Below are 264,967 nucleotides of genomic sequence, written 5' to 3'. Positions count from 1 at the left end.
TGTGAAAATACGCAACGAACGGAGCCGCAGAGAGATCGAGACCGGCGGTCAGGACAGCTGCAGCAGACGACGTTTTGCACTCATACTCATGCACTGATTAAGCTTAAAACGTTCCATCAGTCGGAGTTGATATTTATCCATTCTAGGCATCCATTATATAAAACCCAGAGACCAAGGCACTCATATGATTCTGAAGTAAGATCAACTTTCAGTGAATTGCATTGCATTGCCATTGCTGTACACGGCACACACAGCATGCACAGCATCGTGATGGGCCATGTGCCCATGGCATGCCATTGATTGCAATGCCCCTGCTTACTGCTTTAGTGCTAGCCTTTATATGTCATGGATTTGAATCTTCTAACGTCCAGCTTTCAAGAAAAGACCTAAATACTGCACTGACTGTGGTAAGTTTATTTAGGGTCATATGCTTATTTTTTTAAATAGTAATTACTATATAATCAAATTAAGTATTCTTGGCCAAACTGGAACACTCAGTCTGATGAACGCTAGTGCATACGGTAGTGCAAGTGGCTCCGCGATAAAACACACACGAATATTGCACGGTACGGTACAGAAGAAAGTATCACACCGCATTTGCGATGCGCGCTGTTTGCTGCGATGTCGATATATTGATTACTTGTTGCCGCAACTCAACGCAACTCGTCGCATTTCCAAGTTAAAATGTATTTAACTTTAACTTTATTGCGATATCGCAATGCAGTACCGTACTAGTCATGCTAGTACTATAGTGGGAATTCCAATTGAATGAACGCAGCTTTCACTAGCGTGGCGAATTTTTGCGTACACTGCGCGATGTACGCCAGCGTGTGCGACTGCGTGAGTAACGCGGAAGTGAATTCAACCATGCCAACGCGACTCGTGATTGGATAGCTTTGTATCCAAGGTCGTGCGTTCGCGTGCTAGTTTGAAATACGCAATATACGATCGCGGTTGGATCAAGTGCAGCTGTTAAAAGCTGCGTTCATTCAATTGGAATTCTTACTATAGTTAGTAGTTTGCAGTACCATGGCATGGCAGCAGTGCGACAGCGCACCGCATCGCAAAAACGCGCGCAAATGCAGTGGTAGTATGAACGGACCTTTACACTGCTTGCTGCGTACACGCTTCACTACATGGACGCAACGCGCATGTTCCAGTTTGGCCAAGAAATACTTAATTTTATTATTTTTTATAATTGAATTGATACTACTACCAGCTGACTACAAGTATTTTGAAGACCGAATTAAAACGACTAGTTTGCGTCTGACGTCAGGGCAGCGGCGCGGTGTGATTGGTTGATGATCTGCGCAGTACGGCATTTTTGGTCTGGTTAACAGGACGTCCGAGACGCAAACTAGACTTTTTAATTCGGTCTTCAATAATACAGCCAGGTAAGTAAAATTCCAATTAAATGAACGCAGCGGTCGCATACGCGCAGCCTGACAGTGACATAGCGTGGCGTTTTTTGCGTTCACTGCGAGATGTACGTCAGCATGAGCTGTCATGTCATGATGTTAGTAACGAGGAAGTGAATCAAACCATGGCAACACACTTGGTGTGATTGGTTTGTACCAAAGGTTGTTTTTTTGCGCTGTAGTTTGAAATACGCGATATACGATCATGCGTGGTGGCGTCCATTAAATGTATGATGTAGCATGTAATGACTATGTAAGGCAGGCGCGTGTGTATGCCCGGGCATGCTTTCTTCTGGCCATGCATGCTATCTGCGCATGCGTTCATAATGTTCAAGTTTATTTATTTATTTATTATTTAACCTGGGGTGACCAATCAATGCACTGGCACCAAGGGCTAGACAGCCAGCCGTGTAGGGAGTGTTTTACACACCCAAATTTGTAATGGCACACCCAGTTTTTGCCCGCATGGCCTGATACTTTGTTACACAAATCTTGAATTTACACATCCAGTTTTTTGAATTTACATACCCAAACCTTCAATCCTGCCTAAGACCCTGACTGGCACTGTTCTCCCTTGGTTCCCTTAGCCAAGAATTAGCTAATTTACCTGATGTATACACTAATTATTCAATCAGGGTTCCTTTTAGTTTTATCATGTTTATGTGTTAACCATCGCGTACTATGCACGCATAACGTCTAGATTGCAAAGGACCTTGTGGAAGTTGTGGAAAATAATATGCACTGGACGGCTGGCAGTGCGATTAATTTGTTGAAGAAAATCTGGAAAAAATAATACCAGCAGTGATGTACGAACTCAGTCCTTTAGAAAACGTGCCCCGGACCAAATTGACCAATTCAGCATCGATTCTGTGCCCCTCCAAGCGATGAAAGCAGGGGTAGCGTTTTAAGGGGTCTTGGGGTCCAGGACTCCTTGATTTGGCAGATCCCTGTGATTTGGACCCCTTAATTTTGTACATCTGTGTAGAATTAGATGCCTGGACCCCTTTATTTGCCAATTTGGACCCCTGGACTCAGCAGGTCACCGCTAACCCTGGATGAAAGTCAAAATTTTTGTTTGCTTCACACACATTACAGCACAAAGTCAGTTAAAAAGAACATTTTAAGACCGATATTCAACTTCTAGTGACCAAAATTAATAAGTGGTAGGCCTTATTTGTCCAACATTTTGTGCGCTCCACGCGCAATTGTTTCAAGATATTCTCGGGGGCAATTTCGTTTCTTGTCCAAGGCGCTACCAACCCTAGTTACGCCACCTATTGGGGTAACCCGAAAGACCCTAACTTTGGCCTGGCCCAGACTTTTTTTTCAACAACAAACAAACAATACAAAACAACAACAAAAATACATAAAAAAAGGAAATGATTGAAGGAATCCAATTAGCATTTAATCACATTCCTATATATTGAGTTTTTGAGAAAATCTCAAAATTTACTTTACTGACTCGAGGTCCATGAGATCGTGCATTTTACATTTATACCCCAGTTAGTCCGGTTACGGTATGTCAACAATGCAAAGTGTACTTCCATCATGTAATTATTCAATCTACTGTTAATTTCATGAATACAGGTAATAGTATCATCAACACCTGGTGAAGAATCCACAATGTAGTCAAGATAGTGGCACAATCTTGGTCACCGCCATGACGACAGTAAAGCTGCAAGGACAGCTCAGAAATTCTGGCTATACTTGAAAACCATACATGGATGATGACTTCTGTTCGAGACATGAGCTTAGCACAGAAGCGGAGGAAGACATGCAATAGGTAATTTATTTATGATTTTTATGAAAGGGGAAGTAGGCATGACAGTGGCAGATCCAGAACCCTCCCAAATCCGCACCGTCTCCCTGTATCATCGATAAAACACAAACAATATTTCTAATATAGGGCCAACCCCTTTTTGCCGGAAACGTGTAGGACACATAATGCACGACACCGGACTGCGGTTGTATGCGACTTATAATAAATTGATGTGATGTAATGTGCACCGCACAGAATAATGAAACAGAGGTGATTGTGCATAGGATTGTGATTCGTTATTAAATGAAGAGGGTCTTTTTTTAATTTTGCAAATAAGTGGTATGAAAATGACCCCTATTTGTTGTGTTTCACAAATCTCTTTTCTTTATCTGAAAATACCCCCAAATTTCGTGAAATTTAAAACGAGCATTAGTACCCATGGATACACTGAGTGCCAGAACCGGGAGCCCTATTCCCAGGAAGATTGGTTTTAATTAAAGCTTTAATGTAGTGTTGTATGACCCATTCTGGGGTGCCTAAGGTTCTCCCCTTGGAATTAAGAAGATTTAACCGATAACATGTCCAAATCGCCCATAAGACGATAAAAAAAAAACCTGTCCTATGATCGGACGGGCCTCAGGTTCAAGTATGGTCGGTCGGTCAGTCTGGCTTTTTTTAATTTTGGAAATGACCCAAAAAATCACCAAAATCTGTAAATATTTTTCCATTGGGGAAAATACAAAAAAAAATTTGTTCTTGAAATGTTCGAAATTTGGGTTGGCATTCAGTTGTACAGGAATATTTTTTTCCCAATTTGTTCAAAATCTAGGTCGGTCAGGCCTGTAGAACAGGGTTTTCTTTATTCATTGTCTAATATAACAGTATCTGGACTGCTCCGGTTTGTTGTAGCACTGCAATGACTGCATGACCCATCATGGAAGCTCATGGAGGTGCCTAATTGAGGTTCCCTATAAATCGTCCATTTGTGCATGGGGAGCTAGTTGTGATTCAGAAAATGCACTACTTGGCCAACTTGTTTGTGCATGGTGTGTGCCAATGTTATACTGAAATTTTGAATACAGTTCAATACATTCTGTACATAAAAATAATTCTCTCTCTCTCTCTCACTGATTTTCAGAGCTCAGATCCACCAGGATATAAGTTCTGATTGAACACCTGAATGGTCACCTCAAGAAGAAGTTCCCCTGCTTTGATGCCCGCTTTGATGGTGCTGGATAGTGTGCCTGTGATACGGGTTTGCAGCATTCTGGTCAACATCAGCCAGGATTGATCATTCATGTAGGCCACCAATCATGTGGAAGCTGCTGTTGCTCATGAAGTAGACCTGGGACCTGGCCCAGTGTTGATGTGATGGACCCTCGATCCCTAAAAATAACCAATTGCACTAACCCGCCCCCAGAAACTGATGAGTCATTGTTATACCAAGAACAGTGGAAACTCATTACAATAAAATCTGCCAACATAAAAATTCCTGATAACACAAAACTTTTCCAGAGTATATACATTATATATCAATTTTCCTGATAGGTGATAACACAAATTCCTGAAATGTGAACTAAAATTCTAGGCCCTGGCACTTTTGGGTTTTAAGATTCCACTGTTCTTGGAATTGCTATGAATGCTGTTGCTGTCAGGGGTGGTGCAATAATTATGTGTACCCCGGGTGGTGAATTCTCAAAATGGTCTGCCAAAATTGCTTGCCCCCCCCCTCTGGCTGTGCCAAAAATCTTTGCTCCCCCCCCTTTGACGTGTAAAAACCTTTGCCCCCCCCTTTTCATGTGCCAAAAAATCTTTGCCCACCCCTCCTTACACAGCAAAATCTTTGGGACCTTTAATTTAAATCCTTAAATTGTCTTATCATATAATGCGAGCAGGAAATTTTGCATATTTTAATGTGTTCCTAACGTTTTCCTACACCTTTTTAGGTCGTAATATAGAAACGGTGCACAAAATATCTGTGCCAAAAACTGCTTGCCCCCCCCCCTTTTGACCTACCAAAAATTGCTTGACCCCCTAAGTTCGACCTGCCAAAAAATCTTTGCCTCCCCCCTTTGGGCCTGCCAAAAATCTCCCCCCCTATAATTCACCACCCGGGGTACACATAATTATTGCACCACCCCTCACAGTCAGGAATAAACTACAATTGTTTTATTTAACTTTTAGATATGTTTACCTTTTATTATACCCGCATGCGAAGCATGGACGGGTATATTTATCTATGCCTGTGGAACAGGGCATAGATATTCTGCTTATGCTCTTTAGTCTTCTCCTTTCCTTCTTCTCCTTCTCCTTTTCCTTCTCCTCCTTCTCACCCGTCATATTAGCAGGGCTATCTCCAAAAGTACAAGGGCCCCAGGGCTCATATTTGGCACACTTAATGGCCCTACCCCATAGATGTGCCTTTTGCCCATTTTGGCCCCATAGGTCAAAGGTCACGGGCCCCAGGGGCCCAAATGTAAAAATACAAAGCATGCCGCTTCTCATCAAATAAAGCAGCCCCAGGGCCCTGAGTTGGTGCACTGATAGCCCCAGGAGTACTCTATATTTACATGTATACATGAGCCCCATATGTCATATATTATGGGCCCCAGGGCCCCAAATGTTAAAAAAAAGGGGCAACAGTTTGACAAGGTTAGCTGTGAAACTACAAGGGCACAAGGGCTCATATGTGGCACACGTATGGGCCCGAACTTGTAGATATGCATTTTCCAATTATGGCCCCAGATTTTTAAGGCTAGGGGCCCAGAGGCCCAAATGTTAAAACAAAGGGCCGGCCGTTTCTCAGCAAATAAAGTAGCTACAGGGCTCAGATTTGGTACACAGATAGGTTTTCAGTATAGGGTGATGGAACAGCCATTAAAGGGACACTCCGTTTTGGGATTAAAGGGGTATTCAGATTTTTTGATTTTTTTTTTTTTTTTTTTTTTGATTTTTTTTTTGTATGGAACATGTTTGTTGCATTATTTAAGGAGGAGCGCCCTCAAGCGTTTACACAGCAAATGCAATTAAAGGGCTATTATTTGATTTTTAATTAATTAATTAATTTTAATTTTTTTTGTTGGTATACTGATAGCCCTTTTAGAATATGGGGTGTCAGTGGGTGTTAGGGTGATGGAACAGCCATTAAAGGGACACTCCGTTTTGGGATTAAAGGGGTATTCGGATTTTTGATTTTTTTTTGATTTTTTTTTCTATGGAACGTGTTTGTTGCATTATTTAAGGAGGAGCGGACCTCAAGCGTTTACACAGCAAATGCAATTAAAGGGATATTATTTGATTTTTAATTAATTAATTAATTTTAATTTTTTTTTGGTATACTGATAGCCCTTTTAGAATATGGGGTGTCAGTGGGTGTTAGGGTGATGGAACAGCCATTAAAGGACACTCCGTTTTGGGATTAAAGGGTATTCAGATTTTTGATATTTTTTTGATTTTTTTTGTATGGAACATGTTTGTTGCATTATTTAAGGAGGCGCCCTCAAGCGTTTACACAGCAAATGCAATTAAAGGGGTATTATTTGATTTTTAATTTATTAATTTATTTCAATTTTTTTCGTTGGTATACTGATAGCCCTTTTAGAATATGGGGTGTCATGATGGATTAAGAGTGTCATGGTGGGTTAAGGGGGTTAGGGTGGGAAACACAGGCATAGATATTCATGTTTGGTCAAACATAACTGTGCCATCTAGTGCCATCCTGTGGTTTCATCTCCTTCTCCTCCTTCATCAAACACATCATTCTGTCAAGGCTAGCGCTAAGACTACAAAGGCCCTGGGGCCCATATGTGGTACACTTATGGGCCCTACCCAGAGAAGTGCCTTTTGCCCATCTTGGCCCCAGAGGTCAAAGGTCACGGGCCCCAGGGGCCCAAATGTGAAAATACAAAGCACGCCATTTCTCATCAAATGAAGCAGCCTCAGGGCCCTGAGTTGGTACACTGATAGCCCTAGGGGTACTCTATATTTACAAATATACAAGAGCCCCATATGTTATATATTATGGGCCCCAGGGGCCCACATGTTAAAATATGGTGCAACAGATTGGCAAGCCTAGCTCTAAAAGTATGAGATCACTAGGGCTCATATGTAGCATATGTATGGACCCTAAGTTGTGGATGTGCCTTTTGCCCATTTTGGCCCCAGATGTACAAGGCTGGGGGCCCCAGGGGCCCTAATGTTAAAACAAAGGGCCGGCCGTTTCTCAGCAAATAAAGTAGCTACAGGGTTCAGATTTGGTACACAGATAGGTCTTTAGTATTATATCGTCTTATGTATATATAACCCACACATGTCACATAATATGGGCCCCAGGGCCCCAAAAGCTAAAACATAGGGCCGGCCGTTACTCAGTAAATAAAGCAGCTACAATGCCCAGCTTGAGTTTTCTGATAGTACTGATAACATCCACACACCCATCCACCCCACACACGTAGGACTAAACAGACAGATCGTATTATGGAAATACCAGTGTGAAGCGTTAAGGCTGTTCCAGTTAAATTACATACCCATTGGCTGTTCCATTTAATTTACATACTCCCTCTGAAATGGCCCAAAAAAAGGCTGTTCCGTTTAATTTACATACTTTCTCTGAAATGGCTGTTCCATTTAATTTACATACTCCCTCTGGAATACTTTCCCCCTAATCATCTTGCATATCCTCACTGTGAGTAAGAGATACTGACAACAGCAACCTATGGAGAGTAAGAGAGACGACTCCCCTGGGAGGGGACTTATTACAATTTCTTTATTTTCAGTGCTACGACAGTGCAACCTACATTCAATTAAAGCTTGTGACTTGGACTTTCACTTTTTACACATTTTCTGCCCAATTGGGCGACTTTTTACAATTTCTTTATTTTAGGTCCTCAGCAAATAAGGACTGTAAGTTTGGGTAGACCGATAACATGCGGGTATAGCCGTATTTGTGTACAAATATATAGCCTTCTAGTAACTTTATTTCCCATGCTGTATGCATGCATGTTACAAAAGCTCACACAAAAGCTTTTTCAAGTCTTGTGTAGTAGTGGAATAGCCAGTGCCTAATTTGCATAATTCTAAAATGACAAATTAGCAGGGTGAAATTTCAATGTTGGTCAAACTTAGATTAAAAAAATACCAATGTATTCCTCTCATCATGACGAAGTATTTCCTATTCAGTTACAGTAGAAAAGGGGCAAATTTTCCCAATGACCTATAGTTAGTATAGGGCGCTATGGGGTGATATTTGAGTTAGCATTTCGTCTTGCTACATTAGTGGAACCAATAATTTTTGACATCCTTACACCTCAAATTATAAAACTTGACTTTGTTCCATTTTTTGCTATGCCCCCTATGCTGCCCAATAGGGGTCAAAGGTCATAATGTAAAGCCAAGAATTTTCCGCTTTACAAATGCTATATTCCGCTTTTCTCCGCTTTGTAATTTTAGCACATTTCGGACATAATAAAATTTCACAAGAATCTTGTGACGATCATTGCGATTTGCAAAGTTGGGATGGGTGATTGGGTATCATGGCTGCAATGGGAGGTAGGACAGGCGTTGTAACGGTAAATCTATATGACGGATTTTACTTATTTTGATGAATTTTGAAGACCCATTTCATTCAGTATTTTATTCATTTCTTTTCAATTGTATTTTTTTCCTTTTTCTAGGTCATTATTGCTTATTTAAAAAAAAAAATTCTCAGAGATGCGTTTTCCGCTTTACCTCCGAATTCCGCAATTTTCGCGGAATTTCCGCAACGCGGAAAATTCTTGGCTTTATCATAATGGGGCCAAACTGTAAAATTTGTTCTATCATATTGTAATATATCTCATATTGCTAGGAATATAAAAGTCAATTACCATATTACACTAGGGTGCTTAGTTCAGGAGTTTGACCTTAGTTAAGGTCAATGTCAAATATCTCATGCATAGAGGCCAAACTTCAATGCACCGATTCAATCACGCTTTATCTCATATTACTCCTCTTGACAAACTTTAATAAGAAAATAATTTGTTTGAGAAATGTTTAACCTCAAAATCGGATGTACATATTTCTATTGGACTTTGGCTGCATTAAATCTGATGGGGGGGCAGGACAATACAAATTGCACCAAAATTATGAATTAAGTATATGTTTGAGATTTCTTATGTTAAGGGGAGTAATTTGACGCCAGTTTCGAATAAATCGGACCATATTTAAATTTTGATCTCTGTGAATGAAAATTTTGACATTTGACCTATTCGGCCTTATAACTCCTGAACTAAGCACTGTAGAAAAATATGACAATTGACTTTTTTATTTCCTGTAATGAGAAGAACAATAATATTTGAGATACATAACAACAACATGATGGGACTGTTTTTTAAAACTTAAAACTTAAAAGTTATGGCCCCACTGTGACCTTAGGCCCCAAGGGGGAACGACAGAGTGTATAGGAAAAAATGGAACCAATCAAATTTTCATCCTTTCAGGTTAAGGATGTCAAAAAACATTGGTTCCACTAATGTAGCAAAAGAAAATCCCAAACCCATAGTGCCTTATACAAAGTGTGGCATTATCTTAAATATATCCATGCAGTATCTATGAGCAAACTATTTTTACTTCAATTGATATATTTAAAAAATAAAATTTACCAGAGGAACAATTTCAGACATATTTTCTGTATGTATGTAAGTAGGGGTGTCTATGTTGGTGTATGTGATAAAATAGATACTATTCCAAAAATATCCCTACTACTGGTATTGAACTCAAACTTATAAACAGCAATGCCAATGATCATTGGTTAGGAATATGGACCTTATGGAGACCAAAAGGGTCATATTGGGTTCAAATGAGGTCTCCAGGAAGTAATAAATAATTAGGCCATAAAAAATTGCTTGATTAGCATAACATAAAAAAAAATTAGGGTAGGTCGGTCGGCAATTCTTTAAAAAAATTTTACACACATTTTAAGCGGTAAATTGCGTATGATAAAGGCCTTGGAACTTTTATGTTTTAAAAATTTTGTTGCAAAACATAAGAAAAAAGTCTAGGGTTGGGCCTATTTTAGGGTCGGTCGGGTTACGCCAATCAAATGATTTTTTTAGGCCTTAGGGGCTATCATTTTCTTCGGAAGGGGGGTCCAAATATATGGGGGATCATAATTTTTGGAAAGAAAAAAATTGGGGGGTCATCAAAATTGGTGACCAAAATGTAGGGAGTCACTAGATGACCGCAGATAGTGTGTTTATTTTATTCAAAAAGACGGATTTCACTACAATTTTGGCCAGTGTTAGGGGATAAGGTGTATTGGTGGTTGGGGGGGGGGGGCATAAATGCAAATGTAAATTTGGGACCCCCTTTCTGAAGAAAAGGATAGCCTCCTTACCCAAGGTTGATTAAAATTCTTCTTGTATCATGTTTATGGGAAGGGTGAAGAAGGACAATGGAATAAAAAGTCATCTAGGTGCCGTATACATTTTGTTTTATTTCAGGAAATGGTTTTTATTGGGCAAAAACCAGGCATGAGAATTTTCAGTTTTTAAACTGAATTCAGTTTTTTTCTTAGCCAAAATTTCCACAACTTTATTTAACTTCAGCCTCTTTTGGTACTTTTGCCCAACTTCACACACATTTTTGGTTTTTAAGGAAAGTGTACATGTAGTCGCATGCCTGAAATATTTGCTGGAATATATTTCTGCTATGAAATGCTTCAGTTCGTGGAAAATCAGTGGCATCCATATGTGACATGGGGTTTGCAATTGCTTGCTCAGAGCAAATAGCTTAATGCATTTCTGGTAATGCTCAAATCAGTCACAAATTTCAAAGACTTGGCACATTCTTAGTATTCAAAATCTTGAATACAGGCTAGTTAGCTCAATATTTAAATATTTTATGTTAATTTTGATTATCGCCGGTTATGATAAAGATTAGAAAATGTGAAAAATAGAATGCAATTAGTCTTTGTACAAGTATTTGGGCTTGATGTCACAGCCCGGGGGCACTTCAATATGAAATGGATATAGGTGTAGGGCTGGCACTTTCGCATTACGGGCATTCGGTGAGATCAAAATGTAAAAAATATGGGGTCATTGGGTGAGAGCATGATTTTGGCATTCGGTGAGAGCAAAATGTAAAAAATATGGGGTCATTGGGTGAGAACATGACCTTTTTTTAAATGGCTTCAAATTTCATTGTTTTTTCAAAATAAGTAACAAAATCAGTGATAAATGAAAGTTGGTGTTCAAATTGAACTTGTAAGGGTCTTTGGGTGACAGATCAAATGGAAAAATGGGGGTCTTCGGGTGACAGACCATGTGTTCGTAAAAAAATATGGGGTCTTGGGTGACAGCGATGCTGAAAAAGGGGGTCTTAACAGCCCTAATACATACGCTTCACCTCCAAAGTTGGAGTGCCCCCGGTCACAGCCTACAAAAAATGCCCTAAATATGCAAGTATTTTGCCCTTATTTTAAAAAAAAAAAAAATTGACTAAATATTAAAATATGATGACTTTCATTACCATTAGGGACTGTTCACAAACACTTGTTGGGGGGCTGATGCAAAAAAAAATTCATAGCAAAATTTTTTCGGGGCCCCCCTTGTCAGATCTCAAAAATTTCAGGGCCCCCCTTTTTGACATGAAAATTATGGGTTAACCCCATAGAAAAGCATATAAACTCAATTTTCCCAGGAAAATTTGTGGTCAATTTTTTTTTTTTTTTTTTTATGTGTTTCAAAACATTTAAGGCACCCTTCATTTTGCATCAGGCCCCCCTAACAAGTGTTTGTGAATGGTCCCTTAGAACTAAATGATTATAGGATTTAACTGTTTCATTTGGCAAAACAGGATATTTTTTTAGTTAAAAAAATGGTACAAGGGTGCAACTTGCTAGGCTTGAGTCCGGTCCTCATTTACGGAGGTTAGGGTTGGGGTAGGGCAGAGCTGCCAACTCTCCCTCTTTTCGCAGGAGACTCCCTACTTTTAACCCTTCAGAACCCTTAATTTTGGTCATCTCCCTGAAAAGGAAATGGTTTCGCCCATTAAGATGTACACATTTTGACAAATCTCCCTGATTGCAACAGGAAATCTCCCTTTTTCAAGATTCAAATATTGGCAGCTCTGGTAGGGCAGTCTTGTAATAAGACTAGTAGAGTTGCACCCTATGCGGAAATCGCAAAAAAAAAATAGTGCTGTATATAGGGAGTAGGATTCAGTGGCCTAACTAGGGGGGGCAATGTGCCCCGGCACTACCACTAGGGGGGCAACAAATCGGCCTCATTTGAAAAAATATTGAACCTACCATTTGGCATGCATGAGCATGATTGCAATTTCATGTCTTTTTATCACCCCAGCGCCCAAGATATTCTCGGTGGGGATAGGGCGCCAATTTTGTTTCTTGTCATGGGCGCTACCAACCCTAGTTACGCCACTGATAGGATTTTGATCAGATTGAATGATTTACAGGAAAGGTGTATCTTGTTCAATTCTCGCTATTCACAATAAGGGCGCCGCCAGCGGTTTGCGATGTAATCGTGATGTATCATGGGAAAAGGTCGACATCCAAGTCCGCTGCAATACTGAATATTACCATGCTATTACATAGGAACACGTGACAATATTTTTTAGTTTGTCAAAATAAAAGTGTTACACGCGAATAGAACTTCCATGAAAAGATACTGATAAATCTAAATTTTTATTGGTCAAACGTACCTTTTGGAAATAGTACTGCTGATTATTTAAAATTTATTGGGTAAGTGTATCCTGATCAATTATTTTTTCTACAACAAACTTTATGAAATAAATATAAGAATTTGCTGAACAATATTACCTGTTTTTTGGTGTGAATTTATTTTGTCTCATATGTAGATAAGGTTATCAATTAACTTTAGGGGTATTTACACCCCTGGCAAATTTTTTTGCCTATTTTGCATTTTCTCAAAATTATAGCGCGTTGGTGACAAGTAAGATATGTATATTATAGGGGCAAGGACTACAACTACTGCACTGTAAATTTAGCAACTCAAGGCAAGTAGTTATTGATTTATTGATCAAATATTGGTTTTCCCTCATTTTTGACTGTAACTCCACAACCGTTGTCTGTGCTGAAATAAAATTTACAGTGCAGTAGTTGTAGTCCTTGCCCCTATAATATACATATCTTACTTGTCACCAATACGCTATCATTTTTGAAAAATGCAAAAATAGGCACAAATATGCCAAGGGTGTAGTACCCCTTAAAGCACCATTTTCCACTTTCCTTTTGCCAGCCATCACTACCCATGGCCAGAGAATTACTTATCTAAGTTTGTTTCACAGCAGATATTTATTATTTACCAATTTTCACAAGTCCCTGGTCTGTGACATAAAGTTTGACATAAAATGTGGGAATTTTCACACATGTTATTTTGTGTGCTTTGCCAATTTACAGGATACCAGTTTTTTTGCAGTCCTATACATGAATGAACACAATTATTATTTGAGTAGTTATTATTTTGTGGTATCTGCATTAAGCGTGAAAAGCACAAACGTTCTGTGAAAATGTCCACGTTTACATTATTCATGTGCCGGGGGGGGGGGGGAGAATTAATTTTTGGCAGGAAAAAACTATATGGGATAATGGGAGGCCATATTACATGCTGTATCAAAATGATTGACATATTGAATAAAGTTGTGATATTTGCAACATAGCATCCTCTTGAAATGACAAATTTATATATTGATTAGGTGATTTTGTGTCTTTTTGTACTTGTACTGGAAACTGTTGGGTAACAATCATTTTGATACAGCCTTATAAGGTATACAGGGATGTGCCACTCCAGAGGGTTGATTTCTTGTAAGAAACACCTAAACTCAAATCAAAAAGTCCCTAAATATGCGTCCCAGTTGAAAAAATTGTCCAAAACTGTCAAATCAGCAGACTTGTAGTTGTAGTACTTGTACTCGAGTGCCAATTTCCGTGCCCATATGGCTCTGTTCCCGCACCGGTACTCATGCCCTATTTTGGTTTGACTTTCAGACCGGTACACGTACCATACCCATACTCATGGACTGGGAGTAGCTTTTGTACCCATATGTTATTAAAAAAAACCACTAAATACAAACAAAATAATCAAAGTTTCAAAGCATAAGCAAATTTTGGGAGTCATTTTATTTATTGCATACACAACATTTTGACTTTTTGATACACAATTGACATCTTCAAAATACATTTAATATCCCAGGCATGGACCTAGACTACTTTCTATTGGTGATTTGGTTCTGTGGAAGGTAGATGCCCAATTTTCCGAATTTCAGTGGTCTTGGTGTTCGGAAAATTAATATAAGGTGTGCGAAAACCTGTTCTATGGACGGACTTGCAAAAAAAGTTTCTGCAATAGACTAAATGACCCTAAAATATCACGGAAAGCATAATTGAAAAATAATACCCAGCTGTATTCCATCATAACGTATTGAGGCAAAATTTTGGTTAAAACATGCTTTTTTCATGATTTTTAATTTTTTACCTAAAATGCTTTACACTATTTTGGGGAGTGAAAATTTATTTATTTGACAAGAAATGTATATCAATGTATTGAGCTGGATCTTTGAATTAAAAAAGTTCACACCGACTTATTTCTGTGACCCATAGTTTTTGACGCACAGTAAAACCCCGTCACAAGCATATATAGTGTTTTTAGGAAAGCTAAATTAATTCAAGCAAGCGTAAATATACCAATACAATAGATTGGTCTTAAGATAATACTTGTTTGTATATGCTTGGATCCGTAATTTATTTGCTCAAACTCCATAATGGCGCCTGGATTAATGTAGCTTTCCATCAGAAGCACTCTATATGCTTGTAGACGGGGACGTTACGATATGCCTTCCAGAATACCATAGGCTATTTCAGCATGAAATACATATTATTTGGATTTTTCCACTTTTATACATGTAAATACATAGACCTATAATAGCAGGAAGCCCACAATAACAAGTCCTATGATTAATAAGATTTAGAGAGGTTACAAAGTGATTTTGAAGTTTTCGCCGAACATTCATATCAATGCATTAACACTTTTTATTTCAAATATTTTTTATCATGTAAAATTAACTTTTTTGGTCAAAATTAAACAAAATCATCAAAATAATACATTTTACCCAAAATATTGCATCAAGATATAAAGACAAATATTGAATACACATGTGACATGTATTCTCCACACCAAATATGAAGTTCATACTATATGTGACCATCCAGCACAACTGAGCCCTGAAGTCGCCAATCATCATTTTTGAGATATTCAACCAAAATATTCTGCTTGAAATTAGCTTTAAAATGATGTATATCATGTCTACTATAGTACTTGACATTTAAGTAGTGAAAAATCAATAAAACAGTCAATAAATCCTTTGTTTCCTATTGTTAATTTGTTTATTGTTAAGTTCAATGGAGCATATCTCAATAGTGGCACTGGCGACATCCGGGCTCAGTTGTGGTGGATGGTCACATATTTACTTTCAAAGTTATGTCTGTTTTAATAATTGGCATTTTGGTTTTAAAAAAGGAAAAAATCACAAAAACTGCATTTTTCAAACCAAATATCTCAGCTCATGTCGCTTTTCAGAAATGCCTGCCAGATTAATCAGAAAGATGGGACTCTTATTTTTTGGATAATTTCAACCTGGCTGACACTTTTGCCTAAAAATGATGCACAAAAAACTAGAGCAGATAGACCGCTGTGATCTTTCTACTATGATCATGCAGTGTAAATGTAGTCAACTGAATATAACAGATATACCACTGATTACACAGTGTATAGTGCTATCTAGTACTGAAGATAGCAGACACACTGCTGATCATGCAGTGTAAAGTGCTATCAACTGAAGATAGCAGACATACCACTGATTACAGTGTATAGGCCTACACACTGATTACACAAAGTACCAGTCCTCTTTCCCCTTCTCTCTATCTCCCTTTCTCTTTCTTTTCTCTCTTTTACCTTTTTTAGGGATCTACTTTTTTAGTACATACACCGTAGAAGTGACGTAGTTAATCGGATTAACTACCATAGCAATAGATGAATACAATTTTGGCTATATCGCCTCAAGCACTACAGCGCCTCATGCGGTACCGATGCATTGAACCATAAATGTCAAAGAAATCCTGATAACTTGCACCTGTAAGATTAGTCTCTTTGAAAAGAGTGGTATTCTATTATATGATTGAAGACAGGTGATGAGTGAAAAGTGCTGCAGTGCAGCGCGGTATATTCAAAACTTGTATTCATCTATTGCTATGGTAGTTAATCCGATTATGACGTCACTGCCACGACATATAGTGTTACATACCGCATATATAGATTCCTGTCATCTGATTGGTTAAAAGTGCAGTCATTGAATTAGCTATGCCCTCCTTTTTAAGAATTACGTAAAAACTGAACTATTCCCCGGCATAGTCATTTTCACATCATCGGTGTGCATCCCGATCAAACTCTACGCGCGATGACGTGTTCGCATTACACACGCTGGCGCCAACCCGCTGCCTGCCAGTTGCGGTGACGCGATCAGTTCATAACGAAAAACTTTCTTTGTAAATTTTACCATGACCTATGAACAATAAAATAGGCCTTTTAACCAATCAGATGACAAAAAGTATATAAAACAAATATTGACTGCTTTATTTGGGTCATAGTTAACATTATAGGCCCACGGTGATCTCAAAACCATGCTATGACCCTCGGCTGTGCCTTGGGTCATAGCATGGTTTTGAGATCACCGTGGGCCTATAATCAAAACCATGCCGCTCATAGCAGTCAATATTTGTATACTATCTACTGAAGATAGCAGACACATTGCTGATTATGCAGTGTAATCAACTGAAGATATCAGATATACCACTGATTACACCCCGGGATTAATAGTGCTATCTACTAAAGATAGCAGACACACTGCAAATCATGCAGTGTAAAGTGCTATCAACTGAAGGGTTTAGTTTGAAGGTGATTATGTTCTTATTATGCTTTTTTGAAATTAATGGGTGATAAATAGAACTAGCCCAATTTGCAATTAGCGAGCAAGTTCCATTCCCAAACCAGCGAGCATCTTAGATCATCATACAGGTATAAGAGTCCAGCACAGAGCCTGCACAATTCTGTTGCAATTAGTGGTGGGTTAAGCCCATTATTTATCTTAATTCTGCTACTTCTTCCACAGCAGTTTTTAACATGACACATATAGTGTCATTCACGTGAGGCCACAAATTAGTCCCCCAGATCATTAAAGATAGTCTGATAAAATGTCACTTAATATTGCCAAAGATAATTCAATTCATCTCTTGACTTTTGCTGAAGGCTGGTACTTTACATAAATACTAATTTATAGCATTGTTTGACAAATTGTGTAGGTTGAATAAACGGTACCAACAAGAAAATGTACGCTCCATTCAAAAAGCATGCTTTTTTTTTCTGTAACCATGGCAGCTCTATAAGAGGTAGATTGATGTCCTGAGGTCCCCTTTTCAAATCATCATGCCCCTGTGAAAGAAGACAATAATAACAAGAACATAATTATTTAAAAAGCTTTAATTATAAAACCATTTGATGTATAATCAATGTTATTGCATGCAATGCATGGACTAAATCTACCAACATGAATTTCAACCAATGAATTTTTTGGATCTTGGATTCTATACCTCCCTGTAAACTTAAAGTGGAGGTGTGATTGAAAGGTCTATTTTTGTTCACGGAGTGAACATTTCCACTTGGACCCATATCTCATATGCACAGCTCATCCCTTACATACACTGTCTCTTGAATAGCTATTGTAGCCCATCAACCCTGTGGTTAAGAGGCTAGGAAATAATTTCTAATGTCTCATACCCGGGTTTATATCCCTTTATCTAATCCTGCCCCACATGACAAAGTTCAGTGCAGAGTCCTAGTTAGATATGAAAATGGAAAGTTAGAACAAATTACTATACCGTACACCTGATCCATGAACTGTGTCTTGTTTGTTTGAATCAGGGTCCTGCGTCACAACATTTAGCTAGAACAGATAATTTTGAAAGCTGAAGTTGTCTGATGAGTAACAGGGGCAATGTGGCGCAGTGGTACAGGCTCTACCTCACAGTTGGAGGGTTGCAAGTTCAAGCCTGGCGGTGCCATCGTGTTGTGCACTTGGGCAAGGCGCTTTACTTCACTTTTTTTTCTCTACCCATGGGTGAAATGGGGAGCTGTTAGGAATTTTGTCCATTTAGCACCATCTAAAGGTATGAGCATGCCTTGAGCATTGTATAGCAGAGCCATATTCTAACAACAGCAGAATACATGTGAAAGGTGCTGTATAAATGGCAACATTTATTAATAGTGGATGTAGGCAAGTTGTTCTACTCTTTTACCGGGCTTTGAGTTTTAAAAATATTGAGGAGTGCGATAAATAGCACTCCTCAAAATTGTGAGGAGCGCTATTTTGTGAATGAGGAGTGTGATTACACTTAAATGTTATGTAAGCTTAACCCTAACCCTACCCGTGGTTTTTGTGCTATCGGAAGGGAAAGAAGGAACGAAAAAGGAGAGAAGATGAAGAAGAAAGTCACTTGGCACCCCGGATTCGAACCTGGGACCCCTCGCATGCCACGCAGAAGATCCCCAGCATGTAGCTACACAGGTGACGTTGGCCCGCCAACGATTCCCTGGGTATATATGACTTGGTCTGATTGCGCCATCAAGTCCTGTGGAATGCATGCACGCAGAGCGTTTTTAATAGTGAGCTTTAGTGAGTCCTAGTTCTGTTAGGGTTAAGAAGGCATAGGGAAAACATGCATGTAGCTTAACCCTAACCCTACCCGTGGTTTTTTTTCTATCGTAAGGGAAAGAAGGAACGAAAAAAGAGAGAAGATGAAGAAGAAAGTCACTTGGCACCCCGGGGCTTCGAACCTGGGACCCCTCGCATGCCACGCAGAAGATCCCCAGCATGTAGCTACACAGGTGACGTTGGCCCGGCCAACGATTCCCTGGGTATATATGACTTGGTCTGATTGCGTCATCAAGTCCCGTGGAATGCATGCACGCAGAGCGTTTTTAATAGTGAGCTTTAGTGAGTCCTAGTTCTGTTAGGGTTAAGAGGTACTACCCCCTTTGGTAATTTGAGATTTTTTGCATTTTTCTCAAAAATAATAACACACTGGTAACAAAGGTTATGTATATTATTAGCAAGGAATCAAATTACTTCACTGAAATTTCAGTGATTCAAGACAAGCGGTTCAGTATAATATGATAGGATATGAGGTACATCCTAGCTGTACCTCTTTTCTTATCATAAATAACGAACTGCTTGTCTTGGGTCACTGAAATTCCATTTTAGTATTTTGATTCCTTGCCCCTATAATACGGATACATTTTGTTACCATTGTGTTATTAGTTTTTGAGAAAAATGCAAAATATACACTAAATTTATTGAGGGGTGTAGTACCCCTTAAAGATTTAAGGAGTGCTTTAAATCACACTCATTATGATCATTTAAGGAGTGCAGAAGAGTGTGATAGCACTCACAGAACTCTCGCACTCCTCAAAACTCTAAGCCTGTTTTACTGTATGAAAGAACTGAATATTGCATAATGCTTGCCATTATGAATATTTCCTCCAAAAAATAATACTTGACTTGGTACTTGACTTGGCTATGACAGTGCTTAAAATTTCTTTATAACCGCCATATTTTAAGAGTCATGACATAATAATTTCTGATCCATTATTACATTTCCATGTACCTTTTTAACATATTATTGCACCAAACTTACGAAAATTTCCACTTTTTGAGCCAATTTTGCATAAAATTTGTTGATTTTGCCCCCTGAAATTCACTTCCCCCGCCAAAAAAAAATCCTGGCGCCACCACTGGCTGTGGCTCAAATAATCATGGCTCAAAATGAACATCATAGTCGACAAACAATAATTTCATCCCGGTACACCGCTGTTCGACAGTGTCTCACTTCAAGCAATTCCAAAATGTTGACAGCCCTGCCACCTACCTTTGATCTGAATTTGTTTACTGTATAGGCCTAATAGTTTTACTGTTGTCATGACTCTACTTACCAAGTTATAGTTAAGTATGTCAATTGTGTCCTTACACACCCTTCATAGAAATTAATCAATCCATTTACAGATTTTACACATCTCCACACATTGATAAGCTGGGCCAACTGCAAACCAAACACAAAGACATAATAGCATAATCACTAATCAGTAATATCAACTTGACTAATATTGAATGTTACTGCAAAAATACCCACACATGTTATATACAGGGTGTCCCAGAATGATCTGTACCGGGAAAGATGGAATTTTTTAGGTATGAAGGGCATGTTGAATGGTCATATTGTTTTGCATTTTAAGTTCTACATATAGTTAGCTTTCTCAGATTTTTTAGTTTTTAAAATTGGACGTTTCTATTAGAAGTTATAGAAGATTGCGTAAAAATGGTGAATTCTAAGTTTTGACAACGCAACCTATTTTGAAAATCCGTAACATTACTAACCGTTCAGCACAAAGTTATTTGGAAAAAGTTATGCAGGTATTTTAGTTCTGCCCTGTTCATATTTCCACTAAATAGCCGATATCTATCTATTATTTATGACGTTACGAAGCAATCATTATATGGAATTAAGGATTTGTGGCCTAATCCCATTCTCTCTTTGGCGGTAGTTTTAAATATAGTTATTGTGGTGTGAGGTCCATGTCATTTGAAATGCTTGCAGAGATCGAACTGGTTGTGGTACAGAAAAGTCGGCTCCTCAATTTACTGTACAGCAGCGTGGATTTCTTTCAAAAACTTACTGGCAAACCGGCAGCTATGTTGAGACGCAAAGAAGATTCATTAGACGATAGTGTATAACAAAGAAGTTTGACGAGCACGGAACTGTCAGGAATCGGCAGAGTGAAGCTTCAGGTGCTCGTAAGACTGCAAGAACTAGAGCTTAACATTGCAGCTGTCCGGCAAGCTTTAAGGCGGGCTTTAAGGCGCAACCCCAACAGTAGGTGTCGTCGAAATGCTGTGCCAAACATCCCACGCTCTTCATTTAATCGTGATCGTGCCATTTTTCAAAGGTATCCGAGTCGTTTTTCATCGATTTTACATTATTGCATGCCACGCCAAAACAAATAAAGGTAGCGTGCTGAAATTAACAGAATAAGTAGGAGACATATCCAACATTATAATGCTGGTATCAAAAATAGATACACTGCCCGTCTTCTATTTTTAGTTATTTTTGCAAACACGGTACAAATCATTCTGGGACACCCTGTAGTTTGGCAGTGATGTATGTGTGTATTTTGTCGGTCACATTTTCGAATTACACACATAAAGTTAATCGCACATATATACGCACGCAAATTAGAAATTCAAACTTTAATTTAGAGAATCATTGTTTTTAGATTCAGGATGTATACCAAAATTGCTTTTAAAAAAAAGATTATTTTTGGAATCTAATTAGGAGTTTTGCACACTAGTAAACCCTAATTTAATGATTTTGGTATGTAAATTTTGACCCAAAAATCAAAAAATGCAACGGCCACTGTCTAGTGCAGGGCAATGCATTCCGAAAATAGTGTATCCATTGCTACATAATTAATCCTGTTACATTGCTACTTCTACAGCAAATACCCTTTATACTTTGTTTTTTGCATGTGTTTACCATTGGGACACTTTCAGGGGGGTTGGCAGTTTTGCAGCATACATGTTTCTACTACGGCTATATGGGCCACTCTCTGTGACAAAAAGTTGAAAATAGCCCTGTACCACTTTAATTTATTGGAATGATACATGTACATATGTCAGCATAATTATTTATGAACATAATTATTTATGATTAGTGTCTAACAATCACGCCAGGGTTGCGTGCCTTCGCATATCGCAGTAGAGCTTTGCGTGCCTTCGCGATTACGGGATAGACCTTAAAAATAGATGGTAAGTGCATAGCAGTTTTGCCCATCTCATTTCATAGAACAATTGGCCCTCATTATCGGGTGAAGCTTTTGACTGCTCAAGACTCGCACACAATGGCGGCGGGTCCAGAGCCAAAATTCTCGTTTGTGGTGGGACGAAATTTTGATAGACCTTTTACATTGTAGCTCTGTGCCTGTTATTTTATGAATTCTTCATGTTCTAAATTTAAAAAAACAAGTAAGTTACAGACTATATTCAAACACAAGAAAAATAGTCCAAAGAATCAACATGTTGCCATGGTAACACAAATTTATTGATGTGGCGGGACGGAATGATAAACTTCATGTATTTGTGAACACAGTATGTTTGTTGAATTTGTATCAAAAGTACTACTGGGATAAAACATTTGTTTCTAACATGGGTATTAACTTCATCTACCCTTTTGTTATGGAAGGAATTATAAAATTCACCCCCCTCTTTATAGTACGCTCATTAATTTGTAAAAATCAGGATGGAATGTGGCTGGACCGAATTTTGTCCACCATGTCAAAATCAACAAAAAAACAAACAATTGATTCACTTTAAAACTTTCACTTGGAATGAAAAATTATTGCAAAATATTGACTGAGAAAGAAATTTTTTATGCCTTCCTGAACTTAAAAAAAAAATCATCTCAAAATGTAGCGGACTGGCGGGCCATGTTTTACACCATAGACCCTGAAAATAGAATTATTGCTGACATCCTACTACAAAAGGCCTGAAAAAAAAAGAAGTTAAAATGACTCTGAGTCTAGCAATGTTGATGAATTCAAATTTTGTGTACTCGGGAATATTTAGTTGATATTTTGAAAGTAGGCCCCTATTGACTGAATTTTTTTTTGTCCCTTCTGGAACTTAAAAAAATCACCTCAAAATATGGCGGGACGGAATTTTACACCTATTTTAATTTAGTTCTTTATTTTTGCAAAGTCCACTGACACTGAGATTTTTTTAGTGCTAAAATTGTCTATAAACAGAAGACCTTTATAATACCATAAACAAAAAAAACCCTATCTTTTTTAAATAATGTAGTAACATCAAATTTAACAATTCCGTCCCGTCACACTGAGAGGGCGCTACGTGTGTATTTTATTGCTTGCATTCCGAAATTGACGGGCAAATTACTTTTTTTTTTGCTGATTCATAATCTTTGGTTAGTAGTCTAACCAGCTCTCGAAGAAATTCACTCCTGTGACAATTTCTAAATTTTAGGTTGAGTGATGACCATTTTTGGCTCTGGCCCGGCGGACTTACTGCATACATGCTTGGCACGCTGGCGGGCAGTGGCGGCTACATGATGGACGTAACGCGTACATTGTTGTATGTTCCAGCTTGGCCAAGAATTATCTAATTGATGTATGCATTTATTATAAACCTATATAAAGACCAATGGGGCATTATGATTGTTGAAGAAAATATATGCTTGGTGTTCACGACATTTATTTAAAAGTGGCCAAAACAATGTTGACAATATCCGTTCAATGAATGATTCATGCATTCAATTTCAAACTTGACATTGAATGCCGGGCAGGTCCCCCACTGTCAAAATCGGACCAGCCAAATTTACACTATTAGTACAGAGCCTGAAAAATAAGATCCCGCAAATCACAAATTGACACACGTATGGGAGCTGCCATGGGGTGGTCGGGGTCGCTGGGTGTAAACGAACGCGTCACCAGCAAGCGCCCCACGCGATCAATAACGTGTATAGAGCGCATAATCGCGCTGTACGCGACGGGTAGTTCCTGATATGCGATGACAGGGTCAATGGCCGCTTCTGCCCCCGTCAGACTTTCCTGCCGCTGTGGCAAGTGGCAGGGCGTTTCAACCAATGACAAGCCTTGATTGTGTCCTTTTGTCTGCAATGCGTAAGTGTGCCACACCGCTCAGCGGCAAGCAGTAGACTGCTGCCCTCAGTTGTCAACCGTCTGGATTGACGACTGAGAAAACTATGTGGAAAAAAAGTGACGGATTTTGCAACAGGATTCCTGTGCCGTGGTATAGAGCATGCGCAGTTATGTCCAAATTGACCTTTTGACCGAGTTTGTTGTTTTTATAACTTCAGAGCGCAATCTTGTCACAGCGGCGCGGTACAGCGACGCGGTACACAGGCGCCGCTAGCATGCTAGTCAGTCGCGCTACAGCGCACAACCAAGTCGCATTGAATAGTTTTCAATAGTACAGGGATTGTCAGGGAACCCATACCATAGTGGCTCTGCACAAAAAAAATGATAGGGCAGCGCCAATACCGATCATACCGTAGGTATGCCAGGTGAATTCAAATTTGCCATCAAACGGCATCATTTTATATATCAAATTAAAGCCCTTGAGTGAAGAAAGCCAACACTGAAAACCTTTTTGTCATAGCACTTTCCGTAGCAAAGTTACATCTTGTCAAAGATTGACTTTCATCAAAAAGATTCAGCTGGCAAAATTCCCCAAAAAAGCATTTCGGGGGTGTTTCTAGATCTTAGTCTCATGACGATAGCAGCTTTTTTAATGGAACTGCTATCAAATTCCCTCTGAAATTCCATGTATGAGTCTCTCATCACCAAAAAAATCATATATTTGGGTCAAGTGAAGTAGACAACATATTTATGTAGGTTTCCTTGAGCAAGCGGTTCTTTTAAATTTCAATGTAAATTTGCATTGCCGGTTTATTTGGCTGGGATGTGTTAAAACTGATGTTTCCCTCTCATACCTATAGTAGGAATTCCAATTGAATGAATGCAGCTTTCAATAGCTGTAGGCCCTACTCGATCCAACCGCGACCGTATATCGCGTATTTCAAACTACAACGCGAACGCACGACCTTGGTCACAATGCTAATCAATCAAGAGTGCATTGCCTTGGCATGGTTAGATTCACTTCTGCGTTAATCACGCACAGTCGCACACGCTGGCGTACATCGCACAGTGTACGCAAAAAAAAAACCTCACGCTATTGTAAACTGCGCTCATTCAATTGGAATTCCTACTATACATACCGATCAAATGATGTGTCTGTTTTGCCCAGTTTTTTTAAGTTTGCGTTGCGAACTAGATTGGAATTATGCTGGTTTCATACTACCCTGTCCCTGACGCTTGCCGCTTAGCGGCGTGGCGCACACGCATTGCAGACAAACGGACACAATAAAGGCTTGTCATTGGTTGACACGCCCTGCCGCTTGCCGCAGCGGCAGGAAAGTATGCTGGAGGCTTTAGTCTATAAGCAAGCGGCAGGGTAGTATGAAACCAGCAATCAGGGTCCTGGCCCGGGTTGAAGGGTGACACTGTTGACATTGGTCATTGCCGATTGCATGCAGCACATGAGCAGCTGCATGCCATAGCCATACATGCATAGTGCATGCAGCGTCCTAACCTTGTCGTAGTCGTATGTCTATTTTATTTACTTTAAAATGTATAAAAATTATCTGTATCCACACAAGTGACACAATACTTACAAATCTTCACACAATCACGCAACCACACACGTAGCCATCGTTGAAATAAAAGCAGAATACATTGCCGTGCTGGTACAACGCACTACCGCCGACATGGCTGGATCAGCAACACAGCGAGATGAGCGAGTCAGCGAAATACCGATACATCGATTAGGCCGTCTGGCCATGCAAGGTTGCCAGTCATCAAGAAATCCTCCGTCCCCCCCTGAAGGAGGCTATACCCGGCTACCTGTAAATGTAGACCCGTGACGTCACGCAGACGTCACGGGTCTATTAGATCTGTCGATTAAATGCACTTTTTTGGCCCAGATCTACGCTGTTTCGTATATTTATCAGCGTTTCCAACCCTTTTGAAATCATTCTAAGGCACTGATTCCATGCGCTACAATGTCAAAATTGTGGCTGCATCATAGATATCTCGGGCATCTCAGAGCATTACCTGGTTTTTCCATATGAAAGTAATTAAGGTGTTCCATCAAAGCGTTCGTCGTGTGCTGCCACCTAGCGGTGGTTCCGGGAACGTTGCGTCTAGTCCTATGAAGCTTCGGCCTTTCAACTCTTTGAATATTCATTGATTATGTTGATAAAATATGAATAGGGGTAAGGGACCATTTACAAACACTTGTAACAGGGGGCCTGATGCAAAAAAAAAATCACATATTTTTCAGGGCCCCCTTTCGGACCTAAAATTATTTTCAGGGCCCCCCCATTTTGGCCATGAAAAATGAACGTCAATCACATAGAAAATAGCGTAAACTCATGTTCTACGAGAAAAAATTTAGGTGATATCTTTAAAGCCCCCTTCAGGGCCCCCCTTTTTGCATCAGGTAGCCTGTTACAAGTGTTTGTGAATTTAATAATATAAATAAGTCATCCAGCCTTGGAATTTTACGACGCATATAGGCCTATTACTTCGGATTATTTATCCAAAACAACCAGCAAAGTAGGACTTCATCCTTGCTGTTGGTAATAGTTACATTACCCTTCGTGTGGTCCTACATGGGAGAGAATGAGAGAGGATTAATGTGAATATCGTATAAACGAAAAAGATACAGAAATGTCAGCGTTTTGAATCTTTTTGATGAAGAATTTATAGTGTTCGAATGATCTTAGTTTCAACGGCTTTTAAAAGTAGTGAATATTCTCAATCGAGGCCTTCTTCTCATACCAATGAAAATTCTACAAACAACAGATGGAGTTACGATGGTATCACCTGCAGTGGCGTACCGTGGCCGCCCCAACCCCGGGGGGCTGAAGAAGAAACAATTTTGCCGCCCCTTCCTTAACATCCCGAAAAGGTTGACCCCCTTCTTTAAAAGTAAAAAAAAAAAAAAAAAAAGGATTTTAGGCGCTAGCGCCCTAAAAGCAACATTTTTTCAAAATTTTATATGCTTTTTCAATTTTTTGCGCCCTTTTTTATTTGCTAATTCGTTTTGCCGCCGCCTTCATTTTTGCCGCCCCTGTTTTTGCCGCCCCTTCTTCTTCCTCCGCCCTTCGTTTTTGCCGCCCCTACTTTGACCCCGGGGCTGGCGCCCCAAAGCCCCCCAAAATACGCGCATGATATAGTCGTTAACCTTTGTATGGAATTTTTCCGAGCAGAAAGCCTTGGAATCATACCCTGGCGTTAAGCCTAAACTCTGGCTGCGTTTTGTCGATGACACCTTCGTGATTATTGAGCGCACCGAATAAGGCTTCTTTCAGCACATCAACAAGTTTGACGATAACATAACATTTACCCACGAACGGTGTAAAGACGTCACGCTAGCTTTCTTAGATTGTCTGGTTAGTGTGCATGGTGTGAAGAACAATGGTTTGCTATTAACATCTTAAGTATACAGAAACCTCCACGCACATTGATCATTATTTACAATATTTGGATTACATCACCCATTGATAGACAAGTTAGGAGTAATAAGAGCTGGCTCTCTACAGTATACTACCACCATATCAAAGCGAGAACGAACTAACCACAGAGGGGAAAGGCCACGTCAAAGAATCGCTGAAAAACTGCGGTTACTCGAATTGGGCGTTTCTGAAAGCCAACATGAACAGGAAAAAATGCCAAAAGCTCGCGTCACAATCCCATGCGCTCTGTGTCATACAGAGAGCAGCGCCTGTGTCAGGTCGCTCTCACTTTGCTCTCTCAAGTTTTTTCATATTGAGTGTGTTTTAAGATCTTTTGCATGCTCAAATTCAACATGTTGGATATATAAGACATAGAGATGTTCATGATGTCACTCATTTCTAGAATAAGTGTGCCATTTCGATGCATTTTCCTACTACTTTTGGTAACATTTCTGCACCAGAATGAAGCTATATACAGGGTTGAGACCAGAGGAAATTCAACTCATCCTATTGATCATATTGATCCTATTGATTTAGGATTGATCAGCCCATCAAGGTTTTCATCAAGTGGCTATGTTATTCAACCATCTCGAGTTGATTGCCTCTCATCAGGTATGAAGTGTGAAAACTCATCTTCTCTATCATCTCTGACTTTGGTTATACAATCTTGCTTACAGTATTCTCCTATTGCCTTGCATGGGCTAAATACTACAGACTATACTGAATGTCCACTATCTTTTGAAACATGCAGTACCTTAGACTCTCATAACCTCCTTCGCAACCCATGCTTAACTCATCATTATCAAGAGAAACTACTTAGCTCTACGCCCAAAAAGACTAAGAAACGTTGGCGCAAGCGTGGTAATCGCCGAGGGAAAAGAATCAACCAAAATAAGCAAAATCCTGTTGCTGACCCTTTTCGCCCAGTTCACCCTCATCAACATCCCTTAAACACAAATTCGAACAGTTCAGCATTTCCAATCAAATTATACAAATGCTGGACTATGGAATGCACGGTCGATACGTGAAAAAACTACTACTGCATCTGACTATCTAATTAGTGAAAACGTGGACATATTGTTTCTGACAGAAACTTGGTTAAACATCAATGATCAAGTTGTTATTGGTGAGTGCACCCCACCTGGATACGTTTTCAATAAATTCCCCCGTGGAACTAGTAATCATGGCGGTATTGCTACCATCTACAGACAATCCATGAATCTCCAAATCGTTAACCTTGGCAATAATATTATAACCTTTGAACATGCTGGTGTTCTTGATAGAACAAATGATATCCTTTATGTCATTGTATATAGACCCCCACCATCAAGGGAAAATGGCTTTCAGCTCTCAACCTTTCAGACCGAGTTTGAAGATTTCATGAGTGAAATTGCCCTCATGCCCAGAAAAGTGATTGTTGTTGGAGACTTTAACATGCACGTGGACATTCCATCAAAGTCTGAAGTCAGACGGTTCTTAACTGGCATCGAGACTTCTGGTTTTCTGCAACATGTCACCGAGCCAACACATATATCCGGACATATCTTGGACCTTGTAATATCAAGACCCGACGACAATTTAATTCACTCCTGCCGTGTTCAAAACAACATTCGCTCGGACCAGTTTATGGTAAACTTCCTCATAAACCAAAAGAAACCATCTCTTATAAAAAAGACTGTAACGTACCGTAATTTTAAGAGCATCGATCATGAGAAATACATAAAAGATGTAAAGAGTGAACTTGGTAATCTCTCTATAGTGAGCTTTCACCTGATTTGCTGATTGCAAATTTTAACTCTAAAATGCAAGCTGTATTAGATCACCATACATCACCATTTCGGGAAATGTAACAAACAAATTCTTGAGTAAAAGAAATATTAAAAAAAACTAGATATAAATATCTAGGACGCGTTCTTTATATCTTTTTGAATTTTGATCAACTTCACCAAAAATATTTGAAATTTGGGCGAAAATCATGCTTTTTTTACACAACTTTTTTAAAAAAGTGAAAATTTCTCAAAGTTGGTCAAGTTGATTTACTATACTATTGCTACATTACGTACCAGGGGCATACCCAGCCTTCTTTGGCAAAATAAACATTTCAGGGGTCAAGAAGAAAAAAAACTAAATTTCATTATTTTGCATAATTTTGATGCATATATCGTTTTTTTCTCTTCGAACTTAAAATAGGGCTATATGCGCGCGTAATCGGGCTCCTTGCCCGTTTTCTTTTCCTTTGACTTCCGATTTCTCTTTCAGTTTTTTCAGGAGGGCATTTTTGTCTTTTATTTCTGTTCGGGGGTCTGCCCGCCCATGCCCGCCCCATGCTCCCTCTCCACCCCACCCGCTGGCTACCGTACGCTACTGTTACGTACATGATCACCGTTGGGTGGCCCAGTTGAAATCCTACGGAAGGGGGGTGGGTGTATGGATTTCAACTAGAATAACCCAATTTAATATCTTACCAAATACATGTCTGAGACGTTAATAATGTCGGTATCAAAACCAAAGATTGTTTCTGAAAAAAAAATAAAGAAAAACAAACTCAAAATAAATTAAAACACAATACACTGTTAAAAAGACTTTAAAAAACGCTTTACAATTTCCACCTAAAGTGTGTTCAACCATTAACAACTCAACTGAGTGTTATGATATTGGTTCACGCAATCGTGGTTCATTATTCAGATTCAGATTGTTTTATATTAGCTTATATTTGAACTTTCAGATTGTTTTATATTTGAACTTTTGAACAAACGCCGGCTCCCAATTACCCAGCGTTTCAACAGCAACTGAGAAATCTCTTTTTGGGGCAATTCTTAACTAAGTGAGTGCCCCTATTTGTCTAGGGACAACTACATTATAGCTTTTATGCATTATGCATGGGGGGCGAGGTTACTTTTAATAATAGTCTGCAAATCCATTACTTAACTAGATGCATTATCTTCCAAACTCGTTTTAATGAGGACGAAACAAATACATGCGCAGCAGTACCCTACTTCGGTTCAAAGGTAGAAAATACTTCCAAGGCTGGAATCCGATGTAATTATGGCTTTGGTGTACTTTAGCGAAAAACTGGACTTCAACGAAAATTGAGGGCGCAATGTTTGTGAAATCTCATAATGCCCCAGTAAAGTCAACTACCCACATACATGTCCGTACTCTTAAGGGGGTATAATACCCTGATTTTCATCAGTACCCCTCTTCTTTTTTTTCTTGCAAATTTATGAAGTACATAAATATGTTCATCATCTCATGTCCTGAACTTATAAAATATCTCTACCTACAAAGTGTTTTTAAACCATGTTAGTATATCATTTTTACCCTATATACTTTTTTTGTTTACCTGTTACTATGGGATTATAGTAACTCAGTATGTGTGCATCACTCATATCAAAACATAATTTATTCTATTCAAGTAGTACAAGAATAGAATCAATTATATCCTTTGTTATACCATCTTCAGACTGTGATCAACTAGGCATCTCTTCCTCAATGAATGGTATAGCAAATTTAATACTATATAGCCTCTATCATGTGTTGTTTGGAAAAGAGATTTCTATAAGGTTATAGGTCATCATAGGTCAGGTTATAATCACCTGGTTGGGGTCAAATTTAGGCATCCATTTTGAAATACATGTGATATATCAACATAGCTGTAATGAGGCATCAATTTTGATATTTGGTCTAGTTTGTCTTTTTACTGGATATATAATGCTATGATGGACAGAATAACATTTCTTGGGAATGGATGTAAATGGTGAGTACAATTTAGATTGTCTAGTTGAAATGGATTGGACAAACCAATCCATTTTTGCTACCAAAATCACAAAAATGAAGCTTACGAAAAACTACCTAATCTGATGGTATAGGTGAAGAGAAATGCAATTTTTTTTCAACATAACTGTAGTTTGGTTGTGGAAACTTTTTACCTGTGGCTTAATTAGGTTTCAGTGAAATAATGTCGCTAGTTAAAAATACAAAATATAGCTTAAGGGCTGGGGTATGAACGTTTGGACAGTATTTATTGTGGGACATTAGAGCACATCAGACATATCGAATTGCATTCTGAATACGAAGAATGTCCTTCTGATATCAAATAATTTTCATTTTTGAAATTCGCAATGTAATACACATTTTATGGCAAATCATTAAAAATTGATATTTTTGATATTTAACAGTACTCGAAGTAAACTTTATAAATCTGATGATTTATATTTGAAGTGTATGTAGGTGGGATGAAAAGCCGACGATCAATTGAAAATTTTGACCTTTCGTATTGAAGATATGGATTTTTTTCCCAAAACACCAAAAAAAATTAGGTCTTTGGGGAAAAAATCCATATCTTCAATATGAAAGGTCAACATTTTCAATTGACCGTCGGCTTTTCCTCGCTGCTACATACGCTTTAAGAATATATCATTAGATTTATATAATTTACTTCGAGGACTGTTATATATCAAAAATTTGAAAAATATCAATTTTTATAATTTGTCATAAAATTTGTATTATATTGTGATTTTCAAAAATGAAAATTATTTGATATCAGAAAGACATGCTTCGTATTCAGAATGCAATTCGATAGGTCAGAGGTGCTCTCATGTCCCACAAAAAATACTGTCGAAACGCAATAAACGCTCATTTTAGATCCCTTAACAGAAAATAGAAGCATTTTAACCAGTTCGTTTGTTGAGCACTAAAAATCACCAAGTTCATGAAGTCATCAAGAACCACTTATTCCCATTTTAGATATCAACATTATTTCTCTAATGCGTTAGCAACGCCAACATGTATCCAAAATTTTAACAAAATCCGTTTATAGTAAGCTTTCCAAAATGAAGTGAATTTAAAACATCGGTGATGTACCTCCTTTTGACTTCTACCTGTAAAAGCATGTAAGCTACATTGATACCGATGCCACCAATAGAACGAGAAGATTTGCCCCTTCATTTTGCATACTACTTTGTCCAATTTTATTTTCTCATTTCTTCACAAAATGCAAAAAAAATGCAATGGGTGTAGTACCCCCTTAAACTTACCTCCTTTCTTTATTGGACACAATGGTGCGTCAAGTTGCATCGCATATTCACATAAATTGAATTCAATATGAAATGGCCATATATTCATATCCAAGCTAAATGTCCCATCAAGTAGAGAATGTGCTATTTGGAAAATAATGAAACATACAGATACATTTCTACAACTTTGTATAGTTGAAAAAAATATTTAAAATAACATATTTTGACTTATTCCAAAAACGGTAATTTCAAGCCAATGTTGCGTTTGGACGAAGTAAGCATATGTTAATATTTTAAAACACCAATACTAATGGGTTCCAATCTATTTGATATCCCTGTATTTTGTTTACCGATCAGAGTGCAGCAGATAGATGATGTATAGCGTTGTTTTCAGTGAGAAATGTCATTCGATATTAACTACCAGCAAAATGAAACCAGTTAGCAAAAACAGCAAACTGAGTATGTCAGTCAGCAAGAAGGGAAGACTCTCTTCGCTCACCATCTCCAAGCAAATCGGATCCTAGTCAGGACATGGTATCGCCAGCATCGCCAGTGTCTAAACCTAGCCAGGTCTTTTAAGAAACTTACACCAGGGTAGAAAGCCCCGGAAGCTTCTCCAATAAAAAAGACAGTAATAACTGATAATCTTCAGGATCTTTAAAAGCAAGTTGTGCAACTGCTGCAACAAGACCTAACTGGGACAGTCATCCCAGAGGCCCATAAGGATATGGAAGATGTAAAGTAGAAAAAGCACTAAGCGACAGATGCTGTGATGAAGAAGCGGTCTTGTGGTCTTGCTCTTTTATCTGATCGACTTATACGGGTAAACAGAATTTTTAGTTTGGACCTAGACCTGGCCACCCTACTGCGCTGTTGTCTGCCATACCTTGAAGTTTTTTAAAACTTCTGTTCTTCTAGGATAACCCATGCAACAACTTGCTTTTCAATAACCATAAGCTCGTCAGTTTATCACTGTCTGCGCTCTCTTTGACAAATTCTCTTTTGATACAATTAATATTGGAGAAGCCTCCGGGGCTCTGCCCTGGTGTGGGTTGTGAATTCAAACTAGGAAACGTTAGACCTGTCATTGAAGATTGGCTAACCTGGCTAGGTTTAGACCCTGAAGCTGGCGATGCTGGCGATACCAAGTCCCGACTAAGACCCGATTTGCTTGGAGATGGTGAGTGACATGAAGAGAGTCTTCTTTTCTTGCTGGCTGACATACTCAGTTTGCTGTTCTTGCTAACTGGTTTCATGGTTTCATGTTGCTAGTAGTTAATAATGATGTGGCTCTGAAAAGAGCCGTTTGTTTTGGGGTTTACTGCTTCTTGTTTGCTCCATGCCCCTAATATTAATAAACACAATATGTATAAAAATGTCAACGAGCATGAGGAGTGTTACTGATACCTGCAGTAAGGTTGCATTCCACTGTTAGTTTCTTTTTTATGACCACAGGCCACGGGTGAACAGAACAGCTCGAAGGAGGCCCTGAAAACAAGAGAAAAGTAAAGTGACTCAACGCGACATTACCCCACGGGAAGAGTATGATCCTTAGTTTAGATTTGGTCGATCTGCTATCACACATCTGCTATCAACATATCATAAAAAAAATTACCCCTCCCCCCTTATTACGAGAGAATAACTCAAAATCTATGTATGTTAAAACTCGAAAATAGCAAAAAGAAACGCATTTTAATTCTGCAAATGTTGATGATACCTTATTTGTCTGGATAGCGATGTAGAAATTTTGAGAAAAAATCAAATGAAAATGAGGCTCCGAAATCTAAGTCAAATTATTTCCGTGGGGTTTTCTACGCGTATGTACTAATTGTGATTTGGGGTTTATTTCAGAAGATTTATAATCTCATTACACTGTTAAAGGTGGTGCAACATAAGATCATGCAACACTGTATAACTGAATCAAAATGATTGGAACCGGGATTTCAAAAAATGTCGCTAATAATTGTAATTATGTGAGCAAATGTGAATTCAGTGATCTGATAATCTGACGCCAATAGCATGACTTTGTAGTCACTTTGTAGCGGGACAAATTACACTATTGCCATGATATTTTATGTTTCTCAATAACTTACCACAGTTCTTGACAGTCATTACATCCGTAGGTGGTGGCCAATCATGGAATGGAGATACTTCTTTAGCAGAAAGCTTCCGAATCTTATATTTGTAATCAACTAATGGATTGCACAGACAAAGAGTAATAAGAAACAAGACCGGTAAATAGGGTGCAAATGCCTTGGCAGCAAACGCCATTTTGTTCCGCCGAACTCTGGATGGAAAGCACTCTGGCTGAAGCGAATTACGCAGTCCGCAAAGAAGTAAACTTCGTATCAACGAAGTGCAACCAAAAACGTTATATAATTGGCGATTGCGCTAGTATAAGGCTAAAAAAGTTTCGTATAAACTCTTTAATTTGTTAGTGAAACTTGGACTGACAATTGATTTTTATTCACATTCTATTCAAACAGTTGCATGTGACAATGCTAATAATTATTTTAATTGAACATTCCGGACTGCGTATCGGGAAGTCCATGAACGCTATAATTTCAATAACTGTGACTGCCCAGTTCTCGCCTGAGACGAATATACTCGAAACTCGACAAAAAATAACACTCGTTCTCGCAGTTATGCATTTGTATTTTTATTTCCTCGTTCAATTTTTCAAGGTAAATTAGACAGGTATAATAGTTCACCTATAGTTGAACTTGCTACTTGTGGACAATGTAGATTTTGTATTCAGGATATAACTCTGCTTTCGAAACGATCTTACAACACTTTTATTGTTTTTATACCTTGTTTTGGAATAATTCTCTATTAATTTCCCCCTGGTAAGACACCGGCGCACATTGAAGTTAATAGTAATACGTCTATATAATATGGGGTGGCCATAACGGTTTCAATATGTCAATATTCGCTAATAGCGGCGTTTTACTACCATTGGTTTTCATTGGAATCGTAGTGACACGGGAATCACCCATAGAGACCTATGGCGATTATGATCAAGTGTGTAACATCTGCAATTGCAGCTCTTTTGACGACTATGAATTCGTCAATTGCTCTTATCGTCAACTACAAGAACTGCCACCAGACATTCCTGCGAATACTGCAGAGCTGTAAGTACATAACGACTGCTCAGTGCCAGAAGTGGGTAAATGCAATAGCTGCCATGTGTAACTGCCATGTGTAAATGAGTACAATGTGTGTAAATTATCAAATGTTCACAGGCAGCTATTGCACTTACCCACTTCTGGCACTGAGCAGTAAGCAGTCGATAAGCATAATTCTGTATGCAGCATACAAATTCTCACATCGCACATTTCATTCAATCATTTTTCCCCTGTCATTTCGATTTCGAAATGTACATAAATATATGCAACACAAACTCCTCAACAAAAGTTTGGAAAGTTTTTTTGAAGCATTTATATCTCAGGATTATTTGTGACAGGTTCATATCGTGATGTTGCATATCATTGGGTAGCTACTTTATTCCGCTTTACAATGACACCACATTTGAAAACAATCACTTTTTCATGGCTGAGTACACGTCTTGTGAATGTAACGCAGATGATTTCACACTAATTGCCAAAAGCCCAGAAGATTGCCAGAAATTGATCAACTCAATGACGTTCTCAGGTGGACACTAACCATGAAAGCCAAACCAGTCGAATGCCGTTCGCATGCAATGAAGAAGTTCATCCCAAACACTATACAACGACGAGAAGGACAGAACACGCAATAAGCAGCATACGACCATAAGTTAACACTTGATGGAGGTGAGATTGCTAGCATCCACAGTCAGCCGATGAGATTTCTTGGCAAGTTAATCTTTTAAAGACTTGACAGACCATGCCATCAGACAATCTGTGAAAGACAAACTGGTATGCTGAAAACAACGGACAAGAGCCAACTCAACGGTATCATGAAGATGTGGATTTACAACAACACAATCATACCCAAACTGACATGGGAGTTCACCATCTACAACTTCCCAATTGGTTTCTCGAGAACCTGGAGGCTACTTGCACCAAACACTTGAAGAGATGGGCTGGAGTAAGCCGATGCACCACCAACACTACCGCCCTGTACCGAAGTAGGAATAGACACGGCATACAGCTAAAGAGGCTCACCACTTCTGTAAAGTGCATGCAAGTCACCAAGTACCATCTCAACAAACACTCTATAGATGGAATCATTCAAGCCCTGTACAAAGACTGGCTTCGAAAGAAGGCAAAGCAAGTCAGATGGAATGCAGAGAGAACACCACCTGATACTGAATGAGATGTGCAGAGGACAAACAGATAGAGCAGGCCTTGGCTTTAGAAAGAACCAGAAGCTGATCAAAGACATGAAGCCGCAGGAACACAGAAAGTGCTTGGCCGGTCTTGTTCAAGATGTGGATGAAAATGATATGTTTGTCTACCTATGCTAAGCAAGGACAGTGGCTCAAGTGGGACTCCGCCATGCAAGTTGGCATATGCAAGAAGCTGCTGTATGTGTGGATATCCGAGCTGTTGGCGTTCCATATGCCATACATGACCAACTGCCAACCATTACGAACCTAAGACGGGGCAAGACCAATCTAGAATTCTGTCAGCTACGACATCACAGCAACTACACACTGTGCCATATCCTAAATGGCTAAACTTCTTCTCACTACATATTAATCTATCTCGCGCAGGAGACAAAAATGACAACATACATTTTATTTGTGCCATCTTCAGTAGATAGAAAAACCGCATGAATTTGAAATTGAATCAAAAGAAAATATCGCAAAATGTCAAATTGTAATTTCGTCTTCAGAAGAACAAGTAACATGGTCCTATAAAATATCGATTTATCTCGTTCGTGTTTTTGTTTTTTAATTGGTGCAATTTTGGTTTCCAATACTGCTATCTACTGAAGATCAAGTTAAAATACTTTCCACAGTATTAACATTTTTTTTGTAATTTATTACATAGTAACTTCGAACACAACAACATTGGAGCTAAGATTGGCCTACCATCTTCGGTAATTCATTTGTAAGTATTATGTTAAAAATCACGTCTTGACTAACACAAGCACGCTTATAAAAATTGTTTTTCTAATTAATTGTCTAAACTTTGTATAATCGTTGCAAAAACCTAAAATTGAAAAACATCATCTAAATGAGTAGCTGCATGAGTCTTGCATGATTGTTTCACAGATACGGGAAAGACAACCAGTTGACGGATATATTTGGAATGTTCAATGAAACTACCGGGATTACTGTCGTGTAAGTGAAGATTATCGGCATGGCAGTGATATTATATTCAAGAAAGATTAAATTTTAGATTAAAATGTTGAAGGCCTTTAAGCAGTATGCAGACTCCGACGTACAATATTGTATGTAACATATCTACGTTATTTAATCTATTGCCATTCTATTTCCAATAATGTTTAAGTTCTAACGAATGTTTGATGACTTAAAATCAATAATATGTTACGTATAATATCTGGTAGAAATATATTATCGATTTTACGTCATCAAACATTCGTTAGAACTTAAACATTACTGGAAATAGATTGGCAATAGATTAAATAACGTAGATATGTTACATACAATATTGTACGTCTAATAAAAAGTCTGCATACTGCTTTAGTGGAAATGGTGCCAAACGTCGATATTCAAATCTTTAATTCAATAGCTTTATGACCATGTTAATGCGAACATGTTACTCACTTTGGGGGAAAATAATGTAACCACCGCATAGCATTTTATTAACTAAAACCAATAGGATATAATTAGCTGCAAAATCCGTTTTGAAAAATATCCCCATACCTCTGTTCTTGCTAATATACTTTTCCATTTGTCCTATAGGGATCTTGAGAATAACCGTATCACTTCCATTCCGAAGGGAACGTTTGCATCTTGCCACAAGCTGACAGAGTTGTATGTATCTAAAGCTAAGATTAATATAATTATGCTATTCCTAGATAATTGCTTTGTTACTTTATTGAAGATAACAATTCTATTTTTTGACTGTAACTCCACAACTGTTGTCTGTGCTGAAATAAAATTTCCAGTGCAGTAATTGTAGTCCTTGCCCCTATAATATACATATCTTACTTTGAGAAAAATGCAAAAATAGGCACAAAATTGGCCAGGGGTGTAGTATCACCTTAAATTGCCTAAAGGGATTAAGAAAAATAATAGTTTGAACTATCTCCAATATTTGGTTCATGTTTTATGTGACAAAGTTCGCACAAATTGCACAAGTCAACAGGATTACATGGCGACTTATGGTGTCTGATTTGATTTTTATTATCTTCTAATTCTGGAAACTTTATATTATAGAAAGTGCAAACTATTCTTTATCTGGGATATCATTGGGTTGCTGCAACTTTAACGAAAATCGGAGCAACATAAATTTGTGACCCCTGAACAACTTTGGAATTAACTCTTGACCGGTTTTTTGCTTCGGAAGCAGATTTAATTTTTAAGTCTACACTTAGACACAGTGTAAAAAAATTTACAGTAATGTTGCATGTTTTGTGTTCCTTTGATACATTAGAGAATGAATTTGGAGAAAACCTTCTGATAATTACAAACACTCGCTGAGCAGCAAGACCTTCCCTCTAAGCTTTTAATCCGATAAGCTATTTGTTTTCATGAATTGGAAAACATTCTTTGATGTATTACTGAGCTCAATCTTCTGAAATTACTGGAGCGTGAGCCACCCAGGCTGGTGGCTCAGCATAGTATTTTATTAACAGAAGGTTTTCTCCAAATTCGTTTCCTAATGATAACATTCCATGTTGATTACACTCACCAGGTACTTATCTGCGAATCCTATTCATGACTTCAATGCTGATTCTTTTATCGGCTTAAGAAGCTTAAAGACGCTGTAAGTTAATTGTACATAATTGTCATTATAATGCTATTACTAATAAACATGATCAAAATAAGTCTTAATTCGAGTGGAATGTCAGGAGCCCCTTTTTTTAAATACTTTTACCCATTTAACTAAAAAACAACAACGTACTTACATATACTTAAATAAATAAATAAATAAATGAAAAAAGTTCACATCATTCAAGAATGAATAACTGTAAACAATAAAAACTTCATTTTTAAAAAGTGTATACTTAAATCGTAATTAAATAATAGAAATACCAAAGTATTCCATCTTTTTTTATATTGATAGATATATAATGATAATATTATTGGCCTTAACTCAAATCTTGTATTCCTTAACTCATTTCCTATAAGATCTATGTATCTATACTATTAAAGAGGAACTTGCCGATAATCGATACTGATCGATACTTTGAAGAGGAACTTGCCGATAATCGATACTTCTTAGGATCGATTCATCGGTATCATCTCAGAGATATTTATGAGATATTTATAGATGAAAAATAAATTAATAGATAGATAAATAAATAAGTTTTGAAGACCATAAAAAATAGGCAAGCAGTTACTACCGGTAGGCCTATATTAGATACCTAAGGCCCTGAATAATGTTTCAAAGTGTTATTAAAACACGGATTTAAGATTTGTTTTCAAACGTTCTCTAAGATTGACCGTTAAGGGCGTACTACACCCATATATTGGTTTGATTGGTCTAAAAAAATATTTTTTCATTTATAGCGAGGCGATATATGCACGGATCATGTGAAATAAAATTTTTTTTTTAAAAATAAATAAAAAAGGTGCTTTTAAACCATTGTATAGTAAGTCATTTTAGCCCTATATATTTTTTGTTTACCGTATCCTGGTAACTCAGATGCGTGTTTCATAACAAACCATAATTTATTCTTTTCAACATGTTCAAGTAGGGTACATGAATAGAATACATTAAATCCTTTGTTATACTCTCTATAGAAAATCTAGTGGTGCTTGCAAAATATATAACACTGAATAAATTAAATAAACACTTACACAATAGATGCATAGTCATTAGTCAATTTGATATTGATGTTGTTATTGATGTGTTGTTAGGAGAAGAAAAGGCTATTAGGTCACCGTATGTCAGGTTATAGGTCAATTGGTTCAGGTCAAATTTAAGCATCAATTTTGAATACACATGTGAGAGTCTGTGATACAAAATGTATCATAATGAGGAATAATTTTGATATTCTGTCTTTAACTGGATATATATCGAGAAGTGCAAGGTGGATATACTAATATACCTTGGGATGTAAATGGTGAGTAGAATTTAGAATGCCTAGTTGAGATGGATTTCACAAATAAATACAAAATAGTTACCAAAATCACAAAAGTTACATGTTTGTAAGCTTACGGAAAACTACCCAATATGGTGGTATAGGTGACAAGAAATACATTTTTTTCAACATTGCTGTAGTATGGTTGTGGTAACCTGTTACCTATGGCTTAATTAAGTTTCAGTGAAATAATGTCGCAAGTTAAAAATACAAAATATAGCTCAACATTGAAAATAGAAGCATTTTAACCAGTTCCTTTTTTGATAGTTGTGGAGCACCAAGTTCATGAAGTCATAAAAGAAATCAGGAACCACTTATTCCCATTTTACATATCAACTTTATTTCCCTAACGTGTTAGCAACACATATCTAAAATTTTAACGAAATCCGTTGATATTAAGCTTTCCAAAATGAAGTGAATTTATATCATCAGTGATGTACCACCTTTTGGCTTCTACTTTTAAAAGCATGTAAGCTACGTTGATACCGATGCCACCAATAAAACGAGAAGATTTGCTCCTTCATTTTGCATACCACTTTGTCCAATTTGTTTTTTGTAATTTCTTCACAAAATGCAAAAAAATGCAAAAAAAAATCAATGGGTGTAGTACCCCCTTAACGCAATGTCAAAAACGTTGACATTATATTTCAATACATCATATCGACCATCTAGGCATAGGCCTACAACTCTAAGTCAAAAATGTCGATATTTGAAATCGGCATAGCGAGCAAGCGTTTATGAAAGCATTTTCATGAATGCTTTAATGCTAAATAATAATTTCAAACGAGAAATATAATCGAAAACGCAAATTCGTGCTTTTTTCATAACCCGTTTTAACTACATTTCCATTAGTAGGCCTATTAGGTCTACCATATACCATGATTGCGATAAAAGCTTTTTGTTTTACAACACTTTTTGCGAATGTTTTGGCCGAATGCCTTTTTATTTGCAATGTTTGTCTGGCTTTCAACTTTCACGTTTATAATGTTTTCTGCATACTTTAAAAGGTAAACTGCTTTAAAGCATTTTTCGTGAATGTTTTCATGCAGTGTTTTAAAACGCTCTTTATAGCATGATGCATATATACTAGTATACGGTAGGCCTACTGCATAAACCACAATCTAATTTAAAGCCATAAGTGTTCCATTTTCTATTTTTGAAATTCGGTTTTGTTAGGCTATGTAAATTTCCGTGTTTTTCAGTTTTCTTGTGACCTCTCCATGTTTTGCCCGTTTAACATATATATAGGCCTACTTTTTGTCCGTTTTACAAGAAGTTTATTAAAGACATAGGCCCTATTACAACTTTTATCCCACTTTTTACACGTTTATTTGATTGAAAACAACAACAGACACACTTTTTTAAATTTTTGTTGTTGTAGTTTTATTCACTTTTTATGCGGTACAAAATATTTTACAACTTTATAGTGGCTTTAGGCCTATAATAGGCCTAAAGCCACATAAAGTTGTACGTGTTTGATATTCCGTAAAAAGTTAAAAATAAAATATTATAACAACAAACAATTACAATAACAAAAACGGAATATTGAGTAATGCGACACATCAGAATCTTTTAAAAATTTAACTTGGGATTCCTGTGGTGTAGGTCTAGCTATAACGGGCGCTAAAATGCCTATCTTTGGCGCGGACGGGCCGCTGTGGTGCCTCTCAAGCACCAAACTAAAAAGAAAAAGCAACGAGTAGTAACAACATCATGTTTGCAGTTCAGAAAAGGACAATCTTACTATAAATAGGGGAATGTTGTATGTATCTATGTATCTATGTATCTATCTATGTATGCTATAAAGGCTCCGTCAGTTTCGATATAAATGTCGCCAAATTCATACGGGAGATCGATGAATATACGGGAACGTGTTTAAACTTTATTTGGTTGAAAACGGTCAAGAATTGGCCTCAAAATCAGTGAAAATGTGGTACGTTGCTATGCTGGGTAAACAAAAAAGGGAGTCAGTTGTCAAGCTAGCCCGTGCGAGTCGTACGGGCGTATCTAATGCCAAGCCGCTCGCGTAGCGCAGCGATAGCGCGCGGGTAACACAGCACTACGCCATGTCGCGCGTAAACGACGCAGAGTCTCGCAATGAATGATAAACGGGTGAACGACCGACCGTAGGCGTAATAAATACGGGGAAAAGATGTGTGTTAAAAAGTACAAACAACATGAAGAGGTAGGCCTACTGTAATAGAAAACAAAATGAGGACAAACAGGTAGGCCTACGAGTATGTGGGTTAGCCTATAGTTAGTCACAGTAAGAAAATGAAAACGGGAATAAAATAGGCTAAAGAAGGAAAGAATAATAAAATCTAATAAAATTAGATGATTTAAATAAAAAAGGCTATTAAACTGAGTACAGAAGTAAATAAATAACATGAAAACGGGAAATCACAAGCTAAGCAGCAAATAAATGAAATTTACCTTTTCAATGATTCTACCTGTTCAGTAATTTCTCCCGTTTTAGTGAACGCTCCCATTTACTCACCTAGCGGGGACCCGCGCGTAGCGCGGGTGTCCCGCTAGTCTTACTATAAATAGGGAAATGTTGTATGTATCTATGTATCTATGTATCTATCTATGTATGCTATAAAGGCTCCGTCAGTTTCGATCCAAATGTCGCCAAATTCATACGGGAGATCGATGAATATACGGGAACGTGTTTAAACTTTATTTGGTTGAAAACGGTCAAGAATTGGCCTCAAAATCAGTGAAAATGTGGTACGTTGCTATGCTGGGTAAACAAAAAAGGGAGTCAGTTGTCAAGCTAGCCCGTGCGCGTCGTACGGGCGTATCTAATGCCAAGTCGCTCGCGTAGCGCAGCGATAGCGCGCGGGTAACGCAGCACTACGCCATGTCGCGCGTAAACGACGCAGAGTCGCGCAATGAATGATAATACGGGTGAACGACCGACCGTAGGCGTAATAAATACGGGGAAAAGATGTGTGTTAAAAAGTACAAACAACATGAAGAGGTAGGCCTACTGTAATTAAAAAAGAAAACAAAATGAGGACAAACAGGTAGGCCTACGAGTATGTGGGTTAGCCTATAGTTAGTCACAGTAAGAAAATGAAAACGGGAATAAAATAGGCTAAAGAAGGAAAGAATAATAAAATCTAATAAAATTAGATGATTTAAATAAAAAAGCTATTAAACTGAGGACAGAACTAAATAAATAACATGAAAACGGGAAATCACAAGCTAAGCAGCAAATAAAAATGAAGTCAACAGGAAATGTAAGAAAGGACAGATTTAGAAAATAATGGGAACGGGATTGAGTAAATAAAAAACATGGTAACGGAAATTTGCAAGCTTAGCAGCAAAATGTTTTTAAAAAATGGAACAAAATTGGCCCATGTAGAAGAAACTAAAAAGAAAGAAAGAAGCTAAAATGGCAACTTAGGCTTAACGAGGGTCAGACTCAGATAAATGAAATTTACCTTTTCAATGATTCTACCTGTTCAGTAATTCCTCCCGTTTTAGTGAACGCTCCCATTTACTCACCTAGCGGGGACCCGCGCGTAGCGCGGGTGTCCCGCTAGTAAACATAAAAATGCAATATTTGTCAACACCAAAAAAAAAAAAAAAAAAAAAAGAAAAAATATCACCAAAAACGATAAATTAAAAACATTGCATTTTTAAAGGAAAATTATAAAAAATTAGTACAAAATTTTAATGTTCTGATGTCCGCAAATTTTAATACAGAGCATGATCATTTTTTTTTTATACGGAACAGGACAAAATTGTGCTTAAATAATCATGGTTTCGTTCGCGGCAACACGACCATGCACTGTGCAACTTATTCGCGTAACCTTGCCTGTCTGTCTGTCCGCGAGCCCTGTCGCTCCTCAAACGCCGACGCGACGCCGCGACCTTGCCGGAAGCTCTGCTGCGCCATGGAAACAAGACTGCAGTAAATAAAATGGCTACACATGTGGATATTATCTGCCGAATGTGCACGGATAATTTTGTCATATTGTATATTTTACCTTCTAAAATCACCAAAAAAATACCAATCTGCTGCAGTTGGACGCCCCTTCTCATTTTCTAACTTGACCAAACGTCACAAGTCACCGGATTATATATTTATGGAATAATCTTCAAAAATGGACCTAAAATCCGCTGTATTTTTCTAAATCGCGATTTTCGGCAAGTCCACTTTTGACCACTTTTAACCATTTTTGGTCCGCCATAGCGTCTAAATGAAGCATCACTGAGGTAAGTTTTTAAGTCAAACGTTTAGATATGGCCAAAATCTAGATAGTGTTTTTTCATTTTTTTAAATTAGGGCCTAGAACTTTTATCACCCATGATTCAAAAATTTGAACACGGGTCACACGTTTTTACTGATTTTTTGCCTATATTTTAAAAACTAAGCAAAATTTCGAAAAATTAAAAAAACACTTTCTAGATTTATTTGTCTTAATTAATAATATTCATTTTTTACTGTTTTTGTTTTTCAAATAATTTTTTTATGGCGGACCAAATATTTTTGGTCAAAAAAGCCGTTTTTTGGTATTTTCTCAAAATTGTACTTTTTGACCCAAAACTGACATTTTAAATGGATTTATGAGCTCATTTCCGTTCAAAAAATGTATACTTTTATATACTTTACATAAATAGTTTTCGAGTTATGAGGTGAATAATAATGGATAATTAGTGATCCTGTGTGCCTGTTTTATATAGTTAAAACAAAAAACAGAAAACACCAAATTATGAAGTATCTCCTCCCTCCGAACTGATACTTCCTCTACCATGTCTACGAAGATAATAGAAATACTTTTAAAAGACTCAATGCAATCTTTTGTATTCTATGCAGTGAGATGAAATACATCGACGCAACAATAATAGAGACTGATTTGTTTCGAGAAATACGTCATTCCATTCAAGATCTGTAAGTTTATTAGTTTTGGGGGTCGCCTTCTACGGAGGGTTCCCCTTATTGTCTTGTAGTTACAACGCCTTGAACACGAATGATAGCATCCTTCTTTTGGATATATTATATTCTTGACTTTCTTGTGCCACTCCCATCCCCTGGAAGTCGCCTGACTTTGTTTGTTTTAACCTTGGAATTATTACAGTGTTGGTCTAAAGTTTATACAAATATTTAGAATTTGCATATTTAGAATCATAAATATTTGACAAATCCATTTGTCCATCCGTGACGTCAAATTTTGATAAAAACGATGAGTTTTGGAGAAAATACCCCCAAATATTTTTTGACCCAAATATGTTTTGAACAATATAACAAAAAATTCTTCAGTAATCTTTTATTATTTTTAATTTCCAAACATTAGACATAAATGCCGAAGAACAGTTAACAGAACCGACCTCAGTTACGACCGACGGAGTGACACGCATTGACGGCATCAGTTTTTCGGCTCAAAATTATTAAATGGGACATATCTAACAGTTAATGGGAAAGAAATATAAATCTATTAATATGGACATGTTACAATATGGCAAAGTACCTTACTATACGCAGAGAAGACGTGATTCCCGAGTAGTGCGAACAACGACCAAGACAAAAAGTTTGTTTCTTGAACTGTTAAAAACGCGGTAAAGTTGCCCTCTGCATTATGAATAATACTAAAACGAATACAGTATGTATACTATTCGACAGTATGTGATATAACTGTAAAAGCATTCATGAAATATTCTTATTTGCAATAATAATTGTGTCTCCTTTCAGTGACATAAATCCTTGGCCAAAATTAACGCTTATTGAGCCAGGTGCGTTCAACTTTTCAGTCCGGATTCTGTAAGTATTTCAAATTAACAAATGAAAATGACTCTTCTCTTTTCTTCTTTCTTCTCCGGCTTTCTTCCTTTTCCTCCTTCTCTTCATCCTTCGTCTTCTCCTGCTTCTGTTTTTCCTTAAAATGGACAATGTTGCTTGTTTACGTATGTGCGAAAGTAAGGTGAGTGAAAATATTTTTTCTGCTCATAATTTTCAGCAAATTTTCAACCGGGATTATGGATTATTTTCCTGGGAGCATCTTTAAACAATTACAAGGAAAAGTTCAAATTGACAAATGGTAAGTACCGAATATTCCTGGGCGATATAGGAACCGTTGGCAATGTATATTTAAACAGTACTCACAGACTGTGAGTTAGTGAGTCATTCCTAGTCAGTGGGAGTGGTCTATTACGTAGACACATAATCTGATTGGACAATCGCATGATTTTGGGTGTCGTCTATCAGGCCGTAGATGACCCCACGTCATCAAGAGTGTTGATAACTCGTAACACGCTCATAGAGGTGCGGGTATGTTTCGCGTTGTATGCGTAGACGCAGTGCGGAATACTCGCACGCGCTAGCAGTATATGCGCAACAAAAGATGTGAAGTTGTAAACAAGTTTCGTTCATTTTAGAAAAGGGGAGTTTTTATGACGGTAACTTAAATTTTGCTTTATAAATAGTTTACAGTTATTAAAATGATATTTATTTAACTGACTAAGAATGAGAATAAACGATAGGAATTTTTATTTTGACTATCCTCTACCTATGATCATACCGCCGGCATCCACTACTCAAAATATTGGACTTGCCTGTCGTCTATCATACGGTAGAGGATAGTCAAAATAAAAATTCCTATCGTTTATTCTCTAATTGACAGACCGAAGACCGGGACCGGGACCGAAGACCTAAACGGGACCGAAGAGTCCATCTCTTTTTACTTGACGTTTGCGCCAGACTATAAAACACCCGGGACTAAATAACGGTATATTCGGGTGGGAAGGGGTCGCCACTCCATTTATTATGCATTTAATTTTACACTTTTAAAATGTACTACACATTATTTCCTTCACACACCACCGAGTAATACTAATAAAGCTGAAACCACTGTAAAGCTGCAACCACTGTAAAGGTGTTGATTTGCAATTAGGCTTAATACATAGAACAAAAAAAGTAAAGTGATTTACCAAGTTTCAAAACTATTGAACAACACTGAGACCTGCTACCAATGGTATGAATGGGTAATAATAAATAATGCCTCTCTTCATTTATATAATTTTAGCTACATATATATGAGTGAAACACTAAATGGTATATCGGGGAAGGCTTTCGATGGAGTTAGTTACATGGGCGATTTGTAAGTATAGTTTATTAGAACGTTGATGATAATAAAGAAATAAGTTAAAATCCGGAAATAATAATTATTATCGTCTATTTAATAAAATCATCATTACGAAACTATTGATAGTTTTAATATGTTCTATTGGACATGAAAATTAATTTTCCCCCAAATACTTGAATTTCAAAACAAACAGATCCGAAACACAAACAATAACAACAACAAAATATTTGAAAATAATGAATATCGTTTCAATTTTAATCTAATTGACCTAACAAAATATATGAGAAAACACCGTACGACATTCTTTCACAGATGACAATCTCAAAACGGTGTTACTTTCACCAATCCTCCTTTCTTAAGGAAGTTTCCACTTTGTTCTATTTCTATTAACAGAGATATGCCATCTCATATAAGACAGGCTTCAGCATACGAAAGAAGGTCAATATAAATCCCTTTTTGTGAAAGATGCGCACTTTTGGCTTAATGTAGCTTTTATATTAAACCCTAAATTGGGGTTTGTTCACTTCCTATTAGTTCCTTCCTTCTGTCACACCAGGGGATTTCCGTTATGTCACGCATTGATTGGTTTGGGAATTCCCAGCATGTTGTAATCTTGTGTAGCACAGGCTCTGTGCTGTACTCTGATATCTAGCCTATCCAAGATATTATATTCGAGAGGCGTCGCGGTTTGTGAACGGGGCTAGTTCTAATCTTGGGTACCAAGAAACTATACTATAACACACATTAGTATGATTGTTTGGGACTTTCCCTTATTACATATACTTGATAAGATATTATAAAGGGTATGTTACAATTATTATTGCGATGTATAGCGACCCGGGATAACGACGCCCCGAAAATTTGGTCATAATTTTCATAAAACATAATGCCTATTTATTGTTGTTGCTTTATGTATCGTACGTAGGAAAATGATCGACAGCAGCATGAACTATTTGCCAGAAGGATTGCTTACAAACACCAGCTTTGTTTTGGCAGTGTAAGTTTTATCTGATTTTTTAGAATCATATATCAAATATTCCTGCATGGTCGGAAAGATAGAGCAAATTTAGCGCGCGTATTGTAAGTCATATGTTTTGAAATTCCAGATGAACCATAAGAACCAATGTTTTCGGTTTTGAAAAAATGTTTTTAAAACGCAGATAAATATAAGTGACCGGTTATGTGGTAATATTGCCAAGGCTATATGCAACTTCTTAAAGTTCTGATCAGTAACATTACACGAGGTGACTTTCACTTTTAATAATTTTTCTTGGTAACTTAAATTCCCAACAAATATACACAGAGGGATAACTCCAAAAAACATCCGAATTTCGGAGTTTTGGCAAATTGTTATGTTACCTGTTAAAGGCTTTTTATCTCAGCTGGTAGTTATCATTTATTTAATTTGCAGGTTTTTGCAGAATAATCGACTTGAAGATTTACCAGTTGGATTCCTTCGATTATCCCCACAATTGGAAATTCTTAGCTTGTACAACAACCATCTGAAATACATCACGCCAGAGATATTGATGGGCTTAACTAGATTAAAGTACTTGTAAGTTGTTTTCGTACAGAAAATTGCATTAGGAAAAAGAGATAAAAGTTAGAATGGTAAAATAAATGGTACAAAATGAACATTGTATGAAGTATCGCAGAGTATCAGAGACACCTCACTCCAAACATGCCAAAAGGATCACCACCGATTTGAGCACTCGCAAAATAGTCAAAATCATCGAAACGCACCTTTCTGCATCTTTGCTAGTGTTCGAAACTAAGACATTTTACATGAAGCGGTGTAATATATCTACTTCATGGCCCATTCAGTGATCCCAGCGTAAGTGTAAAAAACTGACTTGCTTACATTAAACTGAACTTACATTCGAGTGTAAAAATTTGTTTATAAATTACCTAAAAGTATAAAGCCTAAGTCATTCAAAGTGTTATTAGATATTTTTGAAATGAAAAAGTTGGCAACAAACAAAGAAAACAGCTGTATTGACAAAGTTGAAGTCTCATTCAAATAAATGCAGCTAATTTCTTTACTTAAGTAGATAAATTACAGATTAGTGTAAAATGTCTCCTTTTGTCTTTAATACACGGCTTTCTGCTCAATTACTAGCAGGCTATGTTAGCACATCTATGACACTAAGAAGGTGCCAAAACCTGAATTTGAATGACTTTTACAATCCTCCCGATTAGCAAATCACTGAATAGCTCTGAATGGATCTTTAATTAAGAAATAAAGGGTAATGCATTATCCTTTACACCCAAATAATGTGTCCGAGGCAGTAAAAACGTAAATAATGGGTTCGGCGCAGCCTCACCCATTATTTAAACGTTTTTACTGCCGAGGACACATTATTTGCGTGCAAAGGATAATGCTGCACCCTTTATTTCTATTCTATTACCAGAACATAGTGAGATTTAAAGAGAAAATGTCATTTTTTGGCACAAATATTTTAAGTTGTTTACTTCAAGGTGGAGCGCGTACGCGTAAGTGACAGCGCGTATCGCAGAAATATTGCACGCGTAACCAAGCGTAATGCTGTGCGTAGAATGTGTTACGGCGCTCGACCCATTATTGCAGAATAATGGGCTCTCACGTGACGCGTTTTAACAAATCACAGTGAGTAATAGAATTGTAGATATTACGACTCGAGGGGTTTCAATATAGTTTGACTCTCGAAAATTGGGTGAAAATTGAGATTTGTTTACAGCGCGCCACCTATCGACAAAACAAACTTTTTATCGGTAGCTATAACCCTGGTATGGACAAAAGGGTTGGAATGAAATTAGTACGGTATTGCAAATGAGCCCTCGTTCCCCCGATCAATGTTGAATCCTGACATTTTGTTCATGTGCGCTCAGTAGTACCCAACATTGATTGGTGGGGCAGGGGGAGGTATTGGGGGCGAGGGTAATGTTTAGACTTGACACTAAAGAAAGCGCCATTTCATCACTCTCGAAATAACGAAAATATGGCCATTACAAGGTACACATTCTAATTTTCATTCCAACCTATTTTGTCTAGCATTGTAGGTGTCAGTGTTTCGGGTAAAAATATACGGGTTATGACGCAGGACGGTGCGCTTCGATTATTTAAAATGATGTGAAAGCTTCTTTAGATCTTCTAATACTTCATATTTTAACAAGGTAATTCTATAATGTATTCTATTCTTCTATTTATAAGCTACTCTAATTTCCAAATTTTTTCACGTTCTCGCGGAATCACTTTAACATGTTAAAGAACGCATAAACTCGCAAAATATAAATTGGAGAAGCAATACTGTCTTAAAAGGTCAATAAGCAAAGATTAATTTAGCTTCCTCTAACTAACATAACAATCTTGCTTGTTTTTTAAACAGGTACTTGTTTCAGAACCTAATAACAGAAATTCCTCCATTGACATTCTACAATACAAATTTGAAAACACTGTAAGTTAACAAGCTATTACCAATGCTTACGTCAATTATAATCAGTCGACTACTGGTCAGCAGCGTAGACAAGTTAAAGGCTCGAGAAGATTTTATTAGGCAAACGAACCTCGTCAGGGCTTATGCATGTTGCAACCCAGTCTCTCTATCTCTCTACTAAAGGTGCTAAATATTAAGCACCGTATAACGGTCTTAAAGTGCTAAAATTGAACATCTTAGTGCAGTAAAAGCGCAATCTGTTGTTATTCAGTTTATTTCGTATAGGAAACATTTAGCAGCTATATTTGACACCATGAAATATATAAATGAGTAAATTGGTTTTAATAACCATTCAAACACAATAACTGCATGTGACCGTCAAATTCTTGCCACAACAAATGTGTGCTTACTGATTTTTCATGGGGTAATACCGATGTTCACGCCAACAATGGCAGAAACGTGTCAATTATAGGAATGGTATAAGAGGTTTGTCTAAACATTGATGCATGATCATGATCATATACTTTGCAATCATTACAAAATTTTAAAAAATGGTATTTTTTGTGTATTTCAGAGCTATTTTCAACAATAAGATTTCTACCATACCAAAGACTGCGCTAAGAACGTCACGTAGGACTTTGGAAACGATGTGAGTTCAGAATATACATACACTACACAAAAGTATTGCAACATATCTGAAAAGAATAATTCGACAACTGAAAGTTGAACATTCACCAAATATCGCGGATTTCAGATTATGTACTAGATGGCAATGTTCCTCGCATGATATGCTTACTTGCTTACTTGCTTAATTCGAGTGGTGTCCTCGAACTGTGATGGCTTTCCACAACTTCCTGTCCTCCATTGCTGTCTTGAAGTCTCCTGCCTCCAGTCCAGTGCCACCTTCCAGAATGTCAATGTAGATCAGAGCAGGTCTTCCAGGTTTCCGCCTCCCATGCTTGGGTATCCAATGAACCATTTTAGATACGGGCTCCTCAGTTTTGGAACATTGGCCAGCAAATCAGGTTCTTCTTTCCCTGATCTTGTGGCTTATTTTGGGAAGATCTCCATATAGGTCTGCATTTGACATATGTTCCTTCCAATGCACATTCAGAACAGTTCTTAGCATGATATAATTCTGACCAAGCTAATCGATCATGATGCAGTCATGTCTACAGTAGAATTCATCTCGACCTTTGCAGGACTTAACCCCATTAAAAGCTATTAAACCAAGATAACACTCATTGAAACAGCTCAACTGATTAAATCGGATCTTCTCTGGTTGTGCACAAGTGACTGTTTTCATGTGCGATATCGCAATAAAGCTGGTATTCATAGCTTCAGTTGGGTAACCGATTATAAAGGAAACGAAAGGAAACAATGTTATGTGTGGCTTTGTTCACGAAATCAGACAATGTCGTGCTTTTTGTAAACCAGCATTCTTGAAAATGAGCAACATAATGATTTTTGACTTAACACGGTTTAGAAATAATTTCTTCATATTTTTGGTGTTATCTGTCGTTTACATGTCCTTCCTAAAACACAAAAGTACGACCCTCTCCAAACACCTAAATTAGCTAAAAATTTAGGACATGTTACAAAACTTTATTTTCTAGAACCTATTTAGAATAATTTAAATGTAGCTTTTACCGGTTTTTTTGTGGCATCCTTCAGAAGTGAGCGGTCCGATACCAATATTTTCGGTCAAATCTCCATTCAAATAACACGGGGAGTTGGCTAGCTATGCCTTGCCCTCACTCATATTTTACAAAAGTGCGACCATTTCTGAACATCTAACCTAGCTGTAATTTTAGGTCATGTTAGAGAAATATATTTGCTAGAAGTTTTGGAGAATAAATAAAATATTGGCTGGTTATTTTCACACAGTGATGTTAACTAGGCAAGTGTCCATTCTCCCAACATACATCATTTGTAGGGGTCACGCGTCAATGGTGAGAGCACTGTGTATTGTGTATAGGAAAACGGACAGTAACTGCAGTATGTAAATCCGTCTGCCAGTGCTCACAATGGTGGAAGGACGAAAACGCAGAGAAGAAGAATCCACAAAATGTGCAGATGCCTTTAAAATGGTCGCCAAAATTGTTTAATTTGTTTCTGCAACGTATCAGAAAAACAAGGTTGCAAGGTTGTGGAGATAGGTAAAAATAACAGTAAAGATGGCCCCGAGGTCTTAAACGGTTTGGGAGACTCGGTAATTTCAATTGCCAAAAAGGTTCACGTGGTTACTCCATAACATTGCTAGGAATATTGATATCTAGTATAATAATTCGACAGGATATTGGATCAATGTTCAACTCCAGTGGTTCAACTTACAGTATGTCGAATTCTTTTTAGCGACGTTGAAATGTCAATAACAAAAGATTGGGCATATTTGCATTTATCTTTTTTTTTTGTTAATCTAGCCAATTATTTACATCTCTTCATATTGTTTCAATTTTATAAATTACAAATTTTTCTTCTTCGGTTCCTACAGTTATATGTACTACAATGACCTGACCGTTATTGAAGACAATGCCTTCGACTGGCTGGCAAATAACAGTCAAGTGTAAGTGAATTAGAACAAGAGGTAAAACGTACCGCGAAAGATCATCCGATCGGAGCTTTAAGGGATCTGGAATGAGCGTTTCGACAGTATTTTTTAGTATGTCTTTCTGATATCAAATAATTTTCATTTTTTGAAATTCACGATATAATACAAATTTTATGACAAATTATTAAAATTTGCGTTGGTAGTAAATTCCAATTTTCTTTGCTTTACCTCAGTTGTTCAGCTCAAAATTAAAAGGAGACATCTGACAGTATAAAGCTAACATTTTATGGAAAGAAATACTAATCTATTTTAATTGAAATGTTACAACATAGCTTTAAGTGTATTTTCAAAACGTTGATTGCTTATTTCGTTTCAGATATCTTTCATCTGATCACTTATCTAAATGGTCTCACTATCCTGAACATGTCACTGTGTAAGTTATTGAGAAAAAAGAATTGACTAAAAACACATTGCACGAGTAGACCACACATCATCATCATCATCATCATCATCATCATCATCATCATCATCATCATCATCATCATCATCATCATCATCATCATCATCATCATCACATTGAATGATCATATTGCATAATGTTCCAAAGACATTCGTTTTGCTTTCAATATCGTTGGAGATCACTCCTGAAACATAGCCATATAATAGCACTGTGACACAAGTTGTCTCAAACAGCTTCACTTTGGTGGTGATTGGTATAGATGTACTTCTCTAGAGACATTGTAGCTTCCAAAATGCAAACACCAAGCCAGAAATTTGCGTCGTTTCAGATCCCTAGCACTGCTTGGATCCTATCATAGATATCCCGGTCTCAGGTATTTGAAATCCGAAACATGGTTGAACAGGTTGATGGTTCTGTTCTAAACTTCAAGTGAGGATTAAACTTATCAGCTATACTCTGTCTTGGCAGTAATGGTGACCAGACCTATATCTACTACTGCTACAGTTCTGGACTGAACCTGCAGTTTTGAAGACTCGTGTCATAAGCAAAGATCAGGTCATACAACATCCGCAAAGACCAGGTCATACAACAGTCTAGCGGGATATCTCCTACATTTGCGTGGCTGGGTCATGACTCCTGATTCGACTCCGACTCCTGTGGCAATGACGTCCCAGTAACCATGAACGAAAAAGATAACAGACCGCGTATAAGCAGTCAAAGTCTCAGCATCAACCGCTATAATGAGGGCCGATTGTTCCATGAAATGCGACAGGCAAAACTACTACGCACTTACCTCGTATTTTTACGGTCTATCGCGTAATAAGGTACGTATCGCTCTATCGCGTATACGCGAGGCACGCAACGCTGGCGTGATTGTTAGACACGGCACGATCGAACAATCGGCCCTCATGAATATGCGAGAATTCACAGCATACAATGTACGGGAACTTTGACTGTTGATACATAGTCTGTAGTAGTCTGTGCAAATAACACACTGAAAGCTGACGACAATTGAGCACAAATAACCATTAGACCTATGTCATTGCCACAGGCAATTTCGACGCGGGAATTTTGAATATCGCGTGTTGAGAGCCGGTTATTTTTATTCGTTTTTATTGGCAATATGAGTATATTTTCAATAAACAGATGCCTTTAAATTGGGCGCCAAATTGTTATTGGTTTCTGCAACGTATATCAGAAAAAACGAGATTCGTGTCTGATAATTGTTTTTCTAACATATTATCAGGCATAATGTTGTGATTGCTGGAATATTCCTTTAAAAAAAGCGCAGTATTACTTTTCATCATTAAAGTATATTTTTTTCCAAATCATTATTTTATTTCTTTCCTTGACAGGTGGAGTGTAGGTGATAGTGCAAATATATCACTCCCTGCATTTAGCGATTTGGATACAGGAATGAACAGATTTGGTTTCCACTGCAAAAATCACGAATGCTATCCTTGCAAGCCGGGCACCTATGGTGACCGTGTGAATGATGGCTGCATTGAGTGTCCTGCTGGTAATTTTCATTAATATTTAACATCTTAATATATTACCTGGTGGAGAAAATTTTCAACAAAAGTGATTGTGCTGAATACTGATGAAAAGTTAAACCAATAACCCTCGGGTGTTACTGACGATATTATGAGTTAATCCCTCATCCCCAGTTCGCGCGCCTCTTTACGTGCTGACAGTCGACTCACCCTGTCACCATAAACCGTGAGGATATGGACGGTCATCTGCACCCGGGGGGGGGGCACTCAACACATATGACCATACGGGTATGCTCCCCCGGAAAGACCCCCCTTTTTGGGTTTCGCAGCTCCGAAAGATCCCCTATATTTGACCAAAATAAAGCTCCGAAAGACCCTTGATTTTGATAATTTCAGCTCTAAAAGACCCAAAAATTGCTTATTCCTCATATTTCTTGTTTTTTCAAGCGATTTTCAACCAAAAAGCCAAGAAAAATACCCTTGATTTTGACTTTTCGCAGCTCCAAAAGACCCCATTTTACTTGTTCACAGCCCGGTTCGCAGCTAGCTCCGAAAGACCCCCTTTTACCGGTACGCCGTCAGCTCCCAAAGACCCACCACATCAAAATTCCGGGGAAGCATACCCACCAACATTTTTTGATGTGCCCCCCCCCGGCATCTGCAGCATATCCTTTGAAGCTAGTCTCGCCTGAACAGATAGTCTTCAAGAGCAAAATTCAACTCTCGGCCAGTCAACTGCATTATTAGTCGCAAACCAATGACCAAAGGTTGTGCTCTGAGCCTCCGTGCAAGCATGACGTTGAAAACAAGGCTTAAATAACGCAGTTAAACTCATTCAATATCAGGATTATATATAGAACTAGAATTACGATCCAGATGACATCTTTTGTCTTCACGGTTAATTCTGGAACCGACCAACTGCATTATTTATTTTTGTCTCCATCACAGGTGGATATTTTCAGACCAGAAGTGGTCAGGTCTCAGACGAGAGAGAAGGTATTGGATGTGAGTTATGTATCAATGGCAGTTTTATTTCTCCCGATGAAGCCCCTGGAATCAGCACATCAAATTGTCAAGTATGTCCTGCTGGTACCGACAAGAATAAGTTCGCTGGTTTCCGTGCCTGCCCGTGCCTGGACGGATACTACAGGAAAGATAGATTTGGTCCTTGTGCGCGCTGTCCAGAACAAGGTATTGATTGCACAGATGAGTATCAAACAATTAAACCAGGTTTCTGGTGGACTTGGAACTTCTTGGAGCCTACATTTGGAACTCATAATTCAAGCATCAGATATAAAGCATTTGTCACAAATTTACTGACACATAACAGGTCCTACGAATCAACTAGCATGCAGTTTGATGGTTCGCTTCCAAAGCCATTCTCGTGCCTGCGGGGCAACGACTCTTGCCCTGCATTAAATGGAATTGATGGATCTTGTGGAGAAGGCTATGAAGGTTGGCTTTGTTCTAGATGTAACATTGGGTTCTACTCATGGTTTGATTATTGTATTAAATGTCCACCAATGTGGCATCTGATTTTAGAGGGAATAGCTACCTTTATTTTTGTAAGTATGGTTGTGGCAATCACAGTATGTGATATCAAAAGGCGAAACAAAACCACTCGTTCTCTGATGGACATTGTTGTCGCTCGTTTCAAAATTCTCCTGGGTTATTATCAGATAGCTGGCGCTATATTTACTTCTCTTCATAATATCCATTGGCCGCAGGAAATCTCAAATCTTGCTTCGCTGTTCCAAGTACTGGAACTGAACATATTCCAACTCATAGCAAAACCTCGATGCCTTGCTAATAAACTCGAGTTGAACATCTACAGTCAATTCGTTATTGGCTTGATCTTCGGTTGTCTTGTCCTTACTGTGCCATGTTTGGTCTACTCGTGCATATACCTATATCTTCGAGTAAAACTTTCCAAATATGGTAGATTTATAAATCGCAATAAAGTGAGGAACTATTTGACACACTTGCGATCAAAGTGCTACCTGTTCATAGTGATGATGTTGTTCATTACTTACTTGAGTTTCTGTGATGTGATCTTGTCTCTATTGCCGGTGTCTTGTCGAGAATTCTGCGTTGACGAGAACAGCGTTTACTGTACTGAACGACTACGATCAGATTACTCAATCGACTGTGCTACGCCAAAACACATGGACTACATCAAGGCAGCTTATTTTGCTTTACTTTATGTTGTTGGATTTCCTGTGGTACTGTTCATTGTTATTTTAAAGAACTCCCCTCGTAAGTTGCGAGAGTTGCAGGAAAATCAAGAAGATGAAGACGATAATGAATCTCTGAAAACAGAAGAATCGATTGTTGAGGCAGATAGCGAAAATTCTGAAAATAATGACAGGAGAGAAAATCCTAATGAACGTACCGCTGGGAATGATGACACAGAGAGTATGAGATCGATGCAACTAGAATCGTCTGACATTACCAATGATGTCAACGCGCAAACAAACAGTCACAGTGTGACATTTCCTTTGTATATTCGATTTCTCTGCGAGAACTACACAGCAAAGTATTGGTATTGGGAGATAGTAGAACTATCCCGGAAAGTGCTGCAGATATCACTCATAGTTTCCTTTGGGGCTGAAGACCCAGTCACTTTAGGTGCAACTATAGCTCTATCAGTGATATTTCTCACCAGTCATGCGTATTTCAAACCGATGAAAGATTCCTTTGAACATTGGCTGCAGATGACTTCTCTCTTGGCCATCTTTCTCAACCTGCTTTGCGCTGAAGTTCTTATGGTTCCAATTACCGATCCATCTGGATACCGGCAAACAGCAATGGCTGTGTTGATTATTACACTCAACGTGTCCGTTGTGCTCCTCGTTGTAGGTAAGCTAAAGACAAGTCCTGGCAGCACATTATAATGAAAGACAGAGATAAAAAGACTAGTTTGCGTCTGACGTCATCTGTCGATCAAACTCGAGCACGGTTTGTTTACAAGTGTCGTGATGATATGAGTTGCTGAACACGGCGGTAAAACCGGGCGCCTTATTGTTAATTTTGCACCTTCAAACATACAAACCATCTCAAAAGGCACCATGTCAACAATACCTAGAAAAGTTGCTTTTTGCCTTGTAAAAGTACGTAATTTTTCGCCATTTTACTGCTATTCATTTTCTCCGATCGGCATCAGATAAATCGACCTTCCTTGTACGCGTTATTAACCAATCAGGGATCGTAGAGAATTTGATTGACAGTGACGTCAGGCGCAAACTAGTCTTTTCATCTTTGTATTCAATTATAATTAGGTAGAACCAAAGAACACTGATTCTGCCATGTTTACGTGTCGCTCATAGGGCAAATAGTGTTTACAACGCGTTTTGCTAAAACATGCGAGCGATTAGAGCTGAGTGTAACACTCAAGCTTACCACAAGTTTTTGTTCGATTTCGAGCTTTTGCCGAAAAAGTGCCGAAAAAAGATACTTACGTTATAAACCTTTTCAGGAAGACTTTTACGAAAGTGTACACCGCGCCCCAATGCGATGCGTCAAGTTAGAGCGATGTATGATTGGTGTGAATACTCATACCACGTCACGTACTGTCGCCAGTAGGCCCCTATGTGATTGATTTATGTGGTTTTGTTTACTAATTTCAAAAGATTTTCGAACAGCTGATGAAAATTATTTGCCCTCCATGAGAGACAAACCAATATGAAGGATTTACCATAGCGTTACACACGGGGCAATTTTGATTCGGTACTCTTTGGGTATAATCTCTATGGCGGATTTACCATAGCGTTACGGGCGCACACCACCAATAGCGCGTCCCATTGAAATACACGTGAAAACACGTCTCTTCTTTGCCCGATTTTAAACCTTTTCGGCAACAAATTGAACATAAATATACCACCAATCGATTGCAAATCGATGCAAATTTAATATATGTTTCAATGTACGGGTAGTCTTCCGATTAGATTTCAAGATATAGGCGTTTAAACAGCACCATGACCTTTTTCGACCTGTTTTTACACTGAAAACCCGTTTCTGGTCATTTTCTCAATCCGAGGGCCTACTTTTTTCAAAAATTGGATTATGCAATTTTTTTTGGATCCAAGTTCGTGTATAGGTCTCAAACTTTTATTTAAGCTATAACATGCTTCTCTTTTTCCTTACAAGTCCACAGAAAGGCCCAAAATACCTCAAAAAAGTTTTCGTTTTTACCGGAACTCATCCACATTACATCGTACGCGGAGTGATTTAGAGGTGTGCGCCCTTACACACGGGGCAATTTTGAGTCGGTACTCTTTGGGTATAATCTCTATGGCGGATTTACCATAGCGTTACACACGGGGCAATTTTGAGTCGGTACTCTTTGGGTATAATCTCTATGGCGGATTTACCATAGCGTTACACACGGGGCAATTTTGAGTCGGTATTCTTTGGGTATAATCTCTATGGTGGATTTACCACAGCGTTACACACGGGGCAATTTTGATTCGGTACTCTTTGGGTATAATCTCTATGGCGGATTTACCATAGCGTTACACACGGGGCAATTTTGAGTCGGTACTCTTTGGGTATAATCTCTATGGCGGATTTACCATAGCGTTACACACGGGGCAATTTTGAGTCGGTACTCTTTGGGTATAATCTTTGTGTGGCATACTCAATTGTTTACGGTTACATAATGCGTGGCGACATTAATTAACAACATCCCCTAAACAAACGTCACCATCTAGAACTAGCCCCTAAATTTTTCACAAAATATTTCAAATTTTGCATACATTGTGGACCCATTTTACAAACTTAGAAGGCGATTTATACAACAATATGCATAATAATAAACAATTTGTTTTTGTTAAAAGTAAGTGGTACAAACAGATCAGCAGCTAAAGGCGTGGGAATCAAGATAGCGAAACATTGCACCCAGTGAAGTAGTCAGGGGACAGGGGCAGCTACCCTCTCTGACAGAAGTCTTGTCCACCCCCCCCCCCTCCGTGGGATGCTGGCTACCCTACCCTTTTCTGTACTTTTTAGCCCAATGTTGACAATTTTGACCAACGTTAACCCCCTTGAAAGTTGCCTTACCACCCCCCCACCCCCTCACGCCCTTTGAAAAAGGCAGTAGAATAATCTACAAATAAACATCTTAAAATATATCATATTTTTCAGGAAACTCTGTTCTGATATTGTGGCGTTCAGTGAAGCAACATGGACGAAATGGCATGTGTTCCTGTCACAATTGTTTGACCATTGTAACAGATATAGTGTCCGGCGTTTCCGATGTCAGTCGCAACAGGCGCGCAAACAATCGCAATTCTGCTGTAATTTAAAGGGACTCTGAGAGATTTAAAAGAAAATGAAATGAGGCAAATGAAAAAATTATAAATATGGCAACCTTTATTTTTTTGGTAATTCTAGTGGTATCAAGGTTAGGTACTTCACAAGTTTGAAGGCACATTATATTTGTGACACTTCTCTGTAACATTAAGGTGGTACTACACCCCTTGATAAATTTGTGACTATTTTTGCACTTTTCTCAAAAAATGATAACACACTGGTAACAAAAGTTATGTATATTATAGGGGCAAGGAATCCAGTTACTACACTGAAATTTCAGTGACTCAAGACAAGCGGTACGTTATTTATGATAAGAAAAGAGGTACCGCTAGAATGTACCTCATTTCTTAACATATATAAATGAACCACTTGTCTTGAATCATTGAAATTTCAGTGAAGTAATTGGATTCCTTGCCCCTAAAATGTACATAACTTTTTGTTACCAGTGTGTAGTTATTTTTGAGAAAAATTCATATTAGTCACAAAATTTATCAGGGGGTGTAGTACCACCTTAAGCACTAACGCACTACTTGTTCAAAATATCCATGATCTAAAATTAAGATATTGCTGTACAAACGCTTAAAAATGGTAGATGGTTGTAGATTAATCGTGTTAATTAACTACACTACTTTTAACATGTATAAATTACAGGGAGTGCTACTGGAAAGGTGTGTCCGACCAGTGGCGTAGCCAGGGGGCGGTGCCCCCCCCCCCCCCTTCATCAGTGCCGTCGGTTCATCTTAGGCCGTCGGTAGACGACGGGCCTTGGCTATAAAAAAAAAATTGGGGTCAATAGACAATTTTGTGTGTACATGTTGAAGAAATAACATGCATAGGCCTATTGGCCCAACGTTGGTTTTTGAACGCCAATCTTGGCATAGGCATTATTTTGCTGCCCATATTGGGCCAATCTTGGCTTACCATCGGTAATCTTCATATTGGCATCACAGTGGCAGCCTAAATTGGTCCAATATAGGCCCAATATTTGGCCCAAGCCCAATCTTGTACCAATCTTGGGCCCATGATATTGGGCCATTATTGAATATATATCGGGCCACCATCGGACCAATAGAGGTTATCCGTGTTCTGCTACTATGCGACTGCTATACCTTGTTTAGGACTTTCAAAAGAAGTATCTGCATGTGCAACCATGACTGTTTTAAAATAGCCCGCCAAAGTCATGCAGGTAACTCCGAGGTCGTGCATTCAATTGGTTTGAATGAGGAATACTACGGGAACTAGCGCCTTTTGTTAGAAGTCACACATGAGTAAAGTGGATAACCTCTATATCGCCATGTTATCTGATGTCGCTCAAATACTTCAAATCTTGGATATGACTCTTCCTTTTTGGCTGTTTACGTTAGCACATTGAAGGATATTGATATATAAACGTAAAAACGCTGTGAAAATGTTTTGGAAAATTTTACCTGAACCCCCCCCCCCTACTTTTTAGATTTTCGAGGACCGCACTGGCCAAACAAATCAGGGTCAACAATTCACAACTTCCGTCGGCAAACAATTTTTTTATGTTGTGTTGTGTTATGTATTGTTATGTTATGTTATGTTATGTTATGTTATGTTATGTTTTGTTTACGTTACGTTACGTTACGTTATGTTATGTTACGTTACGTTACGTCACGTCACGTCACGTTACGTTACGTTACGTTATGTTATGTTATCATGGTTAAGTTACATTATGGTATAAAATTATATAAAAACGACAAGATCCAAACAAATGATAAATTTGACAGCAACGCAAAATATTTATTAAATAATTAGAACATTATGTGACATGTAGAAAAATGGAAAGCAATTATAACAATTTCATCCGTCGACTATTTATTGGCGGGGTGGGGTGGGTCCTTTTCTTTTGACAAATGAACTCCTCAAGAATCGATAGCTCTAATGAATTACTCTAATGTGTAATAGACTAGTGTATAACATTTACTCCATCCAAAATATTTTTTTGTTCAGGCACGGGGTCAAGTATGAACCGACTAAAAATAAATTGACCCCGTTTCATTGCAAACAACCACTTTTGTAGTCAAATTTGACCCCGTACGGAGCCAAAAAGAACCCCAAAAGTGGTTGTTTGCAATGAACACTATTTGAACAGGGTCATTTATTTTTAGTCGGTGCATATTTGACCCCATATTTTTAAGTGTGTAGTGAAAGTTAATTCATTCTCTTTTCATACATTTGGATTTAGGGAACCGGTGACTACTTCATTATTCATTATTGAACCCTCGTAATTACAGAGGTTATTGGTATACCGTATAGGTAACAATTTCACCAAAACGGTTTTTGTGCACTGTGCATATAGAATTGTTAATAATCGGTATATTCGTTTGAGAATTTGAGTTTTTGAAAACTTGAGTTGTCATTCAAATAATACTTTTGGCAATAACAGACAAGTTGTGTAAGCAAACGGGAACCAAGGAAGGAAGCGACTTTCATTTGCCTTACAGTGTCAATTGTAGTTTAATGCAACTATAGTTAAAACTAAAAAGGCAACGTTAAAAGAGGTAACCATAATGTACATAATTATACAATTGAACAAGACAATAGAAACTTTACATGAACATTGAACAAGGCGATGAAAAATTTACCATTTACATTACTTTTTCTACCAAAAATATATAATATAAAAGTCTAAAATTAAGGCTTTTGTTCGAGCTTGAATAATTACACATTTGTAAAATATCACTTATGTAAAATCGAACATAAGAGGCCACTAAATACTAGATCACCAAAATCACCACAATTTTCCTGAAAAGCGATGGCGCCACAAATCTGTATTATTATAAAAATAGTAACCGTGGTAACTGCAAAGTTAAATAATCGTCACATGCGTTTATAAATTCATGTTATTATTTTATTTTGTGACGATTAAAGCAACTTCTAAAGCGTCCAACAGAACTTGTTCACCTTTGACCTTCGAACATTCTTCACTCCTCATGTACTCTAACAAATCATGTTGAATCTGATTGGACACGGTCTGTTTGAAATTTGCTGCATGAGATATAAAGTCCAATAGCAAACCCCCTTCTTCCGTGTCTTGGTAACAAGGTGTGACGTCATATGAAGCAGGTAGCATGTGTTTTTCGTAATCGATGTGGAGTTGTTTTAGTTGATTTCGGACGGCTGCGAAAGCGTCTACCTGGTTAGTCGCGTCATCAAAAAGATCAAATTTTCGAACGATTCGTTCTATCCCGCTGTCCTCTGCAAATAAAACAATGATATCGGAATTTATAAGCAAATAATGTAGGTTCTTCATGGCCACGAACAGAAACCAATTCGTAATTACAATAACGAGCGTTTCACTTTATCATTGCCCTTCCATTCAGCTGATTACACTGAACTTGTCACTTAAAGAGGAAGGCCCGTCATAGCAGTTCGTCTGGGGTGAACCAAACCTGCGTGGTTATCAAATTAATCAGTGACAAGTGACATCTCTGAATTTTCAGGTGCTTATTGATGCAATACCATCAAAACATCAATTAGCACCTCTCAAATTCAGAGATAACATTGTCACATACTGCAGTTACTGTCCGTTTTCCTATACACAATACACAGTGCTCTCACCATTGACGCGCGACCTTTACAAATAGTGTATGTTAGAAGTATATTGCATTTGCCTAGTTAACATCACTGTGTGAAAAATAACCGGCCAATATTTAAACTATTCTCCAAACTTCTAGCAAATATGTTTCTCTAACATGACCTAAAATTACAGCTAGGTTAGATGTTCAGAAATAGTCGCACTTTCGTAGAATATGAGTGAGGGCAAAGCATAGCTAGCTCATAGCTAGCCAACTCCCCGTGTTAATTGAATGGAGATTTGACCGAAAATATTGAGCTATATTGGTAACGGACCGCTCCGTTCTGAAGGATGCCACAAAAAAACCGGTACAAGCTACATTTAAACTATTCTATGAAATTCTAGAAAATATAGTTTTGTAACATCATTTTGTGTCCTAAATTTTTAGCTAATTTAGGTGTTTGGAAATAGTCGCACTTTTGTGTTTTAGGAACGACAGATAACACCAAAAATATGAAGAAATTATTTCCAAACCGTGTTAAGTCAACAATCATTATGTTGCTCATTTTCAAGAATGCTGGTTAACAAAAAGCAGGCCATTGTCTCATTTCGTGAACAAAGGTCCACATACCATTGTTTCCTTTATAATCAGTTACCCAACTGAAGCTGTATTATAGCACCTCAAAGCGATATCGCACATATAAAACAGACACATGTGCACAACCAGAGAAGATCCGATTTAATTAGTTGAGCTGTTTCAATGAGTGTTATCTTGGTTTAATAGCATTTAATGGGGTTTAAGTCCTGCAAAGGTCGAGATGAATTCTATTGTAGACATGACTGCATCATGACTGATTAATTTGCTAACCAGGCAGGCATATAGTAGCTTATAATTCTTACCATCCTGCATAACTATCAACAACTTGCCGCCATCCTCTAACAGATCGTACAAATAACTCACAGCCATCTGAGGGTCATCCGGATAATACAATGAGTGAACAGCGCTGATAAAATGAAACTTGCGTGCCGGGTTCGATTCCTGGTTAGCTTTAAACTCATCTAGTGTCATAGTATTCCAATCGTAAGTAATTCCTGATAACTGGTTGTTCGAATCGGCTACCATTGTTTGATACGTGGATATGGCTTCCTTGCTGGGGTCTATCACGGTGTTGGTGATTTTAGAAAAATGAGGTAGAAATTGACGGACAATCTTGCTGTCTAGTCTCCCTGGAAAGTATAAGAAAGAGGAACAGACTCTTCTTAAAGGAGATACACTCATAGAAATTATTGGCTGGGTTTACTATAAGGGTCACTCCATATCAAATCAAGGAGGCGCCCCACCTGACCCCCTCAGATTTGCTTTATATTTTAGTCATATGTTGTACCTGTACAAATATTAAAAACCTGCAAATTTGAGGTCTGTAGCTCTTACGGATTTTCTTTGGCAGGCATTTAAAGTTGGAGTAGGGAGGTCTAAATTTGGACCCAAAAGTTACCCTTAAATAAATTTCATCTTTGGGAGTCTGTGCCTTCTTTATAAAAAAAGAAAGAGAGGTCTGAAACTTTGCATACACACTAACTGCATGCAAAAAAAAAAAAAAAATAAAAAATATAACAAATCTGTAATTGCGCGTTGTGTCACGGGGTCATTAAATATGCAAGAAAAATGTAATGTTTTGTAAACTGGCAAGTTTAGCCCCTAAATTCACATTTTTTGTCAGATTAATTATTTTTGTTGTCACCGATGCTATATATAGGATAAATACAATGCATACCCAAAAATTGGGGTCACAACTCATTTATATTTCGAACAGCGCCCTCACGAAGATGAAATTTATTGCAAATTCAACATTTTCAGGGGCCCAAAGTCGATGTGGTCCACCTTCAAAATTTATAAAACATCACTTTTATATAACTACTAGTCTTAAATTACAACTTTGCTAAGTCCCAGTAATTGTATAGGTTGACTTCATATAAAATGACAAGCCCAAAGTTGACCATTTTCTTATGATTGCATGTAGTGCAAATGTGCCGAATTCGGAAGGCTTGAAAGTCAAATTGGCCACAATATTAAAAATAAATGATTAGATGAGTAGTTATTGGCCCTATTTACTTGTATTTCCATTTCGTTTTCAATATATACAGATTTTCTATGGTAGCCATTTAAAGTTGGAGTGCAGCGCCCTCACGAAGATGTTTTGTAAACTGGCAAGTTTAGCCCCTTAAATTCACATTTTTTGTCAGATTAATTTTTTTTGTCACCGATGCTATATATAGGATAAATACAATGCATACCCAAAAAATTGGGGTCACAACTCATTTACATTTCGAACAGCGCCCTCACGAAGATGAAATTTATTGCAAATTCAACATTTTCATGGGGCCCAAAGTCGATGTGGTCAACCTTCAAAATTTATAAAACATCACTTTTATATGACTACTAGTCTTAAATTGCAACTTTGCTCAATCCCATTAATTTTATAGATTGACTTCATATAAAACGACAAGCCTAAAGTTGACCGTTTTCTTATGATTGCATGTACTGCAAATGTGCCGAATTCGGAAGGTTTAAAAGTCAAAATGGCCACAATATTGAAAATAAATGACTAGATGCATAGTTATTGGCCCTATTTACTTTTATTTCCATTTTATTTTCAATATTGGGGTCAATTTGACTTTCAACCTTCCGAATTCGGCACATTTGCACCCTTTTTGCACTACATGCAATCATAAGAAAATGGTTAACTTTGGGCTTGTCATTTTATATGAAGTCAACCTATACAATTACTGGGACTTAGCAAAGTTGTAATTTAAGACTTGTAGTTATATAAAAGTGATGTTTTATAAACTTTGAAGGTGGACCACATCGACTTTGGGCCCCCTGAAAATGTTGAATGTGCAATAAATTCCATCTTCGTGAGGGCGCTGTTCGAAATGTAAATGAGTTGTGACCCCAATTTTTGGGTATGCATTGTATTTATCCTATATATAGCATCGGTGACAACAAAAATAATTAATCTGACAAAAATGTGAATTTAGGGGGCTAAACTTGCCAGTTTACAAAACATTACATTTTTTTCTTGCATATTTAATGAGCCCGTGACACAACGCGCAATTACAGAATTTTTTATTTTTTATTTTTGACAAAATGGGCATGCAGTTAGTGTGTATGCAAAGTTTCAGACCTCTCTTTCTTTTTATAAAGAAGGCACAAACGCCCAAAGATGAAATTTATTTAAAGGGCAACTTTTGGGTCCAAATTTAGACCCCCTACTCCAACTTTAAATGGCTGCCACAGAAAATCCGTAAGAGCTACAGACCTCAAATTTGCAGGTTTTTAATATTTTTACAGGTACAACATATGACTAAAATATAAAGCAAATCTGAGGGGGTCAGGTGGGGCGCCTCCTTGATTTGATATGGAGTGACCCATAAGTGCTTAGATAGCGACGTTTTCACGTATTTTTTGTGTGACCTGAGAGCCCCTCAGATATCGAATTGCATTTTTAAAACGAGGAATGCCCTTCTGATATCAAATAATTTAGCTTTTTTTCAAATTCGCGATATAATACATATTTTATGGCAAATGATTAAAAATTGATATTTTTGAAATTTTAAAACAGCCCTTGAAGTAAATTGTGTAAATCTAATAATATGAACCTTAAGTGTATATGTAGCTGGAATGAAAAGCCGACGATCAATTGAAAATGTTGACCTTTCATAATGAAGATATAGATTCCCCAAAAAAAAAAAAAAAAAAGATCTTAATTTTTCAGGTTTGGGGGGGGGGAATGTATTTTAATACGCTTCTAAAATCAGAGACTATATAAAGACACTATGATATCAAAGTCATAGTTATATTGCTCCCGGTTATTACTTAAAAACCCACGTACCTGTGCCGCCACCAACACTTAACATCCTGACCTCGTCAGAAGGGAATGTTTTCTTCAACTCTGCTGCAACATCTGGAAGACATTGATTTATCCATGCTTTGAACCCGTGACTTACTGCTTGTCTTTCATACGTCTCAAAGGCAGTGTTATACCGGTCTAAGTCGTCAGTCAGACACGCGAATTTGGGCTGGGAATCCATGCTCCTGTTCCCGCTCCTGACGGAGAGAAAAGTATGTGTGATATAACGATTAGAAAACGAGTATCTACGTTTTCGTAGATTATAGTGTGCATTATTGCTCCTTGGATTTGTGATACTTCTTTTCATCACACGTGCAGATTTCTTTCTTTCCATTGTCGACTTGAGTCTGTTCTTAAAATGGCAAAGCTAAGTCACTTTGTACTTCAATATCCACGTTTTCTGGTATAACGTATTTAGTAAATGCAGTTCATGCTAGTTCAGACGTAGTAAACTTTAGAGATGCTACCGGTAATGCAGGTGTCACTCTGCAGCCTGGACCCACCCTCCTCAGGTCATCACCTTTCTTCACCTGAGCCAATTATTTGTAACGTCAGGATTTCACCATCACTTCACATACTTTACAAAAAGCAAAGGCAGAGCATCACTCTTATCAGCAAATGTGTTAGTCCAGGCTTCACCCTTTGAAATATTTCCATAGGTGAGGCTTCACTTTTGTGAACCAACTATCATTGGGGATTTATAGGAAGCATGGCGACAGGTAGTGGATACGATGTCACATCACCAGAAAACACAAATTACTAGTCAAAGCTTCACACCTTTCATGATTTGTAATAGGTAAAGCTTCACCCAATGAAGAACAAAGAACGTCAGGACTTCACTACAACAACAAATAGGTCAGGGTCAGGCTTAGGCGTCTAATAGACGTCTATATTTGGTGACCTCTGAGGAGGGTGGGTCCAGGATGCAGAGTGATGCTTGCATAAAAGGACATAAATTTAGTAATAATTTGTAACATAACTGTTTTATACAAGAGGGACGACTCAAACCCTCTGATAATTCATGGTGCGTCATTCGACAGAAGACGTTTTCAGTATAATGGATGTACACTTCTCTGCCGGGATAAGATGTCACTCTCTAAATTAAAAACATGTTTAATTAATGCTGAAAGCTTAATCACGTCACGTGATATCTGAAAGCATTAACCATTTAAGATTCTTAATTGCATAGTCATTACCCACAATGCAATGTACACCGAAGCAGCAACTCGCTTAACCCATTTTAAAGCTGTTGTATGTTTGGCGTATATCACTTGCAGGCTACACATAATGCAAAAAAATAATAATAATACGATTTTCTGAATGAGCAAATCTCTGAATAGGGCTTTAAAGAACAACACGTGTATTGCATTATGTACAATTCAAACAAACAACAATAAAACAAATCAAAACAAAACAAGAGTATCTTACCAATTTCGTGCAGTTTTCCCAGTCTGTTTATTATCAACAAATAGAAACAATTACACTCAGTTCCAATTCCAAATAACATTTCTGTAAATGACAGTTTTACCAGGGAAGTACAAAGAGTCTCCTTGCACTTCCCTGGTAACAAATATAATTTCTGAAGTAGTTTAATGGTTTCAAATAACAGTACTAAATTAGTCATTGAAAATTAGAAAATAAAAAGATTAAGCTAAGCAATTGTATGTTGTGTTTAAAATATGCTGAGCATCAGTCTTGTTTCTTAAGCAATAAAATATTTAAAAGAATATCTTTTCTGAAGCAATTTTTAAATGCTTTAAAATGCTTTAGAAATTAACATTTCAAAAGTAGTTGATTGTTTAAATAATAACATTTCAATGATTGAACAATTCTGAAGCAATTTAATGGTTTAAAATACCATGAAGTAATTGAATGATTAAGATTATATTACAGCAAATTAACCATTCTCAAGTAGATGAATGACTTGAGGATAGCAACTATTTTAAACTGTTGCGATTTGGTAGTTAACAGCAGATAGCACTTTTGTAGACTAAATCCTCCAGTCCTTTCAACATCTACGCACGGTCATCGGGTTGCGCTGCCTGAATAAGGCAACGTAAAGGATTGTGGGTAATAAAAGGCGCCGCAATTCTGGGCCTGGAAGGATTCAGGCTAGTACTTTTGTAGGTCCGGTGGTTCTTGACTTATGTTAAGAGGGCAACACTTTCGTAAAACGTTTAACTCATTAACAACAATAAATCAAGCAAGTTTTCAAAGTACAATTAATGATATGATTTGTAGAATTAAATTTCGCAAAACATCAAAGTGTTATTGTTATTAAATTCATAGCTATTCATACAACTAGTCCAATAAAATTCCACTTACATGCAGACGTTACGTAAACTACCAGTTTACTTTTTCGATGCTATTGTTGCAATGACGATCAGTGTAAAGCTGATGTTTTTAGACAGAAATAACAAACTTATCACCGAAGATCAAGACAAAGCAGAAGAGGAGAAACACCTCAAAGACGCCCTCCAAAAATGTGGCTATCCAGCATGGAGTGTTGAGAAAGTTAAAAATCAGATGGCTAAGCGTAAGCCTATGAAAGAAAGGACCAAAAAAAAAAGAGAGGCTACAAAGTCAAAAGGGTTGGTTGTCATCCCTTACGTGGAGGGCGTGTCGGAACTTATCTCCAGGGTGTGTAAATCGTATAATATCGAATGAAACCACATTGTACTTTGCGTAACTCCTTGGTCCATCCCAAGGACAAACGGAAGCCGCATAACTCAACAGACGTCATCTATTCAATTCCATGCAGAAATTGTGATTTGTCATATATCGGGGAGACGGGTAGGAAGTTCGGAAAGCGATTGGATGAACACAAAACGGAGGCAGAGAAAATTGGTGATAACATAAAAAGCAGAGCCACCAGAAAGGCTTCCCTATCAGTCGTCCATAAATCTGCCATTACAGATCATGTGGTAGAAAATAATCATGTCATCGACTGGGAGGAGGCTAGGATCGTAGGCAAAGAGAGTAATAGGTACAAGAGGTGGATCAAGGCGGCAATCACCATTAGGAAGCAGGGCAACACCATGAACAGAGACGAGGGGCAATACAACTTAAGTCACGTATTTGACGATCTGATTTCTGAAGGAAAATCAACTGGCAACTCCGTTGCTAAGCAGCAGAAAACATCAGCTGTACACAGATCGTCATTGCAACAATAGCATCGAAAAAGTAAACTGGTAGTTTACGAAACGTCTGCATGTAAGTGGAATTTTATTGGACTAGTTGTATGAATTTGCAAATAACAATCTACTATGAACAGTCCTGATGAATATCTTCAAGAATCAAAGTGTTAATTTTCAATAATATTATATTGATTTATATGAAAATCGAGTTTTTGGCTGCTTCGACCAATAGGCTAATACCTCGTGTACCCGTAAAGGCCTATTCAGTGATTTGCATATGCATCTGGAGGATGGAGGATTTTGGAGTGTATTAAAATGATTAAATCTGGAGGATCGTAAAATTATCAAAATTCAGGCTTCAACTTTTACAATACTACCGTTTTCCACATTTTTTGCCAAATTTTTCATTTCAAAAATACCATTTTAATGCCATATCCTTCACTTTTAGCAGTATATGCACTTTATAAACAATTAAATTTTTTAAACACTTTCGCCAGGATCACTGAATGGATCTTTAATTCAATATAATAATGAAGCAATGGCAATACTGTTTTAAGCAGCTGAAGACTACAAGCAGCACTGTCTCAATAACGGGCCCAATAACAGCTCTGCAATTGAATTTTTTAGTGTCTTAGCAATTCTGGCGCAATTAGTCCCATCTTCTCAACATCGCTGAAGCACATAAAACAAGCAATTCAATATGCTAAAGTATTACAATGTTATTTCTTTATAATGTTTTAAGTGAATACAAAAGCTTTTATACATAAAATAAAAACATGTTATTTCTCTATACAAAACAATGTTTTTGTCTGTTTGGTTTTGTTTGTCTGCGCCAGTGTACTTTTGTACTGTTTTGCTGACACTTCTGTTGGCTCTGAAATTAGCCATTTTTGGCCATCGAACTTTGCCCGTTTTTGTACCTACATTGGTTGTTTGGTTTACCGAGTCTGTTTATGTGCACAATGATTTTCATCACTTGATCTGGTGTCCTTTTAATTTTGTATTCCCATTGATCCTTCTTGTTTTTGTAGGTTTAGCACTTTTGTGAGCCTTGGAACTGGTACTTTTTGAATATCGAACTTAATACTTCTATGCCTACATTTGTTGGTTTTGTGTTGGTTGGTGTACCTTGCTCTTTTTCTTTCTAATACAATACGTTATGCCAACGAATAATAGTTTTAACTAATGCTAAGGTTATATTTTTTGGGTTTTGGTTCTGGTAAAAACGTTTAATAACAATAAATGTCGGGTTATATAAAGGTTATAAAAAAGCAAACATTTTTTGCCCAATATTTTGCCAACACTTAAATAATATTTTGTAAGAATATTTGTAGTTAGTTATCAAAAAATGTTTTTGAATATTATAAAAATGTTTTATACCTTTATATACCCTTTATATAACCCGACATTTAAAACGTTTTCTGGCAACCTTTTCTAACCATTTACGAATGCTGTCGAAAACATTTTGTGTTTGCTGGGTAGCTATTTTTAACATGAATACAAAAACAGTGTGTGCAAAAGTATTGTCGCCTATTTGGATACATAGACTTTCACTAATCATTCTTAAGCATTTCATGTGAATATCAAGAGCTGCATTCGGTATAAAATGTAAAATATATATACTTTTCTTGCAAAAGCTAATAACTATTAACAACATACTTCATTTAATAGTCTACGCTAGTTTTTGTTCTTCAAAAAATTTTACTTCTGCTAAAACAAAACAATGTTCAAGTTCAAATTTTGCGTTCAATGGTCAATGCAGTCTCATCCGAATTCAGAAGCACTTTCTCCCCATCAACTCTGGCGCAATCGGCACTCCGTACATATTCCAAAAATTCCTTTTGCAAGTCACTAGGTGCAACTTTTTCAAAATTCATTATATGAGACAGAAAGTCAACAATATAACTTCCTTCTTCAGTGGCTTGGTAACAGGAAGTGACGTCACACGATGCTGTTAGAAGTTCTTGGTCATAATGGATTTTCTGATCTTTAAGGTGAGTTAAGATGTTAGGTAACGCAGCAAGAAGAGCATTGGCTCCGTTGTAAAGAGGATAGCGGCGAAGGATTTTCAGGTAGCCACAGTTTTCTGTATGGATGAGAGAAGTTATAATTGAAACTGTTACAGGAACAAAACGTATAACAATGGCTTCTTTCCAGAATCTGCAATACCATAAATTGAAAATATTTTAATATTTAACAAAATGTGTAACTTCCTGTATTTCGTGTACAAAAACGACTCGACTAGAAGATTAGGTTTTCCATGTCCAGTGGAAGTAGATGCGGTCCACAAATGCCAATAAATGAAAACTGCTCTAATATTTAACAAAACTGCATGGTCTCAAGACCAGTTATTTACCACCACTGTAAAATCGGTACTAACATGGACAATAACAACCAAAATGAGAAAAGCTTTGGATGGCTGCTATACCCGTCTCTTGCTGAAGGCACTAGATATCTCATGGCAAACTCACACCACCAACAAAGAACTATATGGGAATCTGTTACCAATCTCTGACAGGCTCAGGATTAGAAGGTTAAAGTTTGCAGGGCACTGTGCAAGAAGCGAAGAGGAAGCAGCTTCAATCGTTCTTATATGTGGCAGCCCAAACATGGAAAGAGAACAAGAGGTCCACCCAAGAAGGATTATATCAAGATGTTGGCAGATGATACGGGATTAACAGGCCCAGACATCAAAAATTGTATGCTAGCCAGAGCAGTTTGGAGAGCCATTATGGGAGTCCGACTACAAGAGTCGACATAAGCAAGTAAGCAAGGTCTCAAGACTCACATTGTTCATCATGTAAAATATGGAGTGGTTTGCACTCTCTAGAATAGCCTACCTCCGAGTCGTTAGAATAGACACCACACAATACGTAAGCCTATAGAGTTCAATGGAGTTTTACTTGACTTGCTTTATTCAGCAACGAAGCATTCTAGACAATGCAAACCATTCATAATTTGATTTATTTTTACATGATAAACAATTTGAGACCAGATTTGTTATGATCGGGCGTTTTCAGGGTTTGTCCTGGATTGGGGTGGGGTGTACTTAGATTCTGGTCTGGTACCCATCATGCTCAATCCGAAGAAGGCGAGACTATCGGCCCTTATAGTCTCGAGACTCCCACTAGGGGTATCAAATCTAAAATCTAAAAATTGACTCTCTAAGGGATAGCATATTCCTAAAGTCTCTAGTACTCACCATCTTGCATCATGATAATAAGTAAGCCACCTTCTGCTAGCTTGTCGTGCAGATAATCTATGGAAGCTCCTTGGTTCTTTACATAATACAGGGAATGCATGGCGCTTATCAGATGAAACTTCCCGCTTTCTGACCCAGCAGGCGACGTCATATATTCATCCAAACCTTGGTGATTCCATGTACACGACACGTCTGCTAGTTGGTTGCATGTGGTAAAATTATTCACCCGAGATTTGTATTCTGAGAGCATATCACCACTTGGCTCCACCACGTGATTATCGATAGATTCGAATTTGGCGCGTATGTGTTTCAGCATGGTACAGTCGATTTCACCTGTTTAGAATGAAATTAGATACGTCACAAGCGTTGACGATAAAGTAAAATTGAATTGAACTGAATTGAGAACTATGAGACTGCCTGTAACGACATTCAAAAACAATTACGAAAATGCAAATGAAAGGTAAGAGATGAAAAAAGAATAAAAGAACGAACGAACAACAGCAACAACCAAACAACAAACAAAATGTAAATAAATAAAAATAAGCAAGGAAACATGCGAACAAAACAATCTACTCACCATTTCCGCTGCCGACATTCAACATACGAAGTTGTTTCACATCTGGAAAATTCTCACGAAGCTTGGCAACTATTGTCTCTGGAAATGTCTTTTGAAGCCACACTTTGCTGAATGTATACTCGACAACTTTGTTGTCGTATGTAGTGACGCTTCGAAAATAGTGGTTGTTGTCATCTGTGATACATCGAGCACCAGGGATCGTCGTTGACGTTGTCATGGTTTCACGCGACGCTTCTTCTGATTGGACGCTATCACTGAAAATATTAATTAGTTATGAAAAGTGTCTAATTTGACTCATTAAAATATAATCAGTCATTATGGAAGTTTTATCATTCAACAAAATAAGTCTGAAATATGATTTATAATGCTGAAAACACATTTGCCATGTTAATGAAACTATAAACATTGTACATAAAGTTGGCTTGGCGGAGAATTTAAAACATCAATTTTCACTATCATGACGAATTTGTGTCAATTTAGGTTAGTCGTGTACAAAGTATTTTTTTACGCGGAAACAATACATTTTTCCTGAGATTAATGTAAAAGTTAAGTCTCTATATAGCAAAGTAGATCATTTTGAATTTGCAGTATCCATTGTTCATGTTGTTCATTACCATCGGTGACACAATAGATATGATTATAATTATGAAATTAATATTGTGACCATTTTTCAGCAATTCTAACGTTCAAAAATCTTCCATTTGCAATGATTAATTATTAGTCAAAAAAGAAACTTTGTTTCAGAACTAATTAATATTATCAGAAGTAATCCTCGATATGAGGGGTGCTTGAAATTCAATCCGAGGTCATTCGAGGTCAGATGTAATACCGTAAAAACCCGATAGTTAACATATGTGCTTACTATCGAGCGCTTTTAAAACATGCAAACATGAAATGCCCCATCCACAAAAGTGTAAAAGGTTTTGAGCAAATCATCGATACACAGAGCTATATATGAACAAGTAAATCTGCAAATTTGTGTCTCAACCCCATTAGCTCAGTTGGTAGAGCGCCGGAATTCGGTACAATTTCATGTTTTCAAAAGCGCTCGATAGTAAAGCATATGCTAACTATCGAATTGTTACGGTAGGCCTATAGGGGTAAAATGTTCCAATTACGCTCAAACTTGGTGACGAGAATTCTCGATAGGAGAGGGAACATGACAAAAATCAATCCGAGGTCAAATGTAATATAGTGGTCAAATGTTCCAATTGGGGTCAAACTTAGTGACAAGAATCCTCGATAGGAGGGGGAACATGACAAAAATCAATCCGAGGTCATCCGAGGTCAAATGTAATACGTATGTATACGTCAAATGTTCCAATTGCCGGGCTCAAACTAGTGAAGAGAATCCTCGATAGGAGGGGGAATATAACAACATATTATAAGAGCTCTTTTTATTTGCCCAACTCATACAAAAGATAGCAGAATAATCATTATTCTACACTAGCTTTGATCCCATCTCATTTTCGTGTTCCACAGCCTAGCCTCATCCCCCACCCTTTTTCTAAAAAAAGATTGAGAATTTTATACCATCGAAAACCTATAATGTGTTTACAAAATAAATTTAGTTCGTGTAGACTTATTCACTTGGCAAAAATATCTTCATTTTCGTATTTATGAACGAATACAACACAGTGCCATATGGAACATAGGCCTCTCATCATGATCATGCATAATCGGAAAATCGGAATCAACCGACGGATGTTTTGGGCATAAGGGACCGTTCACAAACATTTGTAAGGGGGGGGGGGCTGATGCAAAAAAAATTTATCGCGAATATTTTTCGGGTCCCCCTTTACAGACCTCGAAAATTTCAGGGCCCCCTTTTTGACATGAAAATTATGGGTCAACCCCATAGAAAAGCATATAAACTCAATTTTTCCAGGAAAATTTGTGGTCATTTTTCAGGGCCCCCCTTTTTGCATCAGCCCCCTTACAAGTGTTTGCGTGGATATCTATACTGAAACACACCATAAAATTATAAAAAGAAGATGTGATCTATGATCAAAAGATGTGATTATTTACACTACTCCCCATTCCAGAAAAAAACACTAATTTTTTTGGATTAAAAAATATTATCATGTTTTGCCAAATGAAACATATCTAAATCCTAATCCTTTTCGCCAGCCCATTCGGGGCTGGTACCTGTTTCAGGTTTGGGGTCAGTTTACTCAAGAGATTATATTTTAGTGGTATTGGAAAGATTTTTTTTTTTTACTTTTTGTGGTTAAATTTTTTAAAAATATTTTAATTCGATTTGTTAGGAAAAGTAAGTATGTTTTGCCGTTTCAACGAACGAAAACGAGTGAGTATTACCAAAGTTATGTTTGAACTAATTAATTATGACTTTAAAAGTTTAAAGGCCTAAATGTAACAATAATAGTTAATATATATAGCATCATATGGTCAGCAGAAGAAAATCTGACATCACCTATGATGTCATATCAGTGTCCTTGACCGGGGTCCTTACTCCTTGACCACTGAACAGCGTGATATCATGTTGATAACAGATCTATAGAATCAAAATCTTCATCATATCCCGGATCATATCACAGATTCTCAACAATCTGTGATCATATGGACCATATTGATGTGAAAGTAGTTATCTATCATATCCTGTGTCGTTTTATGGATAAAAATGACTCAAAATGTTATTGATGAAATGGTTGCTATCATAAACATCAGTTTTGTCTTTTCAACAGGAAAAATCCGATGCAAAATAAAGTTTTTAGGGCCTAGCTATAATATGGGCATAATTTATGCATATAGTATTGAACAATGTACCCCATTTGACATGCACTTATAGAAAAATAAATTGTCTTACTTTATTAATTTAATAACTTCTTTATTATAAATAAAATGACACATAACTATTTGATTCATAAAATTACATTCAACAAAATGATTGAAGAGAAAACACACAAGGCACTAGGCAGAGTGTTATAGAATGGAGTATGTAAGATGCCATGTCCATAGCTTCGCAGGAGTTTCCGACTAGCAATCAACATGATCAGCACATTCAGAAAAACACAGTTTAAGAGTGAAGATTGTAGTGAGTAACCAGTCCTTTATAAATGTGCTGGCCACTATCTATTATAATATAGTAGGCTTAAACTATACATTGCGAATTAATTAAGTTATTTTAAAATAAAATGTACATGTAAGTTAACTCAAACCGGCAGTGTATATATCGAAAGCAGTGAAATCGGACATTCCTAAGCGAAGATATTGAGTTCGTAAGTTCTGGTATTACAAAATTGGAAATTGAGATATCGTGGGTAAAAAGCTGAAAAGACAAAAAAAAAAAACCAACGACAACAACAACAACAACAACAACAAAACAAACAGACCAGAACAATTTGGAGTACATGTAATGAATTAAAAGAGTTGACATGAGATTAGGAATTAATGTTTTCTGCTGTTTCAGTGTGCATGTTCTCATCGTTGATGGTTTGGTGGACTGTCATGTAGATGTAAGCGTGATCCTAAAAATGCCTTTCACATTGACCAAAACTAATTACAAGACCTCTTCTACATTGAGGCTGGCTTTCCCTTTTAAAGGGAATTTTTATTAGTCCTAAAGGCAATGAAACCGGGGGGGGGTCACTCCCATTGTGGCCTGTACACCATCCGCGATAATGAAAACGCGCAAAAAGGGTCGTTTTTTCGCGGGTAGGCACGATACTCGCGTATCGCGTTTAGGGTGTCAAAAACATGAAAAACTGGAAAAAAGGGTAGCAAAATTCCAATTTCTAAATACGCGGAAATGAAATTTAGGGTATGAAATTTGATGTTAGGAATGAAATCCCTGTTTAGGGTGTCGTTTTAGCCAAGGGTTAAATCCTTGTTTAGGGTGCTTTTCAAAAGTTGATTATCGCGGATGGTGTACAGGCCACAATGGGAGTGACCCCCCCGGGCAATGAAAGTAAAATTTTGATATTTGGTCAATTTTTTGGAAATAGGGCCAAAAACATTAGGGCGTTTTTCGACCTTTTTTCGCATTCTGTGACAAAAAAGCCCAAAGACTTGAACAAAGACTAATTTCAAGTTATGCATTCAAACACATTTTCCAATCTTTTTAATTATTTTATAGCCAAAATAACATTATATAATATTAAAATTATGTGCTAACTCTTACCCTATACTCAAGATTTTGAATGCTTAGACTTGTGGCAAGTCCTACAATTTTGTGACTATAATTGTAAGACTATAATTGCATGTTTGGACCCATTGGTGACATCCCGCTATCTCTATAGGACCGCTATCTCTAAGGTTCGCTATCTCTAAGGTTCGCTATCACTAACGTGTTAAGTCTATGGAGATCAGAATCCCGCTATCTCTAATAGAAGCCGTGTTCAGACGGGCTTAGGGGTAAGTTCGTGTTAAGCTAACACGAAGCTATCTCTAAGGTAGCTTCGTGTTAGCGCCCGTCTGAACAAGTATCGTGTTAACTACCTCGAAGCTTAACACGGAAGATTTACCACAGAGAAATCTCTGTGGTAGCGCGCTAACACGAAGCGATCGTTCCGTGTTAGCGCCCGGCGTATGAACAAGATTCCGGGGTAAGCTTGACCTTATGGATACAACACTTACAATTTCGCAGTATTTTAAATATCTGTAGCAATAAATTCACAATAATTTATCTCTGATTCTCACCGAGAATGAACATGATGAAAAAAGCACCACAGAAACGAAAACAAAACAAAAAAACAACAACATTAAACTGGTCAAAAGAAGAAACGGAAGAGCTGATAAGTGTCTTGAAAGACAAAGAAACTGAGTGGAGAAGAAAATAACAGCGAAAAAACACGTGTAGGACATAATTGCCCTGAAACTAAGAGATAACTTCCAGTAAATTCCTATATTTACCACGAAGCAAAGACCGAGCCGTGCAGCTAACACGGAGTGCTTAGAGTTAAAGACCACGAGGAAGGACCGTGTGGACAAGTATCTGTGTTAAGTCATGACCTTGCACTACCTCCGTGTTACGGTAACACGGAGGTAAGCTCCCGTGTGATCATGCCTAGAGAAAAGGATTCGCTATACCTAAAAAAGGGTCCGCTACTTCTAAGGTTCGATATCACTAATTTAGAATAAGGTTCGCTAGTTCTAAGGTTCGATATCACTAATTTTAAATAAGGTTCGCTATCACTAATTTAAAATAAGGTTCGCTATCACTAATTTTGAATAAGGTCCGCTATCACTAATTTATTGAAGGTTCGCTATCTCTAAGGTTCGTTATCACTAATTGCAATAAAGGTCCGCTATACCTAAGGTTCGCTATCACTAATTTTGTTTAGGGTTCGCTATCCCTAATTAATTAAGGTTCGCTATCTCTAAGGTTCGCACTAATTTTGATTAGGGTGCGCTATACCTAAGGTTCGTTATCACTAATCTTAAATAAGGTCCACTATCTCTAATTTTAAATAAGGTCCGCTATCTCTAATTTTAAAAAAGGTCCGCTATCTCTAATTTTAAAAAAGGTCCGCTATCTCTAATTTTAAATAAGGTCCGATATCTCTAATTTCAAATAAGGTCCGCTATCTATAGCCTACCTTATTTAAAATTAGAGATAGCGAACCTTATTATAAATTAGAGATAGCGAACCTTGTTTGAAATTAGAGATAGCGAACCTTAGAGATAGCGAACCTTAGAGATAGCGAACCTTAGAGATAGCGAACCTTATTTGAAATTAGAGATAGCGAACCTTAGGGATACCGGGATTGTTAAAATTAGAGATAGCGGACCTTATTTTAAATTAGTGATAGCGAACCTTAGAGATAGCGAACCTTCACCAAATTAGTGATAGCGGACCTTATTTAAAATTAGAGATAGCGAACCTTATTTAAAATTAGTGATATCGAACCTTAGGAATACCGAACCTTTTTCAAAATTAGAGATATCGAACCTTAGGTATAGTGGACCTTTTTCGTAATTAGTGATAACGAACCTTAGGGATAGCGAACCTTAGAGATAGCGGTCCTTAGAGATAGCGGTCCTTAGAGATAGCGAACCGTAACCTGGACCATTTTCCCTCAAATTGCAAAAATATTAAAATCTTTTATTGCCAGTTAGAACTATAACTGAAGGATTAGGATTTAGCAATGTTTGGCAAAACAGGATGATATTTTTCTTAATCCAAAAAAAATAGTGCTGTATTTTTCTAGAATGGGGAGTAAAGCATGATGTGATCTATTATTAAAATCTCAGGAATGTATAAAAAATGGACCATGTGAATTTTTGGTATCCGGCAGACTGTTTCTTTAAGGGATCTAAAATGAGCGTTTATTGCGTTTCGACAGTATTTTTGTGGAACATGAGAGCACCTCAGACCTATCAATTGCATTCTGAATACGAAGCATGTCTTTCTGATATCAAATAATTTTCATTTTTGAAAATCACAATATAATACAAATTTTATGACAAATTATAAAAATTTGATATTTTTCAAAATTTTGATATATAACAGTCCTCGAAGTAAATTATATAAATCTAATGACATATTCTTAAAGTGTATGTAGCAAGGAGGAAAAGCCGACGGTCAATTGAAAATTTTGACCTTTCATATTGAAGATATGGATTTTTCCCCAAAAGACCTAATTTTTTTGGTGTTTTGGGAAAAAATCCATATCTTCAATACGAAAGGTCAAAATTTTCAATTGATCGTCGGCTTTTCATCACCTACATACACTTTAAATATAAATCATCAGATTTATAAAGTTTACTTCAAGTACTGTTAAATATTAAAAATATCAATTTTTAATGATTTGCCATAAAATGTGTATTAAATTGCGAATTTCAAAAAATCAAAATTATTTGATATTAGAATGACATTCTTCGTATTCAGAATGCAATTCGATATGTCTGCTGTGCTCTAATGTCCCACAATAAATACTGTCCAAACGTTCATACCCCAGCCCTTAATTAAACAAAAGATTTGAATCAGACATAAAAAACATCATGACATAGGCCTATATATAGCCGACCAACATCATGCTACATACCGCCATTAAATACACATTTTCGATCAGTTCTAGCTGTTATTTTAATTTTAATGTAACATTTTTTTTTTGTGATAAAGCAAGCACTGCACACCTTACAAGCACAACCAGTGTATATTAATATAAGCACCGTTACTGCATGTACACCCCTGCACACGGTACATTTGTGTTACTTTTTGTACTGTTCGGGATTTACAGCATCCATTTTTTTTGTCAGTATCAGGATTAGATTTTATACCTTACCTTTACAGAGTATTCCTATCCGACATAACCTGTAAACCAACAGTAAAATATCACTGATCTGCCTTTGGTTAATGTCGACAATCTGTTGATGTCAGGGACTGCTTTACACAAATAGCATTAACAGCAGTAGCAGTAGCACTGCGCTTTCAAGACAGTCGACCCCTGGCAAGTCTTTGAAAAACACAATTGACGGTGAAAATAACTGCTGTGAAAACAGTATAATGGTTAAGTTACAAAGGTCAGTTTTCCTAGATAAAGAACAGGTCGAAATTATCCGGTCACGCACAGGTCACGCAGTACCTGGGAGTTTGAACGATCTGAAGCTGGTAACTATGGTTACGAAATTATGCAGGAATTAAAATAGTGAAAATATGCTATAAATGTAGTTATTTTCAGTTAATTGCATGTTGCACTTTTACTTAGTTGAACTGAGTGAGTGAGATAGTTTATTTGGTAGGTTTTTTATCATTCAGTTTAATTTAGTATTTTTAGGCATCATCATCATCATCATCATCATCATCATCATCATCATCATCATCATCATCATCATCATCATCATCATCATCATCATCATCATCATCATCATCATCATCACCATCATCATCATCAGCAGCAGCAGCAGCAGCAGCAGCAGCAGCATCAACAACAACATCATCATCAAGTAGAAGTATTATTATTAACCAATTATATTATTATAATTGATCGGGAGTTGGAGGTTCCATATGTTTCTTGATTTAGGGTATTATCTTATATGAACAGATGTTTTGGTAATCATATCATAACATTAATTATTTGCAGAGGGTTACAGCACAGACACTAGAAAAAGGTAAATAGCTATCTGACATGCATGATGATGATGGACAAAATGAAACGTCTGACATTGTCACATTGTCCAAAATATATTGCTTGTTTTTAATAAAATCATCTGCTTTTCAGTGCTTTATACTAAAATCTACGAAATCTACAGCCTATGAGTGAAATTGGTTTGGTCGTTGAACCTCGTTATATAGCCTACCTAAAAAACATTGAAATATAAATGTAGACCAACATGATGTACAATGCAAAATTACGAGAGTCCGGTCACGCCCCTTTGTTTGTTTGTTTATTTTGGTGTAATTGGGGATTCCCTAGCCTCGTTTCCAGAATTAAGGGAATCCCTCGAATCCAATACGCATGCGCGATTGGCATATTTTTCAAAATGGCTGGCAAGAAGGAGAAGAAGAAGAAGAAGAGCAAGCAATCGATGGTACGTAAATAAAGCAAATTCGCTGTAGTATTGTGTGATTTATCATTATACAGTGTCTCTGTACAAGGTCTGGAGTATTTTAAATGATATAGGAATTTTATCCCGTTTGTAGAATTGATATAGTGTGACTTACTTGCTGATGTTTATGATGAAGCTAAATGGTACGAAGCACTGTGTGTGGACGTACGTGTGTAAACGTTGCCATGCCAATTTAAGTTGAACGTGTGAATTCGAAGGGGTCAAATTCCACATCATAATGACATACACTACACAGTACATGAGTATAAAGCACTCACTATTAATTGATAATGTAGGTTAATAGCATGTACCAAAGCTTAAACTTCACAAACATGGTCAAAGTTAGACTCGCTGAGTCTCATGGACGCCGTTCCTATGTCCATCAGACTCGTATTTCCCATTTTGGATGTCAATGGGAAATACACACTTAACGATTCTTGCGGTTAGAAACTTGAAAAAAATCTTTAAAATTTGATCAATGTATATAAAAGTGGTACCAACCTTAATGTGCTTGCTAATTTAAGACTCGGTTGAAACAAAATTAAGGATCGAATGCATTTTAGTGTCCAAAAGGCAAAATTATCGTCAAAGTTCTGCGAAATCGGCACCCTTGCGAAGGGTTCAGAATTGAATCGGAGCGAAAATATCCGATCTTTGCGATCAAAAACACAAAATTACAACTTTAAACATACTATTGGCAAAAAGACATTATTACCAAACAATATAGAATAGAAAATTTGACATCATTTTCTCAAAATATTGAAGAAATTTGCTCACTAGACATCGAAAAAGTACGCAATCCAATTCCCGTTCAAACGCGTGGGAAACTGAAAGTGCGATAATCGTGACTAGTCAAAGTCATCAGGTTGTAATGTACTCACAAATATAACAATCATGCAATTATGAACATGAATGAAAATTGATTTAAACCAGTTCATGAGTTCAATAACATTTAGTAGGTATCCCAGGCAAACCTTAGTTAACACATTTGCTAGTCAGCGAAATTCGCTGAAACCGGGGCTCAAACACAATGCATATTTCGGGGCATATTTACATAGAAATTAGATTTTTTTTCGAGAATAGGTCGGTGAAGGAAACCTACATAAATATGTTTTCTATACTTCACTTGACCCAAATATATGATTTTTTAAGGTGATAATCAAGTCGCACATGGAATTTTAGAGGGATTTTGATAGCAGTTCCATTAAAAAAAGCTGCTATCGCCATACTAAGATAGGCTAGCTCACATCACACACTATAGGTGGCGCTATTCGTCCATAGGGAAGTGGAATGTGCATGTACGGTCCAAAAATGGCTTTACTGTGGGGCTCAATGGAGAAAATCACTAAAAATTAATTTTGACAACCAAAACCTAAGTGATGTTGACTTAGGCTAATGAAAGTCAATTCCCAGTTTCCCGTTACATAATTTTTCATGACTGTGTAGGTGACCATTTCATTATTCATTATTCATTATTTCATACCATTTCATTACTGCATCTGTTACAGGTGTAAACCAATAACTACCCATGTATACATGTGATAAATCACAGTTTGTAGTTTACAGATGTAGTTTACAACCACATAAAGGTGATTGTACAACTATTATCAAAAGTTTCACAATATTTTTTACGGGATGAGATCAGAGCAGATCAAAAAGTGCGGGACAGAGAATTGAGTAGGTATTCATTATTAATTCATTATTAACCATACCATGCTCCTACTGCAAAGAAAATCCCTGAAAATCAACAGAAAGAGATTTATGATATATTTAAAACCACAATTATTTATTTGTGTGTTTAAGTTTGTTAGAAATCAACATTTTATTCAAAATAATGAAATATTTGGCCAGCAAATTGTTTTGAGCGGAGTAGGGTAACGGGAAACTGGGAATCGACTTTCATTAGCCTTATGTTGGTACTGGCATGATACTGGATTCATAAACTATCACATAGTGCAATCCATGTTCCACCAAGTCGACGCTCGATTTAGCTCAAAAGCAATTTGTGTGTAAATCGAGACCATCCAAAACAGCTTTCTTACAGTAAAGAATAGGAGGTCATCTGGGGTCACATACAGTAGTGTGCATTGTACATGTATGTGCCTGCTGTCACAATTTCACACACAAAATTTTGGGCAATTTGGTGACACTATTTTTGTCTGTAACTTCAAAAGTATATGCACTAGAAACATGATTGACCCCTTATTGTTTAGGTAATTTAATTCTCTTTCAAATGAAAGAACTTTCAGCTAAAAATATTGAACTTCAAAATTTTATGAACATCCCTATCCCTAACTAAGATCTAGAAACACCCCTAAATGCCGTTTTGGGGAATTTGGCTAGAGGAATCTTTTTGATGATAGTCAATCTTTGACAAGATGTAACTTTGTTACGGAAAATGCTACATGACAAAAATGTTAATTCAGTTTTGGCTTTCTTTTTGGTTGGTGATCCTCCAAAATACTCAGAAGAGAGTTTTAACTGGAGGGCTTTAATTTGATATGTAAAATGATGCAGTTTGATGGCAAATTTGAATTCACCTAGCATACCTACATTTAGGTATGCCAGGTGAATTCAAATTTGCCATCAAACTGCATCATTTTATGTATCAAATTAAAGCCCTTGAGTAAAAAAGCCAAAACTGAAAACCTTTTGTCATAGCACTTTCCGTAGCAAAGTTACATCTTGTCAAAGATTGACTATCATCAAAAAAGATTCAGCTATTATTATTTTAAAAACAAAACAGCATTTCTGTTTGACTACACTACGTCTACTATGAATTATAATCTGAACTACTGGACTGACTTATCTCAAATTTATAGACCTGGATGAATGATAATCTTCACAGCATCTCTTTCTATTATTTTCATTAATTAAACAGTCTCGCATCGGTTCAGCATTGTTCCCACGGGCAATATTTACTGCTGTTCCTCGCTCACCAGAACCACCAAAAGAAGCTCCCGAAGAGAAAAACCCATCAGCGCTTGCCTCCGCCTTGCTCAACTCAACCCTAGTGGGACGCGTCATCGCTACACCATCTCCCGAGAGTACGCTGAGATCGACGCGGCATGATGAGGATGAAGATGGCTCATCACCTGTTCAAGTAGCAGGGAATGCTAGTGTGGCTAATAGTATGGCAAGGAGTAGTATGTATGATTATGATGATAGTGAGGAGGAGGAGGAGGAAGAGGAGGAGGAAGAAGACCACCTGGATGATCCGTAAGTTGTGAATACTATGTCTACATGTATTTGGTTCCATTTACTTTGAAAAATTTGCGTAACAATTTTTAGCGAAAACCTTATTTAGGCGATGTTCTTGTAATATTAGCATACGTTTACATTGTAAAAAATTGCTACACAAGCTGAAATTTGTGTAGCAGGTTGTCCAAAATGGGGAGCATTTTGCTCCACGACACCAGTTAAATCGAACCCTGTAATGGCAATGGATGTAACTTATTTCTATTCAAAGCATGGGCGTCAATCTCGGGGGGGGGGGGGGAACAGGGAGGACATGTCCCCCTACCTTTTGGCAAAATGACCCATTGAACTTTTCAGCCACTTTTGGACAATTCAGGCCTATAGCCCCCCACACATTTCAAGCCGGATTGGCGCTAATGATTCAAAGCCAAAAACTTTTATAAACTCAGTTATGCTCTCGTTTTATATCTGAATCCATGTCCTTCATCAGCTTCATGGAAACATGTTTGGTAAGGCTTAACATGTGTTTTGCATTGTGTGATAAAATTCTATCCAATTTGTAGTCATTTTTAAATGAGAGCAATTCTATCTTTTATAAATATAATGCAGAATTTAATCTAACTCTAAATGTACCGGTATGTATCATGCTGAATTCACTTTACCTTTATTCATACTAGTGATGTGGTCGACATGCCTTATGTCGACATAATGTCGACGTCGGCACGTATGCCGACATATCGACATCAAAAAATCATGTCGACAAAAAAAAATTATTTTTTTTTTTTTTTTTTTTTTTTTTTTTAGTTTTCAAAAAATATTTTTGGCCAGAAAAGCAAGTTATAGGCCCAAACTGACTTGTTATTCAAGGTTGGAAACCAGAGAAATACTGCTACTAAAAAAAAAAAAAAATGCCAATTTTTTTTTACAAAGTTGGATGAACTTGAACATTTTGATTACCTTTGCTTCTATTGAACAGTCAGGGACACATTGAATTAGTATGCATTGCTAGCTGTTCAATAGAAACAAAAGTAATTAAAATGTACAACTTTTTCCAAATTTGTAAAAAAAATTGGCTTTTTTTTTTTTTCTTTCTGAGTAGCAGTATTTCTCTGGTTTCCAACCTTGAATAACAAGTCAGTTTGGGCCTATAACTTGATTTTCTGGCCAAAAATATTTTTTGAAAATTTAAAAAATTTTTTTTATTTTTAGAATTGCTTTTATGTCGACACACTGTCGACGTCGGTATACGAATTATATCGACATGTCGACAATAAAAAGCGGTGCCGACCACATCACTAATTCATACAGATGTTTTTGTTATAGAGCTCCCTTTTCAAGATTGTCACAATTTTGGGACAGGTTGGTGTCATTTTCAAGGAATGAGTAGAAACTTGGGAGAAATAGGTGCAGAAGATTTAGTTTGATACTTTACAAAGACTGAAATGATAGAACTTGCTTTCTTCTATGTAGTGACGTGTGATCATACCAGATCCTTATTTAGAAAATGTGCCCAAATTGGTATCAATTTGAATTTAACTGGTGGACAGTACTATTACGAGGGGGTATCAAAAAGTTTTAGAAATCGTCCAGAAGTGAAAGAGCTATATCAATGAAATTTTGTCAGTGCAATCACTGGTCCTTATGTACACTATGGTGCAAAAATGGTCTCATAAGTATGTTCACTTTTTTTACAGGCGACGCTAGATGCTAATAACCTGCTGCCCCAGTTACTGCGCATAAACTGCAAGATTGAGAAAATTCAGACAAGCAGCGTTATTAAGATCCTGCATTTGAAGGGTTGCAGTGCCTAGAAAATCGATGATGAAATGAAAGTTATCTTCGGTGGTGATTGTGATATTGTCACTGTTGCTTTTTGGGAAATGAATTTTATTTCATCACAGATTTTTTGGGCACTGTAACCCTTAAAATGGAACTTAATCATGATACATGCCTCAATTTTATCCATTTTGCTGGTTATGCGGTTACATAGGCAGGTACTGACATCTAGCGCCTGTAAAAAAAGTAAACATTCTAATGAGACCATTTTTGCATCATAGTGTACATAAGGACCAGTGATTGCACTGACAAACTTTCAGTGATATAGGGCTTTCACTTCTGGGCGATTTCTAAAACTTTTTGATACCCCCTCGTATACTATATAATCTGTATGCATGAGTATCATCTCGGGTATATCTCAGAATACTCTTTGCACAGCATATATAGCATCACAGCATTTGCTAAATACATGGCTGTCCCTAAATGGTTATTTGGCTTATAATTAATTTAGTATGTACAGCCCTTAAATCTTAGTTTACCAATTGATACAAGTGCATGCCACACATAATGTACTTGTAGGATTAAGTTTTGTACAATTTGGTTGTGGTAATTATGAGGGAAATGTGAAAACATAAAATAATAAGGGTTTCACCTTCATGTAGACTGATTAGTTAGAGGTATAGTATGGGTTGTTGTCAGGGTCGCTTTTATTTTAACAGCATGTTTCCAACATAGAGATAATCTTGTACTGACTACATGTACATGTGCATATACCATGTATTTTTAAATTGTACTTAAAAGTGGCTGCTCCAGAGACAGGGAAAGACCCCGAGCTACATGTAGACTATGTAGTGTCAGGAGAGCCAATAAAAACTTGAGCAAATCAGCTAACTATAATCTGATTATTCCTGAATACACTCTTAATTATATAATTCATACTTGCAGGTATAGCACAGTTCCCTTACGTAGACAGAATGACCGTAACACCATCTCTAACAGAGCCCGTTTGGACACACCACCTCCGGATGCAAGAGTTAGTGATTCTGATTCCATGACCGGTAGTGAGCATGAGGATGATCATGTACCCCACCTTGTAAGTACATTTGTTTGTTTGTTTATTTGTTTGTTTACCGAGCTAAAGGCGAGTTCGGTATTTTTATGACAAATTTTTGTATCACATGAAAATAAGCCATCTAATTTTATAATATGAAGCTTTTTCGATGCTTTTTTAATGCCAAAGTATTAAAAAAGTGCCAATTGGAAACCAGTCGTTTAGTGCAGGGTTGTGATCAGCCCAAATTTAGTGCCTGGTAACAAGGGCTTTGGTGAGGTATCAAAATGTACACAACAAATTTTCTCATGCATTGAATAGCTCCTGGTTCATTGTAAATAGCCCCTGGTTCCCTGTAAAACACCGTGAACCGGGGGCTTTTTGAGATCATTAGAGGGGCCTACCCCTCAGAACAACAAATAAAAAGAGGCCTCCTCCTTTTTGCAGGCATTATTGTGCACGCTAAAATAGCTCTAAATATGGGTATTTACATCGATTCTGCGATACAAAATAAAAAGGCCCCTCCTCCTTTTTTTTTTTCCCAAAAATCTGGACGTGAAACATGTTTTTTATTTTACTTTGACTTATCAATATGGAACTACACCTTTATCTTGACAATTAATTTGCTCGCCCTATTCCTTTTAAAGGAATTTTTATTACAAAGTAGCCCCTGGTCTGGCGCTTCTTATTTCCCAGCCCGAGTGTAAGTTAGCACATCAATCGGATTTTTGTATTTACATTTTGCCATTGGCAGTAGGGTTAGGTTAATCAGCCTTTCAAAAATGGTGATGTTTCATTTTCTTCCTATTTGGATGTAAAACAGCCATTTTAAGAAAATGACAACTCCAATTTTTTATGCAACTTTCATAAATGGAATTCTAGACATCAATTACATACAAAACAGCACCAACTGTAACAGAATTAGGCATATAATAATGATTTTTGTCAAAAATATTGATTTTCAGACCCCCACAGACCCCCCTGTCCAAATACTTGTTTTGGTTGGCACCAACTCATTTTTTGGTCGATTTGGATGAAAATAGTGTCAAAATGCTCAGGAGATCATACTGCATCAAATAAGCCTGTTTCCTAAGAAATTTGAAACATCAGGATTCCTTAAGGGGGTACTACACCCCTGTGGTAAATTTGTGACTATTTTTGCATTTTTCCCAAAAATAATAACACACTGGTAATCAAAAGTTATGTATATTATAGGGGCAAGGAATCCAATTACTACACTGAAATTTCAGTGACCCAAGACAAGTGGTTTAGTATATATGATAGGAAATAAGGTACATGCTAGCTGTACCTTATTTCTTATCATAAATAACAAACCACTTGTCTTGGGTCACTGGAATTTCAGTGTAGTAATTGGATTCCTTGCCCCTATAATATACGTAATTTTTGTTACCACTGTGTTATTAGTTTTGAGAAAAACGCAAAATAGGCAATAAATTTATCGAGGGGTGTAGTACCCCATAACCCACCACTATTGGCAGCTCCAAACTAGTTCTAAACTATATCTCCATCATTCAATTAAACAATAATTGAGGGAATTAAAGTTTTAACTTTAACTACCACTACGTATGAATATCCACTCTAATAATTGAGGGCTTAGTGCAGCAAAGGGCTGTCTACAAATTTGGCGTTTCGAGATATGAGCAAAAACATCTGCAGATACCCCAGATGCAGATAGCAATTTGTTCATCTAAACACCAGAGACCCCTGTGTTGCATACATATAAAAACTTGGAAGCTTTGCAGATAGCCCTTTGTTGCACTAAACAAAATGCCACTTTTGCTCAGGAAGTCTGATTTTGAAATCCATGTCATTTAAATACAAATGCAGATAGCCCTCTGTGTCCAGAATATTCCCAGTGTTCTCCAGAATATTTTGTTACCAAAAACCTCAATTGGCAAAAATGCAGATAGCCCTTTATTGCACTAAGCTCTTGTAAAATGTTTGTTAGTATTTCATATGTTTTCTTTTATTGTTTCATTTTATTTTACAAATGTTAAACCTTTAAAGATTTACCTTGTGCTTTGACAAACCCACAAGGTCTCAGCACACTTTACATTACCCATTCTTATTTGTCATTTTGCATCCCAGGATACATCAGGATCCAGAGAGACATCTCCAACCTCACCTAAAATGCGTAAAACTTCAGACCACATATACCTAGCACCAAGAACCGACATGAAGATTCTGACGAATGGTCGGCAGACACCAGAACCAAAGAAAACTGATGTGTATGCACAGCCCAGGAAAGCTGACAAAGAGGTATGACATTGATATACAAATTTTAGTAAAGAAGTTTGCTATAGTGAAACATTTGACAAGAATTGTCAAAAGTTATGAAAATTTGACACTCTGTAAATTGTCAGCTTTTTTTTTGGCAGATTTTGTCATCATGTTTCAACATGAAAATTTAAAAATTTAAATTGACAATTTAAAAATTGTCAAAATTGTAAAATAGTGGACATTGCAAACTGTCAAAATATTGACAATTCAAATCCTGTCAAAAAAGAGGAATTCGCAATTTTGACAGACCACTTGTGACATTTCGTGATTCTACTATTCTCTTTTGAGTGTATGGTTCGATGATCCACGAAAAAAGCTTCCACAATTTTAGTTGCTTCAAACATTGCATTTATGAGTTACTGCAGTTCCCCATACACCACTGTGTTGTATTTTCTGTCTGTCAACAAACAGAAAATGCAAATTGAACAATGTCTTTGTCAAACATCTGAATCTGCAAGAAAGGTTATGGCCGTGTGTCCTGACCTCGCCACCCTTAGCGTTACATGACAAATATTATGAATTTTTACACCAACCGGGTTTCTAATTAGATTATCTCGACAATCATCAACCCTAAACTAGCAAAAGTATACATTTTTGGAAAGCTGAAGGCATAAGCAATTCAAATATATACATTTCAACTCATTATACAGGGTGACCTGCAAGTTATACAGGGTGGAATAAAAAGATTTTGATAAAAATGGGTCACTCAATGCATTGCTTATTACCAACTTACAGTAATAAACTGGAAGTAAACAACATTCATTTGGTTAGAGGATATGTAGAGCCAACTGACTTTGGAAGAAACCAAAATCACAGCTGTTTGATAATCTAGGAATATAGGGTGTCCCAAAGTATGTTAGATTTTTTTACAATTCAACATATTTTGAACCTAAACATTTTCCCCCTAACCCATACAGAAAAAATATGTCCATATTTAGATTCCTCGTCAAATTTCCTTCAGAAAATCTATACTTTGACTATGATAGGATAAGTAATTAAAATTTTACAGTAACTTTTAGATTTTGAAGACATCTGCATTACTTACTACAGTGTTTAATATGACAACGGGTAGTTTTGTATGGAAAAGTTTGTATTTTCTGGGTATTTTCTAGACTAAACCAATCATAAATTATTAAAAACAATTAGTAGAATTGTTTAGCTGTAAGGCCATGAGTGTTTTAGATGCTAAATAGAGTCCAAATCCAATTTACAGCCTTTACAGAAGCAGATTACGCACTAAAAATACCAATCCCATAGAGTTTGTGTGTACCACATCCCCCACCACCGCCACCCTGCCCATTCTGAATTCTATGAAGCACAGTGTCAGTATTAAAAAAGCTAAAGTATTTCTTTTTACAGGACTGAAAGTGCATTTTATTTAGCAATAAAATGAGACCACAAGCATGACAATACCTTCTTGCTTGACAGAGATATCATCATTTGTTTTGAGTCGACTTTGGCAAAATGTAACGTCGCCACCTTTTTTTTGATGGCGAGCTCAAGACACACGACCAAATGCGCTCAAATATCATGTAGTCCTAGAATCTTGGAATGCTTGCATGTAAAAAACAGAAAACTGTCACCCCTCTCCCCCGTGCAATGTTGAGAAATGTTAATGTCTTCAGCCTTTTCATGATGTGTTCCAACATCATGAAAGTGCAGTCAAGTTAGCTCAATCGTTAAGGCGTTCGACTATGGTGCGAGAGGTTGCAGGTTCGAACCCTGGCGGTGCCTAAGTACGCTCTTGTGGAAAAAATTGAGTTAGTTTGACAAGGAACTTACTGCTAATTTGTCTCGTTGTAACCCGTACGAAACTCGGGGAGCTGATCCTGGTTGCGAATGTTATTTGTGGAATGTCTAGGGTGTGCGCTCTTGAAGCAGCAAAGTCCCTGATTTGTTGTTTAATGGTTTTTGGAATGATGTGGGGCCGTAGTGGTCAGCGACAACCTGTAAAGTGTGCTGCTGGCTTGTGGATCAATGTCTAGGCGTTGTGCCTGTGCATAGCGCACTATAAATCACTGCACTTTTTTTTAAACATTGATTGATGGGGAGAGGGAAAGAGTAAATCATTGTTGTAGATGTCATGTTTGGTATACGTGTGCCAAGTGTTCCAACTACTTTATTCCAAGATTCTAGGTTTCTGATGGTATAAAACATTTTTTTTGAGTAAGTGGTTTTCATATCATGTGACTTATTGACTAATTATTTCAAATGAATTACAATTTATAGCCTACTCGTCCAGGGTCCAGCCAGTCACCCAGCAGCAGCCTTACTGGTGTATCAAGTCAAATAGATGATTTCTCTGATCTTATAACACCACCTCCACCATGGAAAAGAAAGAAGGATAAGAAGAAAGGAAATAAATCAGGTAATGGTTAACCTGTGTCTTTATTCATAATGGCTTACACACAAGTGCAAACCTCCATAAGGTGACCAAAAAAACCACCCAAACCACCTTGCTCTACTGGCACATTACTGACACAGATTTTGGGGACTTTAATTTTTTTCAGCAATATACATGTACAAAGTAAAACAGCAGATTTTTAGCTGAATTGTGAATTGATTCTGACTAAATTGTTTTGAAAAAAATTCAGAAAAATTTTCAAAATGTGTTCGCATTGTTTAGATTTTTCAAGCTTTTTGTGATTTTTTGGGGTCATTTAGCTTCTTCCAAGGGAAAAAAATATCCACCAACTGACTTTTCGAAAGATTTCCCTCCCCTCACCCGTAGAACATTATGTTCTTTTAGCGTAAGTAAAGAATTTTCTTTACAGAAAGCGAAAAGTGAAATCCTTAATTGTTGGTCTATTTTGGGGCTGACAAAGTACAAAAGTGTAACCTATTTTAACTGGTTATAAACTTATATTACTATGTTCAATATACAGAACATTTAGTTTTGTCCAAAACCAATTCCAGACATAATTTATGATTTTAAACTTTTGATCTCAACACAAGATTAGACGTACCTCAAATTTCGGTTGTAACTTCGACCTTGGAAACTGGCAACCCAAGTTTGGGATCAATGACCTTTTGGACACTTGACCCCAACACTTGGTCGTAGACTCTTGGTAGCTGGTATTGGCCCCTGTCACGGTTAAGTGAAGGTTGGTTGACTCTAATGTAGATGGTCTCCTTGACGCCCCTTTCGAAATACTTAGGTTCCCGGTCGAGGATCTTAACTTGCTCCAAGTCAACTTGGTGCCCCGGGGATTCGATGTGGATGTGTTTGGAGACTTCTGACGAGCTGGAACTTGGACGACGGTGCTCAAGGAATCTGGCTTTCAAGGATCGTTCTGTTTCACCAATATATGATTCCGAGCACTGGCCTTTAAGTGTTTTTCCCTGACAAGGGATAAAATACACTGGTCCCACTATGTCCTCTTTTTCAGTCTTGTCTTTTGGTGACACAAGTAACTGTTTAAGGGTTTGAGTTGGTTTGAAACAAACCCTGACACCGTAGTTACTGAAAGTTCTTCTGAGGGCCTCAGACGTTCCCTTAATATAAGGTAGCACTATTTGCCCTTTAGTCTCTACATTTGCAATATATATTGTGCAGACAATATTTATTGTGTAGACAACATTTATTGTGTAGATAACATTTATTGTGCAGACAACATTTATTGTCTAGATTTAAATTTTTCCCAGGGTGAGAAGACATTGTTTAGACAGGAAAATACCACTAGAATGTTGATACAGTTAAGGATATAAAGTTCCGTAAACTTCAGGGATAAAGTCAGATTTTTTTAGTATTGTGTTTTGTACCTCAAATTAAGGCCTGTATAAAACAATGCGATTCCCAAGTACTTGTAAATTGTTCTAACCGTTTTGATATTAGAAGTAAAACATGTTTCAGAACGGCCCAATGGTATGTGTAGTATACCACCATTGTGGATAAGGCTATCACTTTATCATTCATAACATCTAAATGGAATATATTATAGGCCTAAAAATTCACTGGGATCATGAGAAAAATATGAGCTTTCTTCTGATGCCAAAATCTCCATTTGATAGGAAAAAGTGGGGGGATGAGGCTGTCGATCAGGTCACCATCTTAAAGGGATCGGGTTGAAACTAGGTTGAAGGGAATCACGAAGATATACCAAATTTGACCACAAAATAGACCCAATAATGTACTAATGATCTAGTCTTTGAAATGACAATCAAAATCAATTTGCAAAAACATCATTTTCTGTTATAAAGTAGTGCAGTCGAAAGGTTGAGGTGTAGTCAATTAGTTTGTCCTACCAGTCAGTGTTTTGATTTGTATTCCATTAAAAAAGGTCACCTTGTAATGAGTTATTTTATCAGATCAAGTGAAATAATGTTCAACTTTGATCTTGCACAAAACCATTGCGATATTGAGGTTAATCAATTATGCCATATGTCATATGTGACATGATCGAGAGGAATGAGTCACATGTCGACCCTGGTCGAAAATGAGTTTTACATATGATTCTAAAGAGGACATTTAACTGAAAAACTCCATGTTGATACGACTTTTCTTTGCAAAGTTACACCAGTTTATCAATCGCTGAAAACAATATAAAACAAAAGAATTTTAACACTTTCTTTGCCAATATCTCAAAATCAATATTAGCGACATCCGACTCATTTCCTTGATCGTGTCACATGTGTGTAGGCTTTTACATTTTATGATTATCGACAAAACTAAAAATGTCAGTTTTAGACACTACAACCTTTAAAAGAGAAAAATCATGCTTGTTTAAAAAAAATCTTTACAAAACTTAATATTTAAAAAAAATTAAAATTGAAAGAAAATAATTTTCTAATCTATTCATATATTAATTTTCTAGATCGTAGGACACCTGTGACAGAAGATCGTATCTCCCCTGTGAGTCGAATGGAAGAGTCCAGTTCTTACAGGTCTCCTGTAGTTGAGCCGGTAAGTAAAATTTTTTTGTACGTTTGTTATACTGTAGAAGTTGAAAATTTCAAGTGACCCTATATTTCCTATATTTTTAAAAATGTTCCTATTTTTCCCTATAATATTTTATATAGTTGGGGATTGATGAAATTCTCGAGTATGCCGATCCTCAAGAATTCTTTGACTGTCTATGATCATCCTCCTTCAAAGTACTCTAGTGTTTTTGGGAGAGTCACATATTTATTTATTAGGCCTACATTGTATTCTACCAATCGCATTGAGACCAGACAGTTGTTGGCAAAAATAAAATTTTAAATTTCTGAAGCAAGTGCAAGATTTACTTTTGTGCTTAAAAATGACACCTAACCCATTGATGTCAGATGTAGAAGTTTGATTTTACAAGTCAAATATATTCCAAATTCCTTAATTATTTTCTATTATTGTATCATACCCATTTCATTATATGTGACTGTACAGCACAAATGAGCCGTAAATTCCCTAAATTGTATTCTGAGTTACAGTGTAAAATGTGCATGATGGTCGTATTCATTGGTACCTCTAGCTGGCGTGACATCATACCTGCCAACTACTCCGATTTTCGCGGAGTTACTCCGATTTCGAGTTTTAAACCCCGAAAATCGGAGTACTCCGATTTTCTGAAAAAAAATTTAAAAAAAAAAATTTTTTTTTTTTTTTTTAAATAATTTTTTTAAATTTCTTTTCCAAAGTTTTCGGCGACTATGGAGAACCACTGGACCTATTCTGAAGTGCTAGGATCATTCACAGTTAATTTGAAAACAATTAGAAAAAATTACAAAAAAATTACAGTTTGTTATCCTTAATATGCAAACCACTAAGGTAAGCTGACAATATTATTTATAAGGTTTCCTGCAGTAGAACGGACGCGCCGCATCCATTGTTTTTTATACCGCAGGCCGCCGACACAATTAGTTGTTATCAGCTAATCTGTTTTATCACTGAAAAGTGTGAGACTGATCAATAAACACCATCGCATCAACTCAATACGAAGCCTACCGCGGTAAGCTTCCAGCACCGATCTATTTACATAGGCCTACCTAAAGTCACTGATTTGAAACTCTTATCTTAAATCATGTTTATATTGTTAATTAACATATAACTGGTAGGGGTAATGGCCTGGCGGGGTTGAAGCTTTTGGGTAATAGCTTTTTGAAAGCCGATTGGGAGCCATTCTGGACTACTGATTTCTTTATTAAAAAATGACCCTGAAAATAGGACTCATTTTAAAATCGCTGGTAAATTGGTAAAAATGGTTTAACCATAGACCCTGGGTATAACCTAGAAAGGTTTTCGATTTCAACACACCAATAAATGAACCTAATAGTAACATAATTATAACATTCCTCATGGTAATGTTACATGGGTTATATATAGAACTGCTTTTAAAAAGCGAAAACTTCAGATAACTGTCCTGAAAACATTAGTCGCTCGTCGCATGCAATACACGGCAATCCCCTTTTCCGCATTAAAAAATCTGCACAATCGCCTCATGTTCTCATACACCCCACTACACGTGCGAAAGGACAATCTTTCCCAATTTCGCGGTATTTCTAGACAGGAGGGTGCAAGCATGCCCTGCATATTTTTTTTCTACGATATCAGAATCAGAAGTTATGCTGAAAAGTATAGTCCATATTTATAATAAATCTTTCCAAGAGAGAACAAATCTGATTTTTATATAATTTTATATGCGCTTAAACTCCTTAAAATGTACTTATTAAAAATGTGTAATTAGTATATTTGAAAAACGGTTCGCACAGAGTCGGGGTTTCCCCCTTTACATGATAAATGAGGACATTGGGCGATCTAAAACATGCTTCAAAGTCTTACTTTTTTAATCGAGTCGTATCAATTTCATGTATATGATCAACCAAGCTTCATTAATAAAAATAATTATAGTCCTTGTTTCCAGTATTTTTCAAATTATCCATTTCGTAGGTTATCATGATCTGATCGCCGATACACCTCCTGATTGAATCGCCGCCCCAATTAACATTGTTTGAGCATTCAATGGTATAATGAGCTAATCTGTTAATTCTGTTTACTACTGAAGTGTGTGAATTGTTCTCGATTGACCGGGAACGGGACCGTGTTTACAACTCTATCCTAATTGCGAGATTAAATCAATTACATGGGATTTGGCAGTTCACACATTGGATTTGGCAGCCGCGTTTACAACTCTATCCTAATTGCCAGATTAAATCAATTACATGGGATTTGGCAGTTCACACATTGGATTTGGCAGCCACAAGTCAATAATATTACATAATATAATCAACTGTTGGCATGGTGGGCTACTAAATTATTGGCCTAGATGGCAAGGAAGTAAATAGCCCGCTACATATTCTCGCGTTCTCGGAGACATGTTTTCAAAATTTCAACATGTTTTTTCCGATGATCATGTAGAGTTGTTTTATGAAGCACCTGGTAGTGAAACTCCAAGATATTAATCGGACCAAGGGCCAGGTCTGGGCTGGCAGATATCTCTGCTAGTGCAGAAATCCGTCGTACTGCGGTGTACCGCGACTGGTGCCACTACCAGTAGTGACCATTGATTTTATCGGAAAACTCAAGAGGTGCTAATTGCTTCTTGTGGTTGAAGATCGCCTACCCCCCCCTCCCAACCCCGGTATGAGAGGAATGACGGTGATCCGTTCAACAAAATAGGCCTATGAGGAAATGACATCCTGTGTGTTTCTTTTTTTTTGTGAAACGTTGACATGAAGAATTGTAGATTGTATCTGTATAAGCCTTACCCGTAAAAAAGATCGACGTGCAGCGGTATTAGTAGTATTAATACAATCGGTAAATCAAAGTATCAAACCCAACTTTCGGACATATCTTATAAACCCCCAAACATGCCAAAACAGAGATCAAACACGAATTTAATACATCGCACACAGCACCATGCTAACACAATACTAGTGCCGCCCGTAAAGCAAAAATCACTAGCTACCGATACCATCAACAATAACTGGTTAATACTGTAACAGTAAACAGTTATATTCATCCATTATCACACATTCACAAACACTCCCTAGAATCTGTTTATAGTTATATTGACCCATGATTTAAACCAGAGTAAACAATGAACATTGTTTATTCAATGTGTACTAGTGCAGAAGTCCGTCGTACTGCGGTGTACCGCGACTGGTGCCACTACTATCAGTGACCATTGATTTTATCGGAAAACTCAAGAGGTGCTAATTGCTACTTACAGAAGTGTGAAAAAATTGGACGAGGTACGCCCCATTTGCGGGATCCCGCTAAAAACTGCAGTGCGACTGGGTATGCTTTATAAATAATATTGTCAGCTTACCTAACTAATGTTTACCTCTTCATCTAGCACATATTATAAAATGCATGGAAAACCAATGCATGTATAATATTGTGATAGATGAAGAGATAAACATTAGTTAGTGGTTTGCATAATAAAGATAACAAACTGTAATTTTTTTGTAATGTTTTCCAATTTTTTTTTCAAATCATCTGTGAATGATCCTAGCACTTCAGAATACGTCTAGTGTTTCTCCAAAGACAACAAAAACTTTGACATGTTTTTTGTTAAATTTTTTTTTTTTTTTTTTTTAACTTTGTATTGTGCATCATATCAGTGTCCTATCAGTCACGTAGGCCCTGTTATAAAGCCAAAAAATCGCTTCAACAAATGATCGTTATGTACAAAAGTATAGGAAACTGCATTTTTAAAAGCACATTTTCTATGTGAAGGAAGCATATTTTTCAAACTTGTAAAAACAAGTCCAAGAATGTTTTTTCACATTTTTTCAAAGGTTGCAGTCATCAAATATGTGTTGAAATTGTTGCCAGATATGGAGTATAAATACCTCCTCAAATGCACCCTTCAGAATAGGTCTACAGGTTCTCAAGTTGCCAAAAACTTTGAAAAAATTAAGAAAAAATGGATTAAAAAAAAAAAATTTCTCCTTTGTATTGTGCATCATATCAATGTCCTATCAGTCACGTAGGCCTTGTTATAAAGCCAAAAAATCGCTTCAACGAATGATCGTTATGTACAAAAGTATAGGAAACTGCATTTTTAAAAGCACATTTTCTGTGTGAAGGAAGCATATTTTCAAACTTTTAAAAACAGGTCCCAGAATGTTTTTTCACATTTTATTCAATGCTTGTAGTCATCAAATATGTGTTGAAATTGTTGCTAGATATGGAGTATAAATCCCTCCTCAAAGTGTATAAAAGCCTAGGGCTTCATTTTCACCTTGTTGTTTTTCTATAAAATGTGTCTAATGTGAAGGGGCTTATAAGGGTTTTTACAGTGTAGAAACCCTCTAGCTTTGGGGGGCTTCGCCCCCTCAACCCCCACCGGGGCTTTGCCCCTGGACCCCACCAAGGGCCCTTCAGCGGGCCCCTGGACCCCCCGCCGTCAGAGGCGATACTACGGGCGCTTCGCGCCCTACGTTCGCCATGTACTCTGTTTTCTAGGTTTTCAATGTTGGCAGGTATGCGACATCTATTTCATTTTGATAGTCAAACACCAATCAATAATCTTATTTTTGAAGAGGATAATAAGCTTCTACCTTAGATGGCTATAGAATGTTTTAGGTCTGGTCTTTGTTTGCTTGCAGTGTGATATTAATTATTATAACTTTAATAAATTTTTATTGTTTCACAATGTGCACTATTGTATACAAGGATATTGTGTTCCTATAGTATTATTTTCACAGTTAATTAGGTTGTTATAAAATGATGGTGATTAATTTATGTGTTATCAGGTAAATCATGTGAAAACTGTATAACAATGCATTTTGGAAAATGTACCAGCCCTCGAATTAAGGATCTGATGGGGCACAGCAACTTTTTTAGGGCAATTTGAAAATTTCCTTGGTTTTTCACTGAAAAGGCAAGGCAGCACGACAGTTTGTAATATTTCAAGAGGGCATCATGGCAACTGTTGAAAATTTGAGAAGGGCACCGAGGCATTTTCTCAAAAGTGAAGAAAACACAAACAAACATAGATAAATGATTTTATAATGAAGGGCCAGGGCTGGGGCACCGACGGCAACTTCATTAGAGGGCACGGCAAGTGACTGCCTTGGGTAAAGGACATATTTTGAGGGCATTACGGCAGTGGGGATGGGCACCCACAGCAAAATGCCATGGGTGCCTTGGGTTAATTCGAGGGCTGAAATGTACATAGAAGACTACAATTGAAACAGTAGACAGGGGAGTTTTGTCAGATCTGGGTATTTTTTCTCAACAAGGGGTGGGAAGTAAAGTTTGGTGACCTGATTGACAACCTTGTCTCCTCCTATACCTATCATTTGAGAGATTTTGGTATCAGAAGAGAGTTCATATTTTTCTTATTTTAAGCCTGAGATATGTTAATGTTTCTTTTTTCCTTGGCGTATAACATGGTCTCTGAACTTAATATTTGGCTTTATTGATGTATCGATTTGTCGACAACTTGCCGACGTCGGATCTTGATACTTGACGATTGTCGACAATGAAAGTTCTACTTGACAACAGCCAATTATAAAGGGTATTCATGTGTCTGTGGCATTCTCTCTCTCTCTCGAGGTGCCATATCCTAAGACGTTGGCGATCATGTCATGCCACAATTCTCTGTTATAAGCCATCTCCAGAAGCTCTGTCGCTTTATGTTCAGCTCCTCTTTCTTTTAGCCAGTCTTTCAGATTTGATAACCACATCACTCTCTTCCTGCCTCTGCTCCTTGTTCCTTCTATTCTTCCTGTCAATACTAGGTTATGACCAAGGAATTTGAGCTGCTTAACTCTGATTTCACGTAACAGCTTCCTGTTCACATTTGCTCTACTTAGGACATTGTCATTAGACACTTTATCAGTCCACGGATCTTCATCATTCTTCTAAAGAACCACATCTCGCAGCTCTCCAATCTTCTTTTAATGTCTGTTGTTATTGACCATGCTTCACTTCCATCCATTAATACAGGGATGACATAGCAGTTGAGTACCAATTCTGGTCTCTATACTGAGGGCACTGTTTTTAGGATCTTGTCTAATTTTGAGAACGCAGACTTAGCCAGTGCAATCCTTCTCTTAACCTCCTTAATACATCTGGCATCTTCTGTGATTAGACTGCCAAGGTAGTTGAAGGAGGAAACTTGCTTAATTCTTTGATCTTTCACCTTCAATATGCATGTTGGGCTTTCAGTCTTTGATACCACCATACATTCTGCCTTCTTGCAATTTAACGATAAACCTTTCCTCTCACTTTCCTGAACCACCACATCAAGAAGCCTTTGCAGATCCTCCTCAGACTCAGCTAATAGGACAGTGTCATCTGCATATCTTATGTTCGTGATGTTATGTCCATTTATACCGAGACCATTTTCCTTTTCTAGCTCCCTTAGGATCAGCTCACTGTAATAATTAAAGAGATCTGGTGACATCACACATCCCTGTCTGACTCCTCTCTTAATGCTTGTATATTCACTACAATCTCCATCCACCCTTATGCACGCTGTTTGGCTCCAATAAAGGTTCTGCAACAGTCGTAGATCCTTTCCATGCAGGTCTAGCTTACCAAGATCTTCAAAAAGCTGATCATGTCTCACCTTGTCAAAGGCTTTTGAGTAGTCAATGAAACACATGAAAACATCCTTCTGCATCTCTACCGCTCTCTCTGTTATCATTCTCAAGACATAAATCGCATTCCTGGTACCAGCATCTTCTACAAAGCCGAACTGCTCTTTACCAATCTCAGGTTTTATTCTACTTCTTGCACGGAGTAACAGGATTCTTAGAATTATCTTTGTAACATGGCTCATAAGGCTAATTATGCGGTGTTGTTCACAATCCACAGCGCCAGGTTTCTTGGGAAGAGCAATAAAGATTGATTTGCTCAGGTCTTCCGGAAATATCCCATCATCATACATTCTGTTGATGTCTGTGGCATTACACATTTTTAAATAATCTAGTCGGCTACATTTCACCCATTGTTTATGTTTTTTTGCCTCAGACACTATATTATGGATGTAAAGTATTCTGCAATACCTTAATTTCTTTGTTCTTCATGTTTTATGATATTATAATATTCTATTTTGTTGCAGGTTATAGAATCTATGCATGTGCAATCCATGGAGCATGCCCCACCTGATGTAACTGATGGCATTCCACCTCATCCACTACAAGGTAAGAAATCACTGTCTGTACTTTGTTTCATCTCGAGTTTGGTAGTGACTTGTCGCAGTATCAAATCGCACATGGGAACCTATCTGGCAGAGAATGTATGCACACATACGAGGGCGGCTTTGGCTTGTCAGCATGCTTGCGGCTCAACCTAGTATATAGTGGAGGTGGGGGGGGGGGCAAGGGGAAATGCTTATTAAAAATATTTTTCTTGTCCCCCAGTTTGCCCCCTCCCCACAAAAAAAAAAAAAAACCTGACAAATTTCTACATTTTGCGGCAATTTTGCACAAAATTTGTCGATTTTGCCCCCCTGAAATTCACTTTTCCCCCTAGTAATGTCCCCCGAAAAAAATTCCTGACTACTACAGTCAATGTCTCGAGGTGGAACAAAGTAAGGAAAGAGGAGGATTTAAACCATTCCCATCATGCAATTGGATTTCCCCCCTATAATTCTGCTCTATGTAACCACATGTTAAAGATAGCCTCAGGCTACAGCTCCCATGGATCCATTTGTGATGATAAAATTTGACTTCAGTACTTGAGATAAAATGGAAAGGGATAGTATTGGTGTTTTTCTCATACTATATACTAGAAACCCCACCCCAGATTAGGGGTGTAAGGAAATGGTAATTATTTGTTTTTTCTGTTTTAAATGGTCCACAATCTATTCGGTTAACCATGAAAACGTATGTAAATATTTTTTTGAACATTTTTTTTTTGCTTACTTATTGAAGAGGCATTTTGTTGATGCAGATTGTATCTTCCGCTTGCTCTTATTATTTGTTTGTTTGTTCATTTATTGAAATAAAAATACATTAATAAATTCTTTTATAGTACTGTGAATCAGATAATTCTGTAATCACAAATAAATTAAAATATTTAACTCTGGACACTTTTTTCTTGCTTTGTTTTAAAAACTGTTTGAATTGCACTAAACTTGCAGCCCAGGTTCGTTGGTACTTTGTGATGTAATTAGAGGGGTTGATTCATTTAGTTCATCTATGGTATCATCTGTAGCATATACTGTCATCAGATTCTGTGAAGGAAAGAAATGGCAAAAAATCAATGAGCTACTTCTATTTTATCTTGTAAGAAGCTTATGAAGAAGCTTATTATTCAAATAGCTACAATAATATTCAAACATTTGTGTCTGCAATTGGATAGTAAAAATGCAATAGGGTGGGTCATTCAACTTCCTCTAGCTCTTTCTCTGCTTACATGTTACACATATTATGTGTGGGTTATGTATGTGGTGGTTTGAAGCACTTAATAAGGGAAGATCTTAGAAACTGAAAGAGAGATGTAAGGCCAAGTAAAATTAATTATTAGTTGCCCATTCTAACTTTTTTCAAAAAGGAGGATGAGGGCCCCGTTTTTTGGCCGTTCCCAATACAACAGCTTTTTCCCCAAAGACGATAGATATTAGTGTCTTTTCGGCATGATTTCCATGGATACGACTCGCGCAAATATGTAGGTAGGAAACAAACTAGCTACAAACGAGCTATACTGATAGCAAAAATCATCGACATTTTGTCTTTTTGACAAAAAAAAACAACCAAACAAACTTTTTTTTGATGCGGCAGCAAAAACAATGTGGGCATGGATGAGAAACTAAAAATTAATTTTACTAGGCCTTAAAGATGAAGTTATTCATTTCAGCTTACCGAAACAGTTGGAAAGATGTTTTTTAACCAGCAGGTCACTTCCATTTAAACAGTTGTCATCAACTTTAGTAAATCCTGATAAACCATTGCAGAAAATGTTAAGTGCAAACATGATTGAAACAATGCAGATATGAGCTATCAGTGGGACCAGATAGTAGTATGGCATCGGAAGATGCTCCACTCCAGCATAAATAACAATTAAGTTCCAAATTCCTCTCCAAATGCACACCATCATGATAAAAGTAAGGATCCAGTAGCCTGATTTATATAGCAACCGTTGCCATGGCGATGCAAGTTTCTTGGATATGTTTAGTGCAGGGAATTGGAGGAAGAGAACACAAATGAACATTGCATATCCTACGATTACTGTAATCCAAGCTGATAGCGTTGGATCATTTGGTAGAATATACAAGTCTAAGATATTGAAACCGGCTCGCCAGTAAAACACTAGTAAAATATCGATTACAGTTACGGTAATGAAACAATCGAAGAAATAATACACGTATTGGGAAATTGTACTGTTATCGTTGCTTGGATCAACTTTAAAACGCATTGGATAATCAAAAGGCTTTTGATTACTGTCCAAATCTAGATTCATTGGTGCAGAAACACCGTTTCTTAAACTTCGCAGAATAAACAGTCCAGGAAGACTGATCGCTAAACATACCATTGTGCTTGGTGTATTTATACCGGTGATTTCATCCATTAGTGTCCAAACACCAACCCAAACAGCCATACCAAAACAGAACGTAATATACAAGTCGATGCGTGTGACTATCACTACGAACAGCTTACTTCTTTGTGCGAGATTCACATAATGCCGGAAAGAATACTGTAGGAGATACAATGATAGCTTCCCGATACTACCACATGTCAAAAGTACCCATAAACCAATATGAGGATACGTCTTGGCACTAATCACAGTAGAGAGTGCATAAAATAAGTCCCAAACACTCCACCAAAGTGAGATCGAAATAGGAGTGACAACCGCTGCATTGTAAGTAGCATCAAGGATGAAGAGAAGGTAGTGTTTGAAAGACCACTGTGTGGACTTGCAGATGACCATTGTTGGGGCTTATTTTTGCAGAATATGTTGTTAAAAATGAATACAGAATTTGCATATAAAAGTATCTGTTACGTAGCATTTGTCACAGATTTTAGTCCAACTCATTTAGCCGGTGCTAGGATGGTAGAGCATCTACTGGTTGAAGGATCCAATTGCTCCTTGGCCATGTATGTTGCAGCATGGTGGATTCTGGAACCATTGTCTTTGTCATAAAAAATATCAGAATTTGCATGCAAATTATGACTTGTTCAGTGTGTGCAGTGCTGTTTTTTAGCTTGCAGTCTCTAACTTCAGAATCTGTAGCAATTCAAAAGAAAAAGATGAGAAATTGGGTTGCAGATTATTTGTTCACTTTAAAAGCTAATTTTGAATAAATAATCAAATCAAGAGAGAACATTAAATTAAAAACAGGGAAAATATGACACAACATCCAATGGGGGAGTAACACAAAACATATAAATAAAGTTAAAAACCAGACGTTTCGAAAAGACAAGACTTTTCTTTCTCAAGGGATAAAATAAGAGACCTGCTCTCAGTATAGTGGAGACCAGCTCTGATCAAAAAAAAAAAAAAAAAGATAAAAAGCTGCATTGACTGCAGCATTGATTATAACAGCAGAAAATAAAAGAAATCTGAATAACAGTGGAGGCTTGAGTGGGTTGGGACAGGTGTGAAAAACCATAACAGCAGGCAAAGTATGGAGAGCCAAATAGGAAAAAAGACTAGAGAAGGGCATAAAAAATATGGTTGGCCAAGCAGGTCACAATGAGGGGAAATCGACAAGGCAAGAGAGAACAACAAACATTTTCCTTTTCAAAAAAGGATTACTGAATATGAATAGCTTTTAATTAAAGGAGTATTTTGTGATTCTAGCATCCTCTTTTTTAGTGACTGCCTTTTGAGGTGAGTGAGAGCAATCACTCTCTACTGCTTTCCTTAACTGTAATATAGGAGAGAGATTTTTAGCTCTAATGCTCCTCTGCAAATTCCAATGATATGTTTCTAATCTAAGTGGGAGGGGTTTCCTCTTTATGCTATAAGAGAAACTATCATTTGGAAACTAAACTAAACAAGGGGCATAGATATTCTAACTTAATACATGATTGGATAAAAAAGTGTTTTCCTTTTTTAGTGTGTCTCTGTAAGTTAGTCCAACAATGTAAGATACATGTTTCACAAATTTAAGCTCCTCATGAGTTTGTTATGCCCCGGTTATGATTGTTGCAATATCCGTGTTCTCCTCAATAAGTTGAATTTGCTGTTTGTGACTACATAATTATGTAAAGCCACGATTTCTCTGCGATACGGAATTCACAGAATTCAGGGTTTGGTCACAGAAATTTGAAAATGCTATAAAATAGTAAAATATACTGTGAAAATTTCTAACTTTTGTGTTGATTTGCAAAATAAAACAAAGAAAAGTAATTATTTAGCAGTAATCAACCATTAAACAATCCATTCTAGTATTAATTCTGGGCCTACAATGCAAGATTCTGGCCATACTACAGTAAAAGGTAAGGGTCAAATCAAAACTCGACCGCCGGTTGCCCGCCGGTTCCGGGCGGTTCCGTCCGGTTCTAAATTATACACAGTAATGAGGTCAGTCGTCACACCCGGTTCATATGGCGGCTGGAATCATCGAGTGAATGAGTGGAGTGATTTCAAGTGGTTTCTTTTCAAATTTAGTACAATAGGAATAATCGATGTTTCTTCTCGGAGTTCTTATCAATCAATGTAGCTACTTTTAGTATTTTATTTTGATAAAATATAAGCAGAGACAGAGAAAGTTTCATAATCGCGATCATGGAATTCTGCATGTTTTAAAACGCAAGGGTAATACATGTTTCATTAACTGTGTTTATAATCGAAAGAGAGAAAGCAAAAAAGAATCAAAGAAAGAAAGAATCAAAGAAAGAAAGAAAGAAAGAAAGAAAGAAAGAAGGAAGGAAGGAAGGAAGGAAGAAAGAAAGAAAGAAAGAAAGAAAGAAAGAAAGAAAGAAAGAAAAAGAAAGAAAGAAAGAAAGAAAGAAAGAAAGAAAGAAAGAAAGAAAGAAAGAAAGAAAGAAAGAAAGAAAGAAAGAAAGAAAGAAAGAAAGAAAGAAAGAAAGAAAGAAAGAAAGAAAGAAAGAAAGAAAGAAAGGAAGAGAAAGCAGGGCCCTCGCCATGGGTGTGTGGGGTACGACACCCCCTAGCGATCCCTAAAAAAGGTAAAAGGGAGAAAAATGAAGAGAGAAAGGGAGAAAGAAGGGGAAGAGTGAGAGGGAGAGGAAGAGGAAGAGGGAGGATGGGTAAGTTCGTAATATATAGGCCATATTAGGCCGGTATATTGGGCCTACAATGATGTTGACCAGGCTCGTTGGGGTGATGTACAAGAAGAACTAATGATTTTGCAAGATCGACAAAATATATGCGAATCCCATCACCCCTCGGCACCGCGCCCTTCATCAGTACCAATGGAGATTAGCCATGGGGGCAGGGTGGCAAGTCATTCCCCTCCTCTGCTCAGTCGTCAGAAATGTTTTGACAAAATCTTCCTTTTGGTCTATTTGGTCAGATTTGAACTAATGACCTTTCGTATAATAATAATTGTCCATCACCAATAGAGGCCTATGTGATTCACAAAATAATAAATTCACAACTTCTAAATTACTTAACCTATAGAAATCATTGAAACACTGTTCTGAACTGAAATTAACTGATCTAAACAATGGTGATATATTCAAGCAATTTTAACCATAAACAAGAAATCATTTCCAAAAATAATTTGCTTTGGTGACAAGTCAATAGACACACGACTAAGAAACATCGATCATCATGTAGCACTTTCAAATATGGGCTATTGTGACCGTGAAATTTCAAGTATGCGCTATTGTGATGGCGAAATAAACATATCGACATTTTGTTAATCTCTCCGGTTATGTGCTTAAAACCAACCGGCGGTTGTTACTCATGCATTCTTGAATATTCATATACAAATGACCTCTGCCAACCGGACGGAACCGCCCGGAACCGGCGGGCAACCGGCGGTCGAGTTTTGATTTGATCCCTAACACAAAATACACTTTTAAAACATGTTTGTTTTAACTTTTCAGTGCTTTATAATTATATTGGAAAACAGAAAATCACGGAAATCGTCCAATTTGTAACACAGATTTTAAATTTTGTAACACGGAGAGGAGAAATCATGGCTTTACATGTACTAGTACTTAGTTTAAACTTATATCCATTGTGATTGTTCAGAGCAGGGTTTCCATTTAGTTTTGGTTGATAAATAGCCCAATTATATACTAAGTCCCAATCCCAGTGAGAGTGTAAAAAAATAAAAAAATATTTATAAATTTGCCTTTTAAAGTGAAAGATTAATCATTAAAAAGGTATTTTTGAAATGAAAAATTTGGCAAAATAATGAAGAAAACAGCAGTATTAACAAAGTTGAAGCCTATGCATATATAGCTAATTTCTCTACCTTTAGAGAAATTACATTTTCATGTAAAATGTCTTATTTTGTCTTTATAAATACTCGTACATGGCTTTCGACTGAACCACTAGCAGACTGTTAGCACATCTATGACATTAACAAAGGTGCAACAAACTGAATTTGATGATTTGTATGATTTTCAAAATGAGGAAATCACTGAATAGGCCTTTAAGGGGTGGTGCAATAATTATGTGTACCCGGGGTGAATTATAGGGGGGCAAAGATTTCTTGGCAGGCCAAAAGGGGGGCAAGCATTTTTTGGCAGGTCGAAAGGTGGGGTCAAGCGATTTTTGGCAGGTCGAAAGGGGGGGCAAGCAATTTTTGGCACAGATATTTTGGGCACCGTTTCTATATTACGTCCTAAAAGGCGTAGGAAAACGTTACGAACACGTTCAAATATGCAAAATTTCCTGCTCGCTGCGCTCACATTATATAGACAATTTAAGGTTTTAAATTTGGGTGCATGTGTAAAGGGGGAGGGGCAAAGATTTTTTGGCATGTCAAAAGGGGGCAAAGGTTTTTGGCACGTCGAAGGGGGGGCAAAGGTTTTTGGCACGGCCAAAGGGGGAACAAGCGATTTTTGGCAGACCATTTTGAGAATTCACCCCGGGTACACATAATTATTGCACCACCCCTAATTATTGGATCATGTGGATTAGATTGAATGGGGCACCAAATGCATCACTTGTGAAGTCAATACAGACACAGAACCAAAAGGAAGAGCAAAGGACAATTTGTTTTAGTTTAGGTTGGTTATTTATTTGTTTATTTTGTTTACTTTTACAAAAATACGGTAATGCATTCCATAGTTTGTTTGATTTTGATTGATTTTATAAGTTCTCGTACTTTGACAATTAGCCCAATTGTGCAGTAAAATGATGGTCGTATGGCAATATTATATTTCAAAAGGTCAATAAGTAAGAAAGTCACATGCAGCAAATCAGATAGTGGATGTACTTTGTCAAACTATTTCCACAATCATTCTATTTCCAGCTTGATGTATTTGCTTTGATAATCTGTGTGATATTTATGTACACATCAAATGTTCAAGTTGAAGCTTTTGTTATATAATACTGTCGGTAGCTAATAAGGTCAGTGGTGTAGCTAGAGATTGTGGCGCCCGGGGCTCCCCATTTTAGAAACAATTACATGCGGAGGCAGCGGAGCGCCCGGTGGGGGGGGGGGGCACTCAACTTTGGAAGTGACAGTATGTGCCTGTCAATAGGCCCCCTCTTTTGAAGTTGACTATACCCAATGACCCCCTTTTTTTAAAAGTCATACCCGATAACCCCCCCTTTTTTAGTTGCGGCTACCCAATAGACCTGTTATCGATTGTCGTATTATCGTTGATTTGGCCCTACATCCGACACTTCAAAAGAAATTGTCCTTTTTCGACACTTTACGACACTCATCAAAAAAGAAAAAAAAATTAAATTTCCATGCTATTTTGTCCAAATAAGCTTACCGTACGATCATGTTTTCATCGGAAAGTCGAAAATTACCCCCGAAGTTGACCGGAACCCGAAGTAGAACGAACCAGGAAGTGTGTTTACACCGGAAGTCGGTGATCGCAATTCAAATCGGTGTGATTTTAAGCTTATCTATCGACTTTTTCATCATTTTTCTATCTCATTAAAAGTTTCGACATGTTTGTTTCCCCAACACAGTGTTGAATTAGAAATCACATGTCGATAACAGGTCTACTACCCAATGACCCCCTTTTTTTCTAGAATAGTATCATCAAAACGACACAAAATAATGTCGAAACTTTCAAAATCTCTTATTTCAACAAATTTGTATTGGAATTTTGGAAAATTTGAAACAAGAAAATAGAATTTTGCTCCATTTTTTCAAAATTTTCTACCCGATGACCCATTTTTTGAAATCTTATACCCAATGACCTCCTTTTTTCCCAAGTATTATACCCAATGACCCCCTTTTTTATTTTGTTTGTACCCAATGACCCCCTTTTTTAAATAAGGTTTTGTACCCGATAGGCCCCTATTTCATGACTCCGGTAGGCACATACCCGTCACTTCTAAAGTTGTGTGCCCCCCCCGGAGCGTGGGTAAATTTGCACAAATACCACTAATAGTAATGTTGGTTATAATGAAGTTCAGTGAATTTCCTTCTGAATTTGATCTTTCAAATGAGTATTTGTGCTAAAATGCGCAAAAATTTTGACCTTCATCGCTTGGAGGGGGCGCCAAATTGATGCTGAATTGAATTCGGTACCCCCCTAAAGTTGCGTCCAGGGTATGTGCCCCCTCTGCCCCCACCCCTGTCGCTATGCCACTGAATATTCAATATTATATAAGGTCCTGGATACTTAACTTCTGTTAGTAGTTAAAGGGTGGAGGGGTACGTGCCATGAGATCTTAACCTAGTTAATCAGTAGCCTACAATTTACATTGCATGAAATATGGGGGGGGGTACAGGGAAAATGCACTAGAGTAAAATTGTATAATTGTGTTTGGGAGTGGCCTTCTCTACTTTCTCCTTTTCCTTGCTATATTTTTCCATTTCTTGCTTTGTTTATCAAGCTATCTAGGTCAGCATGCATTTTATTAGCCTACACTGGCTTGTGCTTTATTTAGTACTAGCGGGAGACCCGCGCTTCGCGCGGGTCCCCGCTAGTTGAGTAAACGGAGCGGTTAGTAAACGGGAGTGGTTAGTAAACATGGTAAACGGTGATGATAACCCGGGGATGATAATCACAGTGTCTTGGTGTAAATTATTAATCCAATATAGTAATGATCATGTTAGCTTGATAAACATAATTATCCAGACCTGTGATAATGTTGGTAGGCCTACTCACTCAATCCCTCAGATTACTTTTGAAACAGCTCGTGACAGAATGATTGATTTCAACTTTATCCCAACAAACATAAAACATTAAGGGGTGGGGTATGAACGTTTGGACAGTATTTATTTTGGGACATTAGAGAACATCAGACATATCGAATTGCATTCTGAATACGAAGAATGTCCTTCTGATATCAAATAATTTTGATTTTTTGAAATTTGCATTGTAATACACATTTTATGGCAAATCATTAAAATTTTATATTTTTGATATTTAACAGTACTTGAAGTAAACTTTGTAAATCTGATGATTTATACTTAAAGTGTATGTAGGTGGGATGAAAAGCCGACGATCAATTGAAAATTTTGACCTTTCGTATTGAAGATATGGATTTTTTTCCCAAAACACCAAAAATAATTACGTCTTTTTGGGAAAAAAAATCCATATCTTTAATACGAAAAATCAAAATTTTCAATTGACCGTCGGCTTTTCCTCCTGCTACATACACTTTAAGAATATATCATTAGATTTATATAATTTACTTGAGGACTGTTATATATCAAAATTTGAAAAATATCAAATTTTTATAATTTGTCATAAAATTTGTATTATATTGTGATTTTCAAAAATGAAAATTATTTGATATCAGAAAGACATGCTTCGTATTCAGAATGCAATTCGATAGGTCTGAGGTGCTCTCATGTCCCACAAAATATACTGTCGAAACGCAATAAACGCTCATTTTAGATCCCTTAAGGTTAGTAGAGGTTGCTAGAAAACGTTTCAATTCCGGGTTATAATAGTATAAAACATGTAAGAAACATGTTTAAAAGTTGCTGCAAAACATTTTAAGCGATTCCGTATTGTTAATAGCTAAACCTATATCTTGCCAGGAGTTGGGGCCGCAGAATTCCTTAAAGGCGGACTTTCACCCTCCTCCTTCCTTTGCACAGTTAACGACTAATTCGGTCCCTGTTGGCTACATGTTAACATTCCCTCTGAAAAGTGGACTTTTTTTGCAAATCTGTCACCCAATGACCCCCTTTTGCATCAGCTTACACCCAATGATCCCCCGAAATGGCTTCAAGGTGTTTACTTTGACCAAGTTTTCAATTCTGAGGGGACATAACCCCCTGCTGTTGTAGCGACACAATGGTGCCGTGGCCATTCAAGAAGGTGGCGGCAAAAACTTGAGTGTGCCCACCTTTCCCAAATTCCTGGATCCGCCACTGTGTTACAGAAGAAGTCAGTCACGTACACAGGCCTCGCAGCGGTATAAGCCAACATTAAGTGCGCCCATACCATTTGTCTGGGATGCCGTGTACTCGCAGAGTGCGTGACTCGCCACTTGACGCGTTTGCTGTCATGATCTGACCCATAAGGTTATTGACCTCAACGGCCTAGCAACTGACCATTTTTTTGTTATTTCCATAGTGATTAAATAGTTTTGCAAAAATGAACGTCAGATGGTTTAATGGCAATATGTACCCGATCAATGTACTGAATAAATCAGAGCTGAAAAGTCAAATCGCCTCGGAGCCTGCTTCTGGACAAGATTTAGCGACTTCCTTTTATTTATATAGATGAGCAGGGATATCCCTGGTATGAGCAGACCCGTACGCAGGGGGGGTGCGACCGCACCTCCCCACATTTGCAAAAGTATACAAAAAGTCACAAAATAACAGAATTTGCGGCGTAGCGATCAAAAAAATCAGGTTTTTACGCTTTTTTGGTCAAAAAAGGTCCAAATTTGGTGAAGAAAGTCCACTTTTCACAAAATTGCCCCCCTGGAAAAAAAAGTCCACTTTTTCAAAATCAGCACCCCCAAAAAAAATCCTGCGTCATGACGGGCCTGAGTATGAGCTTTGAACGGTCCATAAATTTCCCATGGATCAGCATGTGTCCCTCACGGACCAACCTGCAATCTCCGAAAATCGTTGGGACAGATGATGTTTTATAGATCAAATTCCTGTGAATTGAACATAAGGCTGAAAATACATGATACGTTTCATAGCTCACGTTATGTACTACTCTCCCTCCCCTCTCCCCTGGAAACAATGTTGGAGCAGACATTGAGCGTAACCACTTTTACTATTTTTCAGCATTCAACATTGAATAAGGGGAGCGGGGATGCGTAAAATAAACAAACTGTCCAAAGCATTTCGCACGGGATTGTGGGTAAACAAACAAACTAATGATTCTACTTACTTGCACAAAGGTATAAATATCCGTAATTGACCACAACCAAGATGATAACAGTGCTATTTTAATCAAGTCCAGCAAATGAAAAGCAACTTAGTAGCTTTTGTTGCGATCACGTGCAGATCTAGACCCAGATAGACCAAGGTACCAAAGCCTCCTATTGTAGTAAGGAAATCTGTGTTTTGACAGATCAACATGTGCCTTGTCCTGCTGATAGAAGATAGCTACAAGCCAGGGAAAGGTTGTAACCTCAATTTGGTTAAAGAACTTTAAAAGCAAGCAAGATCATAGTCTTCAACTAAAATAACAGTGCTATATCTTGCTATGTGGAAGTCACTTTGTTGTTGTGTTGTTGATCCCTGCTCATGCGATTTATTTTTATATGCAACTATACATGTAGTATAGAAATATTATGCATGCATGGTTGACCTTATACTTTTGAAGGACATAAACTTTAGTTTTGTACCAGAGAAGATATGAAAAGTTTCCCATAATGCATTTCTCCCATTCCAATTTTCTGTACTGATTTGCTAGTTTAAGTTTAGTGCAACATGGGTTGATAGTGACAAAATGTACATCGATGAACAGAGCACTACAAATACTTGGAAAATATTTGTTCAACAAGTATTTGTTATTCAATCGATTCTTTACCCCATCAAAATGCAAATTGAATTGGTATCAGGTAGGGTAAAAATTCATATTTTTTTTATGACCACATTGAAATTTTAGGCTGGAATATGTTTTGTGATGAACTATAGTTTGACAGATGGGTATTATTGCTGAACAAAAAGTGTGCAGGTGTCGATATACAGGGGTGGCCTGGGGTGCCCCCTCTCAGAATATGACAACTTTTGAAAATGAAGGCACTTGGTGCACCCTTTTGCACCATTATTGCTTTACAAACAAAACAGTTTACTGTCGCATGTCCAAAACAGAAGCCAAATGGGCCACTTAATATGCAAGGGGTTGGTTGAGGGGCTTGGGTTATATGTTGAAAAATGAAGATTCAATTGAAGCCATTTAGAGCTTACAGGTGTCCAAAACAGAAACCAAAACAGCCACTTTTGTAAAATTCATACGCAGGGGGTCTGAGGGGGAGATGTACCCCTATGAGAATGTGATGGCATTTAAAAGGTCATTTTAATGCTCGAGTTGTGATGCATACTTTTTATTGATCCCCTACTTTTTATTGATCCCCGATAAACATGATAAACACATTCAATAAATGTCCCAGTCCCCTGGGTCAGTCAAGTTGATAGGCAGCTGTGCACTCCCAGACATGCATGTATTCAAAAGTGCCATAACTTCATTCACAGAAGACATATTAAAGTACCATATACACTTTTAAAGGCAAGACACATGATCATCTAAATGATCTGTAAAAATACAGATTTGGTGTAAAAAAAAAAACAATGGAGAAAATCACAAAAAAGTAAAATTTTGGCAACAATTTTTGAGTGCATCATAACAAAAAAAAATTACTTGTTTCCAAAAAAAACATTTGTTTTGTTTTTTGTTTCATCTTGAGACTTCATTTCAAGAACAGTATTTTATTTGTTTGTTAAATATAAAAGGGGTATGACGTAAATGTTTTGCATCAACAGTTCTTTCCAAAACTTAAAACACTTTACACTTTTTTCATTGATGTATTTATAAGTTTTTTGAGGGTGTAAAATGAAATGAAACTTACAACTACAGTATGATTATTTCCAAACAGATAATACCGTATTTCGTCAAATAAACGCCCCCGGGGGCGTTACATTTTCCCAAGGGGGGGGGCGTTTATTCAAGGTCAATTTTAGAACGATAATTCCCGTTAAAATCATTAGGTAAACTTAAAACTCACGCTAAAATGACAAACTATGAACTAGAAACACTGACTTCTGGTTCACTTCCGGGTTTCCAATCCAGATTTACGAAAAAAAGTGACACTATTATCGACCATGTGGGCAATTTGGTAAGCTTACTACACAAGATAGCATGGAAATATCGACATTTTTGAAACATCTTGGTTGAAAAAAGTGGTAGGGGTGTTTATTTGAGGGGGGGGGCAAAATACGGTATTCAGGGATTGATTTTGCTCCAGCATATTCCATGTACATTTAGCGATTTGTCAACTAATGCTAGTCTGTTATCTTCAGTAGATAGCAATATTTGATATTGACATAACCAGTTCACTGATACTGATTACAATTTATGATGTGCTCAAAATTATAATGTAACTAGTGTAGAACATACAACATAATTGACACTTCTTTTTGATTGTAAACTGAGCTCAAAAAGAAACTTTTGGACAACATGATTTGATCATATCAAAGGTACCTTAAGTTGGAACAACCTGGCAACACTGCCAGGAAGAAGAAAAAACCTCCGTAGTTTGTAGTCATTAGCCTGATGATCGTTTAGCAACGTGAAACACAGTGAAGCGAGTCCAATACATACTGTATTGATATACGTGTAATACTACTGCTCTTTTTCGAAATCGAGCACTCTTTTACAGCAGTTTGTGATAACTTTTTTCGTGTATATAAAATATAAATCAAATAATCATATTTTCGACAGTATCACCTCAATTTTAAAAGCCAAGATATCATTTTAAAGCTTGGTCTTTATTCTTTCAAGTAAAGTTATACAGTCAAAGTGACCCATATTGATCTGACATGTCACATGTACAAATGTATGTAGTAATTCTCAAAATAGCTTGATCTTTAACTCTCTTCACAAGGGTGTCGACTGCAGACGACATGTTTCAAATTTTTTTTTAACAATTCAAAAATTTCAGAAATGTAAATTTTCATGACCATATTTGGAAACAGCATGAAAAATGCATTAAAATGAGTACAAACAAGCCTAGTATTGGTTCAGTAGTTCTTAAGATAGCTCTTGATATTTTGAGAAACTACTTCAAAACTTCAACTTTTTCCGTTGAAGTGCATGGATAGCACACAGAGCATTAATATGTTGCACTGATCCCAGCATTGATCATTAGATGGGGCAGTCTAGTTGTGTGTCTTTTATAGTACTCTAGATACAAATTAGCTTGATCTCATGTTGCACTGATTCAAGTGCATGGCAGTCTTGTCCACAGTGTGTAGTATATATTTCCCCGTATCAATATCATTGGAAATTGATGCACCAATTAAAGCCATATTATAACATTTTCATACAAAATAGATTAGTATTTCTTTGCCATAAAATGTTAGCTTTTACTGTCAGATATATTCCCTTTTAATTTTGAGCTGAAAAACTAAGGCAAAGCAAAAAAAATTGGATTTACAACCAGCGCCGATGTCGATGATACATATAACTCCTTCGGACGTGTTACGGCACAATCCTTGTTGGTGTGTAGATCACCGTCCCGCACGCCATGTACATTTTCATCGTAATAATAAAATGATGGGTCCTGCGTTTTATTCAAAATCTCGGATTTTGACAAAACTACAGCACCTAGGGTATTGATATTTGCAGGGTATGTTGGTTTAATAGTACAATATAATATTGTGTAAAAACAGAATTTTGAACAATATTGAGGGCATCCTCCTCAGCAAATGTTATAATATGGCTTTAACATATTCTGAAATGAGTGTAATAGAGTTGTGAAACTACATGATATGTTCTATATAGGCTAATGGAGAGAAAAAGAGATTGCCACAGATTGTGATGATGATACCAGCTGGTGTGCAGAAAATTACTCATATTAATGCCGAGTATTAAATACTTCAACATCACACCACCAGTTTGGATTGGAAATGTCTGCAGTCTGAAACGTTTCTAGATGTTTTTATCTACAAGTCATGCATACTATCGGACACATTGAAGCTCGGGTGCTCTGTGGTTTGCTACATAGAAATTGTGATTTTTTTGGAGGGGGGAGGGACTGAAACTAGCGGTGTGGTTTAACATGGTTAAAACAGTTATGTTATTTTTTAATACATCCCATCTGTCAAATCAGACATGAATTAATATATATAGGCCAATCTTATATTCATATACAAATATTCTGTTTAATATCTATATACAACTTTAAAGGGCATTTCGTGATCCACAGCCTCATCCCCCCACTTTTCTCAAAAAAAGATTTTTATACCACTGGATACGTCTGGCTACATAATGTTTATGTACTAAAAATTTCTTGCAGATTAATTCGTTTAGCAAAAAAATCGCCAAAATTGAATTTCATTCTGGTATACAACAGTGGCCTATGGAGCAGTGCAATACACATAATCATGCGTAACTCGCAAACCCAAAATCGGAATCAACTGAAATTTTGGGAATAAGCTATTTTCGTGGATATCTACTGAAAAATGTCATAAAAAGAGGACGCTAGGATCACGAAATCCTCCTTTAAGCGGTCGCTCATCTTTGCACAGTATTTTTTGTGGTCCTGAGAGTACATCGGACACACCAATTTACGTATTCATCTGTTTACCTTCATTTTTTGATCAGCTGAAGCTACATTGTACCCTTCAAGTAGAAAAAAGTGGTGATTTTTTTTTGCAGGCCTGTGTTGTGGTAAAAAACAACCCTTTTTTGTAGGATTTTGAATACTACCAAACTGAAAATTTTGTTCAAATTCAATAAGCCTATACACATAGTAAATTACTGCATTCAGATATTTATTAATATCCATTATTTTGTGACAAATTAGTTTTAATCATAACAATGCCTAATAAATAATTAATAATTTATTTGCTACAAAATTACCCTACTATATTTTAACTTAACTTAAGTTCTTCTTACATATCTGATACTGTATAAGTGGTAATTTTCGCGTACAGTTATTTTCGCGATTTGGAGTGAGAGACACATTTTCGCGAATGTTATTTTCGCGATTGCCCAGTCCTCCTCTATACTTGTAATACATTATTGCATACATTCGCGAGGTGTTATTTTCGCGGTTGGAGCTCTAATCGCGAAATTCGCGAAAATAAAACCCTCACGGAAATTTCCACTTATACAGTACATAGTACCATTACCCTACTATATTTTAACTTAACTTAAGTTCTTCTTACATATCTGATAATGTATAATGTGCTATGATTGAGACAAAAGTAAAATTAAAAGCACTTACAAATATATCACATTCATATATTTATATTTATACATCATTTTATAATATCATTTTTCAGCTTTCATAACAAGACCTTTCAAATAAATTTTTCAACAAAATGTTGCAGTTTTTACTACAGAATTATAGGCGCCGGTTCGCTATCTCTAAGGACTGCTATCTCTAAGGTTCGCTATCCCTAAGGTTCGTTATCACTAATTACAAAAAAGGTCCACTATACCTAAGGTTCGATATCACTAATTTTGAATAAAGTTTGGTATTTCTAAGGTTCGATATCACCAATTTTAAATACGGTTCGCTATCTCTAATTTTAAATAAGGTCCGCTATCACTAATTTATTGAAGGTTCGCTATCTCTAAGGTTCGCTATCACTAATTTCAAATAAGGTTCGCTATCTCTAATTTTAAATAAGGCCCGCTATCTCTCTTAATTAAAAATAAGGCCCGCTATCTCTAATTTAACATAAGGCCCGCTATAAGACTTATTTTAAATTAGAGATAGCGGTCCTTATTTAAAATTAGAGATAGTGGACCTTATTTAAAATTACAGCTAGTGGACCTTATTTAAGATAAGTGATAACGAACCTTAGGTATAGCGAACCCTAATCGAAATTAGTGATAGCAAACCTTAGAGATAGCGAACCTTCAATAAATTAGTGATAGCGGACCTTATTCAAAATTAGTGATAGCGGACCTTATTTTAAATTAGTGACAGCGAACCTTATTTTAAATTAGTGATATCGAACCTTAGAGCTAGCGAACCTTATTCTAAATTAGCGATATCGAACCTTAGAAGTAGAGGACTTTTTTTTAGGTATAGCGAACCCTTTTCTCTATTAGTAGGTATATCACCTCAAAAATAAGCGCAACAGAAAAACGTTATTTAATGTTTCTACATGAATGAGCTTTATTAAAGCATCAAAAATCAAAAAACGGAATTGAAATCGGTCAATGCATTGTGATGTAGTGTCAATTTTAAGATGCTCGTAAATGGAATTAAAACCTGTCACAAATGGCTATAATGACAAAATTGGCACATTTCGAGATTTTGAAGGTTTATTTGGATGCTTGCTTGAAAAAGCAGCGTTAATTTAAGTACCACAGGTTAAATGCCTATCTTTCCTAACTTCGTTAAAGAAAACAAAATTTAAAAATCTATCATTGAATAATTATAATAAATTAACCAAATATACTATTTTAGCAAATTCAGCCAATCTGCAGACAAATTAAAGGTGAAATAAAATTCCTTTAAAAAGGAATGGGGCGCCCAATGTGAGCTTGGTCGTGATGTGGTGAATTTCATGGTGTTTAGATTTGGTATTATTATCTCTTGCAAACCCGGTGACACCTCATTATAGAAATCAGACCTGTTGATAGGTTGTAAGAGGGGATAGCCTTTTCCAGGCACAAATTGCACCATATATGTGACCGTACAGCACGAATGAGCCGTAAATGTCCTCAATTGTATTCTGAGTTACAGTGTAAAATGGGCATGAAGGTCATATTCATGGGTATTTCAATTAGGTGCTACGTGTATCTCATTAAATGAGGTACACGTAGCACCCAATTGAGGTACCTATGAATACGACCTTCATGCCCATTTTACACTGTAACTCAGAATACAATTGAGGACATTTATGCTCATTCGTGCTGTACGGTCACATATAAAGAAAGTTTTGCTACTTTGCAACACAATAAAAACTTAAATGCAAAATGAGATCCTGTAGGTGGCTCCCGATGGGGCTTAAAAAACTAAATGCAAAATGAGGTTTTTAAAAAACATTGTTTTGCAGAGTCAAGACGCAGGTATCATTATTAAGCCTCATATCACTTATTTATTGTCGAATAAGTGCAGAGTAGGTTAGATATGAATATTAAATGTTAGACCAAAGTAGCTCAAAGCACATGTACTATACACCTGATCCGTGAACTTGTCTTTTCGCCAGCTAACAGCTGGCTATCTAATTCGGAGATCGTCTCTGTTTGCTAAAGAGATTACAGGGTAGGGGGCCTACTAGCATTGGTTCGAATTACTTTGCGGACCTTTTTATGGTGAAAATATAATGTAATGCCTACTATTTGATTTGTAAGAAAAAGAAAGTATGTTTTGCCGTTTCAACGAATGAAAGCAGTGAGAATTTCAAGAGTTATGGTTTGAAGGAAATATGACATTAAATGTTATATGCCAGGCCTAAATAGTTACCACAGCATATCAACGAAAGAAAATTATAGTATCCTTGTTATCAGGCGTTTTTAGATTTACATTTGCAGACCTCCTGGAGACCAACACAGCATGAGATGTGAGTGTATTGATAACAGAATGAAAATCATTTTTATGGATGTTAAAGTCATAGTAAAATAAAAATTCCCTTTAAAAGGAAAGCCAGCTTCAATGCAGAAGAAGTCTTGGTGGAAGGCATTTTTAGGATCACTCTTTTTATAATCCATCATGTTTCATGACAGTCCACCAAACCATCAATGATGAGAACATGCACACAGAAACAGCAAACCTGTCAACTCTTAAAAATATCCTATATCCTGTATCGTTTTATGGATAAAAATGATTCAAAATGTCATTATGAAATAATTGATCTTAAACATCAGTTTTGTCTTTTCAACGGGAAAAATTTGATTCAATTTCAGGGCCTATTTTTGATATGGGTATAATTTATATAGGCCTACGTGTAGGCCTATTGAACAATATCAGTCTTTATACATTTTATAATGTGCTATATTTAAGTATAAATTGCGAATTAATATAAAAATTAATATAAAATTAATGTGTGCATGTATAAGGCAAGTATAGGATGGCAGTTTTAGCCAATTAACTAAAAACTGCAGTGTATTTCTTTATATTAATAATGAGCTTAGGGTAGCCTAAAAGGCAGAAAAGACAAAAAGACAGAACAATTTGGAGTAATTAATTAAAGAGTTGACAGGAAGTTATAGGGAGTTAATGTTTGGTTTGCTGTTTCTGTGTGCATGTTCTCATCATTGATGGTTTGGTGGACTGTCATGAAACATGATGGATCATAAAAAAGAGTGATCCTAAAAATGCCTTCCACCCAAACTAATTACAAGACCTCTTCTGCATTGAAGCTGGCTTTCCCTTTTAAAGGGAATTTTTATTTAAAGACAAATTCTTGTTTAAAGGTAGTTCTTGTTTCTGTTGAAAAGACAATATTGATGTCTAAGATCTTAATTATATCATTCATAGCATTTAAATTCAGGATATAATATTATCTATAAGACTTCCCCTATGGACAATGGATCTATTCCCTGATCCAGCATGTCTGCAAAATGTATATCATTAGAATTAACACCTGATAACGACTGTTGACTAGTATTATACAACTCCGAACATATTTCATATCTGCCTAAATTCTTCTGGTAGAATAAACAACCTTATCTCTGTTTCTGATAGCCAATTTATCTTGAAGGACATCACAAAAATAATGCATACGTAGTGGTGGTGATCATTTCTTGTTGGTAAGAAGAAAAGCCCAGCATTATTTCAAAAGAAAATATCACATTTTCATCAAAATGTACCAACTTTTAATGTGTTTGGTATCAATCTGGACTGAAATTGAATCATTCGCCAGATTCCGTTGATTACAGCAAAATTCATCCACAAATAAAAATCATATTATTGGGTCACCATATTGTAAGTTTGGCAACTGTAGTTTGACAATAACCACTATATGGATTTTATGGTAATTAACAAACAAAGGCCATCGGTTTAACCCCAATACATTTGTACATTCATTGAATGACTTTGAAACTTTGGGTACAAAAACTCATACTCTGCAACTTAGGTCAAATTTTGCACTATGATTGTTTAATTGAGGTTATTGGACTATGCCATTGAGATTAGGCTATTGTGGTCCATGGTGTTGGTCACCGTCTATCGGGTTCTAAGAGGCGGTTTAAAAGTTTAAAAGCCTTACAAAGGTACAAAGGTCACGGATTATTTGGTGTTTTTACAAATCCATTAATTTTGTGTTTTAAACAAAGATTATACGCACACCATTTTATCCCGTGCATAACAGAAAACAATAATAAAATAAAATCCAAGCATATTGTGGTTTTATTTCTGAGCAAGGGCATAATTTTAGCAAAACAATTGCGGAGTAAATCTAGTAAGAGTGAAATTAGAAGCTACTCACAAACTCATGCCTATATTGTGGGACGCCTCCGTAGAGGGCGCCCCAAAAATGACTAAGTTCAGCTAATTAATATGCAAAATTGATGCCAATAGAAAACCGTACATGATATCAGGGTGCGGTTTTTTTGCACACATATGTATACAGAGTTATTTCAATTGATAACAAAAAATACACAAAAAGTAATTAATTATGCAAATTAGCTAATTACAGGTAATTATGTATTCATGGTATTTTTATGTAAATTAGGCATGAGTAATTTTGGGTTTTTCAATATTTAATGAAAGTCTATTCATTCACCATAAATATGTCAAGTATGAACCTGTTATGATGTTGAATAAAGAAACTGCAGTTAATTACTTAAATATAATACAAAACATACAAAGTTTGACATTTTGACGATGTCATGAATAAAATTTTCATTTTTTTCTGTAAACATGGTATGTGTCACCATTGATCAAAGCCAAATCCGAAAAGTAAAAATCATAATTCATTTGCAATGAGACTTTAAATGAACATTTTGTTATCTGGATTAACATGGGATGACAAATGGTAAACGGAAAAGCCATTCCCACTATACCGCGTATACAAAAATAGTGTGGCCTTGAACACACAATGGCTTAGAGCTATTGAGGTTTGGAAAATTACTCCTAGAAATATCTTTGATATAATGTTTTGTTTCAACTAGTTTTCTCGAAGTGTTTCATTAGTTGTCGACGGAAATAATTTACATGCTAAGACAGATTAGTATTTCAGCTAAATGGTGGTAGGTCCCTTTATTTCAATAGGCCTATATTTACTGATTTATGAGCGATCTTCAAAAATCCATAAAAACAGGCAGTAGTTCTTAAACAAAACAATTTTTAATTTTGGGGGACCCGATGGTAGCCTCGGGAAGGCTTCACACACCATATATTAAAAATTCAAACAATTTGGATAAATGAAGCATATGAAGAAATTCATTTATCGACATGGATGTTTTCTAAAATTGGTCAACTTTGAAGCGCGCGCTTTTCAATTCACTGTTATGCTTGCATGCACAGTGTAGCAGAATTATTGTGCAGCCGCTGTGACATACCTACTATTAGAGATAGCGGGATTCTGATCTCCATAGACTTTACATGTTAGTGATAGCGAACCTTAGATATAGCGGTCCTTAGAGATAGCGGGATGTCACCGAATTATATACCTTACTAAGATGTTTCTGACCAGTCACAGATCCTCAATTTTTGTATGTTTGTTTTAAAACTCTTTTTTAACATAATAACTATAGCTTTTTCAAGACAAATAAGACGTTTCAAAGTAAACTTCAAATGTTTTTACATCATTTTTGCCCCATTCCAATTTTGGTGCGTAGAGCTCATTTGTGACATGATCAAAAGGAATGAGTCGCATGTTGACCCTAGTCAAAAATGAGTTTTACACATGTTTCTAAAGAGGACATTTAGAGCTTTCAGAAACTGAAAACCCCATGTTCATACGACTTTTCTTTGCAAAGTTACGTCAATTTACTAATCGCTGAAAACAATACAAAACAAAAGAATTTTAACACTTTCTTTGCCAATATCTCAAAATCAATGTTAGCGACATCCGACTCAGTTCCCTTGAGCATGTCACATTTGTGCTTGAGTATGTCTCAAGTACAGTTTCAATAAAACCCATTAACTTTTAAGTTAAAACAGTAAAACAGTATAGGATACTTACATGTTTCAAAATGAATAAATAAATAATTCAACCTCTAAATGTCTATAATACTATTTTCATATTTAGTGTCTCTGCTTGCCTTGGCAATGGGTTATTTCAGAATATAAAGGCACCCCCCTTAAAGAAGACATGGGATTCCCAAGATTTTTCACCTTTTTTTGCTCTAGGAATTCCAAAAAAAATAATGGTCATTATTTTCACAACCCTAAAGAAGACATGGGAATTCCGAAGAAAAAGACACCTGTTTATTTTAGGCTGGGGAATTCCAAAAAAATTTCAGTTGCAAAAATTTGCCTGTCTTCTTTAGGGACAATCATTTCATTGTCAAAATAGGAATTCCCATTTTTTTTAAATAAAATTTTGGTTTGGTAATTTCCAAAAATTTGTGGTACTAACATTCATGTCTTCTTTAGGTGGTGGTGGTGGTGGTGGTGGGGGGGGGGGTGCAATTAATTTCTGGAATAGCCCAATGTCTCTAGCTATACTGCTGGGTCAAGAAATGATATTATCCACCATATTTAATACTTAGCATAATAATTGTAATAAGCTAAGGAAATATGGAATACGTTTCAAATTATATAATTGCCATTATGCTTCCCAAGTCACCATACTCACCAAAATAATATATAGTTAGTTCATTACATTATGGAATGCAATTTTTTTTAAAGTAAAATCCATAATCCTAAGCAGGGTTTATACTTTAGCTGGGAAATATCTTGGAAATTACACAATTTCTTATGTATTTCTTGCAAAATAGTAAAATTTACTTGGAATTGGAATAATAAAATAAATAATAATAAAATAACACTTTTTGGAGCACCTGATCAAACAGTCAAAGAACTGTACAAAATAAATGACTAAATAATCTTACGCTACCATCTTATGTCACAATCATAAACACACTCATACAGTGAAGCAAAATATACATGTACATTATTAAAAAACATAACAAGAAAACCAGGAACCTATGCAAGTTGGCAGGAATATGGATTCACCATGTTATCCAATATCAACATTTCAAAAGTACTGGTAATAATAGTATTATCTACCTTTGGTAAACACCAGTACTTATTGCACAGTCGTCAGTTGTATTATGTTAATAAGACATAAAAAAAAATTGTTTGATTGGCGTAACATTAAAAAATTAGGGTAGGTCGGTCGGCAATTTTTTTTAAATAAATTTTTTGTACACACATTTTAAGCTGTAAATTGCGTAAATGGGAACTTATTAAACATTTGTTCATAAATTTCAATTTTTTTTACATTTTTTGGCAAAATATAAGAAAAAAAGTCTAGGGTCAGGCCTATTTTTAGGGTCGGTCGGGTTACGCCAATCAAACAATTTTTTTATGCCTAATGCTATTACAGTTATTGCAACAGTCCTACATGTATATACATGTACAGTCCAACCTCTCTTATCCAGACCTCTTTTATACGGATCTCTCTGTTATCCAGATGTGAAATCTTCACATGAAAACGTGTTTTTGATGATTTTACACCTGAATTTCACATGTACCCTTCGTGTAAGAGAAGTTGTCCCTTTAATATATAAATGAGGAAAATAACAGAAAAATATATACAAATACATCCAATAGGATGCATCAACAATGTAATCTTTCCCCGCTTTTTTTTTTTTTTTTTTTTTTTTTTTTGCAAAATAAAGCTTGAATGTGACCAATACATAAACTGACTGACCAAAATTACGAACTCTAGCATTTGCCACGAATTCCCTCACTCAAACCACTATATCAGCCCCGCTTAGCTATTTTCAAGAAAAACCTCTAGCTTGCCGGTCACCAAATAGTTAGCGATTTGCGGTTTTCGCCCTGCTGACAACACCGTCAGAAAGTTCAGAAGGAACAATTCCTTTATGATCAGGTGCCATTTGAAGAGTTTGTGGGTCCGGTTTGTGGGTACCAGTTTGTCAAGGCTCCGGAGGCCGGGCGAGTCATTAATAAAGCCGATGAAAAAGTCCCATGGAATCAGCGGCCAAACTGGGTAAGTCCCCAGTGACGAATCGGTGTAAACAAACCATGAAACAAATAAAACCGAGTCGAAGCGTGTTGCTGAATATTTAGGCCGGGATATTAGGAAGTCAAAAAAGTTTCACAAAAGTGAAATCCGGGAGTAAATTGAGCGAGAAATGGTAAGATTTCTTGGGATTTCAACATTATCATGATCCACAAAAATATACCCTATTTTTTAATTTCGAGCACACCGTCGTCAAAAACAACCCTATTTTTTAAACATCGCGAACATTTTATGTTCGCGAACATAGTTTAAAAATAACCCCTTTTTTTTTTTTTTTGGGAACGATCATGCGTACACATAGTCAATGTTAAGTGACGACACCGGGAATTTTTCTATAGTATTTCGTGCTCTCTTACACTAAGGATAAACCAAATTTGATGCTCTGAATGTTTAGAATGACATATCTATATTGCATAAAGCACTCAAATGCCATCTTTCATGTTATTACCCCATGTTGAAACAATTTTTTGTTGACCAAATTTCAGTACTTGGGACAGGCAATGCAGAATTACATGTAATTCACTTATCCAGATTTTTCACTTATCCCATCATGGCCTATATTGGACTGTATTTAGACCTCATTCTGATGATTCCTTCTTCTTTGCCACCTCTGTCACTTTGCTATCTTGGGTGTTTTCTGGTGTGGTAGTAGTGGTGTCCAAATTGTCAGGTATTTTCTTCACCTCTTTACTCTCCTCAGCTTTCTTAGCATTTAGCAGTGTGGTTCTTTCTCCTTCCTCTTCTGACACATAGGCAGCCATCATATTCTATACAAAATAATTATAGAGAAATAATGGAGTAAGCATGGTAAGGGTACATATGTGACTATCCAGCACAACTGAGCCCTGAAGTCGCCAATCATCATTTTTGAGATATTCAACCAAAATATCATTCCTGCTTGAAATTAGCTTTAAAATGATGTATATCATGTCTATAGTACTTGACATTTAAGTAGTGAAAAATCAATAAAACAGTCAATAAATCCTTTGTTTCCTGTTGTTTATTGCTAAGTTCAACTGATGCTATCTGATCTCCAAACAGGACTATAAGGCAGCAATAATTGGGCAATTGACAGATTCAATTCAGAGCATACATACATACAAAAGAATTATAATATCTGAAACTATTAAATAGCTAAATTGTATTTACTCATTTTACTCTAACCACACAATCTGGTCCATGGGGGCCAAAGGCGGCAAATTTGAAACTGAGATAAAGGTAACAATATGGAGTAAAAAACAATGAAATACATCAGAAAACAGGCATCAAAAAACTTCATAACTTTAGGACCAAGTATGCTAGACCTTTGGTGTTTTAAAAAAAGGAAAGTTTTATTTCAAACTCCAATGGTGACCTGCAGGTCAAATTGCTAGAAATGTACATTAAACACACCTAAACAGACACAATGCAATTTGCAGGCATCAGCTTAATCACCCGCTTAATCAGCGCCAATATTGCAACATTGAAACAAACAACTATATACAAATATCCGAACCAACCCTACCCCATCCCCCAATAGGCAATGAGGATAAAGTGCCTTGCCCAAGGACACAACACGTTTGCACGAGCGGGGCTCGTAAATGATAGCCTATTGTATGTATAATGTAATAATTACAGTCACTCAATTGTCAAGAATGCCTCCTTTGGCCTCCATGGACCAGATCGTGTCACATTTTTGTTGGCATTTTTTTAAAACAAACCAGCAGCCTTTCTCAACAGGAACTCTTTACTTAGTGACTTTCAATTAGAGAATAAAAGATGCGCTGGCATCCACTACTCAAAATATTGGCCAGCCCACCCATTATGGCACGATATTGGATAGGCAAAAGACAAAATCCTACCTTTTATTCTCATTCTTATTCAGTTTAAGTATAATTTTTTTATAAGTAAAAGTGTTTTTTTCAGAAAAAATAAAGTTACTTTTGCAAGTACATCCCTGCTGTTTTAAATGAACGAAACCGTCACAAACATCTAAGCCACTGAACCGGGTTCTTAATTCGCACATGTGTATTATGCGAACGCATTATCACACGATCATTGAGGATCTATAAGCATGCCGCCATTGCGTGTCAGAGCGCTCACTGTCTTATATGACTATCCACTATCGTGTCATAATGTATAGGTGAAAACCAATCAAATTGCTTGTATTCTTGACAAGAGGTACCAACTGAATTAGAATGTGGCTTCATGTGCACATGAAAATGAGAACACAGTTCACTTTGAAACGGAAAAAGAAAGAGGAAACAAGAACTCACCGAGACATTCTTCAAGTAGTTTTTCACAAGCACACCTCTACCATCTGGTATAGTACCATCAGCTGCCATATATGAGGGAATCCTAGCATTGATGAACACATTCAACCCCAATGTGATAAGCATTGTCACTATGTGCATCACAAGCGATAACACAAAATTGTAAGGCTCCCGCACAGTTTTAAGTCCAGAATACACGGTTATGACATTCCAAACACCACGCCATAAGCATACCATCATGATGAATGCATAGAGCCAGAAAGCTTGCTCCCAGAGAATCTGCATCCACCTTGATGATGATGAGGAGGAGGAGGAGGAAAGTTGTTTTGATATTTTTGAGGCAGGGAATTGCAATATTACAAGGATCCAGAACATATTGTAGCCTATTATTACAGTAATCCATGCAGACAGTTCAGGGTTAGCAGGTAGCAGGTAGAAGTTAAAGATATTAAAAGCACCTCTCCATAAACCGATAATGAGGTACTCAATAACAAGTGCAGTAACTAAGGCATCGCCAATATATAGCAGTTTTTGCTTCAAAGTACCATCATTGTCCTCCGGTTTGATCATAAAACGGGTCGTTTGGTTACACGGTTTCTGCTGGCAATCGAGCTGTAAGTTCATCGGCATTGACACACCGCAGTTGAGGCTCCTCAAACAGCATAAACCGATGAGACCTATCGTAAGGGCCAATCCTGTGTTCAATTTCCCATCGCCAATAATGTACCAAAAACTGACCCAAACTGACATCCGTGCGATAAACACTAAATACATCTCGGCTCGAAGGAAAATAGCGAGAAATGCAGGTGATGCGTTTTCCGGTGATACGCATGGTCTGATTGGATGTTGTATTAGATATGTTGCAAACGTTATCGTGCTACCACAAGCTAACACTATCCAAAAACCAGTCGTTACGTGTTCTTCATGTGATGCTACTTCAACAAGGTTAAAGATAAACTCCCAAGTGCTAACCCATAGTGTAATAGTCAAAGGAGTGATGATGAATGCATTGAGGAGCACATCCAAGATGAAAAAATACCAGTTTTTTGATGTCCAAGTTGGAAAATGACAAATCGTCATGATGGTGGTGGTTGAGAGTGATTCCTCAGCTGTCCGTTTGATTTTCAATTATGTAAGTAAACAGGTTGTCACCTAACTGTATCAATCCAATCCTGTTTGAATAGCATACCACTAATAGAGCAACTCACAGGCAACTCAATATGATACATCCGTCTTGACAGTTATTCATTTCACTAATTGAGTCGGATATTACCAATTTTATAATATTAATAGTCGGATATATTGATTTTTTCCATTATACCAACATCCATTAAAACGCTACGTAAAAGAAATGTCGTCAACTTTTAATTTGCGATTAATTAAAATTAGCATCAGTGTTTTAGTTTGCCATTAATAACAGTTTGCCCTACATGTACTACTAATAGAGTAGGTGTGGAACTGTCCCATATGTTAGCTGTCACACAATATGTCCAGCGAAAGCCGATGACTTTTTCCTTTTAGTCCATAATACAAACATAGATCAATTTCTGTAGTCCAAACTGATTTGAAAGATGATCGGATGTTGGAACCATGAAGATGGTACAAACACTGGTATCCCTGGTTCCTATGTATGGTAGGCTATCTGTAGAGCGATTTGGCACCAATTTTGATGACTTGATTTTATTTCACTGGAATCTGCACAGAAAGAAAAGAGAAATAATATCTTGTAATTTGTTGTCCAAAAACAGATGGGAAAACAATCAGTTGGTACGATGATTAACGATTTGTAGTGGGTTAATATTGCATGCTTCACTGCCTGTCATATGTTTATTATTATTTTATTATACTGCACCATGCTCCATACAATAAAATATGAATGAAAGATTAAATAATTAATATTTAGATCAATTGCTATATATCACAATCACTTAGTCATTGACCCATAATTAACTGTGTAATTAATATTGATACTGTTAATATTGTTTTAATTGTAAAGCAAAATTCATTTGTCAGCTTGCGACAGAAAATGTGGTGTGTGCGGGAGCAGGGAGGCCTTTATAGGTAATAGTTGTAGGTCAGTTTTGCAGGTATTTACCACTAGGGAGGGTGGGTTGGATGTGTGTGTGTGTGTGTGGGGGGGGGTATTTGTGGAGTTATACATATGTATTGTGTCAATACAATGTATGTAAATACCTTCTTTCTTTTTTTTAAATCCTGGTATTAAAATTAGGTATAAAATAATTCTGTCTTTAAGTGTAAGATTTTTTAACCCATGAGCTTTTTTCGGGGGTTGGCTTTTTAGTGTGTCAAAATAATGGGCTATTCCAGATAAAACATGCACCCCCCCTATAGAGGGCAACGGAAATCCAGATTTTTTGGTGGTCTTTGGGGCTCGAATTCAGCCTATTCTACTTATGCTGTTCCAAATTCCAGCCTATTTTGCCTAAGCTTGGCATAAAATTTCCAGATTTTTCCACCATTTTGTTAGTCTGAAGGCATAGAGGGTTTTGGAATTCCAGGTTTATTGTGTTTATCCTTGGTTGGATTTCCAGACTTTTTGCCTCTGGTCAATAAAATAATCCATATTTTTGTCCATTGAGGTGCTGGAATTCCAGATGGTTTTGTTAGTAATTTGTCGGGATTTCCAGCCTTTTGTGCAAATAGATATCAGGAATTCCATTCTCTTCCAGGTTAATGCAATTTGTCATTATGTATGTGCATAATGTATGTTGGGGCATTTTCTCCCCCCACAAGTTGGTGGTACTAGTAGTTATAATCATCATGATTGACAGCCCAAGTGACCATGACAACCAACATTCTTCAGTTCTTGTTGAGTAAGCCCTAATTATTAGTAGGAAAGAAAAGAGGGTACACCAACTTGACGGAAAACAAGTCGCAGGGTGGCTAATCAGACCCCTCCCTGCTCAGTTGACAGAGATGTTGTGACAAAATTTACAATTTGCATCTCCTTTTGGTTTATTTTAGACCAAATTGCGGCTTATGCCGCAATCTTGGTAAAGCCATTTGAGTGAGAAGATCTACGACAATCATGTTGCCTTGCCCACAGGACCATCAAAAGGTAAATCCGCCATATACCAGGTATATGATATACACATTTTAGGCTATTCCAGTTGAAAGACATACACCCTGTATGGAAGACATTACTTTAGTCTCTCACACAGGGGTGTAGATTCCAAATGAAGTCACCCCAAGAAAATGGTTGCCCAGAAAATAAGCTGTTTCTTTACTCAATTAATGAGAGTTTCATTGAGTAAGTGCACTATCTTAAGTTAATGAAAACAAGTTCACAGAAAGCAAGCACACTTCGCGAGGGGTTTATTTTTATGGATTTCGCGAATGGAGTTCCATCCACTTAAATTAACACCTCGCGAATATATATAATAATGTATTGCAAGTATAGGGCAAAACTAAGCATCGCGAAAATAACAATTGCAAAAATGTCTCTGTAACTCCAAATCGCGACAATAACTGTATGCGAAAATTACCACTTAAACAGTAATTTAATACGAGCAGAGAAACTCTCTGGACTGACCTTTCACAAGTTCAACAAAAGTCAATACTATTACGTAATTGTTTGTTCATGGGACATTGCACACACAGATAGTGCACACACACTTCATCCATGCAGTACAAAGTGTTATCTGTTTCCAAATTTTAATACTGTGTGCTTTATTTTAGCAGATTTGGGTAGCTACCGTATTAATAAACTGAGGGAAAATATTATTCTGTGTATTAAAAACAAATCAACCCATCGTGGCTTGGGGTTTTAATAACAGGTTTAATTTCGAATTGATTGATTTTCAATGATGGATACAAATTTTAAGTTTAGCATCAGTTTTTGTTAATATTTTGTTAAGTTTTATAAAATGTTGCAAATTAAAAAAAAAATTAATAGTATCAAAGGCTATGAAAAAAACACTTCTCTACGGGATCAACCTACCTGGAATTTGTGTTTTTGAGAATTAAAAAAAACACATTTATTTTGCTTAAATCATAGAAAATATGTTGGTATTAAAAAAGTCTTCAGATTTTGGTGATATTTTAGGGTAATTTCAAGATAGCCTCTCTCTAGAAATACAAGTACAAAAAACACCCGACCCTATACTTGAAGTTGAAAGGTCCGCCCGTAGAATAGGGTGGGTTTTTCTTTTTTGTCGCCAAAAATACAATAAATAACATGACACCAAAACAGAAATTTTGACAATAATAGTTTTTTTCTTATCATTTTAATGTAAATTTTGACCAAAGTATCAGCAAATTATGATATAGCGAGATTACACATAAATATAAAATTTGAAAGAGGGACTCTAAATATACATTTAAAAATCCAAAAGCATAAATCAAGAAGTGCATATTACCGGTATTACTATTATTAAAAATGATTTATATTAAATGATGCTCCCCGTCTAAAAAAATCCGGACATTGATTTTTTTTTACATGTTTTGCATTTGGAAAATGTTCCATTACAAACCAATTGTCAGACGAATTTGTCTCTATGGATTGTCTGAGTTGATAACATCTGAGGATAGGCCTATATGAATCCAATATCGTACTAGCTAAAACTACTGTTCTTTGAATGGAACAAAATGCAGATGTTCAATCAAAATACATGTGAAGATGAGCTCATCTTCTCAGATGTTATGCAAAATATGGTAATATCAAATATCATCCATTTTATTGTTTTATTATTTTATTATTCACGGGATGTGATTAATTAGCATATTATAAATTTGATGAGGAATTTAAATATTTATATGCCATTGGGTTTTGTGTATAGGGAATGGAAGAAAAAAACTTTGATTGATAATGTCATTAAAATATTAAGATACCCTGCATCTCGTTTCTACTACTCATTATAATTATCATTAAAGTTTTGCTTTTGTAAAGCCTACAATGTTCTTTATAGCACATCTAAAATTCTCCTGCATGCTGAGTGAACATAAAAAGGTTGAATAACACATGGAGATTAAAAAACGTAAGTAAACAAAATCAAACGAAACTGGTAATTTGCACAACCTAAACCACAGAGCAGTACATGTATTAAACAGAACAAGATCTTGTTCATGGTTGTTTGTTTAACCATGGATATTAAGCTCTTCAAACTTTCAAACACATTAAAGGTTCCATGACTTGGCAAACAAAGTTATTCACACTTGTGTTTATAATACATGCAGTCTTCACAGTCACTCCAGGCTGTTTTGGATCGGGGGTCTGCTTGATCAGCAAAAGAGATATTTCTCCCATCTTCTGGTATTACAGTAAAGCTATCATTTGCTGCATATTTTGCTCAAATTTGCACTTCTTACATGATTGTAATTGCCCAATACTATCTGAAATACCATGTAAAGGACTAAGCCTCCAAAGTAAAATTTAGAGGTTTTATAATAAAACTGGGATCCCCAAAGCTCCACAGTTAAGCTGCTAAGTCGGTTTTTATTTTTTACCTCATTATTTTCGCTTAGTTAAAACTGAGACTAGTAAACCTGAGACTGTTGGTTTACTAGTCTCAGGTTAAAATGATCACAAGACCCCCTTGAAAGTAGACTATGCCATAGTCGAATTTTATTTAAAAATATGTTATTATTAGTCATGATGAACCCATTTCGTTGAATACAAAATCATACTGATGTTTATTAAAATTAAAGTTTTTAATAGTAAAATGGTCATAAAGAGTTAAAAATATCAGATAATTAGTGACAATAAAAGTAACTTCAATGCAACATTATCTTGCATAATTATAATGGCTCACTTTAATACTGAACAATTCTGATTTTGGAAGTACCAGTTTATTGATAGCGAACCCCGAAAATTCTGGAAGCTAACAGAGGGAGTGCGGTGACTGAAAAGATCAGATACAGATGTGAAAATCTATCAGTTGCACACAAATCAATATAAATCAGAGTTTGGCCAGAGTATGCAAAATGGGCAAGTGGACTACGGAGAAGTCTACCTTGACAGATAAAGTGTTACTAGGACCGTAGCAGTAATATTATGTAATCATAGTAAATTATGACAAAAAAGAAGAACAAAATTAAAATTTTACCAAAATCGTACATTATGTCTTTTATAATCTCCAAAATAGGAAAGATAAATGGTCTATGGTAAAACCAAATTTATCGAACGTAATCAAAACAATAAAATTATTATTTGGCCAAAACAACAACAACAACTTTGTCCTTGCCCCTTTGAGGGATTCTGATTTTCGCCAGCAAAGAGCTGGCTATCTAATTCGGAGATCGTCTTTGTTTGCTAAAGAGATTACGGGTACTAGCATTGGTTTGAATTACTTTGCGGAACTTTTTATGGTGAAAATATATATGTAAGACCTGTTATTCGATTTGTAAGAAAAAAGAAAGTATGCTTTGCCGTTTCAACGAATGAAAACAGTGAGAATTTCAAAAGTTATGGTTTGAAGGAAATATAACATTAAAAGTTATATGCCAGGCCTATAATAGTTTCCACAGCATATCAACGAAAGAAAATGATAGTATCCTTGTTATCAGGCGTTCTTAGATTTACATTTGCAGACCTCCTGGAGATCAACACAGCATGAGATGTGAGTGTATTGATAATATTGATTAAAACCTTTATGGACCTAAAAGTCAAAGTAAAAATATCCTATATCCTGTATGTATCGTTTTATGGATAAAAATGACTCAAAATGTCATTTATGAAATAATTGATATCTTAAACATCAGTTTTGTCTTTTCAACAGGAAAAATTGATGTAATTTCAAGGCCTATTTTTGATATGGGTACAATTGATATACATGTAGGCCTATTGAACAATATCAGTCTTTATACATTTTATTATGTGCTATGTATAAATTGCGAATTAATATATAAATTAATATAAAATTAATGTGCATGTATAAGGCAAATAGGATGGCAGGTTTTAGCCAATTAACTCAGCTAAAAACTGCAGTGTATTTCTTTATATTAATAATGAGCTAAGGGTGGCCTAAAAGGCAGAAAAGACAAAAAGACAGAACAATTTGGAGTAATTAATTAAAGAGTTGACAGGAAGTTATAGGAGTTAATGTTTGGTTTTTCTGTGTGCATGTTCTTATCATTGATGGTTTGGAGCAGGCGGCGAATGGCATGATAGAGCCGGCAGCTTGTGAAACGGCCCGGCCGTATGGCATTTTCCAAATACTCGGTTAGTTTTGTGGGGTTCATTATCGAACCCCCATGGTTTTAGCTTGTATTTATATTATTTATTAACATATAGGCCTATTTGTTTGTGAAATTTCAAGCGTTTTAAATTTTCAAAATAATCCCATTCAATTACACGGTTGACGATGAAAATGCAATGCGACCACCACCTGGTTTGGTGGACTGTCATCCCGGACTGTCATGGAACATGATGGATCATAAAAAGAGTGATCCTAAAAATGCCTTCCACCTAAACTAATTACAAGACCTCTTCTGCATTGAAGCTGGCTTCCCTTTTAAAGGGAATGTGTATCTTCTTCTTTTATTTCTTGCATAAAAGTGGAAAATTAAAGTTAACATATTGGCAATACAATTTGCTTCCTCCTCTTAATGATAAATTTTGCATTGTAGAAAAAAATAAAAATGAAAAAGTTCTCCCTTTTTAAGTTTTTTTCTGTCAGTGTCGTTTTTAGCTGTGGGCCTACTATGGAGTGCAGCCTGTAGTGTAGAGGTGTATCTTACTGACTTGCTTTTAATACTGACTTTCTAACCTTTTATAATTTTATAATATATAGTTACCCCTTTGGCTCTAAAATCATAATTGCAAGACTCTGAATTTGTAAAGCTATGTAGACCCTACCGAATACTGGCCACTCGTCCTTTATACCGTATTTAAATAAAAGTCTCCTCTCCATAAAGTACCACGGGCAATTAGCAAAATAATACCATAACACATGTGATATGCTGAGGAAGCCTGATTACCTTTTTAAAATAGCTGAGTGGGAGGGTTTTCAATGAAATTTTTTCATGTCAGTGAAATGATGCCATTTGCCCCCACATCTCATATGCACAGTTTATTCCTTACATACCCTGTGTCTTGAATAGCTATATAGCCCAACCATGTGGTTAAGAGGCTAGGAAATAATTCCTAATATCTCAGTTTGTATGCCTTTATCTAATCTTGCCCCACATGACAACTTACTATTTAGCCCTTAAACCCAGCAAAGAGTCTGCTCAGTGTAGGAATTTTTAGCCTTTTTTTATAAATATGTTTGCAATTGGCTTATAGCCATCACATGCTGACAATGCACATAACTGATTGGTTAATCAAACTAGCACGGACTCAAAAGTTAATCAATTAACTAATTTGTTTTAAAAATAAGTTTAAAAACTTTTTTTCTTTAACAAATTAATCAATTATCAGGATCAGGGCCTACGCTATACAGAAAGATAGCGGCTTTTCTCACATGGCGAGGAACAACAGAGTCAAACGCACCCTCCACCAAAGGAAAATTAAGAAAACATCACGGTGCTCAAGACTAAACCACAAGAGCACGCAGAAATTAAAGAAAAAACAGCAAGAACTAGACTTAGCTGTGGTCTAAGACCACAAACACAGCCGTGTTGTGACCCCTTAATCACCTTTGACCTCAAAATATATGAAAACCCCATAGACATTGGCTAATGTCAATGCACGTGTCCACGTGGCATCACTTTGCTATGCTTTTGTGGCAGAAGGTGCATTTTGAAGGTATATCGCTTTATACCGAAGTGACCCCTTACTGACCTTTGACCCCAAATCTGTGTACACCCCATAGACACTGGGTAATAACAATGCTTGTGTGCAAGTGGCATCTCTGTCCCACGTAATTTGTGGAAGAAGAAGCATTTTAAAGGTATTTCGTTTTATACCGAAGTGACCCCTTAATGACCTTTTGACCCCAAATAAAATAATACCACATATAAACTGGGTAACCACAATTCATGTGTGAACATACCGTTACTGTCCTATGTTTTTCTTAGCAAATAAAAATTTTGAAGGTTTTTCGTTTTATACCGAAGTGACCCCTTAATGACCTTTGACCCCAAATCTGTGTACACCCCATAGACACTGGGTAATAACAATGCATGTGTGCAAGTGGGCGTCACTGTCCTACATAATCTGTGGAAGAAGATGCATTTTAAAAGTATTTCGTTTTATACCGGAAGTGACCCCTTAATGAGATTTGACCCCAAATAAAAAAATACCACATATACATTGGGTGACTGCAGATCATGTGTGAACATACCGTTACTGTCCAATGTTTTACTTAGCTAATAAAAAATTTTGAAGGTATTTCGTTTTATACCGGAAGTGACCCCTTAATGACCTTTGACCCCAAATCTGTGTACACCCCATATACACTGGGTAATAACAATGCATGTGTGCAAGTGGCGTCTCTGTCCCACATAATTTGTGGAAGAAGATGCATTTTTAAAGGTATTTCTTTTTATACCGAAGTGACCCCTTAATGAGCTTTGACCCCAAATAAAAAAATACCACATATACATTGGGTAACTGCAGATCATATGTGAACATACCGTTACTGTGCTATGTTTTACTTAGCTAATAAAATTTTTGAAGGTTTTTCGTTTTATACCGGAAGTGACCCCTTAATGACCTTTGACCACAAATCTGTGTACACCACATAGACACTGGGTAATAACAATGCATGTGTGCAAGTGGGGTCGCTGTCCTACGTAAGTTGTAGGAGAAGATGCATTTTTAGTTTTTTGACCCCTGCGTGACCTTTGACCCATGAGTTTCATGTGACATGTAGGGGCATGGTATATGATGATTGAGACAAAGTTAAGTCCCAATCGGTGTAAGCATGTGAGTGCTAGAGCAAATGTAATGGTTGACAGAAAGAAGAAGATCCTGTAAGAAAAAAGACACAGCCGTGACTAACGTCACGGCTGTGTAAATAGAGAGAGCCTCGGCTTTCATTACTAACCTATCGGACTATGAGCTTTCGTACGACCAAATCCTAGCTCTATCCAAAGGTCTTGGGTTCATCCCTACTCCCGACAAACCGAGCAAAAACGCCATCATGCGTGATTGTAATGACCTCATAAGAATTATGAGACTAAGGTACCACGCCTCACTCAGTAAATGGCCTAAAAGACACAAGTTCAGACTTCCATCGCAATGGCAACCAGGTCCCACCATGTGCAATGACCTGGAAGATTTTTTCGAGAATCTTATAAAGTGGAACTGTCCGAAATCCCAACCAAGAAAGTCAAACCCAACTATAACCCAAATGAGAAAAGGGCATGGGAAACTCTGAAGAAAAAAACTCAGATAATACTCAAACCCTACGACAAAGGTAGAGGTATAGCAGTAATATCTAAGCAACACTACCTAGAAGAGGGATACCGACAACTAAGTAGAAATGACCAGTACCTAAAACTAGATTATAACCCTACAAAGACTACAGCAGACATGCTACACAGTCTAGCCTGCGAAATGTATGTTGAAAAACAAATCGACATATAGCTTTGACAGACTACCTGGACCCATTTAATGGGCAAATGAGAACCCCGGTTTTCTTCATGCTACCTAAAGTCCACAAAACCCCTCCACCAGGAGTACGATTTGTAGGAAGACCAGTTGTCTCCAACTGCTCCTCTCCACTGGAGAGGGCCTCAGAACTCATAGACTTCTACCTTCTACCAGTGGTGAGATCCCAACCCACTTACCTGAAGGATACAGGGGACACCATCAGGAAGATCGAAAACTTGACTCTACCTCAAGGCATCATTTTAGCCAGTCTGGATGTGGTTTCGATGTTCACATCGGTCCCACAAGATCAAGCTTTTCGAAGTTACTTTGGAGACACTCGCAAATCTGGACCCTTTTGATTACGCACCCAATCATTCCAGATATGAAATACATGGCAGAACTCCCACGCCTGGTGTTATACAGGAATTCTTTTGAATTCAATGACTAATACTTCCTACAAACCTCAGGGGTACCTATGGGCCAAAGATCATCAGGTAGCATCTGTAACCTTGTAGTCCATGAATTGGAAAACAAGATCTTACAATCGACTACACACATCCACACCTTATACAGGTATATGGATGACACGTTAGTTTTCTGGACGGGAAGTTTAGAAGACCTACAAACTCTCGTCCAGCAGGTGAACACCTTCCACGACACTTTGAAGTTTACATATGAAGCTTCCGAGGACACCATCCAATTCCTAGACCTGGTCATATACAAAGGCAAACGCTTTAAAGAGAAAGGTATCCTGGACATCAAATGTCATACAAAGAAAACAGAGACAGGACAATTCTTACATAGATCATCATGCCACCCACAGCCAGTTTTCGATGGTTTCGTACGCGCTGAAGTCATGCGATACACAAGAAATAATAACAACTATGAAACATTCTTGGAAAAGAAAGATTTCTTCATGGAGAAACTTTCCACCAGAGGCTACAGCGAAGCTGAACTTCTCAAGGCGGGTTCCTCAATCAACTTTGAAGACCGCCATTTATTCCTCGAGGAGAAACCAAAATCTCGAGAAATACCTTTGGTTTTCAAAACCAAATATGCCCCGCATTTCGGGAAGCGATAAAACAGGCTATACAGAAACATTGGAATATTATCAGCAACAATCAGAAGCTGAAAATAACATTCCCCAAACACCCAAAGATAGCATACATCAGAGCTGAGACCCTGCGGGACTCGATAGTAAAGGCCAAACTTCCATCTCCAGAAGAAGATGATCACACTTATGAGGACTTCATGAGGCACGAGGGCACCCCTCCCGCCTCACCCACCTTACAACAACTTCAAGAACTGGAAACAGAGAGTAGGGGTTTCAACAAATTTGTAGCCATCGAGGATTCAGATACTGAATCCACCAACATACAATAGATCTCTCAATCTGAAGATTTTGAAGAGACGAGGTATCCAGCAACTTTTCTTAATTGTAAACATTAAGAAAATATGCACGAAGACATATAGGCCTACGCAACACCTTGTTAGGTGACAACATGACTTCACCACCAACAAAATAGATAGCCTATAACTTCACGAAGATCTTTCAAATATACACAGGAAGAGGCAACAGATATAGGCCTCACGGACCTATACCAAACACAAAGTCACCCAAGCACCCACCTAAACCAGGAATAGACAAGCTCTCCAAAGAGGTTCCAAAGAAATAGGGCCTCCAGCAAGCTACTGATGAAGGACCATCGTATTCCGCTTACATGGTCCAGAAACACGTGTCAGCAAGCTGCTATATAGCCTGGACTCGACTCTGTTAAATGTTACAAGGTAACAACCCCTAGTGAATCACATATAATTCATGCTTCACTGAGTAACAGTTTTCAGACTCCAAAACGGAGCCTGAGAGTCGTAGTATCCAGCTATACTCCGTCACATGTCTCAGGACATGCGACCCACCTTGTCTTAATCATCAAGTGGACACAGAAACCGAAGATCTCCCCATAACATGAAGTCTCTTATAAAAAACTCAAATGACGGGATTTCTAATCCTATGCGTCTCTTCTATTTCGGAGCTAACTATCATAGTTAATTACTACGTGTTATCTCCGTCCCCGACACTAGCGCAGCATGCACGCTGGATTGCGCATCTATACGCACCATACGCCAAATACGTGCACATACCTCTCACAAAATGGTCAGAGATGCAGCATCATAACCAAGACCCAACAAGGATGACAACTACACTTTTTTCTTTAATTTCTACGAAATTAACATTTGAAATTTCTGCATGTATACGACACAAAAAGGAGAACAATAATTAAGACCGAATCTTCAAGCACATCCATCTATATTACTGCTTTGTACTAATAAACCGGAATATAGAGTTTTTAATGTATATAACCTACGGGTACGTTACACTCTTTTATGGGATAGAGAGGCAAAATACCGATTTGGACTTTCATCAGTTTGGCTGGACGTTCTGATACCCCCTTCCACAGTAACTGCAGTATGACGTTTTCTGTCTTTGCTTGTCACGTGGTATGTTGAAGTAATGAAGTAATTGAAGTTGTGATTATATGTTCAAATTTTCAAGATGGCCCCAACAAGTCAGTTGGCCGAGCGGTAAACAGGGTACAGGCGCTGGTAATATGTCGATACTGTATACATGATAGCGGTGCAGCGTGGGTTCGAGCCCCACCTCTGCGAACTAAATTTCCTTTTTTTAAAATTTCATATTATGTTAGGGAAATGTGGCTGGGGAATGTATGTATGACGAAGAGTGCTGTGGGTCGATAGGTTCATCCCCTGCAATGGTGATCCCCAGCCCGACTTGGGTCTTCACTCTTCATTCTAGCTTGTGCGAAGATTTTGTTTTATAGGCCTATTTGTTTAAAACAGCATCACACTCACTCCCACAGCCCACACCCCCACACACAACGACAAGCATCACAGTATAGACATATGATATCCCTATTATCATTGATTAAATATTTTGAGCTCAAAATGTAGAAATATACACTTTGAGCTCATCTTATAATAATAGCTATAACAGGGCAAGGAAAGAACTAGGTCACTTTATTATTACTTGATTCATGTCGTATTTTATTCATAGGCTACATGTCGTATGTATACGGACGTTGAAACTTTAAAAGTAACAGTCCCCAGCTAATTTAGATATGAGCTCTTTGATGTCCACTCCCCAATCAGGGAATTCCCTTTTAACAAAGGAGCACCTGCGTAGTACAAGGTACTGCAGCAAGGTTGCACTCGTTCTACTTGATGTGGCTTCATGTATTTATCATGCAGCCTATTATAAATATATCTATTTCATTCAATTACAGGTATGTATTTAATATAAAAGCAACATTTGAGGCTTTAGGTATTTTAGTCTCAGCTCAAACCAAAGTAAGAAAGTTTGAATTTTATGTACAGAAGCGTTAGCCTAATGGCGCATTATGGCTCCTTTGCCTTTGGGTAAATTTCATGTACAAAGAGAGAGCTACCTCCTCTAAAAATCACAACAAGAATTAAGGGTGTGTGCATGCCCTTATTTGCTGGTGGGAATTTTGTGGGAGGGCGCTTTAAGTTTGTGTCTAAAATACCAGTTATATCAAAGGGGCCCATAGCGCCATTAGGCGAACTTTCTACGGACTTCCATTGACAATACAACAATATTCGTGTTGTAAAGTAGGGTAAAAAGATCTAGGCCTCAAGAAAGAAAGAACAGGAATAAATAAAGAATAAGGACATAAAGAAAGAATTTTGCCCTAATTAATTTTTAGAAAGAGCTGAAGCAAGAAACTGAGTTTCACAATACAATCCTTTTATAGTTAAAATGTGTGCTGCCGACAGAGTATGCATCCCTTTGTGTGGTTCAGTTCATGGACCTAAAGACCCGGTTTAACAAGAATGTTAAAATTATGTTACGCCTAATCAAACATTTTTTTAGGCCTAATATAGAAACTAGTAGGCCTACATACCACATATTGTTATTGAAAACCTGTAAGGAGAGCAGCAACCCTTCACAAACGAGAAGCTTAATTTTAGTGGTTACCTAGAATACCAACACCAGTAGCGCATGCGCAAAGGGGACAGGGGATGTGCCCCCCCTTTGTCAAAAAGTTCGGGAAATAATGCACCCAATGGGGGCCGGAAACTGGGGAATTAGTTATTAAATTTTAAAACAGTCAGAGAATCGAGACCCCTGAAATGAACCAGACTTTGAAAACCTGCAAATGACGTTACTGCCAGGCCCGTGACGCAGGATTTTTTTTTTTGGGGTGCTGAAAGTGGACTTTTTTCCAAAGGGGGGCGATTTTGTGAAATGTGGACTTTCCCCAAATTTGGACCTTTTTGACCAAAAAATATATACTTTTGCAAATTTGGGGAGGTGCAGTCGCACCTCGCACCCCCCCCTGCGCACGGGCCTGGTTACAGCCAAACACACGCCTTGGTGGTGGGCCTATATTAGGCCTATACATGTAAAACATCATAGATGACTTGGAATAAATGCAGATAAAGCAAATATAATGTAACCTTTACAACAATAAATACCTATACACGCCTAAAATAACTCTAAAAACCCTAACATGGAATTCAAGACTTTTTGGTAGTCAATTGAAAAATTCCAACTTATTTGTGTAATTTTAGATACCCTCTATAGAGGGTGATGGAATTCAGATTTTTTGGTAAGTCAATTGAAAATTCCAACTTTTTTGATAATTTTTAAAACCCTCTATACCCCTCCATGGAATTCCAGACTTTTTGCTAGTCAATTGAAAAATTCCAACATTTTATTTGGGTATCTTTAGAAACCCTCTATAGAGGGCAATGGAATTCCAGATTTTTTTGGTAAGTCAATTGAAAATTCCAACTTTTTTTTGACAATTTTTAAAAAACCCTCTATACCCTCCATGGATTTCCAGATTTTACATGCACTAAACAGGGCCGAAATCCAGGTTTCTTCCTCAAGTATGCTTTGGAATTCCAGACATTTTAGAAAAAAAAAATTTTGCCCTCTATAGGGGGGGTGCATGTTTTATCTGGAATAGCCCAATATAGTTCACTAAAGAAAGATTTTTCCCAACTCTATAGGGCAAATTGTATGGGTCTATATATTATAGTGTTGTCAGAATTTCCGTTTTTATTTCACCATTTATCATTTCCGACTGCCAAAATGTCGAACTCAGTTCTTTATTTCGAATACAACAAGCAGAAATAATCGATAAATTTCTATTTGGCATTCAGATTCATCAATCCATCGGTATATTCACACATTAGTTTTGAAAAATTGGCAGTTGGATTGAAAAATGGTGCAATCAAAATGGAAATTATGACAAAACTGATATATAGCCTAGTGTATGGTGTGCTTTAGAAAGTCAGAAAAAATCTTTCATTAGCGAACTATATTCTAAAAGCTAAAAAGTCGACCCCCCCAAAAAAAATGCTCACAGGCAAAATCTAAATTCTTACACTAGAAAAAGACAAAATTTCACACCTAAGTTTAACACCAGGATTTAAATAAATATATAGTATCAAGCATTATGGTTTTCCTCTAATATTTTCTGAAAAAATGAAAATTATTGCTTTTCATTTGGGTGAGAAAATTAATTTTGAAGTGAAAGGGTGTAGATCACAATTTTGCTCATGTCAACACCGAACTTGACCGGTTCCAGTGCCTAATTAAATATTTGAGTGAGCCTAGCATAACAATAGTCAGCGAGTGACTGGAGTTCTGAGTCTATAATCCTATAACTTATAAGCCAAGCAATATTTTATTGTTTTCTGATAAAAAGTTGAAAATGTAATAAAATGTGGTATTGGATTTCCAATTCTTTTCCCCCAATTTTTCTTTGAATTTTTAATGGTTTGAAGATTATAATCCATGTAGGATATATGTGACATGATCAAGGGAATGAGTCACATGTCGACCCTGGTCGAAAATGAGTTTTACATATGTTTCGTAAGAGGACATTTAAAGCTTTCAGAAACTGAAAACCCCATGTTGATACAACTTTTCTTTGCGAAGTTACATCAATTTATCAATCACAGAAAACAATATAAAACAAAAGAATTTAAACACTTTCCTTGCCAATATCTCAAAATCAATATTAGCGACATCTGACTCATTTCCCTTGATCGTGTCACATATTGCATATTTATTTTAGTAAATTTTTAGTACTGTGCGTTTCAACAATTGTTTCTATGATCTGACTGAGTGATGGACGCACACAAGACTTGAGATGCCATAAGGTCTTTTCCTTTGGACGACCTAAAAATGCTACAGCAACAAATCCATTTTTAGTAAAATTCTATGCTGTGTACTTTGCCACCTGATAGATTTTTACAGAATGCCAAAAGTAGAAATCATTGAGCTCTATCACCCCTCCCCCAAATACACAACCCATCCTCGTGGAAGGTGGTATGTAGATTTATTTCAGTTAGAATGCATTAAGGATGGTCCCATGTTAAATTATAGTCCAAAATTGATGGTTAGTTTTAAAGCCATATTAGAGTGCCATGTAAAAACCATTGAGCCCAAACTTTTGTGACACAAAATAGTATCCAAAAAACTGCTCTCTTTGGGCCAAAGAGGTCATGTTTTATGGATTACTATTTTGTATCACAAGTTTTGTGATATTACTAGAAACTCATTTTCATTCATTGTGATGAACAGCACATGTTTCAATTGGTTTTAAATTAGAATGCTCATGAAAAAGTTATACTTGCACCTGTGCTGCTATCTTCTGTAGACAGGAACATTCCTGATGTATTAACACCTACTTGTAGAAAGACACATAGTTATACTAGTCATGATATCCTACCTTTTTGCATGCAGTTCAGAAATCATCTTGTATAATAATATTCACTAGATATCTCAAAAAACTTTCTACCACCACCAACATCCATGTTGCTTGTATAGACTGGGTTTCAGGAATATTGACTGAGCTTATTGAGACACTGTGTAAACTTTAATCAATGAATAGACTGTTATGTCATTATGCACACTATCACATGTCTGCTTGTGTCCTATATAATGAGTTAAAAATGGATATTATTTTTCAAGGCAGGACATTTGCAAATATGTGGCCTATTCATTTGAAAGAAGTTACACCTGCACGCAGCTTTATAATTGCATCCTGGGTTGGCCAAAAATCATAGGTCAAATAATAAAAAAAGTCACCCAATTTTTATCCAACTGTTGGTTTCTATGCGGGACAAGAAATAAAGTCCCAGAAATCGTGGAACCCAATGTTGAAAAGTTGCCCAATTTTTTTCTTAATCGTTGGTTTCTATGGGACAGGAAATTGTCCAAAGATGTAGGTAAAATCTTCAAAAATAGTCCAATTGGGCTAGCAAATCACGGGTTTGGCAATTGCATCTTTATTAGTTTTATAATGAGGTGTGATTTCACCATAATTTCCCCAAACAAATGATAAGCTGGCTTGCTCACTAGTATAAACACACTAATTGATTGCAAAAAATAGATTTACTTTTTACTGAATTGATCCAAGGACTTTTGACTTCTTTTGCTCTTGTTGAAAGGAGCACATTATTTCATGCATGACAGCATGATGACAAATGTTATGTGATCCATCACATCAAAAGGGGGAGTATGTCAGCAAAGATGAAAATTGAGTTTTTATAGATGAGTTGACATTTCCTTTTTTTATGCTTAATTTTGTCAATATCTTCAAATGTATGCTGCTAACATAAGCCCCATTTTATGTGTCTGATCACATATGACCTTATTTGCTTAGTTGTGACAACCCTATGAAGCTGTACTCTATATCTTGGTGTGTATGAACTAAATTAATATTGTTTTATTTTTAACTTTAATGAAAAGCACATAAAGCAACAAAGCACATGAATATTAAATACTGTGAAAATTCCATCTGTTATTATATCTAAGCAGGAAATTTCAGCCAGTTGAATCGTTAAGTCTTTAAAGCAACAATATGCAATTTTAATAAAGTATATGTTTTTATTTGTTTTCCACAAAATGTTAGTTTTCACTGATCACTTTTGTCCCCTTATAATTTCAAGCCATCAAATTTGATGTGTGTATGACCATCCTGCATGCCGTACATACTGTGTTGTGAACATCACAAATAGGTGGTTTACTAAAATTTCTATTGTAATAATTAAATGCTGGTTCCTGCTACAGCACCTAAAGTCTTGATTTTTGCAGGGTATGTTAGTTTAATAAAGTACATTACAATCGTGTAAAACAGAATTAAATTTTGAAAAATATTGAGGGTGTTCTCCTCAGCAAATGTTACAATATGGCTTTAACTTTAACACTACAGGAATTTGTATTATTACAATGATAGGTAAATATCATGCTATAGTTTGATCAGCTCGTAATAGGCGGGAATTGTTAGGCTTTTATCAATATGCCAAAAAGTAGGACCTAGTTAAGAGTATTTAAGCTGACTTGTCCTGTCTATATGTTACATGTTAAAGAAAGTAGATAAAGTATAGGACTTAATAAATACTTTGTGATACTTCTAGTGAGATATCACAGACAATTCTCTAAATAAGATATATTGATATCAATCTGCGATATTACAAGGCCTGCCGATCATGAGCTAATCAAACTATACTTACTGTTCATACAAGATCTATAGACTTTCCAATTTATGTGCCTCACAAATTTACAGAAGTGTTGTCACATATTTAGGGCTCATCATGGTGTATACACCCAAAAACAGTGATGCATATATCTATGTGATGATAGCTTAGTAAGTGTAGAACCAGGTTGTTATTTTTTTGTCACCTAAAGCTTAAATCTGTAGTGCCAATGGAAGTTACTTCCGGCCACATTTATATCAGGGTATCTGGATCCCACAATTAGATTATTTTCACTTTCACTGTTTTTGGAATGCCAGTATTAGCCAAAACATGAAGAACCTCTGGGCTTGGGTTTAAATAACTCTAAGATGAGTAATAGTAGGCCTATATTAGCAAGTGGTTTGATGGAGGAGTATATGTACCTACATGTACATTTAAAAAAAAAGCTAAATATGTTAAAATTTAGGCAAATCAAATTATGGTCATCACAGGAAATTTAATGCATGGTGAAACTGACACCATTATTGGTAAAGTGTTGCGTTTGTCAGTTGACAGGTAGGGGAGAGCGGGGCGTGTTCGCTTCTATTATTTTCTGACCAGCCTAGCGATGTCAATTTTAAGGTTAGGGATGACCTGATCAGCCCATGTGAAAGCCCTATGTCTTGGCTATATATGACCACAATCTCAGAACTATAGGTCTTACAATAGCAACAGGATAGAGCAAACAAATTTTTTTTTTGCAAAGTGGCGAACTTGCCCCATGTTGGGGCAGGTACAAACATTTAGCAAGAGTATATAGGGCATTCATTATCTTCTGAGGAGTTACTAAATTTATTGCAGGGGTAGGGGTCAGGGTAAAATGTAGGGGTCTAAAGTCAATCACTGCGCTAAAGTGAGCTTAAATGTATTTTTTTACAACTTCGGGGGGATTATGGATTAGGATATAAATGGTGGTATGAGTAATATTGATACCACACAACATGCTTTTCAGTACTTTTACCTTGTTTAATGGTATAATTATCAATATTTTGCATAATACGCTGATGGGACAGGTCCGCCCACCAGTTTGGGGTAAGTCCGCCCGGGGAAAATATAGGGCGAACATGCCCCATCCTCAAAGGGGCGAATATGCCCCTTGTGCACATCTTTGTATTTTCCCCAGGGTATGCAAAATTCAAATTGAATGCCGAGTTTATAACTGCATTAAATCTCTGACAAATCCCATATGTTTTTAATACATATTTCCATTAAAACCATCTGCATTTATGTATTGATAATAACACTTCATTTTTTAAATTCAAAAATATATAAAATTACTGTACAAAGTTTGACAATCAAATAAAAAACTAAAAATGGGATAATGATAAAAATTCAACTATGAAAATACGATGATTGTAATTAACACACATGGCCACAGAGAACTTATATATGCACACATCCACCCCTTGCATCACCCAACTAGCATGCCTACACCTACACACCTACCCCTATGTAGGCAGAACACAACACATCACACTCACCCCTCCCTCACAAATATTTTCATGGTCATCAAGTGTTACGTCATTTTGGTTCACTTTTATGGACGAATTTCCCTCAGAATATGCAACACAGTAAAACACACGCATATACACCCACACCTCACTCAATTGAATATGGTCATTTTCACGGTAAAGGGTGTAACTTTGGATTTTTAACATTTTGATCCGTAGTTTTCTAATAAAGCCACAGAATTCCATGATTTTTGGCCACATAAGTCATCTAGTTAGCAGCTACCTTGGGTAGCATAATCATCTTCGGAGTTACTGCGTTCAGTTTTAGCAGGCTTAAATGTACCTAATATTGCCATTTTGAAAAACTGTAAAAACAGTAACATTTTTGTAAAACCCTGTGTTTTCTTCAGTTAGTTCATGGATAATTTTTCTTATCCTGAAAGTACGGTCATATGTTCAGTAAACACTGCCACATTAGATTTAATTGTGAACAGCCCTGTATTTTTGAGAACCGGACTTCGATATTTGTCGTTTCGAGGCTTCATTTTCCGTTCACAATTGTTCACAAACTTTGTGGGTATAGCTTTGGTTCATAATTCTTGGTTATTTCTTCACTTCTTCTTGATTCATAACAGTTGATATCTTAACTTGAAATGGGTAACAAAAATTAGTTGATTTGCAAGCTTTTAAAATTTTTATAAAATCTTGACTTCAAAGAGCCGATTTCCGTTAACTTTTTGAAGCCTCCGAAACAAACTGTTCAGCAAGCTTGGGCAAATATAAATAAAAGAGCTCATCCAATCTATTTATCAAAATGTAGCAAAGTAGATCCTCAAGTCACTTGTTTTTAAATCATGGAGATATATATCACCGTTTGAAAATGGGACCCAATACAAACTTTCCGTTAACAATTGAAGCCTCCGAAACAAATGAAGCCTCCGAAACAACAGTAAACTTAATTATCATCTATGCATATCTAAATTGGTATGTTCCATATTGATATCTGCATTGTAATTGTTGCATGATATGTGCAGAATGTCATAAATTAAAAAAAAAATTGATATTATGGTTAATGCTTGAAAAATATAATGATATCCAAGAAAGCCCGTTTCGGAGGCTTCACATGCAAATAACACCATACTTAACAAATGGGTGAAAAAATTATCATGTTATAAATCTGCAATATCTGCCGCATAGAATCATTGATTCAATACACACAAGAAAATAACAGCTTAGATGATCCCAACAGTGTTGTTTTCAAAAAAACTACTTCTGCCATGTTTAACCATTGTAAACATGAAGCCTCGAAACAAAAAAAAATGACTTGCTGTGATAATTTAATTTTTGTCACAACTGAAATTCAATACTTAGAAGCAAAGCATGAAAATTGGTAATTGTGATATTTTTTACCTATTTTTTCATGTCAACTTGTAGTAGTTAGCCAAATATTTTACTTTTATGATCACCTGTGTTGTTAACTGAAGCCTCCGAAACACAAATCGCTTGAATTGCCAATTCTAAAAATAACTCCAATTTCTGTGAAACTTGGCTGGGAGGTTCCTTTCATCAAGTAGTATTTGTACATGAAGTTAGACATTCAAATTATTTTAGGAACCCAATTAAAACTTAAAAATATGTTTAAGGTTTGGAAATTTCCATTGTAAATGACACTTGATGTTAAAAATTTTCAAAACGGCAATTACAAACATAGCAAAACATGGTATAAAATTTAACTTATATCTGTTGACTTACTTTGGAATGGGATTTCACATGTATTCCAGCTTTCATGTCATAATTTTCTGAGCTTATGTAAAATACATTTTTCTTAGATTTTAACCAAAATGTTATGGAAATGTCAAATTTTTATCAGAAATCAAAAGGTTTAAGCCTTGAAACACTATTTTACTGGAATTTAAGTTGCTTCTATGCATGATTACAGTAAACAGAAACATATTTAAGTGGTTTGAAATTTTGACCCTAAAAATCAAAAGTTACACCCTTTACTGTGAAAATGACCATATACAAACCCGCACAAACATGATTATATAAAATTATAAAATGCCAAATTTATAGTTTGATCAGCTCGTAATCGGCGGGCCTTATAACATCGCAGATTAATATCAATATATTTTATGTGGAGAATTGTCTTATGACATCTCGCCAGAAGTATTACAAATTACTATTTGAAGTCCTATACTTTGTTTACTATCTTTAACACGCAACATATAGACCAGGTAGATCAATTATATCCTTTTTAAACGTGGGTCTACTTTTCGTCATAGTGGTAAAAGCCTAATAATTCCCGCCGATTATGAGCTGATCAAAGTATCAAACACTTTAAATAAACACAATATAATAATATTAAAGCCTTAATGTACGATCTTTTTTCAGAATAGCCTTGATACCTTTATTTTTTTCAAAACCAATTTTTTTTTGGCATATTTGTAATACTTACACATGTTCCAACTTATATCTATGAGCAAACTGTCAAATTCACCCTATTTGTAGTAAAACGGGATGATTTTCTGTTGGTCCGACATATTATCATAATTTTTAGATTTAGTCGGAACAACTGCATAAATCAGAGTCGCCTCTGAAACCAGAGTTACGCTCCTCCACATGTGGAGGGAGCGTAACCAAACTGGCTGCGTAGGAGACTAACTCTGAGGCCGCACTCGTCGTCCTAATCTAAATAGTGCGAGATACTTCGAGTGATAGAGGTGAAGTTTATGATGTTGTTTCTTTGCAAATTCCCAATGTTTTTCGCGTCTAAATGTATTGGGAAGTTTCATAATGATTGCATATATCATTTTGGAAGAAAAAAAGAAAAATCTAAAAATTTAAAAAGATCGTACATTAAGGCTTTATAATAATAAACACTTACCATGCTTACAGGGTGTGATAACTGAACAAAACGGTTCCGCAATGTGCTATAGAGACAGATGTACTTTCAATAATTGCAACTGTATACATATCTAATGGACTAATTGTAATTTGGCAGATACTGTAAAAGTTGTAATTTTTGTGTGTGTAATTTTTCGCGCTTTGCCAAGTTTGAACTATATTGCTTGTTTTTAATTTCGCGATTTTGAATTTTCTTACATAGACCTATATTATTAAAAGAACATATTCGCATGTTTTTATTTTCGCGGTAGCTGTGTTGTCCGTGAAAAGCGTGAACATTAATGTACCACAAAAATTTCCACTTTTAAAGTACATTTGACAGACAATTATTAGAGTATTATTATTATGATAATAGTGCTGGTATTATAAAATTGAAATCTGACAATAAAAAACCTGTGTGTATTCATCTTAAAATTCTTCTCATTATAAATGTATTATTAATTATAAATAGATTGGTTGTTTTGGGTGCTTGAAACTGAATTCCGGCAGAGAAACCTAGGATCCACATAATGTCCTTAATTCATTTTTCCAAGATTGAGTTAGCAATTGAATGATCATGATTTGTTCATAATGTTACAGATTAATTTATATTTCTTCACATATTAATTTCTTGCTGGTCATTTGCTTATCTCAACAGAATCTCATGACTATTCTCAGAGACCAGGCACTAGTACCTCGCATGCTTCCAACACAGAAGAAGACTACCTAAGGTTAACCAATCTCAGACTTGAACAAGAACTAGATTTGGTGCAGAAAGAACGACAACAACTTCTAGAAACACTACAACAGCAAACACAGACTCTAGGGAAATTACAGAGCGTCCAAGCATCATTGTCTCCAGCACATAAGACGACATCGCCAACTCAGGGTAAAAAGGAGATCAAGCAATTGCAGCAGAGTCTACAGATGAAAATGAGGGAAAATGAACTACAAGAAGGTAGCTATGATATAAGTCTGAGGATCAATCATGACCAGGGAAACTGGGGAACAGTGGCATAACTAGGGTTGGTAGCACCCGGGGCAAGAAACAAAATTGGCGCCCCTACCCCCAGCCAGTGGCGTAGATTTTTTTGACATTGGGGGATGGGGTTGGAAAAATTTCTTGAAGTATAGTTAATCCAGCACCTTTTTGCGACATAATAAGTTTATGTTACAAATGTGCGCGAAGGCTGTGGACAATTTTGCCATTTTGAAGCTAAACTGTTGAAATATGGTGCAAAAGTGGAATAAATTTGTGCGATTTAAATTTTGTGGGTAAAATAGCTAAATATGAGGTTAAGGAGGCACACAGGATCACTAATTATCCATTATTATTCACCTCATAACTCGAAAACTATTCATGTAAAGTATATAAAAGTATACATTTTTTGAACGGAAATGAGCTCATAAATCCATTTAAAATGTCAGTTTTGGGTCAAAAAGTACAATTTTCGAGAAAATCCTAAAAAACGGCTTTTTTGACCAAAAATTTTTGGTCCGCCATAAAAAAATTATTTGAAAATCAAAAACTGTAAAACATGAATTTTATTAATTTAGACAAATAAGTCTAGAAAGTGTTTCTTTATTTTTTTGAAATTTTGCTTAGTTTTTAAAATATAGGCAAAAAATCAGTAAAAACGTGTGACCCGTGTTCAAATTTTTGAATCATGGGTGATAAAAAAAGTTCTAGGTCCTAATTTAAAAAAATGAAAAAACACTATCTAGATTTTGGTCATATCTAAACGTTTGACTTAAAAACTTACCTCAGTGATGCTTCATTTAGACGCTATGGCGGACCAAAAATGGTTAAAAGTGGTCAAAAGTGAACTTGCCGAAAATCGCGATTTAGAAAAATACAGCGGATTTTAGGTCCATTTTTGAAGATTATTCCATAAATATATAAGCCGGTGACTTGTGATGTTTGGTCAAGTTAGAAAATGAGAAGGGGCGTCCAACTGCAGCAGATTGGCATTTTTTTTGGTGATTTAGAAGGTAAAATATACAATATGACAAAATGATCCGTGCACATTCGGCAGATATTTATCCACATGGTGTAGCCATTTTATTTACTGCAGTCTTGTTTCCATGGTGCAGCAGAGCTTCCGGCAAGGCAGCGGCGTCGCGTCGGCGTTTGAGGAGCGACAGAAGCATGTGGACAGACAGACAGGTTACTGTGAATAAGTTGCACAGTGCATGGTCGTGTTGCCGCGAACGAAACCATGATTATATTTTTTAAGCACAATTTTGTCCTGTTCCGTATTAAAAAAAAGATGATGCTCTGTATTAAAATTTGCGGACATCAGAACACTAAAAGTAGCATAGAATAACTGACAAGCAATTATTTTAGCAGATAATCAGGAAGTTTTATGAAATGAAGAATAAATTGAGACATAATCATGATAATTGCGATTTCTGTTTTGTACTAATTTTCATAATTTTGCTTTAAAAATGCAATGTTTTTAATTTATCGTTTTTGGTGATTTCTTTTTTTTTTTTTTTTTTGGTGTTGACAAAAATTGAATTTTTATGTTCATTGTCCTTTTCTGAACCGCAAACATGATGTTGTTACTACTCGTTGCTTTTTCTTTTTAATTGGTGCTTGAGAGGCACCATAGCGGGCCGTCCGCGCCAAAGATAGGTATTTTATCGCCCGTTATAGCTAGGCCTACACCACAGGAATCCCAAGTAAAATTTTAAAAGATTCTGATGTGTCGCATTACTCAATATTCCGTTTTTGTTATTTTAATTGTTTGTTGTTATCATATTTTATTTTTAACTTTTTACGGAATATCAAACACGTACAAAAGTCATAGGCCTATTATAGGTCTAAAGCCACAATAAAGTTGTAAAATATTTTTTACCGCATAAAAAGTGAATAAAATACAACAACAAAAATTTAAAAAAAGTGTGTCTGTTGTTTTCAATCAAATAAACGTGTAAAAAGTGGGGTAAAAGTTGTAATATGTCTTGAATAAATTTCTTGTAAAACGGACAAAAAGTAGGCCTATATATAATGTTAAACGGGCAAAACACGGAGAGGTCACAAGAAAACTGAAAAACACGGAAATTTACATAGCCTAACAAAACCGAATTTCAAAAGTAGAAAACGGAACACTATAAAGAGCGTTTTAAAACACTGCATGAAAACATTCACGAAAAATGCTTTAAAGCAGTTTACCTTTTAAAGTATGCAGAAAACATTATAAACGTGAAAGTTGAAAGCCAGACAAACATTGCAAATAAAAAGGAATTCGGCCAAAACATTCGCAAAAAGTGTTGTAAAACCAAAAGCTTTTATCGCAATCATGGTATATGGTAGACCTAATAGGCCTACTAATGGAAATGTAGTTAAAATGGGTTATGAAAAAAACGCAATTTGTGTTTTCGATTATATTTCTCGTTTGAAATTATTATTTAGCATTAAAACATTCATGAAAATGCTTTCATAAAGCGCTCGCTATTAAGCTACTTGCAGTTCGCCATTATGCACTATGTGCGGGAGAGCCTCGAACTGGCAGCATACATGAATGGGAATTGAACTAGTCATAACGTTCTGTGTAAGGTTACATAATTCTTCCTTTCATGTATGCTGCCAGTTCGAGGCTCTCCCGCACATAGTGCATAATGGCGGAACCGTGCAAGTAGCTAATGTCGATTTCAAGTATCGACATTAGGCCTATGCCTAGATGGTCGATATGATGTATTGAAATGTCAACGTTTTTGACATTGCGTTAATGGTCAATCAGGAATAGAGAACGTTTGAAAACGAATCTTAAAGCCGTGTTTTAATAAGACTTTGAAACATTATTCGGGGCTTAGGTATCTAATATAGGCCTACCGGCAGTAGCTAACTGCTTGCCTATTTTTTATGGTCTTCAAAATTAAGACGAGACTGAACGACCGCAGAGGCTCCCGAACCAAGGCTGGGACTGCATAAACTATAAGCTAATATAATAGGCCTATATTCTTGTCCAACTACACCAACTTGGTAAATCAAATGAATGAATGAATGAATGAATGAATGAATAAATGAATGAATGAATGAATGAATGAATGAATGAATGAATGAAATAAAACAAATTTTTAAACATAAAATAATAAGCCTAATGATGTACTATAATACGGGCTAAGTCTAGGCTACTAGCAAAATATTTAGGGCCTACGTTTTCTATCGTATCTACCAGATTGCGTCATCATTACAGGGCTTCTAATACGGCTAACTAGGCCTAATTCTTACAGATAAATTTCATCTTTTCAAGTTCAGAATGAAACTTGAAAAACAAAACAAAAACAAAGAAAAAATTCACTATTATGTTCATATAAAAAAAAACTATAATTTATACCACTTTATGCGACTCCAGCGCCTCAATCAGTAATCACCTCGCCCATCCAGTTTACCATGTGCATGATGTGTGCGTGTCTTTGCTAGCTGTATCGCCGCAGCACAGCATTCTGAGAACGCGATCTATTATGGAAAACAATGATTTATTTGCTTTTGCATTTTGACGAATTTTTAATGAAAAAGGGTCGTTAAAAATAGCTTTTTTTATGGTTCAAATTTTAAGATTTCTTTAAAATCTATTAATGACAAGATAAAATACGGTTTGAAGATGACATTAGTGATGAAAACTCAATTTTGGCCATGTAACACTTCAGTGATCCTGTGTGCATCCTTAAGTGAGGCCTGTTTGGCACCCCACTAGTGGTAGCGCCCGGGGCATGTTGCCCCCCTCTTTCCCCTAGTTACGCCATTGCTGGGGAAATTTTATCGTTAGTCATTGGGTATATACATCTACTGAAATAATACAATGTATGTGAAGATGTAAAAGATTGGAATATTTTTCCGGCTTGATCTTTACTAGCAGCCTATAGCTAAAATAAGGATTTGTATAAACTTTTGAGGATAGCAGACCTATATTGTTATTATGATCAGAAAAAATGAAAACACTGATTGTATCCACATTTGTGAGCAGAAAAAACGCACAAATTTATATTGCATTTACAACACAGTGCAATATATTTCAAAGTGTTCCAATGCAAATCGTTTGTCAGATTTGTAATTGACTGACTTATATTTTATGTATGTATTAAATCTTTATTTTCACAGCAGAATACTCTGCATTAAGGAGGCACACAGGATCACTAATTATCCATTATTATTCACCTCATAACTCGAAAACTATTTATGTAAAGTATATAAAAGTATACATTTTTTGAAAGGAAATGAGCTCATAAATCCATTTAAAATGTCAGTTTTGGGTCAAAAAGTACAATTTTCGAGAAAATACCAAAAACGGCTTTTTTGACCAAAAATTTTTGGTCCGCCATAAAACAATTATTTGAAAATCAAAACTGTAAAACATGAATTTTATTAATTTAGACTAATAAATCTAGAAAGTGTTTTTTTATTTTTTCGAAATTTTGCTTAGTTTTTAAAATATAGGCAAAAAATCAGTAATAACGTGTGACCCGTGTTCAAATTTTTGAATCATGGGTGATAAAAAAGTTCTAGGCCCTAATTTAAAAAATGAAAAACACTATCTAGATTTTGGCCATATCTAAACGTTTGACTTAAAAACTTACCTCAGTGATGCTTCATTTAGCGCCACCGGACCAAAAATGGTTAAAAGTGGTCAAAAGTGAACTTGCGAAAATCGCGATTTAGAAAAATACAGCTTAATTTTAGGTCCATTTTGAAGATTATTCCATAAATATATAATCCGTGACTTGTGACGTTTGGTCAAGTTAGAAAATGAGAAGGCGCCCAACTGCAGCAGATTGGCATTTTGTGGTGATTTAGAAGGTAAAATATACAATATGACAAAATTATCCGTGCACATTCGGCAGATGTTTATCCACATGGAGTAGCCATTTTATTTACTTTAGTCTTGTTTCCATGGTGCAGCAGAGCGTCCGGCAAGGTCGCGTCGGCGTTTGAGGAGCGACTGGGCGCGGACAGACTGATAGGTTACGCGAATACGTTGCACAGTGCATGGTCGTGTTGCCGCAAACGAAACCATGATTATTTAAGCACAATTTTGTCCTGTTCAGTATAAAAAAAGATCATGCTCTGTATTAAATTTTATGGATATCAGAACATTAAAAGTAGCATATAGAATAACTGACAAGCAATTATTTTAGCAGATAAGCAGGAAGTGTTATGAAATGAAGAATAAATTGAGACATAATCAATCATGATAATTGCGATTTCTGTTTTGTGCTAATTTTCATAATTTTGCTTTAAAAATGCATGCAATGTTTTTAATTTATCGCTTTTTGGTGATTTTCCTTTCTTTCTTTTTTTGTGTGTTGACAAATATTGCATTTTTATGTTCATTGTCCTTTTCTGAACCATAAACATGATGTTGTTACTACTCGCTGTTTTTTTCTTGAGAGGCACCACCGCTGCCCGTCTCCGCGCCAAAGATAGGGGCCTAGGCATTTTAACGCCCGTTATATAGCTAGGCCTAGGCTACATCACAGGAATCCCAAGAACAATTTTAAAAGATTCTGATGTGTCGCATTACTCAATATTCCGTTTTTGTTATTGTAATTGTTTGTTGTTATCATATTTTATTTTTAACTTTTTACGGAATATCAAACACATACAAAAGTCATAGGCCTATTATAGGCCTAAAGCCACAATAAAGGTGTAAAATATTTTGTACCGCATAAAAAGTGAATAAAATACAACAACAAAAATTTTAAAAAAGTGAGTCTGTTGTTGTATTCAATCAAATAAACGTGTAAAAAGTGGGGTAAAAGTTGTAATATGTCTTGAATAAACTTCTTGTAAAACGGACAAAAAGTAGGCCTATATAGGCCTACCCGGTAGGCCTATATGTTAAACGGGCAATCGGGGCAAAACACGGAGAGGTCACAAGAAAACTGAAAAACACGGAAATTTACATAGCCTAACAAAACCGAATTTCAAAAGTAGAAAACGGAACACTTATGGCTTTAAATTAGATTGTGGTTTATGCAGTAGGCCTACCGTATATAGGCATCATGCTATAAAGAGCGTTTTAAAACACTGCATGAAAACATTCACAAAAAATGCTTTAAAGCAGTTTACTTTTTAAAGTAGGGCCTATACAGAAAACAGTATAGGCCTAAACGTGAAGTTGAAAGCCAGACAAACATTGCAAATAAAAAGGCATTCGCCAAAACATTCGCAAAAAGTGTTGTAAAACCAAAAGCCTTTATCGTAATCATGGCATATGGTAGACCTAATAGGCCTACTAATGGAAATGTAGTTAAAATGGGTTATGAAAAAAGCACGAATTTGCGTTTTCGATTATACTTCTCGTTTGAAATTATTATTTAGCATTAAAACATTCATGAAAATGCTTTCATACGCGTGTTTCGCTATGCCGATTTCAAATATCGACATTTTTGACATAGAGTTGTAGGCATATGCCTAGATATGATGTATTGAAACATGTGAAATGTCAACGTTTTAGACATTGCGTTAATGGTCAATCAGAGAACGCTTGAAAACGAATCTTAAATCCGTGTTTTAATAACACTTTGAAACATTATTCAGGGCCTTAGGTATCTAATATAGGCCTACCGGTAGTATAAACTGCTTGCCTATTTTTATGGTCTTCAAAATTAAGACGAGACTGAACGACCGCAGAGGCCCCGAAACAAGGCTGGGACTGCATAAAATATAAGCTATATGCCTATATTCTTGTCCAACTACACCAACATGGTAAATCAAATAATAACAATGAAATGAAGTGAATGAATGAACGAACTAACGAATCGAACGAGTGAATGAATGAATGAATGAATGAATGAATGAATGAAAACAAATTTTTAAACATAAAATAATAAGCCTAATGATGTACTATACGGGCTAAGTCTAGCCTACTAGCAAAATATTTAGGGCCTACGTTTTCTATCTATCTGGGTGAGATTGCGTCATCAGTACAGGGCTTCTTACGGGTAACTACTTCTTACAGATAAATTTCATCTTTTCAAGTTCAGAATGAAACTTGAAAAACAAAACAAAAACAAACAAAAAATTCACTATTATGTTCATATAAAAAAAAACCACTTTATACCACTATATCAGCACTTTTTTTGGCTTAAATTTATCGAGTAGGCCTAGTGATTCTGGGACGGGACGGTGATGATCTGTCGGCCCGCAGTTTCACAATGCAATGGTGCAAGCTTTACCTACCTTGGAAGAGATCAATACCGCACGATAAACGGTAGTAATCGCGATTGGAGAATCCAGCGCCTCAATAAGCAATCACATCACCCATCCAGTTTACCATGTGTGCGTGTCTTTGCTAGCTGTACGCCGCAGTACGCGTTACAAGAACGCGATCTATTGCGGGAAAACAATGATTTATTTGCTTTTGCATTTTGACGAATTTTTAATGAAAAAGGGTCTTTAAAATAGCTTTTCTTATGGTTCAAATTTTAAGATTTCTTTAAAATCTATTAATGACAAGATAAAATACGGTTTGAAGATGACATTAGTGATGAAAACTCAATTTTGGCCATGTAACACTTCAGTGATCCTGTGTGCATCCTTAAAAACAAAGCCAAGTACATCTGGAGTGAGGTGACTACACTATATTTGCAGTCACATTTGTATTAATTTGGAAATGTCCCTGCAATATCTTTCAAAGGGCAAATTGTTGGTCTGATTGATTCTGTCTGCTCTGTTTTATGTGATTTTCAAATCTTTATTTTACTACTTTCACAGCGGAGTATTCAGCAAAATTAGATGAGGTAGTCAAGAAATGCGAGAAGTTCCGCAAAGAAAACCAAGTTATAAGAGAAGTAAATGATCAGTTACACCATGAAAACCACTCATTAAAACAACTGTCAACATCAATCAAAGACGAAACTGGTAAGTATCAGGAGCAATGCTCGAAATAAGCCAACATCTTCAAGGGCCATTTGGGCCCTTGAGTTTGATATCTATGGGCCCTCATCAATGTTCACAGGCCTGAACTCAATTGTAAAATTTCAATGTGGCACGTGCTGACACATTTCTTACACTGAAGTCTGAAGTCTGAAGTCTCATATATCAATGACAGGTAATTCCATTGATGATGTTGAAGTCAGTATTTTATTTAGGTTGTCTTGTTGACTTTTAGTGACAAAATTTCACGGGCCTGCAAGGCAGCGTAATGATAGGCCTGCAGTGATTTTCACTGGCTTTTGGCCCAAGGGCCCATGTTACTTTGAGTCTTTGAGCACTGATCATGCTGATGTACCATAGAACATCAGACTATACTATGATCAGCTTGTAATCAGCGGGCCTTATAACATCACAGATTAATATCAGTATATTTTATTTCAAGAATTACCTTGTGACATGTCGCCAGAAGTATCACAAATTATTAATTCAAACCCTATACTTTGTCTACTTTATTTAACATGCACAATATAGACCAGACAGGTCAACTATATCACTCTAAATGTGGGTCTAGTTTTCGGCGTAGTGGTAAAAGCCTAACAATTCCCTCCGATTACGAGCTGATCAAAGTATAGTATCCATATTTTGCAAAAACAATTCGGTTTTCTCAAAATGACGTACTGAACTGTAAGGTTAAATGCCATGCATGAAGTATATTGCTTTCCATCCTTCAGAAAGGTGGGAAAACAGCAATGCACACTTTGACACGGATCGAAAGACCACTTTTTATCCTAACTTATAAATATCGGTTGGCGTACTATTGAATTGTATACAGGTTGTTTTGGAACTTCTGAGTGTAAATTGTGATTAGTGCATCTCCCCATGCTGTAACTAATAAATCATGCAATAGTAATATGATTCTTGTTTGTTTACCTAGGTTGGTTTGTAGGGGACAAACACTTGGGTCCATTGAAAATATATGGTCCAGACCTATGCAAAATGCAAAATGCATGCTAACTATAGCCTGTAAACAGCATGCTGGCACATACAGTTAAAATGAAGAAAAACTATAGCTAAAATAATAGTTTCTCGATCATGAGAGCTCAATAGGCACGCAATGACAATTGCGTCGGTGTACAGCGCCTACCACACACGCTTTGGGTAGCGCTGCATTTCTTGTGCGTGCACAATCGATCGCGCTATCGTGTCATTCCATTAAAGTTGCGACCTTACGCAGTGCACGCAGTACATTCATACTCTCATGATCGATTATGAACTATTATTTTAGCTATAGCAAGAAATAGAAGAAGCAAAGAAGCCCAACTCCAAACAATCAACATAACAATTTCACTCTTAGCCCTTGGGTCAAGAGATAAAAACGGGAAATTGTTGTCACAGTCCCTCATACATCAAAGGCTTATCTGCCAAGTTGTTGTGTTGCAACTCAACACCCCCATGTTTCATATGTGACTGACTGTGATCTTTTTCAAACCCTCAATCTCTATGATTCACCACGATGTTTAGTAGATTTTGTATTAAAAAAATTAAAATTGAATCTTCAGTCCATACCATTGTCCAAACTGTCTTTCATTCTTTCTCACCAGGTTTATCCAATAGAGCCTTACAGCAGCAGGCAGAAGAGGTCATAGAAGAGAATGAACAACTGAAAAATATCATCCATAAACTCAATGTACAACTCAGTAGATATCAAGCAAAATGCCCACCACCACAGGTGAGAAAACTAGGCAAATAAAGGGTAGCAAATACCTCTATAGCTGTGAATCATCCATAAACTCAATGTACAACTCAATAGATATCAAGCAAAATGCCCACCACCACAGGTGAGAAAACTAGTCAAATAAAGGGTAGCAAATACCTCTATAGCTGTGAATCATCCATAAACTCAATGTACAACTCAGTAGATATCAAGCAAAATGCCCACCACCACAGGTGAGAAAGCTAGGCAATTATTGTCGCTTGGCAGCAAATGCTTCCTATATGTAAATAGATGCATTTGTAGGATTGTAGATGAATAATTCAAACATTTTTACCTTTTGCCAACTACCGATGCATATTAGCGATCGTGTGTGTACCCTGGAAAGCGTACTACACAAGATAGCATGGAAAAATACTCACTACTTTAGCTTTCGCCATCTGGGCTGACAGCTTGATCACAAGCTGTTTCGCGGGAAAAGCAGTGGACCAACTCACTTGTGATCAAGCCGTCAGCCCAGATGGCAAAAGCTAAAGTAATGAGTACTTTTTCAATGGATTTGTCAGGCAAAAATGTTTGAATGCTTCCTATGTGTATTTGAGCTTTGAAATCAAAATCTCCTATGTCAAAATTGAGCCCAGTTTCAAAACCTCCTCATCTATAATAATGACAGGGCTTCAAGCGGCCATGTATTTCTTATTTTTCCTGTATTTTTTAACTCTTCCTATATTTTCCTTTACAAAATTCCTATAGATTCAGAAACAATAGGTCAACTCTCATGTCCAATTCTTTAATAAGACTAGTAATATTTGTTCTTTTCATATATGTAGTGGCACTGATAGTTAGCTATCATGGAACATTTCAGTTTGAGCCTTGATTCACCAATTTTAGATTCAGAAACAATATAGATCAACTGGCTCATGCCCAATCCTCTATAAGACATGTAATAAACATCTCAAAAAAAGTAATTACCCCCCCTTTAAATAATGGCCATTATTCAAAAACGGGCTATTGTTTTACAAATCTGTAAAATTTGTTGGAAGCAGAATTTATTTCTGCACATTTTGACACCTCATTTTTAGCAATTGACTAAATATTGACGTCACAGGGTACATTTAAATCAATGTAACCCAAGATTTGAAAGTTGCAGTAAATTCTATTGATTTGTATTCAGTATAACGGAAGGAAATCTGTGTAATGATATCCGAGTGTTTTTGTATTGTTGTAAGTGCAACTTTCAAATCATTGTGTTTTATTGTTTTCTGGGCTATCATATCAAATGATGTCAAAATGTGCAGAAATAAATTCGGCATCCAACGCATTTGACAGATTTGTAATACAATAGGCAGTTTTTGAATAATGGCCATTATTTCAAGGGGGGGGGGGGGGTAATTGCTTTTTTTGAGATGCTTAATATGCACCTGTTGTTATCATACATGTAGATCACATATCTTGAAAACTTGGATTATCTTCTAGAACACATCACTGATGGAGTAAGTGTCAATGTAATATAATTCTCTATCTTGGATTGTTTCATGGGTTTGCATGTGTATCTCCATATCCATCATCATTTGTTACTGGGACATGATCTGATCCGTTCCGGCCAAAGGTGGCTATTTTGAAAAGTGAGTTTTCATCATAGTCATCATCATCATGAAATTTATTAACCAAGCATAGTATTGCTGAAATGATTAATCATCAGTAGCATACTCGGATGTGATTTTATGAGCATTTATATGCCAATTGTCTTTAATTGGTATTTTCTGGTATTTTGTTCCCTAATCTTGTCAATGTCTGAATTTCATAATTGACCTTTTGGTAAATCCCATAAGCCTCTGCGGGTAGACCTGATATGTCATCATTTAGACAGCACGACGATGCGATGTGCACATCGTTTTGCCAACATTGTTACTGTGCATTTCAAAGTTGTGAGGTGCGTAGTAGCGATGTGCGTGACGACATCACAGGTCTACCTGCAAAGGCTTATGGGATTCACCGAAAAGATCAATTGCTGCCTTTACTTTTGCCTCATTGGATCAGTTTGTATCATCACATATAATAATCCTTGCATGTCTCATCACCTAGGAGTTCAACTTGGTATGCATTGCACATTAATTTAAGATTGGTATCACCCCATTGGTTTATGTTTAATTGTAATATATATAGCACCTCAATGATAATAGCTGTCTTTGTTTCATGGTGTGATTGATTTAATCAGCCAATCAGAACCACTCTTGCATGCTTACGCAATGTAAATGATATAGTGGTGCAAAAAAGTGCAGAACTTCTTTGATAGGAAAAACAAGATGATCCTCGAAAAGGACATGCCCCCCCCCCATGTTAATATGATCGAAGTAGGAGATGATGAATGTAAGGAATAACTACTTCATTTTTGTTTTGAATTAAGAATGGAGATTCAATTTAAAACACACAGAATAGGTAGCTGTAGAAGAGTTTGTAAAATATTATTAGGACAAAAATTATTTACTTGTCCTCACCCTCTCTCTCTGGAAGATATGGTATGTTCTTTGGATTTATCTAGACATATTTTGCTTAATAAACACCACAACTCCCCTGTTTATCAACAAAGGCGAGGGACTTGTCTATCGATATGCTTGAACGAGCCGCTACACTGTTCAATGGCTTTCTTGTACTATATGAAATGTGGTAGCGATTTAAAATGCACATGTCCTTAGCAAAGTACGATGCGTAGTTGCGTACGCACACTGCAGGGCAAAGAACAATGGAAATTGCCATAATTTGCGCGCAATCCGCGCATACTGCCGGGCAATGACGTCACATGCCAAGTAGTCTATAATTCAGCAAAAGGTCTAAAATTGAGGGATTAACTATTGCCACAAATCATTTTAGATCACATTTTGGGCAGTATACCTCATAATATAGACTAATGAATAGACACTAACCCCCAGAACAGCATTGGCATTTTACACATGGGTGGTTCTGGAATAAAAAGCAAACATATTTGTATCATTTTGGGCTCTTATAAATCAGTGAAAAGAAGCAATTTTCCATTTCAGTGAATTGTTAACAAACAATTAGGCGTATGTTAAAAGATTATTTGAGAGTAATTTTACATATAGTTTTATACAACAATCAATATTGAATAATAGTTTATGATCTTCAGAAAAATCATAGCCCACAACAAAACATTTGGGCTGGCAAAGAAATTTTATTTGGGAGTTAGCAGTCCATGAATGTGTCTATAATTGTGTCCATAATTTTGTCCAGTATCAATTTAACAAATACCCTATTCATATATATCTAAAATTCGAATATTAGACATTTTGCTTAATTTTGGATATTGTAGGTTATTTCATTGTTATTTGTTTGGCTCTGAATAACCGAAGAAAGCCTCTATTGAAGCTTATTTCCATTGGGGTCCATTTGAACACTAGGGAGGGGTTAACACCCTACTCTTTTTTCGGAACTGGCTGTGAGATATAGGTATGGCTCTCTGTACACAGGAACGACGGTTTAACGTTCCCACCGAAGGACGGAGTACTTCCATGATTCATTTACCCAATTCTAAAAGAACCATGGGGAGAGCAGAAGTCTGAATTTAATCTACAGAGGTTGGCAATTAATTTCAGACATTTTTTCCCCAAGTCACTATCCCAGCAAATCTCCACCTCCGGGAATTGAACCCGGGACCTCATGCACTAAAGGCAAGTAGCCTAACCATAAGGCCATGCTCGCCCATATATTTAACATATCAGTTATGTTTTAAAACAGTTTAGAAGTTAAAAATTTTCTGGAATTTTCAAAACTAGGGCCAGTATTCTTTTGTACAGGAAGAACTTTTTTTAGATTTTTGAAAGATTAGAGTTGGTCAGGGTGAGGAAAAGCAAAATTTATTTTGTTTTTATTTCTTTGCCTAACTTAAAGCCAAGAATTTTCCGCGTTGCGGAAATTCCGCGAAAATCACGGAATTTGGAAGTAAAGCGGAAAACGCATTCTGAGAAAAAATTTTTTTTTAAATAAGCAAAAATGACCTAGAAAAAGAAATAAAATGTAATTGAAAAGAAATAAATAAAATACTAAATGAAATGGGTCTTCAAAATTCATCAAAATAAAGTAAAATCCGTCATAGATTTACCGTACAACGCCTGTCCGACCTCCCATTGCAGCCATGATACCCAATCACCCATCCCAACTTTGCAACATCTAAAATTACAAAGCGGAGAAAAGCGGAATTTAGCATTTGTAAAGCAGAAAATTCTTGGCTTTAGCCTAACTATAGTGTAATAAAAATCACATGAATACTTACAGTTGTGGAGGTAACTAATCCCATAACCATTATGATGAAATCTAAATACCGTAAGCAAAGGAAATGCTTGTAAGATTATGACTAAATGACCTTAGAGTGATTGCTTTGCCATTCAGTATTGCATGCAGTCAGCTGAAAATGTGACATAATCTGTGATGGATGTATTTGTGCTTTTGGCCATCAAAATTGGATTAAAAAAGTGAATATTGCATTGAATTTAATGCTCATGTTTTGCATGAAATTGCTATTTTTTATGTACAGCTGAATATTTTCTGCAACATGTAGGGTTGCATGAACTGCTTAAATATTTCATAATTTCATTCATGCAAAATCCTTAATGAATGCAAAGGTTGGAACAATTAACACAAAACGATGTCATGTAAAGCTGAATTTATACTATTAATACAAAACGATGTCATGTAAAGCTGAATTTATACTATTAACACAAAACGATGTCATGTAAAGCTGAATTTATACTATTAACACAAAACGATGTCATGTAAAGCTGAATTTATACTATTAACACAAAACGATGTCATGTAAAGCTGAATTTATACTATTAACACAAAACGATGTCATGTAAAGCTGAATTTATACTATTAACACAAAACGATGTCATGTAAAGCTGAATTTATACTATTAACACAAAACGATGTCATGTAAAGCTGAATTTATACTATTAACACAAAACGATGTCATGTAAAGCTGAATTTATACTATTAACACAAAACGATGTCATGTAAAGCTGAATTTATACTATTAACACAAAACGATGTCATGTAAAGCTGAATTTATACTATTAACACAAAACGATGTCATGTAAAGCTGAATTTATACTATTAACACAAAACGATGTCATGTATAGACTTGTTTCAAGTCCTTTGGCGTCCATAGTTAGTGAATGTAAAATTCATTGAAGCTTTGCCACAAAAATTTCTGTTTCAAAAGTTATTCTTTAGAAATAATTATTTAGCATCATAACTTTGTAAAAATTTATTTGACATTTGAATTGTTGAGGCCAGATAGTGGACTTTCTTATTTTGCTTTACTCCAGGCATACTGTGCACTGCAGGGGAAGTGTTTGAGCAAAATGCCACCACGCCCACCCCACAAGGCATACTTCCTCCCTAGCTCATGTACACAAATCTGACCTGACTAAAATTTTTAGAGTCATATGATAGGCCTACTTCTACCACTGATTATACATTGATCCAATGAAGAGCATGAATAGAGAAAAAGTAAGGAGGAGCCGTCCTACACACAAATCTGACCTGACTAAAAATTTTAGAGTCATATGATAGGCCTACTTCTACCACTGATTATACATTGATCCAATGAAGAGCATGAATAGAGAAAAAGTAAGGAGGAAGCCTTGATCAAGGCTATGTCATGTAAAGCTGAATTTATATTATTAACACAAAACGATGTCATGTAAAGCTGAATTTATACTATTAACACAAAACGATGTCATGTAAAGCTGAATTTATACTATTACTAGTGATAAAATCTGACCAATGAGATGAATTGTTTATTACTGCTTTGAAAAGAACAAGACTTCCCATTGGCTAGAAAGAGCCATGTGATTGATAGTGATAGAGTGTAAATTCATCTTTACTACCCACAGCCCGTCTGCATGCCTGGTCCAAGTCAGTGAGGGTCACTGCATGAGAGTAGCTAATCCAGCCCAGTTCAAATGCTAATGTTTATTGAAAATCTCAACATGGATATCTTATCAATTTTTCAGAAGGGAGATCCACCTGGTTTGCCATCCAGAGGGGGCACGCCACGATGGCTTACAGAAACCAAATATCTATCACCTCTTATCGTGGCATATGAAGACATGCTGAAAGACAAGCAGGATGTGATAGAACTGTGCCAGAAAGATTTAGAGCAATTAAGGAAGGAAGCAGAGGATGTTGTACAGGAGAATCAGAGGTTACATGGCAAGATAGATCAGATGGGACAGCCTGCTAGTGTTACACCTGCTGAATGGTAAGATGATTGATATTTACAGAGCTGAAACTTTTCCTCTTTTTAGCTGATTTCCTATTTTTTTTATTCCTGAAATTTCTGCGTCATTTGTTATTTTCAGCCCAATTTGAGCTTTTTTAGTATAATTATGCGCTATTTTCCTCTCTTTTCCCTCTTTTTTCACAAATGGCCAATTTCAGGTCTGTATTTAGTCCTGGGATTTAGTCCAAATAAAAACTTGTTGTGCTGCCCTCAAGTGAAAAATCAAAATTGGTATGGTTTGTCCCAGAGGGCAGCACATAGGATAGTTGTTATTTGTAAGGGGGGTCATATGCAATATCACCATTTTTTACATCGCCATTGGATTAACACATATTATGAAATCTTCATGTTAATTCTAAATTTGTTACGTGGTGTCAAAGTAAAATTATGTTTTTATAAACCATCGGAGCACGACAAAGTGCCCCACTGTAGGCATGTTGTTTTTCAATTTGGAACTGCTAACCATCTATTTTAACGGACTGTCAGCCTTGTAGTTTTGTCAGCCTTGTACGCTGTTTGTCCTATACAGCCTGATATTAGTCCAAATGTAAATTGTTAAAACCAAAATTGGTAAGGTTGGGCACAGAGGGCAGCACATAATTTTATTAGATCTTAGTACACAGAGCTGCACAAACAGCAGTATAATAGGTGATTTCAATGTAGTGCCAAAATATAGTCCAGCCTCTCCTGCAGCGACTGACTCCCATAAAATTAAAGTTGTACACATACATGTAGGACTTGAACTAGTATATAGCATTGGATATCATGTAGGCACAAGGTGGTGATAGAAACAAGAATCTGTGCTACTTACCACGCTTGAGGACAGGTGGTTTTCGCCACTGCGGCCCGGGTTCAATTCTCTGTGTTGCCCCATGTGAGTTTGGTTGCCGATCCATGCTCATCCTTGCAGATTTTTCTCTTGGTGCTTTGGTTTTCCTCCTGTATCTAAAATTGGACCTCTTCCCATATCCCTGTCTTGCTATATTAGGTTGGTATCCCTTTAATTTAGTAGCTTCTAAAAGCACTATTGGGCTTTGCCTGGCTTTGGCTTCAGCTTCTGCGGCATTACGTTTCATTACCTGGAGAGAATTGATCAAAATTGAAATCCCTCCTGAGGTTGGTATCTGTCAATGAGTTGACCAGATCACAAGGATTTCATTATAGCTAGAGGCAGTATGTAACACAAATGGGTCAATGAGTTACATTAAAAATGACCTTGTGTGGTATTCAGTTCCCAGGAAGTGAGTTTTGCCTGAGGCAATTTGTGGTTAAATGTTGATCCCTCACTACAAGAGTTATTACCATTCGATTTAGTTGAAAAAGAGGTGAGACATGATCAAATCTCTCCAGGTAACAAAACGTAATGGGAATGTTATAAGTAAGTAAATGTTTCAACCTTTAGAGCATGAAAAATCTCCAAAAATAGATAATGATAAACCATACAAGTCTGCATGTAATGACTTGAAACTGTGCTCTATCACCTCAAACACATTAATTCATCACTTTTTCACTCACCTCTAAAGAAGCTGATGGTTGAAACAGCCTTCTGAATGACAATGCCAAATTTGGCTTCCCTTGTATCATGTCCAAGCAGTGCAGTACCCATGTAGGCTATCAAAGTCGCAGTGATCTCTTCACGCTTGCCTTTTACATTCAAACAAGAACCGATAAGTTGGGTAGCTCATGTAGCTTAATTACAAAGATTATAGATACATTTTGTGTTTACTTCAAATGCAGGAATCAAATTCAGGAACAAGCTCGACTGGTTCTAGAAGAGAACCAAGTTGTATTAACACAACTTGACATACAACAGAAGAAACTGAAAGATGCTCACAAGAACCATGCACAGGAAGGTAGGTTAGAAATCTTGTCTACTGAAGGTACCCATTGATGCATCATGTTATATATAAACCACTGTATGGATGTTGCAACTCAAATGTTAATGTTAAATGATCTTCAGTTTGCTGTAGCACAACCAGGACTTATTTTTTTTTGGGGGTGGGGGCTGAACTTTTAGAAAGTGTACTTTTATTTGTATAAAAACCTGTTTAAATGGATGAGGCCGTGCGTTTTGAACTGAATATCCAAAAAGGGTGGTGGTGTCACACTTTTCACCATGATCGTTTTGTTTTTTGAGCATATCTTTGAAAGTAAAGGAGCTATGACTGAATAAATTTGATACCAAATAAAAGCTAATATATTAATGATGAACTATGCAAAGTTACATGAATGTATCTTGAACAGAAGCAGAATGGCATTCAATCCAATGACCCAAGTCAGGGGTGGTGGATGCAGCGGCTCACGAGGCAGCGGCTCACTATGTACAATCTCAATGGGAAATTTAATTTTGGTGCCTCGCAGTGCAAAAACGTTGGAATTTTCTTTAAAAACTAGTGTATATCAATAAATTTGGTATCAAAAGAAAGCTGACATTGTTATCTGAACTTTTATTCTGTAAAATAGTTGAAACAATAAACTGCCTTGAGCTAATGATAGGGGTATGTGCTTTGAACTCGACATCTAAAATGGGTGAGTGGCGTCACATTTTTCACTATGGTCATTTAGTTTTTTTAATGTATCATTGGAATAAAAAAAGATTTGATAGTAAATTTGGTATCAAATGACAGCTAAAACATCAATTATTAATTATGGAAAGGTATCAATAAGATCCCTTGAACATCTATAGAATGGGACTCAATCCAATTGGCCAAGGCAGGGGTGGTGGAGGTAAAGGGGCACTCTGCACAAAACTGTAAGCCGAGTTTTCATTTTGGGAGCCTCGTAGTTGGTGTGCAATGTGTTGCTATTTTCCTTAAAAATGAGTGTTTATCAATAAATTTGGTATCAAAAGAAAGCTGACATTATTATCTATACTTTTATTTTGTAAAAAGTTTAAATAGTTAGCTGCTTTAGTGTATATGATAGGCCAATGTTCTCCAAGACAATAAGAAAAATTAATTCTATTTTGGTCACTTTTTGAAGGGTTGTATCATTTTACGAAAATGATAACCCCCATACATTTATATATTGCAGGAAAGCCCATACTCTGATCTATTAGAAAATGACATAAAATAAGATGCAGGGGTAACATAGAAATGTTAGTGACATTACACCCCTGTACCACTGTCAGTTGATGTTTTGTCTCATTCACATCAATGTAGCATTAGAACCTTACATCTGACAGTGTGTCTGAGTCTCTTGTTGGATTCCTTGTTCAATTTCCTAAAAATGTATACTTTCATCATGCTGGGGGGTATGGTTTGCAAAATATGGGCATTTGAAGGGGAAAGAGTGTCGCGAATTTCTAAAATCAGTGTGTGACGAAAAGTCGGCGAGGTTAAAACACATGGCCATGAATGAATGAACAAATTAGTGAATGATTTTTTTTTAATGTCGTTGTTGGTTTTCTGCTGTGGTTAAGTTTTCATAGCAGCCACTAATGTCTGCAATTCGCCATGTTAAAATGCAGATTGCATAATAAAAAGTTACATGTGTAGCTGGGCCTTGAAGCTATGGTGCCATCTGCTTTGGAAGTCTATTCCACTGTGGTATAGTTCTTGTGAAGAATGATGTGTGATACACTTCTTTAAAAAAAATCCACAAGCCTCAGCACACTTTACAGCACTTTTCTTAGTGCTGGTTGCTGTCTGAAGCTTGTATAAATAATATTACAGTGTTAAGTTTAGATGACATTTTGACAAATCCGATGTTATCATGTATTTATTTCACTCTCTAGTTGCTAGGCTAGGAAAGAGAATCGCCATGGTAGAAGCAGAGAAGAACCAAGTTGAGATGGAGTTATCCGATTTACAGCATAAGTACAGCGCTCTGAAGCAGCAACATGACAGGACGATTGTCAACAATGAGCGCAAAATGCCAATACAAGAACACATGGATACTATAGCTGAATATAAGAGGTTAGTACAGTGTAAACTAGGGCCTCTGCTGGGAAATATTGTTAACATGACAATTTGTCATAGTTCCATAAAAACTCGATAGTAAGCATATGTGCTTACTATAGAGCACTTTTGAAAACATGAAATTTTACCAAAGTCTGGCGCTTTACCAACTGAGCTAATAGAGTACCGAAGTGATGACGTCACAAAAAACTGTTTTTACATTTCAGCATTTTCATGGCCATATTTCAGTAGAACATGATGAAAAACATCCACAGTCCAAATTTGGTGGGAATCGGATCATGAGGACCCAAGATATAGCCGCATGAATACCTAATTAGCCCCATTGAAATCAGTGTAAGTTGGCCTGGTTCCAAACAGTTATGAACCAGGCAAATTTACACTGATTTCAATGGGGCTAATTATGTATTCATGCGGCCATATATCTGGCCCTCATGATCCGATTCCCACCAAATTTGAACTGTGGATATTTTTCATCATGTTCTACTGAAATATGGTCATGAAAATGCTGAAATGCAAAAAAGAACATTTTATGACGTCACACTTCGGTACTCTATTGGGTTTGAGACAAACACTTGCAGGTTTACTTGTTCATGTATAACTATGTGTATCAATGATTTGCTCAAAACCCTTTACACTTTTGTGGGTGGGGCTCTTCATATTTGCATGTTTTAAAAGCGCTCGATAGTAAGCACATATACTAACTATCGAGTTTTTACGGTAGCTAATGTAATCCTGCAACTTTGGTGGCTCCTCCAACTGAACAATCAAGCCAGTATGGATATCATGGCTCGAAAAAGTGGGGAATTTGGGAAGCTCCTTCCCAGGAAATGTTGGTGTTTGAAGGGAAATTCTGGCATTTGGAGGGAAATTGTGTCTTTTTTGTATATAAAAACGTGCTATAATTGTGGGAAATTAAGCTTGCTTCCGGGAAATTAACATTTTTTCAAGCCCTGATGGATATTATGCTGTAGTCGACCTTTATGCACCACTTTCCCCACTACCAATTTCCCAACTTTTTTTCCTGTTTGATTTCTTGTATTTAAACCCAGAATTTGAACAATAATCTCTTTTGGCTAATGTAACATTTTGTATTCAATACTTTTGATGAATATATTCATGTATGATAATTTCTTGTTTAATATCAAGCCTCCATCAAAGGAGGTGAAAGCTTAAGATGTGAGTAAAAAAATGGCTGTTCCACATAAATATGTTAATCACAAACCTACAAAATGCATTGATTTCAATATTTCTTCTACTTGTAGGTCTATGGATGAATTACGTCGCACACATGAAGACGAGCTAGAGAATTTGAGATCAAAATTGACATCCGTCCAGAGTGAGAAGAAAAATGTCGCCATGAAGCTTGCTGAAATGCATGCTGGGAAGAGCCAGATGGAAGGAGAGATTAAAGCACTCAACAAGGCACAGAAGTAAATATTCTTTTCTACTAAAAGACATGATATATACATGATCTTTTAAAAATACAATTTTTGTCATTTTTTAATGTTTTTTTTTTCATAATTTTGATAATAAATCCCTACATTCAGCTCCATGGTTATAGTGTTTTTTCTTTGATGTTATCAGCTTAAAAGGGATAGAAAACTTTCCTGACAGTTATTACTAATTATGTTTGTGAAAGAATAACAAAATCAACAATCAAAATTTGACAGAAATCATCTTATTTATCATGGCTTCAAAATATAAAAGTTCAGGTTGTATTATAACCTGCCTATGGAAATTGAGAAATTGAATTTGCCAAAAAAATGGTACAGGTATGCTGACTATATATTGTTATGTGAGCATAACATCCTTTTATGGACTCTGAAAACAGAAAACCTAAACAGAATTAACATAAACATCTTTGTAAATCGTTTTCATTGAAGAATTCACTAACAAATTTGAAGCACTTTTTGCACATTTCTTTGATCTTTTTATTAAGCAAAATGTTTATACAACAAACTGCTAAAGTACAAAATAGTTTCATTTCAGTTACATATAAGAAGATGTAAGAATTATTGGAGATCTCATCAATAACTATTTGATATGTAATGAATACTGAACAATTTAAGTGCAACATCTTATCCGTTGGACTAAACAATATGTGATGCGATCAAGCAAAATGAGTCTGGTGTCGAGCAAAATCAAAATTCTGTTATTAATTTCATTACATGAGCCATTTTCAGAGCTTTATTTTGCTGAAACCCTGTCAGAATTGGACTGATGGTTCCAGAGATATGGTTTATTCCAATGTTCTTCAGAACAATAAAACACAAAGGATGTTGAATACTATAATTGCCTAAATCTCAAAATCAATATTTCTAACATCCGACTCATTTTGCTTGATCACATCACATATATGTTCTGAATAATAATGTCCAGAAAATGTCTTGAAAAGGGAAAGAAGTTTGATCGTGTTTGTTTTTGTCTTTTTGTGTGTGTTGGGATTGAGTCATTGAAGTTATGTCAAGTATTTCAAAGTTTGAAATAAAATACATAAACTTGGGTTTGACCTGCAGGAATTTTTGGAAATTGCAGCGAAAGTGACAATTTCACAGCCGATTTAGCACTGCACTGACAATGCAGTGAAGTATCAACTGACGTAAGGTCCATTCATACTACGACGCAATTGCTTTGCGATGGCGGTGCGGTGCGTTGCCGCAATGCATCATACTGCATTGCAATATCGCAATAAAGTTAAATACATTTTAACTTGGAAATGCGACGAGTTGCGTTGAGTTGCGGCAAAAAGTAATCGATATATATCTGCAACGCACCACAAAGCAATTGCGGCGTAGAATAAACGGACCTTTATTTACTATGGTTACTGTTATGGTTACTAAATGGCTTATTTTTTAGTAGGGGCTTGAAGCATGTGGTTGTCATGTATCTTAATTATCAATTACAATTTGTTCATTTTCAGGAAATTAACCCATAAGTTGGGATTTTTAGAGAGAGAATTACAGCATGCTGAATTGAGAGAGGCAGATTCTAATAAGCACCTAAACAAAGTATTAGCCATTGCAGAACAAACATCAGTTGAAAGGGATAGCTATGAAAAAATGGTATGTCTTTGAAGAATTATTAGATAATTTACATTATGTACCGTACACATAACACCACACCCCTATGGACGCTGTTTAGGACTATGCAAACATGGACATCCAAATCTGTACTCAATCAACATACCGAGGACGGTTTTCGCCATTTTTTTTTTGTGTGGTTATGGAATTTAACCTAGTAACTGCGGACATTATCTCTTACATTACGATTGAGGACATATTTTGCAAATACGTTATACATGTACATGCATTTGCAGTCATTTGCAGACTTCCACTAACCGTAGATGGTCCCCCCATTGTCGAGTGGTCCGCAGTTGGAATGTAGAGTGTGGGGGTGGGGGTGTGTCCTCAATTGAAGGCGATTGCACATACACCCACCCTGTGGACGTCACAGTACCTTTGGGCGTGCAGTTACTGATTTCTTGTGTACTTGCATCCTTTACCCATGTTTACAAAAGCATACACACACAAACAAGTTGTATAAACTTATGTTGTATTTTTGTGTGCTGTATGCATAAACTCTGGGATTAACTTTATTACACATCATTTTAGGTGTCATATGTCATTCAGTATTGGCTCTTTTTGCCAAAATGCATTACATAATGGGTTACATGTGCTACATATTTAGGAAGTTGATGATGCAGAAAATGAACTCTCAAATGGTTGTTGGAAAAATTTGCAATTTCTAATAGGGGTTGTGCATGAAATTATCGATTGGCTCCAAACAAAGGATTTGAGCCGGCATACCTATCTACCTATCCTCTTCGGGCCCTGTGGCCCATAAGGCTGCAAGTCTCCTCCTCCAGCTGTCCCTTTCTCTAGCTATTGGCTTGGCTTCACTCCATGACCTCCACCCTAATAAAGCCGGTGTCCTTCACCGTAATCATGGCGCAGTGCAGTCCATTCAATCAAATGTTGTCATCAACCTATTTGATCGTAGTGCATTTGTTATGTGTGTGAGACGAACTGTAGTCCGCCATATTTACGGTATGATATGTCATATGCACAACTTTCTTGAAACTGCATTCTTGAAAGGGATTATGTGAGGAATAGGTCAGCATACAGACAACAATACAGGTGTAGATGAACAGTGTATGCAAGGTCAAAGTATAGTACAGGTGCAACAAAATAATGAACTAATATATTGTTATTATCCAGGCTAAAGCACAAGCTCAAGAAAAGAAGAAAGCTATGAATAAGATGCTTGATAGCAACATCACAATAGGAAGAATGGAAGAAAAATTGAAGGTAAGGTATCTGTCAGTTTTCAGCATTAATGACTAAATACATAGTGTGAAGGTAAACTGATTTGTATCTTTCTTTATTTAGGGTATCACATAAAAGTTGCTCACCTGAAAATTAGGATCTTATTGAGATGGTTCCAAAGAGTACTGACTACCTACAACCTTGGCGAAAAATGTTGCCACACCTGAGCGTTAATTCCCCGCTCCCCTATTGCAATGTTGATTTGGACAAAATGTCTACATTTCAGTCTCCCAATATTGTAAGATGGGGGTGGGGAAGGGGAGAGTCTAAATTGAATGTGCATGCATTTGTGCAACTATTGTATAAAGATATTAAATGCGGTACTGTCACATATTTAGCTCTGGCGATTGCTTGATTTTAACACCAGCACGTGCAGGTGTGGCAACGAATTTCTGCCAGAGCCCCAGGGTTGTAGGTGTTCACCCATGTAGTAACATGTACCTCTCAGTTCATGTGAATGTGGGATACAAGTGTCCCAAGGCAATATAGGATCAAATTAGTTTGATCTTTCGATCGACCATCGATCCTTATTATTTATAAAATCAATTAATTGACTATTGTTAATTGTGATTACATATGAATCTTTGCATATAATGACATTGACCAATACAAATTTACCAGTAAAATTCTGTATAATTAATTGATAGCATTGAAGCAGCATCAACGGTCAATCAAAAGATAAAACAAATATGTGACGTGTCATGTCAAAAGGAGACACTTTTGGGCAGGATCGTAAATAGACTTCTCCGTAGTCCACTTGCCATTGTGCATATTCAGAATTACCTTTGCATTTAAAACTCCGATTGTGTGCACAATTGATAGATTTTCCTGATCTATTCAGTCACTGTACGCCCTCTGTTAGCTTGATACCCAAGTGGACTACTGACATTCGATTGCGGTCAAAATGCTTAACACAGGCCCCTATGGCAAGAATGTCGGATTTTTGGCCTACTAAGAATAGCATGATGTAATGCATTTTCATATAAATTAACCAATTGTGATGCAGCATTTGTGTAGGCGGGCCTTACCATTTTCCCGATAGTAATCAATTTCATTTGCATAATTGTGACCTCATTTTATGCTGTTGCCGTGGTGTTTGGCTCTCTTGCGGTAAAACTTCAAAGTTTGTTTATATGTGATGAACCAGTGGATGCACGTGGGGTGTGTGTACACATATGTACAATGTACGTGTGTGGATAAATCCTGATCGGGCAAATAAAGTGTGTCTCTACCGGCTATAATAAAATATACCTAAATTAATTTATAAACATAATTATTTAGCTCCGCTGTTTAGAGACGGACCATGACATGGCCAATATCACCCGAGACTTCTTCAGGGAATTCTGCTGATGAGGCCGGGTGCGATACAAAAAAAACTGCGATTCATCATGCATTCTCACTAGGATGTGAAAATTGTAAACTGGCTCAGGAAGAAGTCCTTCATCATTCCATGGCTGGTAAAGACGTTTTCACCATTCTACCCAGATTTTTAGCAGGGGGGCTGACAAGATGGAATTTGTTGATGACCCATTCTGGGAGGCGGTGCCCCCCTAGGTCAGAAAAAAAAAAAAAAAATACCTAGTTTCCTGGATTTTAATGACATTTTTCACTTCACCTGAAATTGTTGGGGGGGGGGGTGAAGAGTATTCTAGCCTCCGGTGCCTAAGCTACCAACTAGATATAGGCCTAATATGGGAAATATATTTTCTACCAAAGCAGCACCATTTGCTAGGACTTTTTGTCGGGTGGGAAATCCCAGACTAGAAGAAGCACACAATTTGAGTTTACCTTGGGAAGCAAAATATGAACGCATTTACTTCGATAGTTCTAGCCAGGGACATATTGTCTTCAAGGAAAGAAATTATTCGCGACACATGGAGAACGATTGTGCGGATTATTAAATTATTGTGGTAATCATTTTTTTAAAGATAAATATTTCATAATAATGGGAAAATTAGTTCATGCCTCTCTTAATCCGTCTACATTTGTAGCTATTTTAGAATTTCGGATGACTATTTACCTGATAGACATTATTTTGATATGGCCTTTGTAGCCAGTGATAGGGACTATACATCTTCTTTGAGCGTACGTAGCTAGCTAGGTTTGGCTGCATGAAGGCCCGGACAAAACGGCACACAAAACGAGAGGCTCTTTCCGTCTTTCGGCATGCCATTAAATATCAAAAGCACCTGAAGTAACTAGTGCTAATTACGGGGCCGCATTTTCTTCCCAATTAACAAAACATTCGCGTCAATAAAATTGCGACCCCCTATTTCGCAACAAAATTTTATGCCCCCCCACCAATACACCTTAGCCCATAAACAGACTAAAATTGTATTGAAAACAGTCTTTTGAATTAAAATAAACAAACTATCTCATCAAATATTTTATGACCCCCTATTTTTTCTTTCCAAAATCTACGACCCCCCTTCCGAAAAAAAAAAAAATGCCAGCCCCTAAAATAACAGAAAAGTCAACATTGTGTTGTGATGTGATCTTGCCGGCCTATTTTTAAAAATAATGTCCTGTCTCATGCCAATATTTTGCACTCAGTTGTGTGTTTGTGCACTACACAAGTGAGGTTCGTGATACCTGTAAACAGGCCAAGATAGATGCTATATGCAAATTAGGGGTATTTTCTCCTGCTGATCGATTTTGGCAAATAAATTGCTGCACTTTCCCACGGGATGACAAATAGTTGGCGTTGTATAATTTGACTTTTCCATACAGGTATTTCTTATTTATTGGGTTATTATTCGATATTTATCACAGTAAATACTAAATATAATCTTGATCGATTTGTACCACCGTTGATTTTTCTTTAAATAAATTGTATTATCTTTTGCCAAATACAAGAACCCCTGTACAATTATGGACGAGACGGAAACTATTCGCTGTTTCTGATTGGTCAAGGGATGGAGCCAATTTTAGTCTCATCGTAGCGCCACTGACTTAACCGCAATCGCTTGTCCATAGTCGTATTTTTCGTGAGTAACGTGAGCTTTTTATGAAAATAAAACAGACTGCTAGAAAATCACTGGTAGGCATGAAGGGAGCCTCTTTCAAAAAATATTAAAAAAACAAAAGTAAGGCAGGACACAAATGATCACTTAGAATGCCTACATCTAGGGCAACTAGATTTGCTTATAGACTATTTATTACATTATATTATCGAGATTGATAACATAGGCCTATTTCTAAATTTCTCAAAATTCGACTATGGCATAGTCTAGATCGTAAATGGAGAAATAGCAAAAAAATCTGCCCGGGGTGATTTTTTTCACAATTTGGGTTTGTTGCGCATTTGTGATGTTTTTAATGTTAAAAATATTGCCTGATAGTTTCAGACCGGAATATAACTGGCATCTTGTATTTTTTGAGACATTTTTCAAGGTAATTCCTACTCTCAACATTATCAATAATATTTTTAAAAGGCCAATATCTCAATTTCCAATTTTATAATACCGTAACTTACGAACTCAATATCTTCGCTTAGGAATGTCCGATTTCATTGGGGAAAACGGCGTTGCTAGGAGCAAAATATCTCTATATTTAAGATATGTAAAAACCTCAAAATTGATAACCTGCCCAAAAGTGTCTCCTTTTGACATGACACATCACATATGGTTCTTGTGCCAAAGTAGTCAGGGAGTACTGCCCTATGGAGGGTGCACAATAGTAATAAATTTCCCTATACTTTGTGTACAAAATGGCCTTTATTCAAATGGCTCTACCTACCTAACGAAGCGACTCAATTTTTCAAAGTGATGTTTTCCTGACTGACAAACAAACAAGCAAGTAAACAAACTAAATTAAATATATTGGTGACCATTGAATTTTCGAGCTACCGGACCACTTAATGCAATACACTTTTTTCACCCAATTTTCAAAATAGAAGCACTTGTGATTTTACCTAGAAGCAGCCGGTTTGAGAAATACATGAAAAATCTGAATAAAAGCCCAGAATCTTTTCCAATCTTGGCAGATGCTTAGATTCAAGCCTATATTTATTACCTGGCACAATTTTTTCCAAAAATCTGCACAATTGTTTTGGTTTTTAATATTGATTTATAGGTGGGTAACTTTTACCGAAAGGTAAAAACACCGCAAATCAGGACGGAATCCCACAAGAGACATTATTTGGTGATGTGAAATCTTCACGGACCTCCATATGTTTGATTTTATAATTTCCTAAGAGTTTTAATACTAATTGACATTATATAACTTCATTTTGAGTGACCGATCACAAGTTGACATTTTTGGGACCAAATTCAACTTGGCGCCACATTCAAATAATGTGCTATCTACTGTAGATAGCACATGTAATGGAACAAATTAAAATCAATTTATTTTGACAATGTTGATCCCCGTCTGTAGGCCTATAATGTCTGAGACATGAAATTAATTTGGTAATGCACGCAAACAAACAAACATAAAGGCTGCTGGAGCTCATGACACGGGCCCTGGATCAGGTAAACTTACCTTATATGTGTGGGTGTGTGTGTGGGGGGGGGGGGGTGTATGGGTAGGCAGGCTAAACTTATGACAGACAGCAAGACAGACACACAGATATGACAGAAGCAGGGAAAACATGACCACAAAGGCAATGCATGAATTATACAAGTGTTGAATTACATGGGTCTTTGATCATGTTGGTGAAATCATAAGCTTACCCCACCCCCCCCCCCCCCCCCGATCAGGCAGTTTCATAACAGTGCCACCATACCGATGTTTTCTCCATCTCCAATTTGGCTGCCTGTCATAATTAAGCTTAGCCTACCCTCTCCCACACACACACCCACGCCCACAAAAGGTAAGCTTACCTGTTCAGGTAGGCCTATTGACCTAACAGTGCCTAGCTCTATACTGATATTTCTCCAAGTCTCCAATTTCGGGCCATGACTCATCTTAGCACTGGTAGCCTAGTAAATGTTGCTTTTTTCTGCAATTTTAGCTATAAATTATATGAATTAAAATCAAAAACACCTCATCAGTCAATATGCAAATGCTAATCAAAACTTGTTTGGCACAAGTTTAACTTGCTGAATCAAAACGTCTTCCGTATAGGCTCACACACGTACTCTCCCTTCACGGACCTCCATATGTTTGATTTTATAATTTCCTAAGAGTTTTAATATTAATTGACATTATATAACTTCATTTTGAGTGACCGATCACAAGTTGACATTTTTGGGACCAAATTCAACTTGGCGCCACATTCAAATAATGTGCTATCTACTGTAGATAGCACATGTAATGGAACAAATTAAAATCAATTTATTTTGACAATGTTGATCCCCATCTGTAGGCCTATAATGTCTGAGACATGAAATTAATTTGGTAATGCACGCAAACAAACAAACATAAAGGCTGCTGGAGCTCATGACACGGGCCCTGGATCAGGTAAACTTACCTTTATGTGTGGGTGTGTGTGTGTGGGGGGGGGGGGGGTGTATGGGTAGGCAGGCTAAACTTATGACAGACAGCAAGACAGACACACAGATATGACAGAAGCAGGGAAAACATGACCACAAAGGCAATGCATGAATTATACAAGTGTTGAATTACATGGGTCTTTGATCATGTTGGTGAAATCATAAGCTTAGCCTACCCATCCCCCCCCCCGATCAGGCAGTTTCATAACAGTGCCACCATACCGATGTTTTCTCCATCTCCAATTTGGCTGCCTGTCATAATTAAGCTTAGCCTACCCTCTCCCACACACACACCCACGCCCACAAAAGGTAAGCTTACCTGTTCAGGTAGGCCTATTGACCTAACAGTGCCTAGCTCTATACTGATATTTCTCCAAGTCTCCAATTTCGGGCCATGACTCATCTTAGCACTGGTAGCCTAGTAAATGTTGCTTTTTTCTGCAATTTTAGCTATAAATTATATGAATTAAAATCAAAAACACCTCATCAGTCAATATGCAAATGCTAATCAAAACTTGTTTGGCACAAGTTTAACTTGCTGAATCAAAACGTCTTCCGTATAGGCTCACACACGTACTCTCCCTTGAGGGTGCACAATAGTAATAAATTTCCCTATACTTTGTGTACAAAATGGCCTTTATTCAAATGGCTCTACCTACCTAACGAAGCGACTCAATTTTTCAAAGTGATGTTTTCCTGACTGACAAACAAACAAGCAAGTAAACAAACTAAATTAAATATATTGGTGATCATTGAATTTTCGAGCTACCGGACCATTTAATGCAATACACTTTTTTCACCCAATTTTCAAAATAGAAGCACTTGTGATTTTACCTAGAAGCAGCCGGTTTGAGAAATACATGAAAAATCTGAATAAAAGCCCAGAATCTTTTCCAATCTTGGCAGATGCTTAGATTCAAGCCTATATTTATTACCTGGCACAATTTTTTCCAAAAATCTGCACAATTGTTTTGGTTTTAATATTGATTTATAGGTGGGTAACTTTTACCGAAATGTAAAAACACCGCAAATCAGGACGGAATCCCACAAGAGACATTATTTGGTGATGTGAAATCTTCACGGACCTCCATATGTTTGATTTTATAATTTCCTAAGAGTTTTAATACTAATTGACATTATATAACTTCATTTTGAGTGACCGATCACAAGTTGACATTTTTGGGACCAAATTCAACTTGGCGCCACATTCAAATAATGTGCTATCTACTGTAGATAGCACATGTAATGGAACAAATTAAAATCAATTTATTTTGACAATGTTGATCCAAATCTGTAGGCCTATAATGTCTGAGACATGAAATTAATTTGGTAATGCACGCAAACAAACAAACATAAAGGCTGCTGGAGCTCATGACACGGGCCCTGGATCAGGTAAACTTACCTTATATGTGTGGGTGTGTGTGTGGGGGGGTGTATGGGTAGGCAGGCTAAACTTATGACAGACAGCAAGACAGACACACAGATATGACAGAAGCAGGGAAAACATGACCACAAAGGCAATGCATGAATTATACAAGTGTTGAATTACATGGGTCTTTGATCATGTTGGTGAAATCATAAGCTTAGCCTACCCATCCCCCCGATCAGGCAGTTTCATAACAGTGCCACCATACCGATGTTTTCTCCATCTCCAATTTGGCTGCCTGTCATAATTAAGCTTAGCCTACCCTCTCCCACACACACACCCACGCCCACAAAAGGTAAGCTTACCTGTTCAGGTAGGCCTATTGACCTAACAGTGCCTAGCTCTATACTGATATTTCTCCAAGTCTCCAATTTCGGGCCATGACTCATCTTAGCACTGGTAGCCTAGTAAATGTTGCTTTTTTCTGCAATTTTAGCTATAAATTATATGAATTAAAATCAAAAACACCTCATCAGTCAATATGCAAATGCTAATCAAAACTTGTTTGGCACAAGTTTAACTTGCTGAATCAAAACGTCTTCCGTATAGGCTCACACACGTACTCTCCCTTCACGGACCTCCATATGTTTGATTTTATAATTTCCTAAGAGTTTTAATACTAATTGACATTATATAACTTCATTTTGAGTGACCGATCACAAGTTGACATTTTTGGGACCAAATTCAACTTGGCGCCACATTCAAATAATGTGCTATCTACTGTAGATAGCACATGTAATGGAACAAATTAAAATCAATTTATTTTGACAATGTTGATCCCCATCTGTAGGCCTATAATGTCTGAGACATGAAATTAATTTGGTAATGCACGCAAACAAACAAACATAAAGGCTGCTGGAGCTCATGACACGGGCCCTGGATCAGGTAAACTTACCTTATATGTGTGTGAGTGGGGGGGGTGTATGGGTAGGCAGGCTAAACTTATGACAGACAGCAAGACAGACACACAGATATGACAGAAGCAGGGAAAACATGACCACAAAGGCAAATGCATGAATTATACAAGTGTTGAATTACATGGGTCTTTGATCATGTTGGTGAAATCATAAGTTTAGCCTACCCATTCCCCCCCCGATCAGGCAGTTTCATAACAGTGCCACCATACCGATGTTTTCTCCATCTCCAATTTGGCTGCCTGTCATAATTAAGCTTAGCCTACCCTCTCCCACACACACACCCACGCCCACAAAAGGTAAGCTTACCTGTTCAGGTAGGCCTATTGACCTAACAGTGCCTAGCTCTATACTGATATTTCTCCAAGTCTCCAATATCGGGCCATGAATCATCTTAGCACTCGTAGCCTAGTAAATATTGCTTTTTTCTGCAATTTTAGCTATAAATTATATGAATTAAAATCAAAACACCTCATCAGTCAATATGCAAATGCTAATCAAAACTTGTTTGGCACAAGTTTAACTTGCTGAATCAAAACGTCTTCCAGATAGGCTCACACACGCATACTCCCTTGAGGGTGCACAATAGTAATAAATTTCCCTATACTTTGTGTACAAAATGGCCTTTATTCAAATGGCTCTACCTACCTAACGAAGTTTAACTCAATTTTTCAAAGTGATGTTTTCCTGACTGACAAACAAACAAGCAAGTAAACAAACTAAATTAAATATATTGGTGACCATTGAATTTTCGAGCTACCGGGGCACGAATGCAATACACTTTTTTCACCCAATTTTCAAAATAGAAGCACTTGTGATTTTACCTAGAAGCAGCCGGTTTGAGAAATACATGAAAAATCTGAATAAAAGCCCAGAATCTTTTCCAATCTTGGCAGATGCTTAGATTCAAGCCTATATTTATTACCTGGCACAATTTTTTCCAAAAATCTGCACAATTGTTTTGGTTTTTAATATTGATTTATAGGTGGGTAACTTTTACCGAAATGTAAAAACACCGCAAATCAGGACGGAATCCCACAAGAGACATTATTTGGTGATGTGAAATCTTCACGGACCTCCATATGTTTGATTTTATAATTTCCTAAGAGTTTTAATACTAATTGACATTATATAACTTCATTTTGAGTGACCGATCACAAGTTGACATTTTTGGGACCAAATTCAACTTGGCGCCACATTCAAATAATGTGCTATCTACTGTAGATAGCACATGTAATGGAACAAATTAAAATCAATTTATTTTGACAATGTTGATCCCCATCTGTAGGCCTATAATGTCTGAGACATGAAATTAATTTGGTAATGCACGCAAACAAACAAACATAAAGGCTGCTGGAGCTCATGACACGGGCCCTGGATCAGGTAAACTTACCTTATATGTGTGGGTGTGTGTGTGGGGGGGTGTATGGGTAGGCAGGCTAAACTTATGACAGACAGCAAGACAGACACACAGATATGACAGAAGCAGGAAAACATGACCACAAAGGCAATGCATGAATTATACAAGTGTTGAATTACATGGGTCTTTGATCATGTTGGTGAAATCATAAGCTTAGCCTACCCATTCCCCCCCCCCCCCCGATCAGGCAGTTTCATAACAGTGCCACCATACCGATGTTTTCTCCATCTCCAATTTGGCTGCCTGTCATAATTAAGCTTAGCCTACCCTCTCCCACACACACACCCCCGCCCACAAAAGGTAAGCTTACCTGTTCAGGTAGGCCTATTGACCTAACAGTGCCTAGCTCTATACTGATATTTCTCCAAGTCTCAATTTGGGCCATGACTCATCTTAGCACTGGTAGCCTAGTAAATGTTGCTTTTTTCTGCAATTTTAGCTATAAATTATATGAATTAAAATCAAAAACACCTCATCAGTCAATATGCAAATGCTAATCAAAACTTGTTTGGCACAAGTTTAACTTGCTGAATCAAAACGTCTTCCGTGATAGGCTCACACACGTATTTCCCTTGAGGGTGCACAATAGTAATAAATTTCCCTTTACTTTGTGTACAAAATGGCCTTTATTCAAATGGCTCTACCTACCTAACGGCGACTCAATTTTTCAAAGTGATGTTTTCCTGACTGACAAACAAACAAGCAAGTAAACAAACTAAATTAAATATATTGGTGACCATTGAATTTTCGAGCTACCGGACCACGAATGCAATACACTTTTTTCACCCAATTTTCAAAATAGAAGCACTTGTGATTTTACCTAGAAGCAGCCGGTTTGAGAAATACATGAAAAATCTGAATAAAAGCCCAGAATCTTTTCCAATCTTGGCAGATGCTTAGATTCAAGCCTATATTTATTACCTGGCACAATTTTTTCCAAAAATCTGCACAATTGTTTTGGTTTTTAATATTGATTTATAGGTGGGTAACTTTTACCGAAATGTAAAAACACCGCAAATCAGGACGGAATCCCACAAGAGACATTATTTGGTGATGTGAAATCTGTACTGCTTGGCAATTGTTATGCCATTGGAATTCCAACGGTACATTATTAGTACTAGAGGTGCATATAAGCTCTGCAGGTGATTACATGACATTTTTAAAGTGGATTTTTAGCAGCCTCCACCCAAGCAGCACTTACGGATAACTCGAAATCAAAAGGGTTCATTTTCTTTTTATTCTTCAACATTGTATAAAATATTTCAGTTGTAAGAGATACTGTAGTTTCATCCATCTGTTAATAGTTTAAATTTAACCTGGTGCTTTTTACAGGCAGGGCCGGATTTACCATAGGGCCAGATGGGCAAATTTTGGGGGCCCCCAAAATTGCCCTGTGCAGTGTGCATTTTCCGTTTTAGCCGAAAACATTATGTTTTGGGCCAAAATAGGGTACAAAAATTGCAAAATTTTGCGCGCACTGGCCTGATATATAGCAAAATTCAGCTTCAATTTGGGCTAATAAAATAGTATAAATTTGATATTTTTTCATGCGCTACGCGCGCAAATGTCCTTGTAAAATCTAAAAACTTGGCCACTTGAGGGCACATGCCTTCCTGACGGTGAGTTGGGGGCCTGCAAATTTTGGCCTGGCCCAGGGCCCCCAAACAGGTAAATCCGGCCCTGTTTACAGGAGAATTTATTTATGATGTGGCATATTTTTATCCATCCAATACTATTATAGTGATGTAATCTAGCAAAATCAGTCGGAAGTCGGAAATATTGATTTTGAGACATAGCCAAATAAAGGAAGTATTTCCTTTTGTTTTGGAAAGTCTTTAACTGCTCCTATCTTTTGAACTGGTTTTCCAAATTCAATGGGGTTTTCTGCAAAATGTAGCTTTGCAAATGCTGTTTACAATCCTGTGAGGAACTGAAAATAGGTTATGTCCGACTTCAGACTGATTTTGCTTGATCACACCACAAGTATAATTAAAGACAGAGATAAAAAGAATTTATCGCGTCTGATGTCACTGTCAATTACGATCCTTGATTGGTTTACACAGGTTAATAGCACGTAAAAGGAAGACCGATCTATCTGGTGCTGATCGGAGAAAAGGAATAGCAGCAAATGGCGAAATATTACGTACTTTTACCCCGGACTTTTACTAGGCAAAAAGCAGCTTTTCTAGGCATTGTTGACATGGTGCCTTCGCGAAAGAAAGTTTCCTACTATGAAGACCTAACTTTTGAGATGGTTTGTATGTTTGAAGGTGCAAAATTAACAATATGGCGCCCAGTTATACCGCCGCGTTCCGCAAGTCATCATCACGACACTTGTAAACAAACCGTGCTCGAATTTGATTGACAGGTGACGTCAGACGCGATAAATTCTTTTTATCTCTGTCCACAATTATAACACCTCATTTCAAATCTTATAGATGTATAAGTTACAAGCTAAAGAGAAGATGGGGCAGCTATCAATGGAAATGGAAAATCAAGAAGGCAGCCATAGTAGCAGACTACGACAGTATGACAGAGAGGTCAAACATCTACAGCAATTACTTCGGGATAAGCAGGATGTGTTAGATTCACTATCATCAGACAAGAAGTAAGTCCAGATTTTCTTTGAGTATCATGATTTTTTAACTATACATGTAGTTGGAAGACCAAATTAAAAATACTAGTTTGCGTATGATGGCCTGTCAACCATACCAAAAATGTCGTACTGCACAGGTCAGTAACCAACCAAGCCGCACCTTTGCCTTGACGTCAGACGCAAACTAGTCTTTTTAATTCCCTTTTCAATTATATTATTTGAATCATAATACTTAATTAATCATGCATTTCTGAGTCTCACTGTTTGGAACCTTGACCTAAGGCATCGGCATGGGTGCTGATGCACTCTGCCTTACCATCTGATTCTGATCCATGGTGTTTCCATGCCATACTACTTGGCCAGCCTTCCTGCTGCTGCTATGGAGGTGATGTTTCAAGCTAAGCAGTCTATTTTAGAAGTGTCCAACCATCTTTTGTGAGGGCTTCCTCATGGTCTTTTCCCAGGCACAATTTTAAGGTATCTGTCATTTCCCATTCGCTGTATGTGGCCAAAGAATCAGATCCTTTTTTGGGTGATTTTATCAGTGACTGTGTGCTTCAGCCTAAGTGTGTCCCGTATTATGGTGGAATATAGTAACTGTTCAAAATGCGACCTTTTTTCAAAATAAATTCTTAATCTTGAAACTTTCCATTGTAAGGACTTTAAAAAAAAAGGTTGATATCAGCCTTATTTTTTGAATTTGACCAAGCAACAAGCAAACTTATAAAAGCCATGGCTATTGCCAACCACAAACAAACCTAAACAGAAGCAGCTTTATAGAGATGTGAAATACCTATTGGATAAACAATGTTCAGAAATCAATGAAGCATGAATACACTTTTTCTTATATGCCCCTTTAATTTTGCCCTTGGCTTCATATTGCTTATTTTGTTGACCATTTTGCATACATATGAACTTTGTGTTTCAGGAAAGTTGAAGATCAATTAGAAACAGTCTGGCAGACAGCAACAGCGGATAACAAACGAATGAAGGCCAAGTTGGCACACAGTATGAAGGGCAGCATGAAAAACACTTTTGATGGACCACCGTTTGGCTCAGACTCAGATAATGTGGGTTTGCTCTCATCAGAAAGTGATTGATGGAGAGAAAACAATAGCAGGTAACAAAAGAATATGGGCCAGACTTGCATGAAGAGAAGTTTAAAGAACAGTGCAGTGCAGGTGGTATAGTGTATCTCATCATTCCAAGAATGGACAGCCATTTGGGTTACAGTCTGTCCACATAGAAGTACAAACCAAAAAAATGCGACATGTAAAGAGCGTGGTGCGTTCGGGAAGTACAAATCGCGCAGCAGTTGGCACGCCAAGGAAGCATTTACACACACATTGCACTGAAATGTTTATTCTCATACCTCCAGCTTCCAAGGTCTATTTACTTTGTACTTCTATGTGGACAGTCTGTAGTCTCAGATCATGTTGGGTTGCTCTTGTTAGACCATTGATGGAGAGTGAAGAGAAGCTTAAAGAGCAGTACAGATGGTATAGTATATTTCGTCATTCCAAGGATGGGCAGCCATTTGGGTTAGTCTCAGATCATGTGGGTTGCTCTTGTTAGACCGTTGATGGAGAGAGAGCAAGAGAGAAGAGATATAAAATGAATGAAGGCCAAGTGGGCACATAGCAAGAAGAGTAGCATGTAATGTGGGTTTGCTCTCACCAGAAAGCGTTTGACAGGCAGAGAGAGAAATACAGCAGGTAATAAGGTAATGAAAGACAAATGGGACGTAACATTAAATGCAGCGATGATGGCCAGCTGAAAAGTCCTGATTCAGATAATGCTGATCTCAGAAAGCAATAGATGTACATCAACTCATGATAAAATACCTGGAGGCAAAGCTGGCAGGTAGCATAAAGATTGAAAGCAGTGCAGCTAAAATTTGATTCATTTTAAGTTCATCAGTTGTGATGCAGGTGGATATTGCGCTGGTCCAGTATTAAATCTTGCCCATAAAGTTAGCAGTGCAGGTATACGCATGTACATGAGCGGTTTGTTGGCACACTTGTGGCACAACCGTTAAAAAGCATTGACATCACTTCCAAACTTAGTGCTGCCACCTCTCACATTTTGAGCATGAGTCTCATACACTTTCGGCACTTTCTCATCTCTCATCCCAAGGTAGTAAAATCTTGCGCATCATCAAAATATAGTTCGAGAGATTTTGTGCTTCCCTACCACTCTACTCCCTCATCACTTTTTTAGATTCTCGTCATTGTGAAAAAAATCTGGGGTCAATTATTTATATTAGCAATGTTTAGTCAGCCAACAATATTTCCGTCCTGATACGCCCCTGTTTGACAATATCTCACGCCAAGCAATCGGAAGAGTTGACAGCCTTGACAAACTTGATGTGAACCAAAGTGTAGCCATCTGGGTCAAACTTGGACAGTGTCAGTTTGTTTTTAGTCTCAAAAATGAAAGAAGATTGCTTTGTAGGTGAATAGCAGATACCTAGAAAACAAAACAACAAAATGTCAGCTTGTGAAATTATATACAAAAATATCTAGCTTAAACTATAATGAGTGAAAAGATTAACATATTAATCTTGTCATTATACTGATAAAAAGCAAAATGGAGTCCAAGCCCGGTTTGCTAACTTCAGAAAGCAGCATATGTGACATGATCAAGAGGAATGAATCGGATGTCGCTAATATTGTTTTTGAGATATTGGCAAAAACAGTGTTCAAATTCTTTTGTTTTGTATTGTTTTCAGGCATTGATAAATTGCTCATAACTCGGTAACCAGATGTCCGATTTTGATGGGGTTTGCATCAAACTGTAGCATTCATAAACTGCCAGAAAATGATGGAAAAAACTTCTAATTGAAAATTGCCGACATGTGATTCATTCCCCCTTGATCATGTCACATATAGGTTTAAAATGTGCAGGACCAAATCCAATGCAGGTTAAGAAAAAAGTGGGACCAGTATTCAAGTAACCTGCCTGGATGTCAATTCCAAAGGGTTTGCTCTTCATCATGAGGTCCCTGATTACAGAGAGTATCAGGCTTGGGCTTTACAGCAAGAAGAGACTATGGGTAATATAGATATTTTGAGAAATATAAGCTTTAAAATGTGAATCTTTCTTGAAAACCACAAATTTTAGCAAAAATTATAATTTTCTATAAATTCTTAATTAATTAGACATGCCACTTCTGGTATAGAGACTATCTAACTACAATTGTTTAATTTTTCAAAGCAAGTATAGAGGGTATTCATTACTACGTCATTGATGTGATTGCTCATGCATAAAATTCCTCCACATAGGTTGTTTAGCTTAATCGGGAGAGTGACCTCTTGAAATGATGATCACAGTTATCTTTGAGTTATTACAGTGAGGCCCACGTACAATGTTCAACACAAAGTGAACAATGCTATAACTTGGAGGACAAACAAACCAACACCGCCAAATTCGACTGACATGTGTACAACGTGGGAAGCTATGGGGAAATTGAACACTTGTTGTCTGATCATGCATGTGTTTATGGTTCGGGTAGCGGTTACTTAGCAACTCTCGTTCCGCTTGGGTTTATTGCATACACTCTATACCATGACCAAAATATTGTCTTTCACCCGCTGAAATGGGTACAATTTCATTTCATTTCTGGGTTTGTAATGAAAAAAGGGCCAAATAACGTTACTGATCCAAAAGAGATTACATAGATGTTGGATACATCATTCCTCAGAAAATATATTTCATGTAACATCAACATTATAAGAATTTTAAAATACATTTCAACATTAAAAGAATTTAAAAATATGTTTTTTGAATGACATGAGTGAAATATCAGACATGACAGAATGCAACATACAACCAAGCCTTGATTACTATATATTTACCCAATTAAACTGCCAAAGTTGTGCTCTCATGTATAGATTTATAGAAGTAATTCTGATGATTTGTTATTTTGTAATTGTATATTCACATACTTTTCAAAAGTGTGTGTTATTTTTGAATATGTTAATATCTTTCAAATTCAGTTCAGCTATTGCTGAATAAATGTAGGAGATACTGATTTTAGTTCCTATGTTTAACAATCCAGTATGGTGGATATGCCATAGAGATTTGTGATGCAGCACATCACGGGGGGACTTTGCGGCAAATTGCTTTTCAACTGGATAGATTAAAGTAGACAGAAAAATAGGGGAAAATAATAAGAATTTGGGATGCTTTTTACTTATAAAATATGAATGCCTTGATAAATTTTAACATGTGGGGTCATTTTAAAACTTGCAAGATGCTTTCAAAGCAGAAATACTTAACTCAAAATTGACTTCACCTGCAAAGTCCCCCCCCCCTTTTTTTATGTGCTGCATCACATACATGTGGTGATGGGAAGTCCCTTACTCTCCTAGATTTAGTATTTTGAAAAGGGCATAGTGTAAGGCCCTATGCTTCCTATTTTAAATTGAAATAGACTGGGATTTTTTGGACTCCCATGCTTGTGTGCACTCATGGAGGACATATAGTGTATCTGCAGATTGTTTTGTTGAAAGCACTGGGCAAACTCTGATGTTAAACATGTATAATTGGTTGTGCTTATTGGCAGGCCTGGAAAATATGTTTATTTCCCAGCAAGAGAGATCCCTCCAACTTAGCAAGATTTCCCACCATTTCTTATGTATTTCTTTATCTAAAAAGCAAAATTTCCTCCAAATGACCAAATTTCCTGGCAAGGAGATTGCCAATTTGCCAATTTTTTCCAGGCCGGCTGATTGGTTCAAAGCACCCAGCAAACCTCAATGTGAAGTATATTACTACAGGATTCCTTTTGTGGCCGCCTGCACAGGTGCCCCATTGCCAAGGTACCTGACTGGTACACACAGATCCTACACAGTACCAGTGCGGCTACTGCACAGGACATACCAGCAGAGGTACTGCACTGGTACTCGGTGTGTACCAGTCAGGTACCTTGGTGACAGTGTATCCATGCAGGCGGCCACAATAGGAATCTTGTAGTGTATGTTATCTCTGTATAAGGTGTCATGCTCATTTAAATTTTGATAATACGTATGCTATATATAACACTTAATGCAATATGCGCAACACTTTGTAATCATGCGGTGACAAGTTTCAGTCAATTTCAGCCTTTGCCGAAAAATGCTGGAGGTACACTCTTTTCATCCTCATGAGTAACATTCCAATATGGTTGATTCCCCATTGGTTATGAGTTCTATGGGTGTATATGGAGAAAACTAGTCACTGCAAAATTGATGAACGAGACCAAAGATCAAATTAATATGAATTCCATTTCTGTGTAATAGAGTTTATGATAAAGACTTTCAACTTGTGTGCTTTAGATTATATTATATGTTGAAATCTGTACTTATGTGTATTCACCTTGTTTTAAACATCACCAAAGTGTTTCTATTCTATTTATCTATGTGCAACAACAAATATGATTACTAATACTATATTCTAAGTTTAAGCTGTAAAAGAGACAAGGGGTTGTGAGTTGTATGGCTTGTTTGTTACTGACAACTTAGCACCCTATGTTATAAAGTAAGCTTCAAAAGGAGAATTTTGTGATCCTAGCATCTTCTTTTTATGACACTTTTCTGTAGATATCCACGAAAAAAGTGTATTCCAAAAATTTTAGTTGATTCCGTTTGTGAGTAATGCATGTTATGTGTATTACACTGCTCCATAGGCCATTGTTGTAATTCTGGTACACCAGAACATAATGTAATTAAAATTTGACAATATTTTTGCTGAACTATAGAATGGTATCAGCCTATATTAGTGTAAGTTACTTACTAGCTTACTAACTAACTAACCATTTGGTCTGAAATGGACATATCTTGAAATGCCACGAAGGTGTAACATCCGAGTGGTGTCAAATGAAAGAGTAAAGAATATAATAAAAATATTTCCTGACATCAGAGGTCATTCAAGGGGTCACAGGGGGTCAAAAAAGGTCATTTAACTGAAAATGCTCCAATTGAGCTGAAATTTGAATGCAAAGATCCTTATGACATTCTAAATATGTATGTTTAAAATATTTTAAAATTCATTTAAGGTCATTAAGGGGTCAATAAAGGGGTCAAAGGTCAAGTTTACCAAATGGTCCACTTGAGCTGAAATTTAAATGCAATGATCCTTATGACATTCTAAATATGTTTAAAATATTTTAAAATTCATTTATGGTCATTAAGGGTTCATAAAGGGATCAAAGCAGGGACGGATTTAAGCAGTGGCCCGGTGGCCCGGGGCCAGTGGATTTTGCGTCGGGCCAGTAAACTTCAACAATGCTAGTTCGGCGGCCACTAGATTTTTGAGCCTGATATAATACTTACGAGACAAGATATCAGTGATGGTCATATTTACACAGTTTTCTGCTCTGCCTGTCACTTGAAATTTATATCTTTATTAAATGATTTTTTTTGTATAATATATATATTCTTATTCTTGCGTTGCTAGCAAGTTGGAAATATACTGCCGCTTTTTACGATGGTAGTAGGCCTATGTACTACTTAGCTCTTCCATGCTACATAATTATATCTGATGATGATAGCGATACTGCAAATACCGCCTAGTTTGAAACTTTTGGAACTAAAAAAGGCAGGACTACTGACTGAACTTGTGTTAGTGACTACACTCTCTACATTGAGTACATTCAGTACAAAACAAATTAAAATGTTAAGGTTTGCTTGACTTTAAGGGAAGGGGTATGAACGTTTGGACAGTATTTATTGTGGGACATTAGAACACATCAGACATATCGAATTGCATTCTGAATACGAAGAATGTCCTTCTGATATCAAATAATTTTGATTTTTTGAAATTCGCAATGTAATACACATTTTATGGCAAATCATTAAAAATTGATATTTTTGATATCAGTACTCGAAGTAATTTTATAAATCTGATGATTTATACTTAAAGTGTATGTAGGCGGGATGAAAAGCCGACGATCAATTGAAAATTTTGACCTTTCGTATTAATAATTTGTCATAAAATTTGTATTATATCGTGAATTTCAAAAATGAAAATTATTTGATATCAGAAAGACATGCTTCGTATTCAGAATGCAATTCGACACGTCTGAGGTGCTCTCATGTCCCACAAAAAATACTGTCTAAACGCATATAAGCGCTCATTCTAGATCCCTTAAGGGCTCGGATAGTGATGTTTCCACATATTTTTTGTGAGAGCACATCAGATATATCGAATTGCATTTTGAAAACGAGGAATATCAAATAATTTTGATTTTTTGATATTTGCGTTATGATACACATGCATTGTATGATGACAAATGATTAAAAATTGATATAGTGTTTTCCCCAAAAGCACCGACAAAAAAGTTGGGTTTTTTTGCAGTAGAACATATTGAAAAAGCTGGGCCAGTAAATTTATTGCAGGGCCACTAGATTTGCCATTTCACTGGCCCGGAGGGCCAGTAGAAAACTGAAACCTAAGTCTGTCCCTGGGTCAAAGGTCAAGTTTTCAAAATGCTCCAATTGAGCTGAATTTTAAATGCAATGATCCTTAAATGACATTCTAAACATGTTGAAAATAATTTAATATTCATTAACTTAAAAGTCATTAAGGGGTCAAAGGTCAAGTTTTCAATAATGCTCCAATTGAGCTGATATTTAAATGCAATGATCCTTATGACATTCTAAACATGTTACAAATATTTTAAAATTCATTTAAGGTCATTAAGGGGTCAAAGTTTTCAAAATGCTCCAATTGAGCTGAAATTAAATGCAATGATCCTTGAACACAATATGTGACATGATCAAGGGAATGAGTCGGATGTCGCTAATATTGATTTTGAGATATTAGCAAAGGAAGTGATAAAATTCTTTTGTTTTATATTGTTTTCAGCGATTGATAAATTGACATAACTTTGCAAAGCAAATGTGTATCAACATGGGGTTTTCAGTTTCTGAAAGCTCTAAATGTCCGTTTTAGAAACATGTGTAAAACTCATTTTTGACCAGGGTCGACATGTGACTCATTCCCCTTGATCATGTCACATATACTACCGAAGCCCGATGGTTCAGCTATGGTGCGATAACTGCTCTAGTTTATAAACAAATTAATCTGCAAGAAATTGTTTGTACATAAACAGTAGCCAGAGGTTTCCAGTGGTATAAAAGTCACTTTTTTTGGATAAAAGTGAGGGATGAGGCTGTGGATCACAAAATGCCCTCTTGCCAAAATGCTCATTTTTGAACAAAATCCCCCAAAACAGGTTTTTTTGCCCAATTTTTTTTTGTTCAACATAGTTTTTTCTTCTTTAGAATTTTGACAAACTTTGAGAAATATGCACCAAAAATGGTAAAAAAATGCTCAGTTTAAAAAAATAATAAAAAAGCCTGATTTTTGCCCAAATTTCAATTTTTTGTGGTGAAATTGGTCAAAATTCAAAAAATAAAAAAACAGTTCCTAAATATATTTATCTAGTTATTAAAAATAAGTTTTTGGACAAGAATTTTTTGTTACGTTGACCGAAAAAATTTGGGCAAAAAAAACCTGTTTTGGGGGATTTTGTCCAAAAAGGAGCATTTTGGCCCAAATTTGACCTCACAGAATCAAGTCTTTGCCATTTTTAATATGTATACTTTTATATACTTTAGACCAACAACTTAGCAGTTATGAAGCCCGAAAGTTTCCATAATTTTTGGGTTAAGACCACCCTTAAGGGGGTACTACACCCCTGGCAAATTTTGTGCCTATTTTTGCATTTTTCTCAAAAATTATAGCGCATTGGTAACAAGTAAGATATGTATATTATAGGGGCAAGGACTACAACTACTGCACTGGAAATTTTATTTCAGCACAGACAGCAGTTGTGGAGTTACAGTCAAAAATGAGGGAAACCCAATATTTAATCAATAAATCAATAACTACTTGCCTTGAGTTGCTGAATTTTCAGTGCAGTAGCTGTAGTCTTTGCCCCTATAATTTTTTGAGAAAAATGCAAAATTAGGCACAAAATTGGCCAGGGGTGTAGTACCCCCTTAAGGTAAAAAGCACTTTCATTAAGGGTGGTCTTAACCCTGGAATTATGGAAACTTTCGGGCTTCATAACTGCTAAATTATTAGTCTAAAGAATATAAAAGTATACATTTTTAGACTGGAAATGACTTGCTGAATTCATCTGTGAGGTCCAATTTGGGCCAAAATGCTCATTTTGGAGAAAATCCAAAAACCAGGTTTTTGGCCCAGATTTTTCAGTGCAACGTAACAAAAAATTGTTTGGCTAAAAAATTTTTTTATTAATTTTTAAAAACTAGATAAAAATATCTAGGGACCGTTTTTTTTTTTTGAATTTTGACCACCTTTGAGAAATTTGCACCAAAAATTGTCAAAAAATGCACAATTTTCAAAAAAACCATAAAAAAGCCTGATTTTCACCCAAATTTCAAATATTTTTGGTGAAGTTGGTCAAAATTCAAAAAAATGAAAAAACTGTCCCTAGATATTTTTATCTAGTTTTTAAAAATTAATAAAAAAAAACTTTTGGCCAAATAATTTTTTTGTTAATTTGAACGAAAAAATCTGGGCAAAAAAACATGGTTTGGGGGATTTTCTCCAAAAATGAGCATTTTGGCCCAAATTGGACCTCACAGATGAATTCATCAAGTCATTTCCATTCAAAAAATGTATACTTTTATATTCTTTAGACTAATAATTTAGCAGTTATGAGGCCCGAAAGTTTTCATAATTCCAGGGTTCAGACCAACCTTAAATTTGTTGTCTACAAATTTAACATGCAGTACCCAAAAGTCAGTTTGCCAACATGTTTTAATTGATTTGACTAGTATTCTGCCAACTGTGTGTCTAGCCTTAAAACCAAAAGATATTTGTAGAGTATTTTTCTATTATAATTTGTATATATGTCTATAAAATTTCTATTGCTGATTGTATTCCTTTCTAGAAATCACCTTGATGTTGCCCCAGTGTAGAAAATGTGAATCATGCAAAGGCAAGGAAGTTATTTCATCAATTGCTGCCATATGCTGTACTGTATTTATTCAATATTTATGTTAATTTTACTTAAAATTCAGGTTGAAAATTAACTAAATTCATTAAAAGTATTGTACATGTACATTATAACTTTAAGGTAGTCATTTTCAGGGGCGCTTATGAAATGAAAGATACAAATGGAAATGTACTTCCATAAACATTCAATAAAACTTCTGGCTTAAAAGATCATTTTATTCAGACATTGATTGAATTTAGTTGATATACAGGTTCATTGAAAAGGGGACGCCCAGACAGTGGTCACTTGAAAAATTCTGTAGGGGTGCTCATTAGTGAAGGAGCACCAATTAGGTTGAATATGGTACATCATCAGTGCACAATTTGACTGACGATTTCTATATCATTTGTAAAGAAACCAAGACTACATCATTGTTAATGTGTGCATCATAGAATATTCAAAACAAGCTGCTAGCATAATTATGAAAAATCACACTTTAGTTTAAAAAATGAGAATAATTGTTGAAAAATGCAAGTCAGTTTACTAGAATAGAGAGATATTTGTGTTCAACTCCTGTCTTTCATGTATAATTTTGCATAAAAAAGCTTCAAAGCATTGGAATTGTTAAACTATATGTTGTTCAAGCTACAGATAAATGTATAGTATTTAACATTTGACAAAAAGGGACCATTGGACATTGATGGAAAGAGAGAAGAAAGTACAGTTCTGAATGAAATAAGACGACCAAAAATACTCAATATATTAAGGTAAGGTCTAAAAATTGTTTGATTGGCGTAACAAAAAAAATTAAGGTAGGTGGGTAGGGTGGTTTTTTTTACTTTTGAAACTGTAAATTGCGTTTGATTAAGGGATCTAAAATGAGCGCTTATTGCGTTTCGACAGTATTTTTTGTGGGACATGAGAGCCCCTCAGACCTATCGAATTGCATTCTGAATCGAAGCATGTCTTTCTGATATCAAATAATTTTCATTTTTGAAAATCACAATATAATACAAATTTTATGACAAATTATAAAAATTTGATATTTTTCAAATTTTGATATATAACAGTCCTCGAAGTAAATTATATAAATCTGATGACATATTCTTAAAGTGTATGTAGCAGGGAGGAAAAGCCGACGGTCAATTGAAAATTTGGACCTTTCATATTGAAGATATGGATTTTTACACAAAAAAGACCTAATTTTTTTTGGTGTTTTGGGAAAAAAATCCATATCTTCAATACGAAAGGTCAAAATGTTCGATTGATCGTCGGCTTTTCATCCCACCTACATACACTTTAAGTATAAATCATCAGATTTATAAAGTTTACTTCAAGTACTGTTAAATATCATAAATATCAATTTTTAATGATTTGCCATAAAATGTGTATTAAATTGCGAATTTCAAAAAATCAAAATTATTTGATATCAGAATGACATTCTTCGTATTCAGAATGCAATTCGATATGTCTGATGTGCTCCAATGTCCCACAATAAATACTGTCCAAACGTTCATACCCCAGCCCTTAAGGCCTTGGAACTTTTTTTTCTTTTTCTTTTTTAATCTAATTTAATTTTTTTCCCTTTAAAAAAAGGGTTGGGCCTACTTTTAGGGTATGTTGAGTAATGCCAATCAAACCATTTTGTTAGGCCTAATATAAGCTTCAGGCATATAATCATCTTGATCATACCAAACAAAGAAAAGTCTGGTAATTGAGAAATGTGTCCAGGGCAAACAGGGTCCAAAAAGGGGCTGATTTGATATCAAATGTCATTCTTTCCGTCCAATATGTTTTTCAAGGTTGTACTCTGCCCACAGCTGGTTATGCCTCTGCACACTTTTGCCATAAATAGACCATTACAGAATTTTAATGTCTCGAGAGAGAAAGTTGTTACTCTATTTGGTGCTCCCTTACATTAACTTATGTAATTAGGGAACAAACCAAAAGATTGATGAATCCTTATGAACACAACTTGCTTCATTAGGGAGGGATGGGGTTAAAAGGTCAATTATTTCTTGTGTACTCTATATAAGAACATTGGGAGTAATTTTACTCATATTTGTCTTATACAAAATGATAGTTAGGGAAGGAGGGTTAGGATTGTAATAAAACTAAGTACCTTTTTAAGGCTTTATCAATCTTTTGGTTTCTTCCCTTATATAATACCTCTTTTATGTTCACCTTGATATTAACCTTGTGCTACTGAAGTGCTTTAATAAAGTGATATGTATTAATATAAATGGTGTGCGTTTTGTGTTTTTAAATTATGTCTGGTGGTAATTGCAAGGGTTTGAACTGGAATCTCCCAAATCTAGCCATGTGTATTTATTGTCAATGAAGAAGTGCAGCTCAGGCAAATTGGCACTATAATAAAATCAGAACATGCGCTTTAGCAGCTTGTCATGCTTATGGCAAATTAAACATGTAATAATTTTATTCTCTCGTAAATGCGCCACGCCAAGTAAATTAATTATAAAGAGAGGTTGTGGCCTATCTGCTTTGTGTGGTGGTGAACTCAACGACATGAAATCATAAGTGCACGCTTGTTCTAATTTGAATGGTTCTGACTTTTTCCTCTCCTTTATTAATATTATAGTGCCAGTTTTCCTGAGCTTTGCCTCTTCATTTATTATATAGGCCTATTTCTCAGGAATGCATCCTTTGTGATCTGTGCATTTATTATTTAATGTCTCACATTAACTGACGTCCCACTATAGGACAGAGCAGATAGACAGCCCCCTATGTATTTATTTTCATTCAAATTTAGTTTTGTTTTTGAGTTAAGCACTCTTTTAGTTGGGTCTTTGTATGGTGTGTGTGGGTTTTTTTAAATGTTATTTTCGGGTGATGTTTCCAAGAGAAAATTATCATGGTTTATTACCTTGGTTCTTGGTTGAGTACTTCAACCATGACAATGTTAAAAAGTTGATATTCATTATAGATTTGAAAAGTCTATGCTATTTATCACAAAAGACGACACAACAATTAGTACCAAGTTACGCTATTTATAGCATTTCTATAGAATCTAAATATCAGTTTACTTCCTCCTACACCTGTGTAATTATACTACATGCTAAGATCAAAATTTGTTTAAAATGTCAAAATAGTACGGTAACAAAATTATAGTAAGTACACAGCGACAAAAGGAATCACCCAACTGTTACTAGTTAGTTATCATTGTTGGCAATAAACCATGAAGTGTAATGAACCCCACGCCGAAAGACTGCAGATCTGCTAGCTGCTCTTAGTCATTTTTGCCTGTACCAATGTTGCCAGGCTAATGGAAGGGGTACATTTTTCATTAACAGTTGTTATTTTTTGCTCAAAATAGTGCAGAGGAGTTAAAAAAGATTTGACTGTGCAAGTGGTGGTGGTGGGGGTGGTTTGGGCATTGCCATTTAGTGTGTGATAGGAGTTGTAGGGCTTATAGCAAATTTAAAATCCACATAACACATAATTTTGAGGCATAAAGCAGCCTTGGAATCTGTAGCCCATTTCAAGACCAAAGGCAAATTATTTTGCAGCATTGCGTGAAAATCCAACCAAATCTTACACTAAGAAAAGAAAACGAATGTCATTTCGATTGGCATATTTGTCAAAACAACATGGATTCCAATATCAGTACAGCAGTATTGGGTCTGTTTGCATGCATTGCAATAGTATTAGTTGCAAGTGAAAGAAAGTCGGTGGTTTCTGATCCAATTCTCTTCAAGTCTAATGATGCAGAAGCTGCAGAGAATGCGGAACATTTGAGGTACAAAAGAGCACCAGATGTTTCAAAGATCCAACACCTTTACAATGAACTTAGAGTCAATAAATTTACTGATGCAGAAAAGGAAGCTATTCTTGATAAACATTTAGAGTTCAGAAGCTCTGTGAATCCGGAAGCTAGCAACATGGAGTTTATGGTAAGGTGTTTGTTTGATACTTTTGGATTCGTTTATAATAGGTGAAATAATACATAAACAAAGCTGGCCACAAAAATCATTAGTTTTAGACCGAAATGGCTCGACTACGAATGGAGCCATTATTATGTGTTATAGTAGGCCTACATGGAAGTTATTAGTCTCGGTCGAAGGAGCACAAGCCGGCTGGGACCGAGACTACACTATGTTGCACTATGTTTGATACAAGTAGCGTTAGGCTTACAAGCGTATTAACTGCATATCTCTGTTCCAACGTGTGTGCAAATTTAACAATGTGTTTAAACTGGATATAATTAGTTGATTTAAAGGGCATTTCGTGATCCACAGCCTAAACCCCCCCCCCCCCCCTCCAAAAAAAAAAAAAAAAAGTTGAGATTTTTATACCACTGGAAACCTCTGGCTCGTGACATAAAGATTTCTTGCAGATTAATTCGTTTTACAAAAATATCGTCAAATTTGAATTTCGTTCTGGTATATAGGCTTTTTAGCCTGGCTTGAGCATTTTGTTTGAGCCTGCCCCATCAGGACCCAAGCGTGTCTCCACACGGAGCGACTGTTTAAACAAACAAACAAACAAACAAAGAACACCAGTAACATGATTCTATAAAATATCGCTTTATCTCGTTCAGCAGATAAAAACGACAACCAACGGGCATTTAAATTTGAATGAAAAAATTGTTTGATTGGCGTAACAAGCGGCCCCTCGGGCATAAACAAGCGTTTGAAATTATTTTATTTGGATCTTCAGTAGATAGATGTAGCACCAACAGGCCTAATTCTAAAATATCAATCTATCTCTTTCAGGAGACAAAATTGACAACATATAGGCCTGTATTTTATTTCAGCTATCTTCAGTAGATAAGAAAGAAAACACATGACTTTAAAATTAAACAAAATGTCGCAACACTTGAAATTTTAATTTGATTCTCAGTAGATATAGCACCAGTAGGCCTAATTCGATTCGAAAATATCACTCTATCTCGCGCAGGGGAAAAATGACAACATAGGCCTGCATTTTATTTAAGCTATATACCTATTCAGTAGATAGAACAAAAAACTACATAAATTTAAACACCAAAACAAAATATCGCAACATTTGACATTTTAATTTGATCTTCAGAAGATAGCGCAACAGTAACTTGATTCTATAAAATATTGCTTTATCTCGTTCAGCAGATACAACCAACGGACATTTAAATTTGAGCTATCTGCAGTTCATAGCAAAATCACACGAATTCAACAAACACCAAATGACAAAAAACAGATAGAGAAATGTAAAAGCTTTAGTTCAAAGTTTGTTTCAGCGTCGTACGGTAGGCCTACTCGGTTCTTGAGATATAATGAATTCATGCGCATTTGCTATCTACCGAAAATAGCTTAAATTTAATGCATTTTTTAATTCTTATCTGTTGAACGAAATAGACTGATGATTTTAGAGTTGTGATAGTGACGCTATCTATTCAAGACCAAAGCAAAATTTCTAAGTGTTATGATATTTTCTTTTGCTAGGCATGATAATTATGTTGAATCCACGTCGTGTTTTCCTATCTACTGAAGATAACTCTTAATTAAATGCATGTTGTCATTTTGTCTCAAAGAGATAGCTTATTATTGTAGAACTCTGTTAGTGGTGCTATCTACTAAAGACAAAGAAATTTCCAGTATGGTGATCAAAAATAAACATTTTAAAAGCAAGCACTAAATAAACATGTTTAAAGCAAGTCTTCACTGCTTGAAATTTTATTTGAATCATCAATAGATTTATTATAGCACCAGCACCAATTCTAAAATATCAATCGATCTCGTTCAGGAGACAAAAAATGACAACATATACGGTAGGCCTGCATTTTATTTCAGCTATCTTCAGTAGTTAAGAAAGAAAACACATGAATTTAAAATTAAGCCAAAACAAAATGTCGCAACACCTGAAATTATAATTTGATTCTCAGTAGATATCTGATATAGCACCAGTAGGCCTAATTCGATTCGAAAATATCACTCTATCTCGCCCAGGGGACAAAAATGACAACATAGGCCTGCATTTTATTTCAGCTATATACCTATTCAGTAGATTGAACAAAAAACCTCATGAATTTAAAATTATAAACCAAAATGTCGCAAGATTTGAAATTTTAATTTGATTTTCAGAAGATAACACACCAATAACATGATTCTATAAAATATCGCTTTATCTCGTTCAGCAGATAAAAACGACAACTAACGGGCATTTAAATTTGAGCTATCTGCAGTTGATAGCAAAACCACAAGAATTCAACAAACACCAAATGACATAAAACAGCTAGAGAAATGCAAAGGCTTTATTTCAAAGTTTGTTTCAGCGTCGTACGGTATTCGGTTCTTGAGATATTTCAATTTTAATATTACCCGTGTAAATCAATGAAGGAGCTTTATAGACACCGGCACCAGAATCGAGCAAATTACGGCATGTCTCGCCACATTTTCTTTTAGGATGGCAAATTCGTGTCTTTACTATTACTACTGACGATAGCTTAAGGTAATCAAAGTTGTGTATATTATTGGGGCAAGGAATCCAATTACTACACTGAAATTTCAGTGACCCAAGACAAGCGGTTCAGTATATATGATAGGAAACGAGGTACATCCTAGCGGTACCTTATTTCTTATCATATATAACAAACCGCTTGTCTTGGGTCACTGAAATTCCAGTGTAGTAATTGGATTCCTTGCCCTATAATATACATAACTTTATTACCACTGTGTTATAGTTTTTGAGAAAAATGCAAAAATAGACACAAATTTATCGAGGGGTGTAGTACCACCTTAAATTAAAAGCAGTTAGGACAGGTCTGCAGAGTGTTGTGACATTACTAGTATTTTTTTAAAGAGTACGAGAACGGCATAAGCGTAAAGGTCCGTTCATACTACCGCCGCATTTGCGATGCGTTGCTTTGCGATGCCGATATATCGATTATTTTTTGCCGCAACTCAACGCAACTCGTCGCATTTCCAAGTTAAAATGTATACTTCATTGCGATATTGCGTTGTTTTTACGCAATCACGTACGACATTCGATCTATCATCTCCAGTAGAATAGCAAAACCATGGATGAATAATACGTGCGTTGACGAAGTGCGTGAAAAACAAGTTAATACAGAAAAACTTTTATTGACAAACTGACTTGAAAACCTCTATTTAGTGGATGTTGCAAAAAAAGCGCAGTGATTTATAGTTCGCTACGCACAGGCACAACGCCTAGACGTTGATCCACAAGACTCAGCACACTTTACAGGTTGTCGCTGACCACTACGGCCCCACATCATTCCATAAACCATTAAACAACAATTCAGGGACTTTGCTGCCCGCTTTGCTGCTTCAAGAGCGCACACCCTAAACATTTCAGAAATAACCTTCGCAACCAGGATCAGCTCCCCGAGTTTCGTACGGGTTACCATGGTTACAACGAGACAAATTAGCAGCGAGTTTCAAGCTAACTCAATTTTTCTACGAACGCGTACTAGGCACCACCAGGATTCGAACCCGCAACCTCTCGCACCATAGTCGAACGCCTTATCGATTGAGCTAACTTGATTGCAATGTATGTCCAGATATGCTGAACTAAATTTGTCCAGATTCTGATACTGTATTATCATCTGGAGAAACCCAAAGCCCAGTCGTAGTCGTCGGTATAACCATTAACAATATTATATTTAGGATGTACGTCTTGTCCACCAGATGATCATGATAATAATTTAATTTTGTGAATCTTGTTTACTCGATCCCCTCAGGTATGGAATGATGATTTAGCCACCCTTGCCGAGTTATGGGCCTCTGTGTGTTATTTCGGTCATGGGCTTACAAATCACACGGACATCCGCAGCAAATTTCCTACTATCGGTCAGAATCTATGGTCAGGTGGCGCCAAACCAGACGGGGTCTCGTCGGTGGAGAAGTGGCATGATGAGAAGGACAATTATGATTACGATGCGAATCAGTGTACAGGAGTATGTGGACACTACACACAGGTAGGTGATGGAGCATGGGGTATTACAAACAAGACGAGTCTTTAAAGAAATAGACACAGTTCACGGATCAGGGGTATAATTACAGTCAAGATTGACACATTATTATGTTTTGCTGAATCCAAGTGTGTAAAAATATTGCATCCAAAACATAATCAATAATGATAAAATTGGACGCTTTACGTCCAATATTTATTGGTCTCGCTTTGAGTTTTAAAATATTGGACTCGACTACGTCTCGCCCAATATTTTAAAACTCATAGCTCGACCGATAAATATGGGCTCAATTAATCTAATTTTATATCATTCTAGGCCTATGTAATCACACCCATGATGAATTTAATTCAGTTGAATTGAAGGTGAATCTAATGAAGCTATATAACTCGCCAGCCAGAAACTCTAAAAATATATTCTAATATTGAATTACCCCATGCAGATAAGGCCTAAATAAGATGGGTCGATCCTTCATGTAATTATTTCGTGTAAGCCAATCATAACCCTAATCCTAACCCTAACCCTAATCCTAGCCCTAATCCTAATCCTAACCCTAATCCCAACCCTAAACTGACCCTAATCATAACCCTAATTTCGTGTAAAATTACATGAAGGAATAACCATAAGATGCGTACACACTCTGCTCATACATGGACACTTATATTCAATAATGTCCAATTATTGACAGAACGCATTACTAGCTAGATATGTATTCAAATTCTATGAAGCATGAATGTAACTGGTTTCTTTTATCATGCCCAAGAACAGGGAGTAAATCAGCTTCCTGAAAATATCCCGTGTATTTTTCCTATAGACGAATCCAAATACACGCATTCCTACACCTGACTAGCAGCCTTTAGTTGGGTAGCCGTCGGCTACAATGCACTCAAAATGTGAAATGATTCGGCCTTGGCGGAAATTTTAAACTGCATTCCATCACCCGTTTTACACCTTCTGCGAAAACACAGGCAGACAAAAGAATAACACAATACAGTTCCCTTCGACAAAACACACAGCATGGTCTATTCGCTGTTGAAGTGACATAATAATCGGATTAACTACACGCGGTATCTATGCATTGATGTACTTGCGAACAAAAGGACTATATGTATGAATAGATGCGACGGGATTACCTGCGGAATTATCTCCATTATATATATTATTAGCTATTATTCTATTAACCCTCCTCGTCCTTGCATCTTCTCTAGGTGTTCGGCGGCTTTTATTTGCACAATTGGACGCTCAAAGCACCAGGTTGGTGCCATCTTTGGTTTCCCGCTAGCACCAACCTGGGGTTTTGAGCGCCCGATTGTGCAAATAAAAGCCGCCTAACACCTGGAGAAGATGCAAAGACGAGGAGGATTAATAGAATAATATGTACAATAGAGGTAATCCTGTCGCATCTATTCATCCATTGTTCATCCATTTGTACATCTATGAATAGATGCGACGGGATTACCTGCGGAATTATCTCTATTGTATTATTCTATTAATCCTCCTCGACCTTCTCTAGGTGTAAGGCGGCTTTTATTTGCACAACTGTTGGAACTGTATTGTGTTCTTAACTTAAATCATTCTTTTGTCTACCTGTGTTTTCGCGGAAGGTGTAAAACGGGTGATGGAATGCAGTTTAAAATTTCCGCCAAGGCCGAATCATTTCACATTTTGGATGCATTGTAGCCGACGGGACCCAACTAAAGGCTGCTAGTCAGGTGTAGGAATGCGTGTATTTGGATTCGTCTATAGACGAATCCAATTTCACGCATTCCTGCTCCTCAATGGCAGCCATTAGCCGCGACGGGTACCCAACTATCCCACCTAAAATGTGGGATGATTGCGGCCTTGAAGGGTATTATAAACTTCATTCTATCACCCGTGTAACACGTAGACAAAAGAATGATGACAGTTTACAACACAAAGAATCTAACATCGAATTTTAAGCGGGTTTAATCCACCCAATTGGGTACTCACAACACCTGTTTGGTGCATGCGGGTACCCAAATATGGCCGACCAAATTACCATGACTTGGCTCGTTGGATTCGTCTATATGCTCAGCCTTATCACTAAAGTAAACAGTACAACTGCTAAGCTGAATCATTGTGCACTTTCTGATAAAAGTAAGAGAGTATATAATATGTATTAATCTCAACATTATTTTATATTAAGTTTGATTTATATAAAATTTATTTTTTTATTTTTTTCTCTCGATCAATAAAGCTCGTATGGGGGACTTCTAAGGAACTCGGATGTGGTAGAGCGTATTGTTTTAATACCATAGATCTAGATGGCAATCCAGATGATGGTGGATCCGGTTTCATATTTGCCTGTCAATATTCACCAGCGTAAGCTACATAAATTTCCACGTCTCTATATTGAGTGCTTGAAGTACTATAGGACATTTCTGAAATGTCAGATTATATTTTAGTACGATCAGTACTACATTCCTGAAATGCCCAATGTCCTTGGATTTACTTACCTATGCTCTCATAAGGGAATTTTATAAGTGACTGGTTTTGAAAAGGCACTTCAGAATTTTCAGCTCCAACTCCAAACACTACTTGTTTTTAAGTTATGTTGGCCTTTTTCTTTTTTTTGCATTGTTTAGATTGGGTGAAGGTGTTCTTAATACTCCCCTGGTTGACCCATTTGTTAATATTATATGTGATACAGTACATCAAACGGGGGGACTTTGCAGGTGAAGTCAATTTTGAGTTCAGTATTTCTGCTTTGAAAGCATTTTGCAAGATTTAGAATGACATCTCATTTATTCAAATTGATCAAGGCATCCATATCTTATAAGTGAAAAAGCATCTCAAATTCTTATAATTTTTAGTATTCTTTTTCTGTCTAACCTATATCTTGAAAAACACTTTGCCGCAAAATTCAAACTTTTGATATGCTGCATCACATACGTGGAAGAGATTGGTCGAATTGAGCCGAGTATTGCTAATGACGAGTGGTATAAACTAATACAAGATAAACTAAAAGCAATTAATGCAATATTAGTATAATTTATTACCGAGACGCAAAAAACATCAGAAAACAGACTCGTACTATTATGAGACCGGAGCCCGGCGGGTCACTCCCATTGTGGCCTGTACACCATCCGCGATAATGAAAACGCCTAAAAAGGGTCGTTTCTCGTGGGTAGGCACGATACGCGCGTATCGCGTTTAGGGTGTCAAAAACATGAAAGGTAGCAAAATTGCAATTTCTAAATACGCGGAAATGACCGTTTAGGGTGTCGTTTTAGCCAAGGGTTAAATCCTTGTTTAAGGTGCTTTTCAAAAGTTGATTATCGCGGATGGTGTACAGGCCACAATGGGAGTGACCCCGGGGACCGGAGTCAATAGAGAGATAAATATAATGTGACCTGATCTGATCCAATCAGACCACATTCTGAAATACCAACGATTAATAGGCTATCTGATAGGGTACTCAGTGTTGAAATCCACACATCTCTGGCATAGGCTACATTGTCACAAAGTTATGCATTTTTGATATATATGTCAATTTTTCTAATGTTTTGATTGATTTTTTCTCCCTATTTTCCCCACATCTCAATTTCATTTGTAGTGGCAACATGGGAGGGAGCCGACCTTACCAAACTGGAGTCAGTTGTTCAGCATGTCAATCGGAGTCGGCTGTATGTCGTAACAAGACGTGTGATGGTAAGCTTTCAAATAATATAATGATATCCTAATGTTTCTAGGCCCTATAATACGATATATTGTTTAACTTATGTTAGTTTTGTGAGCAAACGTCGAAAATGGTTAAACCGCTGGTCACATTAAAGCCATATTGTAACATTTTCAAACAAAATAGATTAGCATTTCTTTGCCATAAAATGTTAGCTTTTACTGTCAGATCATGGAAGTACATATATTCCCTTTTATTTTTGAGCCGAACAACTACGGCAAAGCAAAAAAAATGTGTGTTATGAACATAGTGTATGCGTTCGACTAATAATTCCATCGTAATAATAAAGCTGACAAAATTACAGCACCTAGAGTCATTATCTTTGCAGGGTATATTGGTTTAATAAAGTATAATTTAATCGTGTAAAAAAGGAATTTTAAAATTCAGCGAGGGCGTCTTCCTCAGCAAATGTTGTAATATGGCTTTAACATAATGTACTCACCATATTCAGGATAAGACAGTTTAATAGATGTACAAGAAATGTACATCTTGATGATAGTAATGGGGTGTTTGCTGAAAAGTGAGTTGATTGACGAAGTATCGCATAATGCCTTCAAAGTTGCGCTACCATTTTCAATGACCATAACTCATAAGAATATGCTTTTACATTGATACTAGACTGCGCTGCATTCCTTTTTTTTTTTTTTTTTTGATAAACAATTCATAAGTTTCCATGCATGAAACCATTTAAAATCTATGACGAAACACATCACATCTTCAGTGACTGCCCTACCCAGAGAAAATCTGAGCTGTTGAATCAGAACAGGAATGATGAGTTTTCCAGTTCAGAGAGATTAATTTAGGGAATGATAAATTAAACTGGTCTACTACAGTAGACTACATTGATACTAAACTTGACATATAAATGCTCTTCTAAACTTGACATAATGTTTCTTCTTTATTACAAGATACAAGACAGCTAGTCACGGTGCTCCTCAGGTTTGACATTTCATAATCATGATTATAATGGTAACAGGAAGTGTTTGGCACTGAGAGCTTTAAAATTGAATCTGCAATTTGGCTCAGCTGAGTCTTCCTTGCTCCCGAAAGTCCGAAGAACAAATTTAGGCATATCGATCCTGTTATGAAAATGTTCATAATGCAAATTTTAAATCATATCTTTTAATTTAACAATAGAAATGAAACCGTCACTTTCACCCCTGTCCCTGCTGAAGCACTAACTTTGATTTTTGATCTTCAGATCTGCCTAACAAGAGTCGTTTGGAACTCCTTTCATTGGATTGGATCTCTAGCCATGTTAAGCAAGCAATCTCCCAGTGTTTTACCCACTCTTTCATTTTTTCATAACAGCTGAGAATCCTACCATGCCTACGGATGGTTCAGAGTCTACTAGCACACCTTTACCTGAGAGTACATCCAACATGTCCAATACTACTACTGGTATGTCCAATACTACTACTAACATCCAAAAGCCCTGGTCAGTGTCGTAACTAGGGTTGGTAGCGCCCGGGGCAAGAAACAAAATTGGCGCCCTACTCCCCCCACCCCCACCCGAGAATATCTTAGACGTCCCTCCATTCTTGAAAACATTCGCGCGAAATTTTTGACAAATAAGGCCTACCACTAGATGCTGAATTGGTCAATTTGCTTTGACACGACCAGAGGAGGCTTAAAGGCATTCCTACAATGCACTATGATTGGGAAATTTGATCAATATAACCTAATTTTAAAGGCAAAGTCCCCATTGCCACACACACAAAATGGTCATTTTAAAACTGCAGCCAACGAGCTAATAGTTGAGACTTAGGACTGATATTGGATTTTCTTACAGGAAACATTCATATTGTCCCGCTGCATTAATTTTATTCCTAAGTCTCGATGTTATGAATGTTAAATAATAGGATGAAAACACAAGATATTTGCACACAATTCCAATGCAAGGCATGATCAACTGTACCATATGTGTACAAAAGCCAGACATACAAGGTCAGAAACCCCATTGGGTTGTGGGAATGTCTTTAAACATCCTCTGGACACGACATAAGAAATTTAGAATTGTTTGTGACGATTTCATGATTATGTGTTAATCCAATGGCGACCTCAAAATTGGCGATATCGCTTCCATCACAGCCTGCATGAAATGAAAGGAATAACACGTTATTGGGCTAAATGAAATTTAAAATATATGTAAATAGCGCCCTCAATTTGCTCACAAATATACAGTTTATAGAATAAAATTACCATAAAAAGGCAGAAAAAGATGAAAAATTTAATAAAGATAAGAAAATCTAAGTTAAAAATAGCTAAAACATATAAATTATATTAATGTGATAGCTGTTGGCATTGTAAAGTCTAGAATTGAAAATTATGTAATGTTTTAATAGATTGTCACACTTGTTACATTGAATGTTCGACGCTTGAACCGGGCCTTACTTGTATAGTTTGAGCAGACATGTGCCAGGATCAATTGTCTTAAATCTAAGAGATATATTCATTTTAAAAGATTTATTTGCTTTATTGCATTCGTATCCACAAACACCCTCTGCTTGTGATTGGAATGTGTCCAGATTGATGTCAGAGGTGACAGCTTTATAGAAACATTGTACGTACAATTGGTTGATTCTGACTTCACATGCAAAATTTAAAGTCCGATAGCACTCACTAAACTTTATTCAAAAGTGATAAAATTTTACATGGATATTTTTCACTAACAGAACAAAATTAGAGGGTGCCCCGTTAAAAAATAAAATCACAGTATCTTTTTTGTTCACAGAATCAGCCTATTGTACATAAGAATGCAAAGCTTGTCTCTGAACCTTTGTAAGCTCTATAGCCATAACTTTTACTTTAACTATATTTAATTGTCTCCGTTTGCCTTCTCTTCCTCCTCCTCCTCCTCCTTTGTCTTCTTCTTCTTCATCATCTTCTTCTTCTTCGCCTTCTTCTTCTACTACTTCTTCTTCTTCTTGTACTTCTTCTTCTTCCTCCTCCTCCTCCTCTTCCTCTTCTTCTTCTTCTTCATTTCTTCTTCTTCTTCTTCTTCTTCTTCTTTTGGTGAGCCAGATGAATCTTCAGGACTAAAGCGTATGGGGGCGGCAAGCATTGTCACCTTCTGCTTAATTATAGCCATCCTTGTTGCGATATAGGCTATCTGATGGAGAACTGAGGTAATTATCCACTATAGTAATAGAGAGGTTGTGATTCCCATACGCCGTAATTGCACGTCCGTTTAACTATTTAAAACAACTCTACTGTGACGGAGCGAGGTCGTCAATTTTAGCCAGTATTGGAAATTCTGCACATATGAAATTAACGCAGAAAACATGATGCAGTCATGTCTACAGTAGAATTCACCACGACCTTTGCAGGACTTAAACCCCATTAAAAGATATTAAACCAAGATAACACTCATTGAAAACAGCTCAACTGATTAAATCATATCTTCTCTGGTTAAATACACACACCATATGTTTCTGCTTTACATGTATAAAGGTATTATATAGTTTCAGTTGGGTGAAAGATTATAAAGCGAACGCTAGAGAACAATCTGTGTGAGCTTTTGTTTACGAAATGAGACAAAACGCTGCTTATTGTTAACCAGCGTTCTTGAAAATGAGTAGCACGGTGGTTTGCAGACTTAACACGGGTTGGAAATAATTTCTTCATATTTTTTGGTGTTATCTGTCGTTTACATATCCTTCCTAAAACACCAAAGTACGAATATTTCCAAACATCTAAATAAGCTAAAAATTTAGGACATGTTACAAAACTATATTTTCTAGAAATTTTAGAAGAGTACTTTTAATATTGGCCGGTTATTTTTCACACAGCGACGTTAACTAGGCAATGTACTATTACCTATAACATACACTAAAACACCAAAGTACGAATATTTCCAAACATCTAAATTAGCTAAAAATTTAGGACATGTTACAAAACTATATTTTCTAGAATTTTAGAAGAGTACTTTTAATATTGGCCGGTTATTTTCACACAGCGACGTTATCTAGGCAAATCCCCATACTTCTAACATACGCTATTTGTAGAGGTCACGCGTCAATGGTAAGAGCACTGTGTGTTGTGTATAGGAAAACGGACAGTAACTGCAGTATGATGCATTAAATTTAAAGATAGTCAACTTTGAGTCAAGGGTATTGAACATGCGGAAGAAAGTCGAACTATTAATATGACACACCTTGTTTGTAGGAAATCATTATAACAAAGTACCAGGGAGGTGTGACAATTTAACTTCATATGTGCGGTACATACATACTAGTCCATTGAAATGCGTGCGAAATCGGCTGTGCAAAAAAAGATCGTGATTTGCATCTTTGAAATAAATTTCCACGTGTATAGTGCACGTGGAGGACGTTGAAATTTACAGTTTTGGTCTCTAATATACGGCTAAATATTTGGTTTTTGGCAACCACAATCGGGAACCAAGATAAGCTTAGAACCGAGACTAGCGGTATGTACGCACGTATGGACGCCCGTATGAACGAACGTACTGCGCTAGGCGTATGGAGCATCGCAATCTCTCTCAAATAAAACGCCCGTATGAACGAACGTACCGCGCAAGGCGTAAGGAACGTCGCAATCTCTCTCAAATTTGTAAATAAACTGAACACTGCTCTTTATGGTGTACATGTAATAATTCTATTATGATCGAACCAGTATTGATTGATGAAATTGGATGCAGTTTGCCATAGTTTAAATATGAGAATGGCATCGTCTTTCATTTTTAAAAACGTCTTCCGTCAGTTATTAAGAAAAATGTACGATAACAATAATGGCAAGGTCACTACATGTAGATGATCGAGCCCTCCCCACCCTCAAAAGCAAAACAAAATCATGGTCATAATCCTTCATTTATTAAACTTGAAGTCAGGTCCCCTTGATACTCTACCCCAAAGGAATGCATCTTACTATAAATAGGGAAATGTTGTATGTATGTATGTGGTTTATGTAAAAGGCTCCGTCAGTTTCGATCCAAATGTCGCCAAATTCATACGGGAGATCGAGGAATATACGGGAAATTGCCTCGACTTTATTTGGTTGAAATCGGTCAAGAATTGGCTGCAAAAACAGTGAAAATATGGGTAAAAACGGGTTTTTTGTTATGAAAAACTGCAGCTGGTAGGCAGCGCGTCAGCGCCGCGTGCGTAATGCGCACTACGCCAATGCGCGCGTAAACGGCGCAGAGCCACGCGACTTGCGAGACAGAGACCAGTGGACATGATAATATCACAGAATTAAAATGACAAAAGAGGTACGAATTATAGGCCAACGGGTTAAAGTAACTAAATGAAACGGGAACGAAACAAAGAAGGAAAGAATCTATTCAGGAAATATAAGAAAAAAAGAAGCTAAAATAATGAGAACAGAATTAAATAAAAAAACATGGAAACGGGAAATCGCAAGCAGCAAATAAAAAAAAGAGAAGCTAAAAGGGAAATGTAAGAAATAACAGATTTCGAAAATAATGGGGATGGGGTTAAATAAATAAATAGGCCTAACATGGAAACGGAAAATCACAAGAAAAAAAGAAAGGAAATGTAAGAAGAGACAGATTTGCATAAATAAAATGTACCTTTTCAATGGATTCTACCTGTTCAGTAATTCTTCCTGTTATAGTGAACGCTCCCATTTACTCACTAGCGGGGACCGCGCGAAGCGCGGGTATCCCGCTAGTGTCCATAAATATAAATTAATACTATTTACAGTTGTTAGCATATTTTGTTTTTCAGGAAAAGACGGAATGAAAACGACGGCGACAAAAAATGGATATAACAGTAGCAAACACGAAGAGACATCTTGATGAAACGTATATACATGCAGAATGAAGATAATAAATAATATTTGACTACATGTTACAAACATGTCAAGAAAGAACGTGGATGAGATTCGAATGATGATCAAATTGTTAAATTTAATATTAAATGACATTATACAGCCTGTCTAAAAAAAAATGTGCAAGTGGAAAGCGCTATCTTTGGCAATTAGAAAATACTGTTGTGACATGATGCTTACATCAACGGACGGCATTCGAGAGCTAAGACTGCGCCCTTGACGTTGATGTAAGCATCATGTCACAACAGTATTTTCTAATTGCCAAAGAGGGGGCTTTTTACTTGCACAATTTTTTGAGACAGGCTTCCCTAAGACAGGCTGTAGAATACTATCATAGGGCTTACTTGCATCAAATTGTATGTTTTTTCTTGTTTTCCTTCAAGCCATATTGTAACATTTGTTGAGGAGGATGCCCCTAATATTTTGCAAAATTTTGTTGTTTACACGATTAAAATGTACGTTATTAAATCAACATACCCTGCAAAAGCAAGACTCCATGTGCTGTAGTTTTGTCTTTGAATTATTACGATGGAAATATTACAAAATGTAGTCGAACGCGTATGCGATGTTCATAACACAGTACGTACAATAATTACTGTCAATTAGCAAGGCGTGCGGGACGACATACACACATCAAAGGATCGTGCTGTAGTACGACCGAGGGATTGACACGTATTGGCGACATCGGCGCTGGTAGTAAATTCCATTTTTTTTTTGCTTTACCTCGGTTGTTCGGCTCAGAACTGTTACAATATGGCTTTAAAAGATCAACAACCTCATTTTCTCCATCAAAATTGGCACTTTGAAATACTGATAGTTTGGATTACATATCGTAAGTAGATTAACAGTTTTCTAAGTATAAACCCACATTTTTACCTCCTACCAAACAAAATGAGGGCGTGTTCTTCTTGAAGATCTAGCTAAATAATCAATAAAGCCTGCGCAAAGCTCTCAGTATTTATTATATTGATTTTATTTTACAGCAAATGTACAAACTGTACTTATTGCTCCTATGTTCGATTCCCGGACATATGTGTATGTACATTTGAAAGCAAAGAATGCGTCACACAGACGTATGACACAGTGCTGTAGCGTCATATGGGTACGGCCCCTCCCCCATCGACATGAAAACTAGGAAAATGTTTCCAAATAATAGCTTAATGTTGAAGTTTGTCTCGACAGCAAAACGAATTATATTTAACATTATAGTATAGGCATATAATAATCTAATTCTGACGGTTTTCAAGATCTTTCATCGATAAGAAGTCCTGAAGACTACATGTAAAGCTCCTTCAAATGATCCACCAGTCGAGTTTCAGCTACAGATGGATGTTGGGAATTTTTCTGTGAGCAAAATCTCGTCCTGCGATCGTACTATCATCTTAGAATAGCGTCTATAGTCTGTCTCGTCTCAAGTTGAGAGTAATACCATGTTGGATTTCACAGTAGCCGATTCGAATCAGTGCGTTTACGCGGTTGCGCCGCCGTGCCAGCATACGGATAAATCGCCCTTCTACGCGTGAGTATACGGGATTAGGTTAGCGCGCGCGATTCGAATCTGCCACTGCGAGACGAGACAGACTATAGTAATTATTTTCCTAACCAAGCGGCTCAGGAAGTGACACAGGAGCAGAAACGTCCACTTTCTGAAGCAACAAAACAATACAAAACAAAACAATTAAGCACTGTGAAAAATACTTTTAAGTTTGGTTTAAAATTACTTCAAATCCGTAACATCGACTTTAGACTATTTAATACTATCTTTGAGCAGTTATGTATTCCTTGAAAATGACAAGATTATTATATTGGATGTTATATCACTGTTATTTGCCAAAAAGGTCACAGTGAGTATGCACATTTTTCCTGCCCTTGACTTTATTGTGATCCACATCAAAACAAACGCTCATCCAACGATGATGGGCTGCTCCGAATTTTTCGAGTAGCCTTAAAAGGCTCACACAAACTACTAAACGGATATATTAAGATTATGTCTTTTGCATGGCCATTCCATCCATTTTGACACGATATTGGATAGGCAAAAGACTAAATCCTATCTTTTATTCTCTAAATAATAAAAATAAGCCTGTTGCCAACATTTATGCAAGCTTGCCGAAAATAAGCCTGTTGCCAACATTTATGCAAGCTTGCCGAAAATAGAAATAAGGTGACTGTAGGCTACTGCAGCGTCAAAGTTTAGACGTCACAATCTGGAAAAACCAATAACAGTTTAATAAACGCGTATCACTTGTGGGGAGTGAAATTTTACAAAATAATGTACGCGTACTGAGATGTTGATGCGTTTAATGCACGAGCCCCGAAAGGGGAGTGCATAAGACGCATCAACTTCTCAGGACAAGTGCATTATTTTGTGCAATTTCTCAAACATTTAGTGATACGCATTTATTATTCTATTTCATACACGAGGGGGAAAACGTGATTATCACTAAAAATGGTGGAAAATAGAATCAAATATAAATGCATCAATACGCTCAAAAAATGAATCAATCCTACGCGACGAGAACACGTGCGAAAGCACTGCGTATATTTTTACACGGAGTGCCATTATACAAAATCAATACACTTCGCGTACTTTTCTTAACGCTTTTCTTATTGGTTGCTTTGATAGGAGCGTAAGTGCAATATATTATACTTACCATGCTTATCATGGATTTCTCTTTGTGTTGTTTTAACTTCTTTTCATCAAGATCGTTTACATGGAGCATGGTATCAACTGTTTTCCACATCATCCGTCTCATTTCTGTTCGGTCCTTTTCTGTCTCAACTTGTTTCTCTGCTGCCTCTGCACCCAGCATCTGTTTGAAATAAATAAAACATCCCTTTAACGTGGCGCCACTTCTTCGTACTCTCTAAAAATCTCTTAATCTCAGAAATAAGAGCTGTAGCCTACCCTTCAAGGAATACGCTTATCCCGGGTGGAACTTTGGAAGTAATGGTATATGCCTGTCATTAGGCCCCACTTTTCGTCATCAAAATTTCTTAGAACAATTAGGAAACTTTCAAATTCCTTTAATTGTTTCAGAAAATTGTTTCATAAGAAAAGAATGTTGCTCTATTTTTTTAAATTTCTACCCTTGAGTCTCGGTATATTCTTCGATCTCCCGTATGAATATGGCGACAATTGGATCGAAACTGACGGAGCCTTTGATGGACTCATATAGATACAACATTCCCCTATTTATAGTAAGATAATGGAATCCAAACAAAATATTCTTATCAGCATACCCGAAAATATTAAGTACTGACATTTACGCAAGCTTGCCATAAATGGAAGAGATGAGGTGCACTGTACTGCAGCGTCAAAGTGTTGACGTTACTATCTGGAGAAAGCAAAGTGCAATACATTATACTTGCCTTGGATTCCTCTTTGGAGTCCTTTTCTGTCTCAACTTGTTTCTCTGCTGCCCCTGCACCCATCATCTGTTTGAAATAAATAAAACATTGCTTTGACGCGAGGCTACTTTCTTTACGTTCTGTCAGTGGCGTGCTCAAGGGGGGGGCAGGGACATGGCCCCCACGTTTGTTAAAAACGTCAACATTTGCTCCTAATCAGACTCCATTCGGGGGAACTGAACAACCTGCCCCCCCCCTTTCAATGTGCTGCGCACGCCACTGCGTTCTGTAAAGTTTTCTTACTATAAATAACAGCTGTACCCTTCAAGCAATAACAATATTCCCGGGTGGAGTAGAGGGCAATCAACAGTAATGGTATAAGGCCCCTTTTTTGTTTTCAAAATGTCTTAAATAACGAGGAATCTTTCAAATTCTCTTATTTCAGCAAATTGTAAATTTGGCATATAAAAAAAACTACTCGATGACGCCCTTTAATATTGTCTACCAAATACCCCCCCCCCTCAAAAAACAAAACACACAACATTTTATACCCATAACATTATAATTAACTACTTCCCGACGTCGGTAGGCTCATATCTGTCACAAATAAAATATTGCACTCCGAGATCAAACTATTCCTTCAAGAAAGACCTCCTCGGTGGTGAGTGCGCGAGCGCGAGCCCAGACAAAATTGGCCGTCGGCCTCATTACATGGTTTCCCGCTACTCAGTTGATACTTTTCTTGAAGAGCTGCCTGCATGTCAGTGTTATTCGTATTACCATGGTGGCTCCTGGCTAATGATCATGTGCGTATGGTATATAGGCTTGACGTTATGTAGGGTTAAAATCGCAAAGACAGCTTATCATCATGACCATAACATGACCAAACCTCAGTCAAGACTGTAACATTATGTGCAATACAATACAGAGCAATACAATACAATACAATACAATACAATACAATACAATACAATACAATACGATACAATACAATACAATGCAATACAATACCATACAATACAACTGAAATTTAGAAGCGTCTAAAACCAATTGTAAACAATTCTCGCTATTCGCAATAAGGGCGCCGCCAGCGGTTTGCGATATAATCGTGATGTATCGTGATGTATCATGGGAAAAGGTCGACATCCAAGTCCGCGCAATACGAATATTACCATGCTATTACATAGGGACACGTGACAATATTTTTAGTTTGTCAATATAAATGTATTACACGCAAATCGATAGAGAAAAAATAATTGTGCACATTTCAAATCACATTATTAAGTATTATTGAGTATCGATTCGCGTGTAACACCTTTATTTTGACAAACTAAAAAATATTGTCACGTGTTCCTATGTAATAGCATGGTAATATTCGTATTGCGCGGACTTGATGTCGACCTTTTCCCATGATACATCACGATTACATCGCAAACCGCTGGCGGCGCCCTTATTGCGAATAGCGAGAATTGTACTAAGGCGCTGATAAACACTTAAACCAAATAAAATTTGGGATTTCAAGAGTCTTTTGAAAGGGAGAAGAGAGTTCGCATTTCTAATATATTTCGGCAGCCGGTTCCATTGACGAGGTGCGTAGCATGTAAAAGCACGGTCTGCAAAATGTTCTATGGTGAGCCGGGATGGTGAGTTCTAGGTTCGAACTGTAGTGGTGCAGAGGAGGAACGTAACGGCCTCGTGGTCAGTCTGTATTTGGAGCATGCTAGAAAGATATTCATGTGTACAATTTAAGACGTGAAAATATGTGTACAATTTAAGGAAGACTACTAACGAAATCAGCTCTTATTTCAATCTTACCAATGGTTTGTCCGGAGCAACTGATGATGATGAAAATTGAGCACTAGATAATTTCGTCTTCTCGAAAAGTTAAGATAATGGAATTCAAGCAAAATATTCTTATTCAGCATACCCGATTAGCAAAAATATTAAAGTTTGGTACTGAAATTTACGCAAGCTTGCCGGAAGAAATGAAGTGCACTGTACTGCAGCGTCAAAGTGTTGACGTTACTATCTGGAGAAAGCAAAGTGCATTATATTATACTTGCCTTGGATTCCTCTTTGGAGTCCTTTTCTGTCTCAACCTGTTTCTCTGCTGCCCCTGCACCCATCATCTGTTTGAAATAAATAAAACATTGCTTTGACGTGGGGCTCCTTTCTTTACGTTCTGTAAGATTTCTTACCAGAAATATATCAAGGAAGAACAATATTCCCGGGTGGAGTAGAGGCAATCAACAGTAATGGTATGAAATATTGTACTGCAGCGTCAAAGTGTTGACGTCACTATCTGGAGAAAGCAAAGTGCAATATATTATACTAACCATGGATTCCTCTTTGCGTTGTTTTAACCTCTCTTCATCAAGATTGTTTCCATGGAGCATGGTATCAACTGTTTTCCACATCATCCGTCTTACTTCTGCTCGGTCCTTTTCTGTCTCAACTTGTTTCTCTGCTGCCTCTGCACCCAGCATCTGTTTGAAATAAAACATCGCTTTAATGTGGGGCCACTTCTTCGTACTCTCTAAAAATCTCTTAATCTCAGAAATAAGAGCTGTACCCTTCAAGGTATACGCTATTCCCGGGTGGAACTTTGGTAGTAATGGTACCGTAAACGTTCGCCTAATGGCGCTTTTGGATTCTTAGAAATGTGAGAGCGCCATCCTGGTAAAATCTCAACAGCATTAAGGATACGTGTATGTTAAATTGAGCAACCTGGACATAATGCCTCAGAAAAAAATTTCGTGACATGACCAAATACTTTAGGTCACTAGGTTAGTTGCTAGAGCAGCAAATGTTTTGGGGTTTCTTCAGGTATTCTTTCTTAAAGTGCCATTGGACTTAATTTGTAAATCGATTCATACGTTATACCTAACTCATTTTGGTAAATCTTTTTATAACATTGTAATTTCTTCATATTTTTTTAATATTCTTCAGTTCAAAATTACACTCTTCTATTGTCTGACCCGTTAGCTCAATCGGTAGAGGGTGCGCCTTGAATGGTGAATGGTACTTGTTCGAATCTTGATTTCTGCCCCCACTTTTATGTGAAGAAGGGTCAAGAAATGTTTTTGGATTTTGTCCCCATTTTACGAACGAATATTGTGAATTTTTTTATTTTAATTTTAATTTTTATATTTTTTAGATAAATAGGCACTGCGAACAAACGGCAACAAAAACCGCTGAATAAATTTGCTCCACCTGCTACCTATCAATGCGTGATATATTCCACTACATTTAACAGTTAAATGACCTTTGAAAAATAGAACGGCCTCAATGTTTCAAATTGTGTAACTACATTACTTTATTCATTTATGCATTATAAATGATCAGCTATTTTTTCTTTTCTTAAAAGGATCGAACCCAAGTAGATCAGACCATTGATCATATAACTATCAGACCACGAAGTAGTTACGTAACTCCGTGATGGTATCGGAACCAAACACTGTTTGTATGGCGATCATTACGATCACGCTATTTTGGTATGCCTTTTTTGTGTACTGATTGTTTCGATCGTGGTTCATTACTTAAGCGCGTGATCCCGTTGACATAGTAACATTACGTAACTTCGATACCGGGCTTCGATACTGAATAGTTGTTGAGTGCACATAATATGGAAAGCCATTGGGGTATTGTGTGCCTTCCAAAGCGCCTTATAACATGTTCTCATTGTGTTGTGGAATCCTAGCCAGTATTCAATGATAGCTATAGAGGCCTTGCGTTTATCGATTGGCTCCAAACAAAGTATTTGAACCGGTTTCTTCCCCGTAATCATGGCGCAGTGCAGTCCATTCAATCAAATGTTGTCATCAACCTATTTGATCGTAGTGCATTTTGTTATGTGTGTGAGACAAACTGTCGCGGTAGATGCAATCATGCTTTTGTTGAATGCATTTGAGTAGTCCGCCATATTTACGGGATGATACGTCATATGCACAGCCTCTATTCAGTTGGTCGTTGTATGATTTTGTTCGTTCACTCATTCAAATTTTATTTATATCATTTGAAGACTGAGCCTATTATGATACATCCTCCGTGGAACAGTTTCAAACAAATATAGCTAGGGATTATTGGGGCAGAGGTTATCTTTTGAATCCTCTTAGAGGGCTATCATTTTTTCGGAAGGGGGGTCCCAAATTTACAAAAAGTTTGCGTCAATAAAATTGCGCACCCCCTATTTCGGCAACAAAAATTGTATGATCCCAAACCCCAAAATTGTATTGAAATCAGTCTTTTTGAATAAAAGAACACACTTTCTGTGGTCATCGTGTGACTCCTACATTTTGGTCATAAAACATTTTGACTTTATCACCCCCGTATATTTGGGACCCCCCTTTCGAATAAAATGATATACCTCTTATGACCACTGATGCATAGGCAAGGCCAAGGACACTCGCGAGAATTAAAAGACTTGTCGCACGCGACAGTTCGTCTCACACACATAACAAATGCCTATACAATCAAATAGGTTCATTACAACATTTGATTGAATGGATTGAGTTACTCTAAAATGAAACGATAAAAACAAAGAATCATGAAAAAAGACACGTACAAGATAAAATAATAAAATTATATAAACAATGTTAAAGATAAAATCAAGAAAATAGAGAATAAAATTTCTTCAAATCAGAAAAAAAAAACATTGACAGACATCATAATCTGTCAGAAATTACTGCATGAGATTCGAACCATCAATCTTCTCCACAAGTACTCTTTATCCTCAGCATTATTCGCCACTTGCATGGTTCCGCCATTATGCACTATATGCAGGGGAGAGCCTCGAACTGGCAGCATACATGAAAGGAAGAATTACGTAACCTTACACAGAATGTTATGACTGGTTCAATTCCCATTCATGTATGCTGCCAGTTCGAGGCTCTCCCCGCACATAGTGCATAATGGCGGAACCGTGCAAGTGGCGAATAGTCAATGCTCTGCTCACTGGGCCACAACGTATCAGGTGAATGATTATCGCATTATCATGAACAAGTTCGTTCGATCTTGTTCATAATTGTATGTGTCGATAGGTTTCACCCTTTAACTACACGTACCCTTAATGATCAGTGATAATAGTCGGCTTTTACAGGGATGGCGCTCTCTCATTTCCATGAACTCCAGAGCGCCATTAGGCGAACGTTTACGGTATATGCCTGTCATTAGGCCCGGGCATTAGGCCCCACTTTTCGTCATCAAAGTTTCTTAGAATAATGAGGAAACTTTCACATTTTTGCGTTAGGACTAGCGGGAGTGCCCGCGCTCCGCTGAGTAAATGGGAGCGATCACTCAAACGGGAAGAATCACAGAACAGAGTTATACTATGGCGATTTATATCTTACCGAATTGTTATTTTATTGTTCCTCTCACCACCCCCCGGACACACCAAATAAGCATAATAAGTTAAGACCACAGAATTAAAGCCAGAGAAACAGGACTCAATCGCCATGATGATATGGCGATTAGGTTCTTGTTATTTCCGTTTCCATGTTATATTATTTAATTATGTTCTAATTAGCTTTTTTAATTTATATTTCATGATTAGTTTCTTATTTTAGCTTTCTTCTTACATTTCCTTTCCTTTTTTAGCCTATTTTATTCCCGTTTTCATTTTCTTTTTATAACCCATTCACCCGTACCTTTTTGTTGTTTGTACTTTTTAACAAATACACATCTTTTTCCCGTAGGCCTATTTATTACGTCCGCCTCTCATAGCGTGTATACGGTCGTTCACCCGTAATATCATTATACGTGGCTGTGCGTCGTTTACTCGCGCGATGGCAACTGAATTCTTTTTTGTTTACCTAGGATAGCAACCGACCACATTTTCACTTATTTTGAGGCCAATTCTTGACCGTTTTCAACTAAATAAAGTTCCCTCGAGTCTCGGTATATTCCTCGATCTCCCGTATGAATTTGGCGACATTTGGATCGAAACTGACGGAGCCTTTGGTGGACTCACATAGATACATAGATACAACATTCCCCTATTTATAGTAAGATAATGGAATTCAAGCAAAATATTCTTATCAGTATACCCGATTAACAAAAATATTAAAGTTTGGTACTGACATTTACGCAAGCTTGCCAAAAATGGAAGAGATGAGGTGCACTGTACTGCAGCGTCAAAGTGTTGACGTTACTATCTGAAGAAAGCAAAGTGCAATATATTATACTTGCCTTGGATTCCTCTTTGGATTCCTTTTCTTTCTCAACCTGTTTCTCTGCTGCCCCTGCACCCATCATCTGTTTGAAATAAATAAAACATCGCTTTGACGTGAGGCTACTTTCTAAACGTTCCGTGTTCAAGGAATAACAATATTCCCGGGTGCAGTGGAGGCAATGAACAGTAATGGTATGAGGTCCCCTTTTTTATTCTCAAAATGTCTTAAAATAACGAGGAATCTTTCAAATTCTCTTATTTCAACAAATTGTAAATTTGGCATTTAACAAAAAACTACTCGATGACGCCCTTTTTAATATTGTATACCAAATACCCCCCCCCCAAAAAAACACACCAACCATTTTATACCCATAACATAATTAATTAACCCCTACTTCCCGACGTCGGTAGGCTCATATCCGACAAAAATATTGCACTCCGAGTCAAGCTATTCCTTCAAGAAAGACCTCCTCGGTGGTGAGTGCGCGAGTGCGAGCCCGGACCAAGTCGCCCTTCGGCCTCGTTACTTGGTTTCCCGCTACTCAGTCGATACTTTTTTGAAAGTGTTATTCGTATTACCATGGTGGCTCCTGGCTAATGATCATGTGCGTATAGGCTTGAAGTTATGTAGGGTTAAAATCGCAAAGACAGCATCATCATAACCATAACATGACCAACCCGCAGTCAAGACTGTAAAATTATGTACAATACAATACAATACAATACAATACAATACAATACAACTGAAATTTAGAAAGCGCCTAAAACCAAACAATTGTACTAACTAAGGCGCTGATAAACACTTACACCAAATAAAATTAAAGTCCATAGGCAACATTAAACAAATGGGATTTCAAGAGTCTTTTGAAAATGAGAAGCATACTGCAGTTACTGTCCGTTTTCCTATACACAATACACAGTGCTCTCACCATTGACGTGTGACCTCAACAAATGATGTATGTTGGGAGAATGGACACTTGCCTAGTTAACATCACTGTGTGAAAAATAACCAGCCAATATTTTATTTATTCTCCAAAACTTCTAGCAAATATATTTCTCTAACATGACATAAAATTACAGCTAGGTTAGATGTTCAGAAATGGTCGCACTTTTGTAAAATATGAGTGAGGGCAAGGCATAGCTAGCCAACTCCCCGTGTTAATTGAATGGAGATTTGACCGAAAATATTGGTATCGGACCGCTCACTTCTGAAGGATGCCACAAAAAAACGGTAAAAGCTACATTTAAATTATTCTAAATAGGTTCTAGAAAATAAAGTTTTGTAACATGTCCTAAATTTTTAGCTAATTTAGATGTTTGGAGAGGGTCGCACTTTTGTGTTTTAGGAAGGATATGTAAACGACAGATAACACCAAAAATATGAAGAAATTATTTCCAAACTGTGTTAAGTCAACAATCATTATGTTGCTCATTTTGAAGAATGCTGGTTAACAAAAAGCAGGTCTTTGTCTCATTTCGTGAACAATGGTACACATACCATTGTTTCCTTTCGTTTCCTTTATAATCGGTTACCCAACTGAAGCTGTAATACCAGCTTTATTGCGATGTCGCACATTGAAAACAGACACTTGTACACAACCAGAGAAGATCTGATTTAATCAGTTGAGCTGCTTCAATGAGTGTTATCTTGGTTTAATAGCTTTTAATGGGGTTTAAGTCCTGCAAAGGTCGAGATGAATTCTACTGTAGACATGACTGCATCATGGAGACTTCGCATTTCTGATATATTTCGGCAGCCGGTTCCTTTGACGAGGTGCGTAGCATGTAAAAGTAAATTTGGTCTGCAAATTTTCGGTCTGCAAATGTTCTATGGTGAGTTCTAGGTTCGAACAGTAGTGGTGCAGTGGAGGAACGTAACGGCCTGTGGTCAGTCTGTATCTGGAGCATGCTAGAAAGATATTCATGTGTACAATTTAAGACTGTAAAAATATGTGTACAATAGTTACTAACGATTGCAGCTCTTATTTTTTTTCTTACCAATGGTTTCTCAGGAGCAACTGATGATGATGAAAATTGAGCACTAGATAATTTCGTTTTCTCGAAAAGTCTCTTCACCTTTTCTCTCACCTAAAAAGTCATAGATATATATGACGTGTCATGTCAAAAGGAGACACTTTTGGGCAGGTCATCAATTTTGAGGTTTTGATATATCTTACATAATGAGATATTTTGCTTCACAACGTCGTTTTGCCCAATTAAATCTGACATTCCTAAGCGAAGATATTGAGTTCGTAAGTTATGGTATTATGAAATTGGAAATTGAGATATCAGCCCTTGAAAATATTATTGACAATGTTGAGAGTAGGAATCGCATTGGAAAATGTCTCGAAAAATACAAGATGCCAGTTATATTCCGCTCTGAAACTATCAGACAATATTCTAATCATTAATAACATCACAAATTCGCAATAAACCCAAATTGTGAAAAAATCACCCCAGAGCAGATTTTTGGCTATTTCTCCATTTACGATCCTGCCCAAAAGTGTCTCCTTTTGACATGACACGTCACATATATGAATATTAATACAAGATATGTTGTTATAAGTACTAGTTTTAACTATTTGATTAAGTACCTCTGTTTTTTGAAGGGTATTCTGGAGTTATGACGTTTTTCAAAAGGCGTACCTCTGTTTTGAGAAAGCAGAAAAATAAGAAAAAGAACACTCCTTGAAGAGAATTCAACACAACGAAGATGTATTGGAATACCAAAGTAGCGCCACCAACGGCCATGAATCCAAATATCCACGTAATACCGAGAAGAGGAGTTAAAGTTAGTGTACCTTTGGTAGTGGTCCTGAAAAAATAAAAGTAGTTCTTATCATACCCACAACCAGTTTAACTTCGTATATTATTATGTAGATAATAAAGTTTCAAAAAGTCTATATCATAGGATTTGAAATTGTTTCAAGAATTTTTTTTCACTTTTATGAAAAAATTATTACCCGTTAAGTTAATATTCAAAAGAAAGACTCAAAATGCAACCCTCAAAATCGCTAAAAACAACAATTTAATTACACAAGATTTCTCACGCCTCGTTATTTGAATGCTACCGAAACAAGTCAAATTTAATTTCTTGCCTTTTTGTTCTTTAGGATTCTTAAAATCCGTTGATGTACAAGTATTCCTTAAAGGGCATATCTATTGCAAAAAAAAGTTTAACTCCATTCGAAGAAAATAATTATTACATAACAAGTTGACACTTGTTGCAATTTTTTATGCGTATTTCTCCTGAAAAAAGAGAAATTGTGTTGGAAAAGTTCGGGCTCGTACGAGTTTTTCCCCCGTTCGAAGCAAAATTAATTTTCAAGGCAGCGGGCTGATGACGTAAGTAAATGAAGCGATGAAATGATCACGATAACACATGAGCTATAATAGAGTTCACGTTTTATGCTCATTCATGCATAGATCATCTAGATGATCTATGATTCATGTACAAATGCGCGACCTTCAAATAGCTACCGTCTCATTGAAATTGTTTATTTGCATAATAAATACAATATTGATCACTAGCCTATCACTGAGACTAGTATACCTGTATATACTAGTCTCAAATCGATCACGCTTTTTAGCTCAAAATATTTTTCATTTTTCAGTCCAAATATTTCTCATGTTGTTGATATACATATGAATTGTAATTTACTAATATATAAAAAAGAAGCGGCTGATTTTATCCATATGTTTAAAACCATTAAATTTGTAATACTTGATTCAGAGTTTTTCTGAGAACAACAACAGTATACGTTCTGTGCATTGAGAGCGTTTACAGTTCCTTCTCTCAAAGCAGGCACATCTCATTTCATGACGTCAACTTTTCTAGGTCAAATCTGTTTCAATTTTAAACGTCTTATTTTCTCAAAAAAGGAGTCATTTCATAATATTAGCTTGCCAATGATACGATGTTGTCCGAGCGATATATATGACCTTTAACACTCACCAAGATGCCTTAAGGTTATCACTCCCCTCTTTATCTACAGATCGGATGGATCGATATAATATACGAGCAACGATGCAGAGTAGGATCAGGTTTAACTGAAATGAAAGATGAGGAGTATGAAAAGCGATGAAAGTTTAATACTGAATTTTTTATGTGAACAAGCCGTAAGGCTAAATATTAGGACAAAGGTGCAGTACTAAAACCATTATTGTCTGTCCAAATAACTTAGACACCCGGTTTTTAGGATATATTTCGAAAAGTTTTCACTTTGGCAAAAAGTCATGAAAGAAAAGTGGCTAAACACGGTCAGACCTAACAGAAATTATTAGTAAAGCGATAAAAAAAATATTCTTCCTTGTCTACTTTTATTCAATTTTGACCGATTTACAGCAAGATATCTGGGTCCAGCCGAATATTCCTAATGACTTGAAACTTTTGATGGGATAATCTATTTACAGTAAGGGTGTTTGAACATTGTAATCATGCATATTGATCAGTGATTCCACCCTTTTTTCTTTGATCCTTTTACTAATTCACAATAATGGCGGTCTACTCAAATGCATTCAACAAAAGCATGTATGCAATCTACCGCGAGAGGTCGTCACACGCATAACAAAATACACTACGATCAAATAGGTTGATGACAATATTTGATTGAATGGACTACACTGTGCCATGATTTCGGTGAAGGACACCGGTTCAAACCTAGACTACCCTGTAGTCCACTTGCCCCCCCGGGACTTGCCCATTGTGCATACTCTGGATATTGTATTTAAGCTTAAAACTCTGATTTAATTAATGTGTGCACAATTGATAGATTTTCACATCTGATCAGTCACCCTACTCCCTCTGTTTGTTAGCTTCCCGGTTCGCTATCAATAAACTGGTAGATTCCAAAATCAGAATTGTTCAGTATTAAAGTGAGCCGTTATAATTATGCAAGATAATGTTGCATTCAATTACTTTTATTGTCACTAATCGTCTGATATTTTTAACTCTTTATGACCATTTTACTATTGAATACTTTAATTTTAATAAACATCAGTATAATTTTGAGTTCAACGAAATGGGTTCATCATGACTAATAATAACATATTTTTAATAAAATTCGACTATGGCATAGTCTAGTTCAAACCCTTTGTTTGGAACCAATCAATAATTTCATGCACAACCTCTATAACTCAAAAGATGTCACAGTTGGTGCATTATAACAAATGATAGGGCAAGTTACTATGCGTCTGGAGTGTATTGCGAATTATGCTCCTCACCAATAACATCAGAACATTCATATGGCATACAATGTGTATTTTCTTAGAATTGTGCCAAGCCAAAAGCATGCATAGAAGAAGATTCAAATACCGTGCCGAATTGTTGTAATTGGTTTAGGGACAGCTGGGACCACTGAGTTAATACACTAAGAATAAATATATGCCAATTAGAAACACTGTCTGCATTGCATGACCTGAATTATATTTTTCATTTTTATAAAATGTTTTTGGTGAGGAGTATAATTAATTTACTATTCATCCATTCGCTATCCAAAATCACCATACCTACAAATCTGTATAATGAGACCTTCCAAAATAATGGTACCCAACTTCTACCGGATTATTTTTAAAGTGTTGAGAAAAACCTTCCAATTTCAATAGAATTTCTGGTAAACTCTCACTCAATGCTTTGGAAACACAAAAATCCTGTTAGGTCTCAGCGAATGTTAACACTTTTCTTTCATGACTTTCTTTGAAAGTGTATATTTTTTCAAATAAGTAACAAAAACTGGGTGTCTAAGTTAATTGGACAGACAATAGTAAATTGATTTGTAGCTTCGTAATGCGTCTCGTATAGCGGGTTGTCTTTTAAATGACTCTCTTAACTTACTATACAATCTGTGGCATTTTGTGATGGTTAGTCCTTGAGTTTTGAGTAAATTTGGATCAGAACGTATGTTTCAGCAGTATATCATACATCTATAATAAGATTTTCCACCAAATAGCTACAATTGAAGGGGGGAAATCACTATTCAAATCAGAGGGTGCTATGAAAATGAGATTGTCAATGGTAACACCCTTTAAAACAGTTTACCAAACATAAAAACAATTTAATTGCGTCACTTTAAATAATTTACCAATATAATGACTGCTGCCGGTCCAGCGAAGCCCCAAATGAGTGGACTGCCACTTCCGATCCAGCAGCTGAAAAAAGAAATAAATTAATAAATTAATCAATTAGTTAAATAAAAAGTCAATCAATATAGGGGGAGCACATCAAAATGGTTTGAAGAGGCTATTCTCAATATTCTGAAAACCCTGTTGGGTACTTTAAAGCCATATTATAACATTTGCTGAGGAGAACGCCCTCAAATAAAATTTTTAATTCTGATTTTTACACGATTGTAATGTACTTTAGTCAATAAAGATACTCTGCAAAAATCAACGAATAAAACGATGGAACCGGCGTTTTATTATTACGATGGAAATATTAGTCGAACACGTATGCACAGTACGTACACGGCGTGCAGGATGCACACACACACACACACACACCCGAGGATCGTACCGTATTACAACCGCGGGAGTAACATGCATGGGCGCTAGTAGTAAATTCCAATTTTCTATGCTTTGCCTCACTTGTTCGGCTCAAAATTAAAAGGGGACATATCTGGCAGTAAAAGCTAACATTTTATGGAAAATAAATACTAATATATTATGTTATAATCTGGCTTTAAATAGCCGTTTTGGCATATGGCTTTAAATAAAAGAAAATCGATTTCAGGTAACTCTACCGTAACAATGTCGTTATGTGTTTGAAGAATGCCCAATAACGATTCCGCTGTTAATTTCATGTTACGACGTTTGAATTATCTTCAATTAAAAAACAGGTATCAGAGCCAGAGGGCATCATAGCGTTATGAATTCTGCAGGATACGGCTGTCTGCGGAATTCATAACGATATTATTTATTTAATGATTTAGTGCGGTAAGTTAGCAACAGAAAACGGCATACAGGGTTAGTTAGGGGTACGGCCGGGCAAACACAGAACTGTTACAGAAAACAGGTTATATAAATGTTGATGGACTTGATGGAAAACATTCTGATATAATGATGTATCTAAGAGTTGACCAACTATATTACAAGAATGTTTGCGGAAAATATTTTGCAATAACATTTTGACAAAATGTTGTAGTGTTTTTCATAAAATATTTTGAAGGTCTTCATGACCTTATATAACCCGACACTTAAATGTAACTAAAATGTTTTGAATAAAACCAAACGTATTTATCAAACGTTTATAACGTTTAAAAAAAATGTTTGTGTTTGCTTGAGTAACCTGTTCTTTAATTCATACCTGATTTTAACAGACGACATCCTGTCAATACCATAAAGAAATATAAATATTCTGAATATTTTTCGATAAATTGAGCTCACCTGCTTTCAGTGGCATACTGATCCCATGCAATTCCTGCGCACACTGCCACTATAACAATCGGCACACCCCAACCTAAGAGTACGTAATATAACAATTTGCTCTTTTCGGTATTGAAAACCAGCACGATTTTAATATACAAATTGATGCCTTCAACTAACATCCAGCAGAAGACGCACATATAAAGGTAGTGAATGGTTATCGCCAAGATCTTACACAGAGTCTGCAAAACAGAAAATGTATTTGTTAATCGTGTTAGTAATCATTTTATAACGTGATTCTTTCGTGTCCTCTTCGCTTCGTTGTGGTGTACAAACTAACGAAGATTTCTAATTCTGCAGATTTCTCAGCGGAATATTCAATCAATCGAAGATCTTCAGCATTATTCACCGCTCATTCCTGTCATTTTGAAATGACATGAGGTTACACGCTACCATTAAAATCTTTTAAGGATGGTCTTAACCCTGGAATTATGGAAACTTTTGGGCCTCATAATTGCTTAATTGATGGTCTTCGCTAGAATTTGTTTTGTCTTCCCTATGTACAGGTCGTCGCATCCACTGTCATTACACTGAATTGCATACACAATGTTGCTTTGTTTGTCCTTTGGTTGTCTGTCCTTAGGGTGGACCAGCGATTGCCGCAAGGTGTTCTGAGGTTTGTATGACACTGGGATTCCTTGATCGCGAAAAATTCTGCAAAGTTTCTCCGACAGTCCAGCTAAGCGCATGTACCAGCATAGGAGGGCTAGCACTGGTTGCGGATACTCGGCAGTGTACTCACACTTAGACAGCACTAATCACTCTTTTGACAACAAAGACGTTAAGATAATAGATCGCGAAAGTAGATGGTTTGAGAGAGGTGTCGAGGAAGCGATTTATGTAAAACGGGAGGAGCCTTCACTCAACAAGGGAGGCGGTCTACGTCACAACTGGGCAGCAATCAAGAATATCTCTTAGAGCTTGGGCTCATCTTGACATGTGACACAACATCCGCATCACAGGTCAACGAACTGTTGCCGCGCTAACATCAGTGGGCCTGATGATGCATCCGAGATAGGATGTGAAATATTGCCACTCATCAAAACGTAAGTCCAGTAGATCAGATTATAAGTACGAGTATGTACTTTAGACCAACAAGTTAGCAGTTATGATGCCCAAAAGTTTCCATAATTCCAGGGTAAAGACAACTCTTAAAATATGGGTTGTATCTGTCAAATATAATAGTCAATATAATAGTCTGAGTTACCCAGTCAATTAAGGAGAGTGATATATCGACCGCTCCCATAAGTGTGAACAAGTTTCCAAAACGATATTGCCTGGCCAATTAATCATGGTATATGTATAAAATTTAAATTGCAAACCTGGTTTGATGTTTGATCGGCTCCCAGAAGAAAGGACATCTGGGCTGCTAATAACGCCATCGCAAAATTACTGTGTATGATGTAATGTTCGGCTGTTCGTAACGACCTGGGAGTAATTTAGAGGAGAGAAATTGATATGAGGGAAACTATAGACGAATCCAACCAGGGATATGAGCGATATATATGTCTCATATCCCTGATCCAACGAGCTAAGTCATGGTCAGGATTTGGTCGGTCATTACTGGGTCCGCGGTGCACCAAGCTAGTGTTGTGACTGCCCAATTGGGTGGATTAAAGCCGCTTAAAAAATCGATGTTATATTGTTTTGTGTTGCAAACTTTCATCATTGTTTTGTCTACGCGTAATACGGGTGATGGAACGCAGTTTAAAATTCCCGCCAAGGACGCATCATATCACATTTCAGGTGAGAAACACTCAGCGGGGACCCAGCCATGGCTGCCACTGAGGTGTAGGAATGCGTGAAATTGGATTCGTCTATAGAGGTTGTGCATATGACGTATCATACCGTAAATCAAATGCATTCAACAAAAGCATGATTGCAATCTACCGAGACAGTTCGTCTCACACATATAACAAATGCACTACGATTATGACAACATTTGATTGAATTGACTGCGCCATGATTACAGTGAAGGACACCGGTTCAAGTCAATCGATAAAAGCATGCAGGGCCTCTATATCGTCATATACAAAGAGCTTTTAAATAGAAATAGAGTCGCAATAGATTATATAATCTTTTGTTCGTTTGATGCCGATTAGAAGTCCCCCCCCCCTATTCATAAAAGTGGTACCATTGTTTCGAATAAAGGGTTCCGCCATTAAATTGGTCACTGATCCGGCATCATATTAACGCTCTACACAACAGGCGAGTATCAATAAGTGACCACACTACAGTCATGTGTAAGGGCAGTCATGTGTAAAGTGGTACCATTGTACTCAATGTATCCCAAATGTGTGCTTGTGTGGGTCTGAAGACTATAAGGAGGCTTTAGCTGTCGATGCAATCATCTTTACCACCCACCTGGCGATAGGTGTTTCATTTAAATAAATTGAATGCTCTTGGTGATCGATTACACATTAGAATGTATGAAGGCTGCCATTTCCAGTCCATATATCTATATTACACTATAATGGTAATCGCTATACGTATACTTGTAAGTATAAGTATAGGCCTATAAAGGTTGTTTTTAAGAAATTTCCATTTAATTTTATTTTAAGAAGGAGATTGGTATAGAAATAGTGGCGTACCCAAAGAGGGGAGGGGTTGGGAAGGGGCAGATTCACCTCTGTGAGAAGTCTTGGGAGGGGAGGAGGGAGGAAGAGGGGATATGGAGAATGAGAGAGGGCTGGAGGAAGGGATAATAAAGACAAGTATAGATAAATAGAAATATAAGGAAAATGATGGGAATGAGAGAGGGAGGGTGAGAGGGGACAATGAGAGCGAGGGAGTGATAAAATGTAGGCCTAGGAAAGAATAAGTACAGAGAAGGGAAAAGAAAGGAATGATGAATACATTTAATAATAATTATTAGGCCTATATAATAACTAAACACATAACAGCACTGGGCAGCCATTCGACGATGTCAATGCCTTTATTCGTTACGTAATTAAAACGCCCAGTCATATGTATTTCACACCTACCAAACACAACTCACCCAATTTCGCAAACTGGACGTTGAATGTACACTCTCATGAATATTGATTGGCAACATTTTCCAATATGTCAGCGCTCTAATTGGAAACAATAGAACAATAGACCCTGCAGAGCGTTGGTCATATACGTCTAGCCCTTTTCTATTCACAGATTATCCATTGTATTCCTTTTGTCTGAGGTTCGTTGCCTCGACCATTACCTAGAGTAATGGAGGTAGCTAGCTGCCCAGAGACCGTTATCAACACAATAGCTCAAGATAACGGTCTCGGGCAGCGAGCTAAACAAAAGGAATACCATGGGCATTCTAGAAACACTATGGAAAGGATCACAACATACATGTAGAATCTGAGTTGGTTACTAGTCTCAGATAGAATTTTGGAAAAAAAATGCATTTACAGCTCGATTTAAATGCAAATGTTACATGGCAAGAGAAAATTATAGAGGGCTCCTGCAGTCCGTATAACAGTAATTCATATAAAACCACTGGTGCTCAGTTAGATTTACGCAAATTAAATTTTAATTAGCATAACGAAGAAAATATTCATAAATAAAAAGTAACCGTTTCGTTGAATGTAAACTCAGTACATGTATATAAACTTGCCATTGGTTTTTAGAAAGGAATCTGCCTTTATCCTTGCCCAACCCAAAACGCTCAACGGTCCATGCAAATCAGCTGCTAGGCAAGAACCCCGGGATAGTACCCGACCAGGGAGCTTGCAAACTAACCTGCGGTACTCATTACAAGTCAAGAGGCTGGGAGTGCAAAGCCTTACTGTGACCTACCCATAATGGGGAGCACCATTGGACACAACGTTACTAGGTCTTTCAAATATCTGCTTATACTCACATTTTTCTAAGATATAAATTTTATGGTGTTGAAACAGATTGTAGTCCAACGTTGACAACTCTATATAATTTGCATTATTCATTAATCATTTGAATAACAATGGTCACGGGGTGAATAAACTCCAGCGGATTAAAGCAAGTGAATAACCTGCCAAACCACTTCAAATACAATTGTCAATTGAGATCAATTCTGTATTGATTTGATTAAATATCTTGCATTTGTCATTAAATAGACTCGCGCGCAGGACACATGGGAAGAATATTACATTATCTCGAGGTGTTTTTATTTTGGGGAAAAACCCACAACTTTTACAAAATAATACATCAGTTTTTTCCATTTTGTTTTTTGGAAAATTAATACACTTTTACAACAAATTCGTTTATTTTTTCTCGTCGTATATGTAAGATAAACGGTTCAAAACAGACCATCACCATAGATAATCGGTGTCTTGTTGAGGTATGGTTCGCATGTTAGTCGCTCTGAAGGCGAGACCCCTTCGGGGTCTCGCCTTCCGAGCGACTAACATGCTCACCATACCTCAACAAGACACCGATTATCTATGGTAATGGTCTGTTTCTCACCCTTTATCTACTACATAAAGGTATACTGACGAATAGGCCTATAATCATGATAATGCTACTTTAATCCGTCGTTTGTATAACCAAGCAAGTGCCCAATCGCTGAGGGCGGAAGTCGGGGTGAGCAAAAACGGATTTGCACCTCAAAATAAAGTAGAAAACCGACGCCCTCTATAGTCATTATGATACAAAAGTGCTGGTTATAGTGATTCATCATTTAAAGACATGAAAAATAAAATACTTACTCGAAAATCATAAAGATGAAAAAAGACATCGCCAGCGATAGTACAGAAAGGGCACACCCAAAATTGGTTAGGTACGTCATAACAACGGAATGAAATTCTGGTATCTAGTTGTGAAGTGTAACAACGTGTTAATTTAAAAAAAAAACTTACTGTTTACTACAGTTTAGAATCTTAGATAGGGAAAAGTATGTCTATACAAATTGAATATGTTGCTAATTAACTTTCTTTTAGCAGTTACTCTGCTATACTCTATTAAGACTAAATATGACAGTTAATTTCACCCCTTTTTACTCAATCTTACCGGATAGTTGGTAACTTGCAGAAGTACGGCGTAGCTTGTAGTATGATTACAATAACATGTTACTTGAACATTACGTTGTGTAACTTTCTCGCATCCTTCTGTAGACCAAGTGCTGTGTATAAGGAAGGAAATGTGTTTGGTGAAAGGAACATTACAAACAACTACGTCAACCTGTCTAATTTGGTGAACCGACAACATAATTGCAGATTTATATAGAAGATTAATTATTGAAAAAACTAAAAGTAATGAAAATAAGAAATTTCTTATCGAATCCTTACCTTTCTTTGGCATTCCAAAATGCACATATAGTTTCACTTTCTGTTCTAAATTCTTGTTTTGACTCTGGAACCTGAGAGCAGATCATACATAAGAGAACAGACATTAAGGAGTTACAACGTTTGTTAATAATGGCTATTAAGTGTATCATTGTTATCGTAAATATTCATTTTAATGACTGTTTTTTTAACCTGAATATGCCGTTCACAATAACGTGAAAGAGAAGTAAACAATGGTATACCATCATATGGTTTTTATTTTGATTGATATTTTATTTTATTGCCAATTCGTGGCCCGTAGGCCAAATTACATACAATAAATTACAATATAAAAAATACACATAAGAACAATTAGAATTAAATATTTAGGCAGGCATTGCACAAGATATAAAACACACAAAAATATACAATTTGAATTAACATTTAGAAAATTGATTATAAAAGTCACTAAAATAGTATTATGAAATATTGCACTTTTTTTTTTATATATAAAATGACATTGAAAGTATAGTATATGCAGAACAATTCTGGGTGGCAAAGCAAAAACACAAACTATTTATTTAGGAGATCAACGAAATATGGAAGAGGACTATTTTTAAAACGATTTGTCCTAGTCCTAAACTGAGAAAATTTGCTGCAATTACGTAAAGCACGACCATGACACTCCTTCCTGGTAGGAGGGATAAGAGAACTTGTTCGATTTGTTTTGGTAAGCCCTTCGGCGAACCTAAGACAGTGGTCCTCCCTCCTATCAGAGAGGGTGTCAAACTTGCAGATTCTTAAGTCGCGATGTGGCGGCAATGGATTAGAAAAAGCAATTTGCATGGCTTGACACTTGCTGGGATTCAATTTCAGGTGGCTGTCACTAGCCCACTCTGAGAACTGATCAAGATCACCCTGAAGTGGACTAGCACAACCACCGGAAAAATTCTCAGCAAATGTCAAGTCATCAACATATTTCCAACACCGACTACCAGCGTCTTGTGCTGCTTCGTTAATAAGAATGGTTAGGCACCACATCCAATTTGGTTCTATAGAACTATCGGTGCCCGGTTAGGTACCGATAACTCTTAACATCGCTCTCTTGAAATGTAATACACTGTATCAAGCATAATAATGAACATTTGCATAGTGTTATTTACTTCATTTAAATAAAAAACGAATGCACTGTACAAATGTTCAGGGTACGATAAAAAGTGCCATTGGTACCTCTTCGGGCACCGATAGCGCTATAGGACCAAAAAGATGTTGTGCCTCAAACTACATTTAAATGTTTTTGTTGCGTCAAGCAAATTACTTGTTACCATTTGAAACTTTTCGTGTAATAAATTGAACATACCTTTTTGTGGTATTCAAGTGTGAGTTTTGGATCAACATTAAATTGGTTTCCATTCACATATACCGTGCTGCTGAGAATACCACTAGCTAACTGAACGGTAGTTTTAGTGTTGTTATCTTGTTCTCTGGAAGAAGAAGAAGTCATCAAAAAGAGGTTGTCAAATTACAGATTCCTTTAGACACTGTAAGTCTGCAACTTAACTGCACTTGTAGAAATTTCTTCGGCTCATTTATTTGTGAATATGTGATATATTGAAATGCAATCTTCTTTGTTTCTGATCTGTTTCTACCTTATTACACCTATATAATTTCAAAATTCAAAAGTGGATCACATCAAGACCGGGGGGAGGGCACATCAAAAAAAATTGGTGGGTATGTTCACCCGAAATTTTGAGGTGGTGGGTCTTTGGGAGCTGACAGCGTATTGGTAAAAGGGACCGTGTTTCGGAGCTGCGAACCGGGCTGCGAACAAGTAAAATGGGGACTTTTGGAGCTGCGGACAGTCAAAATCAAGGGTCTTTGTTGGCTTTTTGGTTGAAAATCGGCTAGTGAAAAAAACAGAAATATGAGGCCAAACAGGGGTCTTTCCGGGGGATGTTCCGGGGGAACATACCCGTATGGTCATTTGTGTTGAGTGCCCCCTCCCCAGGATCAAGACATGCTACTACCATTATAATCAGGAGCGTAGCCAGGGGGAGCCGAGGAGGAGGGGGACTTCCCACAGAAAATTTTCAGGGAGAAAATGGGGACGGAGTAAAGTGTCCTTAAAATGACTAAAAATCGGACAAAATTTGGATTTGCCTCCTCACACTAAAATCCTGGTTATACACTGACTAATCATAGTCCATTTGGCTTCATGGAGACTGTAGCGTCCGCGTGTGATACACGCGCGATCAAAGACGGTGCATAATACTGCATATGGCTCAATATGTATCGTGCGACGCGACGCGGAGTGACTGCGCCCTGCATATATACCGCCATGCGGATGCTACCGTCTCGTGTATGTTAATACCTGTCACTGCTTCGTGACTCAAGGTTGACATTACTTGATCCAACGATGCTGTGGTCAACATAGACTAGGGTCACAGTGATAGTGCCTGAGTGAAAACAATTAAATCAAGCAAATCAGTAACACTCTGAAGCATTCAAAAGAATGAAGTCTTAATTTCGAATTAACATGATTCAAGTTCTTCAAATAAAAGTCAAAATGTGTAATAAGCTCCATACAAATGTGTCTTTCGAATCCATGCGTTGGCTTTTAAGAATGATTCTTAGCTCTTTTATTTACTTAATATTGTGAAAACCCTTCAAGATCTTACGATTAACGTTGAAAAATTTATGTACCGAGGCACCGGAGGAAGAGACAAGGAGACTGGAAAGCAAGTAAACATCAGTCTGGTTCATGATGAAAAGGTAAGGCATTAATGTATTACACTTGGAGATTTTGTTTTTATAAGATTTGAGACGTTCTCAAAAGCTAATAAGCAAGATAACATGCTTGTAGATATGACAAGAGTATTGCCACGTATTTGTTGTTGATTCCCCGAGCCTAGTGGCTTTTACCATTGACTTCATTAAGCTTATCTAGAGGTACGTCCAATGCTGCCTTGGTTGAAGTCATCCCTGCTGCTACACTGAAAGATGCCGTATGTTGTGTGTCGTTGGATACGAGACTACGGACTTCAGCAACTGTAGTGTTTGCGTGAAACAGATTTATAAGATAATACTTGAAAAAGTATGAAAAGTGAGGGACGACGAATACGAAGAAGATAAAGACAACGACGGCGGTGATGATGATGATGATGATGATGACGATGGTAATAATAATAATAATAACACTAATAATAATAATAATAATAATAATAATAATAATAATAATAATAATAATAATAATGATGATGATGATGATGATGATGATGATGATGATGATGATGATGATGATGATGATGATGATGATGATGATGATGATGATGATGATGATTTTTGATACATACCCACAGTTTCTGTAACCACTCGAATAGACCCTCCTGGTGGTAGTTTGGTAGCAAGATTACCAAGAAATGCTTCTGTTCCTTCTGTCAAATCCGCTGGATTGGCCTGACAAATGAGCATTTCAACATCAACATTTTGCATGTAAAGGCATTGAAGTTTCATTCCATTCCTTTGCTGTCTAATTATAATGTGCTATCGTACAAAAACAACGACTGTCCCTACCTATCAGTAACTACCTTTCAGGTTCAGTGTCGTAGCGACGGGGGCCTTAGGGGCGCCGAATTTACCAATTCAGCATCGATTCTGTACCCCTCCCAGTGATGAAAGTCAACATTTTTGCTCGCTTCGCGCGCATTTTAGCACAAATAATCATTTGATTTAAAAGATCAATTTAAGACAGATATTCAACTTTAACCAAAATTAATTAGTACTACATGTAGGCCTAGGTCATATTGGTGCACATTTTTGCGTAATTGTAGGTATATCACCTCGAAAATAAGCGCAGCAGAAACACGTTATTTAATGTTTCTACATGAATGAGCTTTATTAAAGCATCAAAAATCAAAACCGAATTGAAATCGGTCAATGCAATTTGATGTAGTGTCAATTTTAAGATGCTCATAAATGGAATGCATATCTGCCACAAATTGATGTAATGACAAAATTGGCACATTTCGAGATTTTGAAGGTTTATTTGGACGCTCGCTTGAAAAAGCAACGTTAATTTAAGTATCACAGGTTAATTGCCTATCTTTTCTAACTTCGTCAAAGAAAACAAAATTAAAAAATCGATCATTGAATAATTATAATAAATTAACCAAATATACTATTTTAGCAATTGCGGCCAATCTGCAGACAAATTAAAGCTGAAAAAATGACGTTCAGCTAATTAATATGCACAATTGATGCCAATAGAAAACCGTACATGATATCAGGGTGCGGTTTTTTTCGCACACATATGTATACAAAGTTCTTTCAATTGATAACAAAAAATACACAAAAAGTAGTTAATTATGCAAATTAGCTAATTACAGCTAATTATGTATTCATGATATTATTATGTAAATTAAGCATGAGTAATTTTGGTGTTTTTTTTTCAATATTTCAAGAAAAACTTTTCATTCATCATAAATTTGTCAAATATGAACCTGTTATGATGTTGAGTAAAGAATCTGCAGTTAATTACTTTAATATAATACAAAAAATACAAACTTTGACATTTTGACGGTGTCTGGGATAGAATTTTAATTTTTTCTGTAAATATGGTATGTGTCACCATTGCTCAAAGCCAAATCCGAAAAGTAAAAATCAAAATTCATTTGCAATGAGACTTTAAATTAACATTTTGTTATCTGGATTAACGTGGGAAGACAAACGGTAAAAGGAACAGCCACTCGACTATACCGCGTATACAAACATGGTGTGGCCTTGGACACACACAATGGCTTAGAGCTATTGCGGTTTGGAATATTACTCCCTTTAAATAGGGTTGGGCATACATCAACTTTTTTATCAATATTAATATAAAACATATTGTTTCTATGGCGAAATTTTGTGTAGAACACAAATCTGGTGAAATTTTTGACCTCCAATGATGTTTGATACCACTAAAGTTCAAAAATTCAAAATGGCCGCCAAAATTACGCAATTTTGCCAATAAATTGTAAATTTTACACTTATATGGCATCCAATATGTCTTATTATAGGTTTTTGGTGTCAAGAAACCCAAATATAAAGCTTAAAAAGTGAATAGATGTACCTGTAACAAGTTATGTGGAGTTTGTATTAAATTTAATACAAATTTTGCCAAAATCGTCTTTTTGAGCAGAGCAAGGTGATGTAACAGTGATCTTTCTAGTGTCACTATGGTAGTTTACTTTAAAGTGGACACCTTATTTGGCTGTTAATCCATGTCAAACTCAGGGTTTTAGCACATTCCTTAATAAAACATCAATATCAATATCCAAGTTAGATTCTGGTTTCACAGCATTTTGTATAGACTGCCTCTGTTCATCGCATGAAAACTTCACCATTCTGAATTTTCCATCGTGTTTTTCTTTTCTAATCTGACGAATATCATGGGCAACTGTTACCCTAAGATAACCTACTTCACTGAGTAGTTCCTTTTCTGTTCGTTCCTCAAGTATTCCTACTTTGCTTGGTGTCACAGGGCCCTGCTGGGCCTTGCATTCATCATGGAGTTTCATTGTACTGGTCAGTTCCTTCTTCTTCAGTTCTGCTCTTTTTCATGAGAGCCAGTCTTTTTGTCATTTTGACTGTATGAAGGTAGTTTGACTCTATCTCCTTTACATCAGATACATTGTTAGAGGTCCTTGCCCATTTCCATTTGTTGCGTTTTTCAACATTGTTAAAAAGACGGATCAGAAAGTAACCAATTTGTCGTTAAGATGTTTTTACGTGAATGGGTTTGGACTGATGTAGATCCGCCACTTGCAACAATGCGTACATGCAAATTCTGATTCACACCCTAGATTTGTAAGAGGTGAAAATTCCATCTTGTCTTCATCAATCTCTACATCCATACCCTCACCACTGCGGAAGAATGCCATTTCAGATAACTCTCTCTCTAACGTATCAATCACTTCATCAAGCACCGCACCATGCAGTCTACTCTTGCCATCATGACTATCCATAGACTCATCTCTGACTTGCTTAAGCTCAGGTAGCTTTCGTTCAAAGAACTTGCGCACTCCTAACCAGGTACGCTCACTTCTATCAACATTCCTGCCTCTGTCATCTATTCTTAAGAGATCCATGAGAGGGAAAATGAAAGCATCTCCCAATTTGGAGTAGATTTAGCACAACACAATAACCAGTTATTCTTAATATACGTCGACACTGCCAAAACTAGCTTTTTAGCTAGCTTTTTTTGTTTCTTTACGACATGGCATAACTGGGCATTAACAGCAGAGACAAAAAATCATTAAGAAGCTACTGACGAGGAAGCACCAAGAAAGCGATTAACCGCCCGGCTGAAGCTGGCCCTCAATCTAATGGCTGGAATTTTGGGCAGTTAGAGAATTCCATAAGTGGGCTGTAGATGGTAGAAATGATCTTTCATGGCTGACAAGGTTTTATCTGCCACTGCTAGGTCATGGGATCTCACAGACCGTCGCAACCTGGGGTCATGGACATGGATGTCTGGCATCAGCTGGCATAATAACTCGGGCCCTCCTTGTAAAACATACGATGGAGCTTGGCTGCTCCAACTGCCCTGCGGTGGCTCAATGGCTGAATACGATGATCTTCATATGCATTCGTTGGCAGACCAATATGACATCACGCTTAGCTCTATTTTGCAGGAAATATTGCTTTGTGATCTCTGCAATTCTACCGAATCGATTACCAGTGAAGCCCTTGAAACCGGCATGTTCGATGTCTTCCATCTCCATCCATGATGTATATTCGTTATACAGTGATATGGAGTGCGCAGCATGGCTATAGGAGAAAGTAGCTTTGATATTGCAATGGGGGCCAGCGTGTGGACACTTGATCCTGGTGATGTGAAGACCTTCTCACTTGAACGAAGATTTTCTGTTCAATGTTCTTAAAGACTTTGTCAGCTACTTGAGTCGCGCCTAGTATAGTGTGTGCACTGCATTTGAGGATTTTCTCTTTAGTCACCCGAGACTTTGCAAGAGCTTGGAACAATCGCCTGCACGATCTGGCATCCAAAAGTCTATCGCTGCAAGGCAGTTCAGTTTTAGATCATTATGCAACAGCACCATCAGCTCCTGAGTGACTGATATTTTCTGTAGACTGTTGTCATGGTCTTTCGAGACATGTTAGGACCTGATAATGTGATCAGCTTTCACATCATACATTATTTTGATGCCCTGCTGCTTTGGTTGTGTCGTCAAGACCTACAGTAATTACATCATCATCACTCTTAAAGTGTTCAGCAGGAAGCATCCTCTAGATATCGAATCACAGTTCTGCGACTTGGAAAGACATAAGTTAAGTCCTTAGCAGATTTCCGACGCTTTGCTGTATCGTCTTCTGATGTTTTATCATCTTCACTATCCCACTCACTCCTTTTCACTTATTTCTTCCCAATCTTGACCAAAAATAATATTGGCTGTTTGGAAAATAATACCTGATAAATATCTGGAGCTGACTTGTAATGTAATCAGCTAAATATTAGACAGTACAAAATCATACAAGGTATATTAATGGTGTAAAAATGTTGGAAACACAACATTTTTGGTGTTTTGGGGTGTTTAAAAAAAAATTTACCACTTAACACCCTTCATGTACAGAAATTGATGTTAAAAGTAATAAAAATGTGTTTCTTGACCCTGATAACCTATGAAAAGACATGTCACAGGTTGGTAAAGTATGAAAATAAGCAATTTAGTGCTTAAAAATTTTTGAACTTTAGTGGTATCAAACGTCATCATACGTAAAAACGGTTAGCAGATTTGGACTCTACACTAAATTTGGCCATAGAAAACACTCGTTTCAAAAAAAGTATGGTGATTTGCCCAACCCTACTTTAAACTCACTTTAAAAATGTTTTGTTTTAACTCGTTTTCCTCAAGTGTGCCATTCGTTGTCGACGGAAATAATGTACATGCTTAGAAAGATTAGTATTTCAGTTAAATGGTGGTAGGTCTTGATTTTTCAAAAGGCCTATATTTATTGATTTATGAGGGATCTTCAACAATCCATAAAAACAGGTAGTAGCTCTTAAACGAAGCAATATTTATTTAATCAAATCCCGATGGTAGTCACAGAAAGGTTTCGCACACAATATATATCAAAAATTCAAACAATTGTGATAAATAGCACATATGAGGAAATTGATTTTTCGACATGGATGTTTGCCAAAATTGAAGAACTTTGATGCGCGCGCTTTTCAATTTACTGTTATGCTTGCATGCACAGTGTGGCAGAATTATTGTGCAGCCACTGTGACATGCCTAGTAATAATTTTTGCAAGGATTGTGGCGCCATTACGTGTCCTTTAGCCCGGGGCGCCACAACTCTAGCTTTTGCTTCTTTTTTTTTTTTGAAGAGGGTTGGTGCTTTCAGCTGCTACGGCTATGTGCACCACCAGCTGTACAATTCTCTCTGAACAATAGCTTTGTTTCCATACAAAATCATGAATACTTTTATGCTTCACTGCACCTTGGTTATGCTATGCTGTACGTGTTTCCATACGAATGCCTGTGCGTTAATTCCTCTCGGATGCTTGTGCGTAAATTTCCTATCTTCTTCTTGCACTCAATTCAAAAAGCAAACGGTGTCTTCTCATAGCCACACAGGCCGAATCAGCAGAAGAAGTGGCTAAACCGTGGCCAAAACTAAACATGGTCCTCCGGATACGCCGACATCTTCGCTTCCACGCCTGTTCCCCATTGCCCAAGTTAGCGTTACCCATCCGACACCACGTGGAGATTTGGGTTGGGTTGCCCGCGAGCATTCACTGTGCCAGCTCTGCGGGCCTTGTCGGACCCACAACTCTAGCTACGCCACTGTTGAGGTTTCAGTTAAAATGTTAAGCATTTGGTAAACGGGGATTGCTTTATACCAAGTACACTTTGTGAGAGAAAACTGAACACACCATGCTGATAGAGGTGTAATATTTTAAATGTGATGTGAGATTGGCAGTCGTAGATAATTATTAACCACGAAATATTACGATTATATGAAATGCTTTCAAGCCATTTCACACACCCTTTTGAATAAAAACATTACTTACATTTACTATTGAAGTATTCGTTTCATCAGAAGAATTTGGAAAGATGAGTTTGATCGCCATCTGAATGAAAGAAGGACATTAATGTTAAAATTATGTACATATACTCTGATGTTTTACATTCTTACACATAATGAATACTATATTTATTTAATAAAACATACTGGTGTGTGTTTGAGTGACGGCTTACCTCACTATAGTCTTGTATGAATTGGACAGTTTCTTCTTCTGTTGCATCGGCGGGTATCTCTATATTCTCCTGTAACGAAGCTAAAACTTCGTTTAATTCTTCGGAGTTTCCAAAAGCACTTTGTTGTGTTGTCAAATGTCCATACTGTGAAGCAGGTGTTTTAAAACAAAAAACATTTATGGACCCGTTTATGCAGGAATACGCAGTCTACATGTAGTCATGCAACATTTTACATTTGCATCACAATGGAGGGATACTCACTAACATGGTCCTGCTTGCAGTATGACGATACGTTGTCGAAACAGACACAGCTGGAACAAAGCCTGGAATCGTCGTTTGCTGACTTGTCGGGAACGGTTGTTGAGTTGTATCAGGATGGGTGTCAGTTGTAGTATGGGCTTCAGTTGTGACAGGTTGGGCTTCAGTCGTGGTATCTGCGGGTAGAGTAGTCGTTTGTGGATTGCTCACTAACATGGTCCTGCTTGCATTAGGATGATACGTTGTCGAAACAGACAAAGCTGGAATCATGGTTTGCTGACTTGTCGGGAACTGTTGCTGAGTTGTATCAGGATGGATGTCATTTGTCGTATGGGCTTCAGTTGTGACAAGCTGGGCTTCAGTCGTAGTATCTGCGGTTAGATTAGTCGTTTGTGGAATGTCAATAAAAAGTAACTTCTCCTCCTCATATTTATATATTTACTGATTCGAGGAAGGTATACGGACTATAGAAATTTCAATTTAATGGACACACAGCCTGACATAGCGTGACGATTTTTCGCATAGGCCTACACTGCGCGATGTACGCCAGCGTGTATGGCTGTGCGTGCATAACGCGGAAGTGAATCCAACCATGCTAGTAAGTATTTAATGTATTACCTATAACCGTAGCTTCAATGGAGTATTCCCGTGGCTCAACACCATAATTGATATCTAATATGTGACCGGACACGACGAATCAGCCGTAAAGTCGGCCCGGTCAATTTTGTTTTATTGCGTGTTTAAAAAATATATGTCATAAGCTTTAAAATGGCATTTCATTTGACTTCAAACGATATCCAGAAGCGGGGTTATGGTGTGTTGAGCTCTGTTCCTTCAACAAAATGGTACCTTTTTCAGTTCTATATATGTGTCTCTTTTTCCACATTACTGGTAATAAAATCAAAACAGTCATAATTGGCGGTCATTTCAAATCATCCCCAATGTCCTCTCATTGTTAAGTGTTGGTAATACATACCTAGACAAAATACAATGCCTTGTGACCCACCACTTGAACAGGATTTATCCAAAGCAAACAAACACTACAGCTATTTAAGGATTCTATAGAAATAGGTAGAAGCTTATTATCCTCTCCAGCAATATGATTATTGATTGGTTTAAACGGTGTTCAAATGAGATACTTGTAGCTCCAAATTGAGGTACCTATGAATACTACCTTCACGCACATATTACAATTTAACTCAGAATACAATTTGCCGACTTTGCGGCTCATTCGTAGTTACGGGCACATATTTGGTTGACTTCTTTTCTGACATATAGACTGCTTTTAACCCATCGGACATTGTAGCTGCCACTAACATTATGTATGCTTGCATTCCGAAATAAGTCACTTGCCGGTAAATCATGTATAGGCCAAATTGTGCAAATTTCAACCGGATTTGATCAATTTCACATAAACCTAACCAAAATTTCCAGCTCATAGCCCAATGCATGTTATTTTAAAATGTGCTCTTTGAAAATTAGTTGATTAAAACCGAATGTCAACATAATGAAAAACGTAGCAATATTATCGATAAGCTGCATCATTTTAAACAGGATATAATAATCATATGTTTTGTGGCCACCATTAATTACGTTTATAGCGAAATCATGATAGATGGGGCTTTTGGGCAGCATATCATTGAACACGCGAAAAAACGTTTAACCCCGGTCGATAAGCTGCATCATTTCACATTTAAACAGGATATAAAAATTAGTGTTATGGTCACCACACAGCGTCATCATCCCTATATCTTCTTGTCAAAATTTGCCGTGATAGTACGGCGAATGCTCTCGTTTTTCAATAGCTACGCATGGCGATTTTGTTCGAGATAGGCCGAGTGACTCAGGCTAAGCATACCATTTACAACATACGACTATCATATGAGATACCACCAAGTCTCTATTCTACACATTATTACGATTTACGCATGCTCTAGTACCTTTTTTAGTGTTTTTTTACTAAATCCGTAATTTACGTCAATTTTAATATTAAAATTTTTGGTAAAATATCACAATAACTATATTGTTGAATTCTCAAGCGCATACAGACAATACGAGGCACAGTGTCCTCGCCCCGATATCTTCATGGCAGAAATCGCCATGGTAGATTGAATCCACAGCCTGTTTAATAGTTTTGAGTCGCATAATAGGCCGAAGGGACATCTGACTAAGGCTACTGACAATAGCCCCGATTAGCTCGGTGACTGACCTCGCTGTGTGTCAGTCGAGCATGGTAGCCATAGGTCATATTCTTTTAGACTACCTTCACGATTGGCCTATACACTGCGCTATATAATTCGGCACATATAAATCAGAATTATTGCGGAATTATTGTCAGTTTTTGACTCAAGACGCAAGCTACTGTCTCAAGACGCAATCTAACGACTATCATAAATATCTGTTCAAAATATATATTCATGTGCATAGAACCACATCTGGTTTCTTTATACGAAATCATTTACGGGAGATATTCATCATTTTCTACACCGGTATCCAGGTATATTATTTTAGTATCTCTGCTGACAAAGTAATTATTAGCCAGGCGATGTCGGTGTGCGAGGGGCCTATGATACATACACAATACATAAATCGATTTAAAAAAAAAAAAAAATTGTGCCACGTGCTCTGTGCTCAGGAGTAAGGTAGGGAGCCTAGTCAGCCTACCATTTTTTCTTGTAAGACGGTCTGAATTTTTGCAATTTATAGGAAAAGTCCACATAGGTCCCAAAAGTTTCTTTCAGATATTAAAAGATTAGATTCCCATAAAGACGAAACAGTAATCTTTAGTCGAGACTTATGTAAAATTTTCACCATCAATTCAGTGTTAATTTTTACTAAATTCAGAAAATATTTTGGCGTATATAAAATTGAAATAAAATTCTCTGCCTCCTAAACCACATAAACTTTAACAGGATTGGGTATCACGAATGATGTGCAGTTAATATTCATCTATTCTTTTATACATGGGATCCTTCAGTTTTGACACAAAAATATTTCATTGAAAACCCTCCCACTCGGCTGTTTCAAAAAGGTAACCACGCTTCCCTAGAATGTGCAATAAATTAGCATTAAAATTTTTCTTATTTTAGCAGCATTCTAGAAACACTTGGCGTTTGGCGAAAAGAGGAGTAGTACTTGTCATGCTGTTTTCATAATACACATATTTCAAATTTCTTTGTATTGTATTGCTACAAAATAAAAGTTATTTATTACAGATTTGGTACGTCGGAAACGGTCTGAAAAGAAAAGTTAATTTGAATTAAAATGGTCGCCAACATCTATGTGGAAATTCTTACAGATTTATTTCGGAAAATGATTAAGTTGCTTTATTTTTGTGGAAATAATCTAGTCAATATAATGCTTGCAGATAGTACAGTTTTACTGGCTATGGTGAATTTTGCACAACAAAGCCGATACATGTTCAGAATAGCCCACGAATTGACCCTATTCCATAGGTTGTTGAATTCGATCGGGTTAGCACTTGTTGGTTCAAGTCATATTAATTGGTTCATAAGTTAAAATCAAATAAGTCTTATGCACAGTTTTTGTATTTTGTAATCATATACAATGTTATTAACAAACTGTTCATCTATTTTCCACGTTAAAATCCATCCATTGCATTAAACGTGATCTATAGTCAATACTGAAAAAATTCATTAACACTAATTTTGTGTGTCTGCTGAACCCTTTGATGTTTTCTTCTCATATAAAACATGTTGCATTTTGTTTTGAAGTCCCAAAGTATGTCATGCAGAGCTCAAACACGACCAAAATATTTATCCCGAGTAAGCAGTTGGACAACTACATCTTGAAAACATTTTTACGGACATTATCCAAAGCATCACAATATGATGCTTGCTAAACTTTTGGCTTCAGTTTTTAACCGTTTCCGATGTACCAAATCTGTATTCGCTTTAATCAACATATCTTAACAACAACAAAATCACATTTTCATCAAATAACTTTTATTCTGTAGCCTAGATTTAAGAGTATTATGGGTAATTTCAATTGGTTGGCATGTAAGATAACAGAGATATGATGATGGAGGTAGAACTTTTTGAATGACCCTCGTATATCTGAAAATGACTCCACGTTTTAGGTCTACTTTTTGAGAAAATTAGCGTTATATGAAAAGGCCATATTTTCCCGTGTTTACATTCGACTGCTAAACCGTGTTTCGACCTCGTGTTTTCATGCGAACATAATCGTAAACATCACTGAAATTTTCGCGTTTTCTTTTCAAATTCGCTAGTCCGAAAAATAACAAAGGTTCGCTTGTCCGAAAATAAATACGGTTTGCCAAATATTGGGCAAATATTAAAATTTTGGCTTTTATTGTCAGTTCGTTTAAATTAGAATAGCATTTGAATAGAATTAAAGAGGATAATATTTTTTAAATCCCAAACAAATTATTACTGCATTCTTCTGGAATCGGGAGTGAGCCTACACAAATCGCAGAATAAAATGTTACCAGTACTTTCACATTTGCGAAAGACGCCCATGACTCTGTAAAAAAATCATAGAACAAATACTTTTGAAAAAAGGCACATGATCCGCTGTTACTATGTGCCGCAGAAGTGACGTAGTTAATTGGATTAACTACCATAGCAATGGATGAATTTTGACTATATCGCCCCGCACTACAACGTTCACGTGGTACCGATGCATTGAACTACACCACAATTCGCCATACTGCATTTTAGAAACGCTGGCTGTTAGAATAAGAAAAATTTTAATTGTAATTATTGCACAGGTCACGGCGACCCTGTGACCTTTCCGGAAAAAGCCGAGTGGTAGGTTTTTCAAATAAATATTTTCTGTGTAAAAACTGCACCATCAGATAGGTAATGGAATATATGAATATTAACTGTACATCTATCACAACAATTTTTGATAACAACTTGCGTCACAATTGATCTAGTATAGAAGGTAGAGAATTTATTTCAATCTTATATACGCCATTTTTTTTTGGAGTTAGGTGAAAATTAATTCTGTAAAAACTGTAATTTTTTTATGTAATTTTCACATTAGACCCGACAAAAGATTACCGTTTTGTTGTTATGATAATCTAATCTTTTGATTTCGTAAATAAAATTAGGGGTCTAATGTGGATTTAGGATGCAAACTGGAACAATCCAATGCCTTGTCAAAAGCATTTGCCTCAAAATGGAGTTCGGAGCACTTCGTAATACAACTTCCGCCACTGCGGGAAACCACATGCACAGCAGAGCACGTGGCCGATATCAAAATCGATTTTATGTATTGTGTATATAGGCCTATTCATAGGACCCTCCCTCGTATTAATTGTCTCTATGCGCTTGAGAATTCAACAATATAAATAATGGTAGCTTTATTATAATACACATTAATGTTTTATGCAGATGAAATTCCAAAATATGAGGTCGTGTGTCTTGAGCTCGCCACCAAAAAAAGGTGGCGACGTTACATTTTGCCAAAGTCGACTCAAAACAAATGATGATATCTCTGTCAAGCAAGAAAGTATTGTCATGCTTGTGGTCTCATTTTATTGCTAAATAAAATGCACTTTCAACCCTGTAAAAAAAATACTTTAGCTTTTTTAATACTGACACAGTGCTTCATAGAATTTAGAATGGGCAGGGTGGCGGTGGTGGGGATGTGGTGGTGGGGATGTGGTACACACAAACTCTATGGGATTGGTATTTTTAGTGCGTAATCTGCTTCTGTAAAGGCTGTCAATTGGATTTGGACTCTATTTAGCATCTAAAACACTCATGGCCTTACAACTAAACAATTCTACTAATTGTTTTTAATAATTTATGATTGGTTTAGTCTAGAAAATACAAACTTTTCCATACAAAACTACCCGTGGTCATATTAAACACTGTAGTAAGTAATGCAGATGTCTTCAAAATCTAAAAGTTACTGTAAAATTTTAATTACTTATCCTATCATAGTCAAAGTATAGATTTTCTAAAGGGAAATTTGACGAGGAATCTAAATATGGACATATTTTTTCTGTATGGGTTAGGGGAAAATGTTTAGGTTCAAAATATGTTGAATTGTAAAAAATCTAACATACTTTGGGACACCCTATATTCCTAGATTACCAAACAGCTGTGATTTTGGTTTCTTCCAAAGTCAGTTGGCTCTCCATATCCTCTAACCAAATGAATGTTGCTTACTTCCAGTTTATTACTGTAAGTTGGTAATAAGTAATGCATTGAGTGACCCATTTTTTATCAAAATCTTTTTTATTCCACCCTGTATAACTTGCAGGTCACCCTGTATAATGAGTTGAAATGTATATATTTGAATTGCTTATGCTTTCAGCTTTCCAAAAATGTATACTTTTGCTACTTTAGGGTTGATGATTGTCGAGATAATCTAATTAGAAACCCGGTTGGTGTAAAAATTCATAATATTTGTCATGTAACGCTAAGGGTGGCGAGTTCAGGACACACGGCCATGATGTAGTAATGAAGTTGCGATTTATTAATATTATATGTTTAAATTTTCACGATGACACTATCAAGTCCTTCGTGGTCGAGCGGTCTAAGGCGCTGGTCATATGCATGGTATACGTGATAGCGGCGCAATGCAGCGTGGGTTCGAGCCCCGCCTCTGCCTAATTAAATTTCCTTCTTTTTTTAAATTTCATTTTTAATATGTTAGGGAAATGTGGCTGGGAGAATGTATGTGGTCAATTCCAGCGAAAGCGGGACAAAATTCTCTCTATGTTAACTTTCCACTTTAAAATGTCATTAATAAAGGAAATCACGTTATTGATGGAGCATATCATGTCACGTCCAATGTGCTCTCTTTGTGCATATAGGCCTTTACTAGCAAGTCATACCAGGGGACAAGTTATGATAGCTTAAATGAATTGGCGTTACCCACGAATTCAAAGATAAAGCACCATATATGTCATTGAATGTCCTTCAATCAAAATGAAATTATTACCGTTAGAAAGACGTTTGCATGATCTCTCATCATATGTAAAACGATTGAATTCCACCAAAGTTTGTGGACTCTAGAGGACATTAAGTCAATTTGGCTAATAATTTTGTTACCCGCGTATCAAAAATAAAATGATCGTTCTGAAAAATGTTAAGTGAATATACCATAAATGACTATATCATGAAACGAAGTTTCGTTCTATAATTCTGAGGTCCAAGTGATTATTTTATGCAAATACGTTTTACCCATAAAATCCCATAAAATCAAATTTGACGTTACCCACGTATCAACTGTTACCCACGAGTCCAGCAAATATAATTGCCATAACTTAAATTAACATTTAATGACTTTGGACACTGAATTTAGTTTGACAAGCGCTTAAAATTGTAAATCGTAAAATACGTTCACCGCTTTAAAAAAGAATCTACGACGGTTTAAACTTTTGTTACCCACGAATCCCGAATAGATGCTAACCTTGAAAAATAAGGAAATTGTTTATTTTAAGTTTAAATCAGCACATATTCAAGCCATTGGTATGCTATAATGTTGACAGTACTTACAGTTTATACACCTAAGAAACGCAAACCCCAAACGGTACTATAGTACTTATAGCTTTACCCACGAATTCGGCGTTACCCACGAATCCAAGGATTTACTCGTAAATTATATGTTTCTTATGCATCTTAACATTTTGAAAACATGCGAAATAGGTTCCAAAACAGTCCTGTTTAATAGCGTCCTCTTGAAGGTATACTGAAGCAAATTCATGAAGTTTTGATTGATTATCCTAAATTACCATTTTTTGGGTAAATGCAATTGGTTAGAGAAACGGGAATCATTGAAACACAATGGAGGAATAACCGCATGGTGGTTTCCAACCTTCTGTAATATTTTCTAATTTGCCGCTTACCAATACATACCTTCAAATATGTGTTACCCACGAACATTATGGTTACCCACGAATCCCTACTTAAATTATAGTTAACAATGTATTGATAGTGTTTTAGTTCATAGGAACTGTCAAACACGAGTTAATAGAATATTGCTGCATGAAAATATGGAATGATTTTACTAAAATAATAATATAAAACTGTTTGCTCTGTCTATTTGAATTTGGCAACTTTATTATTCTCAAAATTTTATACCCAAAATGCCATAATGATCCATTCTAAATATTCCATGTAGTCTGTATTTTGATTAAAATTCATTTTAGTGCCATTGCAGCCTGAATTATTGACATACGGAAAAGTATTTCTTATTTTTATTTAAAAAAAATAATAGGAATTGCTATTTTCCAGACGCTGTTACCCACGAATCCATCCGAGATCCTCATCCTGCGACGAGATACAAAATCTAACTTTATATTTATATGAAGCATTTATTCTAATCTTTCGAAATAATACAGTAATGTTAAATGATAGCCACTTTGGAAAGAGTTCGAAGAATTGACACAATCTTAACTGTACACCTGGTTCTTTCTTAAAATTTGTAATAACCAAAATATTTCTGTATAGATATATGTAATAAGATTCTAATTTACGTTCAAATTCTTCACCAATTTCTAGTGTATATGAGTCACACATAAAATATTGAAAGATATTAAAGAAAGTGAAATTTTATGGCGTACAACAGGTGAAAAATGCTTGAATTCGTGGGTAACATGCATATGCGCATTTAACACTTTATTTGGTCTAGCAAGAAAAGTTATTTTTCAATCCGATGGCACTTCCACCTGATGATTCACTAGACATGATCGTCTCATTTGATAAGTCTAGAATTGAAAAGGAAAACATTTTCAAAATGGCCCCCAGAGAGAATTTTGGCCCGCTTTGGCTGGAATTGACCATGTATGGCGAAGAGTGGTGTGGCATTGAACCATAGATGTCAAAGAAATGCTAATCACTCATACCTGTCAGATTAGTATTATTGAAAAGAGCGGTATTGTATTCAAATTATGATTGCAGGCATACACAGGTGATGAGTGCAACCTGCCTGTGCGGCGCGGTACATTCAAAACATGTATTCATCCATTGCTATGGTAATTAATCCGATTATGACGTCACTTCTACGGCGTATATAATATAAAGCTTGAATACATCATACTTACTTTGTATTCCAAACGATATCGACACTCCGTATCCCGCCAAAATAAAGGTGCATATTAAAATCCGTGCCATATTGTATTAATAGAACCTTGTCCAATAACGTTGTAAAATGTAGATGGTTTTACTAACTCGAAGCGTGATATATGGACGACGTGCTATCATATTGTAGGCCTATTAGGTAATGTGAAAAAGAGCTGAAGGCTCACATGCCTGATGATTTCTTCATGTTAACATGGCAACAAATGTAGGCGCTAATGCATAAAAATGCAAAATTTAAAAAATGAGTGTAATGGATCATAAGCATCCCTAATGCATCAATCAGGAGAATGAATAATTTAGCCTTTTGTACATTAATCCACAGATATAGGTCAAACTGAAAAGTGTTGAGGTATATTTCATTCAGCAAAACACTATTATATATATTTTAAATCCAAAATAGTCTGTACTTTTCTAGAGACGACACCACGGCAGTCCGAGCTGCTTTCTAATACGTTAATGTATAACGCTCTTTGTTTTCAGTAACTTTTGACAGTTATGTCCCTGAGATGACCAGTTTACCAGTTTGACATACACCCAATGCCAACATATGACCCGGATGGGATATCAGCTATATCAGCTAACCTTGTTCAGTCCAGCTTTCCAGAAAGTGACCTTCGCCTGAAACAATAACCGGAAGTAAAATGTTGACAGTTGGTAACAGGTATCACGCTGGAAGGATTTTTTGACCGTGGTATGGTTGAATCAGAGAAGATGATAAAAGAGGAGGTCGCTCGCTGCCCACATCAAATAAATAATGTGTGCATCCGCCTATTGATGGAAACAATGATCTAATCCGATTGATCAACTAATACGATAAGTGGCTTTGCGAGTCACGACTGTCTAGCTCTAAACAGCGCATGCCCGGATATCAATTTGTTACGTCAGTGACCGCGAAATATAATTTCTGTATTGTTTGGCATGACCGACTGCTAAGGTTGACCCGAGATCCGTGTGAAAAGGACCCTCATTTTGGATCTAAATAGCATTTTTGGACACGTTTGGACACAAAACAGGAGTATATGAAGAAACTGACACGAGTTTGAATTACTGATTACACTAGTTTTCAGTTTCCGTAAACTTCCGCAAATATTCAAAAGCGTATCATTTAAATTTCTTTTCCTTTGACCTTATATTAATTTTACTGGAAAATTAATTAAGCTTGACTTTCCGTAACTTAACAAAACGTTTGATTTTTTTAATGGGAGTTGCGATATATATGATGCTTTTTCACTCGTTTAAAAATCATGGTCACCCTGGTTAGTATTATTTTTCTTTAAAGAAAAAAAGCATGATTTGACTGCGAAATTGGGAATTTAACGATGTACTTCCGTGTGTGGAATATTTTCTCCACTAAGAGAACTACCAAATCAGTCGAGCGTGTGTCGGATGAACAGATTACCACAAAGGAAGTTTCAAGTGGTATTTTAAGTACCCAAAACAAAGAAAAGTGAATGGATGTTAACTGTTGGCAATCGGATTATATGTTCGAGCGATCTCCTCTTTTCTCATCTTCTCTGGTTGAATAAGGTATTAATATTCCTTCATATGAAACGGTTTAGCTACAAAACGATTATCTTATAAACGTATCTATGTACAGTTTCCACCTCGATACACCTGAGCACACAAATATGTACAAGCAAAGTTAGCCCAGCAATGCATTGTCTCTACACAGTCTGTGTTTATATACGGTTGAGTGCATAGCATCATAAGAGCTGTGTGAACTTCTAGCTGGTGACTAGCGGAACATACGGCATCTGTGATTTGAAATTACTTGGTACTCTAGGTCGGTAAACATGAGTAAGATTTAATCTTTCCCTAGAGAAGTCCTTTCAGAGGGCTGAGCTTTCGGAACTCTAGCGAGTGCCATCTTCAGAGCAACTAAATAAACAAGATGATGCACCTTTATACACTTTAGGAACTGTCAATAGGACATGTCAAAGTGATTGACATAAAGTGTCAAGACGGGAATGTCAAAATGATTGACAGGAAGTGTCAATGAGTCAAAAAGGAGAACTTCCTGTGTGGAGAACCAGAGGATGATTTAAGGAAGCCCCATCATGCACTGCAAACGTGTTATCACCAGAGTTTCAACTGCCACTTTACTTTTCAAATCCCATTGAATTCTGTGCAAAAGACGTTGTTTAAGAATTGTGCGTGTGTCATTATTAGTTGGTCGATTTCAGATCTAAAGTGATGTATGCATGAAGGATAATTCACACCTTCTGTAGGTAACATAAAATGTGAAATCGACCAGCATTGTGAATGCGTTTTTATTGTAAATATATCAGTCCAAATTCAAATTTAACCATGGCCGTCAATGCAATGTGCGAGCAGACGTGTCATGTTCACTCACACAGCTGTGCTAACCGCAAGTCAACACAGTGGCGTGGTGGGAAGTGCTTAAATCATCCTCTGGTGGAGAACAAACATGTTAATTAACTTAGTCAGCGGTCCTTTTGAATAATCTATTCCATTCAGGGGGAATGGATATGCCAAGCTTCCATGAACTTCCTTTCAGACCACTTGGTGTTCATGTCCAAAATCTTGGAATTTTCCCAGTCAATGTTGTGTTGGTTTGCCACACAAGCACAGCGACTGCAGATTTTTGTGTGTTGCCAGAGTTAGTGTCTCTTTGGTGTTCACTAGTTCTCTTCTTCAAAGTTCTGCCAGTTTCACCAATGTAAACGTGGTCACAAGATCAACAAGGTATAGAATAGATAGCTCCTGGCTGGAGATCCTTGGGAATAGGGTCCCTGGGGTGTACAATTTGCTGTTTTAGAGTATTGGTCGTTTTGAAGTAAAAGCGAAGGTGTTTCTTCCGAAGAACTTTACGTATAGCTTCAGAGGTCCCATCTACGTACAGCAAGATAACTGTAGCATTGGGCCTAGGTTCCTCAGTCGTGTCAGTCCTGGCAGGTCGGGATGTAAAGTCATGAACAAACTTCGTTAAGGGTAATTGTTGTCGTTGAGCTTCAAGCTTGTCGGATGTGAGTCTTCTCATGGCGTTTCTCCTCAATGTTTGACGAAACATTGTCAGCTGTTTGGAACAGTGATCGCAGCACTGAACCTTTGGCTGATTCTGGATGGTGCGAGTCAAGGTTAAGATACTGGTCAGTGTGAGTTTTCTTCCTGTAGACTGTAGTATCAAGTGAAAGGTCAGGCTTTCTCTTAACGAGGATGTCAAGGAAAGCGAGCTGGTCATTGGGCTCTTCCTCATAAGTGAATTTGATAACATCCTTACGAAGATTGTTGAGGTGGGACAGAGAAGACACTAAGTGTTCACGCTCGATAACACAGAATGTGTCATCAACATAGCGTTTCTGAATCCGAGGTGGATTAGGAGCGGTCAGAAGAGCTTCCCGTTCAAAAGACTCCATAAACAGGTCAGCCACCGGTGGGGAGATGGGGGATCCCATCGTCAGCAGGCCATCAGTTTGAAGGTATAGGTCCTCTTCAAATATGTAGTAAGCATTGTTCAAGCAAAACTCCAACATGCGTCTAATGTCAGAAACGTGGAGTGATGTCCTGTCAACTAAAGTTGGGTCATCTTTTAGTCGGTACATGGTGATACTAATAGCTTCATTCACCGGAATTGATAATAAGGATAGTCAAGGTTGAAGGAAATTGAAGAAAAGTAGACATATGCCTTAATATACATATACTTGGTACGTATTAGGTCTATATTTGCCTTTTATTCACTGATTGGTGAATGATATATTGCGTTACAAAGTAGCAAAACTTTCTTTATATGTGCCTGGAAAATGCTATCCCCTCTTAAACCTATCGACAGGTCCGATTTCTATAATGAGGTGTCACCGGGCTTGGAACAGATAATAATACCAAATCTAAACACCATGGAATTCACCACATCACGACCAAGCTCCATTCCTTTTTAAAGGATTTTTTTATATTTTGTTACGTATTGGGCTCTATACATTTTTGTTACGTATTACATAGGTGCATGTGTTGGTTATATAATCACTTTATATTGACCCAGTAACTCATTTTGAATCATTTTGAGTCTTTCTAGAACACATTATTTGACAGTGTTTTTTCTCTGGAGTTAGAATATTTTGGTTACCCAGCAAACACAAAACGCTTTCGACATCATTCGCGAAAGGTTATAAAAGGTTGTCAGAAAACGTTTTTAAAAATGTCGGGTTATATAAAGGGTACATTAATTGTATAAAACGTTTTCATAACATTAAATAACATTTGTTGGTAATTTACTGCACAGCAAACACACTTAATGTTTTACAGAAAACAATGAAATGTCGGGTTATATAAAGGGTATAAAAACGTTTTAATATCATTCCAAAAACATTTTTGAAAACTTGGTACAAATCATTCTAAACACAATGTTATTTTGGGGTTGAAAAAATATTTTGCAAAATATGCTTGCCCAAAATATTTACAATAACGTTTTTAAAATGTTTTCACGACCTTTATATAACCCGACATTTAAATGTTATTAAAACGTTTTGTAAAAAAAATTTTTAAGAACAATTGTGTGTTTGCTGGGTGCAAATATTTCAACATAATGTTATTTAAGTGTTGACAAAATATTTGGCCAAATATGTTTGCAAAAATAGTTTACAATGACATTTCGAAAACATTTTAAAAATATTGTTGTAGTGTGTTTTCATACAAAACGTTTTAAAATGATTTCATGACCTTTATATAACCCGACATTTTAATGTTATTAAAACGTTTTTACCTAAACCAAAACCAAAAATATAACTTACTTAAAACGTTTTAAAAACGTTTTTGTGTTTGCTGGGTAAGTATTAGGATCTGGTTGTTTTTAAAGCAAATTATAGTTATTAGGTACATGCATTTGTTATAGAATTACTTTATATTGACCCAGTAACTCATTTTGAGTCACTTCGAGTCTTTCTAGAACAAATTATTTGACAGTGTTTTTTAGACTTTTTGTTGTTGTTATGTATTAGGCTCTGATTGTTTTTAAAGCAAATTATGGGTAGTAGGTGCATGTGTTTGTTATGTAATCACTTTATATTGACCCATTAATTCATTTTGAGTCATTTTGAATCTTTCTAGAATAAATTATTTGATAGTGGTTTTCTCTGGACTTATAATTTATTCTAGAAAGACTCTAAATGACTCAAAATTAGTTTCTGGGTCAATATAAAGTAATTTTGTAATAAACACACGCACCTACAACCCATAATTTGCTTTGAAAACAACCAGATCCCAAAACAAAAAATTCTGAGGCCCGAGAAAAAAACACTGTCAAATAATTTGTTCTAGAAAAACTCAAAATGACTCAAAATGAGAAAATGATGAAGACGAAGACAAAGACGACGACGTAGGTGATGATTCCACAGTACTTACCCATGTTTCCATAAGCAAGTTTAATATATGATATTATCATGGTCACTAGTCCTACTATGATCCACACCTAACTGCAGCTCCTCTTCGATTTATCTTTTCTGTTATTTTCCTGTCAGCAAGTTTTGCTTTAAATTAGCAAGAAATCCTTTAATTAAAAGTTTAAAATTCCAATAACAAATACTACTGGTATCTTCTTTAATCCGCTGGAGATGAAATCGTGTTTGTCAATTCTAACAGCCTAGTCAGAATTGATGCCCACATTACCTATTCTACCTCCGATCAGAGACTGGGCTTGTTTGTTTGTTTGTTTCCGTGGTGATAAGGCAACGTTATGCACTACCATTTTAAGTTAAGTGGTTTTATCGTATACTTTGTTTTAAAGCTAACAATTAGTGTAAGATCACAATGATTTCACCATGGCAACAGATGATTAACATGATTAAGTTAAGTGGTTTTCCCTGGGTGCACAC

At 36.7% G+C, this 264,967-nt stretch overlaps 10 protein-coding genes and 3 long non-coding RNA genes across 15 annotated transcripts; 5 read left to right on the top strand and 8 right to left on the bottom strand.

The window, feature by feature from the left end:
- Positions 1 to 16,676: 16,676 nt before the first annotated feature.
- On the bottom strand, positions 16,677 to 25,755 carry LOC140135797 (uncharacterized). Its single transcript, XR_011856570.1, has 3 exons — positions 25,562 to 25,755; positions 20,232 to 20,338; positions 16,677 to 17,675 (listed from the first exon to the last, which is right to left on the bottom strand). It is a non-coding gene; the product is annotated as an uncharacterized lncRNA (long non-coding RNA).
- A 20-nt stretch (positions 25,756 to 25,775) lies between these two features.
- LOC140135796 (uncharacterized) lies at positions 25,776 to 34,741 on the bottom strand. The gene is made up of 5 exons (XM_072157415.1): positions 34,515 to 34,741; positions 33,829 to 33,909; positions 32,443 to 32,565; positions 29,872 to 29,924; positions 25,776 to 26,556 (listed from the first exon to the last, which is right to left on the bottom strand). Exons 1-5 carry the CDS (start codon positions 34,690 to 34,692, stop codon positions 26,470 to 26,472), a joined length of 522 nt encoding a protein of 173 aa, XP_072013516.1. The 5' UTR covers positions 34,693 to 34,741; the 3' UTR covers positions 25,776 to 26,469.
- Positions 34,742 to 35,310: 569 nt separating this feature from the next.
- Positions 35,311 to 39,306, top strand: LOC140172528 (leucine-rich repeat-containing protein 3-like). The gene is made up of 5 exons (XM_072195674.1): positions 35,311 to 35,552; positions 37,398 to 37,457; positions 37,622 to 37,690; positions 38,276 to 38,347; positions 39,231 to 39,306. Exons 1-5 carry the CDS (start codon positions 35,341 to 35,343, stop codon positions 39,304 to 39,306), a joined length of 489 nt encoding a protein of 162 aa, XP_072051775.1. The 5' UTR covers positions 35,311 to 35,340.
- A 7,024-nt stretch (positions 39,307 to 46,330) lies between these two features.
- Positions 46,331 to 61,355, top strand: LOC140135795 (uncharacterized). The gene is made up of 12 exons (XM_072157414.1): positions 46,331 to 46,393; positions 46,590 to 46,670; positions 47,655 to 47,729; positions 48,640 to 48,711; positions 49,126 to 49,269; positions 51,080 to 51,148; positions 51,702 to 51,776; positions 53,622 to 53,693; positions 54,055 to 54,111; positions 55,494 to 55,657; positions 56,580 to 58,490; positions 60,774 to 61,355. Exons 2-12 carry the CDS (start codon positions 46,609 to 46,611, stop codon positions 60,932 to 60,934), a joined length of 2,862 nt encoding a protein of 953 aa, XP_072013515.1. The 5' UTR covers positions 46,331 to 46,393; positions 46,590 to 46,608; the 3' UTR covers positions 60,935 to 61,355.
- Positions 61,356 to 63,056: 1,701 nt separating this feature from the next.
- On the bottom strand, positions 63,057 to 82,776 carry LOC140135793 (histamine N-methyltransferase-like). Of its 2 annotated transcripts, none has more exons than XM_072157413.1 (4): positions 82,557 to 82,771; positions 68,376 to 68,590; positions 65,383 to 65,709; positions 63,057 to 64,163 (listed from the first exon to the last, which is right to left on the bottom strand). In XM_072157413.1, exons 2-4 carry the CDS (start codon positions 68,572 to 68,574, stop codon positions 63,817 to 63,819), a joined length of 873 nt encoding a protein of 290 aa, XP_072013514.1. In that variant the 5' UTR covers positions 68,575 to 68,590; positions 82,557 to 82,771; the 3' UTR covers positions 63,057 to 63,816. The 2 variants fall into 2 exon arrangements, with proteins under 2 accessions (XP_072013514.1, XP_072013513.1); XM_072157412.1 differs by lacking the exons at positions 63,057 to 64,163; positions 65,383 to 65,709; positions 68,376 to 68,590 and adding exons at positions 72,691 to 73,616; positions 74,733 to 75,065; positions 75,310 to 75,563 and having other exon boundaries at positions 82,557 to 82,776.
- Positions 82,777 to 83,754: 978 nt separating this feature from the next.
- Positions 83,755 to 170,775, top strand: LOC140172527 (uncharacterized). The gene is made up of 12 exons (XM_072195673.1): positions 83,755 to 83,802; positions 86,702 to 87,039; positions 89,740 to 89,887; positions 91,955 to 92,125; positions 94,376 to 94,514; positions 96,961 to 97,049; positions 104,140 to 104,221; positions 154,717 to 155,016; positions 162,781 to 162,927; positions 164,544 to 164,889; positions 166,096 to 166,146; positions 170,686 to 170,775. Exons 1-10 carry the CDS (start codon positions 83,755 to 83,757, stop codon positions 164,690 to 164,692), a joined length of 1,611 nt encoding a protein of 536 aa, XP_072051774.1. The 3' UTR covers positions 164,693 to 164,889; positions 166,096 to 166,146; positions 170,686 to 170,775.
- Positions 104,485 to 115,780, bottom strand: LOC140135791 (uncharacterized). 2 transcript variants are annotated; one of them, XM_072157409.1, is made up of 3 exons: positions 115,442 to 115,780; positions 105,884 to 107,246; positions 104,485 to 105,255 (listed from the first exon to the last, which is right to left on the bottom strand). In XM_072157409.1, the coding sequence occupies exons 2-3, from the start codon at positions 106,947 to 106,949 to the stop codon at positions 105,227 to 105,229; spliced, it is 1,095 nt and encodes a 364-aa protein (XP_072013510.1). In that variant the 5' UTR covers positions 106,950 to 107,246; positions 115,442 to 115,780; the 3' UTR covers positions 104,485 to 105,226. The 2 variants fall into 2 exon arrangements, with proteins under 2 accessions (XP_072013510.1, XP_072013511.1); XM_072157410.1 differs by lacking the exon at positions 115,442 to 115,780 and having other exon boundaries at positions 105,884 to 107,725.
- Positions 128,732 to 132,380, bottom strand: LOC140135790 (uncharacterized). Its single transcript, XM_072157408.1, has 2 exons — positions 130,656 to 132,380; positions 128,732 to 129,167 (listed from the first exon to the last, which is right to left on the bottom strand). Exons 1-2 carry the CDS (start codon positions 131,730 to 131,732, stop codon positions 128,979 to 128,981), a joined length of 1,266 nt encoding a protein of 421 aa, XP_072013509.1. The 5' UTR covers positions 131,733 to 132,380; the 3' UTR covers positions 128,732 to 128,978.
- LOC140172526 (centrosomal protein of 89 kDa-like) lies at positions 170,662 to 192,090 on the top strand. The gene is made up of 8 exons (XM_072195672.1): positions 170,662 to 170,933; positions 172,692 to 172,807; positions 174,691 to 174,871; positions 176,137 to 176,304; positions 177,795 to 177,936; positions 179,092 to 179,181; positions 190,833 to 191,002; positions 191,919 to 192,090. The coding sequence occupies exons 1-8, from the start codon at positions 170,662 to 170,664 to the stop codon at positions 192,088 to 192,090; spliced, it is 1,311 nt and encodes a 436-aa protein (XP_072051773.1).
- Positions 192,091 to 204,505: 12,415 nt separating this feature from the next.
- On the top strand, positions 204,506 to 221,046 carry LOC140135792 (GLIPR1-like protein 1). Its single transcript, XM_072157411.1, has 7 exons — positions 204,506 to 204,853; positions 208,639 to 208,875; positions 211,085 to 211,209; positions 212,444 to 212,538; positions 213,878 to 213,967; positions 215,591 to 215,694; positions 218,275 to 221,046. Exons 1-6 carry the CDS (start codon positions 204,551 to 204,553, stop codon positions 215,671 to 215,673), a joined length of 933 nt encoding a protein of 310 aa, XP_072013512.1. The 5' UTR covers positions 204,506 to 204,550; the 3' UTR covers positions 215,674 to 215,694; positions 218,275 to 221,046.
- Positions 221,047 to 227,914: 6,868 nt separating this feature from the next.
- Positions 227,915 to 230,598, bottom strand: LOC140135788 (uncharacterized). The gene is made up of 3 exons (XR_011856569.1): positions 230,544 to 230,598; positions 229,896 to 229,985; positions 227,915 to 227,980 (listed from the first exon to the last, which is right to left on the bottom strand). It is a non-coding gene; the product is annotated as an uncharacterized lncRNA (long non-coding RNA).
- Positions 230,599 to 236,638: 6,040 nt separating this feature from the next.
- Positions 236,639 to 240,636, bottom strand: LOC140136536 (uncharacterized). The gene is made up of 4 exons (XR_011856681.1): positions 240,563 to 240,636; positions 240,285 to 240,396; positions 239,984 to 240,087; positions 236,639 to 236,744 (listed from the first exon to the last, which is right to left on the bottom strand). It is a non-coding gene; the product is annotated as an uncharacterized lncRNA (long non-coding RNA).
- A 21,478-nt stretch (positions 240,637 to 262,114) lies between these two features.
- Positions 262,115 to 262,705, bottom strand: LOC140172525 (uncharacterized). Its single transcript, XM_072195671.1, has one exon. It carries the CDS (start codon positions 262,703 to 262,705, stop codon positions 262,115 to 262,117), a length of 591 nt encoding a protein of 196 aa, XP_072051772.1.
- Positions 262,706 to 264,967: the final 2,262 nt, after the last annotated feature.

This window comes from Amphiura filiformis, chromosome 16 (genome assembly GCF_039555335.1).
Source record: "Amphiura filiformis chromosome 16, Afil_fr2py, whole genome shotgun sequence".
Classification (NCBI taxonomy): Eukaryota; Metazoa; Echinodermata; class Ophiuroidea; order Amphilepidida; family Amphiuridae; genus Amphiura; species Amphiura filiformis.
The sequence above is the reverse complement of the archived record's forward strand: the minus strand, read 5'-3'. Positions and strand labels throughout refer to the sequence as shown.

Excerpts from the sequence above, each read along its gene's own strand:
- LOC140135792 (XM_072157411.1), top strand. The coding sequence starts at position 204,551 with ATGGATTCCAATATCAGTACAGCAGTATTGGGTCTGTTTGCATGCATT. Across the intron at positions 211,210-212,443 it reads GCCTGTCAATATTCACCAGC|TGGCAACATGGGAGGGAGCC; the intron begins GTAAGCTACATA and ends TTTCATTTGTAG. Across the intron at positions 213,968-215,590 it reads CATGTCCAATACTACTACTG|ATGAATCTTCAGGACTAAAG; the intron begins GTATGTCCAATA and ends TTGGTGAGCCAG.
- LOC140135791 (XM_072157409.1), bottom strand. The coding sequence starts at position 106,949 with ATGGTCATCTGCAAGTCCACACAGTGGTCTTTCAAACACTACCTTCTC. Across the intron at positions 105,256-105,883 it reads ACATCTTTCCAACTGTTTCG|AATCTGATGACAGTATATGC; the intron begins GTAAGCTGAAAT and ends TTTCCTTCACAG.
- LOC140135795 (XM_072157414.1), top strand. The coding sequence starts at position 46,609 with ATGGATTATTTTCCTGGGAGCATCTTTAAACAATTACAAGGAAAAGTT. Across the intron at positions 46,671-47,654 it reads AAAGTTCAAATTGACAAATG|CTACATATATATGAGTGAAA; the intron begins GTAAGTACCGAA and ends ATATAATTTTAG. Across the intron at positions 58,491-60,773 it reads CGTTGTGCTCCTCGTTGTAG|GAAACTCTGTTCTGATATTG; the intron begins GTAAGCTAAAGA and ends CATATTTTTCAG.
- LOC140172526 (XM_072195672.1), top strand. The coding sequence starts at position 170,662 with ATGGATATCTTATCAATTTTTCAGAAGGGAGATCCACCTGGTTTGCCA. Across the intron at positions 170,934-172,691 it reads AGTGTTACACCTGCTGAATG|GAATCAAATTCAGGAACAAG; the intron begins GTAAGATGATTG and ends CTTCAAATGCAG. Across the intron at positions 176,305-177,794 it reads GCACTCAACAAGGCACAGAA|GAAATTAACCCATAAGTTGG; the intron begins GTAAATATTCTT and ends GTTCATTTTCAG.
- LOC140172528 (XM_072195674.1), top strand. The coding sequence starts at position 35,341 with ATGTCAATATTCGCTAATAGCGGCGTTTTACTACCATTGGTTTTCATT. Across the intron at positions 37,691-38,275 it reads ACTACCGGGATTACTGTCGT|GGATCTTGAGAATAACCGTA; the intron begins GTAAGTGAAGAT and ends TTTGTCCTATAG. Across the intron at positions 38,348-39,230 it reads TGCCACAAGCTGACAGAGTT|GTACTTATCTGCGAATCCTA; the intron begins GTATGTATCTAA and ends TACACTCACCAG.
- LOC140135790 (XM_072157408.1), bottom strand. The coding sequence starts at position 131,732 with ATGACGATTTGTCATTTTCCAACTTGGACATCAAAAAACTGGTATTTT. Across the intron at positions 129,168-130,655 it reads ACTACTTGAAGAATGTCTCG|AATATGATGGCTGCCTATGT; the intron begins GTGAGTTCTTGT and ends TATTTTGTATAG.
- LOC140135796 (XM_072157415.1), bottom strand. The coding sequence starts at position 34,692 with ATGGCGTTTGCTGCCAAGGCATTTGCACCCTATTTACCGGTCTTGTTT. Across the intron at positions 33,910-34,514 it reads AATGACTGTCAAGAACTGTG|GGCCTCCTTCGAGCTGTTCT; the intron begins GTAAGTTATTGA and ends TCTTGTTTTCAG. Across the intron at positions 26,557-29,871 it reads ACGTCTCAGACATGTATTTG|GACCACACGAAGGGTAATGT; the intron begins GTAAGATATTAA and ends TCTCCCATGTAG.
- LOC140172525 (XM_072195671.1), bottom strand. The coding sequence starts at position 262,705 with ATGTACCGACTAAAAGATGACCCAACTTTAGTTGACAGGACATCACTC.
- LOC140172527 (XM_072195673.1), top strand. The coding sequence starts at position 83,755 with ATGGCTGGCAAGAAGGAGAAGAAGAAGAAGAAGAGCAAGCAATCGATG. Across the intron at positions 104,222-154,716 it reads TCCACCTCATCCACTACAAG|AATCTCATGACTATTCTCAG; the intron begins GTAAGAAATCAC and ends TTATCTCAACAG. Across the intron at positions 162,928-164,543 it reads ATCAATCAAAGACGAAACTG|GTTTATCCAATAGAGCCTTA; the intron begins GTAAGTATCAGG and ends CTTTCTCACCAG.
- LOC140135793 (XM_072157412.1), bottom strand. The coding sequence starts at position 75,526 with ATGACAACGTCAACGACGATCCCTGGTGCTCGATGTATCACAGATGAC. Across the intron at positions 75,066-75,309 it reads GAATGTCGGCAGCGGAAATG|GTGAAATCGACTGTACCATG; the intron begins GTGAGTAGATTG and ends CATTCTAAACAG. Across the intron at positions 73,617-74,732 it reads TATTATCATGATGCAAGATG|AAAACTGTGGCTACCTGAAA; the intron begins GTGAGTACTAGA and ends TCATCCATACAG.